This window comes from Pseudopipra pipra, chromosome W, assembly GCF_036250125.1.
Source record: "Pseudopipra pipra isolate bDixPip1 chromosome W, bDixPip1.hap1, whole genome shotgun sequence".
Classification (NCBI taxonomy): Eukaryota; Metazoa; Chordata; class Aves; order Passeriformes; family Pipridae; genus Pseudopipra; species Pseudopipra pipra.
In genome coordinates this window covers 64,835,313-65,123,670 of record NC_087580.1, presented here as the reverse complement: position 1 = coordinate 65,123,670, position 288,358 = coordinate 64,835,313, and the positions used below count along the sequence as shown (strand labels likewise).

The window sequence follows — 288,358 nt, the reverse complement described above, 5'->3', positions numbered from 1 at the left end:
GGCAACCCGGGGAGGAGGGGAGGGGGGGAAGGCAGGACTGTCCCAGCAGTTCAAAAGCTGCTCCCAGCCACGTGTGCTTGCAGCCAGAAATGAAGAAGTCCCCTTTCCCACAGGCAGTCTTGAAAGCAGAATACCTTGCTCTGAGATGGGTCGTTCTCTGTGAGGTGTCCCATGGGGAAAAAGCTTCCTCTCAGGAAAAGAGAAAGAGGCACCTAAAAACCGGACTCCCGCTCTGTCTGGTCCCGGACTAAACTCAAAAGCCCCCGAACAAAGGACTGTCCCCCAGCTCTCCCTGCGGCCACCGTGCTTCCCTGTGAGACCTTCCCCTCTCCCCGCTCCTGCACTGCCCCACATGTCCAGGTCTGCTCCGCCCCCACCCCCTCCTCAACTCCCCCCATCCTGGAAGAAACAGATGGGGGGGGGGACGGGACACCAGGGAAGAAAAAGAAAATTCCAACATCTCTTTTCAAACCTATGACAATGAGGCAGCGTGTTCCCAGGTGGTCAAGAAGGCCAATGGCATCTTGGCTTGTATCAGAAACATTATATCCAGCGGGACTAGGGAAGTGATTGTCCCTCTGTACTCAGCACTGCTGAAGCCACACCTTGAATCCTGTGTTCAGTTCTGGGCCCCTCACTGCAAGAAAGACATTGAGGTGCTGGAGCATGTTTAAAGAAGGGCAATAAAGCTGGTGAAGGGTCTAGAGCACAAGTCTTATGAGAAGTGGCTGAGAGAGCTGGGATTGTTTAGCCTGGAGAAGAGGAGGCTCGGGGGGGACCTTATTGCTCTCTGCAACTACCTGAAAGGAGGTTGTAGCCAGGTGTGGGTTGGTCTCTTCTCCAAGGCAACAAGTGTCAGGACAAGAGGAAATGACCTCAAGTTGCACCAGGGGAGGTTTAGATTGGATATTAGGAAAATGTCTTCACTGAAAGGGTGGTCAGACATTGGAATAGGCTGCCCAGGGAAGTGATGGAATCACTGTCTCTAGAAGTGTTCAAAAGTCATGAAGATGTGGCACTTGGGGATATGGTTTATTGGTGAACATGGTGGTACTAGATTAATGGTTGGATTCGATGATCTTAGAGGTGTTTTCTAACCTCAATGATTCCATGATTCATGAGACTTCCCAAAAGAAAATTTAAAATAAGATAGGTTCTAGTGCTGCAAACTCCTGAGTAAGACATCTTTCTGAATGAGACACCCTTTGTTATTTAAAAGAAACAAACACTAAACATTGGTAATGTTTCCTGGAATTTGTAGTTCAATTCTAATTAATATGGTGGCACAAATTACATGCTTTGGACTACTTCACTGGGAGAAAAAGTGTGAAATTCCCAGAAGGAGTGAAGAGATGGAGAAAAGAACCAGAGAAAAACATCACTGTAATGTACTGGAGTGCACATTGCTATATTGCACAATACAAGTCATTAGAGATACAGACAGAAAAACTAAAAAAACCTCTAACATGAACCAGGAAGCACCTTCCATGTCAAAGGGATACTACAGAGCCAAACCCGCATTGTCATGTCTTGCTGCTGTAAATAAGACACCCCAAACAGTTTATTTGGTGTCATGGGTTGACTTTGGCCAGATTCTAGGCACCCACTAAAGTCACTCTGAGCTGGGAGAGGTCACACAGGCAAAACAGACTCAATGTGGGGTTAATACTAAAATTTATTACTAACAGGATGAGATCTAAAGAGTGAGAAATAAAACAGTCTTAAACACACTTTCCACCCACCCCTCCTTCCTTCCATGTTCTCCCTCCTCCCCCCGCATCACTGCAGGGAGACAAGTCCACCTCCTCAGGCAACAGGTCTTCCAAATCTGCTGTCCCATAGGTCACTCTTCCATGGGCTGCAGGAGGACAGTCTGCTCCACCATGGTCCTCACCACAGGTTACAGGGGGGGCGCCCAGCTCTGAGTCCTTCCCCTGCTCCGTGGGGTCCCCGGTAACAGTCCTTGATGGACCTCTCCAACATGGGTCCACCCCTCAGGCAGTAGTTCTTCCATATCTACTGTCCCAAGGGTCACTTCTCCATGGGGTGCAGGGGGGGATCTCTGCACCCCAATGGTCCTTCATAGGATGCAGTCCTTCATAGGGTGAGCTGTACCGATGTGAATCCCCCACAGGGCCATGAGTCCTACCCAGGAATAACCTGCTCCAGGGTGGATTTTCCTCTCCACGGGCCACAAGTCTCTTGAAGGACTCCGCTCCATCCTGGGCCTTCCATGGGGGTTAACGGCCTTCTTCCATGCATCCATCTGCTCCAGCATGGGCTCGACTGCACCGCGGCGGGTCGCCCCGTCCCGACCCTGCTCAACTCGGCTGAGGGGGAAGGGAGGGCAGTGCCTGCCGGCAGGGGCCACTCTGCCACCCTGGACTAGCCGGCAGGGCACCCCCGCCCCACCCCTTGCAGTTCACCTTGGGGGTTTTGGTGCTGTCGGTGCTGTTCAGGTCCTCGGGTTGATGCCTTAGAGTCTTTTTGATTTTTTGATTTTTCTAATTTTTATAAGATTTATAAGTAGTTATGTAGAAAATGTAGGTTTTAGAAGCAGCAGCATTTATTCCCTTACCCTTAGCACAGTAACTACACACATATCCTAACCCTTTTACCCCAAGATACAGCCAAGAACTGGGTGAATGTGTGCCCTTTGTGCTCTGAGGTAGATGAAGTGATGAAGGAAGTGGTCTCAAAAAGACCCTAGCCCCAGTTCCCAAGGGGCAGATCGGGGGTGGATCAGGGCAAAAGCCAAGGGGTGGAAAAACCTGGCATTGGACGAACAGTATTATAAAATTGTAACACCTGAGGCACAGGGCATGCATGTGTCTTGTAACTTCTGTGCCTTGGAGGCACAATTAAATCCTTTTCTTATCTTACCTCTAATTAAATTGCCGTGGAGTTTTTTTCCTCAGCTCCTTTAGGCATCAGGCAGGACAGGTTCCAGCACGGGCTGCTCACAGGGGAGGCCCGGGGGCTACAGAGCTGCTCTCCGCGGGGCTGCACGTCCCGGCCCCAGCCCCGGTCCCGGCCGCCCCTTTGCAGGGGCCGCTGCTCGGCTTCGCCAGCACTGCCGAGAGCAGCACGGGCGGCTCGGCAGGAGCGCCGCTGCCTGCTCCAGGCTAGGTGCCGAGAGGCCCGGGCAGGGCTGCCGCTGCTCCCCCCCCACCGCGGCGGGGGAGGCAGCGGGGCCACCCGGGAGCTTCAGTCAGCTCTCCCCTACTGGAAATTCTTCTGCACAACCAACTTGTTCTTAAATATGTTATCACAGAGACGTGATTATTGGGTCTCCCTTCGCCAGGAGCAGGAAGTACCTCCTGTAGCCAGCTGTCATTGGCTTCATTAGGGGAAAACTTCTAGCAGCTTCTAACTAAAGCCACCCTATGTAGCCCCCCCCGCTACCAAAAAACCCACCCACCTCAACCCACAATATTTGGCAACATTACTTTTGAACATAGTTAACATCATGCAGATCTCATACATGTGGGCATGGGTGGTGAAAATGTGCTTAGGGCTCGTAACTTTTTTTAGAGAGCCACTTCAAAGAAGTATTTGCCATAATGTCACCGAAAATTTGGAGTAAAAATTTCTAACGCTGTAATTTGGGTATTAGAAAACGTCATTACTTTATTATGGCCAGGTTATGTGGTGGTTTGAAACTCCCAAGAATCCAATATCTAAGTTTAAGCCCCCCTCCCACAATTTGCCCCAGTGAGAGGGTTTAGTGATGGCATGGACTTGATATCTTCTTCACCTCATGTGGAGAGTTTTCAGACAAAACACAACTATTCGGTATTGGGGGAAGGGGAAAATATTTACAAAGGTTTATTTACGTACATATATATATTTACATTAAATTAAATTCCTCTTTTCCTTCAATAAAAGTCTAAGAAGAAAAGAGAAAAGTCTTTCTGTCAGTCCTCAGGCCACAGTTCCTTCATTTCAGTTTTTTGTGGCACTGGTTAGTCTTTCATTTTTTAAGGCAGCAGATTTAAGTATGGCAGTCAGGATTTTCGTTCTTACTTTGTGGAAATTCCAACCCCGATCCTTTGGGGGATTTTCCTTGGAGACCTTCACTTCTCTTGGGTTAGAGCATTTAAGGCAGCTTTAAGTTCAGTCTTACTAGTGCTCCTCTGCTCTGTCTCAGCTCGCCAGCATGGTAGCAGCAGCAGCAGCAGCAGAGGGCAAGGCCACCTCCTCCACATTCTGTCCTGGTTCAGATCTCAGAACGACTCTGAGTTTTTCAAATCCTTTCTCTCTCTCTCTAGCTGCTGCTGCATTTTGGGACTCCCTAAGGGTTTGGAAGTCCACCCCTCCTCTTCAGGAGATCTCTGGGTTTTGGGAAAGTGTTATAGGTTAGAGATTCAGGAGAATTTTTCTTTCCCCTATCCGTCCACTGTACGAAAGATGTAATTTGAATGGAAAGGGGGAAGGGAGTTAATTAGCCTTACAAAAGAACTAGCTAGCCAGGCTGCATTCCTCGCTGATGGCCCATCAGAGGCTGGGGGGAGAGAGGAGGAGTTTCAGGAGGGGGTGGCTGGCTCTGCTCGGAGGGGGAGAGGGGCAGACGGTTGAGTTCTCTGAGTTCTCGCTCTGGGACGGAGAGGGGGCCTGGAGACCTGCCTTTCTGGCTTCCTGTCCTGGTCAGCTCTGACTACTGGCTTCAACTTGCCTGAGAGCTGTCTCTTGTCTCCAGCCCGGATCTGCTGTGTTTTCATCAGAGAGTTGTGTGCCCACGGGGAGAGAAGGGAGGAGCTTTGAGACACCGTCATCTGAGACAACAGTGAGTCCTGTGGGAGTGAACTGCTTCCCTTCCCCTTTTCTTCCATTGGAGGAAGGGTCCCCCATTTTTTTTTCAGCTTCTCCTGCAATCCGAGACCACCCCCCAGACCCCCTTTCCACGTGGTGACGGCCAGAGCCCAACAGCACCCCCTGCAGGTCAACACAGAGAACTGTAGGCCCTGCACCTCCAGCGATCCAAAAGCGCCCTGCAGGCCATGATTAGGACTGCGCTAAAGGACAGAGAAGTATTCGTTCAGACTTTTGTTTTTTTGGTTTTTTTTCTAGGACTTCTGTCAAGGTTTTTTGTGTTCTGTTACTGTTTTTGCCAACATACATATATCTTTTAATAAAGGGTTGTTATTTCTTCTGTTTTTCCACACTTCCTAGATTAAAGTCCCTTAATTTTGAATTTACAATTCTTCAGAGACAGAAGTTTGGTCTATCTCATAACTCGTCCTCTTTAGTAAACATTCCAGTCTCCTCAGACTGTGACAGAAAGTGATACAGTCTTACCCCAAAACAGCCCTGTTGAGTTTTCCTCTGTTTTGTTGCCAGCTCTCCCTCCTGCAGGAACATCTCTGCGTCTTTCAGTCGGCTTCACGTTATCTCGCTGCTACTGGCTATCTTTTTGGCTTTTAGCCACAGTTGTCTCTGTTCAGGACTGCTCCGCTGCCACTTTTCAATGTCTTCTGCTGCTGCTGACAGTAAGGAAACTCTTCCAGCTCTTGATTACGGGACCCAGTCCAGCTTTAACACTATACCAGGTCTCCTGTAACCTCAGCTGGGGGTTGGGGGCCCTTGACCCCCAGAGGGGTTCACTGGCTCCCTGCCTCCTCGTGGCTCAGATCATGGCTACCTACCTTCTACAACTATCTTCACCACCTTCTCTTCCGTTTCTGTGGGTATGTAATTTCCGCAGGGCGCATGTGGACTTTTTATTGGTCAAGTATTATCAGTGGGGCAAACCATTACTACCTCAGAGAAAAGGATTTTCAAACCACCACAATCATTATAGCCACATACGTGCCTTTGAAGACTTTTCACATATTTATACATTTTTAGCAAACAAAGAAATTTATGCTCATTAGTCCTAAGTTACATAATTCTCTTCATTAATTAGTATTCTATCCTCTATTGGTTATTGATTTTTCTCTTCTCATGCTAATTTGGTCCACATTCTTTATTCCTCTTATCATCTTTTTCTCAGAGGGGGAGTCTCCAATTTTCAGGCTGTGATGTTTTTGTTAATCTCCTCTGTATTTCTGGTGAGTCCAACATATCTTTGAAGGGCCATAAATTTAAGATCCCAGATATCCAATCTCCAGCTCCCTAAGGTTTTCTTTATTGAAGCTTATCAAAGCTAGTCCAGAGAAACTCAAAGCTTTGTTGGTTTAAAGATCAAACTGACAAGAGTCTGTGTAAAGAAACCTAGCCACCCGCTACCATTAATTAAAAATTTAGGAAAGTTATATAATTTCCAACAATGATAGTTGATCATCAGTAGTTTCACCTTTTGAATGCTCTCATAGAGTAGAGTGATAGTGTTATCCTGACCTCACAACTGGATAACAAAAATACCCAAAACATAAGCCAAGAAATCTGATAATAAGTCAGTAAGAAAACACCAGAGTTTGGAAATGAAATCTTGTCCTCACTGAAGCCCATGGCAAAAAATCTACCTTGATCTTTTATCTCATCTATCTGAGTAGCTATCTAAAAACATGCAATTAGTGATACATTTAGGTTACCAGATGAAATTCATTTCTCTCTGCTAGAGAAGATGGGTGAGATAATTACAGCAGCCATTTTTGGCTTTAAAATTCATATGAAGAAATTCTGGAACTGCAATTTGTAATGTTGTTATATGCAAGGGTTGGGATAGATGTCTTGCTTTCCAGCCATACAAATATGAAAGTTCTGTGCCCCAAGATGCTGACAGATGAAAGGTGTGATACCAAAATCCTTTACACATGCAAATATTTTCACCAATTGTTTTGCGATTCTACTGCCATGCATAAAGTTTTGTCTGAGAAGCCTTATTTTCAAATGTTGGCTGCTTTGCTGTGAGACACTGAAAACCTGAAAGAGTTAATGTCTCAAACATTTGGCAGAAGAGAAAAGGAATGTTACCATGCCAACGAGATAAAGTTCAGTTAGAAAAGAGGGTCTTTCAGAGGCAGGATAGCTCTTTTCTGGGACCAACTTCCTTATCTTGGGTAACTATCTCTAAAAACAAGTTTGAGACAGCATTGCACTTGTGTCTCTGACAGGGAGGAGGGGAATTGAAACCATGGGACTCCCCAACCCCCTTCTGAAAAGTTCGAGAATAACAACGCATGAGGACTAGTCTATAAATAGCACAACTGAGAGAGGTGGGGTGTGCACCCACCATTCCTAGGAACCAGACCAGAAACAGCACTGGAACCCTGGGTGGTGATTTGGATCTTTTTCTCTACCTCTATTTTCCTATCTTTCTTTCTTCCTTTCTTCCTCTCCTTAAAAGTTTAAATCACTGCTGCTGCCAGCCTTTCAGCCTATCCATCATAAGTTTAAAAGTTTAATTCACTGCTGTTGTTGGCTTTTCAGAAAAAGTTCAATCTGCATGCTGTTCAGAAATGTTTAAATCATTGCCACCACAGGCTGTTCAACCTATCATAAAGTTTAAATCGTTGCTGCCATAAATAAAACTTTCTAATTGATTGTTTGGCTTCATTTCTCCTTAATTTAGTGCAAGGGTACCCCTAATATCAACTATCTCAGAGTAAACAGTCCAGGACTGCCCTCAAGGGACCCGACATTTTGAGGCTGTCCCATAGCAGACAGCCCAGGATCACCCTCTCTGGACCTGACACTTGCAATCCTGCTGAACTTCAAATGGAATTGCAGGGATGCAAGAAGGCTCAAGATCTGAGCAAAACTCAGAGATGGCAAGCAGGTCATGTTGAGGAAGAAGTCTCAGGGTAGGGGAATAAGCAGTAGGATGACTATTTATGGGAAGCTGATCCTGAGCAGATTCAAAGATTAGTCTTTTACCACTTTTGATGTTTTTGAAGTCAAGAGACTCAGGATTTTTGCAGTTGACTCAAATGCTAGAAACAGAGTTTTTGCATGTGTGTATAAGAAGCACATCTATGTAATCCTGGAGGAGGGACTTTGACAAAATTTACCAGATACCGTGTGACTGGGATTCAACCACTAGCACCATGGTTGCCAACACTGCAGGTACCTGGACCTTGCACTAGGGGTTGCCCAGTGTTTCTCAGTTGCTGCTGCAAGCACCTCAGGGTGTTACCAAAATCAGTTGATAAACTCCCTAACACCAATGTAGCATTAAGAAGCAGACATTCTTTATTACAATGCTGGGTGCAAGGGGAATAGCTATACCTAGCTTGCATGCTGAGTATAGAAAAGCTCCAGTTTATATACTATATTTTACATACATATTCATTGGTTTTCCCAGAAGAACCATACATATGATAATCATCTCCCCAAAGTAATTACCATCTCCCCTCCCATCAGTGCATGAGTTTTTTTGTCCCAGTGGTCTCTCCGGGGGTCTCTGGTTGTTGCCAACCCTAAAGTTATACCTGACGGTCCAATAAACTCAATGGTACCTCCCAAATATGGAGTTGAGTTGGCATAACTGGTCTAGTTCATTAATCTGTGAGTCCTTAGATCAACAAAGTGTTCTTCATCTAACAACAGGAAGTGGGGAGGAGTGAAGCGAGCAGCATCTGGTTTGAGACAGTCTTGGTGAGGGCACCGAATTGGGGAGTGACATTCCTAAACCACGACAGCCTTAATTAGCACAAAGGTTTGAGATAACAACAGAACTGACCAGAGTGTGTTGGAAACAATTTTGATCTAAGCATTTGTTGTATTAGGTAAGGAGCCATTTGTCACAATGTTGCTTGGTCTGTTCATGTGGGTGTGGTACCTAACCCTGTATATATTCCTGTATGTGCTCCTCCTGATGTTCTTTTTCAGAGCAGGAAGAGGGATCAGGATTGCTTTGTTGCTGTGTGATATCAGTTTATGACATGGTAACATCAACGACAATGAGGGTCATTTGGGACATCTGTTAAGTGTTGCTCCCCTGCCCTTACCTTGGGTGCTACCTTTTGGACTCCATTAGTAATCGTACCCAACCTGTGGGGGGAACAGGGGAGTATGATTTTCCCCAGCCTTTCACCTCCTTTTCCTCCTTCAGGCCTGTTATAGCTTTTGAGAATTTTGAATTCCCTTTGGATGTTAAGGAAAGCATGTTCTTGTTGCTAAGTCTGCCAGGTCTCCACAGTGCAGTCTACATCATTGTTCTGGTTTGAAACCCAATGGGAAAAATTACCCCACTCAATCTGCCCCCCTCTCCCCCACCCCCTTCTGACAGTGGAGGAAACACTAGGAATGACCACAAGTTGGAATCACAATTTTACTGAAAAAACTCACAATAACCACAACAATATCAATAAAAGAGGGCACAAAAGAGAGAGTGCTCTATCCACAAAAGGGTATTCATCACCAAACAAACAAAAACACTCCCCAAAGAGAGCGCCAAACTCAACAATGGGTACAATCTGTAGCTGCAGGAATATTAAGAGAAGGAACTTCAGGAGTACTGTCACAAGAGATAAGAGAAAAAATAGCTAGAAACAGTTCCACTACACAATTTGAGAAAAATTACCCAGCATGGTGGCAGTTAGTGAACTTCACTTACAATCCTCAACACGAACAAATTGAAGCTTATATACTCACTATCAGTGCAGCCAAAGAAAAGACCATCTTTCCTATCTTGGCATTAGGAGCTATACATCAGAACGTTATTGTCAGACCCATAGGCCATAATGTTTGGGCAAGTTATGATTGCACCAAGGAAAAGTGGCAGTTAATCAGTACTGAGGCATGTACTCCTAAGGGGCAATTAGGATATATCTGTGAAAATGCTGTAGTAGAAAATGAAGATTGATGCTTAGATACTGAACATAGTGTGTGTACCTTTGAGATTCTTCCCCGTGCTAAAACCCAATCACAAGTCTATTACGTAGGAAATGGACGTGCATGTGTTAGGACTTTTTGTGTTAATTTTACCATAGATAATTGTCATGAAGTAGCAAAGGGTACTAATTTTTGTGTGTGTAATTTTACTCAAATCAGGCTGTGACACTGATTATATTGTTCCAGTGACTACTAGACAACTGATTGAAGCTGATTATACAATGTATCGTGATGTGCCGAAATTGCAGGTAGGAATGGACATTAATCTTTTTAAAACAATGCTTAGACATCCTGATATAGAGAAACTGGTCCAGGAAGTGAACAGAACGACTCAGCGCATGCTCTGGCAAGTGGAACATGACACTGAAAATATAAAAACCATTTTAACTAAAGTGGAACAGGTAGGAGAGCATCATTGGTGGGACATCTTTACAGGGTACTCCCCTACAGCGATACAAATGTTTCACTATTTGATACATCCAATATTGGTTTTAGTAGCAGCTATAATTCTGCTATCCCTCTTAAATGCTTGGTTGTGGTACAGACTGAGTACCATAATCAAAAGGATGCAGATAATGTGGGCAGTGATGTATACCGATCAAAGCCCTTTGGAACTTGACGAAAGAATTTGCAAGTCATAAGAAAAGGGGGGGACTGAAAGAGGAAGCCAGGCCCAAAAGAGTTAACTGAGAAATCTGGGCCTACTAAGAAGCTACCAACATCTAAACAATCTGTGCTCATTCTGTTCTGCCTACTGGACCAAAACTTAAAAGAATGGTAGAAGAAACATTTAATATGCCTAGAGGCAATAAATTAGGATGCAGTAAGATAAAGTAGACATTTGAATAGAAGAAACAGGTCTGGAGCCAAGGCTTTCTCCAAGCTTCAGTGAGCAGGTCAAGAACAATAGAAAAGTAGGAAGGTCAAGCTGAGGAAGAGCGGATCTCCCACCAAAATTGAGGGCCAAGAGAAGCACCACCCCAAGCTCCACCTGAGCTCCGCCTATACTCCGCCTGTTATTAATATGTATAGATAGATGTTGTAATCATATGAATATGCATTTAATCTTATATGAAAATTGTATAAAAACCACTGATTTTGTGTGAAACCTTTGAGCAAGTTCTCTGTGGTGCGAACCACGCTTGCTCCCGGAGCTGTCAATAAATACCTTTGCTGCTCAAAGATCCAAAAGTCTCTGAGCAGTTCTTTATACCGGATTTTTCGGATTCAGGGGAATGATGATGGCCACATGGAGTGTGTGCACTGGACCTCATCTGGATCTACAGGGGACTGCTCATTACTTGAATCCCTACAGATTACCTCTAGCACAGCTAATTCTCTCAGATACTGGATACCTTTCTCCATGGCATTCCACCTCCTTGGGTACACTACTAGGTCATCCTTGAAAGAATACCTTTCCCTCACACTTCACAGGAGTTGCCTCCAGAGGCTGAGAATTTCTGTCCTCTTCCCAATCCTCTTGTTAATGCCCACATCCTGACACAGGGATCCAAGTTGCTTGCCTTCCCTACCGTCTAGTTTCATATTGTGACCCATGATATCCCGGCATCAGAGCAGCAAAGGTCACTAGAGGCTCTCCCGACTGGTGGCTGAAATCTTTTTGCATATCTTGCAGCTCACCCTGGGATAGGGATCAGGTGATTATCTCTGGACCTGCCTCTTCTTCCTGTTGTGAGGGCCCTGCTTCCTCTTCATCCCTCACTAAGTGAACAGATTTGGTCTTGCATTTCTTCTTCTGTATAGGGGTGACTTCTATGGGCATGAGTTGTTCCTCTGGTTTGACTGCAGTCTGAGTGGACACAGTTCCTGTTAGTCTGCTTTCCTCCTCCTCCCCCTGAGGGTGCTTTCTAATAACGAGAAGTGCCCGATAAGCAGTAGCCAGGGCCCAGCACACCGTAATAAGTTACTCCTCTCTGGAGTTGCCACAGCATTCTCCTTGCAAATATTCTGTCACTTTACCAGGGTCCAGTAGTTGTTCAGGGGTGAACTTCCAAACCATCGGAGCAGAGATCCCCCAAAACTGGCCCATTTTTTCCCACATTCCATGCCACTCATGACTATCCACCCTCAGGGCAGATCTCTAAATAACCTCCATAGAAATCTATGTCCTGACTCTAAACATCATTGTCATGGTTATTGAGAAAAGGGGTGGAGCTTCTAGCACTGTTTAGTTCCATACCATGCACGTCACGGCTGGGGGTGTGGTTTTTGGCAGGAAAAACTGTGACACTGGACCAGAAGTGCGCCATCTTGCCTCGCTCCAGCAGAGGGACTGTCCCCATCAACTCCATTGGACTCGATCCCTCTGTTGTCCATTGGTCCTCCCTCCTGTTTTCTACACAACTACTGATCTTTTTGGTGATGAAGTGGACAGCAATGCACCCCCACTGGTACTGCTGCCCATGGAAAGCTGCAGAGGGATCCGAGCCCTGCTGGGTTCTGTGGAGTGAGCAGCTCAGTTGCATAACTCCTTATTCAGACAAAATAGCTCTCCAGGTTTTGTTTTGCCCTGTTTTCCATTGTTTCTGGGCTGGGAGGAGGATGTTAAATTGCAGAAATTCATTTGCCACATTGCTTTTGCTCTCCCAAGCTTCGTGGTCCAGTGCGAGGGGGCCACCTTCTTGCCTTTGTTCTGGGAAAGTTTGGATACATTGAACAGCAAGTGCAAACTTTTTATTGATGCTGCCAGCATAGCCAGCAAACTTGGTAAAATCCTCTGCAGTGTGGTTAGCTACTAATGTCAACAATCTGACTGCCAATGATTGTGTTTCTGCCAAAGTGAGCAAAGATGATCTTAAAGGGACTTTGAGTTTTCCCAAATCAGAAGTGATGGCACTTAGTTTATTCACTAACACTTCTTGGTCTATGGTGTTTAGTACACCTAATCCTGCGTCAAACCATCCGGCTACATCTCTTTGGATTCTGGTACGATGGGATCTGGCATTCCAGCCCTTAAGACTCTGCTGAATATAGGGTTGACAATCCTTTTGTATGTGTGATATGTTTACTTGAATGTTTATTTGGACTCTTTTCAGTGAATATGTATGCAATTGCCAATCAATTTTCAGTGCTTTACTTATTACTTTTACCACTTCTGCACAAAAGTGTGCACCTCTATATGAAGAGATGCCCTTGGGTACTCCAAATCGTGGTATAATCTCGTTTAACAAGATTTTAACCACTTCTCTTGACTTATTTGTTCTACATGGGAATGCCTCTGGCCAACCAGAAAATGTGTCAGTCAAAACTAATAAATAACGATACCCCCCTTTTCTTGGGAGTTCAGAGAAATCAATCTGCCAGATCTCACCTGGGAAGTGTCCTCTTTTTATTTCCCCTGGATTAATTTTACTTTTGGTGTCTTGATTATTTTTCAGGTAAAGTTCACATTGGGATGTGACTCGCTTTATTGTGGTAAATAAATTTGGCCCTGCTACTCTAGTCTTTAAGTGTTGATAGAGTGGATCCAAACCCCAATGAGTTTTATCATGTTCTGCTTTCGCAAATTGCCAAATTTTTCTGGTAACACTAGTTGACCTGTCTTCAGTTGACCCCATCCGTTGTCTAATAGCTTACCTCCATTTTTATGTATCCACTGATAATCTGTTTCCTGATCCTCTACCTGTTGATCTGTGTCTAATCCTTCTGGCACTAAAGCTGCCACTGGTTGTTCATTACCTCTTGCAGCTGCTAATTTGGCTTCTGCATCAGCTTTTCTGTTTCCTATTTCTGGAACAGTGTTGCCTTTCAGGTGTCCCCTGCAATGCATTATAGCCACCCGTGATGGGAGTTGGACGACTTCTAACAATCGTAGGATCTTCTCTGCATGTTTAACAGCTTTTCCTTGGGCAGTCAATAGTTCTCATTCTTTCCAGATTGCTCCATGGGCGTGTACAATGGCAAAAGCATATTTAGAGTCAGTCCAGATGTTGATTTGCTTTCCCTTTGCCAGTTCAAGAGCTCGGGTGAGAGCTATTAGTTCTGCTTTCTGGGCTGAAGTTCCTTGTAATGGTTTGAGACCCCAAAATCCAATTCTCGAGTCCAAGCTCCCCTCCCACATCTCACCCCAGTGTGAGATGGGTTTTCCAGACACCACACAAGACTCAAAATGGGGGGAAGGGATTATATTACAATGACTTTACAAATAAATATTTCAATACATCATATACAATCATAACTATCTTTTCTATGATAAAGCAGTATTTACAATGGATCAAATCTCTTCTCCCTCCAAATAAAAGTCCAGGAGGGAAGAAGGAAGAGATCCTTTCCACTCTCAGAGCAGCAGTCTCTCTAGGGCAGCAGTCTGTCTCTCTCTTCCATGCAGCAGCTGTAGCTGGATCACTTTTTCCAAATACACACAGGGGGGTGTCTCCAAGCCCCTCTCGGTCCTTCGACTCCAAGCGAGGGTCTTTCTCTTCCGTGGGCTGTATTCACCGGGACAAAAGTCACTTCACCACGTCATATCACGAAGTACAGGAGTCTTCGTGACGGTCCCTATCTTCAGGGGATTCAAGATCCCTTGCAGAGCTCCTGTGCTCTGTCTCAGCTCTGCTAGCTTAGCAGCAGCGGGGGAGCAAAGCCCTCCTCCGCATTCCATTCGGCTGTCCCAGTCCAGATCCGGGATGCCTTGAGCTTCTCAGCTCCTCTCTCTGCAGTGCATGATGCATTTTAGGACTTCCATTCAGTAGGATTCCATCCCCTCTACTTAGGAGAGGTCACAAAAGGGTTTTGGGGGGTTTTGGGGGGGTTCGGTTTCAGTTCTTACCCCACAGCTCTGTCCATAGAGATTAGTTCTGCTCTGTGCCGGCTCTCTTTCTCTCCTTGCAGGAGTTCTTTCTGCGTTGCTGCATGCTTGTCTTTGCTGCTTGTTCTCTTATCTCTTGGTTCTTTGCCACTGTTCTCCGGTCAATGCTGTTCTGCCGCTGCTCCATCTGCTGCTCACAGTGAAGAAAAAAACTCCCAGCTTCTCAACTACAGATACTTAGCCCAGTCTAACACTGTTCCAAGTCCCTGTAACCCCCCAACCAGGGGCTGGGGGGGGCATAGCCCCCACCAGGCCCCTTCCTCGTGGCTTAGAACATGGCCACCTCTTCTCCAACAACAACTACAACCTTCTTTTCTGGTCTGGGTGATATGTTTATATTTTGCAGAAGCGCTCATTGGCTCAACCCCAAGGGTAACCACCCCCTGGGGGTTTACCATTTTATAACTCTAGGGGGAAAACTGTTTTTTCCCCTACCACATTCCTGTAGGTAAAGGTTTTGATTCAATTACCTGTTCTGTTGTGGTTACGGCGTAGCCAGCCATCCTTATGCCTTGTGTGGTGGGGAAAAAAAGTGTTTTTTCCCCCTGGAGTTAAAAAAAATGGTAACCCCCGAGGGGGTGGTGTCTCTCTTGATGGTGACCCAATCAGCGCTCCTGCAAAATTTAAACATATCACATCAGACCGGAAAAGAAGGAGGATGAGGTTGTTGGAGAAGAAGTGGCCATGTTCTGAAGCCACGAGGAGAAGGGGCAGGAGCCCCGCTGGGGGGCCATGGCCCCCCAGCCCCCCGGCTGGTGGGTGCAGAAACTTGGAAACAGTGTTAAACTGGACTGAGTTCTGTAGCTGAGAGTTGGGGGAAGTTTCTCCACTGTGAACAGCAGCAGGAGCAGCAGCAGAAACAGCACTGAGTGGAGAACAGTGGTAGAAAGTCAAGAGATAAGAAGCAGCAGAAACAAGCATGCAGCTAAGCAGAGAGACAGAGAACTCTAATGGAGAGAGAGAGAGAGAGAACTAAGCTCTACGGACATAGTTTTGGGGTAAGAACTGACTCAAAAACCCCCCACAACCCTTTTGAGACCCCTCCTAAGAGGAGGGGGTGGACTCCTACTGGATGGAAGTCCTAAAATGTAACATGCAGCAGAGAGAGAGGAGCTAAGAAGCTCAGAGACGTCCTGGAAGCTGGACTGGGACGGTCAGATGGAATGCGGAGAGGGTGACCTTGTTCTCCCCCCGCTGCTGCTGCCAAGTTGGCAGCCTGAGACAGAGTACAGGAGCTCTGATAGAACTCTTGAGGCAAAGACTTTCAACTGAAAGCTGATGTTCTGACTCAGAGGTAAACCCCCTGAGGAAAGGGACCATCACAAAGACCTCTGCACTTCGTGATATGACATGGTGAAGCGAACCTTTGTCCCAGTTATAACACAGTCCAGGGAAGAGAGAGAGACCTTCACTTGGAGTCGAAGGGCTGAGGAGGGGCGAGAGGAGACTCCCTTTGTGTATAATGGAAAAAATGATCCAGCTACAGCTGCTGCATGGAAGAAGAAAGACTGCTGCCTTGAACGTGGAAAGGATCTTTCCTTCTTCCCTTCTGAACTTTTATTGGAGGGAGAAGAGATTTGATCCAATGTAAATACTGGTTTATCATAGGAGAGATAGTTAAGATTATGTATATGATATATTATAATATTTATTTGTATAGTGATTGTAATATAATTCCCTTCCCCCCATATTGAGTCTTGTGTTGTGTCTGGAAAACCCATCTCACACTGGGGTGAGATGTGGGAGGGGGGCTTGGACTCAGGAATTGGATTTTGGGGGTCTCAAATTACCACATCTTGCTTTACGAAACTGCTACCATCTGAGAATCAGTCGTCTGCATCTTGGAGTGGTTCTTCCTTGAGGTCTGGATGGCTGGAGTACACTGCTTCAATGGTCTCCAAGCAGTCATGCACAACAGGTTCTGCTGAGATTCTTCCATCTAGGAATGAAGCTGAGTTGACAATATTAGTTACCTGAATGGTTACATCATCTGATTCAACCAGGATCACCTGGTATTTCAGGTGACAACCAATGGTTCCCTTTCTGTTCCAGCACTGCTGATACAGTATGGGACACCAACACAGTCATTTTCTGTCCCATAGTGAGTTTTCTGACTTCTTCTATGTTTACAACCACCGCTGCAACTGCCCTTAGACAAGTAGGCCATCCTTTGCTTACCTCATCCAACTGTTTGGAGAAGCAGGCCACTGCTCTTTTGTGCGGCCCCAGTTGTTGAGCCAGGACCCCTAAAGTCATTCCTTGATGCTCATGCGAGAACAACCAGAAGGGTTTCATCACATCAGGTAAACCCAACGCCAGAGCCCTCATGAGCTCTTGCTTCAGTCGTTTGAAGGCTTTGTCTGCCTCAAGGGGTGCAGATTATGTGATCCTTATTTACTTTCTGCAGGTCATACAAGGGCTTTGCAATTATCCCATACTGATATATCCACAAGCGACACCAACCTGTCATTCCTAGAAAGGCTCGGAGGTCTCTCACCATTTCTGGTCTGGGCGTCTGGCAGATTGCTTCTTTCCTCACTGTCCCCAGGGATCGCTGTCCTCCTGACACTTCATATCCCAGGTACATGACTTTCTCCTGGACCAGTTGAGCTTTCTGTTGAGAGACTCGATAACCACTTAAACCTAAGAAATTTAAGAGAGATATTGTCCACTGAATGCAGTCCTCTTTTGTTTCAGTTGCTATTAGGAGATCATCCACATATTGCAGAAGAACGCCAACTCCCAGTGGCTGTTACCATAGTTCTAGCTCTTTGGCTAGCTCGTTACCAAAAAGTGTGGGACTATTCTTAAAACCTTGAGGCAAAACGGTCCATGTAATTTACATTTTTCTCCCTCTGTTAACAGACCTCCATTCGAAAGCAAAGATCTTTTGGCTTTCCTGTGCTAGGGGTAGACAGAAAAAGGCATCTTTTAAATCTAACACTGTAAATCAAATCAAATTATCCCTTAATTTAGTTAAAAGTGTATAAGGATTTGCTACAATAGGATGTATAGTCTTAGCTATTTCATTTCCTGCTCTTAAATCTTGTACTAACCTGTAGGTCCCATTTGGTTTCTTCACTGGAAAAACTGAAGTCTGATTCACACTCTATCAACAGCCCTAATTTCAAAAAGTTTTCAATTATTGGTTCAATTCCTTTCCTATCTTCTAGCCTCAGTGGATATTGTTTCTTAGCCACTGGCTTAGCTCCTGGTTTTAGTTCTATTTGAATAAGAGTTGCCCATTTTGACTTACCTGGTATGTCAGTCCACACCAGGGGGTATGCTTGATTTGTAATTTGATCATTGTCCTTCTTGTTTGATTTTGGTTCCATGCAGCTCATAGCCAAACTCAGAGCTGCCAATAATTGTTCTTCCTTTACTTTGAATTCAATCTTACCTTGTTTAAATTCTATTATAGCTCCCAGATTTTCTAATAAGTCTCTGCTCAATGGAGGTTTGGATGAATTTGGTAAGTACAAAAACTGATGTTTTTGTTTCCCAATTTTAAATTTTAGGGGTTTCAAAAAGAAAGCTTTTGCTGATTGGCCAGTGGCACTAACAACTTGTACATAGTTATCACTCTTAGGTATCAATTCTTGATTTAAAACAGAAAACGTAGCTCCAGTGTTGATTAAAAAATCCAATTTTTCTTCTTTTTCCTCTAGCAGAATTGTAACCAGCGGGTCTGCTAGGGATAAACCATCTGGTCCCCTTCATTCACTACTCTGGTGGGCTACGACAGCCCCTCTTGGATTTCTATTTGCCCGGTTAGGACACTCTCTCTTCCAATGCCCCTTTTGCCTACAATAGACGCATTGATTTTGACCCACCTCTGCTTGTTGGAGGGGTAAACCTCCCCTCCCCCGTGTTGCCTGTCCTCGGCCACGACCCCTGTAATACCATCCTGCTGTTGTTGGATTCTGTGTTAAAACTGCAACCACCACCTTTGTGAGTCTTCTATCTTCCGTTTTCTCTCTGTTGTTGTACACTTTCCAAGCTTCATTCATCAACACCTCTAAATCTTTATTGGCAGGTGCGGTGGTTTGGGCTAGGCCTTCCTTGGTGACCAGTTTGTAAACAAGGAAGGGTCCAGATTTACCCAGTATTCCCTACGATTTTTACGTAAATCAGATTATAAGAAGAAAGGAGGAGAGGCCTTCGCTCTCTTTCCTTCCGGGGGCTTGGAGGTGCAGGTTCCCTGCTGTTGAGTCTGCCGTGTTGGGGAGCGAGGCCTGATTAGGCCTTGCCGACCTTGGGAGACAGAGGTTGCCGGCGATCGTTCTGGAGCGACTCTCGGTTGTCCCAGGAGAGTAGTGAGCTATTTTCTTTGCTAACTCTTTTAGTTGTTAGATATTGGGTCACTAATTGGGATATATATATATTTTATTTTAGTTTTGTTCCTTTTCCCTTCCCCCTTCCCTTTCCCTTGTGAAATTGTATATTTTAATTGTATATAAGTGTAAATATATTTATATATCTCACTTTGGTTGTCTCTCTCTCGTTTTGGTTTTTCTTAGTTTTTTTTCTCCCTCTTCTCCCTGAGGTTTTGGGGGGGGGGGGGGGGGGGGGGACTTCTGGTGGTAAGGTTTGGAGACTTGGCAGGGAGCCAGCTTCAAACCATATCAGCAGGGTGTTCTATTTTCTGCAACCTTTTTCTAATATCAGGATTACTTTGTTCCATTAATAACCCCACCAACTGTAGTTTACCTTCATCTGATGATGGATCTAGGGTAGTGTATTTTCTCATGGCAGCTCTCAGTCTATCCAAAAATTCTGTGGGGGTTTCATTTTGTCCCTGCCTTACGTCATACAAGGCTGCCCAATTTACTGCTTTAGGTATAGCATTTTGTAATTCCACTTTAACTAAGTCTCTATATTGGACCAGCAGCTTGTAATGGTCTAGGTTGTTTGGGTCCCAATGGAAAAATTTGATCTATGTTCCCTGTTAAGACCCCTGTTGCAATCTGTCCTTCTACATCTCGTCCAGCTGTTTCTATTACAAGTTCTTTTTCCGTTTCCGTCAACTCTGATAACATCAAATCTATATCTGCCCAATCAATATCCTGATTTTTTGCAATTAGTTCAAATCTCTTAGCCACTTTCTCAGGATTTTCCCTAAAACACTTAACTTCCTCTCTCCAGCTATTCAAATCAGTTGGTGAAAAGGGTGCTTTCACTTTTGTCTGAGTACCTGTAGGTGTCATTACGTGGCGCAGGGGTACCAGCGTGTGGCTCATCTCTGCTGTTTGAGCTCTTGTCCTGACCCCAGTCTTGCTCCTAGCTTTCTGTTCCGCAGTATGACCGCAATGGATGCTACTCAGTCCTTCCTCAGGGTCCTCTACACTCTCAGAGTCCTCTGCCCCTAGTCCCAGTTCTGGTCCTCTAAACTGTGTCAGCTGCAGTTCCTGAGGGTCCATAATACTTTCCTCATCACCATCTCTCTTTCCCAGCTTAAGGCACCTTTGACGTATACTATGTGCATCACAGCAATGCTTTCATGGCTTACTATTTTTCCGATTCTTTTCCAATGCCAACACAAGGGGATTCTGGAGGGCTACATTAATTCCACAACTTTTCTGCCACTCTGGCTTGTTTCTTAAAGTGAAAAACATGCCAGCATACATCACTTCGTCCCACTTTTGTTCTCTGCAGAGGAATAACATAAGCTGCAGGATTGTATTGTAATTAATACTCCCCTGAGGGGGCCATTTTTTGCCATCATCTAAAATATACAGGGGCCAACAGTTTTGGCAATATTTTAAAAAGGTCTTTTTACTCAGGTTTCCCCTGGGAGTTCCTCCCAGATCTTTCCAGTGTTTCAATATGCATCCCATGGGAGTCTTGGAATTTATCTCCTTACTTATTTTGACTCCCATTGTGAAAATAGACGATTAAATCTAAAATATCCTAACAACCACAACTATTATACTCCAAACAATATCCACCACTGAAATCCAAATACCGCTTTTCGACAAAAACCTCCTAAATTCACTAGTTTTACAACCAACTTGAACTAATACAAAAATCCACAAGATGTCACTCTTAGACCACAAATATGCCTGGCTTCTACAATAAGCCTGTATATCCACACAAATCCACAAGATGCCGCTGTTGACCACCAAATTCACACTCTAACAAATCTGAGTACTTTTAGGAGACACGAAAATCTAAAAAAACCCACACATTCTATGACTCTAAATGTTTCAAAAGAAACACTTGCCTATGAGTTCTGCAACAGTAATATCAGGCACACCTAGTTTCCGCCAAAGTCTGATTAGCTCCACATCTAATACAATATAAATTTAAAGTCCAATCTAATCTTATTTCCTGGGTAGGTCGGGATCCAAGAATGTATTTCAAACAGTTATTATATAAAGCACGCACATACAACGAACAATTGCAAAATGGACAGATCTTAATTCTAGGTTTCAAGTTATGTGGTGTATTCACAGTCAATTTTTCAGACCCCCTCCCCATACAAATTTAACAAGATATTTCTGTAGTTGGTTTAGGATGGGCAAACACTTCAGGAGCTCGATTTTGCTTCCAACACAGAGCAAGAAAACACAAAATTAGCAAATCAACATAAAACACACAAAATACTATGACAACTGCTATTTTCCAAGAATACATAATAGGCGCCTTAAAGCATAGACAAAAGAACAACCAAAAGGAGACTTAGATGCCTTGTTTCTCTTGAAATAAAAAATATTTGGCCAAATACAAACAAAACGAGAACATACCATCCCAAAGGGGATATTCCCCAGGAAGAGCGTCCTCTCCTGTATCCCCACAAGAGACAGCGTCCCACCTTCAGCTTATGGGAATACAGAACCAGAATAACCAGAATCAGAATAGACAAAACCAGATGTAAATACCTTTTAACAATAGGCAGTGTTCTTGTCCAGCCCCCGCAAGAAGCCACCAAAGAAGGAAGCACCTTCGGGTAAAAAGACTTACCTGAGGGCGCCCAAGGGGTTCCCATCCTCCGAGGGATTCCTCAGTTGGGTGGAGAAGTATTGTCCTTCCACGGTCACCAAATGAATCTGAAAAATCCAGTATAAAGAACTGCTCAGAGACTTTTGGATCTTTGAGCAGCAAAGGTATTTATTGACAGCTCCGGGAGCAAGTGTGGTTCGCACCACAGAGAACTTGCTCAAAGGTTTCACACAAAATCAGTGGTTTTTATACAATTTTCATATAAGATTAAATGCATATTCATATGATTACAACATCTATCTATGCATATTAATAACAGGCAGAGTATAGGCGGAGCTCAGGTGGAGCTTGGGGTGGTGCTTCTCTTGGTCCTCAATTTTGGTGGGAGATCCGCTCTTCCTCCAGTGAGTCTGGGGGCTTAATCTCATCTTCCTCAGCTTGACCTTCCTACTTTTCCATTGTTCTCGACCCACTCACTGAAGCTTGGAGAAAGCCTTGGTTCCAGGCCTGTTTCTTCTATTCAAATGTCTACTTTATCTTACTGCATCCTAATTTATTACCTCTAGGCCTATTGTATGCTCCTTCTACCATTCTTTTAAGTTTTGGTCCAGTAGGCAGAACAGAACAAGCACAGATTGTTTAGATGTTGTTAGCTCCTTAGCAGGCCCAGATTTCTCAGTTAACTCTTTTGGGCCTGGCTTCTTGTTTCACGCCAACTCATTGGCATTGATGTCAATGAAAAAAGGAGAACAAACAGTGCTTCAGGTGACTACCCAACTCCAGCAATATGAAGATCATCTCTTTTCCTCCCTACTGACCTGTTCCTCAGCTGTGGAAAGACTGTCCAAGACTGCAGACAGATTCAAAAGACTCAAGCAAGTTAGAGAGGGAATGTTCCATGCCCTGCCAGTATGGACCAGAGTCTCTGCTATTGGGAGCAAGTGCCCTCCTGCTTGAGAGAGATACACCACAAAGTAACCTCTGGTTTTATCTACATGACCACAGGGAGGACATGAGGAAGTGGGATGGAAAATGCACCTCTGCCCTAGGAGCACAGGTAGGTGAGTTGAGAGGAAGAACAACCACCATAGGAAATTCTTCAAGGATAAATGTCTCTCCAGTTTCCAGTGGGCAAGTCCTCAGACAGAATAGGAGGGCTGATGCTACTTCTGATCCTCTTGAAGGGACTTCCACTTCATCATATTTACAAGAAGTGAGCAACGAGTACTACGATCAGAACTGCTTCCAGTCAGGTTGAGGAAAGGTACAATTGGATCTATTCGACTACGTGGATTTGATGACCTGGCCCATCAGACTCAGAAGAGTATAAGGCTGTAGTTGACACCAGCACACAATATACCCTGATGCCATCAAGATATGTAGGGGCAGAATCCACCTCTATTTCTGGGGTAACAGGGGGATCCCAACAGCTGACTACTGGAAGCTGAAGTGAGCCTGACTGGGAATGAATGGAAAAAACATCCCCTTGCGACTTGCCCAGAGGCCCCGTGTGTATCCTTGGCATAGATTACCTCAGGAGAGGGTATTTTAAGGACTCAAAAGGACATCATTGGGCTTTTGGGATAGCTGCTATGGAGACAGAGGAAATTAGACAGTGGATGTGGGGAGGCAGGGTTGACAAATGGAAGATTTTGAGCAAGGAGGAAGGGTGAGCTGTTTAAGGATTTCTTTGCTCAAGAGACCTTTGGCACCTGGAAGGTTAAGACTAGGAGAAGTATAGTATGGGAACTGTAACATTCTTTCTTTCCCTCAGGTTGTTTTTTCCAAAACAGATGAAGTTTTTATCAAAGAAGATAATTGCAGGTTGTTTAAAACTTCAAAGCATTCTTTCTCACAGACTTGGGGGGAAGTGAGATAAGAAGATAAAGTTAAAACTGTAAAAGAACAGCTTAGTGGGCATCTGCATATGTGTCAGGCCTTTGATATGTAAGACAGGAGACTAGCTCCTGTGTGTGTCTTTTTTCCACCTGACTGTGAATTCTTGCAGCTCATTGTAGCGTTTCTGATTATGAAAGTCTTGCAGTGGAATACTTTGCCTGGTCTCTCAGAGGACCCTTCTGCTCTGAGATTGTTGAGGATCAAAGAACAAAAGGTACCAATTGCTACCACAACAGTGAACCATCGACAATACCATACCAACTGGGACTCCATGACCCCCATCCATGAGATGATATGTGAACTGGAGAGCCAGGGAATGATCAGCAAGACTCGCTCACCTTTTAATAGCCCTATATGGCCAGTGTGTAAATCCAATGGAGAGTGAAGACTGACAGTAGACTATCGTGGCCTGAATGAAGTCACACCACCACTGAGTGCTGGTGTGCCTGACATGTTGGAACTTCAGTACAAACTGGAGTCCAAGGCAGTAAAGTGGTGCTGTTGGGATCCGAAACTCAGCTATCAGCAGAAAAGGAACTGATAGGATTATGTCCACGGACAGTAGGAGCTGGGAGAAACTCCTTACTCTGAGGAGTCTCATTACAAGACCTGTTAACATTCCACTATGTTTGATTGTCCTGTCTCCTTCAGCAAGATATGGAAAGACTTTGTGATGATGTCAGACGCTGTAGAAACCCTTTTGTTCTCTCCCCCCATGTGGTTACTCGCTTCAGGAAATATTAACCACTATGTGTAATTGTAGCAGAGAATTGTGTAATCCTCTAGTTAGCATAATCCATCCCCTAGTTAGCATAACTTGTCCTCTTCATTAACATATCTCTGCTCACCGGACCCTTATATTGTGAGTTGCGTGTTCAATAAATATTCCAGCTTCTACCCCCAACCTGGGATCGTTTAGTTTTTGACCTTCACATGGTGCCACCATCAACATTGCTAATGCGTTCTTCTCCATTCCTTTAGCAGCGGACTGCAGGCCACAGGTTGCTTTCATCTGGAGGGGCTTCCAGTACACGTGGAACTGACTGCCCAAAGGGTGGAAACACAACCCCACTATTTGCCATGGAGTGATCCAGACTGCACTGGAAAAGGGTGAGGCTCCAGAACACTCGCAGTACATTGATGACATCATTGTATGGGGCAACACAGCAGAGGAAGCTTTTGAGAAAGGAGAGAAGATAATCCAGATCCTCCTGAAGGCAGGTTTTGCCACAAAACAAAGTAAGGTCAAGGGACTTGCCCAGGAAATTCAGTTTTTAGGAGTAAAATGTCAAGATGGATGTCGTAAGACTCCAATGGATGTGGTTAACAAAATAGAAGCTACGTCCCTAGAAATCAGCAAGAAAGAAACACAGGCTTTCCTAGGTGCTGTGGGTTTTTGGAGGATGAATATTGAGGATTACAGTCAGATTGTCAGCCCTCTCTATCATGTGACATGGAAGAAGAACGATTTTAAGTGGGGTCCTGAACAACAACAATCTTTGGAAAAAATTAAGCAGGAGATTGCCCATGCAGTAGCCCTTGGGCCAGTCAGGAAAGGACAGGATGTGAAAAATGTGCTCTACACTGCAGCCAGGGAGAACAGTCCTTCCTGGAGCCTCTGGTAAAAAGCACCAGAGGAGAGTCGAGGACGACCCCTGGAGTTCTGGAGTTGGGGTTACAAAGGATCTTAGACCAGCTATACCCCAACTGAAAAGGAGATCTTAGCAGTTTATGAAGGGGTTTGAGCTCCTTCACAAGTGGTTGGCACCAAAGCACAGCTCCTCCTGGCACCCCAACTGCCAGTGCTGGGCTGGATGTTAAAAGGGTGATGCCTTAAGACCCTTTTAGGTTTTTTTTTGACTTTGCTAATTTTTATAATCTTTATATGTAATTATAGTCGAAGTAGATTTTAGAAGTAGCTATATTGTATTCCTCACCCTTTAGCACCCTTTAGTTTACACATTCCTCAACCCTCCTACCCCATTCCATGCTCCCTATATCAATCCTACCCCTGAATTCAGTAGAAATGTTTAGTCTCTTGTCAAGGCAAGGGCTATGCTGTTTAAAGAACACTCATATCTTGGCTGGAACAACAGAACAGAGTCAAGAACTGGGTGACCGTGTACCCTTTGTGCTCTGAGGATGGTGATGGTGATGGTGATGAAGAGAGGGTCCCGAAATGCACCCCAGACTCGATTCCTAGGGGGTGGGCTCCGGGCAGACCAGAGCAAAGGCTACGGGGTGGACACACTTGGGCTTGGACAGATAGTATTATAAAATGTAACATCTCAGGCACAGTCGGCGTGCATCCTGTAACATCTATGCCTTGGCACAAATTAAACCCTTTCCTTATCTCACCCTCAATTAACTGCTCCTGAGTTTTTTTTTTAGCATCAGCTGAGCTGGCATCAATGACTTTCATGTTATCTTGGAAATGGTAGCTGGAGTCTTTTTCTTATCATCAGGAAGTGGTAGCTGGTCTTTCCTCTTTAATTCTTATTCTATTTTAACTTCTGACTTTATCTATTGGTCCACACTTGCAGAATTCACAATTACAAAGCCACAAATCACCTATGGAGCTACTCTATGGTTTTACCTCCATATGTGACCAAATCTTAGCACTTTTACCCACTTGTCCAAAAGTGAGTGTTCCTCATCTTCAGACTGGATATATTCTGCAGGTGTCTGCAGGTCAGAGGGAGGATCCACTTGGATGTTTGCCTGCATATAGGGACAGTCTGCTTCTTCACCTTCAAGATTACTTTCATGAAGTATGTTCATCCTTCCTGGACACCTTTGTTTTTAAGGGCTGTTTCCCAAGGGACTCTCTGAATCAGCCTCCTAAATAGGTTGGTCTGCCCTCTGTAAGTCCAGGGTAGAGGTTTTGTTGATGCCCCTCCTTGTTTCACTGAGTATTGAAAACTCCATCATTTCATGGTCACTGTACCCCAGATGGCCTCCGACCACCACATCTCCGACCAGCCCGTCCCTGTCTGTAAACAGCAGGTCAAGTGGGGCCCCACCCTTGGTAGGCTCAACAAGAAGCTATCCCCCATACATTCCAAGAACCTCCTAGACTGCCTCTTCTCCACTGTGTTGAGTTCCCAGCAGACATTTGGAAGGTTAAAGTCTCCCACAGGAACAATTTTGAAACATCCACCAGCTGCTTGTAGAATAATTCATCCACCCTTCCATCCTGGTTGGGTGGTCTATAACAGACTCCCACCAGGACATCAGCCTTGTTGGCCTTCCCCTGATTCTTACCCATAGGCACTCAACCTTATCATCACTAACCTCAAGTACTCATCATCATGGCTAGGCTTCGTGAACGAAGATTTAGGAAGGCTCTATCCACATTTGTTACAAGCACGCTGGTGGCTTATGAGGCCAATACGAGACAGACATATCCGATTGCAAAAGGCACAGCAGAAAGACTCCTTAGATGGTATATTCTGCAAGACACGATTCTTTCTGCATTGTCTTTTCTCCTCGAGAGTGATCCTGTGTGCGTTCTCAAAGGAAACAGCTGCGTTATAGATGGTGTGTCTCCAGGCCTCCTGATTTGAGGCCGGAGTAGACCAGTTATGTTGATCGATATGGCCAAGGCTGAGATGTTGTTTCAGGGAGTCCTTGTATCTTTTCTTCGGGGCTCCTCTCTTGCGGCAGCCAGTGGCAAGTTCACCATAAAGCAAGATCTTAGGCAGGCGGTGGTCCTTCATCCTTGAGACGTGCCCTGCCCAGCACAGCTGTGTTCTCAGCAACATGGCCTCAATACTTGTGACTGCTGTTTGTTCTAGAACAGATGTATTAATCACATAATCTGACCAGTGGATGTTAAGGATTGTACGGAGGCAGCGTTGATGGAAGCGTTCTAGGAGACGCAGGTGGTGGCAGTAGATGACCGATGATTCGGAACCATATAAGAGAGTAGACAGCACTATGGCTCTGTAAACACTGATCTTGGTACTTTTCTTCAAGTGTTTATTTCGTCAAACTCTTTTATGGAGTTTTCCAAAAGCACTATATGCCTTTGCTAACCTGTTGTCTATCTCCCCATCAATCTTACCATCCGAGGAGATGAGGCTACCTAGGTAATTAAACTACTGGACTGATTTGAGCTCTGATTGGCCAATGGTGATATGGGGATGATGGAAGACTTCCTGAGGTGCAGGTTGATAGAGAACTTCTGTCATCTTTAAGCTGACTTCCAGCCCAAAGTGCTCAGCAGCGTCTGCAAAGCAGGATGTTAAATGCTGCAGAACTGCTTCTGTGTGGGCGACAAGGGTGGCGTCATCAGCACAAAGCAGCTCCCGGACAAGATGGTTTAAGGTCTTGGTGTGGGCCTTCAGTCGCCTTAGGTTGAATAGGCTCCCATCAGTACAGTACCGAATGTAGATACCGTCCTGATCATCGAGGTTTGCCATGGTCCTTTGGAGCATCATGCTGAAAAAGACTGTGAATAGAGTTGGTGCAAGAATGCAGCCTTGTTTCACACCATTAGTTATTAGAAAGGGCTCAGAAAGTGCATTGCCATATCTGACCTGGCCGTGCTGATCCTCATGGAGTGAGATGATCATTTTAAGGAACTTGGGAGGACAACCTAAACGTTCCAAAATCTGCCATAGACCTTTTCTGCTCACAGTGTCAAAAGTCTTGGTGAGATCAACAAAGGTTACATAAAGACCTTTGTTCTGTTCCCTACACTTCTCTTGCAGTTGTCTGAGAACAAATACCATGTCTGTGGAACTCCTGTTGGCTCTGAAACCACACTGGCTTTCAGGTAGAATTCCTTCGGCTATAGCGGGTATTAGTCTGTTCAAGAGTATTCTTGCCAGGATTTTGCCAGCAATGGAGAGCAGAGTAATACCACGGTAATTTGAGCAATCAGATTTAATTCCTTTCTTCTTATACAAAGTGATGATGACTGTATCATAAAGGTCTGATGGTAGTTCGCCTAGTTCCCAACAACTCACCACATGGAGTGCAAGGCCCCCATGTTTCCAGACTTTGAGTGGAATTCCATCAACCCCAGCTGCCTTGCCGATTTTCACCTGCTATATGGCCTTGAGGGTTTCTCCTAAAGTGGGGGCAGTATCCAATTCATACTTCTCCAGTTGATGTGTGATGGACTGAATTGCTGAGTCTTGGACTACACAGTTGGTACCGAAAAGAGTCTGAAAGTGTTCAGACCATCGATTCAGAATGGAGGTTTTATCTGTTAGAAGCATTTGACCATCAGCACTGAGCAGGGGGCTTTGGACCTGGTATGTAGGCCCATGTGTTGTTTTCAGGGCCTCATAGAATCCTCTGTGATAACCCGTATCTGCGCATAATTGAGTTTTTTTAGCTAGATTGATCCACCACTTGTTCTGGATGTCACGGAGTTTCTGTTGGAGCTTGCTGCAAGCAAGACGAAAGGCTGTTTTTTTTCCGTGACAGGATGGCAGTGCAAGGTGTGCTTGGTGGGTGGTTCTCTTCTTCCTCAACAATTCCTGGATCTCTTGATTGTTTTCATCAAACCAGTCCTTGTTCTTCTTGAAGGACAACCCTAAGGATTCTACAGAGGACTGCTGGATGCTATTTATAATATGGTGTCAAATTGTTTCAGGAGAGGAATCTGTAGAATCTATGGAATGGTTTTTGAGCCTAGTTTGAAGGTTTGCCTGGAATTTGTCTCTCACTGTACCTGATTGGAGATTGTTGACTTGGAGTCTTCTCCTTGGGATACTGCCCCTTTTAGGTTTGAATTTAAGATCGAAGTTGAGTTTGCAGCGCACAAACCGATGGTCTGTTTGGCATTCTGCGCTGGGCATCATGCAGGTATGATGGACATCGCGGACATCTCTCCGTCGCACCAAGACATAATCAATGAGGTGTCAATGCTTAGATCTAGGATGCATCCAGGTTGTCTTCAGACTATTTTTCTGCTGAAAGATAGTATTAGTGATGATGAGCTGTTGCTCTGCACAGAATTCTAGCAGAAGTCAACCATTATCATTGCAGTTTTCAACACCATGCTTGCCTAATACTCCTTTGCAGGCTTCAAAGTTCTTTCCTACTCTGGCGTTGAAATCACCAAGGATAATGACCTTATCATCTGCAGGCACCTTTTGGGTAAGGCGGCTCAGGTAAGTGTAAAATTTATCTTTTTCTGCAGGGTCAGCTTGGAGAGTTGGGGCATATATACTAAAGAGAACAACGTGTTGCTTGTTGTGTAGTGGAAGGCGTAGGGAGATAATGCGGTCAGAGTGACCTGTCGGCAGATTTTTGACTTTAGGAACAACAGAGTTTTTGATCATGAAGCCAACTCCTGAGAGATGCCTTTCAGTTCTGGGCATACCTGACCAAAAGTGTGTAACCGGCACCATGTTCTCTGAGGCTGCCTTCCTTGTGAAGGCGAACTTCACTGAGATCAGCAATGCTGATGTTAAGACGAGCCAGTTCATGGGCAATTAGGGCAGAATGATGCTCAGAACATCCACTATCTCTAGAATCGAGCATGGTTCTGATATTCCAACATGCTAGAGTTAATTTAGGTACACCTTTGGAGGCAGGTGTATGCCTTTGTCTTTTGATCTTTGTGTTGACTGCATTAGAAAAAGATGCCCGTTGGCCTGCGGTCAACCAACTGGGTGAAGGGGGAGATGAGCTTTGTTTAGGCCACCTTTTCTAGGCCCCTCTCCGAGTAGAGCAAGCAGTGCTGTCCTTGAAAAGGCTGCTTGGTCGTTCAGGGTGCTGCCGCAAGAGACTGTCATCTCCGGTCAGTCTCAAATGACCAATATCCTGAACCGTCTGCATGCAGGGTTGGGTCTGCGGCTTCCAGTGCACCTTTCACCTGTCGTTTCGACCCTCGCCCGTCACTACAGGGCTTTTTGAATGTGGGTAAAGCCTTCAAGCCTGCACAATGGATTTTTTAGATGAGACGTAGTATGCGTGGAACTGAACCCACCCTTTAATCCTAAGGTTCATCTGCCGGGGCCGAGCGAGCTTGGACGGTGGCAGTGAGGTTTTCAGGATGTAGGTTTAATTAGAGCGACCTTCTCTTAGATGGATGGCCTTACAGGGCTAAGCGAGCTCCATCTGCCTGGGTTTGGGATTAGAGTTGTCCTTCTCCTAGGATGACCGCCAGAAGGCTAACGAGCTCATCCTGCCCAAGAATGTATTGTATCTGGCCTTACAGTTTTGACCTGTCTGGCATGTACCATCGCCAGCATAGCTCGCAACCACATAGGGGTACACAGGTTTCATTCCTATTAGAACGATTTGGGCAAGTCTTTCATTTCCTACTTTACTATCACCTATCTATATACAGTCTCAAGGAAATACCCAGGAACAACCCTTTGTCCTGACCATCCTTTTAGGATGTAACAGAGCAAAGCAAATATATCCAGAACATGTGTGGTAGTTTGGTCTGGGTCTTCCTTGGTGACCAGTTTGTAACCAAGGAAGGGTCCAGATTTACCCAGTATTCCCTACAATTTTTACGTAAGCCAGGCTATAAGAAGAAAGGAGGGAAGGCCTTCGCTCTCTTTCCTTCTGGCGGCTTGGAGGTGCAGGTTCCCTGCTGTTGAGTCTGCCGTGTTGAGGAGTGAGGCCTGGTTAGGCCTTGCCAACCTTGGGAGGCGGAGGTTGCTGGCGATCGTTCCAGAGCGACTCTCGGTTGTCCCAAGGAGAGTAGTGAGATATTTCTTTGCTAACTCTTTTAGTTGTTAGATATTGGGCTACTAATCGGTATATATGTATATATTCTATTTTGGTTTTGTTCCTTTTCCCTTCCCTTTCCCTTGTAAAATTGTATATATATTTCAATTGTATATAACTGTAACATAAGTGTAAATATATTTATATATATATATTGCTTTAGCTGTCTCTCTCGTTTTGTTTTTTTCTTGGTTGTTTTTCTCCCTCTTCTCCCTGAGGTTTGGGGGGGGGACTTCTTGTGGTAAGGTTTGGAGACTTGGCAGGGAGCAAGCTTCAAACCATATCAACATGCCAAACCTGGGCAGTAGCCGCAGATGAGCCAAAAACAAACAAACCAACCATTCTGGCCCCTGTACCCATCCAAGGTTGGGGTGCCTTTCATGGCCCCAGCCCAGCCGGGACCCCCAACATTCTAAAAGAACCCATTATCCACCCTGTCCGTATCCTTACCCCACTGTGTTACCACATATCTTCAGGCGCACTGCTCACCTGCAACATTTCATATAGGATTGCCTCGCTCACACTCCCACCAGTCCAAGGACCCCCACAGCCCGCTTGACACTCTTCCCCTCCCCCAAACCTGGAACGGCAAACCTCTGTGTGCTCCGAAGCTCCCCTCTCCTCTTCCACGGGGGCGCAGTACCCACCGGCGAGGTTCCCCCTCTTTCTCTCCTTTCTCCCACCGAGGCTATGGCGGGGGCCGACTGCGACTGCGCCTGGGGGCTGGAGTCCCCGGATCTCCGCCGCACGTTGCGCGGGGGTTGCTGGGGTCCCTGGACCTCCGCCGCACCCCTCAAGTTCTACAGAGACTCTTTAACATACAAAGCCACCCCTCCACCTCTCCTACCTTGCCTATCCCTTCTGAAGAGCATGTAGCCATCCATTGCAGCACTCCAGTTATCTGAGTCATCCCACCACATTTAAGAAAGACCGCAGGGATATTATATGGTTTAGGGTTACAACAATTAAAAAAGACAGGACTTGATTTTTTACTAGTTAATGTATTAAATTATAAATCACAAAAAGAGATAATCAAAGAATCACAGAATTGTTTGGGTCAGAAGGGACATTTAAAGGTCATCTAGTCCAACCTCCCTTCAATGTGCAGGGACATCTTCAACTAGATCAGGTTTCTCAGAGTCCTATCTGCCCTGACCTTGACCAACTTCTTTTAGGTAGTTATAGAGAGCGATAAGGTCTCCCCTGAGCCTTCTTTTCTCCAGGCTAAACAACCCCAGCTCCCTCAGCCTGCTCCTCATAGGACTTACTCTCTAGACCCTTTACCAGTTTCATTGCCCTTCTCTGGACACACTCTAGCACCTCAATGTCTTTCTTGAAGTGATGGGCCCAGAGTTGGACACAGTACTTGAGGTGCCTTACCAGTGCCCAGTACAGGATGATGATCACTTCCCTGGTCCTTCTGGCCATGCCATTTTTGATACAAGCATAATTCCATTGGCCTTCTTGGCCACCTGGGCACACGCTGGGTCATGTTCTGCTGACTGTCGAGCAGCACCACCAGGTCCTTTTCCGCTGGACTGCTTTCCAACCACTCTTCTCGCAGCTTGGAGCACTGCATGGGGTGGTTGTGAACCAAGTGCAGGACCTGGCACTTGGCCTTGCTGAACCTCATGCCATTGGCCTTGGCCCATCAATCCAGCCTGTCCAGATCCCTCTGCAGAATCTTCCTACCCTCCAGCAGGTCAGCACTCCTGCCCAACTTAGTGTAGTCTGCAAACTTACTTAGGGTGCATTCGTTCCCCTTGTCCAGATATTAAAATAAGTATATTAAACAGGGCTGGTCCCAATACTGAGCCCTGGGGAAAACCGCTGGTGACCAGCCACCAAGTGGATGTAGCACCATTCACCACCACTCTCTGGGATTGGCTATCCAGTCAGTTTTTAACCCAGTGAAGGGTGCACCTCTCAAAGTTGTGGGCTGCTAGCTTTTCCAGGAGAATGCGATCTGGCACGGTTGTCCCAGGGTGGCAGTCAGGCAGCGACGATCCCAGGGTGGTGGTGGCAGCAGCAGCAATGGCAGTGCAGGCAGTTTCAGCACTCTAGCGGTGGCTACGGCACAGGCAGTGGTGGCGTCGGCGTCGGAAGGGACCAAGTTCCACTGTGGGGGTTTTTTTGGGAGGACAGTCCACACCACTTCAGTGACTGAAGCAAGATGGCGTACTTCTGGTTCCTGGTGCAGCTTTTCTGCTGTCCCGGCCAGGCAGGGATGGCTTCAGGCCATGACTGAGACCCCAGAAACAACTTTTATAAGCGGCGAAGCCCCCTCCTCCCCTCCAAGTGCCTGCACCAGGAGGGCAGGACAGCCCCCTTCAGAAGATGTAATGGTATGAATATTCATCGTAATGGTATGAATATTCATCACTATAACTCTCTTCCCTGGCATGTAACCATAACACCCCCTCCCTGGAAATGTTCAAGGCCAGGTTGGATGGAGCTCTGAGAAACCTGGTCTAGTGAAAGGGGGTTGGAACTAGATGATCTCTGAGATCCCTTCCAACCCAGGCCATTCTATGATCCCATGAGTCTACATCCATAGCCTTCCCCACATCCACTAGGGGAAGTCACCTGGTCAAGCAGGACTTGCCTTTCCTAAACCCATGCTGGCTGGGCCTGATCCTGGAAAGCCCCAGACCAGTTTTAAAAAGAAGGATCTATCCATCTAGTGTTAATTTGGTGTTCTCTGCCATGGGCTTCTGTGGCTACCCATGTGTACATGTTCAGGAGGTCTTTAAGACTAGCAGGACTTCCCTGATAGTTGGCAGGTCTACCAATACTGGCTGACCCAGAAAATGTACAGGGTTCTGGGGATCGTCAGTCCTTTTGCTTCCAGAAGGAGTAGTAGGTGCCTTGGGGAAAAATGCCATAAAGTCACAGAATATGCCAAGTTGGAAGAGACACACAAGGAAGTCATGGATATCCATTTACTCCCCACTGGTCATTGACTTTTGTTACAACATTCCACAGTCAGTCAGACCACCCTGAATCCTGAGATCTCAAAACCTGTTTTAGGCGATCATTTGTCCTTTCTACTATCCCATTGGCTTGTGGATAGTAGGGGGTGTGGAACACCCACAGTATTCCTTCAGTTTTTGCAGGCAGAAAGAACTGTTTCACATGCTCTTCGGGTGATGGACCATCCTCTACTTACTGCCTCTCTTAACAGGTCTTTCACCCCAGAGTGGCCACGCTTGGCATGAAGCCATTCCAATAGATTTCCCCATTTATCTTCTTGTTCTGCTTCTTTTCCCTCAGCTAAGACAGTCAACTGAGTGAGGGAGTCTACTTGGTTGTTTAAGAGGTGGGCTGGATGATTCCCCTTCTGATGGGCTGCTACCCATCCAACTGATACAGTTTTAGATCTTGCAATTTTCAGGATTTTCTCCTGCTTCTCCTTTTGCCATACCAGCACCTTATTTACCTCCAAATGATTTTGTTCCCAAAAAGGGACCCACTCAGTATACCCTTGAAATACTGCATAGGAGTCTGTATAAACAAAGACCGGCTCCTTCTTATCCATGTCTCTCACAATCACACTGCAGACTGTTGTTAACTCTCCCACTTGAGCACTGCCCTCCCCCTCTGTTGTGATTTGATCCCATGTCGACATGCAAGGCTACTGCCCTTTATTTTCAAGTGTTCCCCTCCCTCTTTGAAGAGGCATCTGTAAACCAGACATAAATCAGAGGAATAAGGAGGTCCAGATTTAATGGGAGAAAGTGAAGGGGTTTCTTGAAGCTCAGTCTGAGTCGACTCTTGTACAGAGAGGGTTTATGGTGGTCCTTCCTCCACTCTGTGAACATGACAATAATACTCGATCTGGGCACACCACTTCCTGACAATCTCGCTTTGTGCCACCCCGATGGGGGGGGGGGGGGGGGGGGTGAGGTGTGTGTGTACCTAAGATGACAGTCTTAAGGACCGTAAAGGGTCCTTGCAGTATTCTTATTTGCTGTCTCATAATTTTGTCTGCTTCCTGTAGGGCCAAGTTCACAACAAACAAGCCCTTTTCCTGTACAGAGTATCGCTTTTTAGCATCCTTAAAGCTGTGTGAAAGAAACTGGATTGGACAAATGGGACCCTCTGGTCCATGCTGCCACACATGAATTGACAGTCCATGGATGGCAAAACCCCACTCAACCTGTAAAGGGTCCTCTGGATGAATGGGTCCAAGGTCTTGATATATTCCTGCCTCAAAACCCAACAGCTTTAGGGTTTCCTCATGGACTGGAGTCCAGTCCCAAGAAGCTCTTTTCTTGGTTAAGTCATACAAAGGTTGGGCTATGATAAAAAAATCAGGAATATGCTTCCTCCAAAACACTAATAATCCTAAGGCATGCTGGAGTTCCCTTTTGCTCCCAGGAATTTTCACCTCTTCCAGGATAGCTAGTGTGTCAGGGGTAATGCAGATAGCTCCTCGTCTCCACTAGATCATGGCACTCAGTGCCACGTCCAATCTGCGTTTAAAAATCTCCAGGGATGGTGAATCTACCACCTCTCTGGGCAGCCCATTCCAATGCCTGATCACTCTCTCTGTAAAGAATTTTCTCCTGATATCCAACTTAAATTTCCCCTGGCGCAGCTTAAGCCCGTGCCCCCTTGTCCTATTGCTGAGTGCCTGAGAGAAGAGACCAACCCCCACCTGGCTAGAACTTCCCTTCAGGTAGTTATAGACGGTGATGAGGTCACCTCTGAGCCTCCTCTTCTCCAGGCTAAACAACCCCAGCTCCCTCAGCCTCTCCCCATAGGACTTATGCTCCAGTCCCTTCACCAGCCTTGTTGCTCTTCTCTGGACCCGCTCCAGCACCTCAATATCCTTTCTGAACTGAGGGGCCCAGAACTGAACACAATACTCAAGGTGTGGCCTCAACAACGCAGAGTACAGGGGAAGGATCACTTCCCTGCTCCTGCTGGCCACACTATTTTTGATACAGCACAAGATCCCATTGGCCTTCTTGGCCACCTGGGCACACTGTTGGCTCATGTTGAGCCAACATATTCATATGTTCATAGCTTCATCCATATTCTCTGTTTTGAGTCCCCCGTCCTTTATATTTACTGGGACCATTTACATATTTCTCTTGTGGTATCTACACCCTTCTCTGCCCTGGGGCCCTTTCCCCTCCTTGTTTATTCACTTCCTCAATCGTAGCTATCATTAACTGAATCTTCTGCTTTTCCCACTCTTCGTCCCTCTGAATGTACACTTTCTGAGCTTCCTTCAATAGCTCATTCATGTCTTTCTCATTCCAGTCCTCCAACTTTTCTAATTTCCGTCTAATATCCGGCCACAAATGAGTCACAAAAAAAGCTTTCAGCAATTGCTGCCCTGCTGGACTGTCCAACTGGACCCTCAAATACTGTTGTATGTTTTTCTTTAATCTTTCTAACCATTCAGCTGGTGACTCATCCTTGGTTTGCTTTTTATCAAAAGCCTTAGCAGTATTGTATCCTCGAGGGGCTGCCTCGAGGGGCTGCCTCCTTAATTCCTTTAATAATGCAATTACGATAATCAACCATATTCTTTCTTCTCCCGTCAGAATTCTGGTTCCAATCTGGGCATGCAATTGGCATTTTTTGTTCTCCGTCCTGTCCATTTATCCCCTGAGGGTGCTCCTGGTCCCAAACATGGATTCCCATGGTTCTAATCATGTTCCTTTCTTCTACTGAAAACAATGTTCCCATTATAGATTGCATCTCATCCCACCTGTACATATTTGGGCCTCAAAATTGATCAAATTGTTCAGCTAAACCCAATGGGTCCTTGTCGTGGTTTGGACCTTGTTTTCCCCCAGAGGCGAAGGAAAGTGGTAGACCCCAAGGGGTGGAAACCCCTAGAAGTTTTGAAGTTCTGCCCAATGGGCGCTCCTGCAGAAATGTAAACATATCACAACCAGACCGGAAGAGAAGAGTTGTAGTTTGGTTGTTGTAGGAGAGATGGCCATGTTGTAGGGCCACGAGGTAGGGGCTCTGAGCCCCTTGGGGCCTCTGGCCCCCTCCCAGCCCCTGGCTGGGGGGCTGCAGGGACCTGGAACAGCATAAAGCTGGGCTAGGTGCCTGTAGTTATGCCGGGAGAATGTTTTCTCCATGGGCACAGACAGCAGCCGGGACTGACCAGAGAAACGGTGGCAGAGAGCCAGGACTGATAAGGACCTGAACTGAAGGAGCAGCAGAAACATGCAGCACCGCAGAGAAGACTCCTGGAAGACAGAGCCAGGAGAAAGAGAGCCAGCAGCTGAGAGACAGAGTTTGGGGTAAGACTGATACCAGATTCCCCAAAACTCCCTTGGAGACCCTCTTGGAGAAGAGGGACATGGACTCCTATTTAGGAGAAGAGTTTTAGACATGCAGTACCGGAGAGAGAGGAGCTGAGAAGCTCAGAGCGTCCCGGGAGCTGGACCGGGACGGCCAGATGGAATGCAGGGGGAGTTGACCTTGGCTCCCCCCCCCTTGCACTGCTGCCACGGTGGCAGCCTGAGAGACAGAGCACGGAGCTCTGCAAACGGGAACTTGAATCCCCTGAGGAAGGGACTTTCACGAAGATGCCCCGGCATTTCGTGATATGCCTGTGGTGATGCGAGTCTTGTCCCTGCTGGCAGTCCACAGGTGAGGCCTTCGCTTGGACCGAAGGAGAGCCGAGGGGCTTGGAGACCCCCTTGTGTATGTTGAACAGAGATCCAGCTACAACAACCCAGTTACTGCTGCATGGAGGACAGAAGAGGAACTGCTGCTTAAGGACTGGAAGGGATCTGTCCTTCTTTCCCTCCTGGACTTTTATTTGGAGGGGAGAAGAGATCTGATCCATTGTAAATACTATATGTCATGGTAGAGATAGTTGCAATCGTGTGTATAATGTGATATGGTATTTATTTGTACAGTCATTGTAATATATTCCCTTTCCCCCACTTTGAGTCTGGTGTGTTTTGTCTGGAAAAACCCATCTCACATTAGGTTGAGATGTGGGAGGGGGGATGGAGCTAGGGAATTGGATTTGGGGACTATCTCAAACCGTGACAGTCCTCTAACAATTTTTTCATTTCTCTCCGAAATTCTCATACTTCAGAGCTGGTTAGTGGGGCATTTACATATCCCACACCCTCTTGTATTCCTTGCATTGGAACCTCTCTAAGGGGATAGAGCTTTTCAGGTGCTTCTAACTCCTGTTCTTTCCTGGTCCTTTCCCATGTCTGGGTAGGGCTTGGAGGAGGGGTTGTGTCTGGGTTTCGTGCCCCATTGCCTTCATTCTCCTCTGGATTATAGGGAGGAGGATTTTCTGGGAAATTCTCTGAGGGGTCCCATTTTGGGCCCTTCTTTTTCTTCTGGCTTTTATTAACTCTGTTATAGAGACTGGGAATAGTCCTATAGACCCCACCCAGCATGCAGCATAATTGCTCTCTTTTGAATTAAAAGGCTCTTTTGCATTTACATAGAGATTCAATGCTCTACAAATCCAACCCTCGAACAAGTCAAATTGAGGCCAATAGAGATGGTCTTTCCTTATTGGCCCTTTCGTCCATTCGTACATGCAATACGGTGGCCTTATCCTTTCCCCGCGTTCACCTCATCTCTCCCCAGGAATCTAACATCTTCCCCAAGAGACTATCATAAGGAATATTGGGGTCTTTCCTTACATCTTCTCTCTTTCCCACAGCCTCTTTGCTTGCTTTACCCCCCATCACATTTTTTTAAATTCACCTCACTCTGGGACCTTCCCAAACCCGGGCTCTGCCATTGCCAATCTCAAGGGGAGGAGACCTCCACGCAGAGCCCCACAGCACTCCCCTTGCTGCACCGCTGAGTCCCTAAGCACCCCTACTTGCTCGGCAGTGGAGCAATGCAATGGCTTCCCAGAGGGTCATGTGTCTCTCCCCCGCCTTTGTCCTGCCGGGGGCTCTCAACCACCCCCCTTTCCCAGCCCAGCCACGGGGCAGTTCAACGGCCTCTCAAAGGGTCATATGTCTCCTTTGTCCTGCCGGGGGGGGGGGGCTCTCAGCTACCCCCCCTTCAGCCACGGAATGGCGCAGGGGTTCCCTTATTCAGTTGGGGTTGCCCACAACCCCTCTCCCACTGCCGGGACACATGGAGAGCTCTTTTACTTCAGCCTACTTCTTTACCCTAAGGAGTATCTCATTCAAACGACACAACAATCGCTTCGTTCTTTCTCCGGTCAGTTCCCTCGTGGAGAGAGTGGAAACGCTGTACTTCAGAACTCTGCTCTCACTCTGTACCCTAGGTACATCTCAAACACGCTCTCGCACACTCCTTCCCCAACCGCCCAGCAAAATCTTTAAAATAAGTCCTTCAGTTCCTTACTGGGTTTTGTGCACAAAGTTTAACGCTTTTCCATAGATTCCATCCGACTTTCCTTCCGCTTTCTTTTGTTTCACAGCTCTCCATTCCGGGGATTTCTTGCAGCAGATGCTCAGGGCGGGGGTCGGCGTCCTCTAACTGCTGAAATCAGCAGAGTGCGCTTCCCAGGGGCGGAGGCCCCCCCGTCGGAGCGACGAACGCTGGCTCCCCCTATGGGCCACCAGAATCCCACCCTTTCAGGTCTGTTTAATATATTCATTTTTGCCTAAAAAGGTTTTTTTCTCCAAAAAGGGGGACGTTCCCCTCCTTCCGATTGGTTGTAAGGCATCCCCTGTAAAAAATGATGGATCTTCCTTTGTTCTCAGCCCATGAAGAGAGAAACCCCGTGCTCAAAAATGGCCAAATGGTCCAAAAGGTTTTAATTTTTAGGAGCTTTATATTTGCCTAGAAATTCCCTTATCCCAGCTGCAAGGAGCCCTGGCACCAGGCCCAAGTGGGGACTGAATACCTTACAACTTCACGATATGCCTATAAATTTTCTAAAATTTGTTTGTAATAAAAACCGTATTTTTATTTCTCATAATTTGGTTGTAAAGGAAAACAGATATGTAGCTGTTTTGGTTGTTATTATCTATAGAAGTAATACAGCAACATAAAAGCATAAAAATAACATTTAAGAAAATGTATAAGGAAAATAAAGAGAAAGAAAGGGGAAAAGTAGAAAGATATATAGTCACCGCCTGTTGGATCCAGCAATGAGACTTGGTAGTTGCAATTTTGATGTCTCTTGGTTGAAGTGATGGTCACAATCTTGTGGAAGTGATGGTCTTGATCTGTAGGGGGTAGGGGAAGTCCCCAAAACTCAAAGATTTCATGCCTAGTACCTCCCCTGAGGCAGGGAGTTTTACACTAGATGATGTAATACTGTGAGTCATGGGATGCTTTGATGGTCTAAGTCATTACAGCTGCCTTTTATGTCAATGCAGTTGAGCTCATTATGGCCCATCAGCCCTTCAGGCTACATGTGAATGTCTCGGTGCTTCCCTGGATGGGAGTTATCACAGGTGAGTCATTTGTGTAAGGAAAAAGTCAAACCCTTGATCCAACACTGCTGTGGTTCATTTGCCCATTCCTCATCAGGCTCTCCTCCCTACCTGTTTAGCTGAGATTGACCTTCAGAACTGACCCATTAGATAATAATTTCTGTGGGAATGTTTCTGAGCTCAAGAGGAAGAGCTGTGCTGAAAGGGAAATAAGCCTTTAAAGTTGGATTTCAAAGCTAGAGCAGATTTGCTGGTGGGACTTGTGACCCCATCAGGGACCCACACTGGAGCAGCCTGTGCCTGAAGGATTGCAACCCATGAGAGGGACCTGTGCTGGAGCAGTTCATGAAGAACTGCAGCCCATGGGAAGGACTCACATTGGAGAAGTTTGTGGAGGACTGTCTCTTGTGGGAGGGACCCCATGCTGGAGCAGGGGAAGACTGCGAGGAGTCCTCCCCTTGAAGAAAAAGGAGCAGCAGAAACAATGTGTGATGAACTGACCACAACCTCCATTCCCCATCCCCCTGCGCCACACAAGAGGAGGATGAAGAGAATTGGGGATTAAAGTTAAGCCCAGAAAGAAGGGAGTGATGTTAAGATTTTGTTTTATTTCTCATTATCCCACTGTCCTGGTTTTGGCTGGCATTTTCTTCTTAGTATCTGGTACAGTTCTGTGTTTTGAATTTAGTATGAGAATAATGCTGATAATACTGATGTTTTGGTTGTTGCTCCATAGTGCTCACTCTAAATCAAGGACTTTTCAGTGTCTCATGCTCTTCCAATGAGCAGATGCACAAGAAACTGGGAGGGACCATAGCTGGGACAGGTGACCTGAACTGGCCAAAGGGATATTCCATACCACAGAATGTCATGTCCAGTATATAAACTGGGGGAATTGGCCAGGAGGGGCCAATCGCTGCTTAGGGATGGGATGGGCATTGGTCAGTGGGTGGTGAGCAACTTTATTGTGCGTTGCTCATTTCTCTTGCGTTTTATTCCTCTCTCTCTCCTTTTCATTGGTATTGTTATGATTAGTCTTTAGTGTTATTATTCTATTTTATTTAGTTTGAAGCTGGCTCCCTGCCAAGTTTCCAAACCTTACCACAAGAAGTCCCCCGCCCCCCAAACCTCAGGGAGAAGAGGGAGAAAAACAACCAAGAAAAAAACGAAATGAGACAGCTAAAGCAATATATATATAAATATATTTACACTTATGTTACAGTTTTATACAATTGAAATATATATATACAATTTCACAAGGGAACGGGAAGGGGGAAGGGAAAAGGAACAAAACCAAAATAAAATATATATATATCCCGATTAGTAGCCCAATATCGAACAACTAAAAGAGTTAGCAAAGAAATATCTCACTACTCTCCTTGGGACAACCGAGAGTCGCTCTGGAATGATTGCCGGCAACCTCTGCCTCCCAAGGTCAGCAAGGCCTAACCAGGCCTCGCTCCCCAACACGGCAGACTCAACAGCAGGGAACCTGCACCTCCAAGCCGCCGGAAGGAAAGAGAGCGAAGGCCTCTCCTCCTTTCTTCTTATAGCCTGGCTTACGTAAAAATTGTAGGGAATACTGGGTAAATCTGGACCCTTCCTTGGTTACAAACTGGTCACCAAGGAAGGCCTAGACCAAACTACCACAAGTTATTAAACTGTTTTTATCTTAATCCATGAGGTTTCATAGAATTATAGGATATCCTGAGTTGGAAGGGATCCACAAGGATAATTGAAGTCCAACTCCTGGCCCTGCACAGGACCATCCCCAAGAGTCACACCATGTGCCTGAGAGCATTGTCCAAATGCTTCTTGAACTCTGGCAGGCTTGGTGCTGTGACCACTTCCCTGGGGAGCCTGTTCCAGCGCCCAACCACCCTCTGGGGGAAGAACCTTTTTCTAATATCCAAACTTAACCTCCCCTGACACAACTTCAGGCCATTCCCTTGGGTCCTGTCACTGGTCACCAGAGAGAAGAGATTGGTGCCTGCCCCTCCACTTCCCCTCCTGAGGAAGTTGTAGACTGCAAAGAGGTCTCCCCTCAGTGTCCTCTTCTCCAGGCTGATACAGCTGTTCCCACAGTTGTGGTCCTCTGAGCCAGAGGACTGTACAGCCCTAGGTCTATCAGTATTATTAAAGAATGAGGCAAAAAAGCCACTGAATGCCTCTGCTTTTTCTTCATCCCTATTAGTCAGGTGACCATCTTCAACAAGGATCAGCTCAATGTTTCTTTACATGTCCTCTTGCTATTAGCATACTTTATAAAACCTTTCTTATTGTCTGACCCAACACTGGCCAGTTTCAACTCTAATTGAGCTTTGGCCTTGCATATCTTCTCCCTGCATATATGAATCACAGCTCTGTAATCTTCCTGCAAGTGAGCCTGACCTTGCTTCCAGAGATCATACAATTTCCTTCTCCTCCTGAGTTCCAAGAGGAGTTCCCTGTTCAGCCTGGACTGCAGTGATCATGCACTGGTGGAGTTTGCAGTCCTGAGGCATATGGGACAGCTGAAGAGTGAAGTCAGGACCCTGAATTTTATGAAAGCACACTTCCAGCTCTTCAAGGAGTTAGTCGATAGGATCCCTTGGGAAACTGCCCTCAGGGATAAGGGAGCGGAACAGAGCTGGCAGATCTTTAAGGATGCCTCCTATAGAGCGCAAAAGTTCCTGGCAAACTGGTAAAAATGGATGAGGAGATGGCTGAGGTACTTGTAGTGGGTTGCCCCTGGCTGGATGCCAGGTACCCACCAAAGCTGCTCTATCACTCCCCTCCACAAGTGGACAGGGGAGAGAAAATATAACAAAAGGTTCATGGATTGAGATAAGGACAGGGAGAGATCACTCACCAAATACCGTCACGGACAAAACAGACTTGAATTTAGGATATTAATTGAATTTATTACCAATCGAAATCAGAGCAGGATAATGAGAAGTAAAACAAATCTTAAAAACACCTGCCCCCCACCCCTACCTCCATCCCAAGCTCTCCCTCCTCCCCCCCAGCAGTGCAGGGAGACAGGGAATGGGGGTTACGGTCAGTTCATCACACGTTCTTCCTGCTGCTGCTCAGGGAGAGGAGTCCTTCCCCTGCTCCAGCGTGGGGTCTCTCCCACAAGAGACAGTTCTCCACTAATTTCTCCAATGTGAGTCCATCCCACGGGCAACATTTTTCCACAAACTGCTGCAATGTGAGTCCCTTTCCATGGGGTCAGTCCTTTAGGCACAGGCTGCTCCAACATGGGTCCCTCACAGGATCACAAGTCCTACCAGCAAACCTGCTCCAGTGTGGGCTCCTCTGTCCATGGGTCTGCAGGTCCCTGACAGGACCCTGCTCCAGCACGGGCTTTCCACAGGTTCATAGCCCTCTTTTGGGCATCATCCTGCTCCGGCGTGAGTCTCCTTCATGGGTTGCAGGTGGATCTCTGCACCCCTGTGGTCCTTCATGGGCTGCAGGGGCACAGCTGCCTCACCATGGTCTGCACCATGGGTGGCAGAGGAATCACGGGCAGCAGAGGAATCTCAACTCCGGCATCTGGAGCACCTCCTGCCCCTCCTTCTCCACTGACCTTGGTGTCTGCAGAGTTGTTGCTCTCATATATTCTCACCCTGCTCTTCTCTGGCTGCAATTACTTCTGTGCAATAACTTTTTTTCCTTCTTAAATATGTTATCACAGAGGAGTTACTACCATCTCTAATTGGCTCGGCCTTGGCCAGTGGCGGGTCCATCCTGGAGCTGGCTGGCATTGGCTTTGTCAGAAATGGGGGAAGCTTCTAGTAGCTTCTCACAGAAGCCACCCCTGTAGTCCCCCTGCTACCAAAACCTGGCCACACAAACCAAATACAGTACTCAACAACTTTTTTGCCTCAGTCTCCACTGGCAATCTCTCTTCCCACACCTCTCAAGTGGGTGGACCACAAGATAGGAACTGGGGGAGCAAAGACCCTCCCACTGTAAGTGAAGATGAGGTTCATAACCACCTGAGGAACCTGGTCTGTGGGACCCAATGAGATGCATCACAGATTCCTAAGGGAATTGGCTGGTCTAGTTGCCAGGCCACTCTCTATGATATTTGAAAAGTCCTGGCAGTCAGGTGAAGTCCCAAGTGACTGGAAAAGGGGAAACATTGTACCCATCTTTAAAAAGGGTATAAAGAGGACCCTGGGAACTACCAACCTCTCAACCTCACCTCTGTGCCTGGGAAGATCATGGAACAGATCGTCCTAGAAGCTATGCTAAGGCACACAGAGGATGGGGAGGTGATTCAAGACAGCCAGCATGGCTTCACCAAGGGCAAGTCCTGCCTGACCAACCTAGTGGCCTTCTATGATGGAGTGACCACATCAGTGGGCAAGGGAAGAGGTATGGATGTCATCTGTCTTGACTTCTGTAATACAATGGCCTCCACCACAACATCCTTATCCCTAAATTGGAGAGTTATGGATTTGATGGGTGGAGTGTTCAGTGGATAAGGAATTGGGTGGATGGGTGCATCCAGAGGGTAGTGGTCAATGTCTTGATATCTGGATGGAGATCAGTGATGAATGGTGTCCCTCAAGGGTCTGTACTGTTTAATATCTTCATCAATGACATAGAGGGATCAAGCGTACCCTCAGCAAATTTGCAGATGACACCAAGCTCAGTGGTGCTGTTGACACACCTGAAGGACGAGACCATTCTTAGGGACCTAGAAAAGCTCAGGAAGTGGCCCATGGGAACCACGAGGTTTAACAAGACCAAGTGCAAGGTGCTGCATCTGGGTCGGGGCAATCCCTGGTATCAATACAGGTTGGGGGATGAAGGGATTGAGAGCAACTCTGCAGAGAAGGACTGGGGGTACTGATGGATGAAAAGCTGGACATGAGCCAACTGTTAAAGGAGAAGCCACTGCCCAAGCATTCTCACACCACTCAAGGATTCTCACACTCATCACCCGAGACTTTAACTGCTAGGACCAGAGTCCCTTCACAGCAGGCAGCTCTAGTGAGCCAATGGGTTCCTCTTTCAACTCCTCGCTCACACATACACACTCACTCTCTGGCACACTTCCTTCTTCTTCAGGCTCAACCCTAGATTTCTTATAGCAGACTCTAAGGTGTTGGATTTATAAAAATAATTTAATAGAGTGGTACAGCAGAAGGTCAGCTTGATCTGGGTGCCTCCAGAGAGGGACTCAGAATAAAGAAATCCCTGGGCTTTTATACCCTTACAGTCTATGTACCTGCCCCTCTCGCACTCTTCATGCACCTTTCACCTACCTCTTGTTTCAATGCTGATTTTTGGTCTGTGGTCTTCTGTCCTAGTTAGAGCAGCCAGGAGCAGTTCATCACTGTGTGGGTGTAACCCAAACTGTGTATTCTACACCCTCCATGTCATTTCCCAGGAACTGTTAACAAAAGACCATTTGCAGCAGCTGCCCAGAGCACATCTGACCCCTCAGGCTATAGTTATGGGTGATGTTAACTCCCCTCCAGGGAGTCATTAGCACCTCCACACCCAGCCTGAGGGGGTCATGTCTGCTAATGGACCACCAAGGATTCCAAAAATATCTCATGACTCACAATCACCCATTGTGGAACTCCCTGCCGTGGCGGAGGTACTGGGCACTCCCACTCAAACCTGAGTGTATATAATCTTGGGGTCTTGGGACTTCTGGTACCACTTGTTGGATCCAGAGGAGGACCAGAACCTCGACTGGACTGCTATCACCACCCTCGACCAGACTGCAACCAGTGCTCTCACCAACAGGTTTTCCTTTCCTTTTACTCTGGACTCAGGGGGACCATGTGGGGCTCAGCATGGGGGCCAACGAGCACAACTCTGTTCGTGCCCCAGGGTGCTGGGTTATACATCTGGGTTTTGTGGGTTAAAACCAATTGCTTGTCCATATAATTGTATTATTTTTTATTAAATTGTAACTCTGACTTGTGGTGTCTTTTGAGTTGGGTTTGTTTCTCCTGCCGATTTACCTTTAAACCAGCACATCTTCTAACACCTTATTGGATTTTTTCTCCATCTCCATTCAGGCAGGCTGTTATCTGTTCTTATCTTGTTGAATTGCAGCTTCTGCTGACGATTGTAGACTCCTTATCTTCAGTTTTGTACTTCTTGTGCTCAGTTGGCAGAGCATGGGAAACTAAAAGGTCCTCGATTTAGACTAAGCACTATTTAGCAACAACCAAAACATCAGTGTTGTTATCAACATAATTCTCATACTAAACTCAAACCACAGCACTGTACCAGCTACTAAGAAGAAAATTAACTGTATTCCAGCCGAAAACATATCTAGGTGTAAGTTCACAGACTGTGGACTAAGGCTTCAGCAAATCCAGCTATTCATGCTAAGCAAGTGAAGCTAACCAAACAACAGAATAAATCACATAATATTATAACTCTAGGTGACTTATTTAAAACTTACTTATTAAGCTCAACAACTATATCTCTCGACATTGGCAGCATGTGCTTGCAGCCCAGAAAGCCAACCATACCCTGGACTCCATAAAAGCAGTGTGGCCAGCAAGTCAAGGGAGGTGATTCTGCCCCTCTCCTCCACTCTGGTGAGACCCCACCTGGAGTACTGCATCCAGCTCTGGGGTCCTCAGTACAAAGAAGTCATGATCCTGTTGAGGTGAGTCCAGAGGAGGGCCACAAAAAATGATCAGAGAGCTGGAACACCTCTCCTACAAAGACAGGCTGAGAGAGTTGGGGTTGTTTAGCCTGGAGAAGAGAAGGCTCCGGAAAGACCTTATTGTGGACTTTCTAGACTTAAAGGGGGCTTATAAGAAAGATGGGGGCAGAATTTTTAATAGGGCCTGTAGTGGTAGGACAAGAGGTAATGTTTTTAAACTACAAGAGGGTAGATTCAGACTAGCTGCAAGGAAGAAATTTTTAATTATGCGGATGGTGAAACACTGGAACAGGTTGCCCAGAGAAGTGGTAGATGCCCCATCCCTGGAAACATTCAAGGTCAGGTTGGACAGGGCACTAAGCAACCTGGTGTAGCTGAAGTTGTCTCTCCTCATTGCAGGGGGCTTGAGGTAGATGACCTTTAAAGGTCCCTTCCAGCCCATACTATTCTATGACTCAGCCAAGCTGGTCTTCTGCCCCACTTGCTTGACTTTCAACATAATGGGATTGCCTGCTCTTGTGCTTTTAAAAAGTGGTTCTTAAGAACTGACCAGCACTTGTGAATCCCTAAGCCCTCCAAGGCAGATTTCCAGGGGACACTGCTAAGTAGCTCCCTTAACAGCTTCAAGTTTGCTCTCCTGAAATCCAGGGTAGCAACTCTACTGGTCTGATTTGTCATCACACCAAAAATTTTGAACTCAACCATTTTGTCATCACTGTGGTCAAGACAACCACCTACCATCACATCTCCCATGAGTCCTTCTCTATTCACAAACAACAAGTCTAGGAGGGCATCTTTTTGCTAGTTGGCTCACTGAGTAGTTGTGACAAGAAGTTATCATCCACAAACTTCGAGAATTTCCCAGACTTATTCATTGCAGCAGTATGATATTCTCAGTTGATGTCTGGGGAATTGAAGTCTCCCATAAGGACAAGGGCTAATGATCCTAATACGTTAGGCTTATTTGTATTGGTTTTCAGATTAAACAAGTGTGCCCCAATTTTCTCTAATGTTTTCTTCTCTGACCTTCCACGTCACTATAAACATATCTATTTTTTTCCCCTGAATGTTAGATCTAAAGTAAAACTTGAAATGTATGAACAGTAAATATTTGTGAGAAGATGCCATGGTTTAACTCCAGGCAACAACTAAGTACCACGTAGATGCACACACACACACCCCATGGTGGAATGGGGGAGAGAATCAGAAGGGTAAATGCTAGAAAACTCATGGGTTGAGATAAAGACAGTTTAATAGGGAAAGCAAAAGCCGTGCACACAAGCAAAGCAAAACAAGGAATTCATTCACTGCTTTCATTGTCACACAGGTGTTTAGCCATTTCCAGGAGAGCAGGGCTCTATCACTCATAACAATTACTTGGGAAGACAAGCACCATCACTCCAAACATCCCCCCTTCCTCCTTCTTTCCCCCCTCTTTATATACTGAGCAGACATCCTATGGTCTGGCATATCCCTTTGGTCAGTTGGGGTCACCTGTTCCGGCTGTGTCTCCTCCCAACATCCCATGCACCCCCAGCCCCCAGCATGGCAGCATGAAAAGCAGAAAAGTCCTTGGCTCTATGTAAGCCAGCATGAGAACAAGAAAGAAGAAAATCAGAAAGGCCTGGGAAATGTCTAAATGACCTTGTATTGTTTTATCTAAAGCCTTGATTTACTGTCCAGGGAATGGAGCTGAGCTCTTGGTTTGCAATTTACTATGCAGGGGGTGCGTACAAGGGTAACTTGAAACTCCAAGGTCTGTGTGTGTGGTGTCTGCAGGGTTGGCCAGCCTGTATGGTTGATGTGTGGCTTGCAGCTGTGTTCTGCCTTGATTTGCTTAACCACTCCCACTTGAAAGTGAATGATATAAAAACCCTGGATCTTTAGCAATAAAGGGATTTCTGTCCATCAAGCCAGAGGTCCATGTGTCATTCCATCACATAAGCCCTGCTCAGCAATAACAAAAACATTTCTATATTATCAACCCTGTGTTCAGCATTGATCCAAAACACAGCCCCATACCAACCACTGGGAAGAAAATTAACTCTACCCCAGCCAAAACCAGCAGAGAAGCAAATAAGTGTTTCTGAAAGAAAATCAGACACAGTGTTGTCGTGGTTTGGACCTTGTTTTCCCCCAGAGGCTAAGAGAAGTGGTAGACCCCAAGGGGTGGAAACCCCTAGAAGTTTTGAAGTTCTGCCCAATGGGCGCTCCTGCAGAAATGTCAACATCTCACAACCAGACCGGAAGAGAAGAGTTGTAGTTTTTGGTTGTTGTTGGAGAGGTGGCCATGTTGTGAGCCACGAGGTAGGGGCTCTGTGCCCCTTGGGCCCTCTGGGGCCTCCCAGCCCCTGCCTGGGGGGCTGCAGGGACCTGGAACAGCATAAAGCTGGGCTAGGTGCCTGTAGTTATGCCGGGAGAGTGTTTTCTCCATGGGCGCAGACAGCAGCCGGGACTGACCAGAGAAACGGTGGCAGAGAGCCAGAGATAAGACCTGAACTGAAGAAGCAGCAGAAGCAACATGCAGCACTGCAGAGAAGACTCCTGGAAGACAGAGCCAGGAGAAAGAGAGCCAGAGATAAGACCTGAACTGAAGAAGCAGCAGAAACAACATGCAGCACCGGAGAGAAGACTCCTGGAAAGGGAGGAGAAGAAGAGAGCAGCAGAGAGACAGAGTTTGGGGTAAGAGACTGTACCAGATCCCCCAAAACTCCCTTGGAGACCCTCTTGGAGAAGAGGGACATGGACTCCTATTTTAGAGGAGCCTTGGAGTATGCAGCACTGGAGAGAGAGAGGAGCTGAGAAGCTCAGAGCGTCCCGGAGCTGGACCGGGACAGCCAGATGGAATGCGGGGGGAGTTGACCTTGGTTCTCCCCCCCTTGCACTGCTGCCACGGTGGCAGCCTGAGAGGCAGTGGCACAAAGGCCCTGCAAGAAGGAGCTGAGTCTCCTGAAGATACCAGACAGTCACGAAGACCCCCCTGTGTCTTCGTGATATGACGTGGTGATACGACCTTGTCTGGGGTTACGAAGCCCACGGAAGACCCCCTCGGTTGAGGCGATGGGGCCGGGGGAGTTTGATACCTCCCTCGTTGAGTGCTGGCAGAAAGCCAGCTATCAGCTGCTGCATGTGGAGAAGACAGACAGAACCTGCTGCATTAGAAGATCCTGCTGCTTAAGGACTGGAAGGGATCTGTCCTTCTTTCCCTCCTGGACTTTTATTTGGAGGGGAGAAGAGATCTGGTCCATTGTAAATACATATGTCATGGTAGAGATAGTTTGTGATCATGTGTATAATGTGATATGGTATTTATTTGTACAGTCATTGTAATATATTCCCTTTCCCCCACTTTGAGTCTGGTGTGTTTTGTCTGGAAAAGCCCATCTCACATTAGGTTGAGATGTGGGAGGGGGGATGGAACTAGGGAATTGGATTTGGGGACTATCTCAAACCATGACAATTATATATACCTAATGCACATTTTGTGCACAGCTTTTTATTTATTCATGTACTCCAATACTTTCTAAATGCAACATACATGTAAAATTTGAAAATGTATTGTACCATGTACATGCTGTACCATTGCTTTTAACACTAATAATTGCCAATCCTGGATGGGTCTTGTAAAACCAAATTACCTGCTTACCTTTGGAGACAGAAGGTGCTATAAGGCATGCATGTGGTTCTCCAGCTACACAGAAGTCTTCTTGGAGGAGAACATCAAGTCGCGTTTTAAGGAATGGTTGGTGAGAAGTAAAATCACTTACGTGTGTACTTGAAGTATACCTGAGTAACACATGGAGGGAATGTGATGGCACAGATATACCTAGGCAAGAGTGTAATTCTACATAAAAAGTGAAAAAAATGAGATGGTAAGGTAGTCAGTTGTTCGAATCTATCTTTACATTTGAAAGTATAAAAGAATTAACATTGTTGGTTATATTAGACACTCAGCCTTGGACTTCCAAGTTAGCAAATTTAACTCATAATATCTGGACTTAGATTTAGACTGTGTCTATATATGAATCAGACAAGCTTTTGTGGTTGTTTTTTTTAATAAAAAGAAAGGAAAGAAAACATTGCTACTACTGCTAAGTATGTTACCCTCCACATGTATGCACTTGCATAGAGATATACACACATATATACACATATGACTGGGAAACATTTGCTTTTCTTTTGTTCAATAATAAATCTTTTTGGTTTAATGTGCTTTAGAATAATCCTGAAAATGCAAGTCAGAGACATACATTGCCCTGGGGAAGGATGGATGTTTAAAATGTCAACCTGTCATAGGGTAAATACCAGAGCATCTATTTGGCCAACTAATGTAATGGGAAAACCAGACAACATTCGAATGCAGAATTCATGAAGATCTGACCTTTTTTTCCAAGAATAAAATTAGTCAAATGCATTTGTCTGAGAATGTCGCTGTTGAGACGGCCAAAGCGACACAGAAAAAGTCTTCTTCCAAAAGCAGGACAGGAGAGGGATAGATCCTTTATTGTAACAGATCACTGACATTTATAGCCCTTGGCATAACATACATGTTACACTACAATTGGTGTCTGCAAATAAACATGCATCAGGATTGGCTGTCCTGTAGCACACTCACGATGATTCAGCATTTGTAGACTCATAGTGACTAAGCTCCAGCAAGCTCACCGTGACTGCGCAGAAAGCTCAGGGTATCTGCCTCTATAGTCCTGTCTTCCTTCCGACAGACCTGCTGTCAACCCCGACAATTCCCCCTCTTTTTGTATTTATGCCACAAAGATGGCCTTGACAGTCTGTTGCAGGGCCCTTTGCAACAGGCTGATCAAGCAAGGCGTCGGTCTCGACAACCCCTGATTCAAAGCTAAGAAGAAATGCAGCATCTCACAACAAGGATGGATAACAACCATTCGCTTAAAATTTTGACACCCCATGTAAAGTATTTTTAAGTCCACACATATATATGTCTACACAGTTTCTCTCTCTCATACGGTCTTTATCCAATCATTCAATAGGTGGCCACCTCAGTCATTCTTCACTCACGCATAACTGGAATTTCTATTATATTTTTACATTTTAATTACACAGTTTACATTTTAAGTAGTTATTGGCTATGTACTTCTCAGTTTGTCATTTTTGGTAGTCACATTTAACAACTGTACCTGGTTTGAAGAGGAATTAATATAAGGAATATAAGGCCTAACAAACTTAAATGAGATCTATTCTGATTTAGCATCTGTTTATGCGCCTACATAGTCTCTTTCCCCCTTTTTGTATTTTAAAATGTTCATTGATGTGTAAAAATGCTTTCTTGACAATAATTTGTTCTATGAGTGAGTTAGTTTTGTTTAGAATACTAAAGGCTAATAAAGTGTGGCAGTTTGAGCCACATTAGAAATCCAAAATCCAGTTTCCAGGCTTCCTCCCACCCCTTCCCACAATTTATACTAACACCGGAGAGAAACTTTCAGGCCAGAGGCTTCTATAAGGGGAAGGGGAAGTATATACATTTATTTTACACAAATAAATAGACTGTACAAACTAAAAGTAGCTATATATATATATATATATATTACATTCCTATCAGTCCTTTTAAGCTCCTCCCTTTAACTTTAGTCCAGGAGCAGCCTTTCAAATCTGATATGTAATGCAGTCTCTTTCTTGTGGGAGTGTTCTGGGCCCCTGAACACTCCCTAACCAACCTTCAGCTGTTTGTTGCAGTTTTAGTTGAATAGACTTCCTCAATGAGTTTGCTGCAGGGAGACACAAATGTGATGCCAGGAAGGGGGAAAAGGAAAGACAGAAGGTTTAGTTTGCAATCACAGGACTACAGTAACCTGGATTAGGATTAAATTTTCTGAATTACTCTTAATTATTCTTTTAGTAAGCAGACATATAGAAGGGCAAAAAGGGAAAAACCCAACAATTTAAACCTTTGAATTTAACTGCAACAAGTTAAAGAACTGTTTGAATAATAAAAATCTTAGGAGTTTTCAAACATCAGTAATTTAAGTATAAATGTGAGGTTTTGTGCCTTTACACAGACAGCAAACAGTACTGCACTACTAGTCTTACAGCTGGTCCCTGTAGGTTAAAACAAAAGGTAAATAAGTTAAAGCTTCTGTTTGTAGTTGAATATTATTGTATCACGTTCACTATAAAACAAAGTTAAAAAGGGACAGTTATTTTAGTGAAAATTTCTGAAATTGCAATGCTCAAGTCATATGTATTCTATCTTTTATGTAAAGTCAGTACTTAAAAGTCTTATTTATCCTTGAGGTAGGTGGGACATGTTTCTAGCTTACTGAAATTTAATCTTCAAGGCACTAACATCTATTTTCTCATTAGAAGAATTATCCTTACTTCCACTTTTAACATTAATTAAAAAGGGTATTAGAAATTTTGTATGGAATAAAGTGCTCTATAAAGCAATTTCTATTCATGTGTAAAATTCAGGATTATGTTATTCTATTAGCACATTGTTAGAGACTAAAACAGTTAATGATTTATGCATTCTAAGAGACTCCTGCAGGCTTTTGACTTTTCTGATGAGTAACTGGAGCCATTCCCCCCCCTTTCCCCCGGCGGCGGCCGGATGTGGGAGCGTTGCTGGGACGAGGAGAGCTGGGAATATTGGAGTGCAGCTGTTAAGCCCCGAAAAGGCGGGAAGAGCCAAGTTTACCATGCCCTCTATATGAATTCCGCGTCAAAAGGAGGACACCAACCTATGAAAACAACTCCCCACCCTGGGGGAGGTGAAAAGGATATGGATTTTGACTGGTGACTTTGGGGTTTTGGCGGGGTTTTTGCTTTTCCCTTTTCCCCCCACCATCTGCGGGTCAAGACGGCGCTGGATCCAGTGGGTGGTGACTTTCTCATCTTTTTTCCTTGCTTTTCCTTACTCTTATCCTGTCTTTCTTTCCCCTATGTACTTTTCTCCTCCCCAGAAAGGTTATGATAGCACCCAAAATGTTAGCATACCTATTGACACAAAATTGTTAAAATAAATCTTGTCAATGTATGCTTCAGACACCGATTATTTAGTGTTATTTTGCTTTAATCCACCCCAAAGGAGTTATTGATAAAATTTGGGTTATTCCCTTCCCCCCCCCCTTTCTTGGGGTGGGTTGTAACATTATTTTGGCGCAGCGAGCAGGGTCCTTTGGATGTGTGGAATAATCGGTGTATTTTAAACCTGATACTGAGAGTGAGTCAAATGGTGACTATCCCTTTGCTGTAAAATTATAGTGAGAATTTTCCTCCTTTTGGTTTGCCCCGGGCACATCAGACCTGTTGAAAAGTTTCCTGACGCGGCCTGGACCTGTTGAAAGGTTCTCCGGTACCTGGACCTGCTGAAAGGTTTTCCAGGGGAGAGTTAAACCAGTCCTCAGAGGGCTAAGGGGGGGGAAGACATTAATCTAAGCTGGTTTAATGACTGAGGCAAAGGGGATGACACCTCAGGTTGAGTTATATGGGGATTATTCCCTTCTGATAGTTATCTTTGGTTTAGAATTAGTTTTTGTGGGTGCTGTCTTAGGTGTGTTTCTTAGAGCAGTGCAAAAGCAAAAATCAGCTATTCAGAAATCTGTAAGTGAAGTGATAAAATCTTTCCAGGAGTCAATGAGAGCTTTGCAGGATCAGCTAGAAAAAGAGGCTATTCAAAAATCTACTGGTGAAGTGATAAGATCTCTTCAAGAGTCAATGAAAGCATTACAGGAGCAATTAGGAAAGGAACGCCTGCAGTTAACTGCTGAGCGTCAGGTACTGGAGAAAGAGAGAGAGATTAACTCATTGCTTCGGTCAGCTCTTGAAGAGGAGGAGGAACAAAATGAAAGGCTTAAAAAGATACTGGAAATGAAAAATTGTGAATTGCGAGACATTAATTTAAAATACCCTAAACTGGTAGATGTTAACAAATCCTTGTACCCCTCTGGGGAATTAGAAGAGCTGAAGCAAAGTTACCCAGAGGAGGAGGTAATACATATGCGTCCCCTCATTAAAACTGAAACCACTGGCCAAGGGGCAGATCGGCAAATTACCACACGAATTACTCCGTATATACGGGGGAAGCACTGGCCAGAATCCAGGAAAAATACAGCCGTAAGGCCAGTGAATCAGAGACTGAGTATGTGTGGAGAGTGTCCCTTACAGGAGGGGATCGGATTTTGTTAAGTGAAGATGAGGCTAGAGGATTTTGGGGCCCAGGGGTCTTCCTGACCACAAATGATCACCGAGCCCCGTGGTCCCTGACCCAGAGGGCTGCCTACTGGGCAGGCGGGTTAGACCCTATAGAAAGGGGGGATCCTCATACAATTAAAACCCCCACAATTGGCCATATTGTTGAAAGTATACAAAAAGCTGCATGTCTCCAATTAATCCATACAAGATTGTTGGACTTGCAGCGGCATTCCCCTATGGAACTCGAAGCGGATCCACAAAGATTTCCCGCCCTGATAAGAGGCCTGCCTGATGTATTAAAAACTCATGCTAAACAACTACAAGAGCGTATAATGACAACCCCCAGGCCCAGAAGAAGGGGTGCACTGGGGATGACCTGGTTAGAGGTAGCCCAAGAATTGGTAACTACTGGTCGACAGTTGGGAGTCTCTGATATAAGTAGTGTTAAGCAAAAGACAGATATCAGAAGGGTAGGAGAGATCAGGAAACCACCTTTGCCAGGTAATCGTCAGCAAAATGCGACACCTAGTGAGCGAACAAGGTACAGTTTGTGGGTGGAGGGTATCGAGAAAGGAATTCCTTGAGAAGTGATGGATAAACTACCCACAGCTAATTTGGAATACTTGATAAAGCAGTGGGACAAGATCAAAGAGCATGAGTCACCTCCTGGGGGCGACCTTCCCCAGGAATCCAACACTATGGTTCCCTCAGCCCCACCAGAAATCAGTTTAACCAATCCCGGGTTGGGAAACGGGATTTACCGCTCCCAGTAAGTGAGCCGGGGAGCGGTCAGTGGGTTTATATGAGAAGGCTCACAGAAAACAGCCAGGGAGATATGGTGATCACTTTTCCTCTCGGCCCTTTTAAATCTTTGGTTACATTTGTGGTGGATACGGGTGCACAGGTCTCAGCACTCCAAACTGAAGCTGCTACCCAGTGTGGCATTAAGCCAGACAAAAAAAAAATATGGGTAACTGATGCCTTTGGCAAATCCCAACCTCAATACACTGCTCGAGTAAAATGCTGGTTACCGGGAGATGAGACAGTTACGGAAACTACCATGATTGTGGGGCCATTACCAGCTAATATTTTGGGGCTGGATTTGTTAAAGGGGAGGGCTTGGACAGATGCCAGAGGGAGAGAATGGGTGTTTGGTCTCCCATCCCTCTCTGTCCGTCTGTTACAAACCGCTCCAAGTCTGCCTCCTTCTAAAGTAACAAACGTGAAACCCTACCCACTTCCTTTGGGGGCACGTGAGGGAATTGCCCCAGTAATTGCTGAGTTGCAAGAGCAAGGAGTGGTTGTTCCTACACACTCACCATACAATTCGCCGGTATGGCCTGTTCGTAAACCTAATGGAAATTGGAGGCTTACAGTAGATTATCGACGTCTTAATTCTAACAGTGGCCCCCTGACAGCTGCAGTACCTAACATAGCTGAGCTGATTGTTACAATTCAGGAGCAGGCCCATCCAATTCTTGCAACTATTGATGTCAAAGATATGTTTTTTATGGTTCCCTTACAGGAGGCAGACCGAGATCGTTTTGCTTTTACCTGGGAGGGTAATCAATATACCTTTACTCGCCTACCTCAGGGATACCGACACTCTCCTACCTTGGTCCATCATGCACTTGCACAGGAGTTGGCTCAAATTACTCCTGAGGAGGGAACTAAGGTATATCAGTATATTGATGATATATTAATTGGTGGCTCTGATGTTATACCAGTGAGCCAGACCCAGAAAAATATTATCACCCACCTAGAAAGTTTGGGGCTTCAAATTTCCACAGAAAAGGTACAGTTTGCTTCCTCTGAAGTAAAATTCTTAGGTATATGGTGGAAAGGAGGAGCAGTGTGCATTCCTCCTGAAACCTTAAACACCCTAGAGCAAGTAAAGATGCCAGAGAGTAAAAGAGAGCTCCAGCATGTGTTGGGTTTGCTGGTTTTTTGGAGAAAACATGTGCCAGATTTCTCCATTATTGCTCGTCCCCTGTATGATCTGACACGAAAAAAAACAACATGGGAGTGGACTCCCATGCATGAAGAAGCCCTAAAATTACTGATCTTTGAAGCTAATGTATACCAAACTCTGGGGCCCATACATCCCACAGATCCACTCCAAATTGAATGGGGATTTGCAATCCACAGTCTGTCCATACATATGTGGCAGCGGGGACCTGAAGGTCCCACTCGCCCCATTGGTTTTCATTCTCGCAGCCTAAAAGATGCTGAAAAACGATATTCTGCTTGGGAAAAAGGCCTGTTTGTGGTCTGCTTAGCCCTGCAGGAAGCAGAGAAGATAATTCGACATCAATCAATTATCCTGCGAGGGCCTTTTAAGGTTTTAAAGCCGGTGATATCTGGAACTCCCCCTCCTGTAGGGGTAGCTCAGAGAGAGACAGTCCGGAGATGGTATGCACAAATTGATTATTACTATCACTCTCGTCAAATAACTGAAGGAGCTCCAAAAATACTCCAAATACAAGAACAATCTTGTAAGCTACCTGATTCAAACCCTCCTCCTTCTTGTATAAAACCTGCTCCCGCTTTTGAACCTCACTTAAAAAATGTTTGGTTTACAGATGCTTCTGCCAGACGAGAAGGAAAAGTGTGGAAATATCGAGCCGTGGCTCTACATGTTGATTCAGGGAATAGGGTAGTGACAGAAGGAGAAGGGAGTGCTCAAGTCGGGGAGTTAGTAGCAGTATGGAGTGTATTTACCAGAGAAGTAGATATTGAAGGAGACACATACATTTATACAGATTCTTATGCAGTATTTAAGGGATGTACAAAATCAATGGGAAGTGAATCAAATATCAGTGTGGCAGCAAGAAAAATGGAAAGAGATTCTAAATATTGCTAGACAAAAAACATTTTTTGTGGGATGGGTGGCTGCACACCAAACAGATAACAACCCTGCTCATCTGTTAAACAATCAAGTAGACTCGCTGACACGGTTGGCTAAGATAACAATAGAGGGAGAGGGACAAAATTGGGAATGTTTGTTAGAATGGTTACATGTAAAAAGAGACCATTCAGGAAACAGAGATTTGTTTAAAGAAGCAATTAGTAGAGGGTGGCCAGTCACCAGGGAGCTGTGCAACACAGTGATCTCTGCCTGTAGTCTGTGCCGCACCAGGTTGAAAGATCATGATCCACTGAAGGATACGCCCCTGCACCTGAGGGATAACAAGGGATTGTGGGATACCTGGCAGGTAGACTACATCAGTCCTTTCAGAATTTCTTATGGAAAACAATACATCTTGGTTGGGGTAGAGATAATATCAGGATTAACCCTGGCTGAAGCTGTGCGACGAGCCACGGGAGAGAATACTGTGAAAACTCTAAAGCTATGGTTCAGTTATCTGCCTAAACCAAAGTCTATCCAATCAGACAATGGGAGCCATTTCACTGTCGGGGTGGTACAAGAATGGGCTCGAGAAGAGGGAATTCAATGGACCTTCCACACTCCATATTATCCACAAGCAAATGGTATTGTGGAACGTACCAATGGGCTCCTAAAGCGAGCCATAAAACCTCATAACCCTGAATGGGCCTCCAGAGTTTCTGATGCAGTAAACAAAATCAATAGCCGATGGGGAATAAATGGTTGCCCTCGAATTACAGCATTCTGCCCTGAACCTCCCACTATTGTACTGAGGGAAAACAAAAGTAAAGATCCTGTAAAACATTATCCAGGCCAACCCGTATTAGTGAATCTACCCTCTGTGGGACAGGTGCCACTTACTTTAAAAACCCCGGTTAACCCTCATACATGGGTAGCCACAGATGCTCATGGGAAGGACCATCGAATAAACACTCGATGGATTCTTCCTTCTTTTTAACAATTGGCTCGTAATGGGCCAGATTTGTTCCTTTTGCAGAATTCTGCCAGCAGAAGAGATTACACCACATGGTATTGATGAAGTCTTCTACTGCTGCTATCATTAGTTCTCATTATCCTGTGACAACATAAAGTGATAACAGAACTGAAGAGTTATATTGGGGTTTTTTTTATTATATTGGTTGTTTGTATGTGTTTTATCTTAAAAATGTTATGATTTTAACAGTTTTGAACCTACCACAAACATTGTGTTTGTGTTTTCTATTCTCAAAATTATTTATAATAAAGATTGTTAACTTGTTTGTGTAGTTTTCCTGAGATGTACTGTTAGTTTAATTTCTGTCAAGTTTAGTTTGTCTTTTTAAACGTCTAAATTCAACTAAATGTAACCTGGGAGTTGGCACAAGTATTCGTGCATATTTGAAATCATACAAATATGTACTATATACATTAGCCTTCTGTTTTGAGAGGTATTGAATTTTATACTTGGTTAAATTTAATAAATAGAACTAAATTTAGGCCCAAAGAGAACATAAGAAAACCTTTTACCAGCTCCCAAGTAATTTAATGTTTTAATGTATAATTTCAAGTATCTGTATATGTTTGTAACCTTATTAATGTTAAGAAATTTGATTGTAGTTTATTACTTACTCTGACTATTCATGAGGGGAGAATTGTAGTGCATTGGGGGTATTCCTTCTTTTTCTTTACTTTTCTGCTTTTCTGTCCACTATATGAGAAGCACCGCCCACAAAGAAGATTCACAGAGAGGGAAAAAAAAAATCATTGAATGCATAAATCACGGGGTGGTGTTAGAGACTGAAACAGTTAATGATTTATGCATTCTAAGAGACTCCTGCAGGCTTTTGACTTTTCTGATGAGTAACTGGAGCCATTCCCCCCCCTTTCCCCCGGCGGCGGCGGCGGCCGGATGTGGGAGCGTTGCTGGGACGAGGAGAGCTGGGAATATTGGAGTGCAGCTGTTAAGCCCCGAAAAGGCGGGAAGAGCCAAGTTTACCACGCCCTCTATATGAATTCCGCGTCAAAAGGAGGACACCAACCTATGAAAACAACTCCCCACCCTGGGGGAGGTGCAAAGGATATGGATTTTGACTGGTGACTTTGGGGTTTTGGCGGGGTTTTTGCTTTTCCCTTTTCCCCCCACCATCTGCGGGTCAAGACAGTGCTGGATCCAGTGGGTGGTGACTATCTCATCTTCTTTTTTCCTTGCTTTTCCTTACTCTTATCCTGTCTTTCTTTCCCCTATGTACTTTTCTCCTCCCCAGAAAGGTTATGATAGCACCCAAAATGTTAGCATACCTATTGACACAAAATTGTTAAAATAAATCTTGTCAATGTATGCTTCAGACACCGATTATTTAGTGTTATTTTGCTTTAATCCACCCCAAAGGAGTTATTGATAAAATTTGGGTTATTCCCTTCCCCCCCCCCCTTTCTTGGGGTGGGTTGTAACACACATCATCTAATTTTATATTTTTGTTCATCTTTTAGCAGCATGCTGTAAGAGCTGTAAATTAATACAAATGGTATTTCACTTCTTGAATTTAGTTACTCATAATTTGCATCTTGATTGAACTGAAGGGATATTGTATCAAATATGGATTAAATTAGCCTGTACAATATGTTATCATGGGATTATCTACTCAACAGTGTTAATACTGAATAAGAATCTCTGAACATTTACATTAGGCATATCAAAAGAAGTTTCACAGCAGTATTCACTAAAGGAAAATAAATGTTATTAGAATTCACATAGTATATCGCAAATAATTCTGTTGAAGAGATTCATACTCTCATTGTGTATAATGTTGTAACTGCTGCAGCATGACATGCACTTTAACCTGCAAAAATTGTTTTAGCTTTTGAAAAACAGCAAATTACAACATTACTTGTCTTTATAGTTTTTCAAAACTTCCTAAATTGTGGAGAAGTTAAACCAATGTCTGAGTTATGTGAGTAATGTGTGATTGGCAGCAAAGCACGATTTCTGTCTATAGTCGGTACCTAGAAAAATGAATAGATAAGTCACTATTACAGTCTGCTAATACAGCTTGAAATTCAGTGTCTTCTGTGAGTAGTCAGTCCAAGTTGTCTCTGATGTCTGGGATGTAGTTAACTCTCGGCTCTTCTTCATCTGCCTCTTCTAGGCGTTCTTCACCTTTAGTAAAAAAACTTACAAATTTGTTATTAATAGTTTAGTCAGTTTTAAGTGGTTATCGTGGGTAATTTCGCAGTTTTTCTTTGAAGCTGAAGGCTTGGTGATGATTCTTTGCAGTATAATTCTCTCCGTAGGAGATAGGTTCTATGGCTTGGTTTTATGAATTTTTTCTGGAGCATTTTTCAATTCTGCTTCTCAAATAACATTGGTTAGAACAATTATATTTAGTTTTAACTCAGCTTCTTAGGTCTCTAACTTCTGTATTTTCTTTTACTCTGCTTTTATTATTTTGAGTAGCATTTTATCAGGTTGTACTGCAGAACAATTCTCTCCTATTGTAAAGCAAAACACACTGAATTTCAGGAAGGCCACTGTAATAAAAGCAAGTAGCAAGGCATTAATTGAGAGCAGGTTAATAAGTGTCAGTTTTCACTATGAAGAAACAACTGGCTGTTCAAAATCCCAGCATATGGAAATCTTTCAGAGGATGGGATTACTAATTTTGATAAGGGTTCTATTTGCATGATTGGATTAAGTATAGTTTTATCTCCTTTACCTTTCTGTTATCAAGCCACACACAGTTTAGGATTTGAACAGCATTTCTGAAACTGAAACTTCCACCTTTCTAATGTAAGGATTCACAGTAATTCATAGGGCAGATTTTTGCCTTTCTGAATGCAAAAAATGAAACTGGACAACAGTCACGTTCTTTCAGACTCAAGCAGTCTCACCCAGCCTCTGAAAAGACATGATCAGCCAGGATTTATAAGCAACTAATTCTGAATTTTTTGCTGATATTATATACTTTTCTGGGATAACATAGCATTTTGAGAATATTTGTATGTATTAAGTAATGAAGAATAGGAATGCCTGAAAACTCTAAACAAATTCCTTGAACAAAATAGTTATAATAGTTTAACTTATGCAGATGCATTTAAGAATTTAACAACTGTAAAGCATCTTTCAACTTTAGCAATATAAATAAAGCCACAGCAAAACTCAGGTTGCTCCAAACCAGGGTTTTGCTTATAGGAGCATACCAGGGGATCAGGGATGCTTCCTGGCAAAGCAGCAACAGTTCTGGTCTAAGCTTGTCACTTGATAACAGGGACACACCTCTGCTGCTTAGCACAGAGACTAGAACAGATGCAGTTTAAGACAATTTTAGATACCTTCAAAATTATGCATATTTGTATTTCACAGAATCTGAGTAAGGCAGAATTTGTCTTTTGAATCCCCAAATGTAATAAACCTAAACAAATCAATGCAAGGCTGTAACTAATAGTCAGTTGTGTTCTATTTTAGAGTTGATTATTGGTGCTGTTATCTTTTCCAGCAAAATATCTTTGGGTGAAATTTATACTCTTTTGTTTCTCTTTTTTAGAAAACCTCACAGTTCTGAAAGCACTCGAGTTTTTCAGAATGTTTTCTGGTTTTCAGCAACAATTTGCATTAAAAAAATTGACTAAGAAACAATTTCCACCTCTCAGTTTTTCTGGCATAAGCTCTACTGAAAAGAGAACAGTCTGGATCCCTTTCCCCACCCACGGCGTGGGGCGGCTCAGTTCTAGTTTCATCTCCATCTGAGGAACCATTCCGACGTCTTGAAGGATGGGGAAAGGGAACTCCAGCATCAGGGGTTTCAGGTCCTGAGCCTGGAGGGGAGAGGTGCCCTCCCCTCCCCCCACGCACGTGGTCCCATGGCTGGCACAGAGACAGCACACCGGCATGGAGAGGAGGCAAGAGAGAGTTTATTGTTGTGGGTGTTACATTTATAGGCTTAGGAGGATTCACAGAGTAACCAATTACAGGTTGCAGGAAGGGATTAACAACCAATAGGAAGGGGTTAAAAGGGCCCAATGAGAACACCTCAGGATATCTTCTCAGGACATTCTTGCATGGGATAACACTTGTCGTGGGGGGTGTTGGGAAGAAGCATGTGTTTGCAAAGAGACCACAAAAAGCCATTTTAAGACATGTTTAAACAACAGTTTTCCCATATAATGCAGGTGTAGTGCCACAGAACAGAAAAATCAAGGTTATCAAAGAAGTTTACATGGTTTGTTTCTTGCTTGTTGTTATAAAAGGTAGAAAAGGTTTTGATTTCCTCTATTCACTTACTAAGCAACAGTTTAAATTTGAAAGGCTGTCTGTTGCTAGGTAATTCCTTGTATTATCTCTTTAGATCTCATCTCTCTCCCCACAAAGGTGGAATTCTTAGGCTAAAACGGTCCAATTTTTCTTTTTTCTCTGGCAAAAACTGCCTTTGTCAAATAAGATATCTTGGAACTAGGCATTTTACTAAATTAGTCTACACAAAAACTTTTCTAGTAATCTCTAAAGACTTGTCTGGAAAACACAAATCAACGAAAGGGTGCTGCACAGCTGTCCGCGTGAGGAGGAAGGGGAGGGGAGGCAGGCACATCTGTGCCTGGCACCACCTCCGCTCAGCTCCGGTGGAAAGCCGTTTCCCCCCCCCCACGCTTCGGAATTTTTCACCGCAGGCAGCGGGACCGCCCCACAGGGGTTCCCGCGCTGGCCGTGGTCGCCGCCGCGCGGCCCTAGGCCACCGCCCACGCCCTGGTCCAGCACGGATCCGGCTCCAGCCTGTCCCAGCACGGCGCCGCGCCGTGCTGCACAACCCCCCCTCTCTTCCCCTGCCGCTCGCAAGCGGCAGGGGTCGTCTCCGTCAGGGTCCCGGCACAGCGTAGGTACCCTCTCTCTTTTGTTCAAGACACTTTCTTCAGGCTTTCACTACATTAAACTCCATCTGCGAGAACTTTTTTTAAAACTGTTGCATATCTTATGTGTTTCGCCTTACACACACTGTGAAAGTGAAACAGTTAACTAGCACATGAACAAAGAATAGGTAACTCAGGCTGTGAAAAAGAAAGAAAAGAAGGTGGGTGCCAACTCTAAGTCCGATGGCTCGTACAAGGACGGGCTCTGCTCTCTTATTCTCCGCCCGGCCCCCGCTGAGGGGCCGCGGCACTCGGTTTGGTTTCGCCGCTGCTCTGTTCGCTCCCGAGTTTGTATCTGCCCCGCTCCTTTTGCTAGCATGTCTCGATTTGAATTTCTCTCCTTATTTGTTTTCTCGGCGGAGTCATCCGGTGGACAAACTGTTTTTTCTGCAGCGGCAGCACTGTGCGAGCCGGGATGGAAGGTCTCTCGATCGGAGGGGGAGCCTAGCGGGTTGGGCAGTGAGTCACGGTTCGATTTCACACAGTTCAGTCGGGGCAGCGTGTGTCGGGTAGCGATGCACTGCTCCCCCCTCGGCAGGGCGCCGACGCCATTCCGCAACTACGCAGCTGAAAATTCCCGCATAAGCAGCAATGGAGGGGAGGGGCCACTCTTTGTTTTCTGCCTCTGGGAATGAATTGTTAGGTTTTTCTACATTTTCTGGCTTGGAGGGTGATGACTTTTTAAAAGCGGAATCTTTTAAAGTTAGAAAGACAGTTCGCTACGGTTTCAGGACTCTAGCAGCCTGCTTATCTTCCTATGTGAAATGTAGTCACCATGGCTGACTGATAGCTTTGCTCTTTACGGCAACGCAGCTGCTGCAGCTGCATGTTTTGTCCCATTATTGCAATTTTTGTTCCCGATGGCTCACCTCCGATAGCTCACCTATCGAGGTGTCGATAAAATCTCAGGTCCGGACCGGGCAGAATCCCACTGCTCTCAAAGCTTCATCGGGCGCCGTCTCCCCCATGCGTCGGCCCACGGGTCCAACTCTCTCTCTCGGAGAGAAATCACTGCAAACTCTATCTCTCTCAGAGATAAATCACTGCAAACTCTATCTCTCTCAGAGATAAATCACTGCAAACTCTCTCTCGGAGATAAATCTTCAAATTCTCTCTCTCTCGGAGAAAAATCTTCGGCGCAGCTCTGCGTCGGAGTCACCAGATGTCGCTGTTGAGACGGCCAAAGCGACACAGAAAAAGTCTTCCAAAAGCAGGACAGGAGAGGGATAGATCCTTTATTGTAACAGATCACTGACATTTATAGCCCTTGGCATAACATACATGTTACACTACAATTGGTGTCTGCAAATAAACATGCATCAGGATTGGCTGTCCTGTAGCACACTCACGATGATTCAGCATTTGTAGACTCATAGTGATTAAGCTCCAGCAAGCTCACAGTGACTCTGCAGAAAGTTCAGGGTATCTGCCTCTATAGTCCAGTCTTCCTTCCGACAGACCTGCTGTCAACCCCGACATGGGAACATGACACCCAGGAAGATTAGACATACAGTTATGTCTTTATACTTAGAGGCTTCTTATACAATCATAGCATCACAGAAATATGGCTTGGAGGAACCTCAGATCATCCAGCCTATTTGCCTCTCCACTACAAGATCAGCTACACCTAAGCCTTTTCAGACAAACATTTGCCAAGTCTCTTCTCAAAAACTCCAGAATCATTTGAAGTGCTCCAGTGCTTTACAGTCTGCACTACTACAGAAGTTTTCCTAAAAACTAACTAAAATATTTTCTGCTACAGTTTAAGGGGAATGTGGTTAGAAGCTGTGCCTTTCCACCTGGAATGTGATGCAGACTACAATCCCAGACTGTGGTGGTTCAAAAGCTTGTTGTGTATCTCCAGTGAAAATTTTGTTCAAGACTTGTGTGTGCATATATTTGTGCATGAATAATGCAACAAAGGTTTAAGACAACAATGTCAAACAAAACAAGATCAATATAGGTTGCTTGTTATCAAAATAACACTGAGAAAATGAGAATATTTAGTTGCTATACAACTGAAAAGAGAAGAAAATGGCTGTTACCTTGTGAAGGAACTTGCAGCTTTCTTGTATGCATCCCTTCTAGTGCTTAGCCCAAATTGCCATGCCACCACCTCTGCAAGCTTGAGGTTAGCCAGTGAAATACCCTTTGAGACTTACTGCTTTGATGCAACAATGCCCCACAACTCTGTAATGTGTCTAAGCATTAAAAAAACCTCAAAACCTAGGGAAATTTTAAAATTCTGTAAGACACTGTTGCACTGTGTGACGTGTCCCAGGTTTGTAGTTCTCTCTGCTGTATAGAGGTATGTTGCCCCTGTTCCCCTAGCAAGATGTAACAACAAAGAAAGATTTTAGTGGGTTTCTTGTGGGGAAGGACCCAGGATCCTTCCTGGCTATCCCAAGGTAAAGGTTAAATGCAGCTGAGGAAGTGAGTGGGAAGCTCTTGCTCCTGCTATGTTTGTAATGGTAGTCATGCTTCAACCATGATTTACCAAGCATTAGTGTCACCCTGCAAGCATTTGTCAGTGATCCAAAGACTATTATCTGGTCTCTCTGTCCAATGCTACTGAGCCATAATAGAAAAATATTGCTCTTCTAATGTAACTTACCTGCATGAGCACTGCTCATGAACACTGTAGAGATCATCAGTACAAACTCATTCATGCCATCATAAATAGAAAGGATGAGTGACTATGAAAATTTCTAATTCAATATTGAGAAAAACACTCAGAGGCCCTCTTTAGTGTGAGTTTGAATAACTGATCATTATTATTAAACTCCGGTGTTGATTTCAATATGCTACATGTGAGGTCATATTTTGTGCTGGTTTTTATGGAAGAGTCTGAATGCATGGAAAGAGTACATAGTTGTGATAAAGGGGCTCTTCCCATTGAGGACTGGCTATAGGAAGCAACAGTATCAAATGTATTTTATACACATTATATAAGCTTTGTTTTACAAATTAGTTTGATCATTGTTTTGATCATTGCCACTATATTTTAGCAAGCAATTTCCTATGTTTGTGACAGCTGTTTAATTTTCTTCTACCCATTTTCATTTTAAACAAATAGAAAACATTTTGTATTATAATCAGTAGTTTCTTAGCAGAATGCAGCAGCCTTTTTCATAAGCATTGCTGTTTGCTCATATTTTCAGTTATTGTCATAGAGACTTAAGAACTGTACAAATAATATTGTTTTCAATTAATTAACCTAATTTACTGTTACTGTTTAGAGAGTTTTTACAGAGTTGTTTAAGAGAAGTTTTAGTTGAACTATACTGTCATCTTGTGGTCGCTAGCATTTCTGGTTCAAATTCACACAAAAGTTTTCCTTTCAAAGTGAAGAATGTGGATAACATACCGTCCTGGTTTTGGCTGGGGTAGAGTTAATTTTCTTCTCAGTAGCTGGTACAGTGCTGTGGTTTGGATTCAGTACAGAATCATGTTGAGAACACAGTGACGTTTTGGCTGTTGCTGAGCAGTGCTTAGCCTGAGTCAAGTGCTTTTCAGTCTCAGGCTCTGCCAGGAAGGAACTGCACAAGAAGCTCAGAGGGAGCATGGCCAGGACAGCTGACCTGAAATGGCCATAGGGATATTCCAAACCATGGAATGTCACGCTCACCACCTGCTGACCAATTGCATTGTTCATCACTTGTTTCTCTTGGGCTCTGTTACTGTCTCCCTCTCCTTATAATTACTAATATTATTATTATTGCTGCTGTTACTATTATTATTATCACTGTTATATTTGTTTTCAATTATTAAACTGTTCTTATCTCAACCCACAAGGTTTATTTTTTCTTTCCTGTTCTCCCCGGGGGGGGCTGTGGGATGGGGAGGAGTGAGCAAGTGGCTGTGTGGTACTTAGTTGCCTGCTGGGGTTAAACCACGATATATACAAAAAAAGTTACATTTCTTGTGGCTGCTTGGTAATGGATATTGTGCTGGTTTAAAGGTAAACCGGAAGGGGAAATGAACCCAACTCAAAAGAGATTATAAGTCAGAGTTACAATGTAATAAAAATAATACAATAAATACAATTATACAGATGAACAATTGGTTTTAGCCCACAAAAACCTAGATGTATAACCCAGCATGCTGGGGCACGAACAGAATGTTGTTCGTTGGCTCCCGTGCAGAGCCCCACGTGGTCCCCTGAGTCCAAAAGTAAAAGGAGAGGGAAAAAAAAAACTGTTGGTGGTGAGTGATGGTTGCAGTCTGGTCGAGGGTGGTGGTCGCAGTCCGGTCGAGGTTCTGGTCCTCCTCTGGATCCCACGAGTGGTACCAGAAGTCCCAAGACCCCAAGATTATACACACTCAGGTTCAGGCAGGAATGCCCAGTACCTCCACCAAGGCAGGGAGTTCCACAATGGGTGATTGTGAGTCATGAGATATTTTTGGAATCCTTGGTGGTCCATTAGCAGACATGACCCCCTCAGGCTGGGTGTGGAGGTGTTAATGACTCCCTGGAGGGGAGTTAACATCACCCATAACTATAGCCTGAGGGGTCAGATGTGCTCTGGGCAGCTGCTGCAAATGGTCTTTTGTTAACAGTTCCTGGGAAATGACATGGAGGGTGTAGAATACACAGTTTGGGTTACACCCACACAGTGATGAACTGCTCCCGGCTGTTCTAACTAGGACAGATACTCAGGTAGTTTTTCTTCCCCATTAATTCAAATGAGGTGTCTGTCTCTGCAAATCAAGATGATATCCAGAAACAAAGGCATCCAAACTGACCTTCATGAAAATTTGGCCCTTGAATTCCTCAGTTCTCCTGCAGCCTTCCTGAGACATTGTTACCTAGGTTAAAGTGTTCAATATCCAAGAGGACCTAAAAGCATTCCTTTGATCTAAGAGATCACATTTAGAAATAAAGACTTCACCTTGTCTGCATCTCTGAAGATAATTGGTATCAAGCACCAGCTAGCTTCTAGCATATATCAAGCTTGAATCTTCACCATTCCTATGCCTTGCAGTCATCCTCACTTGCACAAAGGGCATTCCACATGTGCACAAGTAAGTGATGCCAAAATGATGACATTAGTGTGGTGGTTTGGGCTAGGCCTTCCTTGGTGACCAGTTTGTAAACAAGGAAGGGTCCAGATTTACCCAGTATTCCCTACGATTTTTACGTAAATCAGATTATAAGAAGAAAGGAGGAGAGGCCTTCGCTCTCTTTCCTTCCGGCGGCTTGGAGGTGCAGGTTCCCTGCTGTTGAGTCTGCCGTGTTGGGGAGCGGGGCCTGATTAGGCCTTGCCGACCTTGGGAGACAGAGGTTGCCGGCGATCGTTCTGGAGCGACTCTCGGTTGTCCCAGGAGAGTAGTGAGCTATTTTCTTTGCTAACTCTTTTAGTTGTTAGATATTGGGTCACTAATTGGGATATATATATATTTTATTTTAGTTTTGTTCCCTTTCCCTTCCCCCTTCCCTTTCCCTTGTGAAATTGTATATTTTAATTGTATATAAGTGTAAATATATTTATATATCTCACTTTGGTTGTCTCTCTCTCATTTCGGGTTTTTTCTTAGTTTTTTTTCTCCCTCTTCTCCCTGAGGTTTTTGGGGGGGGCGGGGGATGACTACTGGTGGTAAGGTTTGGAGACTTGGCAGGGAGCCAGCTTCAAACCATATCAATTAGACAGAAATCGTTTGGATATCAGTCTTGCATTTACCACACACAAGTCCTTTCAGCAGTGTTCAAGTTTCATAGAACAAATACAAATTCCACCATAGTCACATCAGGTACTGTATGGATGTACTGCACCATGACAATGGTCCTATGTAGTATGACACCAAACCTATGCAAAACAAATAGCACTGAGGTTGTTTGGTGCACATACCTACTTTCTTCTGTATTGCCGAACCAGCTCTGGTTTTGGTCTCCCTGTCCCTGAGCTGGACTTATCTGTAAGGCTGCTCTGCTTTAGTTGTGAGGAGGGACTGGTAGTGAGTGATTCTCCTCTTCCCCATCAAAGTGCCACAGTAGAACAATGTGCTGGTTTAGAGTTAACCAGCAGGGGAAATGAACTCAACTCAAAGGAGAGATTATAAGTCAGAATAACAATTTACTAAAATAATACAGTAAGTACAATCATACAAACAAACAATTGGTCTTAACCCACAAAACCCAAATGTATAACCCAGTACCCTGGGGCATGAACAAAGTGGTGTTCCTTGGGCCCCGCTTGAGTCCAAAGTAAAGGGAGAGGGGAAGAACCTGCTGGTGGGAGAGCAGTTGCAGTCTGGTCAAAAGTGGTGATTGCAGTGAGATGCTGGGGGAAGAGCTGTTGCAGTCTGGTCAAAAGTGGTGATTGCAGTGAGATGCTGAGGGAAGAGCTGTTGCAGTCTTTCTCTGGATCCCACAGAGTGGTTAAAAATGTTCCAAGACTCCAAGATTATATATCCTCCAGTTCAGGCAGTAATGTTCAGTGCTTCCCTCAGGGCGGGGAGTTCCACAAAGGGTGTGAGGACAAGAGCATCCTCCTATCTCACAGGCCTCTTAACACCTAGTTTATAGCCTGAGGAGTCAGGCTCTATGGGCAGAGGGTGCGAATAGTCTATTGACAACAGTTTCTGGGAAATGGCATGGAAGGCTATAGAATACACAGTTTTGGGTTACACCCATACCATGATGAACTGGTCTCAGTTGTCCTAACTAGGACATTATCCACCCCTTATTCTATGCCATCCATGTCATGCCCATATTAACTCCCTTTAAAAACTATATCCCTTTAAAACTATATACATCTATATATATAAATATACAATGAAACATTACAGACCATTCTCACTCAGAATTAGGTCCCCTTGTGGTACACAATGTGTCTCCCCATCTTTTTGCATTACCCACCAGGTGGAACCAGGTCCTTGAGCAAAAACAATCCCTCGGATGGGTTTGCCTTTGCTTGAGGTGGGACTAATCCAAACAGTCTTCCCTAACATTCCTCTCATATGTACCACGGGGACTTTATCTCCATCTACAGTATGCAAAAGTTCTGACTGGGCAGGGCCAGCTCAATTGATGGAGCCTCGGGTGTTGACCAACCAGGTGGCCTTTGCTAAATGCAGCTCCCAGTGTTTGAGAGTCTCCCCACACAGTGCCTTCAGGGTGGTTTTCAGCAGTCCGTTGCACCGCTCAACTTTTCCAGCAGCTGGTGCATGGTAGGGGATATGATACACCCACTCAATGCCGTGCTCTTTGGCCCAGGTGTCTACGAGGCCATTCTTGAAATGGGTCCCATTTTCAGACTCAATTCTCTCCGGGGTGCCGTGTCGCCACAGGACTTGTTTTTCAAGGCCCAAGATGGTATTCCGGGCAGTGGCATGAGGCACGGGGTATGTCTCCAACCATCCAGTACTTCCTTCTACCATGGTCAGTACGTAGTGCTTGCCTTGGCGGGTTTTGGGGAGCGTGATGTAGTCACCTTGCCAGGCTTCCCCATACCTGTACTTCGACCACCGTCCACCATACCATAGAGGCTTCACCCGCTTGGCCTGCTTGATGGTAGCACACGTCTCACAGTCATGGATGACCTGTGAGACAATGTCCTTGGTTAAGTCCACCCCTCGGTCACGAGCCCATCTGTATGTTGCATCTCTCCCCTGGTGACCGGAGGAGTCATGGGCCCATCGAGCCAGAAATAATTCTCCTTTGTGCTGCCAATCCAGATCTACCTGAGAGACTTTAATCCTGGCAGCTCGGTCTGCCTGCTCGTTGTTACAATGCTCCTCATTAGCCCGTTTCTTGCCTACATGAGCGTCTACGTGACGGACCTTCACGCTCAGCTTCTCTACCCGGCCAGCGATGTCCTGCCACATCTCCGCCGCCCAGATGGGTTTCCCTTTGCGCTGCCAGTTGGCCTTTTTCCATCGCTCCAGCCATCCCCACAGAGCATTGGCCACCATCCATGAGTCAGTGTAGAGATAGAGTCTTGGCCACTTCTCTCGTTCAGCTATATCCAAAGCCAACTGAACGGCTTTAAGCTCTGCAAACTGACTTGACCCACCTTGTCCTTCGGTCGCTTCTGCAACTCGCCGTGTGGGACTCCATACGGCTGCCTTCCATTTTCGGTTTGTCCCTACAATGCAACAGGAGCCATCCGTGAAGAACACATATCGCCTTTCATCTGCTGGTAGCTTGTCATATGGTGGGGCCTCCTCAGCCCGTGTCACCTTCTCCTCCTCTTCTTCAGAGGATAGTCCGAAACTCTCACCTTCGGGCCAATCGGTGATAATTTCCAGAATCCCAGGGCGATTAGGATTTCCTATCCGGGTTCGCTGCATGATCAGAGCGATCCACTTACTCCACGTGGCATCGGTGGCATGATGTGTGGAAGGAATTCTTCCCTTGAACATCCAGCCCAGCACTGGTAGTCGGGGTGCCAGGAGGAGCTGCGATTCGGTGCCGATTACTTCTGAGGCAGCTCGAACTCCTTCATAGGCAGCCAGGATCTCTTTCTCAGTTGGTGTATAGCTGGCTTCAGATCCTTTGTATCCCTGACTCCAGAATCCCAGCGGTCGTCCTCGGGTCTCCCCAGGCACTTTCTGCCAGAGGCTCCAAGAAGGGCCATTCTCCCCGGCTGCGGTGTAGAGCACGTTCTTCACGTCCTGTCCTGTCCTTACTGGCCCAAGGGCTACCGCATGGGCAATCTCCTGTTTAATTTGTTCAAAGGCTTGTTGTTGTTCGGGGCCCCACTGGAAATCATTTTTCTTCCGTGTCACAAGGTAGAGAGGGCTTACAATCTGACTATACTCGGGGATATGCATCCTCCAAAAGCCCACAGCACCTAGGAAAGCCTGTGTTTCCTTCTTGCTGGTTGGTGGGGACATGGCTGTTATTTTGTTAATCACCTCCATAGGAATTAGGCGGCGTCCATCTTGCCACTTCACTCCTAGGAACTGAATTTCCTGAGCAGGTCCCTTGACCTTACTCCGTTTAATGGCAAAACCAGCTCTTAGGAGAATCTGGATTATCTTCTCTCCTTTCTCGAAGACTTCGCCTGCTGCGTTCCCCCATACAATGATGTCGTCAATGTACTGTAGGTGCTCTGGAGCCTCACCCTTTTCCAGTGCAGTCTGGATCAGTCCATGGCAAATGCTGGGACTGTGTTTCCACCCCTGAGGCAGTCGATTCCAGGTGTACTGCACACCTCTCCAAGTGAAAGCAAATTGTGGCCTGCACTCCGCTGCCAAAGGAATGGAGAAAAAGGCATTGGCAATGTCAATGGTGGCATACCACTTGGCTTCCTTGGACTCCAGCTCATACTGGAGCTCCAGCATGTCCGGCACAGCAGCACTCAGGGGTGGTGTGACTTCATTGAGTCCACGGTAATCCACCGTCAGCCTCCACTCTCCGCTGGACTTACGCACTGGCCATATAGGGCTATTAAAGGGTGAGCGAGTCTTGCTGACCACCCCCTGGGTCTCCAGGTCACGGATCATCTTATGTATAGGGGTCACAGAGTCTTGGTCGGTGCGGTATTGCCGACGGTGCACTGTTGCTGTGGCTATCGGTACCAATTGTTCTTCAACCTTCAGCAGTCCCACAGCAGAGGGGTCCTCTGAGAGACCAGGCAAGGTGTTCAACTGTCTAATTTCCTCTGTCTCCACAGTAGCTATGCCAAAAGCCCAACGAAGTCCTTTTGGGTCTTTGAAATACCCACTCCTCAGGTAATCTATGCCAAGGATGCACGGGGCCTCTGGGCCAGTCACGATGGGGTGTCTGTGCCATTCCTTCCCAGTCAGGCTCACTTCAGCTTCCAGTACAGTCAGCTGTTGGGATCCCCCTGTCACCCCAGAAATGGAGATGGATTCTGCCCCTACGTATCTTGATGGCATTAAAGTACATTGTGCGCCGGTGTCCACTAAGGCCTTATATCTTTGTGGCTCTGATGTGCCAGGCCACTGAATCCACACTGTCCAATAGACTCGATTGTCCCTCTCCTCTACCTGGCTAGAGGCAGGGCACCCCTAGTCCTGGTCATGGTACTCATTGTGCTCTTCTTGTGGGTATGACCTGGAGGTCCCTTCAAGAGGATCAGATGTATCATCATTCCTGTATCGTCTGGAGTCTTGCCCATGAGAGACTGGAGCAACGTTTACCCTTGAAGAGTTCCTTGTGGTACTTGTTCCTCTTTTTAGTTCACGTACCCGGGCTGCTAAGGAAGGGGTGGGTTTCCCATCCCACTTCCTCATATCTTCTCTGTGCTCATGGAGGTAAAACCATAGATCGCCACGTGGAGTGTACCTTCTCTCCTTAGCTGGGGGACGCTGGCTTCTAATAGCAGAGACTCTTGTTTGTCCTGGCGAGATATGGGAAATCCCTTCCTTAATTTCTTCTCTTAGCTTCTGGTGTCCCTCTTCAATTTTCTCTTCCAGGCTTCGGACGTGTTCAGCCAGTTTGGTTTCCACAGATGAGACGTGGGCTCGTAATGGGGCGGTGACAGTGTCTTCATAAATCCTGAGTTTACTAACCAATGCTCCCACCTTGTCCTCTCCCTCCCTCCATTGCAGCGTTGCTAAGTAGCGGGAATACATTTCTGGCCCGAGTCGTGCAAACTTTAACCACATCTGGGAGGTGCACTGTACGCCATCTGGACTTTTAGGGAATCTTTCATCCTCTGAAAAGATTATCTCCAGTACAGCTAACTCCCTTAAGCACCGGATACCTTGTTCCATCGTGTTCCACTGTCCTTGCTGTACGTGGAGGTCCTCCTTGCAAAGGTATCTCTCCCTCACACTGCACAACAGTCGCCGCCAGAGGCTGAGGGTTTCCTGCCTCCTTCCAATCCCCTGATCAATGACTACATCTCGAGACAGGGATCCCAGCTGTCTGGCTTCACTCCCATATAGGATTGTATCCTTAGCTGCGGCATCCCAGATTCGGAGCAGCCAGGTCAGAATGGACTCATTCGCCTGTCATGTGAACTCTCTCCGGAGCTCACGTAGCTCACCCAGGGATAGGGACCGAGTGATTATTTCTGGCCCTGTCTCCTCCGGTGGATGTGAAGGTCCTGCCTCTTCATCATCATTTGCTATACGGACTGATTTAGTCTTTGATTTCCTTTTCTGGACAGGGGCGACTGCTATTGGTTTTGGTTGTTCTTCTGGCTCCTCGATGGTTTGTGTGGACACGGTGCCGGTTGGTTTATTTCTTTCTCCCTCTGACTCAGCTGTGGTTTGGGTGGACGTGGTGCCTGCAGATTTGGTCCTTCTCTTCTCCCCCTGACAGTGCTGTACCATGTCAAGTAGTGTCCGGTAGGCAGTGGCCAGGGCCCAGCAGGTTGCTGTGAGCTGGCCATCTCTGGAGCTGCCAGAGCATTTTCCCTTCACCAGTCTTATCATGCTAACAGGATCCTGCAGTTGTTCAGGGGTGAATTTCCAGATCATCGGAGGAGAAAATTTCTCCAAATACTGGCTGATGTCCTCCCACTTCCCGTGCCACTCAGCATTATCTGCTCCCAGGGCAGGTGTCCAAACAATCTCCCTAGAAGGCCCTGTTCTGACCCTAAACATGGTGTACACAGTACAGAGCAGACAAAGCAACACCAACAATAACATTATGCTGTCCTTAACATCAAAAGGGAACTCAATATTTTCAAAAACTGTTGTAGCAGGTCTGAAGGGGAAGAAGGAGGTGAGAGGCTGGAAACAACCATCCCCCCCTGTTCCCCCAAAGGGCTGGGTACGATTTTTAATGAGGCCCCAGAGGTAGCAACCCAAACCAGGACAGGCAAACAGGACTGAATACACATTTACAATGAAACTCATTGCTTCTGATGTTAGAATGACATAAACATAATATACTAATAGAGCAATTTGGATCCCTCTCCCTGGTCTTAAAGAGAGCATCAAAACAGGCAAATAATACCCCATCTGTGGAAATATGAACAGGCTCAAATACAACATCCATGTGAATGCATCAAACAACATGGTGATCAGGGAGTTTCTATATCCAAATAGACAAATGCTTAAAATGAAATTGTGATTCTGACTTCTCTCTCTCTGCCCGACGTTGGGCACCAAAAATGTGCTGGTTTAGAGTTAACCAGCAGGGGAAATGAACTCAACTCAAAGGAGAGATTATAAGTCAGAATAACAATTTACTAAAATAATACAGTAAGTACAATCATACAAACAAACAATTGGTCTTAACCCACAAAACCCAAATGTATAACCCAGTACCCTGGGGCATGAACAAAGTGGTGTTCCTTGGGCCCCACTTGAGTCCAAAGTAAAGGGAGAGGGGAAGAACCTGCTGGTGGGAGAGCAGTTGCAGTCTGGTCAAAAGTGGTGATTGCAGTGAGATGCTGGGGGAAGAGCTGTTGCAGTCTGGTCAAAAGTGGTGATTGCAGTGAGATGCTGAGGGAAGAGCTGTTGCAGTCTTTCTCTGGATCCCACAGAGTGGTTAAAAATGTTCCAAGACTCCAAGATTATATATCCTCCAGTTCAGGCAGTAATGTTCAGTGCTTCCCTCAGGGCGGGGAGTTCCACAAAGGGTGTGAGGACAAGAGCATCCTCCTATCTCACAGGCCTCTTAACACCTAGTTTATAGCCTGAGGAGTCAGGCTCTATGGGCAGAGGGTGCGAATAGTCTGTTGACAACAGTTTCTGGGAAATGGCATGGAAGGCTATAGAATACACAGTTTTGGGTTACACCCATACCATGATGAACTGGTCTCAGTTGTCCTAACTAGGACAAACAAGAAGGTCAGGAAGGTCCATGGGCCTTGGATAGGGTCAACTTGAGGCAGAGGGGCTTGTACCCCAGAGGGATAGAAGAAAAAAATGGATGGACATGTCCAGTGTTGCATTTTGCTTCCATTTTTCAACCCCAACCAGTTAGGACAGTCAGCAGACCATGGTGCTAGGGGATACAGAAAGGCACCCGCTTCCACAGTATGCAATAAACCCTGATCGAGATGCTTAATAGGATCACATTTTTGCTGGCATAACAAAGAGTTTCTCCCATCACCGGACCTGGCTGGACCAAAAGTGCTGGGCAGAAGCTGCAATGGGACTGTATTTGGTTTGTGTGTGAAGAACTGAAGCCCATGGGAAGAACTTGCATTGGAGAAGTTCGTGGAGGACTGTCTCCCGTGAGAGGGACCCCATGTTGGAGCAGGGGAAGGACTCCTCTCCCTGAGGAGGAAGCAGAAGCAGAAACAACATGTGAACTGACCATAACCCCCATTCCCTGTCTCCCTGTGCCACTTGGGGGGAGGAGGTAGAGTCTCAGGAATAAAGTTATGCCCAGGAGGGAGGGGTGGGGGGAAGGTGTTTCTAAGATTTGTTTTACTTCTCATTATCCTACTCTGATTCTGATTGGTAATAAATTCAATTATATATCCTGAAGTTGAGTCTGTTTTGCCCATGATGGTAATTGCTGAGTGATCTCTCCCTGTCCTTAACTCATGAGCCTTTTGTTATATTTTCTCTCCCCTGTCCAGTTGCAGAGGGGAGTGATAGAGTGGCTTTGGTGGGTGCCTGGCAGCCAGCCAGGGTCAAACCACCACAGGGACACAGGCTGCAGTGACAGACTGCTGTTTCCTACATTGAAAAGACAGTCCTGAAATCCAGATGTGTCGCCTTCTAAATAGTTTGGACTACTTCCTATACATTGAAGCAGAAGGGTGAATTAGCCAGTGCTGAATTTAGCTGGTACCATTGAGCAGTTGCTAGTACATGAGTCTGTGTGTTTTGAGTAAGCTGGAGTTCATTATTGGCAGTGACCCATGACCTGTACTGCAGCTAAGAGCTTCTGGGATTTTACTGGATCAGCCACATCTCTGCCCATTACCTACTGTATTGGGTCTGGCTAAGATGGTGTTCATTTCCCCACAGTAGCCCTCACAGTGCTGTGCTTTGCATTGGCAGCTAGAAGGGTGTTGATAACATACCGGTGTTTTGGCTACTGCTGAGCACAGCACCAGCACTGTAACATTCCTTCCTCAGTTGAGGGCAAGATCCTGGGAGGGGACCCAAGTAGGCCAGCTGACCCAAACTGACTGTATTCCAGACCATATGACGTCAGCTCAGATATAAAAGCTAAGGAAAGGAGCAGGAGGGGGGGCATTCATTGTTTCCAATGGCTTCCTGCTGAGAAACCATTACATGTGCTGAAGCCCTGCTTCTCAGGAAAGTGACCAGCCATCGTAACTCATAGGAAGTAGAGAATAAACCTTGTTATTTTTCGCTTTGCTTTTGTGCGTGCAAGCTCTTGCTTTGCTTTTGCCTTAATAAACTGCCTTTTCCCAACTCACAAGTCATTTTCCATCTTATTCTCTCTCCCCTTTTCCATCTGAGAAGGGGAGTAATAGAGTGGCTGGGTGGGCACCTGGTGTCCAGCCAAGGTCAACCCACCACACCTACCCTAGAAGTATCCAGTGCTCCTGAATACTAAAGACGATTTCATGATGATATAAAAAAAAAATCTTTCTTTCCTAACAGGTTTGAAGACATGTAAATGAACAAGATTATTTTTATCCCACATAGGACAAGAATAATTCCTCTGGCAGCATATCCTTGCAGGTAGACAAACCAACATACTTCCTTTGGAGGCTGTTGCCATGGCATCTGTCCAATGTCTTCACAGCATCTTCCAGATCTTTGAGATCTAACAAGAAAGGAAGAGGAAAGGAGGCACTAGTTAAAAGGCACACAGCAAGGTTGCTGGGAGAAATAAGACCCAGTCCAGCCTGTAGGATGTATTTATACTTTGACTTAATTGGGAAGTTTTTTCTGTATGGCATTTCATCCATAGAACACAGAGGTTTTGCTTTTGATTTTTGGCAAGAAAGACAGAATTGCTATAAAAATATTTTCATTGTCAGTCAGGGCAAAATTAATTTTACCTAACTTCAGCCATCTATGTGCCTAGCCTAAGAGGGCTGTCTAAGCTCCTGTTAGAATTTATGGAAGGAGAAGGGTTCCTCGCAAGGATGATTTATCCAGCCTATTTTAGACACCTAATTTAAGATGGCATGATTTACCCTTTGGCAGTATTTATCTCTCTCCTTTAAATACAGCGGGATCATGGATGGACTAAATTCCTGGATTTTCAGGTGAGGTAAAAGGAATGTGAACAAAGACCTCTGCCTTAGGTGTTATTCCAGGGATAGAAATTGCCAACCAAAATGAAAGAGATGAGTGAACAGCCTGGGCCACACCTTTGTGCATCTGGAACAATGCAGCTGAAGTAAAAGTTTTTCTCCCCATCCCTTACCCTTAGAAGTCAAAAGCCTCCCAGCATACAAATCAGCACCAAAGGAATTCAGTGAGAGGCCACGCTTAGAAAACAAGTGAGGATAAATTAATATTGAGACAACCATACAAGACTGGTTTGTCCAGGAGTGAAAATGCAGCAGCTGGACACAGCTTAATTGCTTTGGAGATTATGCCATGGGATGATGCCTTTTTCTGGATGAGCTCCATGTTACAAGGGTTCAACTGTCCACACATTCATTGTGCAAGAGTTCCTCAGTTTTCCGGCTTGTGGCAGGCCCAGACATTTTGGAATAACTACATTTTTAGTCAGCTTCAGTAAACCAAAACCTGTCAGATAAATACATACTTTTATCAAGAGCTGTTAGATAAGGTTATATAACTATACAATCAGAGTTAAATAAAATGATTTTATCATCAATTTCTGACTTTGAGACAAGTGTTGAACTGGTGATAAGTTAAACACAAATTTCTTCAAGTTTTCTCTGTACATATTATTTCTCCAAAATTAACTTTTCTTAGATAAAATTGCCTATAGATTGTGAGTCTACTGAAGATGCATGGTAGGTTGGAATGTAAGAATTTAAATGATGCTTCTGAATAAAAACCAATTTTGCATTAATGATGTCCATTGAGATGCTTTAGGCAGACTGTCACCTTGCGTGTTCAGAGCTTGGGGGGGACACACTGACAAAGAGTGCAGTAGGGGCTGCCTATCTTTTAAGGCAATTCACTTTGAAAGTATGTATTACAGCCATGAATATCCCATCCCTGAATTTCAGGCATGAAAATAGGTTTCACTTGATGTAGAAATAGGGCCAGGACTTGATTCTGCAGCCTGAAGTGGAACTATAGGCACCTGTGAATAGCAGCATAGGCACTATCACAGAGAAGACGCATTAGAGTTAAAAATTATGTACCAGTAAGGCAACTTAGGTGTGTTAAATGTTTTCTTGACATATCTACGCATAGATACCCCTTAATCATTATTTCCAGGCCCAGTCGCACCATAGCCTAGGACACATTGTGATGCCCTAATAAACACCGGTTTTTAGGTAGTGTCACTGGGGAGCTTATGGAGTCTGGCCCCCGAGGGTCTCACCCAGGACATCAAGGCTTTCAGGGACTCCGTATGTCCCAGCAGGCTGGACCCGGCGGGAAGGGGCCATCACACGGAGGGGCTCCTAAACACAATTTGAGATGAGGCCAATCAAAGAGAGCACTCGCTCTCTGCCGTGCCGAGCCGAGCCAGGCCAGGCCTATCCAGCCGGGCCACCGGATCGGATCCCTCCGCCGTGCCCAACTGGACACTCCCAGTGCTCCCCCGGAAGCGCTTGCCGGACTATAGCGGAAGCGGGGCGGGGTGCAGCCTCTTTGGTGCTGGCGCCCGGAGAAGATGGTGAGCACTGGGGCCCGGGTGCGGGGTATCTGTTCTCATCCGCCGCCATGCCGGCCTCCGCGGGGCCGCGGGCCTCGTCTGGGGCGTGGGGAGGCCTTGTGCCCTGCTGCGGCCGGACTCAGCGGCGGCTCGGCGCTGCGGGGAGACGATGCTGGGAGCTGAGCCTGAGGGCCTGGCGGTGGACCCCGTTCCTGGCCCGTGTGGGGGCGCGGGGCGTCTGGTCCTGGGCGAAGAGGCAGCGATGGGATATGGGGCCGTGCTACCGCGGGATCTCCTTCGGGGTCTCCCTGCTTGTTGCGAGCCTGGCCGGGCTAGCGCTCTCCCCAGGGATGGGGCAGCTTTTCAGATAAGGGGGTTTGGTTGCCAAAGCAAGAGGGGGTTTGGTTGCTAAAGCCTCTTGTGAGTGTTCGGTTGATCTGTGAGAATACCTTCCCTCGGGGAAAAGCACTTTACTGTTTATCACCGATAAATTTGGGGGAGATGAGAAACTAGTTGGAGATAACCACTCGGTGGCTTCGTTTTATTTCAGCACTGGGCAGGGGTATAGGAATGGCAAAGAGGTGTAAGGAGTTGGTGTTTCAGAGTTCAGTGTGCCTCTGCCATGTTTACTGGGCTTTGTGAATTTGTGAGTGTTTTTTAAAGAAGCCTATGTTTTCAGTTATATGACTTTTGAATGATAGTGATACAATGTGCAATGTCTTGAAATATTTCTCAGACGAAGGGTACATCATCGTTTGGTAAGAGACGAAATAAGACACACACCTTGTGTCGTCGATGTGGGTCCAAGGCATACCATCTGCAGAAATCTACCTGTGGGAAATGTGGTTACCCTGCTAAGCGTAAGAGAAAGTGTAAGTAACAGAGTTGAATTTAAAAACTTTTGTTTCTTTGTTGTCTTCAATAGTCTGGCTTTTTTCCAACCAGGCAAGAATACATCTTGCAGTGTTTGGAGCTTTTTTTGAAATTACACAGATTTAACTATATTAATAATTGCTTTTTTTTTTTGCTTCTGTCGGATTGAATAGTTGTGCTATTCAAATGTACTGTGCAACTAATTATTTATTGCAGATGAGTAATAGTAACTCCTGTGTTCTAGATAACTGGAGTGCAAAGGCTAAACGACGCAACACCACTGGTACTGGTCGCATGAGACACCTGAAAAGGGTCTACCGTCGATTCAGGTACAATATTACAAACCAGTGTAATCTGAAATCTTGCATGGATTTCACTGAATTATAAAATTCATCATTCAAAGTTAACACTTATTTAGTACACTTGATGAGGTATGGTGTTTCTTTTTAAATATATTGTGGAAATAAATTATGCCTTATATCTTCAGATGAATATGCTGCCAATTATAAAAAGCTCACTCATTTTTAATACATAGGATGTATAGCAAGCTCTGATGTTTCTGTTAAATGTAGATAGTACAGAACACAGAGGGTATTGTAATAAAACACCCACATTTGAAAAGGTATGCTTTGTGTAGCATTACCTCTTTGGGGGAGTCTGAAATTGCTGGTTGCACTGAAGTTGTATTTTTATGACATGCAATTCTTGAAATGCATTCTAATCTCCTCTTGCCCACAAAAAAGTTAATAATTTAAATACTTTATTGGTTGCTCTTTAATTTGGAGTTCAATTAGCAGTAACTAACATCAGATTCTGAGTTAGAGGTTTCTAAAATGTGTTATAAAGCTTTGAGTTGTACTTAAAAGGTACTCTACTGTTAAACTTGCTAAGAATTTCTTTTTGTATGACCTCCATGTTCTAAAGCACAGCTCTGTAACTTTTGGCCTAATATATCAGAAAGATGGATGAAAAATACCAAGCAATTCAAGGGTCTTTTCCTAAAAATGTATATTGGATTTTATAGTGAAAAGTAGGAGTCTTTTAAGTCCAGGACCTAGGTGTAGTTGAGGGATTCATTCATCAGGAGTTTTTTGGTGAGCACAGTCTTTCCCAGAAGCATCCAGAAAATACCTTACAATGTGCAACTGCAGCCTGATTTCCACCAAGTGTTGCTGAAGTAGAAATGTCATATCCAAAAGCAAGCTTGGGTCTGATTTCTGTAAGAAATTGACTTGCACTTCAATACTAACAAATGTGAAATTTTTTGCTGAATTGCTTAGTAGGACCATAAAGTAAGGCATGCCTTCAGTGGGTGTGCTGTATCAAATTCAGTCTTGCAGTGTTTACTCAGTTACTGAAATCTTCCTGTTTGAAGAAGTCAAATTTACTTCAGCAGAAGAGAAAACCATATTGCTTATTCAAAACAGCTTGTCAATTATGTTTCTTATTAAAAATGTCCAAACATATGAACTCTGTAGTGATTTCAGTGCATTACTGAGAGAAGCTGAAAAAAGCTGCTGAACCTGATCTGAAACATTACTTGTTAGAAAATAACTTGGAGCAGAAGTCACCCTTTCAAAAAGTAGTAACCATATTTCTACTTGCAGGAATGGATTCCGTGAGGGAACCACGCCAAAGCCCAAGAGAGCAGCTGTTGCAGCCTCCAGTTCATCATAAAGATACATGTATTTGTTAAAATAAATTGTCTTATCCAGAAAATGTCACCTTTTGTATATGTTTTACTTCAGGGAAGCATGGGATTCCTGAAAATACATGTATTTACACACACAAATTGTTGATGGTATTGTTGCCGTGGGAGTTAGGTGCTGAAAAAATCTCCCGGAGCAGTTAATTAGGGGTGAGATAAGAAAGGGTTTATTATGCCAAGGCAAAGATGTTACAAGACACGCACGCCCGTCATGCCTGAGATGTTACATTTTATAATATCATCCATCCAATCCCAGATGTGTCCACCCTGTGGCCTTTACTCTGGACCGCCCCGGGTCCACCCCCTGAAAATGGGTCTGGGGGCTTTTTGGGACCCTCTGTTCATCCCATCTTCATCAGAGCACAAAGGTACATAGTCACCCAGTTTTTGACCGTGTTCTGTGGTTTAGGCCCTGATATGCTGTTCTGCCAACAATCTAGGCCTTGCCTTGACAAAAGACTAAACATTTCTGCTGTATTCAGGGGTAGGGGTGATATAGGGAGCATAGAATGGGATAAGAGGGTTAAGGAATGTGTAAACAAGGGTGCTAGAGGGAAAGGGATAAGGGAGGAAGGGAGGGATGCTGCTTTTAGAGTCTACTTCCACTACTTATAAAACTTACAAGTATTAGAAAAATAAAAACCATTAGGGGCTTAAGGCTGCAGTATGCGCTGAAGCAATTAATTAAAAATAATCCCTTAATTGACTTTTCCTTTGATAGCACCTCCACCTTGAAAAGGGCCATTATCTTTGTGCTGAATTTTAAAAGAGGGTTATATGTGTTACTCAAAAGAACTTGCCTGCAAGAGAAATGGAATGTTGGCACTATGGACTGTTGTGCCCTAGCATGAAGAGTCAGAATTTATCGCAAAGATGGTAACTTGACCAATCTCTCTAAGTGCTGATCTGGGAGGAAATTGCTTAAGAGGAATTCCCAGTCTTAGCCAAGATTCACTGTTTTGTGGCTCTGAAAGGCCTGCAAAAGTATTGCCTATTCACTGGGTCATTGTTTGGGTAAAAAGAAACTGCCAAGTCTGGAGCATGCATACTGCCGGGCATGAAGGGACTGGAGATTTGTTATTCACAGAAACACAGAATATGCTGAGTTGGAAGGGACCCACAAGGATCACCAAGTCCAACTCCTAGCCCTCCACCCATTCCCAAGAGTCACACTGTGTGCCCAAGAATATCATCCAAATGCTTCCTGAACTCTCAGGCTTGATGCTGTGACCACTTTCCTGGGGAGCCTATTCCAGCATCCAAGGAGCCTTTGAGCGAAGAACCATTTTCTAATATCCAACCTAAGTCTCCCCTGACACAACTTCAGGCCATTCCCTCAGGGTCTGTCACTGGTCACCACAGGGAAGAGATCAGTGTCTTCCTCTCCTCTTCCCCTCATGAGGAAGTTGTAGACTGAGATGAGGTCTCCTCCAGGCTGAATAGACCAAGTGACCTCAGCTGCTCCTCATACGGCTTCCCCTCAAGGCCCTTCACCATCTTTGTTGCCCTCCTTTGGACACTCTCTAATATCTTAATATCTTTCTTATATTGCAAAGACCAAAACTGCACACAATATTCAAGGTGAGGCTGCCCCAGTGCAGAGTAGAGCGGGATAATCCCCTCCCTTGCCTGGCTGGCGATGCTTTGCCTGATGCCCCCCAGGACACAGTTGGCCCTCCTGGCTGCCAGGGCACACTGCTGACTCATATTCAACTTGCTGTCAACCAGGACCCCCGGGTCCCTTTCCATGGCACTGCTTTCCAGCCTCTCATTCCCCAGTCTGTCCATACATCCAGGGTTGCCCCATCCCAGGTGCAGAATCCAACACTTGCCATGGTTGAACTTCATATGATTGGTGATTGCCCAGTCCTCTGATTTGTCGAGGTCTCTCTGCTGGGCCTCCCGCCTTTGAGGGAGTTGACAGCTCCTCAGAGTTTTGTGTCATCTGCAAACTTGCTTAGTATCCCTTTCAGTCCTGCATCCAAGTAATTTATGAAAATGTTGAAGAGCACAGGGCCTAAATGGAGCCCTGTGGAACCCCACTAGTGACAGGTTGCCAGTCTGATGTCACCCCAGTCACTATTACCCTCTTTGCTTGACCCATGAGCCAATTGCTCACCCACCACATGATGTGTTTATCCAGCTGTGGGCTGAACAGTTTGTCCAGAAGGATCCTGGGGGAGACAGGATCGAAAGCTTTACTGAAATCCAAAAAGGTTACATCAACTGGCTTCCCTTGATCAACCAGGTGGGTTACCTTGTCATAAAAGGAAATCAGGTGTGATATGCAGGACTTGTGAAGCTGTGATGGCTGTGACCAGTGACTGCATTGTCCTTCAGGTGTTTTCAATACCTCCCAGAATAATCTTCTCCATAACTTTACCAGGCACTGAAGACTGACAGGCCTGTACTTTCCAGGGTCCTCCTTGCCCTTCTTGAAAATTGGGACAACGTTCGCCACCTTCCAGTCAAGTAGTATCTCTCTGAATTCCCAAGACTGCTCAAAAATCAATGAGAGAGGTTTTGTGATGACATCATGTCTCAGTTTAAGGAGACTGAAGTGTTTTGCTAAGGAGGATGATTTATGAGGTAGACCAAACTCCTCTCTCTCAGCAATTGTAAATCCGAAATTAAGAGGCTTCAATCGAGGAAGTATGGAAAAAAGAAGAAATAACAACCCTTTATTAAAGAATATATGTGTATTCGCAAAAACAGTAACAGAACACAAAAACAACTAAACAATAATCCTGTACCCAAAAGTCCCCCTCAAAAAGGAAACAGTTTGATACTTCTCTGTCCTCTAGCACAATTCTAATCACGGTTGGCAGGAGCGCTGTTGGATCATTGGAGGAGCAGAGCCTGCAGCGCTCAGTGTTGGTTGGCGCTGTTGGCTCTGGCGGTCGTTGTGTGAGGCCCTGGATCACGGGAGAAGCCGAAATGGAGATCTCCCCCCCCACCGAGGAGGAGAAGGGGAAAAAGGGGAAAGGCGGGCGGTTTCTTTCCCACAAAACTCACAATGTCTGTGGCTGGCTGTGGTCAGGACTCCCCCCTTTCCTCACCGAGCACAAACTCTATGATGAAATCTGAGCAGGTCTGGCTGACGACAGAGCAGACCGTAGGCAAGACAAGGCCGGAGAACAGCCAGATGACCAGGTCGAGAGCAAAATGGCCTCAGAGATTTTCCAGCACACATCTTGCCCCCGTTAAGGCAAAAAAAAATGAAGTGCCCCCTGTTTGCAAGGAGAGGAGGAGAAAAACTCCTCCCCCCTCCCTACAGTTTTGGAAGGGCCATCAGCCTGGAATGCAGGTCTGCCAGCTAGTTCTTTTGTATAGTCAATTACCCCTTCCCCCTCCCTTGTTCAACATCCTTCTTTTACAGCAGGACAGGGGAAAGGAAAATTTCTGCTTCGATTTTTAGAACAAGTAAACCTATGACACATCAGCAGCTCTTTGAGGATTCTGGTATGAACCCCATCAGGCCCCATAGATTTGTAGGGATCCAACTGGAGCAGCATATCCCGCACAATTTCAGGGTCAACATGGAGTGGATCATTCTCGCAGTCATGGTCCTGCAGCTCAGGGCACTGAGACCCCCTTGGCCCACCATCCGTGTTGAAGACAGAGGCAAAGAAAGCATTAAACACATCTGCCTTGTCTCTGTCCCTGTTTGCAAGGTGACCATCCTTATCCTCTAATGGGCCAATGATATTTCTATACTGCATATTGCCATTGGTATATTTGAAAAAACTGTTTTTATTTTCCCCCACATTTCTGGCAGCTTCAACTCCAGTTGAGCTTTGGCTGTACGAATTTTTGCCCTACAGTGGTGTAGCAGGGTGAATTTATGCTGATACTTTTGGTCTGTGTTTGGCCCCAGCCAACTGTAGTAGTTTATATTCTCCCTGCCAAGTTCACTGATAAAACAGTGAATTCGTCCTTGGAGGGAGAACTTATGTATAAACTATTTTAATTGGTGTTCTGTGATTGGCTAATTGCCCTCCAAGGTCGCTTGAAGGAGAGATTGAGGAGGAGGAGGATGAAGTAAACCCACTGACTCAATTAAGAAAGACCCTCCCCCAGGTGCAGTACTGTCCTAGTTAGAACAACTGGGACCAGTTCATCACTGGATGGGTGTAAACCAAAACTGTGTATTCTATAGCCTTCCATGCCATTTCCCAGAAACTGTTATCAATGAACCATTTACACCATCTGCACATAGAGCCTGACTCCTCAGGCTATAAACTAGGTGCTAAGAGGCCTGCGAGATAGAAGGTTGCTCTTGTCCTCACACCCATTAAGGAACCCCCTGCCCTGAGGGAGGTACTGAGCATTCCTGCCTGAACTGGAGGATATATAATCTTGGAGTCTTGGGACTTTTTTAACCACTCATGGGATCCAGAGGAAGACTGCAGATCACCGCTCTCAACTGCAGACCACCGCTCTCAACCAGACTGCAGACCACCACTCTCAACTGGACTGCAACCACCACTTTTCAGCCAGACTGCAATCACCACTCTTGACCAGACTGCAACAGCACTCTCACCAACAGGTTTTCCCCTCTCCTTTTACTTTGGACTCAGGGGGGCCAAAGAACACCACTCTGTTCATGCCCCAGGGTGCTGGGTTATATATTTGGGGTTTGTGGGTTAAAATCAATTGTTTGTCTGTATAATCGTACTTATTGTATTATTTTATTAAATTGTTATTCTGACTTATAATCTCTCTTTTGAGTTGAGTTCATTTCCCCTGCTGGTTTACCTTTAAACCAGCACAAGTACGCAGGCGCAGGGAAAGCCACGTGTGCGCAGAAGAGATATTACTTGCATAACCGGGAGGTGGGACTGAGGGCCTCGGGCTGGGCGGTGCTGGCCGCACCTGGGAGGTTGTGGTCACTCAGTTAATTGTATAAAAGTAGATAGCGCTTTCTTGGGAGCTAGCTAGCTTTACCTCAAGGACAACATTGTTTTTGGCGGGGACGCCTGCCAGTTTGTGAACTTACTGACTCTCCAAGGATGCAGCTTCTGCTATGGGTAATTATAGGCATGTTAGGTCGGTAAGATAACTTTATGGGCAACAGCTGGGTAACTGGGGAGGTCATGCTGGGGGCTTTTTTCTCTCCTCCTTCCTCCCTTTTGGGTTTGTTCGTTTTGTTGGCCACCTCTTGGTAATAAATATTGGGTTTCGTTAAGCTTTTAACAGTGTCATGGTTTCAAGATTCGGTATGTTTTCAGCCTTCCCTAATACAAGTGGCAAGCAGGATCTCTGTATTCTCCCCATGTCACCTGACCTTGCTTCCACTGGGCATACAGCTTCCTTTTTTGCCTTATTTCCAAGAGAAGATCCCTGCTCAGCCAAGCCAGCCTTCTGCCTCACCTGCTTGACTTCCAACATTTGGGAATTGCCTTCTCCTGTGCCCTTAGGAGGTGATGTTTGAAAAGTGACCAGCACTGATGGACCCCAGCACCTGCAAAAACATTTTTCCGGGGGACCTTATTCACTAGTTCCCTGAGCAGCCTGAAGTCTGCTCTCCTCATGTCCAGAGTTGAGGTTTTGCTGGCACTTTTCCTCCTGTCAACAAAGATTTTAAACTCAATTGCTTCGTGGTTGCTGTGGCCAAGACGGCCACCAATCTCCACTTCGCTCATGAGATCCATTCTGTTGACAAGCAGCAGATCAAGGAGGGCATCTTTCTGAGTCGGCTCCCTTAGGACCTGTTCCATAAAGTTGTCATTCAGATTTTTTAGGAGTCTTCTGATCCAGATTGTACCAGCTGTGTGATGCTCCCAGTTAATTTCTGGCAAGTTGAAGTCCCCCAATAAGGCAGAGACAGAAGTTACCCAAATGGTCTGGGAAGGTCAGTGTGGAAAGTTGACACAAATAAATCAGAGTTAATTATAGAATTAATTAGTGAAAGGACTAGAGCACAGGTCTTATGAGGAGCAGATGAGGGAGCTAGGGTTGTTTAGCTTGGAGAAAAGAAGGCTCAGAGGGGACCTTATTGCTCTCTACAACTCCCTGAAAGGATGTTGTAGCAAGGTGGTGTGTTGGTCTCTTCTTCCAGGTAACAAGTGACAGGACAAGAGGAAATGGCTTCAAGCTGCACCAGGGGAGGTTTAGATTGGATATTAGGAAAAATTTCTTCACTGAAAGGGTGGTCAGGCATTGAAACAAGCTGCCCAGGGCAGTGGTGAGGTCACCACCCCTGGAAGTGTTCAAAAAATGTGTGGATGTGGCACTTGGGATCATGGTTTAGTGGTGGACTTGGCAATGCCGGGTTAAGTGTGACTCGATGATCTTGGAGGTCTTTTCCAACCTAAGTGATTCTATTATGGTAGGTAATATGATACAGAAGTCAGTGACTTGGGAGTACGTTTGAATTACAGATTGATAAACTTGCACCCTACATGGTGTATTACTGGGTCACTCAGGTGGCTCTCAAACTCAGCTTTAAAAAAAGTGATCATAAGATGCTGTTATGAAAGTTTTGGGAATTTATAAGATAGTAATCACTGTAAGGCTTTAGAGGATTTTCAGATGCCTTAGAGAGAAAAAACTTGACAGACATACACACCCCTCTCCCCCCCCAAAAAAACCAACCAACAAACTATCACCAACTTCTGATACTTTCAGCTTCTGAGGCTGTTCTATAATTCCTTTGGTTTCATCATGAATTTCCAAAAGTAGCATACTGCTTTGTCAGTACTAAAGGATCAGCAGTCAACAAATATATCAGCTTGTGCAGATCACTGAAGAAATTTTCAGCCAGGTTTGAAATTGGGGTTCCCTTGACTGCACTTTCTTATACTTTAAATGAAGTATAGTTAATACTTTTGGATAATTGAGTGTATCTACTTAGGCTCTTTCTAAACAACAAGAGAAATCTTGTCCTGATGTTGTCTTAGCATGTAACAAATATATTGTACTCACTCTGCTTTTAATTGGTCCTTCTGAGAGTCTGAAAGTAAGTGGTATTGAAGCTGTTAAGTTAAAAATACATTTTGTACACATTACATGCATTTTTTTTGCATCTGGTGCCCCCCCACAAAGTTGAGGTGTCCATCTCAGTTCTGAGCAGGCACCGCATCATTGTTTTTCACCACAGAAACTGTAACATTTGTTTTTTATCTTATTTGGGTACACAGAGCTCAGCTTACATCATGTTTGCTTGAGTTACATCCCTTATCTAATTCTCTAGGACTTCTCTAAGATTATATTGTTCCTTATTTGGCCATAGCAGAATGTTGTGAGCAATGTTCTATTTCTCCTATCAATTCCAACCTCTTAACATTCTATGATTCTATGTATAGAATTATTACCATACACAGTCTGTAATATGTTTTTGCATATAATTTCTTATTAAATCTTTCAGATTTTTCAGATTTTTTTCTTCCACAGTAATGAACAGATGGGTTTTAATTTTTTGTCGCATTAGGTTAGGGGGATGCTTCAACATATAAAGATTTTTCAGGGATCAGAATTTGTTTCCCAACTTTCTGTTAAATTCATGACTGTAACATAAGTAATTCTGAATGTTGTCTGAATCATATTTAAGACTATTACTAGAAAAAAAAGTTTTTAAACTTCCTGATGTCTGCTGTGATGGTTTCACTCTAGGCCTTCCTGGAGACCAGCTTATAACCAGGAAGGAACTAGGAAAGTGATCACGGAAGTATTCCATGCTATTCCTTTACGTAACTTGAGGTATAAATAAAGCCAGCAGGAGGGACCTCGCCCTCTTCCTTTCCGGCGAGGTTCGAGAACGGTGGGTCCCTGTCTCGGTCTGGCTTATCTGGAGCTGAGGCCTACAGTGACTGCTGTTATCTGCCACGCGTGAGGGGAGAGTGCTGGGCCGTGTCTAGCCATCCTGCCTTGTCGTGGTTTGGGCCTTGTTTTCCCCAGAGGCTGAAAAGTGGTAGACCCCAAGGGGTGGAAACCTCTGGAAGTTTTGAAGTTCTGCCCAATGGGCGCTCCTGCAGAAATGTAAACATATCACAACCAGACCGGAAGAGAAGAGTTGTAGTTTGGGTTGTTGTAGAAGTGGTGGCCATGTTGTGAGCCACGAGGTAGGGGCTCTGTGCCCCTTGGGGCCTCTGGCCCCCTTCCAGCCCCTGGCTGGGGGGCTGCAGGGACCTGGAACAGCATAAAGCTGGGCTAGGTGCCTGTAGTTATGCTGGGAGACGTTTTCTCCATGGGGGCAGAGCAGCAGCCGGGACTGACCAGAGAAACGGTGGCAGAGAGCCAGAGATAAGACCAAGAAGCAACAGAAACATGCAGCACCAGAGAAAGGACTCCTGGAAGGAGAGCCGGGAAAAGGAGAGCCAGCAGCAGAGAGACAGAGTTTGGGGTAAGAGACTGTACCAGATCCCCCAAAACTCCCTTGAGACCCCTCTTGGAGAAGAGGGACATGGACTCCTATTTTAGAGGAGCCTTGGAGTATGCAGCACGAGAGAGAGAGGAGCTGAGAAGCTCAGGACGTCCCGGAGCTGGACCGGGACGGCCAGATGGAATGCAGGGGGAGTTGACCTTGGCTCCCCCCTCTTGCACTGCTGCTGCGGTGGCAGCCTGAGAGGCAGTGGCACAGAGGCCCTGCAAGCAAGGAGCTGAGTCTCCTGAAGATACCAGACAGTCACGAAGACCCCCCCCGTGTCTTCGTGATATGACGTGGTGATACGACCTTGTCTGGGGTTACGAAGCCCACGGAAGACCCCTCGGTTGAGGCGATGGGGCCGGGGGAGTTTGATACCTCCCTCGTTGAGTGCTGGCAGAAAGCCAGCTATCAGCTGCTGCATGTGGAGAAGACAGACAGACTGCTGCCTCAGAAGATGCTGCTGCTTAAAGACTGGAAGGGATCTGTCCTTCTTTCCCTCCTGGACTTTTATTTGGAGGGGAGAGGAGACCTGATCCACTGTAAATACTATATGTCATGGTAGAGATAGTTATGATCGTGTGTATAATGTGATATGGTATTTATTTGTACAGTCATTGTAATATATTCCCTTTCCCCCACTTTGAGTCTGGTGTGTTTTGTCTGGAAAAGCCCATCTCACATTAGGTTGAGATGTGGGAGGGGGGATGGAGCTAGGGAATTGGATTTTGGGGCTATCTCAAACCATGACATGCCTGTTCAAAGGGAAGTGGTGAGATTTTTGCTAGTTTGCCTTCAGTTGGCTGGTTGACTTGCTCGGTCTTTGTCCCTTTTTTTGTCCTTCTCCCTTCTCCCTCCCCCTCTTCCCTTTTTGGGGAGCTGTTTGGGATTTCTGGAGTTGTGGTGTGTGGTATTCTCGTTGTGTGTATCTATCTCATATGTAAAATATATATATGTATATATTTTGCTATAGCTTTGGGTCGTTTCTTTTCTCTTTCCTCTCTGGGAAGCAGGTCCTTGTTGTTGAGTTTCGGGGGCTTGGCGGGAAGCCAGCTCGAAACTTGCACACTGCTCATTTAAAAATCTTTATATTGTTTCTGTAATATATTTATCTGTTTGCAAACATATTCTTAGGATAGGCAAGAGAAAGCATTTTAGTTTATATCATTCACTTAGTCTGGAGAACTGGGGAAAGGAGGTGAAGGGATGGGAGTTGCTTGTAACCTTCCTCTCGAGTTGATGATCTCTCCATGCAAAAATATTCATCCAATTGTCACTCCAGTTTCATATGTTTCTTTGAAGGTAGGGTTGGAAAGTGATTAAAAAATAATCCGGTTATAGTCAACAATAAAAGAATATGATCATTGATATGAAGAAAGCACACAATGCACAAATGGAAGGAAGGCTACAGCTCTAAATTCAATGTGAATGAATGAATTAGCAAGACAAACTGGAGGATAGATTATCTGGTCAAAGTAGTAGGAGTTAAGAGGGTCCTAAGGCTCTTCATATTCCCACAATAGGGTCTGGATTTGGACCTAGGTAGAGGAAGGGAGAAGGGGGAGGAGAACTAACATTTAATTTACAAGGTTAACTGGAAATACAGAAACTTGGCATGTCTGTTTTTTGTGAGTGGCTGTTTTCTGTCATAGGATCCCAATACTCATTTTTTAGTATGACTGGTCTTCTGGTCGCTTATGCTCCTGAATTACCTTACTGAAGGAAAAGACTGGTGTTTGCTTATGTGAAAGCAAGGCAGAGAGATCAAAACATGGCGGCCCCAGCTTGCTTCACCTTAAAATGTCACAGACTTTTCTTCACCACTGAACATGGGTGGTTTAGAAACAGTATGCTCCCTGTGCCTGGATGCTACTCCTCACATGGCATGGCAAAATGGGTTTGGCCATCAGCCCTCAGCATTGCTGGCAGAGCCAAGCATATCAGAAATAACTGCATCTTGAATGGACCTTTAAATTGTGATATGCAACACACCGCATTATTAGTGCCTGAAACCCGGCCTGCATGTGGGTGTACAGCTGCCACCCCTGCAAGAGCTGCTGCCTGCTCTCCACAGGCAGTCCTTGCAGTGTGCAGTGGCACCCCGTGGCTGTGGCAATGCAGACAGCCTATCAATCTCATTGTGATATCACGATTTCTCAATTAAAAGTATGCCTATGTTCGACACATCTCACTTTAGCATCGGGAAGGGCAACCCGTGCTGTGGGGAATGCTTAGCCCTAGCTTCCCGCTGCCTGCGGGCACAGGCCTCGCGGGTGATTGCAGTGCCAGCCAGCAACACAAGAGGCTTCAGCTTCCAGGCGATGCCGCTTCTTGACACCGGTAGCCCTAGGCCAGCTCCTCGCACTGCGCCGGTGCTGAGAGGAACACCGCCGCTGAGAAGCGCCCTACGCCCGCCTTTCCCCCCGTTCCCGAAATCCATGTGAATCTCCAGTATTTTTCGGGAAAGGTGGTGGCGTAAAAACGCCCCGGCCCCCTTACTCTGCCCCACAACCTTCGGGGACTGTTTCTCCCATCCTGCAGCCTTGCCCTGCCGGCAGGGCCTGCCTGCAGAAGCCTCGCCCCTCAGGGCGCCGCTAACCCCACCTAGCCCTGCCCCACCGAACAGCAAAGGTTTGTTCCCGGGGAGGGCAGGAAAGTGATAAATGCTGAGTTCACTTCCAGGTTTTGGGTGGGTTGCTCCTCCTCCGCTAGTACTGTGGCACGGGCGCGCGCTACGAGCAGGCTCGGCCCTTGGCTCAAGATGGCGGCGGCGGATAAGCAGAAGCACGAACACGGACGGGTGAAGATTGGGCACTATATCCTGGGCGACACGCTCGGCGTCGGTACCTTCGGCAAAGTCAAGGGTGAGTGACGGGGAGTGGGGCCTTCGCCTTCCCTACGGAGTGGCACGGCTGCGGGAGGTAGCGCGCTGGGGGGGTATTTTGGGCCGAGCAGCGGAGTCTCCGTTGCCGGCTAAGGGACGCGGGCGCCTGCGGCCGCCTCACAATAGCCGGTCCTCTGGGGTTGGGGTCAGGTGACCGTTGAGGCCTGTCCGGGGCTAGGGGGCGTTTTGGGGCTGGACTGCTGCCCTAGTTCGGGCTTGGTCCCGCTCTGTTTTCCGCTCAGTGTTGGGGGGGGGAAGGGAGTAGGGGGTCTGAGTTTCGTTGGGGGCGGTACCCGGCCGTACCCGCCAAGCCAGGTAGGTCACCGGGGGCCTACGGGGGTAGGGGGGTGGGAAAGGGGCTGGGGAGGGCGACTGTAGGGTTGACGTGTTTTCGGGGCAACCGCGAGAAGGCTGTTAACTGGAGCCTCGCCCCCAGACGCGGTGGCTACAGGGTGGCGGCCAGGGGCTACATTCTGAATGCCGTCGACCGGGCGTGGTGTTGTGGAAATAGCGTCTGGTATGCTGTGAACGTCTTTCAGGAAAGGGGAGTTGTATTGACCTCTCGGGGGTTGGGACTTGCAATGGGAAATAATCGCTGGAGGAGCAAAATTTTTCTCTTCTGTATTTATGGAAACAATTCTTGGAAGCTAATTATGCTGCATTTATTTAAAAGATCATCGGATATGTAATGAAAGTAGGCAGTCTTAATTCTTGAGCTGTCTGTATGCTTTGCTGCACAAATATTAATACTTGATGCCCTTATAAAGAAGACAAGCTTTCTCCCTCTATAAGGGGAGAAATAACCATAAAAAGATGGGCCTGAGATTATTGGATTAACTAGCAACACAACTGACACAGATGTGAAAAGACTGTGCTAAAAACGGTTGACCAGTGATTTTCAAAGGGGCTCTTTTTCAGCACAGACTTAAACAGCTTTTCCCAGTAGGGGTGCAGATGCCTTGCAGTAAGCTTGAAGCCTAGTAGAAATAAAATAGAAATTAAACTCTCCCTTGATGCCATTCACCACAGGTGAAAAAACTCTGTATTATCTTAAACTATTCCTGTTGTGTTGTTTGTGAGAGTTGTTGAAATATTGGGGTATGCAAATTGAAAACTGTTTCATAAATGAGTTAGACCAGATTCAGGTTGTATTCTTAAAATAAGTTTGTGGGATTTTTTATGGTTAACCTAGTGGATTGCTCATGTACCTAGTATAACCAGTAAAAAACCTGTTGTATCCAATGTGTTAGCTGTCTTTTAACATATCTTTTTTCCAGTGTAGATGTTTCTATTGTACATTCTTCGTACAAGCTCTTTCAACTGTTGGCGTGTTCTGAAGAAATGACTAATGTTTCAGCAGTCTGTTACCATGTTTCATTTCAAATTTGCCTCCTTTAAGTTTAAATTCTTTCTCCCAGAATTAGCATTGGATTAGGGGCATCTCTTTGAATGATTGAAGAAAGTGAGTGAAGAGCATAGATTTTCCTCTCTAGAAATTGAAAGTGATGTCCTGGACAGTGCTCTGCATAATAGCAGAACCAAATCGTACCTGGAAGTTGCTTCTTAACTTCTGGCATGCTATAGAAGATAGGAATATATTTGACTCTAAAACTATCTAGGAAAGCAGTAGAAGAATATCTTGAGACTAAAGCCTGTTGACTCCTGGTTGGTTTTTTTCAGGGCTGGCTTATAAAGTGACTCCACCACCCCCAGCCGATGGGGAGCAGTGTGTGAGCCAGCATAGATAGGATGCAGGAACAACCACAAAATCACAGCTGAAGTGCAAAGAGTATATTTATTTTCATTACCTCATTAACTGGGAGATCCCCAAAGCAACACCTGGGCAGAGGCACACAAGCAGGGATGAAGGCACCACAGAGCTCAGTCCAGGCTGGAGGATCACTGACCCTGCTGTTTTCACCTGTTTATCACGGATTTGCACAGACATAGTTTACCACTGTGCTTTGGTCTTTCCTACTGCAGGGCAGGAATCAGCATGTTTGGTAGGGTGCCTCTTAAGTTTATCACAGGCCTATTTTATCTAAATGCAGATGTTCTATTTGTCAAACACACAAGGCTAAACAACAATTAACATGATATGTATTTTTCTACACCTCAGCTGCAGGTCACTTGAGCATGTTTGCAATCCTCATTGTCAATCTTCTGTTATTTTTCCACTTTCCACCCTCTTGCTCAAAGGACAGTTTCCACTGGGGCTGGCAAAGCTGGAGGTGTCCATTTGAGCTTGTTGGGTGTAGGGTAGTGTCATTTACAGGGGCATATAATAAACACATATAGAAAAATGAATAAACATATTCATACAATCATAAAATCATAGAATGCCCTGGGTTGGAAGGGACCTTAAAGACCATCTAGTGCCAACCCCCTTGCCGTGGACAGGGACACCTTTCACTACACCAGGTTGCTCCAAGCCCCATCCAATCTGGCCTTGAACACTTCCAGGGATGGATGCCACAACCTCTCTGGACAACCTGTTCCAGTGTCTCACCACCCTCACAGTAAAGAATTTCTTCATAATATCTAATCTAAACCTACTCTCAGTTTGAAGCCATTCCCTCCTGTCCTGTCACTACATGCTCTTGTAAAAAGTCCTTCTCCATCTTTCTTGTTGGCTTCCTTCAGGTACTGGAAGACCACAGTTAGGTCACCCCAAAGCCTTCCCTTGTCCAGGCTGAACAATCCCAATTCTCTCATCCCTTCCTCATAGGAGAGGTGCTCTATCCCTCTAATCATCTTTGTGGCCTCCTCTTGCTCCAACAGGTTGATGTCCTTCCTGTGCTGGGGACCCCAGAGCTGGATGCAGCACTGCAGGTGTGGTCTCATGAGAGCAGAGCAGAAGGGCAGAATCACCTCCCATGCCCTGCTGCCCATGGTATTTTGCTGCAGCCCAGGACATGGTTGGCTTTCTGGGCTGCAAGTGCACACCTTGCACTTGGTCTTATTAAATCTCATGAGATTTCCATGGGCCCACTTCTTGCACTTGTCCAGGTCCCTCTGGATGGCATCCTGTCCTTCAGGTTTGTCAACTGCACCACTCAGCTTGGTGTCATCTGCAAACTTGCTGAGGGTGCACTCGATCCCTTTGTCTATGTCATTAATGAAGATATTAAAAAACACTGGTCCCAATACAGACCCCTGAGGGACACCACTTGTCACTGATGTCCATTGGGACTCTGAGCTGTTGACCACGACCCTCTGGATGTGACCGTCCAACCACTTTCTTATGCATCTCCCCATCAAATCCATCACTCTACAATTTGGAGAGAAGGATGTTTTAGGGAACTGTGTCAAAGGCTTTACAGAAGTCCAGATAAATGACATCTGTAGCCCTTCTCTTGTCCACTGATGTAGTCACTCCATCATAGAAGGCCACTAGGTTGGTCACAATAATGCTTTGAATCAGGTGTCCCACTGTTTTGCAGACAGGCAGGGTACTCAACAAAACAACTGCAGACTAGTCATTGTATAATATGAACAGTTTATTAAACAAGCACAGTAAAATGAATGGGATATATATATAGTACAAAAGGAAATTAACATTGCATCAAATCATTACTGCGTAGAGAGAGAGAACAGTGATTAAGAAGAAATATGTCACCACTTACCACCTAATGCTCAACATCCAGGCCCACACTTCAGCTGGGAAGCCCCATTGCAGCTGATGCCAGGAGTCTCTGGTAACTGGGAGAATTCCTACGTGGCGTGTCCACCCATAGGTGAGGCTTCAGATCGGCTACAAGAGGGTCCCGCTTTTTATATGCTTAGAAACAAAACCAGCTTTATGCCAGGTCTGTAACTATCCATCCATGTGGACATGGCAGTTTCTCATGATCTTGAAGTTGGCCATACCTAGAGCATTGACCAGGTGCCCTGGCATGGCCAAATGTGGAGGTCATGGAACAGCTGCACACGTTTCCTACCTTTTCCCAACATATAGTCATAACAATTATATACTTTATTGAATACACTTTATCAAAGACATACTCTATCATGTTTCTCATAGTCATGAGTGGGGGTCAATTCTCAGTTAAGTTCTCATCCATTACACTCTCTCATCCTGCCAGGGAATTAAACCATTCAGCTGACCAAGCACCACCAGTAGATTGTTTCATTTGATGCAGTAAGTCCTGGAGATATTGAATGTTGTCCTCTATGGTGGCTGATTCATCAGTTACACTGAAGCGACACATGCCTTCAAAATTGGAGCAGTGTTTATGGTGTTGAAGAAGGAGACAGTCCACCACCACCTGATTTTGTAATGTTCCTTGGCATACAGTCATTACCTACTCAGAAAGAATAACAATGAGGAACATTAATATCAAAAGCACTTACATGGTATAATTCTGTAATATAGCTATTGGGATTGGCACACCAATGAAACGTTTTCAAGAGATCTGCAGCTGTTAATCCTCCCTCAATACAAAAGGCAGACAAATTAGTTACAGTAGAGGCCAACTGAATCCAAGTATTTGCATGTTGATCTCACAGAAATATATCCAATGCATGTGCTTGTAGTACAAGACTACAAAGCATGATGAACCAACCTTGTGTTAAGGGAGGAAAACAGGAATGTAATTTCCTTCCTGTAATACATATGCTGTTGCTCCAGCTCCTTCAGCTACTATTGCTCTGGGTTTGATAACCTGATGTGGGGTAATTGCCCATACAGATTGAAGAGTTTCAATTTGATGTTGGGTTTGTGACACCAGTAACACTGTTCAAATGCTATCTCCTCTAGATAAAGCACAGTTATTCATTGAAGATACCCCAAATACAAGAACTTGAGAATCTGATATCAACAGAGGATGTAAAATAAGAGAAGTTGGGGTACAGAACCATATGACATTCTAGGGGGTTATTCTATGAATCTTCATGTCTAGACTATTAGGTTGCAGTCCCACCATGCAATCTGCTGGTGTAAACAATTTCCTTTGCCCTCTAGGTAATATTTTGGGAGAGATACCATCTGGAAGAAATTCAGTCTGCCATGTTTTGTACTGGATGTGTTGCGATCTGATCATAGGATGTTTGATTATGAATACTCCAGCTGTTTAACAAGAAAGCCCTGCTTTAGTAAGATGTGAATGCCACTGTTGTAAAGTTTTAGTACTGGTTAGCTTTTTTTAATTGTTTCTTCAACATTTCATTCATTCTTTCAATCAAGCTGTTAGCTTGGAGATGGTAGGCAATGTGGAATATTCAATCTATCACTAGCCCTTCAGCCCAATCTTGGAAGTTATGTCCACTAAAGTGTGTCCCTTGGTCACTTTGCATTTGGTGATGAGGTCCATATTGAAGAATGAGTTGTTCTAGTGCTTTAATTGTGTTATGTTGATTAACGTATTTGGTGGGTTTAGCAAAAAAATTGTCCTGATGCTGTATCCACAGTGGTGAATACATATCACCACCCTCTTGACACGGGCAGGGGGGCAATGTAATTGACCTGCCACATATTCGAGACTCGCTGACCCTGTTTTATCTTTGCCCATGTCCTATATAATGTCCTTAAATGTAGCTGAGTAAAAACAGTACAATTACGTGCACATGCTTTATAAATGTGAATGGCAACGGAACAGAAAGCATTAGCAAGATCTATCACCACCTTCCAGGCTTGTAAATACTTGCTTATTTTTTCTATGAGGGTAACCATGTCTGGCACTGTAACTGCAAGGGGGAGATGACTTTATTCAATTCTCTATAATCTACAGTCATTCTCCAAGTACCATCTGTTTTTTTAACAGGCTGCCAAATAGGATTGTTAAAGTAGTCATGGTTTCCTTAACAATTCCCACTTGTTGAAGTGCCTGAATGGTTTGAGTAATTTTCTCTTTTCCCCCAGGGAATACGATATTGTTTTGCAGTTACCACTTTGGCAGGCATAGGCAGCACAACAGGATCCCACTTGGAGAATCAGCCCAAGACTCTTATAAATTCCACTTGCAAAGTCCCGAAGCAGAAGTGACTGTTTAAAGTTTCAACTGTTCGTCCTGCCAACATATCAATACGCAAGATAGATTTTTTTAACGTGGGGGGAAACAGTTTTCCCCCTGCAGTTATAAAATGGTAAAACCCCAGAGGATGGTGACCCTTGAAGTTTTGAGGTTTTACCCAATGAGCGCTTCTGCAAAATATAAACATATCACAAGCAGAACGGAAGAGAAGGTAGTTGTTGTAGAAGAAGTAGCCATGTTGTGAAAGCCATGAACAGAAGGGGCAGGAGCCCCTCTGGGGGACTCTGGCCCCCCAGCCCCCGGCTGGGGTCATAGAAATTCGGAAACAGTGTTAAACTGGACTGAGGTCTGTGACCGAGAAGCTAGAAGTTTTTTGTCTCCACCGCGAGCAGCAGAAGCGGCGGCAAAAACAACTCTGGCCGGAGACAGTGGCAGAGAGCCAACAGATAAGAACTGAAGAAGCAGCAAACAGCATGCAACCAAGGCAGACACAGAGTTGTCTGAGAGAGCTGAGAGAGAGAGAGAGCAGGACTAAGCTCTATACAGAATTTTGGGGGTAAGAACTGAACCAGACCCCCCAAAACCCTTTTGAGACCCCTCTTAAGTTGGGGTGGTGGACTCCTACTGGATGGAAGTCCTAAAATGCAACATGCAGCACCGGAGAGAGAGGAGCTGAAAAGCTCAAAGACATCTCGGAGCAGGACCGGGATGGCCAGACAGAATGCGGAGGGGGTGACCTTGGCCCCCCCCCCCTGCTGCTGCCAGGCTGACAGTTTTGAGACAGAGCACAGGAGCTCTGGTAGAACTCTTGAGGCAAAGACTTTCAACTGAAAGCTGCCTGAGACGTTCTGACTCAGAGGTAAATCCCCTGAGGAAGGGACTTTCACGAAGATGCCCCTGCACTTCGTGATATGCCCGTGGTGAAGCGAGTTTTGTCCCTGCTGGCAGTCCACGGGTGAGACCTTCGCTTGGAGTCGAAGAGCCGAGAGGGGTGAAAGGAGACCCCCTTGTGTGTATTGAAAAGAGATCCAGCTACAACAATCCAGTTACAGCTGCTGCATAGAAGAAGAGAACCTGCTGCCTTAGAGACATTGCTGCTCTGAGAGTGGAAAGGGATCTTTTCCTTCTTCCCTCCTGGACTTTTATTTGGAAGGGAGAAGAGATTTGATCCATTGTAAATACTTTTATGTCATGGTAGAGATAGCTAAGATTGTATATAATGTATTGTAGTATTTATTTGTACAGTCATTGTAATATATATTCCCTTTCCCCCATTTTGAGTCTTGTGTGGTGTCTGGAAAACCCATCTCACATTGGGTTGAGATGTGGGAGGGGGCTTGGACTAGGGAATTGGATTTTGGAGCTCTCAAACCATGACAGGCAGTTAACATCGTTGTGGTAAATGGAGTGGCATTTCCTGTTGTTAAGGTAACCTTAGCTCGGAGGGCAGAGGTTAGATTTCCCCTCAGTCCACAGGTCTGTGAAGTGGTTTCTTTATTAGCAATATCACTATATAATACAGTAACCTCAGCTACTGTATTCACCAGAGCTAACACATGTAATATCTCCCCAGACCACCACTTTATAGTTAAAGGAACATAGGGGCATTGGTTCCCTCTCACAATAAGAGGCTACAGTGGTGGCAATTTTGGGGGACCTGGTGTCACGGGGAGGAGTGGTGAATCCGAAAAATTCTGTATAAAGAACTGCTCACAGTCTTTTGGATCTTTGAGCAGCAAAGGTATTTATTGACAGTGCCGGGAGCAAGTGTGGTTTGCACCACAAAGAAGTTACTCCAAGGTTTTACACAAAATCAGTAGTTTTTATACAATTTTCATATATGATTAAATGCATATTCATGTGATTACAACATCTATCTATACATATTAATAACAGGCAGAGTATAGGTGGAGCTCAGGTGGGGCTTGGGGTGGTGCTCCTCTTGGCCCTCAATTTTGGTTATACATCCGCTCTTCCTCCCGTGGGTCTGGGGCTTAATCTCACCTTCCTCAGCTTGACCTTCCTTCTTTTCTATTGTTCTCGACCCGCTCACTGAAGCTTGGAGAAAGCCTTGGCTCCAGGCCTGTTTCTCCTATTCAAATGTCTACTTTATCTTACTGCATCCTAATTTATTACCTCTAGGCCTATTTTATGTTTCTTTTACCATTCTTTTAAGTTTTGGTCAGTAGGTAGAACAGAAGGAGCACAGATCGTTTAGATGTTGTTAGCTCCTTAGCAGGCCCAGATTTCTCAGTTAACTCTTTTGGGCCTGGCTTCTTGTTTCAGTGTGTGGTGGGGGAAACAGTTTTCCCCCTGAAGTTATAAAATGGTAAATCCCCAGGGGGTGGTGACCCTTGGGGTTTGGTTGAGCCAACGAGCGCTTTTGCAAAATATAAACATATCACAAGCAGAACAGAAGAGAAGGTAGTGGTATTTGTTGTTGGAGAGGTAGCCATGTTCTGAGGCCATGAGGAGAAGGGGCAGGAGCCCCCTGGGGGGCTCTGGCCCCCCCAGCCCCGGTTGGGGGCTGCAGGGACTTGGAACAGTGTAAGACTGGGCTAAGTGTCTGTAGCTGAGCCGGGGGATGTTTCTCCACTGTGAGCCGCAGCAAGAGATACTGAAAAGCAGCAGCAGAACAGCAGTGGACGGAGAAAGTGACAGAGAGCCAGAAGAGATAAGACCAAGCAGCAACAACAGGCATGCAGCAACACAGAGAGAACTCCTGGAAGAGAGAGCTGAGAGAGAGCCAGCAGCAGAGAGAGAATTAGGCTCTACAGAGAGAGAGAGAAAGTTGGGGTAAGAACTGAAACAAAACCCCAAACCCCTCTGAGACCTCCGAGAGAGAGGAGGAGGATGAACTCTTACTTGAAAGAGTCTTGAAGTGCTACAGCACTGCAGAAAGGAGCTGAAAAGCTCCGACAAGGAATGCGGAGGGGGTGACCTTGACCCCCCCTGCTGCTTGAGACAGAGCACAGAGCTCTGCAAAGGGACTTGAATCCCCTGAAGATATGGACCATCACGAAGACCCCTGAGCTTCGTTGATATGACCGTGGTGAGACGACCTTGTCCAGGTGAACGTAACCCACGGAAGATAAGACCCTTGCTTGGAGACGAGTGGCCGAGGGGCTTGGATACCCCCTCGTGTGTACTGGCAGAGATCCAACTACAGCTGCTGCATGGAAGAGAGAGACAGAGAGAACCTGCTGCCTTAGAGACTGCTGCTTTGAGAGCAGAAAGGATCTTTTCCTTCTTCCCTCCTGGACTTTTATTTGGAAGGGAGAAGAGATTTGATCCATTGTAAATACTTTTATGTCATGGTAGAGATAGCTAAGATTGTATATAATGTATTATAGTATTTATTTTGTACAGTCATTGTAATATATAATCCCTTTCCCCCATTTTGAGTCTCGTGTGGTGTCTGGAAAACCATCTCACACTGGGCTGAGATGAGGGAGGGGGTTTGGACTAGGGAATTGGATTTTGGGGTTCTCAAACCATGGCACAGTGGAAGGCTTAGATAAAGTTTATTAGAGAAGCCCTCTTGTTGAGCTACCAGGTGCAGAAAGGACCCCCTTGCTTTCTAAACTCTTTCTCAGAGAGGAGCCTGGGTGTGGCTGGATCCAATCTCAGCCTCAGATTACATCAACAGTTTGAATTTAAGGAATTATAGAGGTGTGATTGAACTACTTTGTCCTGCAGGTTTTAATGATGGCAAATCAGATATATTTATATAAAATGAATTATTTATTATGATAAATGAACAGGCAAATAAAAAGAAAAATGATCTTAATCAGAATTATTTACTACACAGTATAAAAGCTAAAAACTACTAGTAGTATACTTAGTGTAAGATAGTGTCATTGTCGGGATGGGCACCACACTGGGATTTCACACAGAAAAGCCTTTATTTCATACAAACATGGCCAATTTATAGTCTCCCCTAGCCAGCGTGTTTCACCACCATTGGTGCCCTTACTACATACACATCTTAAGATTGGCTGTTCTATAGCTTCTGCAACTCAGGGTCACTCAGCAAACAGTCCAGGCTCTCTGGCTACCACAGCTGCCCCGCAGCTCCGTCCTCCCTGTCCAGCTTCTCATCTTCATTGTTTACATTCCTTCACAACTTCACAGCTGCAACCACTCAAATTCAGGGCCCAAGCTGTCCACAGCTCAATTGCCTCACACAGTATAGTGCACTATGGCAAAGCAATTATATTAAAGCAATTGTATCAAAGCTAGCTGTCTTGGTTTATAGACAATGTGTCCCAGAAGGCGGGACCTCCGATGGAATAGAAACCCCTCCCTCCAAATTACAAAAATTTGAAATTATGAGGCGTTTGAGTAAACTGTAGAAACAAATAAGTTTTACCAAAAATGGAGAACAAAACAACAACCAAACAATAACAGAGAAAATGTCACCCAAAAATCACTCTTTCACCTCCACGCCACCAAGGCAGCAATGCAGTCTTGATGTGGTCACGTGGTCCCGCTGTAGCCTGGGCAGAAATGTGGCCGTGCGAGCAACATCAATGGCGGTGGGGCAACTGCCACATGGAAGTGACAACAGTGGCAGTGGTGGCAGGAAGCTGGCAGCTGCAATGGCGGTTGGGCAGCTGGCAAAGGCGGTGGCTGCACTGGTGGTTGAAAAGTGGTGGCAGTTGAAAGGCAGCAGCAGTTGGGCAGCTGGCAGAAGTGGTGGCTATGCTGGCAGTCAGAGGGCAGCAGTGGCTGCGCCGGCAGTCGAAAAGCGGCAGAAGTGATGGCTGTGCTGGCAGGGGAAGCACTGGTATGCGGATCAGCACTGGTGCCTGGAGCATGGGACGGGTGCCTCGACTTGGGCGACTGGCAGAGAAAGTGCAGGGGCGACGGCAGTCGGGGACCTCCCAGGTTCCGTCCCAGAAGTGAGAAAGTGGAACTGCTGGCCCTTTTTATTCCTCCCAGTTCCTTCAGGATTTCGTTCCAGGGATCCCACCTCAGTTCTCATGGGAACCTCCATCTTCTCCCCCTGCTCCTCCATGGCCGGCACCCCAGCATGGTGGCATGGAAAAATTCAGTAAGAAAATCTAAACCACAACACTAGCAAAAAGAAACAATCATTAAGTAGAGATAGTTGTAACTCACCACACAACGATCGTGGGCAGATCTCTCTCCTTCACTTAAGCCCTGGGGAGTGACCATGAAGAGCTGCCCCTGCTTCATGGGAGAAGCTCCACATGCTTCAGGAAAGTATGTGGAAGAATCTGCCATATAAAAGTTGGACTGGACTTTTATATTTATAAAATGTTTGATTGCCAGTCACATATCTCCAGGCCAGCCAGCAACTTATCTGTCAAATCGTGCTTAAAAAAGCAGGATGTGTGTTTGCAGTTTGGTGAACCAGACTGGTTTTTAGCATAATTCAACACTAAAAGCAATACCATGGCACCACTGGTAACTCACCACAGACAGCTTGCATTGTTTGCATTTCTCTGGCCGGATTTTAGGCCCAAGGCAAATAAGACCTATCAAGGCAGAGGATCCTGCTACACCTGCCAAACCTTCGTTTCTGCCATTTTGGCATTTTTCAGGTAGTGCTTTGCCTTGAGATGGCAGTTGGGGGTGGGAGTGGGGTGGTTGGTTTTTTTGCATAGGTGCTAACTTTTGCTGTTGGCGGAACATTTCTGATGTTATAATCCCATTTATTTCTGATCATGTGATGCCGGCTTGTATGAAATCATTCCACATTTGTTTCATCATCATCTGTGATGTAACTCCTTTTGGTTTTGCTGGCTTTCCTTTATTCACCACCTGCACAGATCGTCCCAAAGTTACAGCCCCAATTTCCCTCAAGGTATTTGCTAGGGCACCTACATCACCTGTAGCATTTGTGACTGCTGATCTAATCAAGGGTTTTAGTGAGGCAGGCGCCTCTCTCAAAAGCTGCATTTTGATACTTCTTATTACTGCTACCCTGTGTGGCCTTCCACCCTTAAGGGGAAGGGAGCAGCCAAGATTCGTAAATGCTCATGATTGAAAGGAACAACAAAAGTCAGAGGGACTGAAAAACTCAAAGTTTTCTTAGTAAATTACACACTTGACATGGAAATTGGTATGTCAGGAAGAGGAAGAGATGAATTAAAGAGGATGAGAGAGAAAGAAAGAGAGAAAAAGATCACCAGTCCTAGTTCCAGTGTTGATCCAAGTGATGGGATATCCAGGCCCCTGAGGGCATCCCCCAGGCTTGGGGGGGGTACCTTTTTATGGATAGATTTCCCGGCCCCAAAGACAGGTTTCTCTCTTTCTACGTAAATTAGTTCACATGCACAGTCCATTCTTTCAGGCCTTTCTGGAAATGGGTCGGAGGCTTCAAGGGGTTTTTGGTGGTCTTGATTCCCCCCCCATGCCCACTCCTTGGCCTCATTCCTGCGCTTGCACTCTACTGTGTTGTGCTTATCTCCATGAACTAGAACAAGGATGTTTGTTCCAGAAAAGTGCTGCCCTACCTCTGCATGGCCCCTTCTCCAACCACATCTTGTTCTTTCTCACAGCATGTTATTAACAAGAATCCTTGGTTATTACCAACAATCCTTGGTTGGCTCTACAGCCATCTGGCTATTCGTGTTTGAGACATACACATTAGCCCCTTATCTTCTGGGATTCTACACCCTGTCCGGATTGAATTCTGTAATCAACACACAAGCCACTGCTGTTATCAGAATACTCCCAGGCACAGCAGAGTGAGGTGATGAGCAGCACAGCACTACAGCAGCAGTGAAAGCAAAAAGTGACCACTAACGAGTACTAGACTCTAATATATAGTCAGGTAAGCAAGCCCACTGCAAGCGCGGGAGCCTGCTCATGACTAGCTAAACTGCAATAACGGCTATAAATTCCGTCTAGTACATCCCAATCAAATCTGTCATTATCTTGAACCCCTTATGCCCTTACAATGGGTGCCAAAAAGGGCTGTTGTGGTGGAGCTACTGTTATAATTTTAACATGTTATTAAACATTAATCCTATTAATATTTCATCAAATAAAATTAGCTTGAAGGGCTAATAATCTGCCTTATTGCTCTATTTCTATAATACCCCTCTGTCTATCTTATTTGGTTTAAGTTGGGTGTTCTTTTAGGCTGCTTTGTAGTTATTGATCATGTGAAGAGTACACACCTGTGAACATCACTTTTTCTAAAGAGTAGTGGGAGAAATCATCTTATGATAAAATGCAGCATCATTCTGCATACTGACAAGCAGCAGATCAAGGAGGGAATCTTTCTGAGTTGGCTCCCTTAGGACCTGTTCCATAAAGTTGTCATTCAGATTTTTTAGGAATCTTCTGATCTGGGTTGTACCAGCTGTGTGATGCTCCCAGTTAATTTCTGGCAAGTTGAAGTCCCCCATAAGGACAAGGACAGTTGATTTGGTGGTGTCCCTTAGTTCCTCAAAGAATAATTCATCAGTGCCATCATCCTGGTTGGGAGGTCTATAGCAGACTCCCACGGTGACATCTGCATTATTTGTTTGCCCCTTGATTCTTACCCAGAGGCTCCCAACTGTGCCGTTGCCAACTGTGAGCTCCAGACATTCTAACCCTTCTATTACATAGTGTCACTCCTCTGCCTCTTCTGCCCTGCCCATCCCTCCTGAAGAGCCTGTAACCATCCAACAGGGCACTCCAGTCACAGGTCTCATCCCACCAGGTTTTACTTATGCCAGTTATGCCAAATCTCTGTGACTGGGCCAAAGCTTTGAGCTCCTCTTGTTTGTTCCTCATGCTGTGGCATTAGTGTAGAAACATTTCAGGCGTGGTTCATTGTAGACAACAACTCTTGAGGCAGATTGAGGGATCCCATATATGCTGGTTTCTTCAAGTTTTGGCACACCATCCCATCGCTTATCACTGGCAAGCCTGATTTTGTCCCTTTCCCCCTTCCAAGCCAGTTTAAAGCTCTATCAACGAGCCCTGCTGACTCCTGTGCTAGAACTTTTTTCCCTCTGAAATAGGTGCATCCTATCAGGTGTCTGTAGACCAGATGTTGAGTAGATCATCCCATGGTCAAAAAACCCCAAATATTTTTGATTACACCAACCTCCGAGCCACTCATTGACCTGATGGATCTGTCTATTCTTATCAATATTATTCTGTGTTACTGAAAGGGTCAAGGAAATCACTACCTGTGCTCCTGATCCCTCTACCAATCGTCCCAGGGCCCTGAAGTCTTTTTTACTTGCCCTTGGACTTCTCTTTATTATTTTGTCACTGCCAGTTTGAGAACCAATAACAGATAGTAATCAGAGGGCCTTAATAGGCTGGAGAGTTTTCCAGTAATGTCCCTTACTCAAGCCCCTGGGAGACATAGTCATGCTGCAAGACTTCTGAGGGTTAGGTTTAAGGTTTGTTCCTACATATCCAGTTCATCTTCTAATGATAGAATTGTGGGAGAAATTAGAGTAGAAGAAATGACATGCCATCTGGTTTTCTACTAGATAATGGGGATAATGTGGAATTCTTACATCTTAACTGTGGTATTTCTTGACCCTGTTTCTTGCAGTTGGTAAACATGAATTAACTGGGCATAAAGTTGCAGTGAAGATCCTAAATCGACAGAAGATTCGCAGCCTTGATGTTGTAGGAAAAATCCGCAGGGAGATCCAGAACCTCAAACTCTTCAGACATCCTCATATAATTAAGCTGTAAGTTCTGCTTGCTATAATCAAATCTATTTAAACAGTAATCCCTTGCTCTCACTGATCTGAAACATGTTTAAAGAGCAATGTTATTAGCAGTATATTTTTAGGAATGTAACCAGTTTTCAACTATGTAACCATTTTTGGTGTACTTTGTAATGCATTTTCACAAAACTGATTTTTCTGCAGGGCAGAGGTCTTCCATTAGATCTTGACTTACAAATTCTTTGGGCAGGTATATAGAAGGTAGCAGCTTATAGTAACATCCATCTCAGTTTTTTTAGCTGCTGCTTCCATTTTCTTTTTTCTGGTTATGTTTGTTCTTTCTTTCTGCTTAGAAACTGACTTCAGAACAAGATCGTAAAGGGTAGTTCTATAGTAAATTTATTGTATTTTCTTTACTCAAAATATTTCTTAGTGATGTGTCGGTCAGTGCCCTGTTTTTCCTATGTAGATGGTGCTCTGCAAGGTTTTTCTGAAAGATGTGCAGTCTGTTAAATGCGATCTCATATTTCAGAGGTCTTCAATATAGCTGTTACCGCTTAACTAAATAAATGTGATATTTACAGTGTGCCTATTTACATCTGTTTGATCAGTAGCTCATCAACAGAGTTTAGAGTACAATTAAATATGTCCCAGAGTAGACGCCTTGTATCTGGTCTGAGGAAATAAACTATAAATGCTATTGACTTTTTTACTTTTCCTATAAAGTCAACCTGCACATCTAGCAGGGCACATCTAGAATGTTGGTGACTTTTGCTGTTAATTGTGGTGTTGGAGTTTAGGTTTTCTTTATTGTCAGAGTCTTTTCTTAAGACCGTGCTTTCACTGACATATGCCATCCCTATACACTCATTTGGTAACAGCACTTATACTGGAGCTAAATTGGATTGTGTCAGATCACACTGACTTCTTCAGTGGGTCAGTTTTCAGAAGACTATTGAGCTGATTTGTCTGGCTGCAGAGCTGCTAGTGCTGCCAGTTAGAATTCATTAATGAGTCCAAAGTACATACCTGTAGTTAAAACAAAATAGGAAGTGTTAGCGTACGAATTGAGATATTTGGGGTGGAACAGGAATGTGTGCTTCTGGTGCTGCTGAACCTTTAAGTCAGCTTAACAGGTTTTAGGTTGCAATTTCTTTCTCGGGGAATTATGGGACGAAAGAGATGATGGAAAAATTGATGGTTCCCTAGCTTTTCAGTTGTTCAGCCTGCATTTCCAAAACAGAAGGGTTATTAGCCTGAATGTAAATAGCATTTGAGTTATAATTGATACTGTTGTGTAGGTAGACTTGCTGGTGACTTTGGATCATGCTGCTTGTGCTATTAGCTGGATTGGGGAACTGCTAGGTAGGAGCTCAAGATATTTGACATAAAGGTAATCAGATTATTTCAGCTGAATATTACAAATTAGACAATGTCTAATTTGGAACATTGTGCTTTATTAAAATTTTCATACAATGCTTTAGCAATATATACAGTTGCAAGTCTGCCTCAATAAGATTTTCTTTTTATACCATGCTTTAAATAAAAACCTTTGGAGCATCTCCTTTTGTGGTTTTTGACCTCTAGCAATATAATGCATCTTATTTTCCTATATAAATTGCCTCTTTGTGCATTCTGGTCATCTGTGCTGTGTGGTTTGATGATCTTACTTATATTATAGATATATAACTATTTCACAACCTCCTTTTCCATAACTAGAAAAATGAACTGACTGTAGAGAAGCATGATTGAGTCTTCCAAGATGCTGAAAACATGAGGTGCAGAATGGCTCGTTCTTTTCAGTGATGCTAAGAGGTTTATCTCCCAACATTGTTCATTATCTCACCATCCAGAGGATGGAAAATCACTGTGAAGATCTAAAATATAAACTGTTGTTCATGTTTGCCTGAAGCTCGGTGACTTCACAACTATGGGAAAGGTCATTAACAGTAAGGGTGTTAAAAATGAGGTTGCACTGTAACTTTTGGATTATTTCTGTAGTGTCTTAGTGACAACTTCAGAATATTCATGTCTAAATACATGACATACTTTCAACCAAGGTATTTGAGAGAAAATTAGTAAAGGTAAAGCATCTTGGACTATAAAATGTTAGGTAAAGTTAACTTTGAAAATAACCTGAATACTATTCTGAGGCAGTTACACTACGATACTAAGCTGTTTAAATAGATATATACACACACATATATATGTGCACACATACATTCACCTGAATAGACTGAACTCATTGCTGTCAAGAAAAACTTGTCTTTGTAAGCTGGAGTGTCTTTTTTTTCCCCCTTGTCTTAAGAATCAACATTTTGAAGAACATTTCAGTTCTGTAGTGTATGTGTGAATTCAATTATTTTTTTACAATTGGGATATTTGTATGCTTAGTGTAGTACCTTGGAACATTCATTTTCATCCAATTGCTACCTCCTGTCTTCTTAATATAGTATCTGAATTTTTGACTGAAGGTTTACCGGTGTGCATTTTCTTGTTATGTTAAAAATTGATCACTTCTGACTGCTGTAAGGGGGGAAAAATTAAACAACCTTTAGGTAAGGATATGTAAAAAACATATCAATCTCTTAAGTGGGGAGTTTGAACATAACCTAGTTTTTTCAAAACCTCAAAGCTAACCTTAAAGTATAGTGATAAAAATATAATAACCAGGGTGTTAATACTCTTAAATACTAATGACAAATTTAGGTCTCTTTGTAAAAGATAATTGCTCATCATCATGAATATTTTTTCAGTTCTTGAAGTACACTTTTTTTTTGTTGAAGGGTGTGTGCTTTTGAGACACTAGCAAAGTCCTTTTGAATTCCTTCCTCACTGCACTAAAATGTCTGTGAGGCAGTACTGTATATGGCTTCACAGAAATAATTTGGACTGAGAATAGTCCTCTGAAAGTACAAAGACCCATCTTCCTGGTGGGAAATACAAATTCCCTGCTAGTCTTGGCAATGATGGCATCACATAGTAAAAGGAGAGGAAATAGCTTCTAAAAAATATTATCATTCCAGTAGCTGTAAATGAGCTGTTAATTTTTTTAAAATATACTTTTATCTGACTCTTTGCACAACTTTGGTTTTAACTAAATGTAACTAGCTGCTTTAACTGAGTGCACAGACTAACAGATACTTATTCTTATCAGGTACCAGGTCATCAGTACACCAACTGACATTTTCATGGTGATGGAATATGTTTCAGGAGGAGAACTGTTTGATTATATCTGTAAAAATGGAAGGGTAAGAAGTAGTCCACCTCTACAAATCAATGACTTGCATTCTGTTATTGCTTTTGCAACCTTCCTGTTAAATGAAGGTTTGTTTCTTATGTATTCAGCATTAATTTTGCGGTTAGCAATTAAAATATACTTTATGACTACATCTTGTTTTGAAACTAAAAACAGTTATATGTTAACATGTTTCAGATCTTTATGTATGATTTTGTAGCATTTTTCCACTCTACTGAAAAATAAATGATACTGATATGTTAATTTACAATTACTGTGTACAAACTGGATTTGTGACAGGTACAAACAAAATGATGTAAGCTATGAAGCTTTCTGCTACAAGTACTGATCATCTGCTGTATAAAGTATCAAAACTATAAATGATAACTTTCAGTCATGGGAAAGTTTCCTTTAATTCATATAGAGGAAAACCAAGTTATCCCTCCACTGTCTCAAAATTGTTTAAAACCTTTGTTTGTCTTAGCTTGATGAGAAGGAAAGTAGACGTCTGTTCCAGCAAATCCTTTCTGGTGTGGATTACTGTCACAGGCATATGGTAGTACATAGAGATCTGAAGCCTGAAAATGTGCTGCTTGATGCACACATGAATGCCAAGATAGCTGACTTTGGTAAGCATTGCTATTTTATATCTGATCACATTTCTGGTTTTATTTAGATCCTGTTAATTACTATGGGAAATAATAAAGTGTGTATATTTGAATATCCTGGTGGTAGAACATAATACAAGAAAATCTCAATGTAAACCAAAATGATGTTCTTGCACATGTGTCAAATTTATTTTCCTTTAAAGTTTTCAAGTCGGGTATTTTCTGTGACTGGGTGAAGTTGTGAACTGTCTTGTTTGGTCTTGCTTAATATTTTCTCAAATAATTCTAAATAGACAGTTCCCCACCTTGCTACTTCAAAACTGACTCTCTTATTGTCTTTATCTGTTAAATTCAGATGCTTAGCTCTCTTGTAAGTACAGCGCAAGGAAAGTTCATCATATTTAAGAGCCACATTGCTCTAGTAAAATACACTACTCCTGAGAAACTGCTCTAAATTCACTTTGAAAACTCAAAAGATGTGATTGAAAAGTGTAATTAAAACATAAAAGGTAACATAAGAACAATTTTGCAAACTCCTGTGCTTTTAGCTATATAGCTGCCTAACTAATCAGAAAGCTTAATTGTTTATACTAGCTGTTTAACACAGCTGCTGCAAAGACTGGTAGCTAGTTCTTCGAACTGTCTGAATCGGGAAACCTGACCATATAAGCATGGTAAGGTATTCATACTCTTGTAGGTATAGTAGAAAATACTTGCCCTTGTAAAGCACTTGGAGGTCTCTGAAAGATGCTAGGTAATGCTGAGTCTTCTAAATATATTTTAAAAGGATAGTGTTCAAGTATATGAGTGCAAGTATGAAAACTAGCCAAGCTGTGTTCTTTCGTATTCTTCCCCCCCCAGTAAAAGGGCATAATTTCTGTCTGAGTTCTCTGGCCTGTACTGATTTTGATTATGCAGCCCTCACGGAGGAAACTAGAAGATATTTTCCGCAGCTATTCTAGAAGTGGTAATTCTTTACTGATCATAGGATATGCTAAAGGCTGGTGGATGAGGATGGCCTAGTTCTAAAGGCTATACTTACAGTATAGCTTGATTTTTAAACTGCAGTGTTTCAAAAACCTGTTGAAGCAGTGTCGATGTCTAAATTGTGGTGAAGCTGTATGCGCTCCTCAGTTCCCTTATTCTATATAACCTCTTAAACAATTTTAGACAATTTTGTGGTAGCATCTTCCACTTTGGCATTTAGAAGTGAATATGGTTTTTAAGACGCTTTCTTGTTAATGACCAAAATCCTATGTTGCTATGCTCCTCTCTCCCTTAGAGCAGCTTTGTTCTCTATCATGCTTGTGTAATCGAGAATGGGTTGGTTTTTGTCTTGGAATTAATATGTTTTAGAACATTCCTAGGTTGTGTGCAATAACGGATTGATGTTACTCAAGTTTCTGGTAAAGTAAATGCAGGATCATGTAGCATTCTCATATAAAAATCTCAATAATTCCAAACAATGCTGCCTTCTTACTGAGATAAATTAGTTAACTTTCTAATTTGAATTACTAGTAATTTGTTCTAGGTGGTATATGCAGTGTGAAATTACTTTGCTCTCTGAATCTTTAGTAGTTACTCTTATATACTTTCAGGTCTATCAAATATGATGTCAGATGGAGAATTTTTAAGAACAAGCTGTGGTTCCCCTAACTATGCTGCACCAGAAGTAATTTCAGGAAGGTAGTTTCTTTTCTATTGGATGCATATGTGCACGTACTTCAGTCATTTTGCTGCTTAATTCTAAAGGCTTCAAAACTAGTGCAATTCACAAGCTTGATGCTAAGAAACTGTGGGATGAACTCTTAATTGCCTTGATAATTTTTCATAAACATTTAGAGCTTCAATGAGCTATCTTTGAATAGTTTTTGTAAGGTGGAGATCGTGTGTGATGTCCCAAATCCAGGGTGTGCAGTGTGCCTGAATTGGTTTAAAAATCTCATTTACAGCTCAGATCTTGGAAATAGAGGTATAGATAGAAATACAGGCAAAGTCTACTGTGAAGTTGAGTAGCAGTGAAATATCTGCTGCAGAATAGATATTCAGTCTAAATTTATTCAGTGATTGTCAAATCTGCTGCTTTATACTACCCACCCGAATATCTCTTGCTAATTGGAGGCCAAATGTATGTTTTATTCAGGCAGTAGCATAGAAGATGTGACAAGTTTTGCTATATGGACTTGTCTTAAACTTAGCCTCCAAGACTTGGAGGCTAGATGACTACATAGATTGTACTCAAACAGTGATAGTATAACATGAGCTTTCTTGGTAGCAGGTGCAAGTTTCTTTCAGTTTGCCATTGTCTTAAATTGTATCTGTGGATTATTTTTATACAATAGAGAGAAAAATTAAGTACTTCTGCCCTAGCTCTTGTTACATATTTGAAGGGGAAGGACACTAGAGTTCAAAGCATAGCACTGAAATGGTATAGTAATTGCAGATAAGTTGTCCAAAGTTCACACACTCTTAATTAACACAATACAATGTAAGAATGTAGAAAAAAACCCCTAATTAAATGTGTTAAGCACAAATTGCTAATAGTTACCTTTTTCCCAGATTATATGCAGGTCCAGAAGTAGATATTTGGAGCAGTGGGGTTATTCTCTATGCTTTGTTATGTGGAACACTTCCATTTGATGATGATCATGTACCAACCCTTTTTAAGAAGATATGTGATGGTATCTTTTATACCCCTCAATACCTGAATCCATCTGTATCTAGTCTTCTGAAACACATGCTGCAAGTAGATCCAATGAAGAGAGCAACAATCAGAAACATTAGGTAAAACATTAACTGATGTCTGATCACAGGATGCTGGAATGGTAATTTTAGTGAAAATATGCAGAACAAAGAAATCATTCATATAGCTTGTTCCTGTTTTATAGTCTAAGATGAAAAATTCAACTTCTGGTTGTTTGACTTTAGCTCTGGCTCTGATCCTGTGACCAATGTAGTTTCTATTGGAGGTCACAGTAAAACAAATATATATGTTACATATAAACATTCTGAGAAATTCTAGATTTAAGACTGCTAAAGCAAGCCTGTTTACCTGCAGAATGGTTTGCAAAAACTGTACTCTATTGACTTCTCTGGGGAAGAAAATTATTTGCTGTTAAGAACTGCTGCTTTGTACTGTAAATGTCTGAGGAGAAGTTATGACTCTTTAACCTGATAACTATCACTTTTATTCATATTTCTGCAGACTCAGCAAAATAATCTGTTGAGACTGAATATTCCATGTATAAGATGGCATTCTATTCTAGCTTCAAAACCCTGACATGAACCTGTGTATGAGTGACAATTAGTACGTAGAAAACTGACAAGTTTAAGCTTGTAGCTACAGATAGCCATCATGGACTCCAGATTTCAAGATAGGATTCTGGAGGGGGTGACCACTTTGACAAATGCACAGTGGGTAGAATTAAAAAAAACAGGTAGCTGATAAAGCTGTCCTTCATGCAGTAGCATAGTTAGGTTTTCCTGTTTTCTTTGTAAGAAGCTCTAAGGAGAGAGTTCTGAAATACTACCTTAGTGAAAATGCTTCCTCTTTTAGGGTTCGAAGTTAGCAAGTTAACAATGTTCATGTTCTTTCAGTAAAATAAAAAATGTGTTACATATATCCCTTACTACTTTATTACAATGGGAAGTACTCTCATATAATCATAGAATGTTAAAGGGATAGAAGGGACCTTAAAGATCATCTAGTCCCAACCCCGCTGCCATGGGCAGGGACACCTCCTACTAGACCAGGTTGCTCAAAGCCTTATCCAACCTGACCTTGAACACTGCCAGGGTTGGGGCATCCACCACCTCCCTAGGCAACCTGTTCCAGTGTCTCACCACCCTCACAGTAAAGAATTTCTTCCTAATATATAACCTAAATTTCTCCTCTTTCAATTTGTACCCATTACTCCTTGTCCTGTCACTACAGTTCCTGATGAAGAGTCCCTCTCTGGCTGCCCTGTAGGCCCCTTCAGATACTGGAAGTTTGCTATGAGGTCTCCACGCAGCCTTCTTTTCTCCAGTCTGAACAGCCCCAACTCTCTCAGACTGTCTTCATAGGGGAGGTGTTCCAGTCCTCTTATCATCTTCGTGGTCTCCTATGGACTTGTTTCAACAGTTCCATGTCCTTCTTATGTTGGGGGCACCAGAACTTTACGCAGTGCTCCAGGTGGAGTCTCACGTGAGTCCTTCTCTGCAGGGCTGTTCTCAATCCCTTCTCCACCCAACCTGTAGGTGTGTCTGGGATTGCCACACCCCAGGTGTAGGACCTTGCACTTGGCTTTGTTGAACTTCATGAGGTTTGCATCAGCCCACCTCTCAAGCCTGTCAAGTTCTCTCTGGATGGCCCATCCCTTCTCTCCAGCATGTCAACTGCACCACACAGCTTGGTGTTGTCAGTGAACTTGCTGAGGGTGCCCTCGATCCCGCTGTCCATGTTGCTGACAAAGATGTTGAACAGTATTGGCCCCAGTACCAACCCCTGAGGGACACCACTCATCACTGGTCTCCATATGGACAACGAGCCGTTGAGCACAACTCTTTACGTGCGGCCAGCCAGCCAGTTCTTTATCCACCAAGTGGTTCATCCATCAAATCCATGTCTCTCCAATTTGGAGACAAGGATGTTGTGCAAGACAGTGTCAAATGCTTTGCACAAGTCCAGGTAGACGATGTCAGTTGCTCTGCCAAGTCCACCAGTGCTGTAGCCCCATCATAGAAGGTCACAAAATTTGTCAGGTATGATTTCCCCTTTGTAAAGCCATGTTGGCTGTTACCAATCACCTCTTTGTTTTCCATGTGCCTTAGCATAGTTTCCAGGAGAATGTGCTCCATGATCTTGCCTGGCACAGAGGTGACACTGACTGGTCTGTAGTTCCCTGGGTCTTCCACTTTCCCCTTTTTAAAAATGGAGGTTATATTTCCCTTTTTCAGTCCTCGGGAACTTCACCTGACTACCACCATTTTTCAAAAACAATGGATAGTGGCTTAGCAACTTCATCTGCCAGCTCCCTCAGGACCTGTGGATGGTTCTCATTGGGTCCCATGGACTTGGGCATTGAATACCTTAATTTTTCTAGGGGTGTGTGTATGCAAAGGAAGAGGCCCACTGCAACAAATAGTAACAAAATACTCAGTTATTCAGCTAGAGCTGTGCTTTATAGTCATATGGGAAAAGTTTTTTTTACTTCCAAATTAACTGCTTTCTTATGATGAAAGTACATTTTGCTCAATGCACTTGTGCTGAGGCATGTTCTCAGGCTCATACTGACTAAAGATTGATCAATATAACTGCTCTTAAATCTGTAGCAAGTCATTATGCTTTGTAGGATACTTTTAAAATTAGCATCATGCCATATCCTTTGACTAGTTAAGCAGCTTACTCTAAGCACACAAAACTACTTAATTTTTTTTCTGTGTGATTGGGCAACCTAAGTATTTGGTCCCTTCTGTATATTTCCTTTTCCCTCTTAGCCCATGGATACAGTAGTAAAGAGGTACAGATTGACTCTTCCATAGCCTTCCCTCTACTCTTTAAGGCTTGAAGAGAGAGCAGGGGGGTTTCTGAATGAAAAAATGATAGGCAGCTTGTTGGGGGTAGGGAGTGTGTGACTTCAATGTTCAAACATTGCCAAAGAAACTATTCAGTATCAAGATTTCTTTAATTTGTTATGTATGTACTTGGGGAGGGACAGCTTGATTGGATAGCATACAGATTTCAGTTGAAAATATCTCAAAACTAAAATAGCAAAGTAGTAAAAAGAAAAACAAACCACAAACCCAATGCCAAAAGAACAACTATTTATATAAAAAGGTGGTTGACTTATACAAAGATATTGGAGATCAGGTAGTTGAAACCCTTAGAGGAAAGAGGCATTTTTCAGTCTCCTGCAAAATGTCTAGCAAAATCTTGTGAAGGAGATAATTACTTTTCATTATGTACTGTTGTGCTGCACAGAAGGGGACTTAGACTGACAACTGTTGATCTTTTTTGTATAGATGAAGAATAATTTTATTTTTTAAATTATTTAATACTAAAAAGGCTTACTGTACATATATATACTCACTTTATTTTTAAATCTAGAGAACATGAATGGTTTAAGCAGGACCTTCCCAAATACCTGTTTCCTGAAGACCCCTCATATAGTTCTACCATGATTGATGATGAAGCCTTAAAAGAAGTGTGTGAGAAGTTTGAATGCACTGAAGAGGAAGTGCTAAGTTGTCTATACGGCCAAAATCATCAGGACCCTTTAGTGGTTGCTTATCACCTCATTATAGATAATAGAAGGATAATGAATGAGGCCAAAGACTTCTACTTGGCTACAAGCCCACTGGATTCTTTTCTTGATGATCACAATCTGTCTCGACCTCATCCTGAAAGAGTGCCATTCTTAGTAGCTGAAGCACCACGTCCCCGCCATACTCTTGATGAGCTGAATCCACAGAAGTCAAAACACCAAGGTGTAAGAAAAGCGAAGTGGCACTTGGGAATACGGAGTCAGAGTCGACCAAATGATATCATGGCTGAAGTTTGTCGAGCAATTAAACAACTGGATTATGAATGGAAGGTAAGAATAAAGGGTCTTTACAGCAGACATCTGAAAATTTTTGAGCTGTGTAGCTACATAGCCTAGAAGTCTGAAACTGTTCTCCTGTGCTGTGGAAGATAGTCTCGTGCCTGTACTGACAGCTTGTGCTTGGTTGTGCAGGAAGGGTTTTGGGGGAGGCTATTTATGCTGACAGGAAAAATCTTGCTAATGTGTTTAACCTTTCTACTGGGGCTCTGGGAATGTGTTGAGTAGGGTGTTTTGTTTGGGGTTTTTTGGTGTGTTTTTGTTGGTAAAAAAAAAAAAAGTTCTGACAGGTAAGCCTGAAATCACTTGATAATACCAGTGAGTTGAAATAAGAAAAACAATGTGCAGTGCTTCTTAAGCAGTTCTAGTTACTAAGTCAAATCTCTCATGTACTAGGTTGTAAATCCATACTATTTGCGTGTTCGAAGGAAGAATCCAGTGACAAATGCATATTCCAAAATGAGTCTACAGTTGTATCAGGTGGACAGCAGGACATACTTACTGGACTTCCGTAGCATTGATGGTATGTAAAGACTTACATAAGTCAATGGACTTGTAAGGGGAATAATTTTAAATGCAAACATGTCTTAACTTACTTGTTTATAAGTGATGTAAGTGTTGCCCTTTATTAATTTAAGCCAAGCTAGATCTGCATTAATGTTTCTTTATTCCTTCCTGGTCTAGTGTTCCTATGATCAGATGGTTAGCTGTTTCATTCCTTAAATAATCACTTTTTAGCTATATCAACTCCAGAACTGCTCCATTTTGTGTCTGCACCAGCACTAATACTGCTGATGCAAAAGGGGAAGGATTGTGGGAAGTAAGTTTTGGATCAACCTAAACTGGTTTTGCAGCCTCACCCCCAAATTTAAATGTTAATTTAGATCTTAAGTATGGGAACATGTTTTCCTAGTGAAGATAAAGCTTGGCATTTAGGCATGCAAATTTGACTTGAGCTGTGTGTTGCTGTACTGGGTCTGGCTGAGATGGAGCTAACTTTCTCCATAGCAGCTGGTATGGTGCTGTTTATTTTATCTGTGACTGTGTTTTTGATCTATGACTAAAACAGTGTTATGGCTATTGCTGACCAGTACTTGCATAGTAACTAGTCTTTCTGTTTTCTCACTGTGGTGCACCCAATGAGTAGGCTGGGGGTGAACAAGAAGTTGTGAGGGGACATAACCTGAACAGCTGACCCGGCTTGATCAAAGTGGTATTCCATGCTATATGATGTCATGCTTAGCAAAAAATCTGAGTGGACTGGAGTTTGGGGAAGGTAACCATTGCTCAGAGACTGGCTGTGCATTAGTCTGCTTGCAGGAGGTGGCAAGTAATTGCCTTTGCATCACTTTTTTTTTTTCTTTCTTCCTTCATTTTATTAAACTGTGTTTATCTCGCTCTATGAGTTTTCTTGCTTTTGTCCTTCCAATCCTCTTCCTCCATTGCACTAAGGTAGGGTGGAGTGAATGAAGGGTTGGCTGGGGGTTTAGCTGCCAGCCAGGTCCAACCCATCAATGCTAGTAGTAGACAAAATTTGACATGGGAATTGCATGCTTGCAGTAAGTGAAGTCTTGAAAGCAGTTGGACAGATCTGTAGAAAAAACTTTTATAGAGTGGCAGTAACACAGCATACAACTCTGTTGTGGTTTAAGCCCAGCTGGTAACTAAGGCCCACACAGCCACTTCTTCACTTTCCCCAGGTAGAATAGGGGAGAGAATCAGAAGGGTAAAAGTGAGAAAACTCGTGGGTTGAGAAAAAGACAGTTTAATAGTGAAAGTAAAAGCCACATGTGCAAGCAAAGCAAAACAAGGAATTTGGTCACTACTTCCCATGGGCAGGGCAGTGTTCAGTCATTTCCATCATGCATAACAGTTGGGAAGACAAATGCCATCAACTCCAAACATCTCCCACTTTTTTCTTCTTCCCCCAGCTTTATATGCTGAGCATGACACCATATGGTCTGGAATATCCCTTTGGTCAGTTGGAGTCAGCTGTCTCAGCTGTGTCCCCTTCCAACTCCTTGTGCACCCCCAGCCTCCTTGCTGGTGGGGCTATGTGAGAAGCAGAAAAAGCTTTGATGCTGTGCAAGCCCTGCTCAGCAATAATAAAAACATCCCTGTGTTATCAGCACTGTTTCCAGCACAAATCCAAACCATAGCCCCATGCTAGCTACTAGGAAGAAAATTAACTCTATCCCAGCCAAATCTGCAAGTCAGATACCTTCCTGAAAATGGAGGAGCAAATATAGACTGGCCATAATGCTTGTTTAAGAGCATAGTAGACTAAAGCAAATTATTTATAGCTAATGGTGTACATGATATGCCTAGGAAAGCATGTGGCATGGGAAAAGGATTCACTGGAATATGGCTGGATCATAGTATAGGATGACTGAGGCTGAGTTTCATGACAGTTTACCTGATCTGACTTGACACTGCAATTCTTGCCTTGTCCCTTCTGACAATAAAAGTGCTTGCTTAGATCTAGTAGTATTTGATACAGGGGATTAATCACTTTCCTGCACTGACCTCTACTGTAGTATAAGATGAACGCCATTCCTGTTGGAGGGGAGATGACTACTTAAGAGCCATGCAGCTGGAGCAGCTGCAGTCCTGGCCTCAACTCTTGAGGATATACAACCCAAGGGCATGAATTTGGCATTTCCAATAGTGAAACTGATCTGACTTTCCCTCCATCACAGCTAACTGTTCTCTATTCCTCTTACAAACTGTAGTTTAAAGTAGCTTTGATGTAAAAACTCCTGTGTTCACTAACTTCCCCTGGAAATAACTTCATGAAAAATATGGTGAGTGCTGGTCTAAACTAGATCAGATAGTCCTGGAGCACAGTTCAGAGCACAAGAATAATTTGCTTAAGGACATTTGATTCTGTGTTGCTATATGTATAAGCTTTTATTTTGTATCAACTATATACAGTTGCAAAAGCTGTTTATGTATTAATCAAAATTTAAAAAAATAATATTAGAAGTGTGAAAAGGGGAAGAAGTTTGCTGTTCCTATGACTTATTTGGTACTGATGACTAATTTTCCTCCTCCATTTGCTCCCCAGATGAAATTACTGAAGCAAAATCTGGGACTGCAACTCCACAGAGATCAGGTTCTGTGAGCAACTGTAGATCCTGTCAAAAAGATTCAGATGCTGATGCACAAAGAAAATCTGCAGATATATCCCTTACACCATCAGTGATCTCTTCACTTGATTCTTCTAAAGCTGACTTAACTCCAAGACCAGGGAGTCATACAATAGAGTTCTTCGAGATGTGTGCAAATCTTATTAAAATACTTGCACAATAATTTTGAAAATGGGCTTATTTTTTTTACAGCAATAAGCATGCCTAAATCATAGTCAGATGCTTCCAGTTTTAATCAAGTTAAATTAACTAAGGTGCTGAAAAAACTAGCCACAGAATGCAATTTGCAGAGGGATTGGAATGATTATTGGCAGTTATGTATATTATTTTGAATCTGGAGTGAATTCTGATTGTCTGCTGTCCAATAGCATAATACAGGTACAGGAAGTCACATGCCCTTGGGGTAGTGTTCATAACACATTAGAATTCATATAATATTTAAGTTATGCTGACCTTCTTGGTTTTTTCACTGGTAATACATACATCTAATGCACTGTAAGTAAATGTATACTTACTAGTTCAATGACTAAAGTATGAATTGTTGATCATCATCTATAGTTGTGCCTCAGTTGATCAGAATTTTCAGCATCTAACAGTAATATGTTAAAACTGCTGTTTCCTCTCCCTTATTTGGCAGTAAATGATAAAGGATAGTTTTAATGTATTTGCCCTGGTTTTAGCTAGGGTAGAGTTAATTTCTTCTCAGTAGGTGTTACAGTGCTCTGTTTTGGTTTCAGAATGAGAATGGTGTTGATAACACACTGACGATTTGGTTTTTGCTAAGTCATGTCATAAGTCAAGGACTTTTTTTTCCCTTGTCTCATGCCCTGCCAGTGGGAGGGAGCATAGCTGGGACAGGTGACCCAAACTGACCAAAGGGATGTCCCACACCATAGAATGTCATGGCTGGTATATAAACTTGGGGGAGTTAACTGGAAGGGGCTGATCTGGGTTCGGAAGGGGGGGTTTAGCATCAGTCAGTGGGTGGTGAGCAATTGCATTGTGCATCATTTGTTTGTTTCCTTTTTATTATAATTATTATTATTTACCATAATTATTTTATTTTACTTTATTTTCAATTATTAAACTGTTCTTATCTCAACATACAAGTTTTATTTCAATTCTCCTCCCCATTCTACCAGGGTGGGGGGGACAGAGGGGGGGTTGAGCGAGGGGCTGCATGGTGCTTAATTTCCATCTGAGCTTAAACCATGACAGCATTATAATGTACTGCATTTAAGAATGGATAAATTTTATTTAATCCATGCAAATCCAGCCAGGTGGAAATACATGTAGGTGCTTTGTAATGTGCTAAGAGTGAAATTATGTGGGCTGTAAGCAGAACAATTCGGACAACAACAGTGGAGAGACAATGCTGAGAAGACTTGGCACTCTGTGGGCTGAAACAAAATGTGCCTCTGTGAAGGAGAACTGTCAGCAGATTCCTTATCTGTGCAGATTTACTAGCCCATATCTTAGCATGGTAGCAGCACATCAGCTCCCCGCTGCTACTGCAGGCTGAGAATCCTGTTCCTTATAAACACATTGTGCTGGTTTAAGAGTTAACCAGCAGGGGAAATGAACTCAACTCAAAGGAGAGATTATAAGTCAGAATAACAATTTATTAAAATAATACAGTAAGTACAATCATACAAACAAACAATTGGTCTTAACCCACAAAACCCAAATGTATAACCCAGTACCCTGGGGCATGAACAAAGTGGTGTTCCTTGGGCCCCGCTAGAGTCCAAAGTAAAGGGAGAGGGGAAGAACCTGCTGGTGGGAGAGCAGTTGCAGTCTGGTCAAAAGTGGTGATTGCAGTCCAGTTGAGGGTGGTCTAAGTCTGGTTGAGAGCGATGAGCTGCAGTCTTCCTCTGGATCCCACAGAGTGGTTAAAAATGTTCCAAGACTCCAAGATTATTTATCCTCCAGTTCAGGCAGGAATGCTCAGTACTTCCCTCAAGGCGGGGAGTTCCACAAAGGGTGTGAGGACAAGAGCATCCTCCTATCTCACAGGCCTCTTAACACCTAGTTTATAGCCTGAGGAGTCAGGCTCTATGGGCAGAGGGTGCGAATAGTCTATTGACAACAGTTTCTGGGAAATGGCATGGAAGGCTATAGAATACAGTTTTGGGTTACACCCATACCATGATGAACTGGTCTCAGCTGTCCTAACTAGGACACACATGCATGTAGTTAAGAGCACAGCTCTAAGGCATCTTGCATGCTATTCCAGAATCTAAAATTTTCACTGTTAAAAATATGTTCATACTTTGATACAATTGTTTATATAATATGCTAACAGTAGGTTTAGATTAGATATTAGGAAGAATTTCTTTACTATAAGAGTGGTGAAGCACTGCAACAGGTTGCCCACAGAGGTTGTGGCTGCCCATCCCTGAAGTGTTCAAGGCCAGGTTGGATGGAGCTCTGAGCAACCTGGTCTAGTGGAAGGTGTCCCTGCCCATGGCAGGGGATTGGAACTAAATGATCTTTAAGGTCCCTTCCAACCCAAACCATTCTATGATTCTGTGATTCTATGATAATTACAGTGCATTAGCTGTTTTGCATTATTTGCCGAGGCACTGTGTACATACAAGTAAGTTTAATCTTAATAACAGAAAAGTAATATTACCACACATTTACAGGAGATGAAGAAACTACAAGAGTAGCTAAAGCATTACTTACTGGCCATTCTGTGATTCTGTATTGAACTTCTCATCCACAAACATCCCCAGTCCTCCCCAGGGCTAATTCTCAATCCATTCTATGCCCAGCCTTTACTTGTGCTAGGTATTCAAAAAATTTTTAACAGTGTATTTCTTTTACCAGTGTCATAAATCATACTGAAGTTATGGTTTTTGCAATGTTTTGGGAAGAAAATTGAACCTTAAATGTTAAAATTGTAGCTAGTACTTGTGCAAAAACATTTAATCTTTTGTAAACTGGATTTAATTATCCACAGTTCCATTTTCATCTAGCACTAATAGATGTAAACATTGCACAATAAGCTATGTCATAAAACATTTAGTTTTGCATTCAACCATGATTTCAAAATTTCTTCATTATCTACTTTGTTTTGAAGATTGCTCTCCTGGTTAGAGACCGGAAATCAAGGCATTACTATGAACAGTGAAACTTTGACCCTGGAAATGAATGGGAGTTATTGTCAATGTTGAATCCAAAAAAATCAGTCCAAGAAACTGCTCAGAGACTTTTTTATCTTTAAGCAGCAAGGTATTTGTTTATTCAACGTTGGGAGCAAGCCAGCTCGCGCTGGACAAACTTGCTCAAAGGCTTCACACAAAATCAGCATTTTTATACAATCTTCAGATGTGATTAAATGCATATTCAAGTGATTACAACATCTATCTATGCATATTAATAATAGGCGGAGTATAGGTGGAGCTCAGGCGGGGCTTGGGGCGGTGCTTCTCTTGGCCCTCAATTTTGGTGGGTCTGGGGGCTTAAACTCATCTTCATCAGCTTGACCTTCCTTCTTTTCCATTGTTCTTGACCCGCTCACTGAAGCTTGGAGAAAGCCCTGGCTCCCGGCCTATTTCTTCTATTCAAATGTCTACCTTATCCTACTGCATTTCTAATTTATCACCTCTAGACCTATGCTAATAAGTGTTGGGAAATGTCATGAATATGTAGCAAGAATGCAGGAAATGAAAAATGAATAATCATGTGATGCTGACATATAAGCTGTAGTGGAGATACCTCTGTGTGCACTTTGGTGAACCGATTCCCAGGGCACCCATCAGGCTGTGGTTACGCAGCTTGTCGTAATAAAAGAATGCCTGGCTTCTAAAACTCATAAATTGAGTCTTAGAGGTTTCTTTAAGAGCCGTTTTTGGGCAACAGAGAAAAGGGTTAAAAGGTGAAAAGGATGGTAGATTCACTCAAGTGACCTTGCAACTGGGAATGCCAAGACCTGGAGAATAACAGTGAGGGAAACCCCATAAATTATGCCCTACTGCCGTTTATCGTCTGTCTTTTTTGAGAAGTAGAATCTTTGTGTACATAACGTAGGTGTTTGGAGAGATTTGGAGGCACTCTCACAGACATGCTTGAGTTCCCCATTTTGGGTGAGAGATCAAAGCTCAGAGATCATAAAAAGCACAGAGGAGATCTCAGCATGGTGGTAAACTATGCGTGCATGGGCCCTTGATAAATGGGTGCAAACAGCAGCCCCACTGCCCACTGGGATGGACTGAGCCCAACAGTGCCTGCATACCCAATTGTGTGTCTGTGCCCAGGTGTTGCTTCAGGATCCTCCGGTTAGCAAGGGAATGAAAGAAATTTTGCATTTTAGCCATGGTTTTGTGGTTGTTCTGGCTGCCTGTCTGTGTTGACTCACACACCAGGATACAACGTAAAGTTTCTTGATTCTAGTTAGCTCTGGACGTAGTTGTCTCTGTCCTTTCTTCTGCTGGATCTTCCCATATGTTGCTGACCTGGGATTTCTGCTTCAGCATTTATTCCTTTATTAGGAAGCAATTACATAGCATCTCACATAAATGAAACGAGGGATGCTAACACTGTTTTCTGGGGTGAATCCTATAAAAATATGGTATTTGCCTTACTGTGTCAGAGGTCTGTCTTGGACAGTGGTCAGTACCTGTCATGTCAATAAAAAGTCATTCCTCTACTGCAGTACATTTAATTGGGCTAAGTCATGCTGTGTGGGGAAGGGGAATGAAGTCAACACAGTGACATCTTGAGATGTGAAACTTGATGTTATTTATCCATATAACTTAAGGTGGCCTTTTGGTCAGAAGAGAGAAGTACTGGATACTGTATACAGAAATATGTCCACTGAAAACTTCTTGGCAGTCAGATATTAACCTATTCCTACAGAGGTTTATTTTTCTCGTGCCTTCTGTTTAAATTGTAAATTCTTAAGGATGAGGACTGTCTCCAAGAATACTTTAGTGCAGTGCCAGTGCTGATGTGGGCCTTTGGGCTCACTGCATAATCTTCCTGTACCACTGGCAATGGTGGGTGTATGTGGAGGACCATGCAACTCATGATACTGTCCCTCCACAGCAACATAGACACTTGTATCAGCTTTTGGTGTTCTCTTGTTCAACTACCTTTGTTGTCTTAGATATGTTTTGGGGATTTTTTAATAAGATAAAATGATTAATCAGGAAACCATTTCCATGCTGTCATGGTTTTACTGCCCATAGCACTGCTCAGTTACTGTGAGTGTAGTGAGTTTGGAAAAGGTTATTTCCTAATAAATCCACTTTTCCTTTTTCCCTGTAGATGTTTAGTAATGCAGAGAAGAGCATTGTTAACCTGGTCCCATCACTTCTTGGAGTGAAAGGGTCACTTCTGCTCTCTTTTCAGGGTTGAAACTTATTGGATCAGCTTTTAATCTTTCACCATTGATTTTTGTCTCCTATTTCTGTTTGTTCTTTAATTTAGATTCCTGTGCTTTAGCCAAACATTTTTAGCCAAACCAGCAAAACTTTAAGCAGATGAAGCAATCCGCAGGTCAGGTCTTTTCAGCAGTACATCGTTTTTATTGATGTCATCAGCAACTATGTCAATTTGTACTAAAATTTAACAACTTGGAACCATAGAATCATAGAATAATTAAGGTTGGAAAAGACCTCTATGATCACTGAGTCCAACTGTTGTCTAGTTAAAAAGCACTGGAGTACAGAAATGTGTGTTTCTCTTCCTGCCACCCTGTAAAATATACTTTTGGGCTGGTGTCATGGTTTGAGATAGCCCCAAAGTCTAAATCCCCTAGTCTAAGCCCCCTCCCACATCTCAACCTAATGTGAGATGGGTTTTCCAGACAAAACACGCCAGACTCCAAATGGGGGAAAGGGAATATATTACAATGACTGTACAAATAAATACTATAACACATTATACACACGATCACAACTATCTCTACCATGACATATAGTATTTACAATGGATCAGATCTCTTCTCCCCTCCAAATATAAGTCCAGGAGGGAAAGAAGGACAGATCCCTTCCAGTCTCAAGGCAAGAGTCTCTTCTAAGGCAGCAGATTCTCCTTCACATGCATGCAGCAGCTGTGGCTGGATTGTTGTAGCTGGATCCCTTTTCAATATACACAAGGGGGTCTCCAAGCCCCTCGACTCTCCTTCGGTCCAAGCGAAGGCCCCACCTGTGGACTGCCAGCAGGGACCAGACTCGCGTCACCACAGGCATATCACGAAATGCAGGGGCATCTTCGTGAAAGTCCCTTCCTCAGGGAATTCACCCCTGAGTCAGAACATCTTGGGCAGCATTCAGTTGCAAGCCTTTGCCTCAAGAGTTCTACCAGAGCTCCTGTGCTCTGTCTCAGGCTGCTAGGCTTGTCAGCAGCAGGGGGGGGGCCAAGGTCAACTCCCCCCGCATTCCATCTGGCCGTCCCGGTCCAGCTCCGGGACGTCTTTTGAGCTTCTTAGCTCCTCTCTCTCTCCGGTGCTGCATGTCCAAAACTACTCTCCAAAATAGGAGTCCATGTACTCCTCCTCTTTCTAGGAGGGGTCTCCAAGGGAGTTTTGGGGGGTCTGGTACAGTTCTTACCCCCAGAACTCTGTAGCTCTGCTGCTGATTCTCTCTCTCTCTCTTTCCAAGAGTCCTTTCTGCGATACTTGCCGTTTTCTGCTGCTTCTCCGGTTCAGTTCTTATCTGTCCTGGCTCTTAGCCAGTCTCTGGATGCTGCGTCTCTGCTTTCTGCTCTGTCTCCACTGCCCAGGGTGGAGAGAAACATCTCCCAGCTTAACCACAAACACTTAGCCCAGTCTAACACTGTTCCAAGTCTTTGCAGTCCCCTCCCAGCCAGGGGCTGGAAGGCCCCAGAGGCCCCAAGGGGCTCAGAGCCCCTTCCTCATGGCTCTACAACATGGCCACCACTCCAACAACAACCAAACAACAACCCTTCTCTTCCGTTGCTTGTAATATGTTTACATTTTTTGCAGGAGCGCCCATTGGACAGAACTTCAAAACTTCCAGGGGTTACCACCCCTTGGGGTCTACCACTTTTTAGCCTCTGGGGGAAAACAAGATTCAAACCACTACAGCTGGGAAACTAAACTAGATTCTATCCATTTGTAGTGGGTTTCTGTGGCTGGGTTTTGGTAGTGGGGGGGGGGCTACAGGGAGTGACTTCTGTTAGAAGCTTCCCCTGTCCCATGGAGCCAATGCCAGCCGGTTCCAGGATGGGCTTCCTGCCTCTGGCCAAGGCCAAGCCAATCAGGAGTAATAGTAACGCCTTTGTGATAACATATTTAAGAACAGAAGGTTGTTGTGCAGACAAAAACTCCAGCCAGAGTAGAGCGAACATGAGAACAACAATGTAGACACCAAGGTCAGTGCAGAAGGAGGGGCAGGAGGTGCTCCAGGAGCCAGAGCTGTGGCCCCTGGTGGTGAACACTATTGGTGTAGCAGCTGTCCCCCTGCAGCCCATGGAGGACCATTGGGGTGCAGAGACCCACCTGTAGCCCCTGGAGGAGCCCATGCTGGAGCAGGTGGATATCTGAAGGAGGCTGTGACCCCATCAAAGACCCAAGATGGAGCAGGATCCTGTCGGAGACCTGCAGCCCGTGGAGAGGGAAGCCCACGCTGGAGCAGATTTTTCCTGGGTAGGACTTGTGGTCCCTGTGGGGGATCCACGTCGCTACAGCTCATTCGTGAAGGAGTGACACACGGGACAGCAGTTTGGGGGGGGAGCATTCATTGTCTAATGGCTGCCTGATGAGAAACCGTCATGCGTACCCAAGCCCTGCTTCTCGGAAGTGGCCAACCATCGCTGCTCATGGGAAGTAGAGAATAAACCCTGCTGTCTTTTGTTTCTGTGCGTGCAAGCTTCGCTTTACTTTTTGCTTTAAATAAACTGTCTTATCTCAACCCACGAGTTGTTTTTTCCACCTTACTCTCTCCTCTGTCCAGCTGGGAAGGGGAGTGATAGAGTGGCTGAGTGGGCACTTGGCATCCAGCCAAGGTCAACCCACCACACAAGGACTGGGGGAGCAGAGTGATTCCCACTGTAGGTAAAGCTGAGGTTCATGACCACCTGAGGAACCTTAACATACATAAGTCTATTGGACCCAATGAGATGCATCCCAGAGTCCTGAGGGAATTGGCTGATGTAGTATCCAAGCCATTCTCCATGATATTTGAAAAGTCATGGCAGTCAGGTGAAGTCCCAGGTGACTGAAAAAAGGGAAATATTGTATCCATATTTTAAAAGGGTGAAAAGGAGGACCCTGGGAACTACCCACCTGTCAGCCTCACCTCTGTGCCTGGGAAGATCATGGAACAGATCCTCCTAGAAGCTCTTCTAAGGCACATGGAGGACAAGGAGTAGATTCGAGACAGCCAGCATGGCTTCACCAAGGGCAAGTCCTGCCTGACCAACCTAGTGGTGTAAAGGTCCAAAACTACATGATCCCAATTTTGGGGGTGAAAACTGGAATGTTTATTGAACATGCGAAATGCAATTTAAGGGTCTCGGGGGCAGGGCATGTTAATGAGGAGGATGAGTTATGTTAACTAGGGGATTACACAACTGATTAACATTTCCTGTATCCAGGATTACATGTGGGGGGAAGAAAACAAAGGAGTTTCAACATGGTCTGATAACATTATCACAAAGTCTTTCCATATCCTGCTGCAGGAGACAGGCCAATCAACATGACTGAATATCAGTGGATCTTGTCTGGTCTTCAGGTGATGGGTTTTCTCTCAGCCCTTGTTGCCCAAGGCTTGCTGCTTAAACCCATCAAGCTCCTTCCTGCTGATAGCTGAGTTTCGGCCCTTACATAGTGGCCTTCTATAATGGAGTGACTCCATCAGTAGACAAGGGAAGGGCTACAGATGTCATTTATCTGGACTTCTGTAAGGCCTTTGACACAGTCCCCCCCAACATCCTTCTCTCTAAATTGGAGAGAGATGGATTTGATGGGTGAACTGTTCAGTCAATGAGGAACTGGTTGGATGGGTGCATCCAGAGGGTCGTGGTCAACAGCTCAGAGTCCTGATGGACATCAGTGACAAGTGGTGTCCCTCAGGGGTCCATATTGGTACCAGTGTTATTGAATGTCTTCATCAATGACAAAGGGATCGAATGCACCATCAGCAAGTTTGCAGATGACACAAAGCTGAGTGGTGCTATGGACACTCCCGAAGGACAGGGCCATCCAGAGGGATCTGGACAAGCTCGGAAACTGGCCCCATGGAAATCTCATGAGGTTTGACAAGGTCAAGTGCAAGGTGCTGCACCTGGGTCAGGGCAACCCCTGGTATCACTACAGGCTGGAGGATGAATAGATTGAGAGTAGCCCTGCCAAGAAGGACTTGAGGATGCTGGTGGATGAGAGACTGGACATGCCCTGGCCATGTGCGTTCACAGCCCAGAAAGTCAACCGTATCCTGGAGTAGGAGTAAATGCCCTTTTGGAAGAATTTGTAACGAGGAAGTAGAACTTGTTTTTCATTTAAGGAAGCTTTCCCTGTTTGGAACAAGGCATCTTTCCCAGAGACAGTTTTAGATGTTTCTCTTCCTGCATTCCAGAGAAGTCAACTCCCCGGATACAAGAGAAGGTAAGTTTTTGCAGACATGTCTGAAGACCCCCACAGCAGGGGGGGCCAGAGATAATAAAACTGAAGAAGAAGGAAGAGGCGTCTCTCTCACTTGCGCGCACTCTCTCTCTCTCTCTCAGGCCCAGCTCTGCTTTGCAGCCCAGTGCAGGTTTCCTTTGTAAGTTTTTTAGCATTCTGGCCTTTGAAATAAACCTGTTTGAATTCTTTCCACTGCCTTGGCATTTTTGGGGGAATACCTGAGTGTATCTTACTTAACACCTGGGTTGCATCAAAAGAAGCATGGGTGACAGGTCAAGGGATGTGATTCTGCCCTTCTACTCTGCTCTCATGAGATCCCCACCTGGAGTACTGCATCCAGCTCTTGGGAAGGGGGGGGGGGGGGGGGGGGTCCCCTGCACAGGAAGGACCTAGACTTGTCGGAGCAAGTCCAGAGGAGGCCACGAAGATGATCACAGAAAGGCTGAGAGAATTGGGACTGTTCAATCTGAAGAAGAAAAGGTGTGGAGGACCAGGCATTAAGCATGTTTTGTCTCAAACATTATGACTGTTACAACAGGAAAGTTGTGATTAGAAGAGAGGGTCGCATGGAGGTGGGGTAGCGCTGGTCTCAGCCAACTTCCTACTCCACCTTGAGACTCATGCTCAGTCCCATCTTTTTCCCAACTCACTTCTTGGAGGAGGACTCAAAGGTCTGGCCGCACATGCATGAACGAAATGGCGTGAAAAATCTAGTTTACATAAGAGGTTGCACCAGGTTAACTATAACAGGAGGCAGATTGGGCCCCTTCATGCTCTTTTTCCTCTCTTTCTCTTTCATTCTTATTGTTTAGCCCAGCTCTGGACCATCTTCATGGCAGGACCAACATGGGATCTAAGGACTGGTGATATTCTTCTTTTTCTCTCTTTTCTGTCTTTATTTCACTCCTCCCTTGCTTTTTCTGGACAAAGCACAGATATCATAGTCTACCCTGTACTCTGTACAGAAGTTTGTTGTGGGAGTGAGGGGCTTGTGGAAGTGTGTTGTGGCTTGTGAGCCAGCACCTTTGAGAAGTTTGTGGTGGGAGTTAGGAGCTTATTGAAGTGTACTGTAAGAATTTAAGGCCTTTTGAGTCTAAACAGTGGGCTGGTTGCCGGAGTTAAGGTAACTGTACAATAAAAGCATGAGTCACCTGACACGTGTCTGGTGTCTTTGTTCAGCCTGATGAGAATTTACAACAAACATCATGGCCCCTACCAGTGGGTCGTGACAATAAATTGGCATCATGGACAGGATTCTTGTGAGGCTGAAAGGGACTGAACAACTCTTCAACTATTTATATCCAGGATGAGCTGGGATCTCTCCATCCACGACTGGGAGGAAGGATGGATCCAGAACAGGGGGACATGGCAGCCTGGGAAATGCCAAGCCTTGACTCCTTTCCCCTTATGGACAATGCTTGCCCCATCCTCATCTTCGTATGTGGAGTACTGTGTGTCATGCTGATGGTAGCACGAAAGAATAAAAGGACTCATGACTCCTTACAAAAACATTCACAAGATTTCGTTGACTCCTGTTGTTGCAAATGATTTGATAAAATAATCAAGATTTGATAATATAAAAGAAGTAGTTGTGATTAAAGACAGAGAAGTTATAAAGCACAATGTACAAAATTGTTAGGGGTATTGTGTTTGAAAGCATGCAACCACAGGAACCTTGCCAAGGAGTTTCTGTGTCATAGGTTTACTTGTTCTAAAAAACCAAGCAGGGAATTTTTCTTTCCCCGCCTCACTGTAAAAGAAAGATGTTGAATGGGGGAGGGTGGTTTGCCTTGGGTGATTGATCTACACAAAAGAACTAACTAGCAGGCCTGCATTCTAAGGTGATGGCCATCCTAAGATTGTGGGGAGGGGTGATGAGTTTTTTTTTCTTCTCTCCTCAGAAACAGGAGCCACTTCACTTTTGCCTTAACTCAGGCAAGGTGCGTGTTGGAAAGGCTCCGAGGTCGTTTTGTTCTCGGCCTGGTAATCTGGCAGTTTTCTGGCTCTGGTTTGCCTTTGTTTCCTGCCCCCTGTTCTGCCCCCAGCCTGGACCTGCTCGGACTTCATCAGAGAGGTTTGACCCACCTGTAGAGGAACTTTTTGGGAAGCAGGTTGCCCTTTCCCTCCTCTGCTCCCGTGTTTGGCAACGGTTTGTGCTCATCAATGAAGGGGGAGAATTCCCGGCTACAGCCAGCCGCAGACAGCATGAGTTTCATGGGAAGAACTCCCTTTATCCCCTTTTCCCCTTCCCTTTCTTCGTGTGGGGAGGAAATCTCCATTGTCAGTTTCTCCTGCTCACCGGGGCCTCACGTGGTGACTGTCAGAGCCCAACAGCGTCCCGTACTGGCCGTGGTTAGAATTGCCCCAAAACCTCAGAAAGTACTGAACTGTTTCCCTTTTTGAAGGGGGTTTTTGGGTACAGGATTATTGTTTTGGTTGTTTTTGTGCTCTTTTGTTGTTCTGCCAATACACATATATCCTTTCATAAAGGGTTGTTATTTTTCCTTTCTCCATACTTCCTCAATTGGAGCCTCTTGATTTCGGATTTACAAGTGCTTAGAGGGAGGAGTTTGGTCTTCCGCATAACTCATCTTCCTTAGCAAAACACTTCAGTCTCATTAAACTGAGACATTCTGTACCATACAAAACTGCTTTGAAGTCCCCCACACCCTCCCCATCTTGGTTCAGGTACTAAGGATTCCAATTAGTATAGTTAAATAGTATAGGTCAATGATTGTTGTAGGATAAGGTTATATAAGTAAACAAACCAATCATTGTAAAGGTTAGGTTTAAGAGTGGGGTAAATGGAGCGTAACAAGTATAAAAGTGAATAGAAGAATGGAACTTATGTAACGATAAAGATATATAAACTGCATGGATTTAGTTGTGTGGTGAACACATTTTGGAGAAGTGATCCCCCGTGTTCCCAGCATGCTGAATAAAGAAGTGTCTAGTTATTCACATCAAATTGGTGCTGGATAAGTTTCTTTCGTCCTGTTTGGTGACACTGTCGGGGTTTAACCCCAGCTGGCAACCAATCACCATGTGATGCTTTAAGTTTCTTAAGATTTGTAGTAAATATGGATTTTTAGTATGGCTGTATAATCTTCTTTCACTTTAAACAGTTACTTTTGTCACGTGAAAGGTGGGGGTTCAGATTTTTGCTCGTCGGTCCCCCAGGAAAGTTGAGACCCTTGTGTCCGACAGTCTGTCAGCGTCTTGTAAGGAGACCCTTCACCAACAGATTCACAAGATCGGAGGGTACCTCGACCTCCCTTGTTAGGGGGAACTCAACAGAGCCAGGACCCCTCAGCGGGTCCTGTCAAAGTGTTATCTGCCGCCAGCAACTGCAAGGACTTACTTTAACAGTTTACAGAATAACACTTTTTATTAATGCAAATTGTGACAAATTAATACAGTTCGAAGGTTGTCAGTGATATTGTCTTCTGCAAAAATATGTTTTAAAGCAATCTACTGATACATATATTAATCAAGCACAAGCTCTGATATGAAGCAATCTAATTAATATGCTATGGGGTAAGCACAAGCAAAAGCTCTAGTCCTAAAAGTAGCATTTAATGTACGTAAAGCATATTTCTCCCCCAAGGCGTCCCTTTGGGGGGAGAAGATGGACTCAGCACATCGACTGATCCTAGCAGTTTTGGTGGAGGTCTTCTCCCACTTTCCCCTATCCCCATCTTACTTTTATACTATTTTCTTTATGTTTGGATGGAGTTTGAGTGGCTCTAGACATAAATACTTTTTATTTCTGATTGGTGTACCTAATGGGAGGGGGGTGGTGGTCGTGATTTGGCACCTGAGGAGGGGGTTCAACATGGTTATTGGCTTCAGCAGCAGAACATCTTGATTCTCCCTTATCCAACAGGTACTGTACAGTCTTAGTACCGCAATGTTCTCCCATTCTGCTGGAATTAGAATGGAGGGGGGGCCATGTAGTCTCCACTTCGTTCCATGCTCCATTCTGTTTCTCTGAGCACATGTTTATTGTTGTACTGGGGAGCGTGTCGACCTCAGTCCGTCCAGGGAGTTGCAGCTGCTTTTTACCTTAAAATTCTGAATCCCTTCTAGGTTTAACTCTATCCATCATTCCACAACTTTCTCACACATTCCTGAGCTTCGGTTTAACCATCTTTTCAAGAAGACAGATTTTAGCAAGGACATCCTATTTGGGACATGCACCTGGACCGGAATAATAAAATATATGGTAGTCAAAACAACATAGAGGGCCCAGAACCCTTGGAGGGGCTCCAATGGGGCAGTTCTGTGGGTGGTGCCAGGGGCAAAAGTGGTTTTCAGGTTGGATGTACCCACTAGATATGATAATTAGTTGGAGTTATAAAAGTGTGAAAATTCTGTGTGTACGTGCGCCTATGTACTCTGTGCACATGAAAGTTTTCATTTAAGAACTGATCTCTACCTTATCTATACTAATATTGTTTGGAGAAATTTTTTCCATTTTAGGCATCACATGCAGCCACTCATTCCCCCACCAGCAGGATCTGGGAGAGAATTGGAAGTGTACAAGCTAGAAAACTCATGGGTTGAGATAGACAGTTGTCCTAGTTAGAACAACTGGGACCGATTCATCACTGGATGGGTATAGCCCAAAACTGTGTATTCTATGGCCCTCCATGCCATTTCCCAGAAACTGTTGTCGGGGGGGGGCTGCCTGTGGGGGGATGTTCCTGTCCTCATACCCTTTTATGGAATTCCCCGCTCTGAGGGAAGGATTGACCATTCCTGCCTGAACTGGAGAATATATAAACCTGGAGTTTCAGAACTTTTCTACCACTCGTGGGATCCAGAGGAAGACTGCAATCACCACTTTTGACCAGATTGCAACAGCTCTCCCACCAGCAGGTTTTTCCCCCCTCTCCCTTTACTTTGGACTCGGGGGGGGCCCAAGGAACACCACTTTGTTCATGCCCCAGGGTGCTGGGTTATACATTTGGGTTTTGTGGGTTAAGACCAATTGTTTGTCTGTATAATTGTACTTATTGTACTATTTTAATAAATTGTTATTCTGACTTATAATCTCTCTTTTGAGTTGAGTTCATTTCCCCTGCTGGTTAACTTTTAAACCAGCACAACAGTTTAATAGGGAAAGCAAAAGCCATGCACACAAGCAAAACACAACTTCCCATGGGCAGGCAGGTGTTCAGCCATCTCCAGGAGAGCAGGGCCCCATCACATGTAATGGTGACTTGGGAAGACAAACACCATCACTCTGAACATCCTCCCCTTCCTCCTTCTTCCCCCTACTTTATACACTGAGCATGATGCCAAATGGTTTGGAATATCCCTTTGGTCAGTTGGAGTAACCTGTCCTGGCTGTGTCTCCTCCCAGCCTCCCATGCACCCCCAGCCCCCTCCCCAGCATGGCAGTACAGAAAGCAGAAAAGGTCTTGTCTCTGTGCAAGCCCTGCTCGGCAATTGTCAGGGAAGATAGCAGGTCTGTTAGTAGCCTGGCACTTATCGACGAAGCAATCGACATAGACCAGATTACAGTATACCCCTGAAAGGAGGAGGACACACAGAATGCAGAAAAATGTAAACAACTCTCGGGAAGGAAGCGAGAAAATGGAAGACAGGAATTACAAAAACAGATATCCTGAACTTTTTGCAAGTCACTGTGAATCTGCTCTAGCCAGGTCACTATGAGTCGGCAGATGCAATATCAGCATGACTTTGCTATTTGGCAGCCAATCCTGAAGTATGTGTATATAGAAGCACCAATTACAGGTTAACATGTATGTTGTGTGAAGAGCTATAAATGTCTGTAACCTGTTGCAATAGAGATCCCCTCTCCTGTCCTATTTTTGGAAGAAGACTGATTCTGTGTCGCTTTTGCCATTTCAACTCTACAGCAACATCTGGTGATGCCGATGTGATTGCTGCGCCGAAGGGATTTATCTCCGAGAGAGAGTTCGAGGTGATTTTTCTCAGAGAGAGAGAGAATTTGAAGATTTATCTATGAGAGAGAGAGAGCTTGCAGTGATTTCTCTCCTAGAGAGAGAGTTGGAACCATTGGTCGAAGCACGGTGGAGACGGCGCACCCAATGAAGCTTTGAGAGCAGTGGTGGTTCTGCCAAGGTCCGGATCTGAGATTTATTGATGCCTTGTTAGGTAAGCTATCGGAGTGAGCCATCGGGAACAAAAATTGTAACAATGGGACAGCATATAACTGTCGGCCCCCTGTCACTGATCAAAAGACAGGAGCTTCCTGTCGGCCCTTTCAGAAAGCAGCAGAGCTGTGGACTCTGCCCCCTGTGACTGTTACAGTGTTGCCTTGACACCCAGGCAAATTTTGGAACCAGGTAAAGAAAAAGGCAGCAGAAGTAGGGAACTGGAATCTATTGGATAGGATCGGCTATCCCTCTGAGACATGTGACGTAGTTGCACCTTCAGGTCCTGAGGCTTTCCTAGTTTTTAAGGCAGCACCAAACTCGGGATGACAAGATGAGCATACTCCGTTTGCTTGGAAGGTGGTACAGGACTTGCAGATGTGTGCCTCTAAGTATGGGATAAATTCCACAGAAGTAATGAGGCTGATAAAGGTGTTAAATACAGACTTGTTAGCACCCTATGATATTACACATCTTGCACAAATTTTGTTTCAACCCATTCAGTATCAAGTATTTCTGGCAAACTGGAGAAAGCTAGCTGAGAGGGCAGCACTAGATAACATGCAGCTGCCTCCAAGAGACCTGAGAAGAGGTGCTGGAGTTGACACATTATTGGGAACGGGTGCAGTTTTCTCAAACCCTCAAATTCAAACCCAGTGGCCCCCTGCATTGCTAGAGCAATGTCAGCATATGGGAATATCAGCACTAATACAAATAATGGAGCTAGCAGCTCCACGGCCTAAGTACACCACTGTGAAACAGGGAGTTAAGGAACCATTCCTGCAATTTGTAGAGCGAATAGCCACCTCATTAGAAAAACAAGTAGACGATGAAGACCTAAGACAAAGGCTCTGCCTGGAGTTAGCAAAGGATAATGCTAATAAGGATTGCCAAAATTAATCGAGGCAATTCCTGGGAATCCATCCATCCCTGAAATGGTGGCAGCATGCTCTAAGGTGGGGTTGGTGGCACATAAAATGACTGCATTAGCTGTTGTCCTTCAACCTAATCCTAGATGCTATGGGTGTGGAAAGCAAGGACATATTAAGGCTGAATGCCCAGTCAAGAAAAAGGGGAGTAAGCAGAGAGACAAAACACCAGAGGTGGAACCTAACTGTAACCGATGTGGAAAACCAGGGCACTTTACTAGATCATGTCGATCAAAATACCATGCCAACAGACAGCCGCTGCAGGGAAATGGGAAGAGGAGTGCGGTGAGGCGCGTGGGGACACAAGTACCTCAAACACCGAATCCGTACATGGGGACAGCCCCAATGGCTTATCCCTCTGTGACCGCCTCACAGGAAAAAACAGTGGATCAGCAGGCATGGATGTATCCACAGCCGACACAATAACTCTAACAACAAGAGATATTGTTAAGGTGCCACTAGACGCTCAAGTTCAAATAGGAAGAGGGTTTAGTGCACTGTTAATTGGATGATATAGTAGCATCATAACTGCGCTAATTGTTCATGTAGGTGTCATTGATGCCGATTACACAGGGCAGATCTGTGCAATGGTGTCTACTCCTTATCCTCCAGTGACTATACCAAAAGGGACTCGAATTGCTCAACTCATACCTTTTGTGAGTTGTGTTCCTAAAACAGAGCAACAAGAGCCGCAGTCTGGAGGACTTGGATTGACCGGACCACCTCAAGTCTTCTGGTCCCAAACAGTTTCTGCACAACGACTGCAGATGGCTTGCACCATCTTCAGTAAGACCTGCACGCCATCCTCTATAAAGGTTACGGGGTTACTGGATACTGGAGCAGATGTAACCATCATCTCTCAGCACTCCTGACCCCTGTCCTGGCCACTCGTAAATATGGGGATGGGGGTGGTTGGATTGGGAGGGACTGCTCAAAGCCATGTGTCCCAGTTGCCTCTGGCAATCATCAACTCCGAAGGGCAGAGAACCACCATAAAACTTTATGTCACTACAGCGGCTCTGACTCTTTGGGGGACAGATTGCTTGGAGCAATGGGGGGCGAAAATCACAATGGATTTTTAACAGGGGCCACTGTGTTGCAGGGCATTCGCCAACCTACACTTGCTTTAACTTGGCTGACATGGTCTCCAGTGTGGGTGCATCAGTGGCCCCTGCCAAAAGAAAAATTGCAGGCCCTGCAACAACTAGTGGCAGAACAACTTGCTGCTGACCACATTGAGCCCTCCCATAGTCCATGGAATACCCCGTCTTTGTAATAAAAAAGAAATCTGGCAAGTGGCGACTTCTACATGACCTGCAGCAAGTAAATGCGGTAATGGCAACAATGGGAGCCTTACAGCCAGGCCTTCCGGCACTGTCAATGATTCCTATGGATTGGAACATTGTAGTCATAGACCTAAAAGACTGTTTTTTCACTATTCCATTAGCGCCACCTGACAAAGAGAAATTTGCCTTTACTGTTCCATCAATCAATCATGCTGAACCATCCAAAAGGTATCAGTGGAAGGTGTTGCCCTAGGGTATGAAAAATTTGCCCACGATTTGCCAGTGGTTTGTAGCCCAAGCATTATCACCTGTACATGAACATTTCCCAGAATGCTATTGTTTTCATTATATGGATGACATATTGCTTGCAGCCAGCAAGAAGGAGCAACTGAGCGAGTTAGAGGCATTGACTAGACAATCTCTACAGCAGTTTGGATTGGTCATTTCACCTGAGAAAGTGCAGAGGATGGAACCTTGGAAGTACTTGGGCCTTATAGTCATCACTAGTAGAGTAATGCCACAACCCAACCCATCAAACTTAATATCAATGTACAAACCCTTACAGATGTACAAAAATTGATGGCATCTTTAAATTGGGTTAGGCCTTATCTTGGTCTTACAAATACTCAGTTGCAACCCTTGTTAGAATTGTTCAAACACTCTGTCAATCCTTTGGAACCCAGAACACTGAACTCTGAGGCAGTTCAAGCAGTCCAGAGGGTGGAATTATTGCTGCAAACTAAATTTGTATCTTGTATTGACCCCATACAGATAGTTCAGTTGTTTGTCTTTATTGACCATGTGACTCCTTTTGGTGCGCTTGTGCAGTGGAATACAGAGTGGACTGACCCCCTGCATATTTTGGAGTGGTTATTTTTACCTTTTAAACCTCACAAAACTGCTCCTGGCCTGTTTGAACTTCTTGCAGAAATAATTATGAAAGCCAGAAAAAGATGCGTAGAACTACTGGGAAGAGATCCGAGTCAAATTGTTGTACCTGTTCAGTCTTTGTATTTTGAGTGGTGCATGGCACATAAGTATGAACTGCAGGCAGCCATGTCTGACTTTCAAGGACAAGTTTCTTATCACTTGCCTTCTCACCCTCTGGTTAAATTTTTTCGTGAAGCACCCATAGGACAGAAGACATTAAGTCAATCAGAACTAGTTGACGGACTCACCATTTTCACAGATGGCTCTGGAAAAACAGGTAAAGCCGCCGTAGTCTGGCACGACGAACACGACTGGCATAAGGTAGTCACGCAAGAAGGCTCACCTCAAGTGGTCGAATTGCAAGCTGTGACTGTGGCCTTTCAGTTATTTTCACAACCTGTAAATAGTTACTGACTCTGCTTATGTTGTTAATTTACTTTCTCGTTTGGATCAAACTGTTTTAGCCTCAATTGACCAACGGAAGCTGTTTACTGTTCTTTTAGAGTTATGGACAACCATACAACAGAGAACTATGCCATATTTTGTTCTACATGTCCATAGCCATGCTGTCTTACCAGGTTTTTTTACTGAAGGTAACGCCAAGGCAGATGCCCTTGTGTCTGCTATAGCCCTGGGCCCTACGCCCAATATACAACAACAGGGTGTCTTATCACATCAGTTTTTTCATCAAGGTAGCACTGCACTGCGATGACAGTTCGGTATAACTCAAGCTGCAGCACGCTCTATTGTCGCTGCTTGTCCTGACTGTCAAGGAACTTACATTCCAATATATTTCGGAACCAATCCGAGGGGCATTAAAGCTTTACAAATCTGGCAAACTGATGTCACTCATATCGATGACTTTGGTCATTTAAAATATGTGCATGTGTCTGTAGATACCTTTTCACATGCTGTAGTTGCCACAGCCCATTCTGGAGAAAAGGGAAAAGATGTAATCTGTCATTTTCAGCATGCTTTTGCTACCCTTGGCATTCCTCATGAAATAAAAACCGATAATGGCCTGGCATGCATTTTGCAAAAGGTACAGACCTTTTTTGCAACATGGGGTGTAACTCATGTTACAGGTACCCCACATTCTCCAACGGGACAGGCCATTGTAAAATGTATGCATGGTACCTTGAAAAGACAGCTTCAAAAACAAAAAGGGGGAATGATTGGGGAGCCCCCTCAGGCACGGTTAGATAAAACTGTATATGTATTGAATTTTTTAACTTTTCCCAGTGACTCCTCTTACTCACCCTCCTTTTTGCATTTTTCCCCTCTTTCTTCCACGCAATGCTCCAGTGCAGGTCAGGAATTTGGTTTCAGACCAATGGTCTGGACCTCATGAACTTATAACTTGGGGAAAGGGATATGCCTGTGTTTCCACAGGTGATGGTCCTCGTTAAGTACCTGCCCAGTGTGTTTGTCCTGTGCTTGATGGTTCTTCCCATCGACGGATGGATGGTTCCACAACCCAAGCAGAATGTGTGGGTGACCCTAGCTAAAATAACCCACCAGGAAACCTTGTGCCTGTCTGTAGCAAACCCAGAGAATCCTTTTTCTACCTGCTTGGTAGGATTACCTCTGGATAAGTGGCCTTGTCCAAGGTCCCCGAAACTCTGCAACAGTTCTGCACCAAAGATCAACGTTGACAACTGGGACCGCATTTATGCGTACCTACCTCAAGTAACACAAGAACCTCAAGAACTGGAATTGCTAGGCTCAGTGGTCATGGATGCTTGTGTAATGTTTAATTATACATGCAACTCAAAGAGGAGAGGACAGAATGTGAATGCAACATTGTCTGTATATAGAAATGATACTGCTTGGTGTAATTATCCCTCTTAGCCATATTTCGCGACTTTTAATGTACCTGTTGCCTTACCTAGTGGAGTTTTTCTTATTTGTGGAGATAGGGAATGGGGTGGAATTCCATCCAGATTGAACGGTGGACCATGTAGCTTGGGGAGGCTTACTCTGCTCACTCCTAATCTTACCACGATTCATAACAAAGGGCGAAAGAATCACAGTATTCATCAGTTTACAAAACAATGTGATGATCGGGTAACCTTTTGGGGACCTGGGGAAATCATAGCAGCATCAGCGCTTGCACCTGGGGTTGCAGCAGCAGCAGCATTAAAAAAGCTGACAAATTTGGGATGTTGGCTGAGTAAGCAAACCAACGCTACTTCTATTGCACTGAGTGGTCTATTGACTGATGTAGATAGTGTTAGGCATGCCACACTGCAGAATAGAGCTGCGACTGATTTTTTGTTGTTAGCACAAGGTCACGGCTGCAATGAATTTGAGGGAATGTGTTGCATGAATTTGTCAGACCATAGTGAGTCCATACACAAAAGCATTCAGCTTTCGAAAGAAGGAGTCCGCAAATAAAAAGTTGATGATGGATGGGATATAGCTATACTGTGGGATGTGTACTAATGTATATTGTACACCTTAAAGCACTTTAATTAAAGACCTGCTCTCTACCTTAACTATACTAAAATTGTCCAGACAATATTTCTTTGATTTTAGGGAACAATCGGACTGCAGATTTCTTCCCTTTTGAAATATTTGAGACTGATGAAGTGGGGAAAGTGGTTGGCACAAATTGGGATTGTGACAATGGTCGGATTTCTGTTTTTAATTATGAGCATGGCCCTTATTTGCTATATGATTAGCCACTCTGTTAAGTGTGATTAGTCTTCTGCTTCCTCCACATTCTCTCCCTTTGTCCACTATGTGAAGATCACTGCAGTCAAAGATGAGCCATATGCCCAACCAACAGTAAGGAATGTTTGAGCCATGGGGTGGTGTGGAGGACCAGGCATAAGCATGTTTTGTCTCAAACATTCTGACTGTTGCAAAAGGAAAGTCCAGAGGGATCCACAAAGACCACTTCAAATGCCTGGTGGAAATCATCTAGGACAGCCTGGAAAAGCAAACATAGTCCTTAGTGCCATGGTGCAGCACAGGCACCAGGACACTACCATCTCATCACCATCGTCTTGCAACATTAGCAGTGCTACAATGCAATACTGGTCATTACCCTGTGATGGGACCTACCCACCCCTCTGCAAGCTGCTCCATCCAGCCCTGCTCTGTTGCCTCATCTGCTTCTGTCCATCCCACCCACAGGGTCTCAGCATCAGAGAGAGAAAAGCCACAATTCCCCCTTCCCCCACTGTGTTCAGGATTCATGCAGAGACTGCTGACACCAGCCTTTCCTTGCCCAGAGAGGCCCCTGGAAACTTGCCTAGGAACTGCAGGGTGCTCCTCAGCACATGGTACCCAGTCATCATCTTGACGATCTTGCATTTCATCATCAGGTAGGCAATTAGCATGAAGACCAAAAATCTGCTGAAGCCTGGTGAAAACAGAAGGCTGAGTCAACAAGAGCTCAACAAGTCACCACAAGCCCCAGAGCCCACCCCACACAACTGCTTCTGGCCTCTGTCATCACCAAGAGGGTAGCCCACAAGCCCACCAGGAAGACATTGAGGCAAAGCTCTGTACAACAAGCAGATATGGATCCCCTTGCAAGAAGACAACATCTCAAAGTTCTTTGGGAAATGGGATGAATTTCCAAAAAAAGCCAAAAAAACACCCCATGCTGGTGTTGGCTGGAGAGGAGTTAATTTTCTTCCCAGTAGCTGAGATGTTGGAATTTTTTCCCAATATCAATCACCGCCCCATCCCTTTTTTTCCAGGGTGCGGGGAGGCAGGAAGGGGGAAGGAGCGGGGCCACGCCCAGGGCAGCATGGGAGTAGGGGGAGGCTTCTCTTTAAAACCAGCCAGCACCACCCCTTGGACGCCCTTTTTGTCTGTGGGACTTGCTGTCCACTGACCGACAGAGCGGCAGCCACCCTCGGTTTTGGCCACATTCCCCCCACACACACACTTTTCCCTGAGGAGAAGTTGTTTCTTTTTTCCTTTCCCTGCCAGACACTGCCGTGAGAAGATGTCTGGGAGAGCCCTCGACTGTCTTGGAGCGAGGTATTCTGCCCCGGGCTGTGGGGCAGCATTATCAGAGTGTCTTCCCACGGCACTGCCTGACCTGAGCACCGTGCCATAGCCCTGGGACTGGCAGGAAAAAACTCTTTCACTGTTGGCTGTGGAAGCCACCATCGATCATGTGGCTGTGAGCAGTTGTTGAGCCTCTGGAGACAGCTCGCCCCCCCCCGACCTGGGGAATAAGAACTTTGTTTTTTTGAAAGTTTTGGTTGCACCACTGTTGTTTATTTGGGTTTGTTAATAAAGAGCTGCTATTTTTCTTTTTCCACACTTTTCACCTGAAGCCTTTTAATTTCGGAGTTGTAAAAACGTGGAGAGAGGATATTGGCCCTTCTTTTCTGCCCTCCCCTCCTCTCCTTAATGGACATTTTTGTCTTGCTAAACTAAGACATTTAATTGGTGCTCAAATTGTGGGGCTTGACGAGAGGAAAGGTGGAAAAGGCATAACCTCTCTTCTGTAATTTAACTGTGTGTTGCATATAGAGACACCATTAGGCATCATGTGGTCCAACTTCTTTTGGCATATGGCCGTGTATATGGGTTTTCCATTTATACATCACTGCTTAAAGATGGACACCATGGTTGCAATAGTTGTGGCTGCTATCAAGTTTGTAAATTGGTACCAGTGGCTGAAAAATTCTGGCCCCGGAGTTCCCTTTTGGAATATATATACATGGCTGCATTACTATCACCATCCAGGTTCCTATTTATTGGAGTTTCACTGATAATAGTACCTATTTTGGGGGAGGAACACAGGGAAATGCTTTTTCTCAGGGAAATGCTTTTTCCCAACCCTTCACCCACTTCTCATATCGCCCTACCACAGTAGCTTCTGAAGGGTTGAATTTTCCCCTGGAAGTTAAAGATACTCTATTCTTGATGATGTTTTTCCTGTGTTTGTTCAGTGTGGCCTCACAGGGTGAGGTTGTCTTTGGTAACTGCCCCAGGATCTACTCCAGACACTAGGGACCCTACCCAGGAACCTGTCCAACAGCCTGCCACGGTCCAACCACCTGCCGCTGTCCAATCACCTGCCATGGTCCAACAGCCTGCCCTAGACATAAATCACCCAGATTGGATGGGAGCATGGGAGGAGATAAGCCAGGTGCTGAAGGAATACTCTCCCCCAATTGTTTGGAAGTTCTCCCCTGACCAAACACAGATTCCCTGTAAGGTTACTGAGTGCCTGAAAGAACATCAGTCCATAAATTCTAAACATGGACAGCTCATAGCAATGTGCTGGACCTTAGCCCATGCTTACTGCACCATGGTATGGATGGGGCAACACCACCTACAGTCAGAAGGGAAAGATAGTGGAGCAGAGAAACCAGTAGACATCACAAGTGCTCAGTCCCCAGTCACGTCAGAAGGGAAGTCACAGACAGTGGAAGTGGCCCCAGTGCAGAGGAAGAAGTATAAAGCCAAGTCAATACGCCCAGTTAACAAGGACAGGGAACCAGAGCCTTCACAACCAGTAGAGGACTCAGAACCCGAGATCATTACTGAATCCCTGTCATATGACCAGCTCTGCAATATGCGTAATGACATTACTCGACACCAAAACGAGCCCATTTTGACCTGGTTGATCCAGACGTTGAAGCTCCAGTACGAGCTGTCCAAGGCAGCGAGGTGGTATGCCACTATTGACATTGCAAATGCATTCTTCTCCATCCCCTTGGCAGCAGAGTGCAGGCAGCAGTTTGCTTTCACCTGGAGGGGTGTGCAGTACACCTGGAATCGACTGCCCCAGGGGTGGAAACACAGTCCCACCATCTGCCATGGACTGATCCAGGCTACACTAGAGAAGGGTGAGGCTCCAGAACACCTGCAGTACATTGATGATGACATCATTGTATGGGGGGATACAGCAGAGGAAGTTTTTGAGAAAGGAGAGAAAATCATCCAGATTCTCCTGGGAGCCGGTTTTGCCATCAAAAAGAGTAAGGTCAAGGGACCTTCCCGAGAGACCCAGTTCCTGGAGGTGAAATGGCAAGATGGACATCATCGATAAGATCACGGCAATGGCTCCAGTGGCCAGCAAAAAGGAAACGCAACCTTTCCTAGGGGCCATAGGTTTTTGGAGGATGCACATCCCTGAGTACAGCCAAATTGTAAGCCCTCTCCACTTAGTAACCCATAAGAAGAATGATTTCCACTGGGGCCCCAAACAGGAGCAAGCATTTGAACAGATCAAACAGGAGATTGCACATGCTGTAGCTCTTGAGCCAGTCAGGACAGGACCAGATGTGAAGAATGCACTCTACTCTGCAGCCAGGGATAATGGTCCTTCCTGGAGCCTCTGGCAAAAGGTGCCTGGCGAGACCCGAGGCCGCCCACTTGGATTCTGGAGCCGAAGCTACAGAGGATCTGAAGCCAACTACACACCAACAGAGAAGGAGATCATAGCAGCTTATGAAGGAGTACAAGCTGCCTCAGAAGTGATTGGCACAGAAGAACAGCTCCTACTGGCACCCCAACTACCAGTGTTGAGTTGGATGTTCAAGGGAAAGGCGCCCTCTACGCATCATGCCACTGATGCTACATGAAGTAAGTGGATTGCTCTGATCATGCAGTGCACCCGTATTGGAAATTCGAATCACCCCGGGATCCTAGAAATCATCACAAACTGTCACAAGGTGAGAATTTTGGTCTAGCAGATGAAGAAGAAGGAGAGCAGGTGATACCGGCTGAGGAAGCCCCAGCATACAATCAACTACCAGAAGAAGAAACACGCTATGCCCTTTTCACTGACAATTCCTGTCGCATTGTAGGGTGTCAGTTTAATGAGACTGAAGTGTTTTGCTAAGGAGGATCAGTTATGAGGTAGACCAAACTCCTCTCTCTCAGCAATTGTAAATCTGAAATTAAGAGGCTCCAATTGAGGAAGTATGGAAAAAAGAAAGAAAAAAAATAACAGCGCTTTATTGTTATTGGCAGAACAACAAAAGAACACAAAAACAACTAAACAATAATCCTGTACCCAGAAGTCCCCTTCAAAAAAGAAACAGTTCGATACTTCCTGTTCTTTGGCGCAATTCTAACCACAGTCAGCAGGGGGCGCTGTTGTATCTCTGGAGGAGCAGAGCCTGCAGTTGCTCTGTGGTGGCCAGCAGGGGGGGCTGTTGGGCTCTGGTGGTTGCCGCATGAGGTCCCAGTGCACGGGAGAAGCTGAAATGGAGATTTCCCCCCCTCCGAGAAAGGGAAGGGGAAAAGGGGAAAGAAGGGCAGTTTCTTCCCACAAAACTCACGCTGTCTGCTGCTGGCTGTGGCCAGGACTCCTCCCTTCATCAATGTGCAGAAACTGTTCCCAAAAACACGGGAGAGGAGAAGGGGAAAGAGCGACCCCCACTCCAAAAAGTTCCTCTGCAGGTGGGCAAAACCTCTCCAATGAAATCTGAGCAGGTCCAGGCTAGGGATAGAGCAGGGCGTAGGCAAGCCGAAGCCAGATAAAACAGCCGGATGACCAGACTGAACTTCTGACCCCTCAAACACACCTTGCCGGAGTTAAGGCAAAAAGTGAAGTGTCCCGTTTCCGAGGAGAGAAGAAAAAAAACTCATCACCCCTCCCATCAGTTTTAGGAAGGGTCATCAGCCTGGAATGCAGATATGCCAGCTAGTTCTTTTGTATGGGTCAATTACCCCTTCCCCCCCCTCGTTCAACATCCTTCTTTTACAGTGGGACAGGGGAAAGGAAAGTTTCTGCTTGGATTTTTAGAACAAGTAAACCTATGACATAGGGATGAACTGAAAATGTGCAGCAGCCATATGGAGTCCCACATGACAAGTTGCAGAAGCTACTGAAGGAGAAGGTGAATCGAGCCAATTCACAGACCTCGAAGCTGTCCAGTTGGCGTTGGACATTGCTGAATGAGAGAAGTGGCCAAATCTTTACCTCTACACTGACTCATGGATGATGGCCAACGCTCTGTGGGGATGGTTAGACCAATGGAAGAAGGCCAACAGGAAACGCAGAGGGAAACTCATTTGGGTTGCTGCTATGTGGCAAGACATTGCTACCCAGTGTAGCAGGGAGAATGCTGAAACTGAAACCAGTGCACCATTGAAAGCTCAACAAAACAATATTTATTACTAAGAAGTGACCAACAAGACAAGAAACGGAGAAACAGGAAAGACGAGGGAAATAAGCCCTCAGTACCACCCCCCACTCACTCAGACATTACTTATGAGGTTGTCTTACCAACCCCAGAATGCCACCTAGAATTCCCCATAGCAGAAGCTGCATTCCCGGAGCATCGGCAGACTCACAAAATGGCAGGTGTCCCTGCAAATGCAACGTTGTCCTCCATGTGAAGCTTGAGTCTGCTCCCAGCAAAAGCTCTCTGTTTTTTATACAATTAACCTAGGACATCTACCTGGGCAGGTGTGGCCAGCATCGCCCAGCTAGAGGCCTTTGGTCCCTCTCCCATTAAGTGGTACCCCTCCTGTGCCTGAGTGCTATACCTTGGGGGTCTTTCCTATATGAGTCTGGTGGCTTACTACATCATCTTCCTCTTCACTTTCTCCTTCAAATGCCCTTGGAGGGCCGTCTGCCAATAGCCAGTCACCAATTAATTTCAGTTTATACAAGATACTTCCTTCAAGGACGAAGTTCTCGTTTAATCAGTGCTTGTTTTCACATAACTTGGCAGGAAAAGAACAGACTTTCACAGATGGCTGGGCCAAAACACAGACCAAAGGTAGCAGTGTCTAATTAAGCATGAATACACCCAGGTAGAGAAGCTGATTGTGAGAGTCCACCACATAGATGCCCATGTGCCCAAAAATTGAGCCAATGAGGAGCATCGCAACAATGAACAGGCAGATCGAGCTGCACAAGTCAAGGTGTCACAGGTAGATCTGCACTGGCAGCACAAGGGAGATTTGGGAGAGTTGTTCCTAGCTCGATGGGTCCATGATGCCTCAGGCCATCAGGGCAGAGATGCCACCTATAAATGGGCGTGAGACCGAGGGGTGGACTTAACCATGGACACTATTTCTCAGGTAATCCATGATTGTGAGACATGCACTGCCGTTAAACAGGCTAAGAGACTGAAGCCCCTGTGGTGTGGTGGATGTTGGAGTAAGTACAGATACGGGGAGGCCTGGCAGGTTGATGATATTCCACTGCTACAGACCCGCCAAGGTAAGCACTATGTGCTCACCACTGGATGGCTGGAGATACATCCAGTGCCCCATGCCACTGCCCGAAATACCATCCTGGGCCTTGAAAAGCAAGTCCTGTGGCGACACAGCACCCCAGAGCGAATTGAGTCAGATAATGGGACCCATTTCAAGAACAACTTAGTTACCACCTGGGCGAAGGAGCATGGCATCGAGTGGATGTATCACATCCCATACCATGCAGGAGCCACGGGGAAGGTTGAACGATGTAATGGACTGTTGAAAACCACCCTGAAGGCATTGGGTGGAAGGACTTTCAAGCACTGGGATCGGCACCTAGCAAAGGCTACATGGTTAGTCAACACTAGAGGCTCTGTCAATCGAGCCGGCCCTGCCCAATCAGAGTCCTTCCACACGGTAGATGGAGACAAAGTCCCAGTAATTCACTTGAGAGGTATGTTAGGTAAAAGTTTGGATTAATCCTGCCTCAAGCAAAGGCAAACCCATTTGTGGCATTGTTTTTGCTCGAGGACCAGGCTTCACATGGTGGGTAATGCAGGAAGATGGAGAAACACCGTGTATACCTCAAGGAGACCTTAGATTTGGCTGAACTGCCCATAACACTGTGCCTGTATTTGTATGCAAATATTAGTAATATGTATACAGTTGGGGTAATGTATGTATGTATATGGTTGGAAAGTTTGAATCCGATATAGCATGTTAGTATGGGAAAAAATTTAGGGTGGATAATGTTATAAGTTTGAAATGGGATGAATTTCCAAAAAAAGCCAAAAAAACACCCCATGCTGGTGTTGGCTGGAGAAGAGTTAATTTTCATCCCAGTGGCTGAGATGTTGGAATTTTTTCCCAATATCAATCACCCCCCCCATCCCTTTTCCTCCAGGGTGCGGGGAGGTGAGAAGGGGGAAGGAGCGGGGGGAAGGAAAAAAACTCTTTCATTGTTGGCTGTGGAAGCCACCATCTATCACGTGGCTGTAAATGGTTGTTGAACCTCTGGGGACAGTTCTCCCCCACCCCCCCTGGTAATTAGGACTTTGTTTATCTGGGTTTGTTAATAAAGAGCTGTTATTTTTCTTTTTCCACACCTTTCACCTGAAGCCTCTTAGTTTCAGAGTTGTAATAATGTGGAGGGAGGAGGTTGGCTTTTCTTTTCTGCCCCCCCCTCCTCTCCTTAACGGACATTTGTGTCTTGCTAAACTAAGACAACAGAGTTGATAATATAGAGATGTTTTTGTTATTGCTGAGCAGGGCTTGCTCAGAGCCAAGGCCTTTTCTGCTTTCTGTACTGCCATGCTGGGGAGGGGGCTGGGGGTGCATGGGAGGCTGGGAGGAGACACAGTCGGGACAGGTTACTCCAACTGACCAAAGGGATATTCCAGACCATTTGGCATCATACTCAGTGTATAAATTAGGGGGAAGGAGGAAGGGGAGGATGTTCAGAGTGATGGTGTTTGTCTTCCCAAGTCACCAATACATGTGATGGGGCCCTGCTCTCCTGGAGATGGCTGAAAACGTGCCTGCCCATGGGAAGGGGTGACTGAATTCCTTGTTTTGCTTTGCTTGTGTGCAGAGTTGTGTGTGGGGGAAACAGCTTTCCCCCTGAAGTTATAAAATGGTAAACCCCTAGGGGGTGGTGACCCTTGAGGTTTGAGCCAATGAGCGCTTCTGCAAAATATAAACATATCACACTTAGACCGGAAAATAAAGTAGTTGTAGTTGTTGTTGTTGAAGTAGCCATGTTGTAGAGCCACGAGCTGAGGGGCAGGAGCCCCCTGGGGGGCTCTGCCCCCCCCCCCCCAGCCCCGGCTGGGGGGCTACAGGGACTTGGAACAGCGTAAGATTGGGCTAAGTGCCTGTAGCATAAACTGGGGGATGTTTCTCCACTGTGAGCAGCAGCAAGAGATACTGAAAGCAGCGGCAGCAAGAACAGCACTGACCGAGGAAAAGTGGCAGAGAGTCAAAAGAGATAAGAGAGAAGCAGCAAACAAACATGCAGCCGAGCAGGAAGATACAGAGTTGCCTGAGAGACGAGAGCCAGCAGGAGAGAGAGAACTAAGCTCTACGGAGACAGAGTTTTGGGGTAAGAACTGAAACCAAAAACCCCAAACTCCTTTTGTGACCTCTCCTAAGTGGAGAGGATGGACTCCTACTGAATGGAAGTCCTAAGATGCAGCATGCACTGCAGAGAGGAGCTGAAAAGCTCAGGAGTCCTGGAAAGTTGGACCTGGACTGCCAAAGGAATGCAGAGGAGGGCTTTCGCCCCCCCCCCCCCCCCCCGCTGCCTTGAGACGGAGCACAGAAGCTCTGTAGGGGAATTTGAATCCCCTGAAGATAGGGACCGTCACAAAGACCCCTGCGCTTCGTGGTATGACGTAGTGAAGTGACCTTTGTCCCGGTGAACACAGTCTACGGAAGACAAGATCCTCGCTTGGAGACGAAGGACCCAGAGGGCTTGGATACCCCCCTCGCGTGTACTGGCAGAGATCCAGCTACAGTTGCTGCATGGAAGAGAGAGACAGAGAGCCTGCTGCCTTAGAGACGTTGCTGCTCTGAAAGTAGAAAGGATCTTTTCCTTCTTCCCTCCTGGACTTTTATTTGGAAGGGAGAAGAGATTTGATCCATTGTAAATACTGTTTTGTCATGGTAGGGATAGTTAAGATTGTATATAATGTATTGTAGTATTTATTTTGTACAGTCATTGTAATATATAATCCCTTCCCCTCATTTTGAGTCTCGTGTGGTGTCTGGAAAACCCATCTCACACTGGGTTGAGATGTGGGAGAGGGGCTAGAACTAGGGAATTGGATTTTAGGGCTCTCAAACCATGACAACAGCTTTTGCTTTCCTTATTAAACTGTCTTTATCTCGACCCATGACTTTTCTAGCTTTTACCCTTCTGATTGTCTCCTGGATCCAGATGGTGGGGAGTAAGCGAGTAGTTGCGTGGGGCTTGGCTGCTGGCTGGGGTTAAACCATGACAGTCCTTTTTGGTGCCCAATGTAGGGCTTGAAGGGTTCGAGATAATGAAAGATTTGATTGGGATGTACTAAATGGAATTTATAGCTGCTATTGCAGTTTAGCTAGTCATGAGCAGGCTCCTGTGCTTGCCATGGCCTTGCTTACCTGACTGTATATTAGAGTCTGTACCTCCTCTGACGCCGCTTGAGGTTGTATCCTCGTCCTGTCACCAGTTGCCTGGGAGAAGAGGCTGAGCCCCATCTGGCTACAACCTCCTTTAAGGTAGTTGTAAAGAGTGATAAGGTCACCCCTGAGCCTCTTCTTCTCCAGGCTAAACAATCCCAGTTCCCTCAGTGGCTCCTCATAGGACTTACTTTCTAGACCCTTCACCAGCTTTGTTGCTCTTCTCTGGACCTGCTCCAGCACCTCAATTTCTTTCTTGCAGTGAGGGGCCCAGAACTGGACACAGCACTCGAGGTGCAACCTCCCCAGTGCTGAGTACAGGGGGACAATCACTTCCTTAGTCCTGCTGGCCACACTATTTCTGATGCAGGCCAGGATACCATTGGCCCTCTTGGCCACCTGGGCACACGCTGGCTCATGTTCAGCTGGCTGTCGACCAGCACCCCCAGGTCCTTTTCTGCTGGGAAGCTTTCCAGCCACTCTGCTCCCAATCTATAGCATTGCATGGGGTTGTGTATTGGGTCTGGCTGAGCTGGAGTTCATTTCCCCACAGTAGCCCTCACAGTGCTGTGCTTTGCATTAGCAACTAGAAGGGTGCCAATAACACATCAGTTTTGGCTACTGCTGAGCACGGCATCAGCACTGTAACATTCCTTCCTCAGTTGAGGGCAAGATCCTGAGAGGGGACCCAAGTAGGCCAGCTGACCCAAACTGACCAAAGGGATATTCCATACCATAGGACATCAGCTCAGATATAAAAGTTGAGGCAAGGAGCAGGAAGGTGGGCATTCATTGTTTCCAATGGCTGCCTGCTGAGAAACTGTCATACGTGATGAAACCCTGCTTCTCGGGAGTGGCCGACCATCGCTGCTGATAGGAAGTAGAGAATAAACCCTGCTATCTTTCGCTTCTGCGCGCACAAGCTTTGCTTTACTTTTTGCTTTAAATAAACTGTCTTATCCCGACCCACGAGTTGTTTTTTTCCACCTTACTCTCTCCCCTATCCAGCTGGGGAGTGATAGAGCGGCTGGGTGGGCACCTGGCATCCAGCCAAGGTCAATCCACCACAGGTTGTTATGACTGAAGTGCAGGACCCAGCACTTGACCTTATTGAATGTTGCCTAAAAAATTCAGGGAGAAAAAAACTCCAGGGCAATTTAGTAGGAGGTAAGATAAGGGAAGGTTTTAATGAAGCCTCTCAGGCTCTGGAAATGCAAACTACATGCGCTCCCCCGACCCAGGAGTTACAATTTTTATAATGATGTTCATCCAATCCCTGTTCGTCCACCCCTTGGCCTTTGCCCTGTTCCGCCCCTCGGGAATTGAGTCTGGGGGAGTTTTGGGACCCCCTCTTCCTCATCTTCATCTTCCTCAGCCTTGGAGGCTTTCCAAAGTTCTGGATTTGAAGGTTACTTTGCCTGCATGATATCTTGTTGTCCAGGCCAGGGTGCAGATGTTCTTAAACAGAATGAAGGCCTACCTTGAAAAAGAGACTAAATATGCTGCTGGAATTTAGGGGGAATTGATATGAAATGGGGCAATAGGGTTGGATATGTGTAAACTACTGTGCTAAAGGGTAAGGGATATAATACGGCTACTTCTAAAACCTACATTCACTACATAACTATTTCTAAAACCTATAAAAATTAAAAAACCAAAAACTCTGAGGCAACATGAACCACATACCGTTGGCCTCGGCCCATCAATACAGCCTGTCCAGATCCCTCTGCAGAGCCTTCCTACCCTTCTTTCTTTCTTAACAGCTGATGAAGGAGGCTCCCATTAACCCAGATGCTGCTGACTGATGCTCAAAAGCATCTTGTCATCCCTGTGATGAGTTCTGCCTGAGGATCAGCTTGCCCTATTTTCAGGTGAAAGAGAGCTAAAAGGTGATTTTTGAACAGATCTTTATCCTCAAAGATTCACAGTTGCTTCCCTTAAGTGCTCGGATGCTCTGTGCCCCAAATATAGGAACCTATATAGGTGCCAATGTGAAGGCGAGGACTTTTGTGCAGCCGTTCTCTTTTTTGGGAGGTGTGAATCACCCCATGCAGTAATCCTGCATTGCTCACTTGGGCAGCAGAGCAGAGAATTGCACTTTGATGTCCCTTGTTAAATTCTCAGGGATTTTTTTTGGGGGGGAAATCTTTCCTTGGCAACAGAGCATTAGTGCCTAGGCTGAGATCCATCACTGTGGTGCTTGTCTGCCCTTTGGTCTGAGACCGAGTTATCTAGTGTAAATAAAAGAAGCACCCCCAGATTCTTCTATCACCAGTTCCTCTGGGGCTGAGAAATCAGCCTGCAAAGCCCCAAGTGGTGTTTCCCCTTGGCCCACAGGCAATGTGTGCTGCTGTAGTGGGAATGATGCACTGCCAACACTGGTATGGTCTTTGCTGGAGATTTGCATCCAGTCTGGATAATGGCACTCCAGGAAAGAGATGGAGGAAATAATCCTGGCCCCTCTCTCTATCTTCCATATCCCCATAGTGACCTGGACAAAAAGAAACAGGATGAGATTCACTGGGGACATACATATGTGGGTTGGGAGCTATGTTTTCACTTTGGTGCCAGGCTTCCTGGGTAGCGAGTACTTCCATCACCATTAGATTTGTCCAACCATCTCATCTGGGTTACATCTGGGTTACATCAGCTCTCTAGCTGAGCCCAGAGACACATTGAGCTAGGAGCAAGCAAATTTCCACTTTGAGTCGTTTGAAGGAGAAATATTAAAGAACTGGTTGAGTAAATATGTCTTGGGCTGTTTAGGACAAGCTGATACTGCCTTGGGGCAGGAGGGTGATGAGGTGGACTTCCAGGTGTCCTGCTCTGCTTCAGTACAGCCCAAGGAATAGCTGTCAGTAGTTTGAGTTACAAGGGTCTCTAGAGGGGTCTGTAAGCAGTTTGCAGGGGAGATGAGAAGAGCTCCTAACCCCCTGCCTGATCTTTTCCATCACAGGAGCATCCATCTGTCATGCCAGGGGTGAGATGGTGTTGAAGTCCAGTCCAGAGTCACTGGGATCTCTGCTGATGCCTCAGCAGAGCAGAGAAGCTGGGAGGAGGCAGCAGGAGAGGAAATGGTGTCAGCTAAGCAGAAGAATGTTTGTCATCCTTCATGAACATGGCTCGCAGGAAGGAAGAAAGAGAAGAAGAAAATAAATATTAAAAATAGATTATAAGAACAAAGCAGAAAGAAATTGAATGGAAGTTTTCATCTCAGATTTACATCAGACACTAGTGACATCTTGAGGTCCAGTTTATAGTGACAAGTTCTGCTGCCGGGGGCAGGATTAATGGCACATGTAGCCTTCTCCTCTCCTGGTAAGACGTCTCCTTCCTGGAGCCACCTGTTCATATACCAGACCCTATTTCTTGTTCTCTGAGCCCAAAGAACAAACTGATTCCTTCAGGTGAAAAAAAAAAAAGGAGCTGAAGAGAGAACAACTCTACATTTTGTGGTAGAGCACACCTCATGAAGAGCCCTGCTTGCAGGTGGGCGGCAACCATCTGTGAGGAAAAGGCTTAATCCTTTCACTGAGGTATATTGGTTCTGATTAGGAGGGGTGTTGATGGAGGGGCATGGACAGACTGCTCATAGACCAGTATGGTCGGCAAAATGTCGGCTTTATTAGAAGAAAGACACCTTATATACTGCTTATGACACTCAGACGTATGATTCTTCTACACAGAGTATTGGATACATAAGGAAAACATACTTTGTTGTCCGGTGCTAATTGGACCACAACAGGTGTCCATAGGAGATGAGAAAACTTGTTCACCTGCCAAAAACTCCTCCTTGACCTTGGCAAAAAGCCTCTTTTGTTCTAACTTCAGAGCCTGTAGCCATATTTAACTAACAGTTGCTTTTACTGTCCACACCCAAATATGCCAAGGCAAGGCTTACAGAAATGCAATAGAAATTGTTCACATACAATCTCTATACTCCAACAGAGGGGGAAATGTCATATGAGTCAAAAAGTTATGTCAGCCACAGGGCAGCCTGGTCATGGGGAAGGGGACCCAGGTAGAGCAGCAGAGCCTCCTCAGGAGCACAGGCAGAAATGCAGACAGGAACCTTGGAGGGGGCTGCCCAGGCTTCAAAGTTCTCTGTTGCTTTGACAGTTTCTATTTTCTGTGATCATCAGATGTTTTCGTAAGAGAGGGGGGAAAAAAAGCTGGGGGGAAAAAGACCAATATTCTCTCCAAAAGCAGACCTGACGGAAAATTTTCAGCCTGCCCTATTGAATACACCAGGGCTTGCTTTACTTTCTCCCTTGCATGATTACCTCTTTCATTAACATTTGAGACAGGCAAGCAGGCAGGGAGAAATCCTGAAAAGCTCTAAAGTTTGCTTCTCCCATCTCTCCCAGCGTTGGGCTGGTTCAGACAAAGCCTGTGCTGGAGGCTGGCTGCAAGGAAAGGTGTTTCAATTACCATAGAAATAGGGACAGTACAATCCCCAAAGGGCTCATCTTCTGCACATTGAATCAACCTAACATTTTCCTCCAAGCCTGAGCAAAGCCATGTTTGACCATAGTGTGAGCTGGGATGCTGTGTTAATGGATAAGGTCCTTGCTGCCTGGCATCAACTGGGGAAGGTAACAGTGTGTCCCTCCAGGTTGGATGCATTATTAGACTCGTTAGCAATGGAAACAGGTCATGTGGAGGGGCAGCTGTAAGTGGGTGCTAGAGTTGGGGCATTTGGGAATGATGGTGGGTTAAACTTGGGCATTTGGAAGGTGGGGATGGGGGTGGGGCTGATAAGGTTTGGGGAGCAGGGAGCAGTAATGAAGCATGGGCAGCTGGGACCAAGATGCTGGGATTGGGAAGAATAGGGATAAATACAAAGATTCATTACTGACCCCTGTCATGGGGCTGGATTGGACACGGTGGGCAGACGTGAAGAGCTTTTTCTCTCTTGGAGAGAGCATTGCTGAGAGCATCATATCTGCAACACTTTCAGATGTAACCCAGATGAGATGGTTGGACAAATCTAATGGTGATGGAAGTACTCGCTACCCAGGAAGCCTGGCACCAAAGTGAAAACATAGCTCCCAGCCCACATGTCCTGCCAATCAACCCAATCCTGTATTGACAAAACATTATGTCCATCAACCCAAGATAATTTAAGAAGGATGTTAAGGTATGTGAATGTGTCCAGGAGAGGGCAACAAAGCTGGTGAAAGGGCTGGAAGGCCTATCCTATAAGGAGCAGCTGAGGGCTCTGGGTTTGTCTAGTTTGGAGAGAAGGAGGCTGAGGGGGCTACCGCATTGCTCTCTGCAGCTTCCTGAGGAGGGGAAGTGGAGAGGGAGATGCTGATCTCTTCTCCCTGGTATACAGCAGGATCTGTGGGAATGGTTTAAAACTGCATCAGAGGAGGTTTAGACTTGACATTCTAAAGCATTTATTTGCAGAGAAGGTGGACAGACACTGGAACAGGTTTCCTAGAGAGGTGATCAATGCTCCATGCCTGTCAGTGTTTAAGAGGCATTTGGGTAACTGTGGCAGGATGGCCTACCCCTATAAGGCTTAGAATCTGATCAGAGAATGCATACAATGCAAGCTATCATGCAAGTTCTACTGCTGGCACCAGTGCTCTTTTGGTGTTGAATTATGCTAAAACCAGCCTGGTTCACCAAACTTCAAACACACATCCTGCTTTTTTAAGCAGGATTTGACAGATGAGCTGCTCTTTGGCCTGTCGCTGGAACAGAGAGATTTCTCTGAACAATTTTTCCTGCACTCTGTAGGCCTTGCTTGCCATGGAAGTGACAAGCGTGTATTGTTTATACTTATAGACTGTGTAAAAATATGTGATGTTTATACTTGTTAGCTGTGTGTCTAATTATAAGGTTTGAGAACATAATATGTTTATAGAAAGAAAACCTTGAGAAACTGAAGATAATGAAACACCTGCAAATTTAGTAAAACCCTAAAAGCAGATTAATTAGAAAGAGGTTTCTATGCCAAGGATGATTTCAGATCGCGTGGACAGAACATCAGGTCCAATGAACTGGAGACATGAGACGCGTGCACAGACTGAGCTATCCAATCACCTTGTTGTAAGCATGTGCCCCAAACAAACTAAACTGTATAAAAGTTAACTGATTTAAATAATAAATTTGACATATTGCCGACCATAATGGCCTGTGAGCATTATGTTCATGCCTCTCCATCAATACTGGCCTGTAAATCTATGACTACCAGTCCATCACTTTATAACTATAAAAGCCTAGTTCAACTTTCATATGGCAGATTCTTCCACAGACTTCCTTGAAGTGCGGAGCTTCTCCTGTGAAGCAGGGATACCTCTTCATGGTTACTCCCCAGGGGTTAAGAGAGAGATCTGCCCACTATCTTGTATGGTGAGTTATATCAATCTCTACTTAATAGTTTCTTTTGCTAGCTTTGATACAACTGCTTTAATATAATTGCTTTGATACAGTGCACTATACTACTTTATGCTATATTATACCCTACTAGTAGGTTTTTAGTTTTTACACTGTGTAGTAAATAATTCTGATTAAGATCTTTCATCTGTTCACTCGTCTGTTCATTTGTCATAATAAATAATTCATTTTATATAAATATATCCATTTTGCCATTATTAAAACCTGTGGGACAAAGTGATTTAATCACACCTCTATAATTCCTTAAATTTAAACTGTTGACACAGTCTAAAGCTAAGATAGGATTCAGCCTCACCTAGACCCTTCTCTGAGAAGGAGTTTAGAAAGCAAGGGAGTCCTTCCTGCATCTTGTGACTTCAACAGCAGGGCTTCTTTACTAACTTTGTCTAAGCCTTCCACTCTCTCCTGTGACAGTAACGCCCTTAATAAAATGCTTTAACTTTGGGTCAGCCCTGAAGTAGTCAGGCAGTTGGACTAGACGATCATTGTAGGTCCTTTCCAACTGAACTATTCTAGTATATTCTGTTCTATTCTAAGACATAAATAACAAAAACATGGGTCTGAGCTCCTACCAGAAAACACACCCAGCATAGTACGACCTGGCTACTGAGGAGCTCCTCCAACAAACAGTGTTTCGGCCACACAAGAGTTTGTGATCCAGCCCTCCAGCCCCTAGGCTGAGGATGTGAGAGCAGAATTAAGCAACTTTCTGTAAATCTGAGCTCACTCCAGGGTAGTAATCTCTAAAGGTAAACACTCCTCAATCCCTCTCTATATAGCAGCATCTCAGGGTCTTTTACCATTTCATCCCTGGACTCCATGTAATCTAATGCCACAGATTTATATTAAGGCATTACGTGATTTTCCCTTTTATTCATCTCCAATTTTATTTGATCACAAGTCCACAGACAACAGAGATTTCCTTCAAATAACTCTGTCATTTTGGGGGACATTACAATTACTTTAGAACTTATCACAGCCTATTATTTATTTAAATTATTCCTGCTAGAACCACATTAATTCTTTACCAAGAAATAGACATCAGCTTTTCTCTGTCAGGGCTGTTACATCCTTATTACTTCTCTTGTCTTGGCTAAGATGTCCAGCTTGCAACTCTGTCTCCATGCCAGATATTTCTTATGCAGCTGGGTGGTCCTTTGTGCTGCCAAGCCAGATGCGTACATTAACATTTCCAGTAGTGAAACCCAGATTCACCACATCTGGGGTTGTGCTATGCTATTTTTCCTCCTCCTGCATAATCACTTTGGGTTTTTCATTTATTTATTTTTACCATTAATAATATAGTTAACAATATTATTACTTATTAGAGGCCGGATAAGGAATAGGACATCACAAGAACGATCTGAGGTGCTTGCTCGCATTCACAGGTGATGTACCTTGCCACCTCTGCAAACATTTTTCTCCCTTAACTGTATCTAAAAATGGGAGGAAGGATTGAAACTGCATTTTCTGCCTGTAGCACCTCACACATCTGTGGAGCCACCTGAAAACAACACCCATGGGAGAGAGGTAACTGCCAGTTCCTCTCCTACTGCTGCTTGGGGGTTGCTGCAGGGCTTTTAGGGGACGCTGGGTCATGCAAGGTCGCTTCTCAAAAACCATCCTTTGTACAAAAACTGCTCTTTTTTGACCGTGAGTTTCTGTCAGCGCAGCAGCACGGACTGGCCATGCCCTGCCGTACCCACCCGTGACCCCCACGGAGCATCACCCCCTCCATCCCACTCATAACTCAGCACGCAACTTCTCTTCCGCTCCAGGCGAGATGCGGGCCTGGTCCGTAAGGGCTGATGCAACACCAGGAACCAATCACTCATACACTCCACAAACGCTGTGGTGGAGAGCGCTGCCCCTTTAAGCGCGCCGGTAGGGGCGGGACGTGGGGTGGGGTGTGGTTTGCCATGTAGCGCGGCGCGCTGAGGTCAGCTGCGAGTGGGCGCCGTCACAAAAGGAAGTGGTGGCGGCGGCGGCGGCGACGGTTGTCAGCGCGGGGAGGGGCGGGGGGCCCGTGGGGGCAGCGCGACGGCGGCGGGGCAGCGGCAGCAGCAGCGTGGGCGGCGGGGGCCGCGCCGCGCCATGGCCCAGCAGCAGATGAGCAGCTCGCAGAAGGCGCTGATGCTGGAGTTGAAGTCGCTGCAGGAGGAGCCGGTGGAGGGCTTCCGCATCACCCTGGTCGATGAGTCCGACCTCTACAATTGGGAGGTGGCGATCTTCGGGCCCCCCAACACCCTCTACGAGGGCGGGTACTTCAAGGTACGACCTTTCCCCGCCCCGCTGGTGGACCGGGCCTCCCGCCGCCGCGGAGGTCCTGGCGTGGGGCCGCCGGGGCCTGCACCATTCCCCTCGCCGCCTGCCAGGTCTCTTTGTCGGGCTCGGAGGGGCCGTGGCGGTGCAGCGGTCCCGCGGCCGCTGTCAACCCCTCCGCCCCTCGCGGGAGGGGGCCAGGGTTAGGGAGGACAGGGCGGCTCGGCGCCCGTAGGTGGTGCTCTGCGAGCTGCCCTTCCCCGCCCGCTGCCGGTGGCGGGGGGACGGTCTGCAGGGCAGGCTGGCTGGGGCCTGCAGGGTGTCTTCTCTCAGGATGCCCTCTGGGGAGAGAAGGCCGTGTTACAGCTGTTTCTATTCTTTCTCTGTTTTAACCCCAAAGAAAGGCAGGTACCTCATGGCACGGTGCAAATTCTTCCCTTTCACCCCCAAGTTATCCTCTTGGCTCTAGTCTGTGTATGTTTATTTCAAGGGGGCTTCCCCCGATAGCTTTGTTTGTCATGTAGGAGCATCCTGTGTAGGATGACTAATTCCAGAAAAAGGCTATATTTTTTCAAAAATTCATGGACTTCAGGACTGTTTTTCATTATTTCTTTCCCCCGTTTTCCTTTTCTTCCTCTCTAAACTTCTAGAGGGCAGCCTTCAAATGGCTACAGCAACACATAATTGATGAAGGTAGATAAATGCTTTTAATTCATCTCTGTCTTCCTGTTAACAAAAAAAAAATCTTGTGGTTCTCTTGTAAATATAGTAAGCAAGAAGTCTGGCACTGCTGCCCCAGAAAGGGAGAAGACTTAAATTCTCAAAACAATTGGAGGAGGAATTGCATATTTTTTCTTAAAGGAAGCAATTGAAAAAAATATGGTGCCTGCAGAAGATATGTTGCATCAGGCATACTCCTTTGCACTTGATGTTTGCTTGGTCTCTAGCAAAATAATGTCCTCTTAAGCTTGCTTCTCCCAGGAGTTATTGTTTTAGTAGTGACTCTTGTGTCTGTCATTTCATGCCCTTTGATTTCTGTCAAACCAAATTTAATTTTTGGATGATTTCTTTGCTTGGCTGACATGCATCTTGGCCTCTGGGTCAAGGTTTAAGAGCTTTTTTAACACAAAACCAAAATAACCTGTTGTGTGTGGAATAGTAGATTTGAGTCACATTTGGTTTGGCTTCATCATTTAGAAGGAAGGGAAGGCTTTGGCACAAGACTTGCTTTTTCTAATGAGTTGGTTGGCATCCTCATGTAGGTGTGATAGGTGTATTCTTAGACTCGCCTTCATTATTACTTATTCAGGAAGTTGCTCTAGTCTTGGGTTGGTAATTGGGTCATTTTTACATCCGAATGGTTTGGCAGCCTCTTCCTGCCCTTACCTTACTCATCCATTTTTTTCAAAGAAATCACAATAGATCAAAATATCTTTGGTTGGGGAGCTCTCTGGACTGTATGCATGTAATTGTTCCTGGAAAGAAGCTGAAGCAGCCTGTGAAATAATCCAGGGATGTGCATTAACAAGTGTTGCCAGTTGCCTTACCTCAGTATTATGAATGTGATATCTCTTTTGGTATTTTATGTCCTTGAACTGTTGTACCTTTCTTCTAAATCCTTCTGACCAATCCCGTGATGCTTATTTTGACTGGGAGATGAAGGTCTCATGATGCCTTTGTCCCTCCACAGTAGAGGAATTCCCTTCAAGCAGCATGGCTCATATGTTGTTTTTGTCTCATCTTTCCTCCATGAGGAGCTGCGCATGGTGGGTTTTGTTTTGGTAGTGTTTGATCTTTGGTTATGCATCTTAACTTCTGAGCCTATGAAAAAGTGATTTTTAGACCACTGTTCTGTCACTAGGGAGGAGTCCTGTGGTCCTGAGAAGTGATGTTGTTGACTTTGTATTGGGCCTTCAGGCAAACTTTTAGATGTGTTAGACTTGGTTTACTGAATTATTTAGAGATAAGGTTAATATCTAACTTTATTTTGTGGGGTGACTTCTATGATATATTCATAGTATATACAAGGTGAGCACTAGTTCAGATCAGCACCTGATTAGTTTTTCAGATTTCTTGACTTGATGAAATATCTAGCTTCATCTTGTTTTGTCTTTTTAGTTTCCTAAGGTAACTAAGCAGGATTAGAAATACGCACTCTAACTTTTTTCAATTTTGTGGCAATGAGAGTTTGGCAATTTTCTTTCCCTTGAGGTGTGGTTTGAGGGTAGGAACTAGAGGGGAAGTACAAAGCCTTCTAGTTAAGTTAAAGTATAAACATTTTGAGAAAGGCCTGTGTTTAATGGGACCTTAAAGTGTTAGTGATAGTTGATTGGGAATACAAATGCTTGATTTGTGCTCATGGAACACTTGGAACTGGTAACATCAGCTTTTGGCACCTTCTTTATTCTTGGATAAATATGACCTTTCTCTCTGGATTGTTGAACTAGCTGAATAAACTGAAATACGAGAAGTGTTCTCTTTGTACCTTCTTGATAGGAGCTACTGCTGTTAAAGGCTGGTTCAACATTTCAACAGATTCTGGTTTCAGTTGCTAATCCTGTAACCAGTATTTGATAAATTGAAGCAGAAAACCTGTCCCCTTGAATGTTTGTTTAAATGGTAGATTATTGTAGCCAGCACTAAGATATTGATAAAGTTCGGGACTTGTTAAAAATTCAAGCACAGCATCTAAGCATATATTATAAACTAATATAGCATGCTCAGGTCTACTGCAGTGCGTCATAGTTTAGGACCTCCTAGCTAGATGGAAAGGGCAGCAACCACTTTGTGGAGAGCAGCTTGTATCAGTGAGGGATAGGAGCAGTTCTGAACCACAAGCCCCCCTCATGCAATCAGCTAAAAGTGTACATCAGTGAAGGTTGTCACAAATCCAGGTGTTTCTACATGGCTCTCCTTATCCCTGTCAATCTTTGTCTTATCTAGTGACTTTATGTAGCTATTCATTATGACTGGGAATAATGTTTTGGGCAACCCTTTGCTCAGGTTCCAGATCACCACCCTCAAGGAAGGAGTTGAGTTATTTCATGCACTGGTTATCTCCCATTCTTGTGCTGGGACCCAATATTTCAGGGAAGGTGCAAGTGAGAAATTATATAAATAAAAACTTCATTAGATGTGTAGTGCTGCCCAGAAGAACAGTTTGACCAAATATGCTGTGTCAAGAAGCATGTTTAATGTAGAGCAAGAGTCAATATTGAAAGCTCCTTGGATTTAGACTGGGTAGATGAGAATGAATCATAGAATCAACTGGGTTGGGAAAGACCTCCAAGATCATCAAGTCCAACCCTTAATGAATACACCTAACATGAAAGGAAACAAGAAAAACGAACTGCACTTGTTAGAGTTTGATAGTTCTTAAGACAATTTATTTCATAAGGTGTTTTTGCTACATGAAGGAGCAAGTCTTGGCACAAGTGGGGAGGAGGAACCCAAGCATTATGCTTAGTTTTTTCAAGTAATTTGGGGGCTAAATACTTGTTACGGCATTGTTTTCCCTGCTTTTTGTAACTTGTTAACTGTGTGCTGTTTAGAGTTCTGTGTTGTTGGATCTCAGCTTCTTCCAAGGGATTTGTTTTGATTTCAAAGCGACTTGCAATATGTGAGAATAATTTATTTTTTTTTCAGAGCAGTGAATTGATATGGAACTTACAGATAACTTATGGCAAGTATGAGCACCATGTTTAAAAGTTTGGTATTGTAGGATGCTTCCTAGAAAGCTTAAAATTAAGCAAATAGAAGTTGTAACTGGTAGAACATGTAACTCCACAAAAATATTTCTTGGTGCCAAGGAAAAAACGTGCATTACTCTCAGCATAAAAGCTGCCTTCTGCAGGCCTCTGCATTGCAAGGTGCTACAAAGCTTCTCTCTCAGCATACTTAAGCTTCTATTTTTGTTGTCTTTAGGTATCATTGATGCTAATATGCAACCCACCTATCTGTAAGATAGGATCATCTGTTGTTGGCTATCTCCAAAATAAGAAATGTGAAGCTGTCTGTAGGCAAGAAATATCTGATGTTGGTTCACAGATCATAAGCATGCTTTATGATCTCTAACTCTCAGGCCTGAGGAATACCTGATTGACCCTCACTCTGCTGTTGCATATAGGTTTTTAGATGGTTGTGTCTGTGGGACCCACAGAACCTCCTAGACTGTTTTGGACAGCTGCCTAGCTTCAGAAGGCAACAGGCAAGGTAATGACAGTAGCCAGCTTCCAGCCCTTTCCCTAGGACTCCTCTGATACAAGTAGGGATATTGTGTATGCTAAGAAGCACAGATAGTGGTTTGCAGTTCTAATACTTCCTGAGAATATAAGACCAGGTGCAATTAGATCCTGTTGTATGGCAAGAGGAGACCCTGGCTCTGCCATTAGGATAAAAATAGAAAGCTTTCCATTTGGAAAGATTGAGCACTGTCAGTTTGCATAATTCTTCTATTGTTTGGCTGTATTTCCATGAGTCTGCACAGTGATCCTTGGATAAGGTAAAATAAAAAAATGACTTGAATAGCAATGTGAAGAATTGTGCATCTTGAAATTTCTTGCGAGTCTGTTCAAGAGATAGTAACTAAAAGCATGTAGATAGCTTTAGATCTGGTTCATATTATGGAAATTAATGGAAGCTTTTGACTCTCAGGTGTTAAAGGGTGTTCTTAATATTTTGTTTGCCTGGTAAATCCTTAAGATCTCTGCTACTGCTGTGATATTATGCCAGTGTCTGAGTGTGGGACCATATATAACTTCTCAAAAGCTCAAACATGTTTTTACAGCACTGTTTCTGAAGTCACGTTTACACTATTTTTTACATAGTAATATATTCACACTGGCGGAAGCCCGCGCGGCCCCGCGGGGGTGGCCCGCCCCCCCCGGAAGCCCGCGCGGCCCCGCGGGGGTGGCCCGCCCCCCCCGGAAGCCCGCGCGGCCCCGCGGGGTGGCCCGCCCCCCCCGGAAGCCCGCGCGGCCCCGTGGGGCCGCCGCCCTCAGTCCCGCACGGGGCCACCCCCGGTCCCCTCCCCCCCAGCGGGGAAAGGAGAGAGGGAGCTTCGCCGGCATGGCTTTGTGCCCTCGTGAGAAAGGAGAGAGAGGAGAGTGGAATCCTCGGAGCACACAGAGGTTTGCCGGTCTGGTTTGCGGAGGGGAGGGGGGGAGGTGAAGGGTACCAGGCAGGCTGTGGGGGTCCTCGGACTGGAGGGTGGTCAGGTAAGTAGTGCATGGGAAGATATGAGGTAACACGGTGGGGGGAGGACAAGATCAGGGTGGATAATAGTTTCCTCTGGGGCTTGGAGATCTTGGCCGGGCTGGGGCCTGGAGAGGTCCTCGAGCCCTAGGTGGGTACGGTGGCCAGAACAGTATTGCTCGTTTGTTTGTTTTTGGCTCACCTGCGGCTACTGCCCAGGTTTGGTATGTCCTGGATATATTTGTTACATCCTGAAAGGGTGGTCAGGACAAAGGGCTGATCTTGGGTGTTTCCCTGGGATTGAATATAGACAGATGGCAGAAAACTAGGAAGTGTAAGACTTGCCCTAATCGTTTTAATAGTAGGAGCGCAGCCTGTGTACCCCTATGTGGTTGCGAGCTATGCTGGCGATGGTACATGCCTTCGGTAGGGTCGCCCATGCCAGACAGGTCAAAACTGTAGGGCCAGATAGAATATTACCTTGGACAGGATGAGCTCGTTAGCCTTCTGGCAGTCATCCTAGGAGAAGGACAACTCTAATCTCAAACCCAGGCAGATGGAGCTCGCTTAGCCCTGTAAGACCATCCATCTAAGAGAAGGTCACTCTAATCAAACCTACGTCCTGAGGATCTCGCTGCCACCGTCCAAGCTCACTCGGCCCTGGCAGATGAACCTCAGGATTAAAGGGTGGGTTCAGTTCCACGCATACTGCATCTCACCTAAAAATCCATTGCGCAGGCTTGAAGGCTTTACCCACATGCAAAAAGCCCTGTAGCGACGGGCGAGGGTCGAAACGGCAGGTGAAAGGTGCATTGGGAGCCGCAGACTCAACCCTGCATGCAGGCGGTTCAGGATATTGGTCATTTGAGACTGACCGGAGATGACAGTCTCTTGGGGCAGCACCCTGAACGACCAAGCAGCCTTATCAAGGACAGCACTGCTTGCTCCACTCGGAGAAGGGCCTAGAAAAGGTGGCCTAAACAAAGCTCATCTCCACCTTCACCCGGTTGGTTAACCGCAGACCAACGGGCATCTTCTTCCAATGCGGTCGCACAAAGATCAAAAGACAAAGGCACGCACCTGCCTCCAAAGGTGTACCTAAATTAACTCTAGCGTGTTGGAACATCAGAACCATGCTTGATTCTGCAGATAGCGGACGTCCTGAGTGACGTTCCGCCCTAATTGCCCATGAACTGGATTCCTCTCAACATCGACATTGCCGCTCTCAGTGAAGTTCGCCTTCATGAAGAAGGCAGCCTCACGAGGAAGGCAGTCTCAGAGAACATGGTGCCAGTTACACACTCTTTTGGTCAGGTAAGCCCAGAACCGAAAAACATCTCTCAGGTGTTGGCTTCATGATCAAAAACTCTGTTCTTCCCAAACTCTAAAATCTGCCAACAGGTCACTCTGATCGCATTATCTCCCTACGCCTTCCACTCCACAACAACCAACACGTCGTCCTCTTTAGTATATAAGCCCCAACTCTCCAAACTGACCCTGCTGAAAAAGACAAATTTTACGCTGACCTGCGCCGCCTTACCCAAAAGGTGCCTGCAGATGATAAGGTCATTATCCTTGGTGATTTCAACGCCAGAGTAGGAAAGAATTTTGATGCCTGGAAAGGAATATTAGGCAAGCATGGTGTTGGAAACTGCAACGATAATGGTCGACTCCTGCTAGAATTCTGTGCAGAGCAACAGCTCACCATCACTAACACTATCTTTCAGCAGAAAGATAGTCTGAAGACAACCTGGATGCACCCCCGATCTAAGCATTGGTACCTCATCGATTATGTCCTGGTGCGACGGAGAGATGTTTGCGATGTCCACCATACCCGCGTGATGCCCAGTGCAGAATGCCAAACAGACCATCGGCTTGTGCGCTGTAAACTCAACTTTAATCTCAAATTCAAACCTAAAAGGGGCAGTATCCCAAGGAGGAGACTCCAAGTTAACAATCTCCAATCAGCCACAGTTAGAGACAGTTTCCAGGCAAACCTTCAAACTAGGCTTGAAAACCATTCCACAGATTCTGCAGATTCCTCTCCTGAAAGAATTTGACACCATATTAAGAACAGCATCCTGCAATCCTCTGAAGAATCCTTAGAGTTCTCCCTCAAGAAGAACAAGGACTGGTTTGATGAAAACAATCAAGAAATCCAGGACTTGTTGGGGAAGAAGAGAACCGCCCACCAAGCACACCTTGCACTGCCATCCTGTCATGCAAGAAAAACAGCCTTTCGTCTCGCATGCAGCAAGCTCCAACAGAAACTCCGTGACATCCAGAACAAGTGGTGGACCGATCTAGCTGAAAAAACTCAATTATGCGCGGATACAGGTGATCACAAAGGTTTCTATGAGGCCTTGAAAACAGCATACGGGCCTACATACCAGGTACAAAACCCTCTACTCAGCGCTGATGGGCAAACGCTTCTAAGAGATAAAACCTCCATTCTGAATCAATGGTCTGAACACTTTCAGACTCTTCAGTACCAACCGCGTAGTCCAAGACTCAGCAATTCAGTCCATCACACAACAACCAGTAAAGTATGAATTGGATACTGCTCCCACTTTAGGAGAAACCCTCAAGGCCATACAGCAGGTGAAAATCGTCAAGGCAGCTGGGATTGATGGAATTCCACCTGAAATCTGGAAACATGGGGGCCTTGCACTCCACACCAAATTTCATGAGTTTGTGGTGCGCTGTTGGGAACTCGGCGAACTACCATCTGACCTTCGTGATGCAGTCATCATCACTTTGTATAAGAAGAAAGGAATTAAATCTGACTGTTCAAACTACCGTGGTATTACTCTACTCTCCATTGCTGGCAAAATCCTGGCTAGAATACTCTTGAACAGACTAATACCCGCTACAGCAGAAGGAATTCCTGAAAGTCAGTGTGGTTTCAGAGCCAACAGGAGTACCACAGACATGGTGTTCATTCTCAGACAACTGCAAGAGAAGTGTAGGGAACAGAACAAAGGTCTTTATGTAACCTTTGTTGACCTCACCAAGGCTTTTGATACTGTGAGCAGAAAAGGTCTGTGGCAGATTTTGGAACGTTTAGGTTGTCCCCCCAAGTTCCTTAAAATGATCATCTCACTCCACGAGGATCAACACGGTCAAGTCAGATATGGCAATGCACTTTCTGAGCCCTTTTTAATTAAGAATGGTGTAAAACAAGGCTGCGTTCTTGCTCCTACCCTATTCACAGTCTTCTTTAGCATGATGCTCCAAAGGGCCATGGCAGATCTCAATGATCAGGACGGTATCTACATTCGATACCGTACTGATGGGAGCCTATTCAATCTAAGGCGTCTGAAGGCCCACACCAAGACCTTAAACCATCTTGTCCGGGAGCTGCTTTATGCTGATGATGCCGCCCTTGTTGCCCACACAGAAGCAGCTCTGCAGCGTTTAACATCCTGCTTTGCAGATGCTGCTGAGCTCTTTGGGCTGGAAATCAGCTTAAAGAAGACAGAGGTTCTCCATCAACCTGCACCTCAGGAAGTTCCCCATCATCCCCACATCACCATTGGCCAATCAGAACTCAAATAAGTCCAGCAGTTTAATTAGCTAGGCAGCCTCATCTCCTCGGATGGTAAGATTGACGGAGAGATAGACAACAGGTTAGCAAAGGCATATAGTGCTTTTGGAAAACTCCACAAAAGAGTATGGCGTAATAAACACTTGAAGAAAAGTACCAAGATCAGTGTTTACAGAGCCATAGTGCTGTCTACTCTCTTGTATGGTTCCAAATCATGGGTCATCTACCGTCACGACCTGCGTCTCCTAGAACGCTTCCATCAACGCTGCCTCCGAACAATCTTAAACATCCACTGGTCGGATTATGTGACCAATACATCTGTTCTAGAGCAAGCAACAGTCACAAGTATAGAAGCCATGTTGATGAGAACACAGCTGCGATGGGCAGGGCACGTCTCCAGGTTGAAGGACCACCGCCTCCCTAAGATCTTGCTTTATGGTGAACTTGCCACTGGCTGCCGCAAGAGAGGAGCCCCGAAGAAAAGATACAAGGACTCCCTGAAACAACATCACAGCCTTGGCCATATTGATCACCATAACTGGTCTACTCTGGCCTCAAATCGGGAGTCCTGGAGAAAGACCATCTATAACGCAGCTGTCTCTGTTGAGAACACACGCAGGATCACTCTCGAGGAGAAAAGGCAACGCAGAAAGAACTGTGTTCTGCAGAATATACCATCTAAAGAGTCTTTCTACTGTGCCTTTTGCAATCGGATATGTCTATCTCGTATCGGCCTCATAAGTCACCAACGTGCCTGTAACAAATGTGGATAGAACCTTCCCAAATCTTCGTTCGCGAAGCCCAGCCATGATATTCACACTGAATGTTTTCTTTTTAATAACACTTTGGTTCTAATCCATGATTCTCATTTTACATCTAGAGGGTAGGAAATGCCAGAAAAAAATTCTTGCAGAACTTTAACTCTCTTCTTTGACATGCGGTTTGGCTGTGTAGTTTATGGCTATCATCAGGTATTCATAGTAATGAGTAGTATAGGCTAAATGGTGGAGACTTTATCTTGAAGTGTAACTGAGTTAGTTGGAAATGTAACAGTTACAGATGGACTGCAGTGTGGCTGGACTAAAGGTTATGCGACTCATAATATATCATGTCCTCATAATTTGGACTGCACGTCATCAGATGTGTGCATACACGTGCATGTGCACAAAATTAGCTTCCTGTTTCCAGAGTGCTTCTTTATTTTTTAAAAATGTTAAAGTTTTATCCAGCATTTTGAGTTAGAAGAATTTTAATTACTAAGCTTTTGTGTTAGTGACTTAATGATAATGTCTCATCTCACCAGATGAATTTAATAGTAATAACTTTAGCACTGTGTACCCTCCTGTTACGACCCGCCCCAGAAAAAGGGGAGGGGAGTAACCCAGGTTCTTATCAATAATTCCCTTGGGGTGGATTAGAGTGAAACGACACTGAATAATCGGTGTCTGGAAACATATATAGGTAGGGTTTATTTTAACAATTTTGTTTGAACAGGTATGTTAGCATTTTGGGTGTTGTCATCTATATTATCTATCATAGGGATAACCCCTGGGGGGAAAATGCATAAGGGAGAGAAAGGAAAGACAGGATAAGGCTAAGGGAGAGTAAAGGAAAGAAAAGCTGAGAGTGGACAGATGTATATAGTCACCGCCCACAGGGTCCAGCGATGAAACTTGGTAGTTGCAGCTTCCATGTCTGTCAGTTGAAGTGGTGACCTTGATCTGCTGGGGGTGAAGGAGGGAAGCCCCCACACTCCAAGAAGTTATGAGTTATTATATCCATGGTTAGTGTCACGGGCCATGCCTCGAGCCTCCAACCTCTCCTGGGCCTGCACAGAGTTTCTGTGTGTGACCTGGTTCCCGCCTTTCAAGACTGGCAGAGAGGGGGATGGGCTTTGATGGGCCATCAGAGGTATAATGCAAAAGTCCTGCAGAAGCCTGCAAAAGTCCCTTGGCAATCCTAGGATGCATAAATCATTAACCGTTTCAGTCTCTGACACCACCCCTGAAGCACTAGTAGCCAAGATGAGCCAAATTGATTGTTTATCTCCACATTTTCTGAAATATTTAAAATGTATAAATATCTGCCCTAAGTGGCCTACAAATAGGAGAAAAATGATAAAGCTACCGATTTGGGATGCACATATGATATTTTGGAATCTTTCTTGACTTGAAGCAATGTCACTTTAAGACTTTCTGAATATTTGGGTTTTTTTAATTGAGACTATCACATAGAGAACAAGGGAAATGTCAAGGGGCTGTCTTCAGTGGGTGACACTTTCAGATACTGTAGTATTTGTTAATCCTTGAGAAGGCTGTCTGGCAAGCAGACTGTCTTATTCCTTAAGGTTTTGGTACTAAAAGCATGACATGATGCGTTTCCATTGGTCTGTTTTGTTCTCTTAAAATGATACAAGTAATTGAGAAATTTGGGTAAAGGGCTTTTGCTTGGGAAAAGAAACTTAAGTTGATAGCAGTAGGGACATATTATCAATAACTATGTGACTCTTCCCCAAGTTATGTATCCTAGTTAAAGTATTTAAAGCATATGTTTTAATGTTCATTGTAGTAAAATATTTGGAGGAGTTAAGATGCAAAACCCTTTGCTAGAGTATTGGAACAAGTGTAAAGACCAGTGTTTAGCCAGTTGTGCCACTTGGGTCAATTCTTGTGCAATAGACACTTGTCCATTGTGCAAAAATTCTTGGGTTTAAATTAATCCTTAGGCATTTCTACAGCTAGAAACCTTTTACTGTCAGATCTAGGAAAAGGCTGAAATACTACTGTCTTTTGCAGCACCCTCTTTGGCCTTGTCGAAACAAAAGCCATGCCATGGAGTAGCTTTGACTTACAATGCATTCTGTGAATATGCATTTGGTCTTGCATAAAGTCTGCTTGTATAACCCTCTAATTGAATAGATGATTGTTTCTTCTCCTGTATAATTCTAAGTATTAAATGGCTGTTTCTTGAGGCAACCAGTCATGTTAATTCTCTGTAGAGGATCTGTTGTCACTTCTTTTTTTGAAAGACCAGTTGTCGTGGTCTAGGAGTGATATTCCCCAATTTAATGTTCCCACTGAAACACCCCAGACCATGTGCTGCTTGCTACCTTCCCCTGCGATGGGATGGAGAGAAGTGGAGGCACAAAAAAGGTAAAGATCACGGGTTGAGATAGAAACAATGTACTAGAAACAACAATGAAATAAGAAAATGAACAGTAACAATAACAATACTAATAGCAGAGTGTACAAGACAGGTAATGGATTGAGACTGATTGCTCACCATGCGGAACCCAGCACCACCAGACCACACACCCTGGCAAAACCAGAAAAATGCCACCGCCCTCTATCCCCCCTGCACATGGCATGAGGTGGTATTGAATAACTTCAGGGTCCTGGCTGTTCCCCTCCTGGCTGCTGCAAAAATTAACCTTGTCCTGGCTGGAACCAGGATGTTATCCACCCCTTATTCTATACCATTTGTCATATCCAGATCCTGCACCTTCCAAATATATATATATGTATGTGTATATGTATATATACACAGACACAAGCACAGGTATCATTTCCTTAGTCAATGGCCATCCCTCCAAAATGTCTGTTCATTTAGTTGATGGCTGTGGGTTCTATCTGTCCTAGATGTCTTCCAGGGCAGGAGGGCTGGTGGACTGTCAGCTGGTTGCAAGCTGCATCAGGGGCTCACAACTGGTGTATCTGGAGCAGCCCATCCTTATAGTCCATGGTAGTTATGGCACACAGTGGCAGTGTCATTCAGCAACCAGTGTTATACAATTCAACATCACTGACTGTTCTCACCCAAATATCAAATCCCCTTGAGGTACACATTGTGTTTCTCTGTCCCTCTGCATTACCCACCAAGTGCACCCAGGTCCTTGAGCAAAAACAATCCCATGGATGGGTTTGCCTTTGCTTGAGGCAGGACTAATCCAAACTGTCTTCCCTAACACATTCCTCATATGCAGCACAGGGACTTTATCCCCTTCTATGGTATGTGGAGGTTTTGATTGGGCAGGGCCAGCTCGATTGGTAGAGCCTTTAGTGTTAACTAACCTGGTGACCTTCACTAAACATAGATCTCAATGTTTGAAGGTCCCACCACCCATTGCTTTCAATGTGGTTTTTGTACCATTCCATTTTCCCAGAGGCTGGTGCATGATAGGGAATATGATACACGCACTCAGTCCCATGCTCTCTGGCCCAGGTGTCTATGAGGCTATTTTTGAAATGAGTCCTGTTGTCTGACTTGATTCTTTCTGGGGTGCTGTGTTGCCACGGGACTTGCTTCTCAAGGCCCAAGATGGTGTTTCGGGCAGGGGTGTGAGGCACAGGATACATCTCCAGCCATCCAGTGGTTGCTTCTACCACTGTAGAGGAGGGTTTGCAGGAGTGTGATGTAATCAATCTGCCAGGCCTCCCCATATTTATATTTCGACCATCGTTCCCCCATACCACAGGGGCTTTACCTGCTTGGCCTGCTTGATTGCAGCACATGTTTCACATTCCTGGATAACCTGGGAGATAGTGTCCATGGTGAAGTCCACTCCTTGGTCACCAGCCCATCTGTATGTTGCATCTCTTCCCTGATGACTTGAGGCATCGTGGGCCCACCGAGCCTGAAATAATTAATCCTTATGTTGCCAGTCCAGATCCACCTGAGACACTTTAATCTTGGCAGCCTGATCCACCTGTCCATTCTTGCAATGCTCCTCAGTAGCCTGACTCTTGGGTATGTGTACATCTACATGACGAACTTTTACAGCCAACTTCTCTACCTGGGCAGAGATGTCTTGCCACAATTCAGCAGCTCAGATGGATTTCCCTCTGTGCAGCCAACTGGCCTTCCTCCATCGTTCCAACCACCCCCAGGGAGCATTTGCTACCATCCATGAGTCAGTGTAGAGGTAGAGTACTGGGCATTTCTCTCGTTCAAGGATATCTAAAGCCAACTGGACAGCTTTCAGCTCTGCAACCTGACTTGATCCACCTTGTCCCTTGATAGCTTCTGTGACTTGCCACATAGGACTGCATATTTTTATATATCCCTACAATAGGGCAGGAACCATCAGTGAAGAGAGCGTATCACTTTTCATTTTCTGGTAGCTGATTATATGGTGGGGCCTCCTCAGTGTGTCACCTTCTCCTTCTCTGATGATATTCCAAAATTTTCACCTTCAGGCCAGTTTGTGATGGCTTCCAAGTTCCCTGGTTGATTGGGGTTTCCTGTTTGAGCTCACTGTGTGATCAGTGATCCACTTACTCCACGTGGCATCAGTGCCATGATGTGTGGAAGGGACTTTCCCAGCCCAGCACTGGCAGTTGGGGTGCCAGGAGGAGCTGTGCTTTGGTGCCAGCCACTTCTGAAGCAGCTCAAACCCCTTCATAAGATGCCAGTATCTCTTTTTCAGTTGAGGTGTAACAGGCCTTGATCTTTTGTAACCCTGACTCCAGAACCCCAGGGGTCATCCTGGAGTCTTCCCTGGTGATTTGTGCCAGAGACTCCAGGAAGGACTGTTCTCCCTGGCTGCAGTGTAGAGCACATTTTTCACATCTTGTCCTGTTCTGACTGGCCCAAGGGCTACTGCATGAACAACCTCCTGTTTAATTTGTTCCAAAGCTTGTTGATGTTCAGGACCCCACTTAAAGTCGTTCTTCTTCCATGTCACACGATAGAGGGTTGACAATCTGACTGTAATCTGGAATATGCATCCTCCAAAAACCCCCAGTGCCTAGGAAAGCCTGTGTTTCCTTCTTGCTGGTTGGTGGGAACGTGACTGCTATTTTGTTGGCCATGTCCGTTGGATCTGATGATGTCCATTTTGCCATTTTATTACTAAAAAATGAATTTCCCTGGCAGGTCCCTTGACCTTACTTTGTTTTATGGCAAAACCGGCCTTCAGGAGGATTATCTTCTCCCCTTTCTCAAAAACTTCCTCTGCTGTATTGCCCCATATGATGATGTCATCAATGTACTGCAGGTGTTCTGGAGCCTCACCCTTTCCCAGTGCAGTCTGGATCAGTCCATGGCAAATAGTGGGGCTGTGTGTCCACACCTGGGGCAGTCGGTTCCACGTGTACTGGACACCCCTCTAGGTGAAAGCAACCTGTAGCCTGCACTCTACTGCTAAAGGAATGGAGAAAAACACATTAACAATGTTGATGGTAGCACCACTTTACTGCCTTGGACTCCAGTTCGTACTGAAGTTCAGCATGTGCAGCACAGCAGCACTCGGTGGTGTGACTTCGTTCAGGCCACAGTAGTCTACTGTCAGTCTCCATTCTCTATTCGACTTCTATTCCATCAGCCCTTCTATTCTGTCTGAGGACTTGTCCACTGGAAACTGGAGCAACATTTATCCTTGAAGAATTTCCTGCAGTGGTTGTTCTTCCTCACAACTCACATACCCGTGCTGCAGGGCAGAGGTCGGTTTTCCATCCCACTTCCTCATGTCCTCTCTGTGATCATGCAGGTAAAACAACAGGTTACCTTGTGGTGTGCACCCTCTCTCTCTGTCAGGGGGGCACTTGCTCCCAGTAGCAGAGACTCTGGTCCATACTGACAGGGCATGGGACATTTCTTCTTTAAATTGCTGCAAGTCCTTAGACTGTCTTTCCACAGATGAGACACGGGCTGTAGGGAGGAAGAGATACTTCCTTCATATTGCTGGCGGTGGGCAGTGTTATAGTTCTATACTTTTTTTAGCTCCTGGTGAATTTTCCACACCAACAGCCTGACTAGGGTGGGGTAAGCTCAGGCTTTGTTTGCCTGGCTGGGACCTTAATGACTGTCCCATTGAAACACTAATGACTTTTCTCTGCAAGAAACAGGACTTTTTTGTTTCCCTCTGCCTGAGGCAGGGAGGGAAGGTAGATTTTTACTGTGTAACTTTAGCCGAAGCAGCAGCCAGAAGGGAGAAGGGCCTGGCAGTTTGGGGCTGGGAGGTGCTTGGTTTTTCGGTTTTTTTTTTTTTTTTTGTTTTGTTTTTGTTTTTTTGTTTGTTTGTTTTTTTTTTTTTTACCTTTTGCTTTTGGAGAGCCGGGCTGGAGCGGTTTGGCTGGCTTTTGGGATCACTCGTCCAGCTCAGGAGATTGGGGGGGGTCCCTGCCTGCACCTTTCCTTCTGCCTCCTCTTTTCCCGTGTGGCAGCAGCTTACTCCCATCGAAAAAAATCGGGTCCCAGCCAGAGCCCGCCTTCGACAGCGTGAGTCCACAGGAGGAACCACACTTCCCCCCTTTTCCCTTCTTGTGCCGCCGGCGGCCCGCCTTCCTCCCCGAGAGGTGCCTTGGACTGACCCAGCTGCTCCCGCGCGTGCCTGGCCCCACAGACGCAGCGGCCACCAGAGCCCAATAGCGCCCCCTGCCGACCATCGGTGAGCAACTGCAGCCTTCGCTCCTCCGGAGGCTCAACAACACCCCCTGGTGACCGTGAGTCACTGCAGCCCCTATCTCCCGAGGCGTGCCAGCGCCCCCTGCTGGGTTGGTTATAACTGTGCCGAACAGCAAAAAGTACTTCATTGGATTTTGGTGGAAGTTTGGTTCCGGGATTTTTACTTGTCTTGTTGTGTTACACATATATATATATTTTAGTAAAGAGCTGTTCTTTTCTTTTCCACACCTTTCTGACTGAAACCTCTTAATTTCAAAGTTATAATTACTCAGAGGGAGGAGTTTGGGCTTTCTCCTATCCTGCCCTCCTTAGCAAACATTTCTGTCTTGTTAAACTGAGACAGGCAAGCAAATTATCTACCCTTTGTTCTTCTTTCATTGACATCCCCGCCAATGAGTTGGCATACAATGATGGCGCACTCCATAGGAACTTCCACCACATGGTTTGTGTACGCTGGACTTCATCTGGATTTATAGGGGATTGCTCATTGTTTGGAACCCTATAGATTACCTCCAGCACAGCTAATTCTCTCAGGTACTGGATACCTTGCTCCATGGTGTTCCACTTGTCTCAGTGCACTAAAAGATCGTCCTTGAAAAGATACCTTTCCCTCACACTTGACAGGAGTAGTCTCCAGAGGCTGAGAGTTTCTGTCCTCTTCCCAATCCCCTTGTCAATGCCTGTATTCCTGGACAGGGATGCCAGCTGCTTGGCTTCACTACCCTCTAATTTCCAACTGTGGATCGTGCTATTCCAGCATCAGAGCAGCCAGGTCATCAGGGGCTCACTGGACTGGCTGCTGAAATCTTTTCGCATATCTCACAGCTTACCTAGGGATAAGGATTGGGTGATTATCTCTGGCCCTGCCTCTTCCTCTTGTTGTAAGGGCCCTGCTTCCTCTTCATCCCTGAGCGAACTGATTTTTACCTTGGATTTCTTCTGTATGCAGGCAACTGCTACTGGCCCAGATTGTTCCTCTGGTTCAGCTGCAGTTTGAGTGGCCACAGTTCTTGTTGCTCTGCTTTCCTCCTCTTTCCCCGAGGGTGCTGTCTAGTATTGAGCAACACTGAACACACATCCCAAAATGACCCTCATTGCTCTTAATGTTATCATGTCATAAGCTGATATCCCACAGTACAGCAGCAGAACAATCCCAATTCCTCTCTCTGCTCTGAAAAAGAGCATTGCCAGGAGCACATAGTGCATGTATGGAGTATATACAAGGTTAGGTACCCCAACCATGTGAACAGACAAAGCAACATTGTGACCAGTGGCTCCATACCTAATACAACAAGTGCTTAGATTGAATTTGTTACCTCCCTGTGCATGGTGTGAGGTGGTATTTAATAACCCCAGGGTCCTGGCTGTGCCCCTCCTGGTTGCTGCAAAAATAAACCCTGTCCTGCCTGGAACAAGGACACCAGTGAACTTCTAAATGAAGCTACCCATTTTATGTTGCTGTATGGTCTGCATTGGAGCATATAAAAATGAAAGTTTTTAGACCAACATATGAAGTGATTTCCATTTCTCAATGTCTACCAGAAACCTGAAGGCTTATGTGCTTTAAAACTTGGCTAATATGCCTTCTTTCTGTGAAATTTAACTTTACTTTCATTTGTGTGGAAGAAGCTTGGCTGCCTTTGGCCTGAAATATAGCAATAGTGGCACTACTGGGGAAAGCTGGGTAGGTGGGCTAGGCTTTATTTGGGGCTGTGAACATTTGGGCTTTTATGCTTTACTACTGGCTGGATTTTTTTTTGAAAATTTGTTAATACTAAAGTTTGTTTTGACCCCCAGAGGACTATATGCAGACTCATCAGGAGCTGAAGACCAGCCTCAGCAGGGTTATTGTGGAATGTTGTTCTGGAGCTCTATTTTAAATGCTTTGTGATCTTGAACCCATATTATCTGTGGCTATTCTTTGGTTGTGTTGCCTTAAGGTCTGGAGCCAAAAAATACTCCAAGCTAATTTAGTATAGAGATAAGATAAAGAGAGCAGGTCTTTAATGACTGCCTCCTGGCCCACGGGAGTACAGACAAGATGCGTGCGCGCCAGGCAGTGGTTCTACAATTTTATAGTATTGTCTATCCAATCCCAGAACTATCTGCCCCCCAGTTCCTCCCCTGGCACGCCTCTTCAGAATTTGAGTCGGGGGTCCTAACACCCCCTTTTGGCCTCATCTTCCTTTTCTTCACAGCACATACAGTCTTTTGGAGCTCCTCCAAGGTTCTGGATATGAAAGTTGCTTTGACCACAATGGTATCTTGTTGTTCAGGCCTAGGGTGCAAATGTTCTTAAACAGAGGTGTTGTCTACAATTCTATCTTGAAAAGGAGTCTAAACACACCCGAAGAATTTAGAAAATTTGATATGAAATGGGGATAAAGGATTTAGTGAATGTAAACTACTGTTCTAAAGTGAGACATACTATACAGCTACATTAAAATCTACATTTACTCCACAATTACTTCTAAAATCTACAAAAAGCTAAAAATCTAAAAAGTTCAAAGGCATCAGTTGGAAGGAGATCATAGTTGTATTGGCTGTTACTAAGGAGGGATGGCGTAAGAAGGCTGCTGATCTTGGACACTTTCTTCAGGATGTTATGGTATAAGTCTGGCTTCTAGTGCTATTAGAGGAAATATTTGTGTTTCACTGATTTGAAGTGGCCCCTTGATGTTCAACTTGAACAAATCATAGTTGATTTTCATCCAAGTTATAGGCTTATCCCATACTTGCTATGTATTTAGTTGTTTGGTTTGGATCACGTCTCTAGTGTGAATGATATGCTTTTGCTTGGGCTCTTCAACCAGGGACCATATTTTGCCTGTAAGACACGATTAAGTAACATGTTGGCAGTCAACAAAAGCTGTGAAAAGCCATACTGCTTAATGGTAATGTTCATAAGACCACAGCTGGGCTGGTTGCTGTAGGTACGTGCTGCTTACCTCAGCCAGGGAGCTTCCTGCTTGAAGTTATAGGTGTGTTGCTAAGTAGTGGATCAGGTCAGGTTGGGGTAAGGGCAGTGAGTTGCGACGGCCTAAAATGATGCTCTGACAGCAAGTTGGCAGGCAAGGAACACTTTATTTACAGCAGGCTTAGTCTTTTTCTTCTGTCCACACGCAAATATACCATATCTCATTGGTTAAGTGTTCTTGTCCGCGCGTCCAAGCTCATCCTCTAATAGACAGTCGGCATCCCTTCGCATGCTGGCAAATCTCAAAACAACACCTGTTATTTACTGCAGTTCTTTCTCCTTTTCAGCTTTCTCACCCTCGATGTTTACATTCTTTTACAACCTCATAGCTGCAACTGCTCAAATTCAAGACCTAAGCTGTCTACAGCCCAGTCATTTCCCACAGTGAGCAACCATCCCAAAGCGTGACATTGCCTGTTCCCATGCCTCATGGGCAAATCTTCAGTGATCTTTGGCAAGTGCACCATACTTGATCTTGCCTGGTGTCCAAGTAACTGATACCACATACTGTGACGTCATGTCTGTACAATGGCAGAGGCATGGAGGAAGGCTCTAGTATGTTTGGCCACAAAAGACCTGTCATTGTGATGCTACTAGGCCTCTTCATCCATCTTGGGGTCTCTGGGAATCCAAGCCCATCTTGGGTGTCTCTCTGTTCCTTCATCTCTCTTCCTGTACTGAACCAACTGTACCTTTGGGGTTGTTATAGTTTTAAAATCTTCCGTGGAATTTTTGTCCCTCGCCAACACAGCTATTTTGGGGATGGTGGGGGACCAGAGCAAAGTGGCTTGCTGGAACTGAGTATTTTGCTGCCTGCTGGAGCTGAGCTTGGGGCAGTTAGCTAACATTAAAGAGTGGCTGATGGGCCTCTGCATACCAACCCAATTGCTTGGGGGGTGTGGGGGGGAACATGGGCGAGGAGTTTGGACTTGGGGTGGAAGGGCTTGTGCTAGGCTGTGGCCAGAGCAGACACAGGGCAGGTGGGGATGGGGGAGGAGGGGGAAGTCCCCTTTGGGGAAGGAAGTCCCCTTTGGAGTGAAATCTCGAGATGTGTGAGTAGTACTTAAGAATCATAGCCTGGGATATTGGCTCTCTCTGTGTGGCTTGGAGAACACTGACGGTGAGGAGGGCTAGCAACTGCCGTTTCCTCCTGCCCTGCTGCCGACTGTCTGTGCTAGCGGCACCTCCCGGCACCCTCAGAGACCGTCTGCCTTGCATCCCCCATCCTCTGCCAGGACGTCAGAGCCAGCATCTTGGTGAGGGAGCTTCTGCTCACCTCCCTCGCTAGTGCCTTGCCTTCTGCCTGCCCGTTGCTGCCACTGCCTGTTCCCCCACTGCTCTGCCAACGCTGCTGCTGCTGACCACCCCCAGGCTGAGGGAACCCAGAGCCGTTGCTGAAGACCACGCCCACAGCCGTCAGAGCTGGGGGAATTCCCTTTGTGCTGTGTGGTGAGCCCTGTTTGCCGGCAGCTGCGGAGCTGCCAGGAAGAGCCCGCGGATGCCCCCTGCTGGTTGCAAGTGAGTCATTGCAGTTTCTGCCTTGCCAGAGCCCACTAGCACCCCCTGCCATCCGTGAGTCACTACAGTCCCTGCCTCCTGAGGCATGCCAGCGCCCCCTGCTGGGTGTGGTTATAACTGCGCCAGAAGGGAAAGTAGGACTTAATTGTTTGAAAACTTCAGTTATGGTGTTGTTGTTTGTTCTGTTTTTGTTCTCTATATATATTTAGTAAAGAACTGTTATTCCTTTTTCTACATTTTTGCCTGAAAGCTTCTTAATTTCAGTTATAATAACTCAGAGGGAGAGGTCTTTTTATTCCAGGAAGGTTCCCACCTTCCTTGGTAGACATTTGTCTTTTAAACTAAGACAGGGGTGTGACTGAGGGCTGATGTAAGGTCACCAGGTGATCTGATTAGAGCTCCTGGTGTCTCAGCCTTGTTCCGTTTCATCTTTCCCTCTGCAGTTATCAACTTTGCTGAGCACGTGAGTGACTTTCACCTATTTTCAAGAGAACAGTGAAGTATTTTTGACCTGCTTACTCTTAACCACTACTTCTAAAATGGCTAATTTCTGCTATTAAAACAAAAGTAAGTTTGCTGGTGATGGTAGGGAGAGCCTGTGAGTTATACTTCAACAAATCTAGCAGAACTCTGGATAGAGTCTAGTGGATAGAAAGAAACTCTTGAAGTGTTGTAGGGCTGCATCAGTTCTATATCCTTAGCTTTTGTATACACCAATTTATTTGTGATATCCTAGCTGTTTTGTTCAGCATTTTGTTCAAATTTAGGGAATTTTCTTCCCTTTTCTTGTTAAGTATAGAGCAGTGATTTCTGTACTCTAGAAAGAAGAATAGATGCAGTATATTTCCTGGAACAAACTTGGTACGAATAGCATTTTTTTGTTCACTTGCTTTTGCATTGTTGTAATTTAAACTCTATTTTAAATCTCTTTATTAAAATATATATATATATATGAGGCAGGTGTGTTAGGGAAGAACATGATGGCACTGGGAAGAAGAGTCCCTATGTTTGTAAGGGACTTCTGTTTTATTAGACTACTTTTATGCGATACATAACTTGTGCAACTGTAGTAATGCAGAAAAACTGAGGATGACAAAATTTAGGCTGAGCCTAAAGCCTACTAATAATGCTTGATTGACATGTTGAATTTGGACCTTAATTTACAGATTATCAACTTGAAATAAGAGTATGATGGGAAATCAGTTTCTTCTTTACAAGAAAGGTTCATGTCTGTTGCTAGATGCTCATATGGTCAACAAAATATTGTCTTCTGCTAGGTAGCAGTCAACAAGCTTTCTTTGGTACATGTTTAGTTGAGCTTTGTTTGGTAAAGCTGTTGAATATTGCTGTCGTTTTTATTCTGAACGTGAATTGCTACGATCTGATGTTAGACTGGGTGAAAGTGATATACAATTTGGAATTCATCATCTATTAGGCCCTTTGTGTGGGTGAAGCATGGCACTTGTCCAGTATAGTCTGCGGATGCTACACAAACAGGATAAGAGAGCCAGTGCAATGCATTGTTTTAGATCTGTTGGTGACTGTAAGAGGTGCTCATCTGAAGGGCACAGGGCTAGGATGGGAGGAGTCACGTAGGCATAGGGGTGGTTTGTACAGCTTTGAATGTAAGGTAGGGCCAAAATGTTCTTTGACAACAGTAAGAGGCAGTATAATTTAGTGAACAGGATAGGGATCAAAAGTCTTTTATCTGTTGTTGCCTAAAAGACCTCGGAGGAAAAAGACTCCAGGCCAATATAGTGTATAAGATAAGATAAAGAGAGCAGGTCCTTTGATCTCAGGCCTGAGGCCCAGGGAATACATACCATGCACACACCCAGACAGGTCCATCCAATCCCAGATCTGTCCACCCTCGGTTCTGCCCTGTTCTACCCCCTGACACGCCCCTTTGGGAATTGGGTCTGGAGGTGTTTGGGGCCCCTTCTTCCTCATCTTCATCTTCTTCAAAGCACATACAGTCCTAGGAGTTCCTTCAGAGTTCTGGGCTTGAAGGTCGCTGTGTCTGTGTGATATCTTCTGGTCCAGACCTTAGGATGTTTTTCTACAGTTCTACCTTAAAAAGAAGACTAAACACGCTAATGGGACTTTAGAGGGATTGATATGAAATGTGCTAATAGGATTGGGTATGTGTAAACATTATGCTACAGGGTAAGGGATATAATACAGTGTAGTGGGTTTCTGTGGCTGGGTTTTGGTAGTGGGGGGGGCTACAGGGGTCGCTTCTGTTAGAAACCGCTAGAAGCTTCCCCTGTCCAGTGGAGCCAATGCCAGCTGGCTCCAGGAAGGACTTCCTGCCGCTGGCCAAGGCCAAGCCAATCAGGAGTAATAGTAATGCCTCTGTGATAACATATTTAAGAACAGAAGGTTGTGGCGCAGAAAGAATTCTAGCCAGGGAAGAGCAGAGTGAGAACATGGGAACAACAAAGTAGATACCAAGGTCAGTGGAGAAGGAGGGGGAGGAGGTGCTCCAGGCACCAGAGCTGTGGCCCCTGCAGCCCGTGGTGCAGACCATGGTGGAGCAGTTGTGCCCCTGCAGCCCATGGAGGACCATTGGGGTGCAGGGACCCACCTGCAGCCCATGGAGGAGCCCATGCTGGAGCAGGTGGATGCATGAAGGAGGCTGTGACCCCATGGGAGGCCCAAGATGGAGCAGGGTCCTGCTGGAGACCTGCAGCCCGTGGAGAGGGAAACCCACGCTGGAGCAGGTTTTTCCCGGGTAGGACTTGTGGCCCCTGTGGGGGACCCACATCAGTACAGCTCATTCGTGAAGGACTGCACCCCATGGAGGAGTGACCCACGGGACAGCAGTTTGGGAAGAACTGCTGCCTGAGGTATGGACTCATTCTGGAGAGGTCCATCAAGGACTGTCTCCCATGGGAGGGACCCCACAGGAGCAAGGGAAGGACTCTCCCTGAGCAGCAGCGGAAACAACAACTGACCACAACCCCCATTCCCCGTTCCCCTGCACTGCTGGGGGGGAGGAGGGAGAACATGGAAGGAAGGAGGACTGGGGGGAAGGTATTTTTTAAGACTGTTTTATTTCTCACACTTTGGCTCTGATCCTGTTAGTAATAAAGTACTATCCCCGCTTTGAGTCTGTTTTGCCTGTGAAGGTAATCAGTAAGTGACCTCTCCCAGCTCTTATCTCAACTCATGAATCCTTAGCTGTTTTTTTTTCTCTCCTCTATCCAGTTACAGAGGGAGTGTGAGAGAGTGACTTTAGTGGGTACCTGGCATCCGACCAGGATCAAGCCACTACATACAGCTACATTAAAATCTAAATTTATGACACAACTACTTCTAAAACCTGTAAATGTTAAAAAATCCAAAAAAAAGCGCTCTGAGACATCAGTCTCTCCTTTAGAGATGGACAAAACTCAGTCTTGTCCAATCTCTACCACTTATACCTAGCATTATACCAAAGGGATGACCAACATCTGCAGCATCGGGTCATGCAATGAGCTATTATACAAACACTAACCATGTGCATCAATAATATAAACAGTTGTTTTATTCAGGTCCAGTTTGGTAACCGTGAAGTAAGTTTATAGAAGATATCTTCGTAAACCTAATGAGACATCCTCAGGAATTGTCCAATGTAGAATTTAAACTTGTTGCCAAATTTCAGCCGAATCTATAGTGCAAATCCAGCACTCACTATCATGAAGAATATCGGATACATTTGTACTAAGTCAAATGTGAATTTTGGTTCTAAATCTGAGTCATAGTTACCGACCGTACAGATAACATACACAGTAGAAACAGTTTAGGCCGCATCCTCTTCATCAGTGTCAGGCTCTGTTTTGCTAGTTGTTCCAGGAACTGAAGCTTTCTTAACTCTGGAGTAATGAAACCAGGGTCCTTTGCCAGCAACTTTGACTGCAGTGAGGGAGGTCAGCAGGACCTGGAATGGTCCTTTCCACTTGGCTCGCAGTGGGTCACTGTCCCACCATTTAACGTAGACCCAGTCTCCAGGCTGGAATTGATGAGCAGGGGTGTCCAATCCTATGGGTCTGGATAACTCGATGAATCTCTGGAGTTTCTGTAAAGTAGAGCCTAGAGCCATTAAATACTTTTGTAGATCAACTTTTCCCCTCATGTGAATGTCCCCTGGAACATGCGGAGCTTGGTATGGTCTTCCATACAATATTTCATAAGGACTTATGCCACTGGCTGCCGCAAGAGAGGAGCCCCGAAGAAAAGATACAAGGACTCCCTGAAACTACATCTCAGCCTTGGCCATATTGATCACCATAACTGGTCTACTCTGGCCTCCAATCGGGAGTCCTGGAGACACACCATCTATAACGCAGCTGTCTCCTTTGAGAACGCACGCAGGATCACTCTCGAGGAGAAAAGACAATGCAGAAAGAACCGTGTCTTGCAGAATATACCATCTAAGGAGTCTTTCTGCTGTGCCTTTTGCAATCGGATATGTCTGTCTCATATTGGCCTCATTAGCCACCAGCGTGCCTGTAATAAATGTGGATAGAGCCTTCCTTAATCTTCGTTCGCGAAGACTAGCCATGATGATGTTATCTCTCCACCTTGGTTGGATGCGAATTCTCAGCAGAGCTAGAGGCAAAGCCTGAACCCATGACATGGATATTTCCTGACAAATTTTACCAATTTGCATTTTAAGAGTACCATTCATACATTCTACTTTGCCGCTTGCCTGAGGTCTGTAGGGAGTATGCAGGTCTCAGGCAATTCCCAGGACACAACAAACCTCCTTCACTACCGTTGCAATGAAATGTGTCCCTCTGTCTGATGACATTCCTAGAGGAACCCCAAACCTTGGAATTATATGGTTGAGCAAAGCTTTTACCACTTCCCTTGCTGTGTTAATGTGACAGGGGTAAGCCTCAGGCCATCCACTGAAGGTGTCAACCAGTACCAGTATGTACTTGTGTCCCTCCCTGGGTGGTAACTCAGCAAAATCTATTTGCCAATAATCTCTGGGAAGGTCCCCGGCCTTTGTTACCCCTAGCACCACTCTCTTGGTTGTATCAGGATTGTTTTGCCTGCAGATTTCACATTTACTTAAAATGGATTGCACGACTTGGGTCATACCTGTCCCTTATCACTACATTCTTCAAATGTTTTAGAAGATTTTCTGTTCCCCAGTGGGTAGCCTCATGTTCCCGCAGAGCTATCTCCCGAAGGAGTTGGGGTGTGACCACAACCTGTCCTGTGGGTATAACAGCCCGTCCACCTTCTTTGATTTCAGCATTAAGGGACTTAATTAACTGGTGGTCTTTCTCATCATATTTTTGGGTGAACCCTGTCAGATCGATTTCCTTCTGTGGTATTACTGCTGGGATACCTTTTTCTGCAACCCCTTTTGCTGCCTGGTCGGCAAAATGATTTCCCAATTTGGGAGTTGTTTTCCCCTTTTGATGAGCTCTGCAATGCATGATAGACACCTCCTCAGGTTTCCTAATACTCTGCAGGAGTGCATGGATTTGGTCTGCATGTTTGATCCCACTGCCTTGGGCAGTTAATAGCCCTCTCTCCAGATGGCTCCATGGGCATGTACAACACTGAATGCATATTTAGAATCAGTCCAGATATTTACCTTCTTCCCTTTGCTCAGTTCTAGAGCTCTTGTCAGTGCAATTAGTTCCGCCTTTTGGGATGACACATCCGCTGGCAAGGCCTTTGCCTTGATTACCTCGTCCTTGGTTGTTACTGCATACCCTGTCATTCGTTTACCATCCCGCATGAAGCTGCTTCTATCCGTGTACAGTTCCCAGTCTGGGTTTTCCAGAGGCACGTCCTTCAGGTCTGGTCTGCTGGAATAGGTGTCCTCAGTGGTCTGCAAACAGTCATGCTCAGGCACACTGTCAGTCAATGCTGAGGACAGAAACATAGCAGGATTTACAGTAGATGTTGTTTTCAGGGTAACATCATCCTGTTCCAACAACACAGCTTGGTATTTAAGCATTCTGCTAGGGTCAGCCAGTGGCCTCCCTTTTGCTCAAGCACAACTTGGACTGCATGGGATATATACACGACAATGTGCTGCCCAAGGGTGAGTTTTTGGGCCTCCTGGATCAGGATAAGAGTTGCTGCTACAGCTCTCAAACACCTGGGCTGCACTTGGTTTAGTGTCTAGCTGTTTAGAGAAGTAAGCCACAGCCCTTCGCTGGTTTCCCAGGGTCTGTGACAATACTCCTAGAGCAACGTTCAGTTGGTCATATGTGAACAGTTCAAAAGGTCTGGTAGTCCCAATGCTGGAGCTGACATTAAAGATTGTTTCAGCTGTTTAAATGCGGCTCTGGTTTTGTCTGTCCATGTCACGACTCATTCCCTGGCCGCTTTTAGTGCTCCGTATAGGGGTTTGACTAGTAACCCATAGTTAGGTATCCACAGGTGACACCATCTATTATCGGTTGGCTGAACACCCAGTGTCCACCAAGACTCCGCCCAACCCCCCTCCCAGAGGGAAAAGGAGGAGGGAAGGGGGGAAAGAAGAGGAAAAAAACCCTTGCAAAACCGAGACTACCAAGAAAGGCGGTTTTATATTTACACAGAGAGGGGAAAAAAAAAGAACTATAAGCACTATACACACAGGGAAAACTGACAATAAAGACTACTTCCCTGCAGAAGGTGTTTTCCTCTTCTGAATAACAGCTGTCTATCCCATGCAACTGTCCCAGAAGAGAAGAGAGGGAGTTGTTTCCTTCTCGTCTCTTTATATCTGAGCTGACGTAAAATGGTATGGAATAGCCTATTGGTAAAATATACATCAGGTGACCTATCCTAGTTCCATTTCCCTCCCAGGGAGGGTTACAAACCCACTACACCATCCTACCATTCCTAGGAAAGCCTGCATTTCTCATATGGTGTGGGGCTCTGGACGATGACAGATGGCTTCTTTCCGGTCTGTGCTGAGTCGTCGATGTCCACGGTAGATCTCAAGTCCCAAGTAGATGACTATTTCCTTTGCAACCTGTGCCTTTTCTTTCAAGACTCTATACCTAGTTAGTCCTAAAAAGTTTAAAAGACTTACAATGAGCTGGATGCACTCGTCCTGACTTTTGGCAGCAATTAGTATTGTCCACGTACTGCAGGACAACTCCTTCTGGCTGCTGCCTTCTCCAGTCCTCCAGTTCTTTTGCCAGTTGGTTTCCCAATATCGTCGGACTGTTCTTGTAGCCCTGGGGTAGAACTGCCCAGGTGAGTTGAGTTCTTCTCCCTGTTTCAGGATTTTCCCATTCAAAAGCAAAAAGCTCTTGACTGTCCTTATGCACAGGAATGCAGAAGGCGGCATCCTTGAGATCAAGCACAGTAAACCACCATAAATCCTCTGTTAATGTGGTTAATAAGGTATAGGGGTTGGCCACTACTGGGTGTATATCCTTGGTTATTTTGTTGATTGCCCTTAGATCCTGCACCAATCAATAGCTCTTACCATCAGCCTTTTTTACCGGTAGAATGGGGGTATTGTATTTGGATTAACATTTGTGCTGGTTTAAAAGTTAACCAGCAGGGGAAATGAACTCAACTCAAAAGAGAGATTATAAGTCAGAATAACAATTTAATAAACTAATACAATAAGTACAAACAAACAATTGATCTTAACCCACAAAACCCAAATGTATAACCCAGCACCCTGGGGCATGAACAAAGTGGTGTTCCTTGTGCCCCCCCCCCCCGAGTCCAAAGTAAAGGGAGAGGGGAAAAACCTGCTGGTGGGAGAGCTGTTGCAGTCTGGTCAAAAGTGGTGATTGCAGTCCAGTTGAGGGTGGTGGTCTCAGTCTGGTTGAGAGCGGTGAGCTGCAGTCCAGTTGAGAGCAGTGAGCTGCAGTCTTCCTCTGGATCCCACGAGTGGTAGAAAAGTTCTGAAACTCCAGGTTTATATATTCTCCAGTTCAGGCAGGAATGCTCAGTCCTTCCCTCAGAGCGGGGAATTCCATAAAAGGGTATGAGGATGCTCAGGAATATCTACAGGCCTCTACTGCTAACAATTTCTGGGAAATGGCATGGAAGGCTATAGAATACACAGTTTTGAGTTACACCCATACCATGATGAACTGGTCTCAGCTGTCCTAACTAGGACAACATTCTACCAGTAACCCAAATTTAAGACACTTTTCAGTTATGGATGCTAATCCTTTACGGCTTTATATCTTCAAAGGGTATTGTTTTTTTCTTACTGGTGTTGCTCCTGGTTTGAGTGTGATGCTTACAGGTTCTGCTTGCTTGGACCTCCCGGGACAATTGCTAGCCCACACTATAGGGATGACAGCATTCTCAACCTCTGCGAGGATCTCTCCGTGGTTCTCCTGTATGAAAAAGGCAGCTGCCTCGATATATTTAGTGTCAGGAATCATGACTTTTATTCCCCCCCCCTTGCAGAATTTAATTTCGGCTTCTAATTTCTCCAATTGATCCCTACACAGTAAAGGCTTAGGAGAGTTTTGCATGTAGAGGAATTGATGAATTACCCAGTGCTTTCCCAATTTAAATCTCAAAGGTTTAAAGAAAGGCCTTGTTTCACTTGCCCCTGTAGCACCAACCACCGTTACACTGTCGTGACTCAGTTTCCCTTCCTAAGTATTTAACACAGAATATGCTGCACCTGTATGAACCAGAATTCAACTTCTTCTCCCCTCAGCCTAGCTATAACCAGAGGTTCTGCTGGGGAAGAATCCTCTGGTCCCCTTCAGACACCCTGTCCATCCTGGTTCACAGCCAGTTGAGGGACTGGGTTTCCACTTCTCTTCAAATCTGGACAATCCCTTTTCCAGTGCCCTTTCTTTTTGCAGAAAGAACACCAATTGTTCCCCTTATCAAGCTGGCAATTGCATTTACAACACTTGTGGTGGACACTGTGTTTGCGGAGTTCATGGCAGTTACTGCATTTGTGGGGCGTGTGGCACCCATCTACCTCCACCTCCAGCACTTTTGCCTTGCCTTTCTGATCCCTATTCCAATACACCTTCCAAGCTATATCCAACAAATCACCAATATCTTTCTTCTCACCTGCCTTTTGCAACTTTTTCCTTATATCATCTGCAGACTGACCTATGAACAAATAGACCAGGTGTTTTTTCCCAAGGTCTGAATCGATGTCCACATCTGTATACTTTCATATAACCTCTTTCAGCCTATTCAGGAAGTCTGTCAGGGATTCATTCTTGTCTTGCTTCACCTCATACATTTTTGACCAATTTACTGCTTTTGGAATACCATGTATTAAACCATACACCACCCAATCCTGATAGCATTTCAATGCTTCCCTCTTTTCTGGTAAATTGGGATCCCATTTTGGGTCTTCTGGGGGAAATATATCCTTAAGTTCCCCTGTGAGTTTTCCAGGTGCTAGTAGTAGCTCAATCCCAGACCGGGCAGCTCGCTTAACCATTTCCTTCTCCGTACTATCAAGTAATGTATCCATCATGACTTCCAGGTCATACCAGTCCGGATTTTGTGTTCTTATTGCTCTTTCTACATAATTATCCACCTTTTCTGGGTTATCTCTATATGCCCCCACTGAGGCCTTCCATTGTTCTAACTCAACCAGAGAAAAAGGAACTTTTGTCAAGACTGGTCCTTGGTTACCCATGGCCTGTCTCAGGGGAGCCTCTATGACAGCTTTCTCCTTTTTTGTTCTCGTTCTCCTAGCCACTGGACTTGGATCCGACAGAGCCTCACACCCCCTTCTCCCCCTTCCCCTGGAAGTTGCCGTGGAAACCATTACCTTTGTTTCTGGTTTTACTACAGGAGCTTTTTCCTCCTCTAAGGTACTGTCTGATTCGTCATCAGAGGCTTCTGTACCTGTGTCAGTGAGATCATTGTCTCTAGTTTTGAATTTCATGCTCGAGGGGTCAAAGGGGGGAAGGCCCCACCTTTGCCTCCTTTCCGAGGCTGAAAATGATCTGCTTCTCTTTGGCATGCCTGTTCCCTGATGATATGGGGCGAAAGCTGGAAATGCCCCGGGTGCTGCCCCCTCCCTTCCGGAATGGGGAACCCTGCATACCAAGGGGTAGCAGTCGGAATGACCACGCCCCCCGTGCACCCGGTGGGAGGTTAAGGACCGTAAGGGACTGGGAGGGTTCAAGGGGAAGAGACGGCTCCTGATCCGCCCATAATGGTGGAGCCGGAGGCTCCGGTGTCTATTGGGGCGGGGACTCTGGCTGCAGGTGCCGCCCCCGCTCCTCCTCTTCCCACAGCGCCGGTAGCCATTTTGCCCGTAGCTGTCGAGGTATTGTGGGCAGTTGTGTCTATGCCGGTCACAGCCGAGGGGCAGTCTGTGCTTGCCACAAGTTCCCGCCCCATCCGTTGGACCCATGGCAGCTCCCATTGCTCTGGGGACTGCACCGGCAACCGTTTGTCCTGTAGTGGTGGGTCCCACCGCCGCCCCCATTGCGATGGTTCTGGTAGCTGCCGTGGCAGGCACCGTCCCCGCTGGTCTCATAGCTTCCGTGATCCCTGTCGCTGCTGCCGGACTCACCGCGGTGACTCCCGTGCCAGTCCCAACCCCTGGCGGTCCCGCAGCTGGACCCGATCCCACTATGCCTGTGGCAACACCGGCGGCAGCACCTACAGTCACACCTGCAGCCCCTGCGGCCTCCTGACCAGTGCCGGCAACCATTCCCACCTGTTCTGCGACGCCTGCGGCCCCGGTGGGACCTGCGCCCACTGCACCTGCGGCAGGTCCCAGTGCCACTGGCCTCGTGGCGCCCGCCGCTCCAGCAGGAGCAGTCCCTGCCACCCCAGCAACCGGGCCTGCTCTGGCAGCGCCCGCAGCCCTGGCAGGAGCGGCTGGGTATGTATAAATATTATACTACAGGGTAAGGGATATAATACAGCTACATTAAAATCTACATTCACTATACATCTACTTCTAAAATCTATAAAAGTTAAAAAATCCAAAAAAAAGCTCTGAGGCATCACTGTATGGGATTTGTATGCAAGATCTTGAATAAATTAACATTTTTACGTAAAATGGGCATATCTTATAATAGCATAGTTGACTAAATCTGTAGGTAGAAAGCATTTTGCTCATAACAAATAGCACATGGAAAAGCTTTCTTCCAAAACAAATTCAACTTGTATGTTTTTTAAGTACAGTATTTAAATTTGAAGTAGCTGAAGAAATTGTTGAGTGAATAGCTTCCTGGATGCTTAAGCACAAAAGCAGAGATTTTTTTAATGAGAACTGCTTATTCCTGTTTTTTTAAAAACAAAACCCTGAGCAGCTTCCTGAAGCACCCCAGCACAGATCCTGATGTACTGACAAGTCACACTCCTCTGCACAGACTGTCCATGAGGCAACTGCAGCAATTCTCTAAGAGTGAAAAATAAAGCTGGGATTGTGCAACTTTCCCTGGGAGGGGGACATTCCTGGTGTTGAAGAGAAAGCTGTCAAGGCCTATGTAGACTTGCTGTATGCTATGCAGGCTTCGCAAATAATTCTTAGAGTATTGGGGAGAATCTGGGTAAACTTGTTGGAGAAGGCAAAGCTATGACTTGGCTACCTCATCATTTGAAATATCAGAGGGATCCACAGTGATTTCAGAGCTACCCAGCTTTTTTACCTCCTACCTCTGGGATTTTATTCTTGTACTGTCTTAATTGCTCCAGATCCTACTACAGCCACCTCAGGTCTTATCTCCTGTGCTTTGAAGATTAGGTTTAAAATAAAGCCTCTCAGTGTAGTAAAACTGGCACTCAGGATTTGATGTTAAGTGTGGAAGTGTGAAATGGCTTGCAGCTCTGTAGTATAGTAAGTGGAAACATCGTGGCATGATGCTTTGTAGAGCTGGCACCTTCACAGAGCAAGATTTGATTCTAGTAATTTAAGATGAGGTTTAAAGTATATTATTAACATGCTTTTGAGTTCTGTTGTGCTTGTCATCTAAAGTGCAATTACTCAGGCTATGCTGTAACACTGAGCTTAAAACGTGGGCAGAAAGCCAAATTCTACACTTAACAAGCACTTTAAATAGAAAACTACCACACAACTGACCTGCAGGTACCTTTATAAGGAAAGTTGGTGTTTCTAACTGCTGGATGCTTCTTTGCTTTAATTGTGAATGCAGTGATAAATGCTGTTGTATACTTATTCACTAAAATCATGTTTGGTCTCAGCTTAATGTGATTGCCATGTAGAGTTGGAATTTCAGGCAGAATATATTCCTGCTCCAGTTTTGTTAACCTTGTATTAATAGGTACAGAGAAACGAATACTCGGGGCTTTTTCCAATGACACTGTTAATCGTGGCAAACCACCAAGGTTCACAGTATTAAAACATTTAGATCATTTTATAGTGTTTAGGTATAGTAGTAGTCTGGTAGTGACAGCATGATATTTAACACAAATTATGAATTGACCCAGTTTGAGTTGGTTTTGTAGTCCATGCTTAATCCCATGTTGCCATGGTTACACCAATACTAGTATCTGTGCTAACAGATGCAAAGCTAGTACAGTTGCAGCTGTAAATCTGTGTGCAAGTCACAGCAGTGTGAGCCATATAGACATAAAATTGAAAAGCTGTTCTCGAATGCCTTCAAATGCTGCTGGTAGCTTTAGTGGTAGAATTTAACCAAACCTGGTTTAACTGTTTCTGTTGGTTTATCACATATTTTATAAAATGTAATTTCTGATCAAATCTTTTGTTGTGATGCCTTCTTTTTTTTGGATCTAACATAGATGGATTGGAAGAAGGGGAGTGCTATACAGGCTCTTATTTCTCTACTTTTACTGCTGTGAAACTCGTAGAAACTGTATTGTGTCTTCTGAGGACTTAGCTGCTTGCAGAGCTCAGCTGAATTGGCCACCAGGTTTCATGGCTGCCATGGCAGGAGAGTCTGACAGCTTAAACCTCACTTAATTAAAACATGCATATAGCTATGGGCATTATCCACTTACTAATTTCTCTGTGGGAAGTTCTGTGATTTTTTTATTTTTTTTTCAAAGACACTTCTATGAGCATGCATTTCAAGGCCTAGTTGAGTTTGATCAGTATTATAACAAATATTGAGTCACTCTGCTTCTCTTGGTAATGGACAACAAAGTAGAAGGAGACTTCAGTGAGTTACTGAAAGTGACAGCATAGGTGTGCATAAACCTGTTTTGAATGTGTATCTCTGTGATTGCATCTTTCCCTTCATTGCCTCAGTGCTCTGGAATTAAAGCTATTGGACTTCTTCCAGCTTTGCAGGAAGCCTCATTTCTGGGGGTATAATTAACACAAATCTGTTCTAATGACAGGAACTTGAGATTAAAAAAGGTCTCAAAGGCTACTAAAAGCTTAAAAAACAAAAAGCCAGAGTTCAAAATGACTGTTTCTGGCATCTGACTTCCTAGAAGTCATAGTGAATGGAAGGGAAGCCCAGGATAGATGAGCTGAGGTGCTGGTATTAAGTGGTTTTCCTGGAAACTGCAGTCACTTAAAAGTTCTAGGAAAATAAAAAGCAAAAGTTAAATTGAGAAATGGTGATGGGTTGACAGAAGAACCCAGAGCAATGAGCAGCTTGAGGTTTGTAAAAGGAATTTGTTAAAATATAGTTAAATGAAGAAGATTTTATTTGTTGAATTTTTTCATATCATCATGTTGTTTTGGAGGGCATGAGAGGCAGAGTCCCCCTTCCATGCAGGGTGGGGGTAGGAAGTGGTGGGGGTCCCTGTGAGAAGTACTGCAAGAACTTAGAAAGGATAAAACTGCTGGTGCCACCAGAACTCTCTCTCTCTGGTTTCGGTAGGGATATGAAAGCAGGAGCATGGTCAGGCTGCTCTCTCTTCTGCTGTGGTTTTTTTTGGTTCTGGCTTTTCGCCCCACACCCCCATCTTCGCTGCCTGCGATAGCAGCTGCCACTTCTCATGCTCCCTGCTGCTGCTGCCGCCGCCGCTACTGCCTCGGAGTCGTGCCACAGCCCATGCCCTCAGAGTCATGCCGCCACCACTGCCTGGAGCCACTGCTTCCATGTCGCTGACATTGTTGCTGCCACCGGCACCTCTGACCAGAGTAGCCGCTTCTGCGTCACTGTCCTTGCTGCTGGCGGCACTGCTGCTGCAGCCTTGCTGGAGGGACTCGAGAACTCCTCTTTGTGAACCTTTCACAAGTCACCCGCTCATGCAGCCACAACTCTACTCCAGCTACATCATGATCATGTGACCGTGTTGGGACTGCGCCACTGTAACAGACAGATAACATACAAATGCCAAAAAGTATGTTTCGCCATTGTTTCTGCCTGTCAAAAAACCTCCTACCAAAAATTCTGTGTCAGTTTTCCACCAGAAATTCTCACCAGAATTTTGCCACTGGAGTTTTCCTGCCAAAGGATCCTGTTATTGTTCATGGTTATCATATCTCTTCAAACATCCGAATAGGGCTACGTGCCAAGAAACCACACACAACCTCCTTTGAACACTATAAAAGTTGAGGAGAAATTTGGGAAAAGTAGGGAAAGAGGAGTGGGAGAGAGAATTGGCTATAGCAGCTAAGAGTCTCGCCCTCACCTTGCCCTCACCTTTTCTTCTGCCACCGTATGTTGCCTGCCCGAGACTGGACCTCTGCTGTCTTGAAGTGAACTGAGACCCATCGTGCCACCTGTGTGAGTTCTCCACCCTGACCATATTTCTGAGGGTCAAGAGATGCAGCTGGACCGGGACCTCTGCACAGCCTGGGACACGGCCCGGTGTGAGCGGCGAAGCCCACATCCTGGCTGCATTCCAGAGAACTAAAGCTGTAAAAGACCTCCAGCAGCTAAAGAGATAACATCGAAAGCAGCAGAGACAGAGAAAAAAGCGCAGAAAACTGCTTCTCTCTCCCCACCCCACAGACCAACTCGACGGAAGGTAGTTTTTGGTGGTATCTTTTCTCTGCTTCTAAAAGTAATCTTAGCATTTTCCAACCTTTTCTCATTTTTTCCTCTTTCTCTTTGCATCTCTTAGCAATTAATAAAAACAGTTTTGGTATTAACAGATAACTTGTATGAGTTTTAATTTTGCTCAAGGGAATATTCTAATCTGAAAGTTCTTTCTGCAATGTTTAAGCAGATTGTAACAGCCACCATCTCAGCGACACAGAACTGAAGGAGTGATTTTAGGTGACATTTTCTGTTATTGTTTGTTTTTTGGTTTGTTCTCTGTTTTTAGTAAGTGTTATTAATTTTTCATACTTCACTTGAACCCCTCGTAATTTCAAATATTTTCGTAATTTGGGGGGAGGGGTTTCTATTCCATTGGAGGTCCCACCTCCTGGGACATATCGTCAGTAAACCAAGACAATAATTTGGCACTCAACATAAGGCAATGAGTGAAAAAGGGGAAAAAGAATAACAGTTTTGAATAATCCATTTATATATTGGATATAGAACCCCTCAGGCATCATATTGTTTGATTTATTCCTGTTTATGTATTCCTGCATATGTATTTTCCATCTCAAAACCCATCTCAAAATTGGTTCTAAAAGCAAGCTAGCTGTGGCTATTTTTAAGTTTGTAACTTGAATTTGTGGGGTTGTAGATTCAATGCCTATAAGTCTCCTTTGGAATGTGTTTTCAGGGTTGTTTTCCTACCCTAACCTAAGCTGTTATCATTGGGGGTTTCATGATAATGGCACCCAATCTGGAGGAGGAACGCAGGGGAGCGTTTTCTCCCAATTCTTCACCCATTTCTCCTTCAGGTCCGCCACAACAGTTTTTGAAGAGTTTAAATTCTCTCTAGATGTTAGAGATACCTTGCTCTTTGTGGTATGTTTGGCAGTTGGCATTTTGATGCTCTTTCTTATGTATGAAGGTAGGACCAAGATCTATCAGGAATGTGTCCAGAAGCCCACCCCAGGAGTGGATAGTTTTGAGTGGCATGGGTTGTGGGAAAACATGGGTAAGTTCTTGGAGAATGTTTCTACTCCAATGACCTGGAAGTTCACCCTTGAACAACTGCAGGACCCTGTCAAGGTGATGAGATCAGTAAGGGAAAAATGCCACGGTAGATCTATGGAGGGGTAGCTTGCAGTTGCATGTGGAGCCCTGGTCACTGCCTACCGAAAGCTGCTCAGTATGGTGCAGCACCTCCAGGAGGAAAAGAAAGGGAACAAAACACCTGACACCATGGCAACTCAAAGTGTAACAAAACCAGAGGGACAACCCAGGCCAATAGAAGTTGCCCCTATCCAAAAGAGAAAATATAAGACCAAATCAGTTCACCAGGTAGACGATGATGGGGAGGCAAGACCCTCACAAATAACAGACCCAGAGTCAGAAATAATCACCAAATCCCTTTCATTTGATAATCTCCACAACCTGAGGAAAGACATCACTTGATGACCAGATGAACCCATTCTATCTTGTTTGATTTGAGTCTGGGATCCTATGGGTGAAGTTGCACTGCTTGATGGTACCGAAGCAAGGTATTTAGGATCCCTGTCTCAGGATGTGGGTATTAACCAGGGGGTTGTAAGGGAGTCAGAACCCCTTCATCTCTGGGCACAGCTTTCAAGAAGCGTAAGAGAGAGGTTTGTTTACAGAGATGACCTGCAGGGGCATCATCTTTGCACCTGGGAGACCATGGAAGATGGGATCCAATGCCTGAGAGAAATGGCACTGTTAGAGATACTTCTCGCAAGGGACAGGCAATCCAATAGTGACCCTGATGAGGTCAAGTGCACATCACAGATGTGGTGGAACCTCGGACATGCAGGGCCACCCATATATGCTAATTTCCTGGTGACAATGCACTGGAAGGAAAACCAAGAAACAGTGGGCACTATCTTGAGTAAACTCAGGACATATAATGAGATTGTCCATGCCCTGTTATGACCCCTTATCTCTTCTGTAGAAAAATTAGTTGCGGGCCTCTGAGCACTAACTGAGGAAGTAAAAAATGACCACAAAAAACTCAGAGGGGAGTTTAAAGAGAGCATTGTCCATGTCTCTTGCCAGTGCAAGAGAAACAGATGTCCCCTGGCGAGGGAGAGGGGGTACACCACATGGAGCAACCTGTGGTTATTCCTACGCAAACATGGGGAAGACATGAGTAAATGGGGTGGAAAACCCAACTTTGCTTTATCAGCATGGGCATGGGAGTTAGAAGGAAAAATGGCCAGAAGCAATTCCACAAGGATGGATGTAGCCCCAGTCTCCCGTGGGCAAGCCCCTAGACAGAACCAGAGTGACGATAACATGTCTGATCCCTTAGAAGACACCTCCCGTATGTACTCACAGGGAGAAAGTCATGATTACCAAGACCAGCATTAGAGGGGCGCTGCCTTTAACCAGGTAGAGGCACATGTCTCAGTCTGAGGAGACTGGAATGCTTGCTAAAGAGGATGAGTTATAAGATAGACTGAACTCCTCTCTCTCAGCAATTGTAAATTCAAAATTAAGGGGCTTTAATCGAGGAAGTGTGGAAAAAACCAGAAGAAATAACAACCCTTTATTAAAAGATATATGTATGTTGGCAAAAATACAGTAACAGAACACAAAAAAACTAGACAGTAGTACTAGAAAAAAAAAAAGGTCTGAATGAATACTTCTCTGTCCTTTAGCGCAGTCCTAATCGTGACTTGCAGGGGGAGTTGTTGGATCGCTAGAGGTGCAGGGCCTGCAGTACCCTGTCGTGGCCTGCAGGGGGTGCTGTTGGATCAAAGTGGTTAAACTCTTCTAAAAGGAATGAATAGTCCTACCACTTGAGACAAACCTTCTTCTAAATGGAGAAGGATCTATATTCTCTGACTGATCTGTTTTAGGACAGGACAAGGTAAACGTATTGGAGACCTTTGGTTTAGGATTTTTTTGTTTGGTTGGTTTTGTTTTTTTTCCTCTAGCTCCAGTTAGTAACTGGTTACTGAAATCAGCAGAGTTGCTCACTTAGGTGTTTCATTGTAATGGTCTGGGTGTTTTCTTCACGTGACACCCTCAAAGCCAGATCACAACTTCTGTGACTTTAATGTTTCAACTCTAATTTAATGCGTTGCGAGCCTTTGTGAATATAGATCAGCTAAAGTTTGGTGTGAGTTGCCTTTGTTTCAAGATAAATGTAATATACAGTCGAACAAGCTCACTAGAGAAGCTTGAACCTGAGCAAGTGAAATCCAGTTTGATTTTGTTTTTTGTAGGCTGATCCTTGGTACAATTTAACTAACAGTTAACTAACAGTTGCTAGAACAGTGGGCATGGTTTCAATTGCTTTATGCTAAGCAAAACATTTGGAAAGATCGATTTATCTATGACTCATGCCACAATACTTGGTACTTCTATAATCCTTTTATAAACTGTTTTATCCTAGCTAATGTAATTGTGGATGTTCTTACTACCCATATAATGCCTAATCCCTTTTGAATTCTTCTAAACTGTTGGCCTTAATGTTGCTTAGCAATAATTAGCAAAATATAGGTGGTTTGTGTGTATTGTTTAACTCTCGAGCAAACCTTTGAAATTTTGTTTGTACTGACCTGTTAAGCTTTTATGTTGGTAGTACTTCCACTGCTGAATGGTGAATGGGAACCTGTTCAGACTGATGCTTGCATCGGCCTGATTGCCAGCCCTGAGCTCAGATCTTTTTTTAAGCTTGTCTTCCTAGTTCTTGTTGTGTTTCCACTTGACATGGCAGGACTTTAAGAGTACTTTATAGCCTCCTTCACAAAGTATGGAGTATTTAGTAGGAAGCTTTCCATTCACAAAGAAAATGGAACATCTGTGTCCCTTTAATGCAGATTTGGGATCTGGCAATGCAACTCCCATTCTGCTTTCAGTTTAACCATGCTGCTCTTACATGTAGCTATGGTAAAGAAGGAATGGTTGTTGGTGTCTAGACATTTTGGATGTCTCATCTGAATGTTGTTTAGCTCTGCTAGGATAATGGAGAGGACTTCACTTTGTGATTTTGATTCCTTGTTCTTCCTTAGGTGCATTTGTTCTAGGCGAGTTTGGTTGTTCAAGGTCAATGTTCTAATTAAAAACAAGGAATAACAAGGGCTTCTTAAATAATCCCTGCTATGCTTTTTTTGCAATATTTTTAGTCCATATAATCTTGTCCTGCAACTCTATCACAGTTTTGGAGCAGTCTGTGGTAAGCAGGCTAAAGAACTAAAATTGTGCAGAGGTGCCTGAAATGTCAACAACTTCAGTATGGAAGAGTGACATTAAGGGCTATCTCACTTAAGTGCCCAGCTTTGTAGTGGGACTTGGGTTCTACCATTTTGTGTTTGGGGACAACTGTGCCCTCTTCAGGACTTTGACTTCTGTAAGAAATGAAATATGTCTCAGCCAAAAGTACTGGCCAGCCTTGGCTTTATTGCTTGGAGATGGGTTCAATTCCTTCTTCGTCTTGAAGAGACTAAACCCATATCTTCTGGGGGTTTTATGGAGTAACAGTTATCAGGCTGTGAGTTTATACTGGGGAATCCTTCATTCCCTTGTTGAAACTTTTGCCTCCTGGGCTCTTGGCTGCATAATGGGGTAGGGGCAAAACCCAGCCAGCAGTAAGGGAATGTGCCTCTGGTAGCCTAAAGTGCTCAGCTGGAAGGAGGGCTTGCTCCTGTTTATTGGCTCACTTTCCAGTATGAAATATTTATAATCCTGACAGTTTTTTCTGAACTTTATGTTCTGAGCATTATCCTGGTTCCAGCCAGGACAGGGTTGCTTTTTGCAGTAGCTGGGAGGGGGCATGGCCAGGATACAGAGGTTATTCTGTACCACCTCACATCATTGCCAGGGGCAGGGGGAAAGGGACCCTCACTTCCGAGGAGAAGGGGTTCCTGCCAGTCAAGAAAAATATGGTGAGGGGAGTTGTCTGGTATTATTTACTGTCATGGGCTTTCCATATGAATCCTTTCTTTTCTTACACTTTTTGTTATTAATATTGTTGTTGTTACTGTTTGTTTTCTTATCTCATTGCTGTTTCCAGTAAATTGTTCTTATCTCAACCCATGATCTTTGCCTTTTGTGCCTCTAATTTGGAAGGGGGAGGGAGGGGAAGTGGCATGTGGTTTTAGTGGGAGTACTTAATTGGAGAATACCATTCCTAAACCAGGACAGCAGTCAGGCTCCTTTTGTCTTCTGGCTTGGACTTTTGCATTCCTGTTTGGACAGTGCCCTTTAGAGTAGGGCATCCACCTGGAAGGTGGAGGATGCAAGTTAAAGTGCCTTTGGGTCAAATGCCCCAGTGCCAGCTGACTGAAGAAGGTGTCCCAATTTAGCCTTTCTTGAGGAAAATAAGACAATTATCTGAACTAAATGCATGGCAAAGGTGGTTATGTACAGGATTTCAGGTTCTGAGTCAGCCTCATACAGATACCTGCTTGTAACCTTGAGTTCAGTATTAAATTCAGAGTTCAGTGTTCAGGACGTGTCAGCATTTCCTTCCTTATCACTTCTCTTAGGCAGCTCACAAAGCATTATTGAGAAGGGATATACGGAGAATTCTGAGTTTAGACCTGGAGTTTCCCAGGGTGGGTCCCTAGGTCAGTCCTGGCTCCTGAGATGCACTTCCCAAGGACCAGACTTGTAATGCTCACCCATGCAATGCTTATCATGTCCCTCCTGTTCTACCAGTGTCCAGAAAATCAAAGGATAAGCTATTAATTAAGTTTCTTCTGGATGATGCTGAAAAACTCAGAGTGAAGAACTGCTCAGAGACTTTGTCTTTGAACAGCAAGGTATTTATTGCAATACAATGTTGGGAGCGAGGTAGGTCGCCCTGCACAAACTCGCTCGAAGGCACCACACAAAATCAAGGGTTTTATACAGTTTTACATATATGATTACTTGCATATTCATATGATTGCAACATCTATCTATACATGTTAATGATAGGTGGAATCTAGGTGGAGTTAGGGCAGTGCTTCTCTTGGCACTGAATTTTGGGGGTACATCTGGCCTTCGGCCTCAAGTCAGGGGTCTTTTTCTCATCTTTCTCATTCTGACCTTCTTACCTTTCCATTGTTCTTGTCCTAACTACTGAAGCTTGCAGAAAGTCTTGGCTCCAAGCCTTTTTCTCCTATTCAAATGTCTACCTTATCCTAATTTATTACCCTTAGGTTCATTGTATACTGTTTCTAGCATTCTTCTAGGTTTAGGTCCAGTGAGCAGAACACAACAGCTCTTAGAAGCAGAACAGGTGTTTGGAGGTTTCTTAGCAGGCCAAGATATCTCAGTTAACTCTTTTAGGCCTGGCTTTTGTTTCATGGAAAGTGCTGTATCTTTTTTACCTGGGTAAACTTCTGCGCTTATCTTTTTGGAGGACACTTGTATTACATATAGGATAAGGAGGTAGTCTCTGTGCTATGTATTTATGGAGGAAATACATGAGAAAATCTTTCTGTGTAAAAGGATGATGACTTTAAAATCTGTCCATATAAACACTTTGTCATTGGCTGAGGTGTTTTTTGGGTTGTTGGTTTTGGGGGTTTTTTGCATATTTTTAAGTTTTTATGGTGAAATTTTCCCATTAGTTTGCTGTAGTCAATTGTCTCTTGGATGAAGCTGTGATTTTTAAAGACACCATTTCCCATTGGAAGCAACTTTAATGTCCTATGATACGAGAATGTCAGATCAGTCAGTGTTTAATTTGCAAATTGAAAATCTTACTGTTGTGGCTTTTTGTATTAAACTACTGAACTGTAAGGGTAATGAACTAATGAGGCAGACTTCCATGATCATTAGTCTGATATTGCACTAGCTGTGTTTATAGCTAACCTTTCACAGTAAAAAAGCAAATGGGCAATGTGTTACCTTATATATAATTAGATATGCTTATTTTGGAGATTAGAGCAGAAGCATTAAAAAAACCCTATACCATACAGGTTGCAATGCCCAGTGCAGAAGTGATTGTATAATTAATGTGAGCTCTGCAGCACATACAGCTTAGTACACAGTATGGGTTACCCTGCTTTGGATTTGCTGAAGAAAACTTTTTTTTCCCCTACTGATGTGAAAATGACAGCATTTTAATCCTGATGACTGCAGCCAGTAAGATAGCTCTATGTGAAATATGAAATCTGGTGTCCACAGGCATACTATCCTCAAGGATTGGACAGCATTGCAGCAAACACAAAGCAGCTTGTATTGTGTATATCATTGCTTGGATACTTTTAAGGTCACTTCCTGTCATAGGTTTACTTGTTCTAAAAACCAAGCAGGGAATTTTTCTTTCCCCTGCCTCACTGTAAAAGAAAGATGTTGAATGGGGGAGGGTGGTTTGCCTTGGGTGATTGATCTACACAAAAGAACTAACTAGCAGGCCTGCATTCCAAGCTGATGACCCTCTCTAAGACTGTGGGGAGGGGTGATGAGTTTTTTTTTCTTCTCGGAAATGGGGACACTTCACTTTTGCCTTAACTCAGGCAAAGTGCATGTTGGAAAGGCTCCGAGGTCGTTTTATTCTTGACCTGGTCATCTGGCTGTTTTCTGGCTCCGGTTTGCCTTTGTTTCCTGCGCCCTGTTCTGCCCCCAGCCCAGACCTGCTCGGACTTCATCAGAGAGGATTGATCCATCTGCAGAGGAACTTTTGGGGGAGGAGGTTACTCTTTCCCTCCTCCACTCCCATGTTTGGCAGAGGTTTGTGCTTGTCATGGTTTGAGAGCCCCAAAAATCTAATTCCCTAGTCCAAACCCCCTCCCACATCTCAACCCAATGTGAGATGGTTTTTTCCAGACACCACACGAGTCTCAGAATGGGGGAAAGGGAATATATTACAATGACTGTACAAAATAAATACTATAATACATTATATACAATCTTAACTATTTCTACCATGACAGAATAGTATTTACAAGGGATCAAATCTCTTCTCCCCTCCAAATAAAAGTCCAGGAGGGAAGAAGGAAAAGATCTCTTTCCACTTTCAGAGCAGCAATGCTCTAGGGCAGAGGGTCTATGTTTCGCTCTTCTTCCATGCAGCATCTGTATCTGGATCTCTGTCAGTATACACGAGGGGTATCCAAGCCCCTCGGCCCGTCATCTTCAAGTGAGGGTCTTCTCTTCTGTGGACTGCGTAGCAGGGACAAAACTCGCTTCACCACAGTCATATCATGGGGTGTAAGACCCCCATGAAGGTCCCTTCCTCAGGGGATTCACCCCTGAGTCAGAAGATCTCGGAAGTCTCTGCAGCCCGCAGCCGGGGGCTGGGGGGCCAGAACCCCCCAGGGGGGCTCCTGCCCTCACTCCTCATGGCATTCACAACATGGCTACCTCTTCAACAATAACTACCACAACTACCTTCTCTTCCGTTCTGCTTGTGATATGTTTATATTTTGCAGAAGCGCTCATTGGGTAAAACCTCAAAACTTCAAGGGTCACCACCCCCTGGGGTTTTACCATTTTATAACTTCAGGGGTAAAATTGTTTCCCCCCACCACAACTCTCCACCTCCCCACTTTTGCAAAATATCAACATATCACAACAATTTGAAAAACTAATCAACATGCAATCTTCAATAAACTAAAATATAATCATTGACGAAAGCGGGGAAATCCCGGCCACAGCCAGCCACAGACAGCGTGAGTTTCATGGGAAGAGCCCCCTTTTTCCCATTTTCCCCTTCCCCTTCTTGGTGTGGGGGGGAAATCTCCATTGTCAGTTTCTCCTCCTCACCGGGGCCTCACGTGGTAACTGTCAGAGCCCAGCAGCGCCCCCTGCTGGCCAACACCAAACACTGCAGGCTCTGCTCCTCCAGAGATCCAACAGCGTGCCCTGCTGGCCGTGGTGAGAATTGCGCTAAAAAAGCAGAAAGTACTGAACTGTTTCCCTTTTTGAGGAGGGGTTTTGGGTACAGGATCATTGTTTTGGTTGCTTTTGTGTTCTTTTGTTGTTCTGCCAATACACATATATCCTTTCATAAAGGGCTGTTATTTTTCCTTTCTCCATACATCCTCAGTTGGAGCCTCTTTTGGATTTACAATTGCTTAGAGGGAGGAGTTTGGTCTTCCTCATAACTCATCCTCGTTAGTGTGCTGGTTTACAGGTAAACTGGCAGGAGAAATGAACCCAACTCCAAAGAGGTTATAAGTCAAAGATACAATTTAATAAAAATAATATGGACAAAAAATTGATTTAACCCACAAAACCCAGATGTATAACCCAGTACCTTGGGGCACAGAGTGGTGTTCGTTGGCCCCCGTGCTGAACCCCACGTGGTCCCACTGATTACAGAGTAAAAGGAGAGGGAAAACCTGTTGGTGAGAGTGGTGGTAGCAATCTGGTCGAGGGTGGTGATCGCAGTCTGGTTGAGGTTCTGGTCCTCTTCTGGATCCAACGAATGGTACCAGAAGTCCCAAGAACCCAAGATTATATACACTCAGGTTCAGGCAGGAATGCCCAGTACCTCCCCCAGGGCGGGGAGTTCCACAATGGGTGACTGTAAGTCGTGGGTGTGAGGACAGGAGCATCCTCCTATCTCACAGGCCTCTTAACACCCAGCTTATAGCCTGAGGGGTCAGGTGTGCTCTGGGCAGCTGCTGCAAATGGTCTATTGTTAACAGTTTGTGGGAAATGGCATGGAGGGTGTAGAATACACAGTTTGGGTTACACTCATACAGTGATGAACTGGTCCCAGCTGTTTTAACTAGGGCATTATCCACCCCTTATTCTATACCATCCATGTCATGCCCAAATTAACACCTTTTAAAAACTATATACATATATATATATATATATACAATGAAACATTACAGACCATTCTTAATCAAATTTAGGTCCCCTTGTGGTACACAACATGTCTCCCCATCTTTTTGCATTACGCACCAAGTGAAATCAGCTCCTTGAGCAAAAACAATCCCTCGGATGGGTTTGCCTTTGCTTGAGGTGGGACTAATCCAAACAGTCTTTCCTAACATACCTCTCATATGCACCACGGGGAATTTATCTCCATCTACAGTATGCAAGGGTTCTGATTGGACAGGGTCAGCTCAACTGATGGAGCCTCGGGTGTTGACCAACCAGGTGGCCTTTGCCAAATGCAGCTCCCAGTGTTTGCAAGTCCCTCCACCCAGGGCCTTCAAGTTGATTTTCAGCAGTCCATTGCACAGTTAAACTTTTCCAGCAGCTAGTGCATGATAGGGGATATGATACACCCACACAAGGCCATGCTCTCTGGCCCAGGTGTCTACGAGGCCATTCTTGAAATGGGTCCCATTGTCAGACACAGTTATCTCTGGGGTGCCGTGCTGCCACAGGACTTGTTTTTCAAGGCCCAGGATGGTATCCTGGGCAGTGGCGTGAGGCACGTGGTATGTGTCCAGCCATCCAGTGGTTCCTTCTACCATGGTCAGCATGTAGCGCTTGCCTTGGCAGGTTTGGGGAAGTGTGATGTAGTCAACCTGCCAGGATTCCCCATACCTGTATTTCAACCACCGTCTACCATATCATAGGGGCTTCACCCGCTTGGCCTGCTTGATGGTAGCACGTCTCACAGTCATGGATGACCTGTGAGACTGTCCATGGTTAGATCCACTCCTTGGTCACGAGCCCATCTGTATGTTGCATCTCTCCCCTGGTGATCGGAGGCATCATGGGCCCATTGAGCCAGAAATAATTCTCCCTTGTGCTGCCAATCAAGATCTACCTGAGAGACTTTAATCCTGGCAGCTCAGTCCACCTGCTCGTTGTTATGATGCTCTTCATTAGCCTGACTCTTGGGTACATGAGCATCTACGTGACCGACCTTCATGCTCAGCTTCTCTACCCGGCCAGCGATGTCCTGCCACATCTCCGCCGCCCAGATGGGTTTCCCTTTGCGCTGCCAGTTGGCCTTTCTCCATCACTCCAGCCATCCCCACAGAGCATTGGCCATCATCCATGAGTCAGCATAGAGATAGAGTCTTGGCCACTTCTCTCGTTCAGCTATATCCAAAGCCAACTGAATGGCTTTAAGCTCTGCAACCTGACTTGACCCACCTTGTCCTTTGGTCGCTTCTGCAACTCGCTGTGTGGGACTCCATACGGCTGCCTTCCATTTTTGGTTTGTCCCTACAATGTGACAGGAGCCATCCATGAAGAGAGCATATCGCTTTTCATCTTCTGGTAGCTGGTTATATGGTGGGACCTCCTCAGCCTGTGTCACCTGCTCCTCTTCTTCAGAGGATAGTCCGAAACTCTCACCTTGGGGCCAGTTGGTGATAATTTCCAGAATCCCAGGGCGATTAGGATTCCCTATCCGGGTTCACAGTGTGATCAGAGCGATCCACTTACTGCATGTGGCATCGGTGGTGTGATGTGTAGAAGGAACTCTTCCCTTGAACATCCAGCCCAGCACTGGTAGTCGGGGTGCCAGGAGGAGCTGCGCTTCGGTGCCGATCACTTCTGAGGCAGCTCGAACTCCTTCATAGGTAGCCAGGATCTCTTTCTCAGTTGGTGTATAGCTGGCTTCAGATCCTTTGTATCCCCGACTCCAGAATCCCAGCAGTCATCCTTGGGTCTCCCAGGCACTTTCTGCCAGAGGCTCCAAGAAGGGCCATTCTCCCCGGCTGCAGTGTAGAGCACGTTCTTCACGTCCTGTCCTGTCCTGACTGGTCCAAGGGCTACTGCATGGGCAATCTCCTGTTTAATCTGTTCGAAGACTTGTTGTTTTTCAGGCCCTCATTGGAAAGCATTTTTCTTTCGTGTCACAAAGTAGAGAGGTTTTACAATCTGACTGTGCTTGGGGATATGCATCCTCCAAAAGCCTTCTGCGCCTGGGAAAGCCTGTGTTTCCTTCTTGCTGGTTGGTGGGGACATGGTTGCTATTTTTGTTAATCACCTCCATTGGAATCTGGAGGCGTCCATCTTGCCACTTCCCTCCTAAGAACTGAATTTCCTGAACAGGTCTCTTGACCTTACTTTGTTTAAAGGCAAAACCAGCTCTTAGGAGAATCTGGATTATTTTCTCTCCTTTCTCGAAGACTTCCCCCTCTATGTTCCCCCATACAATGATGTCATCGATGTACTGTAGATATTCTGGAGCCTCACCCTTTAACAGTGCACTCTGGATCAGTCCATGGCAAATGCTGGGACTGTGTTTCCACCCCTAGGCCAGTCGATTCCAGGTGTACTGCACACCCCTCAAAGTGAAGGCAAATTGTGACCTGCACTCTGCTGCTGTAGGAATGGAGAAAAAGGCGTTGGCAATGTCAATGGTGGCATACCACTTGGTTGCCTTGGACTCCAGCTCATACTGGAGCTCTAGCATGTCCAGCACAGCAGCACTCAGGGGTGGTGTGACTTCATTGAGTCCACGGTAATCCACCGTCAGCCTCCACTCTCCGCTGGACTTATGCACTGGCCATATAGGGCTATTAAAGGGTGCGTGAGTCTTGCTGACCACCCCCTGGGTCTCCAGTTCATGGATCATCTTATGTATAGGAGTCACGGAGTCTCGGTTGGTGCAGTATTGCCGTCAGCGTACTGTTGCTGTTCCCCCCGGAACCACGCAGGGCCACGGGGGTTTCCCCCCCCAGGTTCGCGCATACTACGTCTCACCTAAAAAATCCATTGCGCAGGCTTGAAGGCTTTACTCACATTTGCAAAGCCCTGTAGCGACGGGTGAGGGTCGAAACAGCAGGTGAAAGGTGCACTGGAAGCCGCAGACCCAACCCTGCATGCAGGTGGTTCTGGGTATTGGTCGTTAGAGACTGACTGGAGATGACAGTCTCTTTGGGAAGCATCCTGAATGACCAAGCAGTTTTTTCAAGGAGAGCACTGCTTGCTCCACTCAGAGAGGGGCCTAGAAAAGGTGGCCTAAGGAAAGCTCACCTCCCCCTTCACCCAGTTGGTTAACTGCGGCCAGTGGGCATCTTCTACTAATGCAGTCACACAAAGATCAAAAGACAAAGGCATACGCCTGCCTCCAAAGGTGTACCCAAATTAACTCTAGCATGCTGAAACATCAGAACCATGCTTGACTCTGCGGATAGTGGACACCCTGAGTGTCGTTCTGTCCTAATTGCCTGTGAACTGTCACGTCTCAACATCGACATTGCTGCTCTCAGTGAAGTTCGCCTCCACGAGGAAGGCAGCCTTAGAGAACATGGTGCCGATTATACACTCTTTTGGTCAGGTAAGCCCAGAACCAAAAGGCATCTCTCAGGATTTGGCTTCATGATTAAAAACTCTGTTGTTCCTAAAGTCGAAAATCTGCCAACAGGTCATTCTGACCGCATTATCTCCCTATGACTTCCACTACACAACAAGCAATACGTTTTCCTCTTTAGTATATATACCCCAACTCTTCAAGCTGACCCTGCAGAAAAAGATAAATTTTACACTGAACTGCCCCACCTTACCCAAAAGGTGCCTGCAGATGATAAAATCATTATCCTTAGTGATTTCAATGCCAGAGTAGGAAAGAATTTTGAAGCCTGGAAAGGAATATTAGGCAAGCATGGTGTTTGAAACTGCAACGATAATGGTTGACTTCTGCTTAAATTCCTTGCAGAGCAACAACTCACCATCACTAATACTATCTTTCAGCAGAAAAATAGTCTGAAGACAACCTGGATGCATCCTAGATCTAAGCATTGACACCTCAACGATTATGTCTTGGTGCGACGGAGAGATGTCTGCAATGTCCACCATACTCGCGTTATGCCTAGCGCAGAATGCCAAACAGACCATCGACTTGTGCGCTGTAAGCTTAACTTCAGTCTTAAGTTCAAACCTAAAAGGGGCAGTATCCCAAGGAGGAGACTCCAAGTCAACAATCTCCAATCAGCCACAGTGAGAGACAGATTCCAGGCAAATCTTCAAACTGGGCTCGAAAACCATTCCATAGATTCTATAGACACCTCTCCTGAAACACTTTGGCACCATATTAAGAACAGCATTCTGCAGTCCTCTGAAGAATCCTTAGAGTTCTCCCTCAAGAAGAACAAGGACTGGTTTGATGAAAACAATCAAGAGATCCAGGAATTGTTGAGGAAGAAGAGAACCGCTCACCAAGCACACCTTGCACTGCCATCCTGTCACGGAAAAAAAACAGCCTTTCGTCTTGCTTGCAGCAAGCTCCAACAGAAACTCCGTGACATCCAGAACAAGTGGTGGATCAATCTAGCTAAAAAAACTCAATTATGCGCAGATACGGGTTATCACAGAGGATTCTATGAGGCCCTGAAAACAACACATGGGCCTACATACCAGGTCCAAAGCCCCCTGCTCAGTGCTGATGGTCAAATGCTTCTAACAGATAAAACCTCCATTCTGAATCGATGGTCTGAACACTTTCAGACTCTTTTCACTACCAGTCGTGTAGTTCAAGACTCAGCTGTTCAGTCCATCACACAACAACCAGTGAAGTATGAATTGGATACTGCCCCCACTTTAGGAGAAACCCTTAAGGCCATACAGCAGGTAAAAATTGGCAAGGCAACTGGGGTTGATGGAATTCCACCCGAAGTCTGTAAACATGGGGGCCAAGCACTCCATGCTAAATTTCACGAGTTTGTGGTGCGCTGTTGGGAACTAGGCAAACTACCTTCAGACCTTCGTGATGTAGTCATCATCACTTTGTATAATTGTGCTGGTTTAAGATTTAACCAGCAGGGGAAATGAACTCAACTCAAAGGAGAGATTATAAGTCAGAATAACAATTTATTAAAATAATAGAGTAAGTACAATCATACAAACAAACTATTGGTCTTAACCCACAAAACCCAAATGTATAACCCAGCACCCTGGGGCATGAACAAAGTGGTGTTTCTTGGGCCCCCCCTTGAGTCCAAAGTAAAGGGAGAGGGGAAAAACCTGCTGGTGGGAGAGTTGTTGCAGTCTGGTTGAGAGCGATGAGCTGCAGTCTTCCTCTGGATCCCACGAGTGGTAGAAAAGTTCTGAAACTCCAGGTTTATATATTCTCCAGTTCAGGCAGGAATGGTCAATCCTTCCCTCAGAGCGGGGAATTCCATAAAAGGAATGGTCAATCCTTCCCTCAGAGCGGGGAATTGCATAAAAGGGTATGAGGACAGGAACATCCCCCCCCACAGGCAGGCCCCCCCACCCCCGACAACAGTTTCTGGGAAATGGCATGGAGGGCCATAGAATACACAGTTTTGGGCTATACCTATCCAGTGATGAATTGGTCCCAGTTGTTCTAACTAGGACATTATCCACCCCTTATTCTATGCCATCCATGTCATGCCCAAATTAACCCCCTTAAAAACGATGTCTCCTTAAAACTATATACACTTATATATATATATATATACAATGAAACATTACAGACCATTCTCACTCAGAATTAGGTCCCCTTGTGGTACACAATGTGTCTCCCCATCTTTTTGCATTACCCACCAGGTGGAACCAGGTCCTTGAGCAAAAACAATCCCTCGGATGGGTTTGCCTTTGCTTGAGGTGGGACTAATCCAAACAGTCTTCCCTAACATTCCTCTCATATGTACCACGGGGACTTTATCTCCATCTACAGTATGCAAAAGTTCTGATTGGGCAGGGCCAGCTCAACTGATGGAGCCTCGGGTGTTGACCAACCAGGTGGCCTTTGCCAAATGCAGCTCCCAGTGTTTGAGAGTCTCCCCACACAGTGCCTTCAGGGTGGTTTTCAGCAGTCCGTTGCACCGCTCAACTTTTCCAGCAGCTGGTGCATGGTAGGGGATATGATACACCCACTCAATGCCGTGCTCTTTGGCCCAGGTGTCTATGAGGCCATTCTTGAAATGGGTCCCATTTTCAGACTCAATTCTCTCCGGGGTGCCGTGTCACCACAGGACTTGTTTTTCAAGGCCCAGGATGGTATTCCGGGCAGTGGCATGAGGCACGGGGTATGTCTCCAGCCATCCAGTACTTCCTTCTACCATGGTCAGTACGTAGCGCTTGCCTTGGTGGGTTTTGGGAGTGTTATGTAGTCAACTTGCCAGGCTTCCCCATACCTGTACTTCGACCACCGTCCACCATACCATAGAGGCTTCACCCGCTTGGCCTGCTTGATGGCAACACATGTCTCACAGTCATGGATGACCTGTGAGACAATGTCCTTGGTTAAGTCCACCCCTCGGTCACGAGCCCATCTGTATGTTGCATCTCTCCCCTGGTGACCGGAGGAGTCATGGGCCCATCGAGCCAGAAATAATTCTCCTTTGTGCTGCCAATCCAGATCTACCTGAGAGACTTTAATCCTGGCAGCTCAGTCCGCCTGCTCGTTGTTACGATGCTCCTCATTAGCCCGTTTCTTGCCTACATGAGCATCTCTGTGACCGACCTTCACACTCAGCTTCTCTACCCGGCCAGCGATGTCCTGCCACATCTCTGCCACCCAGATGGGTTTCCCTTGGCGCTGCCAGTTGGTCTTTTTCCATCGCTCCAGCCATCCCCACAGAGCATTGGCCACCATCCATGAGTCAGTGTAGAGATAGAGTCTTGGCCACTTCTCTCATTCAGCTATATCCAAAGCCAACTGAATGGCTTTAAGCTCTGCAAACTGACTTGACCCACCTTGTCCTTCGGTCGCTTCTGCAACTCGCCGTGTGGGACTCCATACGGCTGCCTTCCATTTTCGGTTTGTCCCTACAATGCAACAGGAGCCATCCGTGAAGGACGCATATCGCCTTTCATCTGCTGGTAGTTTGTCATATGGTGGGGCCTCCTCAGCCCATGTCACCTTCTCCTCCTCTTCTTGAGAGGATAGTCCGAAACTCTCACCTTGGGGCCAGTTGGTGATAAGTTCCAGAATCCCAGGGCGATTAGGATTCCCTATCCGGGTTCGCTGCATGATCAGAGCGATCCACTTACTTCATGTGGCATCGGTGGCGTGATGTGTAGAAGGAACTCTTCCCTTGAACATCCAGCCCAGCACTGGTAGTCGGGGTGCCAGGAGGAGCTGCGCTTCGGTGCCGATCACTTCTGAGGCAGCTCGAACTCCTTCATAGGTAGCCAGGATCTCTTTCTCAGTTGGTGTATAGCTGGTTTCAGATCCTTTGTATCCCCGACTCCAGAATCCCAGCAGTCATCCTTGGGTCTCCCAGGCACTTTCTGCCAGAGGCTCCAAGAAGGGCCATTCTCCCCGGCTGCGGTGTAGAGCACATTCTTCACATCCTGTCCTGTCCTTACTGGCCCAAGGGCTACTGCATGGCCAATGTCCTGTTTAATTTGTTCAAAGGCTTGTTGTTGTTCAGGGCCCCACTGGAAAGCATTTTTCTTCCGTGTCACAAGGTAGAGAGGTCTTACAATCTGACTATACTCGGGGATATGCATCCTCCAAAAGCCCACAGCACCTAAGAAAGCCTGTGTTTCCTTCTTGCTGGTTGGTGGGGACATGGTTGCTATTTTTGTTAATCACCTCTGTTGGAATTAGGCGGCGTCCATCTTGCCACTTCACTCCTAGGAAATGAATTTCCTGAGCAGGTCCCTTGACCTTACTCCGTTTAATGGCAAAACCAGCTCTTAGGAGAATCTGGATTATTTTCTCTCCTTTCTCGAAGACTTCCCCTGCTGTGTTCCCCCATACAATGATGTCATCAATGTACTTTAGATGCTCTGGAGCCTCGGCCTTTTCCAGTGCAGTCTGAATCAGTCCATGGCAAATGCTGGGACTGTGTTTCCACCCCTGAGGCAGTCGATTCCAGGTGTACTGCACACCTCTCCAAGTGAAAGCAAATTGTGGCCTGCACTCCGCTGCCAAAGGAATGGAGAAAAAGGCATTGGCAATGTCAATGGTGGCATACCACTTGGCTGCCTTGGACTCCAGCTCATACTGGAGCTCCAGCATGTCCGGCACAGCAGTACTCAGGGGTGGTGTGACTTCACTGAGTCTACGGTAATCCACCGTCAGCCTCCACTCTCCGCTGGACTTACGCACTGGCCATATAGGGCTATTAAAGGGTGCGTGAGTCTTGCTGACCACCCCCTGGGTCTCCAGGTCACGGATCATCTTATGTATAGGGGTCACAGAGTCTCGGTCGGTGCGGTATTGCCGACGGTGCACTGTTGCTGTGGCTATCGGTACCAATTGTTCTTCAACCTTCAGCAGTCCCACAGCAGAGGGGTCCTCTGAGAGACCAGGCAAGGTGTTCAACTGTCTAATTTCCTCTGTCTACACAGTAGCTATACCAAAAGCCCAACAAAGTCCTTTTGGGTCTTTGAAATACCCACTCCTCAGGTAATCTCTGCCAAGGATGCACGGGGCCTCTGGGCCAGTCACGATGGGGTGTCTGTGCCATTCCTTCCCAGTCAGGCTCACTTCAGCTTCCAGTACAGTCAGCTGTTGGGATCCCCCTGTCACCCCAGAGATAGAGATGGATTCTGCCCCTACGTATCTTGATGGCATTAAAGTACAATGTGCGCCGGTGTCCACTAAGGCCTTATATCTTTGTGGTTCTGATGTGCCAGGCCACCGAATCCACACTGTCCTATAGACTCGATTGTCCCTCTCCTCTACCTGGCTAGAGGCAGGGCACCCCTAGTCCTGGTCATGGTACTCATTGTGCTCTTCTTGTGAGAATGACCTGGAGGTCCCTTCAAGAGGATCAGACGTATCATCATTCCTGTACCGTCTGGAGTCTTGCCCACGAGAGACTGGAGCAGCATTTACCCTTGAAGAGTTCCTTGTGGTACTTGTTCCTCTTTTTAGTTCACGTACCCGGGCTGCTAAGGAAGAGGTGGGTTTCCCATCCCACTTCCTCATATCTTCTCCGTGCTCATGGAGGTAAAACCATAGATTGCCACGTGGAGTTTACCTTCTCTCCTTAGCTGGGGGACGCTGGCCTCTGATAGCAGAGACTCTTGTTTGTCCTGGCGAGATATGGAAGATCCCTTCCTTAATTTCCTCTCTTAGCTTCTGGTGTCCCTCTTCAATCTTCTCTTCCAGGCTTCAGACATGTTCAGCCAGTTTGGTTTCCACAGATGAGACGTGGGCTCGTAATGGGGCGGTGACAGTGTCTTCATAAATCCTGAGTTTACTAACCAACGCACCCACCTTGTCCTCTCCTTCCCTCCATTGCAGCATTGCTAAGTAGCAGGAATACATTTCTGGCCCAAGTCGTGCAAACTTTAACCACATCTGGGAGGTGCACTGTACGCCATCTGGACTTTTAGGGAATCTTTCGTCCTCTGAAAAGGTTATCTCCAGTACAGCTAATTCCCTTAAGCACCGGATACCTTGTTCCATCGTGTTCCACTGTCCTTGCTGTACGTGGAGGTCCTCCTTGCAAAGGTATCTCTCCCTCACACTGGACAACAGTCGCCGCCAGAGGCTGAGAGTTTCCTGCCTCCTTCCAATCCCCTGATCAATGACTACATCTCGAGACAGGGACCCCAGCTGTCTGGCTTCACTCCCATCTAGGATTGTATCATTAGCTGCAGCATCCCAGATTCGGAGCAGCCAGGTCAGAATGGACTCATTCGCCTGTCGTGTGAACTCTCTCCGGAGCTCACGTAGCTCACCCAGGGATAGGGACCGAGTGATTATTTCTGGCTCTGTCTCCTCTGGTGGATGTGAAGGTCCTGCCTCTTCGTCATCATTTGCTATACGGACTGATTTAGTCTTTGATTTCCTTTTCTGGACAGGGGCGACTGCTATTGGTTTTGGTTGTTCTTCTGGCTCCTCGATGGTTTGTGTAGACATGGTGCCGGTTGGTTTATTTCTTTCTCCCTCTGACTCAGCTGTGGTTTGGGTGGACGTGGTGCCTGTGGATTTGGTCCTTCTCTCCTCCCCCTGACAGTGCTGTACCATGTCAAGTAGTGTCCAGTAGGCAGTGGCCAGGGCCCAGCAGGTTGTTGTGAGCTGGTCATCTCTGGAGCTGCCAGAGCATTTTCCCTTCACCAGTCTTATCATGCTAACAGGATCCTGCAGTTGTTCAGGGGTGAATTTCCAGATCATCGGAGGAGAAAACTTCTCCAAATACTGGCTGATGTCCTCCCACTTCCCGTGCCACTCAGCATTATCCACTCCCAGGGCAGGCCTCCAGACAACCTCCCTAGAAGGCCCTGTTTTGAGCCTAAGCATGGTGTACACAGTACAGAGCAGACAAAGCAACACTAACAATAACATTACGCTGTCTTTAACATCAAAAGGAAACTCAATATTTTTAAAGACTGTTGTAGCAGGTCTGAAGGGGAAGAAGGAGGTGAAAGGCTGGAAACAACCATTCCTGTTCCCCCAAAAGTCTGGGTGCGATTTTCAATGAGGCCCCAGAGGTAGCAACCCAAACCAGGACAGTCAAACAGGACTGAATACACATTCACAATGAAACTCACTGCTTCTGATGTTATGACGACATAAATACAATATATTAATAAAGCAATTTTGATCCTTCTCCCTGGTCTTAAAGAGAGTATCAAAACAGGCAAATAGTTCCCCATCTGTGGAAATATGAACAGGTTCAGATACAACATCCACATGAATACATTAAACAACATGGTGAGCAGGGAGTTTCTGTATCCAAATAGACAAATGCTTAAAATGAAATTGTAATTCTGACTTGTCTTTCTGCCCCACGTTGGGCGCCAAGAAATGTGCTGGTTTAAAGGTAAACCAGCAGGAGAAATGAACCCAACTCCAAAGAGATTATAAGTCAGAGTTACAATTTATTAAAAATTATACCATAAATACAATTATATGGACAAACAATTGATTTAACCCACAAAACCCAGATGTATAACCCAGTACATTGGGGCACAAACAGAGTGGTGTTTGCTGGCACTTGTGCTGAGCCCCATGTGGTCCCCTTGAGTCCAGAGTAAAAGGAGAGGGAAAACCCGTTGGTGAGAGTGCTGGTAGCAGTCTGGTCGAGGGTGGTGATCACAGTCCCATTGAGAGTGGTGGTTGCAGTCTGGTCGAGGGTGGTGATCGCAGTCTGGTCGAGGGTGGTGATCGCAGTCTGGTTGAGGTTCTGGTCCTCTTCTGGATCCAACGAATGGTACCAGAAGTCCCAAGAACCCAAGATTATATACACTCAGGTTCAGGCAGGAATGCCCAGTACCTCCCCCAGGGCGGGGAGTTCCACAATGGGTGATTGTAAGTCGTGGGTGTGAGGACAGGAGCATCCTCCTATCTCACAGGCCTCTTAACACCCAGCTTATAGCCTGAGGGGTCAGATGTGCTCTGGGCAGCTGCTGCAAATGGTCTATTGTTAACAGTTTGTGGGAAATGGCATGGAGGGTGTAGAATACAGTTTGGGTTACACTCATACAGTGATGAACTGGTCCCAGCTGTTTTAACTAGGACACTTAGCAAAACACTTCTGTCTCATTAAACTGAGACACTTCCCCAGCATCTGACTCCTCGATTTTTCCCTCTAAGATCAGGACTGTTGAGCCTGAAATGCTGTCCCACTTGCTGTTAATATGGGCTATAAACAGCCACTGTGTTCAACCTTTGTATCTCTGCCGGCTTTCTACCCTGAAAAGATGATGTGATTTTGCTGAGCAACACTAAACATTAGATAATTATGTAATGTCCTCCAGATATTTGAGATAAACACTTTGAAGCCATAAAATGTACTGGATCTGCAGCAAAGCTGGCAGTATATTTGCTTTGAACACAAGAGCCATCTTGCCAGCAGGAAGAAAGTACTACTTCCTGCAAAACCCAAATTGACTCAAAGGTTGACTGGTTTTAGTGGGGGGTGGTTTGTTGCTTGATTTTTTTTTTTAATTTTTTAAAGCACCTGGAACTGACTCTTAACTTGTGTTCTTGTGTTAATTTGGAGCATCTGATTCTTCCTTTTTCTGTGATCACACATTGATACTTTGAATGTTCTATTGGGAAAAGGCCAACTGAAAACACTTGAGCAGCAAACAATCTACTGAAATGAGGCTAATCTCTGCATAACAAGAGTAAAGGAGCATATTTTGAAACTCGTCTCCTTTTGCGGGCAGCAGGCAGTGCTGTTGGCATATGTTAAGGGCAAGATGTGTGTTACTCCTTGTGTAATATCCAGTACAATGAAGCTGTGATTTGCTAGGTGCTCTCAAACCTGCAAAATTAACCTAGCCCACAAATGCAATAAGGGTTTTGTGGCTACTAATGAGATGCAAAAATGATGGTTACTGTACAGCTTGCAGCATGCAAATATAAGTAAATTTGAGCTCTCTTGAAAGCCCAGCATACTCTGAAGGGTGGTGATGGGTGATTTTTTTTCTTTTTTTTTTTTTTCCTGTAACTAGACTGTATAGGAACTGGCTTCTGGTAAGTGCTTGCTTCTTCCACTCTCATACAGTTAAACGTGGGATGTTAATGACATGCTCTGTAGACGTACATGTGCTGCTGAAGCTGTAATTTTAAAATCTACATTGTAAGTCAGGTGATCACTAAGTCTGGTTAAAAATATTTGGCTTGGCTATGTTTATCACTAAAAAAGCAAGTAGGTTACTGTCCTTGTTTCGGCCCAGATCAGTGGGAGGGGGCGTAGCCAAGGCCCTGATGTTTTTTGATACCACCTCACATCATTGCCAGGGGTGGGGAAAGGGACTACCTCCCTTCTGAGAAGGGAAGGGCATCCCTTCTGGTGGAAGAAAGTGTGGCAGGTGAAGTGGTCCAGTATTGTTTTATTTTACCTGTAAATTGTTTCCTTGTCTTGTACCTTTTGTTATTAATATTGTTGCTGTTACCGTACATTTTCTTATTGCTTTTCCAGTAAATTGTTCTTATCTCCACCCGTGATCTTTAGCTTTTGTGCTTTCAATAGGGGGGGTGGTAGAGGGGGAGCAGGCAGCAGCAGGGTGGTTTCAGTGGGACTACTAAATTGGAGAATACCATTACTAAACCATGACAGCCTTAATTGGTGCCCAGTGTGGGGCACAAAGGGTTGAGATAACAACAGATCTGCTGTTACAGGGGCCAGGACCAGTTTATTACTATGCAGGTATAACCAAAACTGTGTATTCTACACCCTCTATGTAATTTCTGATGGACTGTTAATAATGGATCATTTGCAGCAGCTGCCCAGGGCACACCTAATGACTCAGCTGTGATAACTCCCCTCTAGGGAGGAATTAGCACCTTCACACCCAGCCTGAGGGGTCATCTCTGCTAATTGGGCACAATGGACTGGTACAATAGGCAGCTGCAACACCTAGACCATCAAAGACTCCAAAAATATCCCATGACTCACAGAGTTAAATCATCCATTGTAAAACTCCCTGCCCTTGGGGAGGTACTGGACATTCCCACCTGAACCTGAGCATATATAATCTTGGGGTTTTGGAACTTCTTGTAGCTCTCGTTGGATCCAGAGAAGGACCAGACCTCCAACGGGACTGCCACTGCCACTCTTAACAGGACTGTGATCATTACTTTGACAGAACTGCCACCATCATCTGGACCAACATGTTTTCCTTTCCTTTTACTTTGCACCCGGGGGGGCACATGGTGCTCAGCACAGGGGCCAACGAACACTGTTCTGTTCTCGTCCCAGGGTGCTGGGTTATACATCTGTTTTTGTGGGTTGAAACCAGTTTTTCTTTGTATCATTGCATCTATTGTAATGTATTTTTAGTAAACTGTAACTCTGACTTATAATCTCTCTTGAGTTGGGTTCATTTCTCCCACTGGTTTACTTTTAAACCATCACATCTGCCCAGAGCAGTTTGGAAACAAATTTGTTATATTAGGTACAGAGCCACTGGTCACAATGTTGCTTGGTCTGTTCATGTGGGTGTGGTACCTAACCCAGTGTATATTCCCATATGTGCTCCTCGCAGTATTCTTTTTCAGAGCAGGGAGAGGGATCAGGATTGCTTTGTTGCTGCACTGTGTGATATCAGTTTATGACATGATAACATCAAGGGCAATGTGGGTCATTTGGGATATGTATTCAGTGTTGCTCTCCTGCCCTTACCTCAGGTGCTACTTTTGGGAGTCCATTAATAATCGTACCCAGTCTGTGGGGGGAAAGGGGAGAATGATTTCCCCCATTTTTTCACCCCTTTTCCTCCTTCAGGCCTGGTACAACAGCTTTTGAGAATTCTGAATTTCCCTTTGCATGTTAAGGAAAGCATGTTCTTGTTGCTTAATCCACCAGGTCTCCTCAATGTGGTCCACATCATGTTTAGAGTCAATAAAGATTTCTCTGCTCCAGTGGTTTGGAAGTTCACCCCTGAACAACTACAGGACACTGTTAAAGGGATAAAATATGCAAAGGAAAAATGCTGTGGCAGCTCCAGAGAGACGAAAAGTTATGCAACGTGCTGGGCCCTGGCTGCTAATTATCAGACACTGATCATCACTAGACAGCACCCTCAGGGGGAGGAGGAGGAAAGCAGACCAACAGGCGCTGTGGCCACTCAAACTGCAGTTGAACCAGAGGAACAATCTGGGCCAGTAGCAGTCTTACCTATACAGTTGAAGAAATGCAAGACCAAATCAGTTCCCTTAGTGAGGGATGAAGAGGAAGCAGGGCCCTCAGAACAGGAGGAAGAGGCAGGGCCAGAGATAATCACCCAATCCCTGTCCCTGGATGAGCTGCGAGATAAGATTTCAGCTGCCAGTCACGTGAGCCCCTGGTGACCTTTGCTGCTCTGAGGCCGGGATATCACAGGCCATGATATGAAACTAGATGGGAGTGAAACCAAGCAGCTGGCATCCCTGTCTAGGAATACAGGCATTGACAAGGGGATTGGGAAGAGGACAGAAACTCTCAGCCTCTGGAGACTACTCCTGTCAAGTGTGAGGGAAAGGTATCTTTTCAAGGATGGTCTTTTAGTGCACTGAGACAAGTGGAACACCATGGAGCAAGGTATCCAGTACCTGAGAGAATTAGCTGTGCTGGAGGTAATCTATAGGGTTCCAAATAATGAGCAATCCCCTATAAATCCATATGAAGTCCAGCGTACACAAACCATGTGGTGGAAGTTCCTATGGAGTGCGCCATCACCATATGCTAACTCATTGACAGTGATTTCATGGAAAGAAGGAGAACGAAAGGGTGATAATTTGGTTACCAAACTCCAGCTATATGAAGAAAGTATCTCCTCCCCAATATGGGCCTGTGTCTCATCCATGGAAAGACCATCCAAGTACCTCTAGCAATTTAAAGAGGAAATGTCCTATGCCCTTCCAGTACAGACCAGAGTCTCTCCTATTGGGAGCAAGTGCTCTCCTGCTCAAGAGAGAGGGGACACACCATAAGGTAACCTGTGGTTTTACCTGCATGACCATGGAGGGGACATGAGGAAGTGGGATGGAAAACCCACCTCTGCCCTAGCAGCACAGGTATGTGAGTTGAGAGGAAGAACAACCACCGCAGGAAATTCTTCAAGGGTAAATGCTGCTCCAGTTTCCAGTGGGCAAGTCCTCAGACAGAATAGGAGGGGTGATGTTACTTCTGATCCTCTTGAAGGGACCTCCAGTTCATATTTACAAGAACTGAGCAAGGAGTTTACAAGAATGCTGCTTCCTCTTTACAATACCTTCTTGTAATTGAAAGCTCTCTTCATCTGAGAAGTCCAAGTCACAATTTAATCTCCATTAAAAACTAGTTTCAGTCTGTGTTCACCATCCAGTACCCCTTGAGCTTCCTTAGTGCTTTAATGTATTCACCGTTTCTGTTACTTTAAAATGCCTTCTTGATGTTGATAGGCTCTTCATGCTACAGCACAATGAAGCTGACTGCATGGAAAATCAGCTTGAAAGAATCTCCAAATCTGGTTTTGATACTAATATATGGTTACTTCCAAACAGTTGATATTTGAATCAAACTCATTTTCTAATTCGTTGTTCTTCCCAATACTGATTTATGCACTAAATCACAATTGTTTATATCTGCTCCAGTCCACTGTTTTTGTTTCTGATACTGTCTGCTATGTTTTAATAAAAAGCTTACACAGTGCCAGTTCAACTGCCTTATTTTTGGGGGGAGGAACAGAGGAACAAAATCAAAGCTTTAAATATGGTTTGGTTACCCCTTGTAAATTATTGTAGGCATTTGTGTGAACAATGACTTTTCAGTGTCTTATCTACATGTGCTGCTCCTATGGCAGCCTGTCCCCCAGAGATGGATGCTGGAGGCTCAGCTGGGGTATCTGCAGTGTTTTAATTGAGAATGGCACAGTGTAATGTAGTACTCCTGATGTTTCATGTTAGCAGGAAGATAATTCACTGAATTTCTCAGTTAACCTTGTAAATTTAATTTTCCCTGTCACATGAAAGGGGGGAGTTAAGATTTTTTGCGTGTCAGTGCCCCCGGGAAAGTCGAGACCCTTGTGTCCGACAGTCTGTCAGCATCTTGTAATGAAATCCTTCACCAACAGATTCATAAGATCAGAGGGTGATTTGACTGCCATTGTCAGGGAGGACTCAACAGAGTGAAGACCCCTCAGCGGGCCCAGCTAAGGTGTTATCTGCTGCCAGCAACCAAAAGGACTCACTTTAACAGTTCACAGAATAACACTTTTTATTAATACAAATTGTGACATTAATAAGGTTCAAAGGTTGTCGGTGATGGTTTCTAACTGCAAAAATGTGTTTTAAAGCAATCTATTGATATATTAAGCTAACACAAGCTCTGATATGAAGCAATCTACTAATATACTATAGAGCAAGTACAAACACAAGCTCTAGTCCCAAAAGCAGCATTTAATACCCATAGAGTATAATTCTTACCCAAGGCGTCCCTGGGGGGGGAAAAGATAAGCTCAGCCTGTTGACTGATCCTGGCAGTTTCAGTGGAGTCTTCTCTGATTTTTTTTCCCCCTATCCCCAACTTACTTTTATACTATTTCTTTATGTTTAGGTGGAGCTTGGGTGGCTTTGGTCATAAATACCTTTTATTTCTGATTGGTGTAAAGTTCTCTCCCCATACCTAATGGGAGGGGGGTGGTTGTGGCTCGGCACCTGAGGAGTGGGTTTGACGTGGTTGTTGGCTCAGCAGCAGAACACCTTGATTCTCCCTTGGCTGACAGGTACTGTATGGTCTCATGATCTTCAAAGTACCACAATGTTCCCCCTTTCTGCTGGGATTTGAATGGAGGGGGGCCATGTAGTCTCCACTTTGTTCCACTCTCCATTCCGTTCCTCTGAGCAGACAATTATCATTGTATGGGGAACATGTTGACTGCATTCTGTCCAGGGAGTAGCTACTGCCTTTTACCCTAGAATTCTTAGCCTTCTCTAAATTTTAACCCTATCCATCGTTCCACACCCCCCACAGCCTTTTTTTTTTTTTTTGCATTATAACAGTTTAAGTATTACTATTTTGTTGCTGACTTGGTAAATGAGACGAGTTGGGGATTTTTTATGTTGATGCTTTAATGACATTATATAGAGATATAGATACTCAGAAAAAGTGTAAATTGGGAAGGGATATGCTGATGCCATGTATTGAGGAAAAGGAGAAAAAGCAAGGGATTGTATGTTGCAGAGAGGATGAATTGCAAGATGTGCAAGTGTTAGTTCCTGCCTTTTAACTCCCATATAACATTGAGGTGGGGATGGATAAAGAGGATACAGATGAACATATTAAGAGTATAGGGGAAGTGAGGAATTTAGTCCTGTTGCGGGCAGGACTCGGAGACATACCTGGCCAGTGATACAGGCACCTTTAAGAGAAGCAGTGGGGGCAGAGGGTCTGCCAGTTTTTGTAGGTCTCCCTTTTACTACTTTGGGTTTGTTGAATTGGAAACCATCTGTTGGTTCGTATTGAGAGAATCCTGAAGGAATGTATCAGCTTTTGGAAACAGTCATGCTGACTCATAACCCTAACTGGGGGGATATGCAGGTTTTATTGAATACCTTTTTATGGTAGAAGAAAAGAGAGTGGTATTGGAGAAGGTGAAAGAGGAGGAGGGGGGGGGGGTGCTGGGGTCTGAAAGGGCCCTTCCTTTGGCCTGAATCAATGTTTTATTTGTAGGCAGGAAGGGTCAATTAGCAGATGTAAACTTTATGATGCTGGAGGATTTTGACAATGAGTGAAGGGGACCAGGGAAAAATATCAGGGCATCCCCTGATGATCCCCTGGTTTCAGTAAAGCTGGAGAATGAAATAATAAACTCTTTAATGGATAGCAGAGCCATGCATTCAGTGATAACAAGTCATAAAGGACTCTTAAGCAAAGTACCTATTGTTGGAACCACAGGAAAGAGAACTCTGCGACTTCTCCTACAACCTATGGAATGTACAAACAGTGACACAAAAGTAATGAATTTCTATATATGCCAGAATGTCCCCTTCCCTTGCTGAGACAAGATATATTGTGTAAGTTAAATGCACAAGTAACCTTTTCTGAGAATTCCCTGCAGTTCCATGTTCCACCTGAGACAGTATGGAAAGCTCAAATTTGCCTGCTAATGAGCAAGCCATTAGAAGAAATCAGAAAACATTCCAGATGATGTTTCAAATGTGGTGATTCAACTGGTATAGGCTTCAGAACAAAACAAGTAAAAGTGACTCCGATTAAGATAAAATTGAAACCAGGACCTAAACCAGTAAGCGTGACCTGATATCCTATAAGAATAGAACCACAAAAAGGTTTGGAACCATCACTGGATCTCTCCAAGCCAACTGGCAAAATACCATGCTATGCTAATGGAACAGGGAAATGTAAAGGCTCTTGCTCTTCAATAGGTAGCGAAGTGGCTGGATTTAAAGTTGATGTCACACACATGGCTACAACACAGATGTCTACATACCATAGAGCAGGTATATGCAAGTTGATCAGATTTAAGGGATGAACCTTTACAGAATCCAGATAAAGAACTGTACATTGATGGCAGTAGCTTTGTGCAAAATGGAGTCATGGCTAGGCTTCGCGAACGAAGATTTAGGAAGGCTCTATCCAGGTTTGTTACAGGCACGCTGGTGGCTTATGAGGTCAATACGAGATAGACATATCCGGTTGCAAAAGGCACAGCAGAAAGACTCCTTAGGTGGTGTATTCAGCAGAATATGATTCTTTCTGCATTGTCTTTTCTCCTCGAGAGTGATCCTGCGTGCGTTCTCAAAGGAAACAGCAACGTTGTAGATGGTGTGTCTCCAGGCCTCCCGATTTGAGGCCAGAGTAGACCAGTTAAGATGATCAATGTGGCTGAGGCTGAGATGTTGTTTCAGGGAGTCCTTGTATCTTTTCTTCGGGGCTCCTCTCATGCGGCAGCCGGAGGCAAGTTCACTGTAAAGCAAGATCTTACGGAGGCGGTGATCCTTCATCCTTGAGACGTGCCCTGCCCAGCACAGCTGAGTTCACAGCAACATGGCCTCAATGCTAGTGACTGCTGCTTGTTCTAAAACAGATGCAAAATGGAGTAAGAAGGGCAGGATATGCAATAGTGATGTTAGGGAAGGAAATAGAAGTGAAACCATTGCCTCTGAATACTTTGACTCAAAATGCCAAAATTATTGCGCTCGCTAGAGCCCTTGAGATTAGAAAAGACCAGAAGATCAATATATTTACTGATTCAAAATATGCCTTTGGGGTAGTACATGCTCATGGGGCTGTATGAAAAGAATGAGGACTATTGAATTCTCAAGGGAGGGGTATAAAGTATAGGCAGGAAATTTTAAAACTTCTGCAGGTGGTACTGGAACCTAAGGAAGTGACTATAATGCACATCAGAAAAGACAGAGCAAAGTGATTCAGGGTGTAGTGGGTTGACCTTGGCTGGATGCCAGCTGCCTCTACCAAGCTGCTCTCTCCCTCCCCTTCCCAGCTGGACAGGGGAGAGAAAATAAGGTGGAAAACAACTCGTAGGTTGAGATAAGGCAGTTTACTAAAGCAAAGTGAAAGTTTGCACACATAGAAGTAAAGTGGACAATAACAAAGTTTATTCTCTACTTCTCAGTAGCAAGTGATGTCCAGCCATTTCCTGGGAAGCAGGGCTTCAGCATGCGAAGCGGTTGCTCAGAAGGCAGGCATTGTAAACAACTAATGTCCCCCCTTCCTCCTCCTTTCCTTGGACATCATATGGTCTGGAATATCCCTTTGGTTAACTTGGGTCAGCTGGCCTGGTTGTGTCCCCTCTCAGGATCTTGCCCTCGATTGGGGGGAGGGATGTTACAGTGCTGATACTGCACTCAGCAGTAGCCACAACACTGACATATGGTGAACATGCACAGGTATTCTTCCTGGGAATGCCAAGGCAGTGGAAGGATTAAAAAAAAGGTTTATTTCAGATGCAAGGACCACTTTTTTACAATGTTGCACACATCAAGCCCCAGGGGCAAAGGCAATGCCCCGCCTCCTCCAAGGCTTTTTATATCTTCTCTCTCTCCTCCCCCACCCTCTCTGGCCCAAGGAGGCCTTGTACATGTCTGCAAACATGTTATCTCTCTGCGTACTACAGAGAGAGATATCTTGCTCTCAGCTTCTCCCTGCAAGTTTCTCTGAAATGCAGAAGGAAAGAAAAAAAATCTAACCCCTTTTGTGCAAGTTTCGAGCTGGCTTCCCACCAAGTCTCCGAAAGTTGACAACAAGGCCTGCTTCCCAGGTAGGGACGAAAAAACAAACCACAGAAAAAAAACTGAAAGAAGTTTGAACGAAACAGGATTCTATCAAAAAAGTATATATTTACAATTATATATATATATATACAATTTGAATATATTATCCACACCAGGGAGCTCCCGGGAGGAGGGAAAAAAAGGGAAAAGGAAGGGGGAAACAGGGATAAAAAGAAGCCTAAAAACAAATATCTCCTAAATATACCTGTTAATAGAGAGCTAGTCAATAAATATAAAAACGAATTAAATACTTCCCTGATCGGGACAGCAGAGGTGTGCAAGGCAGCAGCCAACTCCCCCACGCCTCCCGGAGAGACCGGAGATAATGGCAGGTCTGAGTAGCAGGCCCTGGCCTATATAAGCAAAGCCTGTCTACAGAGAGACCTGTCGCCTTCAGCCACCGGAAGAGAGAAGAGAGTGAACTCTCTTATCTGCGCCTTTTTATATGTTGTGTTACGGAAAGGAATAGCATGGAATACTTCCTAAGTCATTACCCTAGTTCCTTCCTGGTTACAAGCTGGTCTTCAGGAAGGCCTAGAGTGAAACCATCACACCCTTTGAGAAGGCATTTTGCAGTTTTCCTAAGCAAAACAAGTTCTAGCTTTCCATTAGAAATTCTTGTGCAATTGCACCTATCCCTACAACTGGTGTGTTATCAACACCCTTCTAGCTCCCGATGCAAAGCACAGCACTGTGACGGCTGCTATGGGGAAATGAACTCCAGCTCAGCCAGATCCAATACACAGGGAAATAGAAAGGCAGACTTAGTGGCAAAAAAGGCAGTGAACCAAAAACAAATAATTGGAGTTTTAATACCTGAAAGAAGAATGCAGATGAAACCCCCTGAATATTCAGAAAAGGAGGATCAATTAGTGGGACTAAAGTGCACCAAAAATACAGAAGGGTGGTGAGTCACCCCAAACCAACAGATTTTAACTAATACTAAAATGATGGAGGCACTGCTCAAGAAGTTACATGAAGATACCCATATGGGAGCAGATGCTTTGATAAGTTATATCAAAAGACATGCTATAGGACCAAAAATGCAGTTCCCTGCAGATATAATAGCAAGAAGATGTCCTGTCTGCTGTGTAAATAAAACTAAGATTCAAAGAAAGCCCCCAGTGGGAGAGGTAAAAAGAGGAATAGCTCCTGGGGAGTATTGGCAAATAGATTTCTCTTAGTTACCAAAAAGTGAGCATAATAAATATCTCTGTGTTTTAGTGAATACCTTCTCAGGATGGCCAGAGGCTTTCCCATATTGTAACAATTGAGCTAGGGAAGTTGTTAGTCTTAAAAGGAAATAATCCCTAGATTTGGGATCCCCGAAGGCCTATCCTTAGATAATTGGACCCATTTTGTTTCAGAGGTAGTTCAGGGAGTATCAAAATTTCTCCAAATGAAATGGGATTTACACACTCCTTGGACACTGCAATTAAGTGGAAAAAAGTAATGAATCAGACTTTCGAGACAAATCACAAAATTATGTCAGGAAACACAGCTTAAATGGGTAGAGGTTTTCCCTATTGTGTTGATGAGAATTAGGATAACTCCATGGGTTAGGGAGGAGTAAGTCCATTTGTAGTATTACATGGAAAACCATATCCTATATGTGATATGGGAAATCAAACTGACCAAATGCACTTAAAAAAGGGAGAAAATTATAAAAAATTATTTGCTGTCTCTTTCTTGGGTATTATCCTCCCCATACAGGTATCTTAACCAGTAGACTTTGCACTCTCTGGTGCACGATTTCAAACCTGGAGACTATGTCTACATTTGAACTTGGAAGGACGAGCCATTAAAGGAAAAATGGAAAAGACCCCATTTGGTACTTTTAACAATCTACACAGCAGTAAAGGTAGAAGGAATTAACTCTTGGATTCACTATTCCAGAGTGAAGAAAGCTGCTTCGTATCACAGTGGACATCAATGGCATTGAGGCCATGAAAAATAAAACTACACAAGAACCTTAATGAATTGCACCTGGGAATCTGAATCCCTTTAACTTAGACTGTCCTCAAGGACTATTGTTATTGCTTTTGTGTATTAGTGATATTGTTACCTATAGTTATAGTGGTAATCTATAAAAATAATAATTTGCTTAAACCTAGAAATAGTAATGACAAATGTTATAAGGAAAGTAAAAATATTACATAAAGTACAAAGTACATCCTTAGGTATTGCTAAAGTATGGGAGTGGCTTACGTCTTGGTTACCAGACTTGGGGAGTTGGTTTAGGAGAATAATAAGACTAATTGCCATAATGGTATTAACTGCTGTTGAAGCCAAAGAGGAATTTTACTTAAACTTTGTGATAACCTTTAGTCATTAATATAGTAAAATACCTGCCCATTTTCTGTAATTGCTCCTTACTCACATAAACCCCTTTACATGTTTGCGTAGAACATGCTTGATAAAATACTTGTGTACTGTATCTTTAAATGGAGATGAAGGAAACTACAGCCAATGGCTATAGCTTTAGATTGTGGTGTATAGGGGAAGTATTGATCTTTCATTGTTTGAAGTGTATAAAAGTGGGTAGCTGGCATACTGAGGGTGTGCTGGCTTTGTGGATTCACCACCCAGCACCCATCTTTGTGCAGACATGAAATAAGTAACTCTGTGTGGATTGGCTTCTTACACATGAGGTAGAACCCATATTTAGGACAACAACTTAAACTTTGTAACACATTGAAAAATAATGTTGGATTAGGCAGATGTTTAGTGTAAGAGATAGTTGTCTGCCTGGTGTAATGCAGCTGTTAAATATATATTTGCAGGAGCTGCTACCATAGAAGATTTCGGATGGCAGCTGCTGCTTTTGTCCCCCAGCCAAGACAAGAGTACTTTGTAGCATGAGAAGTAGCAACTTAATGCAAGGAGGACCCAGGAAACTCTAGGCCAGTCAGCCTGACCTCAGTGCCTGGCAAGGTTATGGAGCAGATCATCCTAAGTGCAATCACACAACACCTACAGGATGGACAAGGGATCAGACCCAGCCAGCATGGGTTTAGGAAGGGCAGGTCCTGTCTGACCAACCTGATCTCCTTCTATGATCAGGTGACCCGCCTGGTGGATGAGGGGGAGGCTGTGGATGTGTCTATCTGGACTTCAGCAAAGCCTTGGACACTGTCTCCCATGGCACACTCCTGAAAAAGCTTGGACAGGTGCACTCTGTGCTGGTTTAGGAACTGGCTGGAGGGCCGGGCCCAGAGAGTGGTGGTGAACGGTGCTGCATCCAGTTGGCGGCCGGTCACTAGTGGTGTCCCCCAGGGATCAGTATTGGGCCCAGTTCTATTTATTATCTTTATCGATGATCCGAATGAGGGCACTGAGTGCACCATTAGCAAATTTGCAGATGACACCAAGTTGAGGAGGAGTGTCAATCTGCTGGAAGGCAGGAGGGCTCTGCAGAGGGACCTGGACAAGCTGGAGAGATGGGTTAATTCCAACAGGATGAGGTTAACAAGGCCAAGTGCTGTGTCCTGCACTTTGGCCACAGCAACCCCCTGCAGCCCCATGGGCTGGGGTTAGAGTGGCTGGAGAGCAGCCAGGCGGAAAGGGATCTGGGAGTTTGGGTTGACAGGAAGCTGAACATGAGCCAGCAGTGTGCCCAGGTGGCCAAGGCCAATGGCATCCTGGACTGGATCAGGAACAGTGTGGCAGCAGGACCAGGGAAGTGATTCTTCCCCTGTACTCAGCGCTGATGAGGCCACACCTCGAATGCTGTGTCCAGTTCTGGGCCCCTCAGTTCAGGAAGGATATTGAGGTGCTGGAGCTGGTCCAGAGAAGAGCAACAAGGCTTGTGAAGGGACTTAAGCACAAGTCCTATGAGGAGAGGCTGAGGGAGCTGGGATTGTTCAGCCTGGAGAGAAGGAGGTTCAGGGGAGACCTCATCAGTCTCTACAACTCCCTGACAGGAGGTTGTAGCCAGGTGGGGATTGGTCTCTTCTCCCAGGCAACCAGCAGTAGGACAAGAGGGCATGATCTTAAGCTCCACCAGGGGAAGTTTAGGTTGGATATTAGGAAGAAATTTTTTACAGAGAGAGTAATCGGCCATTGGAATGGGCTACCCAGGGAAGTGGTGGATTCACCGTCCCTGGAGGTTTTTAAGAAAAGACTGGATGTGGCACAGTGCCATGGTCTGGGAACCACGGCCATGTTGGATTAAGGGTTGGACTTGATGATCTTGGAGGTCCTTTCCAACCCGGTTGATTCTATGATTCTAATGTTCCGTGGGCCTCAGTGATGTGCCTCTGTGTTTTGATTTTTTATTTAAGGTGGGTGTTTGTGTTTTGAAGTCATTAAATTAATTAAACATATCATATGAACTGGGCTCTCTTTCCTTAGCAGACCAAAGCTCTAATTGAGACTCTTAACAGTTCAATAATATTGTGCAATTTAAGGTTTTGTCTTGTTTGGAAAAAAATAAACCTGACATCTGATCTAGGATTCATCTTTCTTTAATTCTTATCCCTTGCAGTGCAGTTTGCTGGCAACCAAGTCATTGCTGCTCTTGAGTAAAGTTACAGTGATTGTAATGCTGTGAACTCCAAATCACCTAAAGCACAAGGCAGGGGTGAAAAGAGGTAGAGAATGACAGCATGCTGAATGCCTTTTGAATTTATCTCCTCACTAGCAAAAAAACACCCCAAACCTGTTACTGTAACAACAATAGCCTGAGGAGCAAGGATGGATATGTATTGGCTAATTTATTTTAGCTTAAACTTTAAACTTGATCTGTTTGAAGTAGACTATGATAATGGAGCTGATAGGTGCATCATTATGCAATAATGTGAAAATTTGCTTTTGTGTCTCAAGCGTAGACTTCTCACTAGTGAATGCTTTCTGACATAGTGCTGGTTCCTGCAGTGAACTGGAGGATGCTGGGCAGGGAGGCAGCTGGCATTGGTGTATTGGACCTCACTGTCTCGTACAGGATTATAGACACTTTGCAGATGGGTTGCACACTGGAGCTATGCATAATACAGTTATATCAGTAAGTGTTACCTGTGTCTCCCTAGTTTTACTGCCTATGACCTGCTCCAAACAGGAGGGTTTACAATTGGTAGTGCAGTGTCTGAAAAATAAGTAGCATGGTTTGTTAGAGCATGGTACTAATAACACCAAGGTTGTGGGTTTGATCCCTGCATGGGCCATTCACTTGATGGACTTGATGATCTTTGTGTGGCCCCTTCCAACTCAAAATATTCCGTGATTCTGTGAAATATGGCTTCATAAGTCCTTAGTTTGCTTTTGTGGCAGACAGCATAGATAAGTTTTTGACTGTAATTCCTAGGTGTTGCTATTCAGTTTCTAGAAACCTATGATCCTTGTTTAAATAAATGCTGTTATGCCAGCTTGAGGAGTAAAGAACTACTGCCTGTTGCACTGAGAAAGGCAAAGTTGTGTAACACTGCAGCACAGTGTTATGGTTTGCCTTTAAAATGCTATAAATATTCCTTTCCCCTTGCTGCTTATGAAAGAGGTGACTGCATCAAGATCTGCCCTGGTTTTTTAGCAGAGCATGTGATTGGTTGTCCCTTGAGGAGAGCTTTCCTCTTGCATCCAGCCTGGCTTGCATACAAAGAGAATCAAGGCAATTAGTCATTCACTGACTTATGAATGGTGCTTGTTTAAAGAATTGTCAAAAAATAGTTAAAACAGGCTGAAGGAAAGCGTATTAGTATATTGAGCTAACTTGGACATCACTTAGCAGATGCAAAGGGTATGGCTTGCTTCACAGAATAAAGTGATCTGCTGTGTTTTGGTAAGTATGCAAATGAGAGAACGAATAAGTTCACTTTGTCAAGCCTGATGCAAAATGATGTGAATACGCTTTAGTCATGATAACTTGAATTTGAGCAAACTAAACTAGAGAAATGACCTGGATAAATCCAAAGCATATCATACTGTCTCATGCTCAACCATTCCATAGACGTGTCTGTGTGTAAATCTGCTTCAAGGAAGTAAATTACTTATCCAGGTCATGAAAGGTCAAAATATAACACTGAATAGGATGCTGAAGACATAGGCTAATACAGTTCCCAGTAAAAGAGACAATCTTTTGGACCCTGAGTCCTGGCAAGTGGAGACAGGTGCCCAGAATATCAACCTCATGCACACATAACTGGAGGACTTCCACACATGCTGCCAGAGATGCCAATAATGTAGCATGATACTTTGAATAAGCAGCCTCAAATATTCCTGCCACTGCTCTAGCAAAACTCTATTATTTTTGCAAATAGAAAGAGTTGGAAAATTGCTTTTTCTGAAGCAGACACAAACAGTTTCTAGAACAGCTGCACTAGTGTTATAGCTTTATCAGTTCAGGTACCAGCATCCTCAGATACCTGCAGTATGACTATTTCAAGCGCCAGCTTCTCCGCTAAAGCAGAGACCTAAGATGTATGATTTGGAGTTAACTTTAGGTGCAGTGTTGCCGAGTATCTTTGGCTCCTTCAGCAAGTATTAGACACACTAGGGAGACTTAAGTTTCACACATTTGAAGTTGTTATTCCTAGTTTGTCCAAAAGAGGAAGTCAGTGTTTGTTCAGGTATAAATGAGAATGGAGTCATCTGTTTCTGCCTGGAAAATAGTCATACAGACTAGCCTCCCTGCATAGCACACACCCAGTGAGCCTGATTTCAAGCCATACAACTTGAATACAGTCTGTGGACAACCAGAAGGCATCAGACCCAAGAGCAAAATCTCAACATGAGACCTTAAGTGATGGCAGAAGTCTTCTTGCATCTGGCCTGTCACAATCTAATATCTTAACTTTTTTCTCCTAATCAGGCCTGATACTGGAGTCAAGGTTGAATTGAGGGCAGAATCTAGTAATATTTCAGCATGGGAATTCTCAGGAAAGTACAGAAACCTCAGTATGATGTCAGTTTCCTCATGTGGGAATCTGAAATTGCTTTAGTGCTTGGCCCCTGGGGTTGAAACTCAGTAAAGCTGTTGGGCTGGCAGCTTGCTCCACAGAAGAGGACCAAGTAGTTCTGTTTTGGTGTTAGGTTTTATATAGCTGCTGGTAGCTGTCTTTTCTGTGATGAGGTGGCAGACAAATGCAAAAGCTGAATGAAAATGGACAGGTTATAGAAGAAATACTTGGATGGCTCAGGATGCCACTATTTCCAACTCACTATCTTTTGCTGGATGCTACATCTCATGCAGCTGCTGCAATGATGGTGTTTTCTGTAGCATTATGAGAAGACAAACTGACAATCAAAGTAATGGAAGTGAACCTGGCAGCTGTTACCCTAATGTAGGTGAGTGCTCCTGTAATCTGCTTGTTTGCCTGAGCTCTGAGGGTATTGACCTGAAGTTTTGGGAAAAAATTGTCAAAGTAACATAACTGTGTCTTAACGGTCTATACTAAGGAGTTCAAAAGTCTAGCCCTGTCTGGAAATGCTCTTGTTTTGCCATTATCAGCCTGGAACATAAAGCTGAGGCAGGAAAAAACCTCTCTGTCAAACCATGGGCACTACAGGACTGACCTGTGCACCTACTGGCCCTGTGCTGGTGGGACTGTGCTTGGTTGCGCAACCAGGGAAGGAACCAGCTTCAGGAGTGTGCATGTGGCCTCTGGCCAACAAAAACTTTTTATTCAACTTTCAACCTTGTTCCCAGTGTTCCCAGCTTTCTGTCCCCAGCAAGCTCTCCACACGAAAGCATTAACAGCTACCTTGTATGAAGCTGGATGTTTCCTGGTTCAAGAGCACTGACAATGAATGTTTCTACCCAGAGCAAGAGTGGTTGTTGCATGGTTCAGACTGAGCAGAACAATTAACTGGACAATACCATGGACTGTCCCTGCAGTAAAACCCACTGCAAGAAAGAAATAATCTTCTTTAACTGTTGAACTGCTTGAGATCCTAAATGTATGTCCTGGTTCCAGCCCAGATCATCAGGAGGGGGCATGGCCAAGACATGGTGTTATTCAATACCACCTTATGTCATTGCCAGGGGTGGGGAAAAGGGACTCTCCCTTCAGATAAGAACGGCATTCCTTTCTGGTCCTGGGAAAGCGAGGCAGGTGGAGGATGTGTCTGCCATTGTTTTTCATTGTCCAGGGCTTGGTGAGTATTTTGCATTTAAATCACCCTCTCTTTGTACACTTTTGTTATTAGTATTGTTGCTCTTACTGTTTTCTTATCTCATTGCTGTTTCCAGTAATTTGTTCTTATCTGAACCCATGATTATGCCCCCAGACAGGTGTGACACTGGTCATTGCTGCTTTCTCTTTTGCTCTAAGAAAGTGGGGTTTATGTTAAAGCTGGTGTTTGTTTAACCAGCCATGGTGGGACTGGCTCCAGGCATTGCCACAGTCCCTGGGAAGCTTGTCCAGGATCCAGGCTGAGCCAAACTTTTTCTCTGTCCAGATTTTTTCAGGGGAGGCTTAGGTTAGACATTAGAAAGAAATTCTTTGCAGAGAGAGCGATCAGACATTGGAATGGGCTGCCCAGGGAGGTGGTGGATTCACCTGGAGGTATTTAAGAAGAGACTGGATGTGGCACTTAGTGCCACGGTCTAGTTGACAAGGTGGTTTTGGGTCATAGGTTGGACTCGATGATCTCAGAGGTCTTTTCCAACCTAGTTGATTCTGTGATTCTGTGATTTTTCATCTTTTGTGCCTCCAATTCTCAAGCCCATCCCTAGAGTAGAAAGTGGCGGGGGGAGCAAGCGAGTGACATCTGGTTCCCTTGAGAGATGGCCCAGTCAACAGGAATGTGAATTTATGAGATCATAGGAGCTTGGATGCAAACCAGTTTAACAGGTCTGTAGTGAATCCCTCCCTCATCATTCAGCTCAACTCTGGCTTCATGTCTATTGTTAGTCCTGATTTCAGATCTAAGGAATAGAAATAGTAATATGTGGGTGAAAGCCCTATCTTTAAAGGTGTAATTGTAACTTTGACTTTCATATTGCGGGCTTACTGCTTTGGTTGGGGTTGAGTGACTTAACAACAGTCTCAACTTTATGAACATAGCTACACAGACAGTCTTGGCCAGCAGCCAAGCCCCACGCAGCCACTCACTCCCATACCAGTGGCATGGGGGAGAGAATCAGAACGATAAAAGCAAGAAAACTCGTGGGTTGAGATAAAGACAGGTTAATAGGGAAAGCAAAAGCCGTGCACACAAGCAAAGCAAAACAAAGAATTCATTTGCCACTTCCCATGGGCAGGCAGGTGTTCAGCCATCTCCAGGAGAGCAGGGCCCCATCATGTGCAATGGTGACTTGTGAAGACAAATGGCTTCACTCCAAATGTGTCCCCCCCTTCCTCCTTCTTCCCCCAGCTTATATACTGAGCATGATGTCATATGGTCTGGAATATCCCTTTGGTCACTTGGGGTCAGCTGACCCATCTGTGTCCCCTCCCAACTTCTTGTGCACCCCCAGCCTACTCACTGGCAAGTATTGTGAGAAGCAGAAAAGGCCTTGACACTGTGCAAGCCCTGCTCAGCAATAACAAAAAACATCTCTATACTATCAATGCTGTGTTCAGCACAAGTCCAAAACATACTAGCCCATACTATCCACTGTGAAGAAAATGAACTCTATCCCAGCCAAAACCAGCATAACAGAGAAATATTTAATAACAACTTGCTGCTCAAAGAAGTTTTGGTAAAAGAAAAAACCTAATTTATACCAGAGGAGTCTTCCACTGGAAGTGATAGCTTTTAGCAATGCCCCAGAGAAATAAATTAGGAAGTGTGTACAAGATATGATTTAGTGTGAAACAAGAATGGGCTCCTGCCTGTCAAACCAGTCTCCGATTGTGTAAGTTAACCTTGCTTCTTGTTAAATCACCAGGTTAGTGCCCAGCTCTGGCACAAGAAATTACTTTGGACCTAAGTCATAATAGCTGGAGCTGAAATAGCAATGTTGGTCCTACATTCATTTTTACTTTGTCAAATAGTCAACACCACAGTGTGGCTAGCTATAATGCTGCTTTGCAGGTTCTGAAGCTGCACGATATCAGGGCACTTTAAACCTACATCATTGATGTGAGAAACAGGCTAGTACTTACTGAATGTGTTTTCTGGTACATAGTATCTAATACAGAATGCACTAATCCAGGTTTAATGTGGAAGAGGAGAATCCATTAGATGAATTGTATGAATGCTTGATGCACTCAAAGCAGTAAAGGGAATTTTATGGGATTAGATATTAACACTTAACTTAGTAGTGGCCTGTAGTTCCTGTTCTTGTTGGCTTTCTTGCATGTTAAATGTGTGGTGTAGTTTAGTAGCATGTTGTCAGGAGCCATCATTAGGCATGCAGCTACAGGAAGTGACTATGTGCATAGCGAGGAGCCTGGTTATGCCTGTTACAAAGAAAGATGAGGAGGCTTTGTGCTGTCTGCAAGCACTGTAACTCTTACCGGAGCAGAGTGGGTGATCTGTAGGAGACCTTGGTGATACCTGCACGTAGAGTCAGTAGGAGCTTGTCTGTGGACTGGCTGTAGCAGATCATTACAAAAAAAGCACAAAATACTTTAAAACCTCAAATGCTTCCCTCTTACCTGAACTTAAATATAGTTTTCAAAGGATGCTCAGTTTCACTGATGCTGTTTTCATAGGGCTTGCATTAAGCTTGTGATGTTTTAAAATGATAATTATATTTAACTGGTGCTTCCAGAAATGCTGAGCAGCTGCAGTTTTTGTTGGCAGCTGTAAAAGCTGCTGGTGTTCCTGATTTCCCCAAATCAGGTCAGTTGTGATGGTGGCGGCTTTCCAGGAAATGTGTGCTCTTCCCCCTGTGACCTCTCTGCAGTGGGCAGATAGGATGGATTTACCATTCCTACTCTTGCTGCCTAAAAATCATGGATGTAGGTTTTGTTAGCTTGAGAAGAGTAGAAGAAATCAGTGTTGAACTATAGAAGTGTTATATACAGCTAGGCTGGAATAAGTACTGAATTTCTAAACAGCTGAAGCTAGGAAGGAGTCCTGCCTGCATTAGTGCTCCCTGCTGAGAGGGAGATGATATTAATATGTGTCAAGTCACTGTAGTAGTTATTCAGAGTGACTGAATTGGGACTTAATTAGGTGGTTGGTAGAAACATTTAGGTTTGTATTTTCAGTCAAATAACATGGTATCTAGTAAGACTTTTATTTTTCTGACATATATAGATTTCACTATGGCTTTTCCCTATCCAAATAGAAGAAAAATAACAAACCTGAAGTGCAGGCACTAATGAGGATGCCAGGGAGTAAGGCAGTAAAATAGGAAACAAAGTGACTGTGCTAGTAGCAATATTCTTGAAATATGTGTCATGGTGTAACTTAAAAGCTGAAGTTCTTGTGCAGTAGCTGTAAATGCCTATAAAGGGCTGAATCTTCTGCCTGGATGGTCTACTGAGTATAACATCAGGGGAGTTTATTCTTTTTCTAGGGACTATAAGCATGATTAATTATAAACTGGGGAAGAGGGGAATGGGTCGATGACTCATCTCTACCTCCCTGGCTATTGAGTATGTTCAGTGGTGTCAAAGAGCTATGGTGAGCAGGCAGCTAAAATCAGGACACTGAAATAAGATTTCTTCAGTTTAAGCTCAGCTAGAGGAGTCAAACATGGTGAATGCAGTAATGGTTGGGTACTTGTAGGTGGGGGAATGAGTTGCATGTTTAGTCCTAAATTAGTTTGTCTGACTGTAACTGACCTAACAACAAGCTGCCCTAAAACTCTGCCACTCTCTAGTACCTAGCAGCCTGGCTGAATTAAGCTCAGATACCTGATTGGCCTTACATCAGTGAAATTGTAGGCTGTAAACCTTTCTGTGAGCTACTGCTTTATTTAAAAAAAAAAAAAGTTTATTACCTAATTTGATCTTTTTGTCTCAACATAGAGTCAGTATCATGAGCAGGCATGTACAGACTGTAAAGCCATGTGAGCTGCTGAATTTGTTTCATAAAGGTGAACAGAAAAACCTTTTCCCGGCTAGCTGGCACTCCGGCCTCATAAAATTTGGGTTGCAAGGCAAAAGCATACACTGATCTAAGTAAAATGGTAACCAGGTTCTCAATGGTTCTTTAATCCATTCTGTTTGCCTGCTTCTGTTTCTGGAAATAAAACTTCCTATAGCTTGTCCTGTTGAACAAGGTCAGTGCCCTGCATCCAAGTTGCATCTGAACCTAACAAGAAAACAATTATATCTTGAATTCTAGCTTTTCAAATCTATTTTACCTTGTTGAACAACAGTTGTTGGATAGTACTGCTTGAACTAGGACTTGGTAAATGCCTTATTGTCACTGTTAAGTTGAGACAGCCAAAGCGACACAGAATCATCTTCTTCCAAAGCAGGGACAGAATAGAAGGAATCTTTATTGTAACAGGTTACAGACATTTACAGACCTAAACACAACATACATGTTAACCTATAATTGGTACTTTTATGTACACATACATCAGGATTGGCTGCCAAATAGCAGATGCCAATACAGCATCTGCTTAGTCATGATGATCTGGCTAAAGCACAGTCACGGTGTATCGGTGGAGGGGCACGGAACATATTGCTCACAGGCCAATTTGGTTGGCAAAATGTCGGTTTATTACAAGAACACTTATTATATACTGCTGCTACACCTGGACGTGTGATTCTTCTTCACACAGCATTGGACACATAAGAGAAACTTACTTTGTTGTCCACTGCTAATTGGACCACAACAGGTGTCCATATGAGCTGAGGGCACATGTTTACCCTCTTGAAACTCCACCTTAACCTTGGCAGGGAGCCTTCTTTGTTCTAACTTCAAAGGCTGAAGCCATGTTAGCTACGCAGTTCTTTTTACTGTCTGCACCCAGCCATGCCAAGGCAAGGTCTACAGAAATGCAAAGGAAATTGTTCACACACGATCTCTCTTCTCCCAACAACGGTGATTTGCAGAAAGTCCAGGATTTCCGTTTTTGTAATTCCTGTCTTCCATCTTCTTACTTCCTTCCAACAGACCTGATGATAACCCTGACAATTCCTCCTTTTTTTGTATTTATGCCACAAAGATGGCCTTGACAGTCTGTTGCAGGGCCCTTTGCAACAGGCTGATCAAGCAAGGCATCAGTATCGACAACCCCCGATTCAAAGTTAACAAGAAATGCAGCATCCTACAATAAGGATGGATAACAACACTTCACCAAGAAAAAAGTTAGAGACTTTATCTACCATCTAGAATAAGGACTCACTATAGTCTGACAGATTCATGTAACACATTTCCTTAAAATCTTAACACTCTAATGTAAAGTATTTTTAAGTTTACACACATATATATCTATACAGTTTCTCATACAGTCTTTTTTCAGTCATTCAATAGGTGACCACCTGTTGTGGTTTGAGACCCTCAAAAATCCAATTTCTAAGTCCAAGCCCCCCTCCCACAATTTGCTTCAGTGTGAGAGGGTTTTCCAGACATAACACAAGACTCAGTATGGGGGGAGGGGAATTATATTACAGTTTATTACTACACAATAAATTCTATAATACATTATATATACAATTCTAACTCTCTCTCCTATGGTAAAGCAATATATTTACATTAGATCAAATCTCTCCTTTCCCTCCAATAAAAAGTTCAGAAGGGAAGAAGAAAAGATCCTTTCCACTTTCAGGGCAGCAGTGCCTCTCCTCTTCAAAGCAGCAGTCATAGCTGGAGTCGTTGTAGCTGGAAAATCTCTCTCTCTCTGTCTCCATTACAACACGAGGGGTCTTCTCTCACCCCTAGGCCCTTCGGCTCCAGCCAAAGGTCTCTCTCCCGTAGACTGCGATAGCCGGGACAAAGGCTCGCCTCACCACGTCATATCACGAAGTGCAGGGCATCTTCGTGAAAGTCCCTTCCTCAGGGGATTCAAGCTCCTCCTGAGTCGGAACGTTTAGGGCAGCTCTCAGTTCAGTCTTTGCCCCAAGTGTTCTACCAGAGCTCCTTTGCTCTGTCTCAACTGCCAACATGGCAGCAGCGGGGGGGACAAGACCACTTCTCCCGCATTCCTTCTGCCCGTCCTGATCCAGCTTCAGAACGTCTCTGAGCTTCTTAGCTCCTCTCTCTGGTGCTGCTGCATTTCAGGACTCCCTTCAAATGGAAGTCCACCCCCTACTTCTAAGAGGGGTCTCCAAGGGTTTTGGGAAAGTAATTCAGTCTTACCCCAAAACAGTCTCTGCTGAGTTTTCTCTGCTCTGTTGCCAGCTCTCCCTCCTGCAGAACATCTCTGCATCTCTCAGCCTGGCTATGTGCCATCTTGCTGCTTGCTATCTCTTTTTGCTCTCGGCCACAGCACTATTCAGTACTTCTCCGCTGCCTGCTTTCAGTGTCTCTGGCTGTCTACTCACAGCAAGGAAACTTCCCCCAGCTCTTAGCTACAGTACTTGGCCCAGTTTAACACTGTTCCAGGTTCCTGCAGCCCCCAGCTGGGGCTGGGGGGCCTTGGCCCCCAGCGGGGCTCGTGGCCTCTCTCTCCTTGTGGCTCAGACCATGGTTGCCTCTCTTCCAGCTACGTCATCTCCCTTCTTTTCCGGTCTTTTATAATATGTTGATTTCAAAGGAGTGAAATGTAGCTTCTGATTAGGCCCTACACCAAGAACACCACCCCCTCGGGGGTTACCACTTTTCTAACTCCAGGGAAAAACACTTTTTACCCCAAGATACCGCCTCAGTCATTCTTCACTCACACACAACTGGAATTTCCATTATACTTCCACACTTCAATTACACATTTTATATTTCAGGTAGTTATTGGCTACGTACTTTCCAGTTTGTCATTTTTGGTAGTCACGTTTAACAACTGTACCTGGTTTGAAGAGGAATTATTATAAGAAATATAAGGCCTAACAAACTTAAATGAGATCTATTCTGAGTTAGCATCTGTTTATGCGCATACATAGTCTCTTTCCCTTTTTTTGTATTTAAAAATATTCATTTGATGTGTAAAATACTTTTTTGATAACAACTTGTTCCATGAGTGAGTTAGGAATTTCTGCATATTTGTATCTTGCAGTAATTTGATTTTTCAATTTAGCACAATAAAAACAATGTCATTTGAGCTAAAAGAACATAAGAAAGTAATGCTTGTACACTTTTAATTTCTAACTGAAATGCACTTAAGTTGTTTCACAACCTAAATTCCATTGCTATGACTATTATCTGTTATTGATTCAAAGCATTATTGCATCAGAAAACACACCATGTATCTTTATGTTTCCAGACAAATTCACCCGTATTTGTCATTTCTAGCTACATCTCAAAGGTGCACTAAATCTACAGTTTTATGGTTTTAGTTGCATGCTTTGCCTATATGCATGCTGAGAATATAAGAGAATCAACTGACATTAGGAATATTCTATGGCAGCTCTGTCATGTTCTGCTAATTAAAGAACTTGTCAAAAAATTGAGGTAATGATAGTGGTCACACCACTCAGCTGAGAATAGCTCAAAATTCTTGGAAGTTTTTAGAAATTCAAGTACACAAACACTTACTGCAATTTGTTAGAAATGCCAGATAAATTAGGTTGGCTGCATTTATTAGTCTATTAGCTGGTGTTCACACAGCTCCTTGTAAATCCTTTTTCTCACTCCGGGCATATCTTCTTGGGAGGACTGAAAAGGCTGGTCTAAGGCGAGGCACTTGCAGTACTGGAGCACAAAAACTCCACAGTCACTGTTATTTTTTTGTTGTGGAATGCACTTTGTCATAGCAGTCTGCCAACCCTGAAGGAACTCGGGGCAATTCTTCTCCTTTGCTTCAGTCAGCAAATACTTTCGAATGTTGTGGGGAATCTCGACTGGGCCGGGACCCCTGGTATGGAACAAGAAACTGGCTGAGAACGGAGGCCCTGGTCCTGACAACGTACTGATGCATCCTGAGAGAGCAGGGGAGCAGCAGGAGAGAGCTGTCCCGTGGGAATGGGGAACACTGTCTCATGAGAACGAGGACTTGTTTTGAACAGAGTGACTGAGAAAAATATAAACATCAAAGGAAAACAGGGACAGGTGCACAGAAATGTTGTGAGAAAGTAGGACTGAGAAAGTCCAGAGAAAGTCCAGCTAAAATCTACCTATTAGCTGTGAGAATTGTAGTTTGTGTATTCAAGCTGACCTATCTGTGTGATATACATGTACAAAAAGAACTGTATTTAAGAGGCTGTAAATCGCAGCTCGTGGCTGCTACTGCTTCCTTATTCTTTCCAATAAACTTTCTTGCTGAATATTACATGTCGTAGTCCGTCCCAACAACGACAGAATGTTCTCTACATAAAAGTTAAAATGAATGCCTTGGGAATCATAAAATGAAATAATTCGACTGGGGATGTTCACAGCAATGAGGGACCAGTGGACTTCCAGGTGAATAGGAATTAACAAGAGTCTTTTTGAATAAGTCCACCTTTTTAGTCCATCGTTTTACCCCATTATATCCTTTGGTTACGAGCTATTAATGAAAAAAGCTGTTAAAGAAATGAACCTTTTCAGGGACTGCATCCATTAGGAGTTCACCATACATGTTAATTATCTGGTCATTCAGCCAATTCTGGCCTTCCAGTGTAGCTAAATCATCCATATCTAGCATGCGCTTATTATAGAAGACTCGGAAATTGCAAGTGGAGGGTTTTGGATGTTTTTCTCATTTCATGATTTCCCTGGTGATAAAAGGTTTTCTATGGTGGAAATCTTCATTAAAGACTTCTTTTAATCTTCCCATTACATCTTTTTCACAGAGTGGTATTAAACTGCCATATTTCTTCATAACTTCATCTAGGAATTCACAAAATCACATTGTCAACTGCTCATCAGCCACCCGGGAAGTTTTCTGATTGTCCCTTTTGCCTCCCTTCCGAGTTCCTGATTTCAGTCTTGTGCTTTCTAGTGAAGGCTCCTCGAGAGGACTTTTACAGTAAGGGTGGTCTATTAATTTGGAATTAAAAATGTCCAAGGAGCCCTCTACTTTCATTTGGCTAGAGCTGTCCTCATTTTGTGTTGGCTCCATGGATAAGGGTCCATTTGCATGATTGGATTAAATATAGTTTCATCTCTTTTACCTTTCTGTTGTCAAGTCACAGCTTGGGATTTGAACAGCATTTCTAATGTAAGGATTCACAGTAATTCATAGGGCAGATTTCTGTCTCTCTGGATGCAAAAAAATGAAATTGGAGAATAGTCTTGTCCTTTCAGACTTTAGCAGTGTCATCCAGCCTTCAGGTTGCTTTAAACCATGATCTTGCTTATAGGAACATACCAGGGGATCAGGGATGCTTCTTGGCAAAGCAGCAACAGCTCTGGTCGAAGGTTGTTACTGGATAACAGGGACACACCTCTGCTGCTTAGCACAGAGACTAGAACAGATGCAGTTTAAGACAATTTTAGATATTTTCAACATTACTCATATTTTATTTTATAGAATCTAAGCAAGGTAGAATTTGTCTTTTGAATTCTCAAATATAATAAACTCAAACCAAGCAATGTAAAGCTGTAACTAATGATCATTTTAAACTTGAAAGGCTGTTTGTTGCTAGGCAATTCTCTGTGTTATCTCTTTAGATCTTATCTCCCTTCCCACAAAGGTGGAAATCTCAGGCTAAAACGGTCTACTTTTTCCTTTTTTCTTTGGCAAAAACTGCCTTTGTCGAATAAGATATCTTGGAACTAGGCATTTTACTAAATTAGTCTACCCAAAAACTTTTCTAGAAATCTCTAAAGACTTGTCTGTAAAACACAGAAGCAACGAAAGGGTGTTTGCACGGCTGTCTGCGCGGGGGGGGGGGGGGAGGGGGGGGGAAGGCAGCACACACTCTGGAATTTCTTATCGCAGGCAGCGGGATGGGTTTTTAGACTTCAAAGAAAATCTGTCAGTAGTCGCTATAAAAACTTTAAAAACTCTACTTCTCTATTACTTTATGCATGTTCTCACTCCCCCCCTTTGATTGCAAAGAAAGATAATTTCTTTCTCTAATCAAAAGGTTGCAAAGTTACAGTTTCTATAAAACAGGAGGGTTTTATTCCCTCCCTAGATCCGAGAAATTGGTATTTTAAACTTTTCGTGGATTCGGCTGGGGGAGGTTTGAGCTCTTGCTTGGTTGCTAAGCAACAAACTGTCTCTACTGTGTGAATACACTTTATTTCTCTTCCGGGTAAGGCTGAATTTTGCAAAGGAGGGTTTTTTACCTTTCTTTTTCTTTTTTCTCCTGGCAAAAGCTTTGGTCGCTTCTACACACACACACACACACACACACACACACGGTAACATTAGTAACACTGTGAGCTCACAACGACACATTGGACAGACAATAGAGTTAACACAAGAGTTAGCAGAAATATCAGAAGGCAGCTTTTCTAGCTTGCCCCCCCCTCTCTCCCCCCACCGCTCATAGGTGGCAGGGATCGTCTTCTTCAGGCTTTCACTACATTAAACTTAATCTGTGAGAACTTTTTAAAACTGTTGCATAGCTTATGTGTCTTGCCCCACACACATTGTGAAACTGAAACGGCCAACTAGCACATGAACAAATAGGTAACCCAGGCTGCGAAAAAGAAAGAAAAGAAGGTGAGTGCTGACTCTTAAGTCCGATGGCTCGTACAAAGATGGGCTCTGCTCTCTTGTTCTCCGTCCGGCCCCTGCTCTCTAGTTTATTTCTGCCCCTCTCCATTCTCCTGTACATCTCGATTTGAATTTCTCTCATTAGTTATTTTCTCGGTGGAGTCATCCGGTGGAAAAACTTTTTTCTGCAGCGGCGGCAATGGAGGGGAGGGGCCCCTCCTTCTTTTCTGCCTCCGGGAGTGAATTGTTAGGTTTTTCTACACTTTCTGGCTTGGAGGCATGGTTCAAAGACAGTTTGCTACACTTTCAGTACACCGACAACCTGCTTATCTTCCTGGGTAGTTGTGTCTCAGAGTTTGGTTGTTATGTAAATTATTGCATAGATTGCTTCTAAATCTTTCAAAGTCTCACAGAGCAAGTGCCAGGCAGACAAAGTAAATGCAACTAACATAGTAACTTTAAAATCTTGTTTTCAGCACCATAACGGCACGTCGTAAATCAAAATCGTTAACCTTGACACTCCTATGATTAAGGAGGGTTTTCCATATAGAAAAATCTACATTTTCATCTTTAGTTATATGCTGTCCCATTGTACAATTTTTATTCCCAATGGCTCGCCCCGATAGCTTACCTAAACGAGACGTTAATAAATCTCAGGTCCAGACCAGGCAGAAACTCTACTGTTCTCAAAGCTACATCGGGCGCCGTCTCCCTCCTGCGTCGACCCACGAGTCCCTCTCTCTCTAGGAGAGAAATCACTGCAAACTCTCTCTCTCTTGGAGATAAATCTTCAAAGTCTTTCTCTCTCAGAGAAAAATCCCTTCAAACTCTCTCTCGGAGATAAATCTTCTTCGGCACAGCAATCGCGTTGGAGTCACCATATGTCGCTGTTGAGATGACCAAAGTGACACAGAATCATCTTCTTCCAAAGCAGGGACAGGATAGAAGGAATCTTTATTGTGACAGGTTACAGACATTTATAGACCTAAACACAACATACATGTTAACCTATAATTGGTGCTTTTATGTACACATACATCAGGATTGGCTGCCAAATAGCAAAGTCATGGTGATACAGCATCTGCTTAGTCATGATGATCTGGCTAAAGCACAGTCACCGTGACTTGCAGAAAGTCCAGGATTTCCATTTTTGTAATTCGTGTCTTCCATCTTCTTACTTCCTTCCGACAGACCTGTTGATAACCCTGGCACCTTATGGCTTGTTTTCTGAGTGTTGCCAGCCCAGGTAAAGCCTGGTGTTTAGAGTTTTCTTGTTCAGTTAGTGTTTTGCTCATAAGAAATTGTGTAGAGTTATACTATGGGTCCACATGGGCACTGATATATAAACAAAAATATTTAATGGACTTAATGGAAATTTTTTCAGTGTTTTCACTGCAATGGTTGCTTGTTGATCTCTTTGTTCTGTTTCGTAATTAAAATATTTTGCTTTATTTTCCAGGCTCACATTAAATTTCCTATTGACTATCCATATTCACCACCTACCTTCAGATTCCTGACCAAAATGTGGCACCCCAACATTTATGAGGTAAAGTATTTTTTAAGCTAATTAATTTTTTTCTCAGGTATATGCAAAAGTTTCCTATGTCCTTAAACTTCTGGAACATCTCTAGCCATAACTAAAGCGGTTAGCTGTTTGTGTTTAAATGTCAGGTTCATGGTTGCAGAGTTAAATCTAAATATTGTAGGAAATGCTGTTTCTATAGACAGGGATGGAACCTTTCTCATACCTGCAAGTGCAGCAAGCCAGCTCCAGCTGAAGCATTATGTAGCGAGTGTTGGCAGTTTTAGGGGATTCTTGGATCCCCTAACCTGGTGTATGGGGTCTGTGATACTTAGACAACTAGTTGTTGTTTTTATGACTTTCAAGTACATTTTTAATTTGAGTATATCCTACAAAACTGTGTGATGAGACAAGAAATGTTGGGAAACAATCTCCTGCAGCAGTCAGCCTATTATGAAGGGGTTTGGACTTGGGGTGCTCCAACTGCAGGAAGAACCAGAGCTGAAGTCCAGCTTCAGGAGGAGTCATGCACAGCCTGGTCACCCTGGGACCAGAGTGAACCTTTGAATTTAATGTCTACTAGTCAATTTGAAGTGGCCCTTAGTCTAGTGCATGTGTGAGTGATGCTCACAGGGTAACACTGGGCTATCAAGTCCGTGATTTGATCATGGTACAACTACATAGCAGGTTCAGAAGGAGAATGATTTTATATAAATGTTTCTTAGAAAGCAGCACTCCCTAGCTTGAAAGCATTTTCTTCATGATGCTGAGCATGGGCTGCTTAGAGAGATTTAAAGTTGTCATGGACCAAAGCACTAGGGGAAGCGCTGCCATGAGGATATATCTGGTGCATCTCAGCATGGTGTGGTGTTCTGCTGATTGACTAGCTCAGGGGCTGATAGTGGCCCAGCTGTGTTAATATGGCAGTGCTCAGGCTAACCTCTGATGCTGCTGGGGCATAGGATACATTGCCCTGCATCTGGTGTGAATGGACTATGTTGTGTTTCTTGCTGGACTTTCATCTGTCAAGTGACCTTTAAGGTTTATACCTTTAAGATTGAGTTGAGCTGTTATGTTAAAACTCATGTGAGCAGCAGCTTGAGACAGAGTTTAATAGTGCTGCTGCAAAGACTGTGAAAAGCAGCATTTCATTTCATACAAATAGTTCAAAATTACAAAATTTCATGGCTGTATTTGAAAATTGAAGGCCTGTTTTGGCTCAAAACTCAATCTTTTAGTGGAGGCCAGTCAAATCCCTGCTAAACTTTTGGATGTCCTAGCCAGGTGTCAGCCTGCTAGGACTACTGCTTGAATAGTTTGAGGAGCTAAAGGCCTTTCAGAAATGTTCCATTTGGTGCAGTTCTGTCACCTTATCACAGGTCTTCCTATGAGAGGTTCTGCAGTCTTTCTTTGTGTCCACTTCAAACTAGGAATGTACGTGGGGAAAGGCTTGTCCCTTGACTGCAGTGATCCCTAAAACCTTGTGTTGATCTCATCAGGGCCCATGACACCTTTACCCATCCAGACTCTTATGCAGTGCTGCCCTGCTTGAATTCCCAATTATGTAACATTGATTGTTGCAAGAGGGAAACTTCTCACATTCTTGGTTCCCTCTATAACTTTGTATTGCTGAATATCTGCTTGTCCACATGCTGCTGACCTGATCATATGAGGAAATTCCCGAGTGCAGCGATGGCCTCTCCTGACCACCATCTCCCAGGAGATGGTTAAAGGACAAACTGGGTAAACTCATGGAAATTATGAATAAAACCAGAATAGGCTGTGAAACATAATCTAACATTAGTAAGGTTAACTTCACATTAAAAAGATATTAGGTTATACAAGATTGTACAAGCCTGTTGGAATCCTAACAAGGCAGTTTCTTTTTTATGGCAAACTGTTCCAGCAACATAAGTGGTTGCTTGGGTATTCAGCAGCTCCAAATGCTACACTGCTGGTTTTTGTTGTGTTCTTGACAAAACTTCTTCAAATGATGAGGGCTTGCTAATTAGCATACCTGTAATGGTTAGTGAGCTCCTGAAATATGCCTCCAGTGTTGAAGAAGGATCTCATTTGGCTATAAAAGAAATGTCCTTCAGGTGAACTGTTATCTGTAGCTGTGATCACTGGCTTGGGTTCAAAGGCATGGATGCTATCACAGTGCTACTTTGTGTTTTGGCTCCTGTGTGTTGAGCAGCATTGGAGGATCCTCAGGACATAGCTGAGACCAGATGCATGGGGAAGTAGCAGCCTGTGGTCATGAACAGAACTGATCTGCAGCTTCTCTCTTCTTCCTATCATTAACCTGTCTTGGCTCAGGGTGCATCTTGGGTTAAAGACAGTGTTGCCAGGGAGGCAAGATCTCAGATGAAACAGAAACCCCTCCCTGATGGACTTATTGTAAATTTGAAAAAAAATTATGACACGAGCAAGGAGTAGAAATGAAATAAAGAGTTTACTGAAAACCAGGGAACAAAACAGAACGAAAACAACACCCACACAATAACAGAGAAAAAAATGTCACCCAGAAATCACTCTCTTCACTTCTGCATTGCCGGGGCGACAATGCAGTTCCGGAGCGTTCACATGGCCCTGGCGGTAAGGTGGCTGCCATGTGGAAGCAACAACAATGGTGGCAGGTGGCAGGAAACCGGCAGGTCAGAGCCGCGAGCAGTTGCGGCAAATCAGGAGGCAGCAGCAGCGGCAGGAAGAACTCTGGTATGTAGTGCTGACACCAGGTGCACAGAGCGGGTACCTTGCTTTTGGTGGTCTTCAGTGGAGGGTGCAGAGAAGGCTCTGCATGATGCCGCAGGCACGGTTGCACTCACCCCACACAAAGGGAACTTCCCGACCAGCAGCTGTTGCAGGGTGCAGGGACACCAAGGCTCCAGTGGTTGTGGTGCTGGCAGACGGGAGGGCTGCAACCGGGCAGTAGCTGGGTGATTCCAGACTCACGCATGGGAGGTAAATCAGACCAGCAGCTTTGGGCAGCAAGTCATGGCAGGAGCCCTGGCAGCAAATCAGTGTGGGGGCTGCTGAACCTGCACAGGGGTTTCCCAAGTCCATGCAGGCAGCGAACCTCACCAGGGAGAGAGAGAGCAAAGCCAGGAACAGCTCCCCTTTTATTCTTTCCAGTTCTCAGGGTGTCTCCATCCCAGGGGATCTTGTCCCCCCACCGCCCCCCTCCCCTGTCCGTGGATGGCTGGTCTGGTACCACGGTGGCTAATGCCATGCACTGCTGTTGGCACGCACCCCCTTATGGTGGCATGGGAAAATTCAAGAAGAAAATCTAAAACCCATGACATGGTGATAAGGGACAGTGTGAGTACTGCCCATCAGCTGAGGCTATGTCATCTGAAGGTGTAAGGCTGCCTCTGAGAATTTGTAAGTCATCCCACAGCTGAGTGCAAGAGGCAGCAAGCCAGTGGGCCCTGGAGAGGCCAACATCTGCTGTCTGGCCTCAGGCCCCATCTGCACCTCCACCTCATCTGGCATTGGGACCCCATGATCCCTTGGAGTTAACTTCAGTGAAGACTATCAGCTGTGGTAGATACTGCTACAGCAGTCCTACAAAGTACTTGTGTCGGAGCGCTGTTGCTGATGAAGAATTGGTTTTACAGGCTTCTTAAAGTGTTTATAAATGGTAGGTGCTATGGAGCTTTAAATCTATATTCAGGCCATAACACTGTGAGTAGATTGACAGAGACTGACAATTATGTAGCTGTATGGTTTCCATATGCTGCCAAAATAGTCTTCCTCTTGCATGATGGAAGGGATTTTCAGTGAAACTTTCAGAGAGCATCTCCTGCTTTTTCACCTGAACAGCTGTGTCCTAGGGGAGCAGTGTAAGACTGCCCCACACCATCTGTTCAACATCCTAGTGTCCTGGGAGGAGCATTGTTTTGATACCTGAGCTAGTAGAGTGTGCTAAATCCTTCAATTAAAAAATTCCTGGAACTGACTCTGCTACCACTGATGTGGTGGATTGACCTTGGCTGGATACCAGGTGCCCACCAAGCTGCTCTACCATTCCCCCTTCTCAGCTGGAGAGGGGAGAGAGAACAAGATGGGAAACAACTCATAGGTTGAGATAAGGCATTTTATTAAAGCAAAAGCAAAAGTTTGCACACACAGCAGCAGACAAAACACTGGTATGTTATTAACATCTTTCCAGCTACCAATGCAAAGCACAGTAGTAGTTCTGTTATGGGGAAATGAACTCCATCTCAGCCAGACCCAATACAATCTCCACCCCTTATTCCATACCATTTGTGTCATACCCACATAATTTGATACATATATATCTTAACTATTCCATTGTATTTAATTCTCATTACTGAAATCCCTTCTTACCAACATTTACAACATAATCTACATTCTTAAACCATCTTTATCATAGAATCATAGAATCAACCAGGTTGGAAAAGACCTCCGAGATCATCAAGTCCAACCCTTGATCCAACACTGCCATGGTTACTAGACCATCACACTAAGTGCCACATCCAGTCTCTTCTTAAAAACCTCCAGGGACGGTGAATCCACCACCTCCCTGGGCAGCCCATTCCAATGTCTGTTTATTCTCTCTGTAAAAAATTTCTTCCTAATATCCAACCTAAACTTCCCCTGGTGGAGCTTAAGATTGTGCCCTTCCTTCCTACTGCTGGTTGCCTGGGAGAAGAGACTGATGCCCACCTGGCTACAACCTCCTTTCAGGTAGTTGTAGAGAGTGATGAGGTCTCCCCTGAGCCTCCTCTTCTCCAGGCTAAATGACCCAGAGTTTATACCCAACATACAGATTTATACATTTTCATTAACTACTATCCCCCATCCTTTCACAGACAGACATTTTTTTCCCATTTCATGGGATTCCTCCACCCCTCCAGATGTTCAAAAACAGGTCATGACTTGAGCTCCATTCCATTAGGATGGGTACTCAAGATAGGAGAAGCAGCACAATCGATCATTGGGCACTGACACCAGCCTGGCCTGTGTCATCATCTGTCCTAGTTACAGGAGCGGGGACCAGTTTATCACTATGTGGATACAACCAAAACTGTGTATTCTACACCCTCTGTGTCATTTATGCTGAACTGTTAATAATGGATTGTTCGCAGCAGCTGCCCAGGGCACACCTGACACCTCAGGCTACAATCTGAGTGTTAAAGAAATCCTGCAAAGCAGGGGAATGTGTCTTTGTCTTCACACCTAATGACTCGGCTGTGATAACTTCCCTCTGTGGAGGAATCAACACCTTCACACCCAGCCTGAGGGGTCCTCTCTGCTAATGGACCATACTGGACTGGCATAATAGGCAGCTGCAACACCTAGACCATCAAAGATTCCAAAAATATCCCATGGCTCACAGAGTTAAATCACCCATTGCGAAACTCCCTGCCCTGGGGGAGGTACTGGACATTCCCACCTGAACCTGAGCATATATAATCTTGGGGTTTTGGAACTTCTGGTACCACTCATTGGATCCAGAGGAGGACCAGAACTTCAACAGAACTGCCACCATCATCTGGACCAACAGATTACCTTTCCTTTTACTTTGCCCCCATGGGGACCACATGGTGCTCAGCACAGGAGCAAATGAACACCATTCTGTTCTTGTCCCAGGGTGCTGGGTTATACATCTGTTTTTGTGGGTTGAAACCAGTTTTTCTCTGTATCACTGTATTTATTGTAATCTTTTTAGTAAATTGTAACTCTGACTTGTAGTCTCTCGAGTTGGGTTCATTTCTCCCACCAGTTTACTTTTAAACCATCACATCGATGCACTCTCCTTGCTTCTCACAAAATTCACTCTTTGTCGGTTCATGTCGTTCCTGCTACTTTACTTCCTGCAACGTACAACTCACACCACAGACTATTTTCCCCCCAAGGTTAGATCTCCTTGAGGCACACACCAAGTCTCCCCATTCTTCAGCGTTACCCACCAAGTACACTGATCCCTGAGCAAAGACAATCCCAAGGGTGAGTTTACCTTTTCTCATGGGAGGAGAAACCCACACCGACTTCCCCAACCACTTCCCCTTGTGTAGTATGGGGACCTTATCCCCTCCCACAGTATGTAAGGGTTTTGTTTGGACAGGACCGGGGCAGTTGGCAGATCCTCTGGTGTTAAACAACCAAGTGGCTTCTGCTAAATTTTTATCCCAATGCTTCTATGTCCAGTTGCCCAACGCTCTTAACATAGTCTTCAACAGTCCATTAGGAGGGCTTTAAACTAGGTTTGAAGGGGGAAGGGGTTGAAACCGGGCTCTCCAGAGAGGAGTCCAAGGGTGGACAGCCCAAGTTAAGAGCCAAATCAGCAGCCCAGCTGAAGTGCATGTACACCAATGCACGCAGCATGGGTAACAAACAAGAGGAGCTGGAAGCCATTGTGCAGCAGGAAAGTTATGATGTAGTCGCTATCACGGAAACGTGGTGGGATGACTCGCATGACTGGAGTGCTACCATGGGTGGCTACAGGCTCTTCAGAAGGGACAGGCAGGGTAAGAGAGGTGGAGGGGTAACTATATGTTAGAGAGTGATGCCTGCTCGGCTGGTACTAAGAAAAAAATCTCCGGAGCAGTTAATTAGGGGTGAGATAAGAAAGAGTTTATTATGCCAAGGCAAAAGATGTTACAACACACGCGCAGACCGTGCCTGAGGTGTTACATTTCATAATACCATCCATCCAATCCCAAATGTGTCCACCCTGTGGCCTTTACTCTGGACCGCCCCGGGTCCACCCCCTGAAAATGGATCTGAGGTGTATTTTGGGACCACCTACTTCATCATCTTCACTATCTTCAGAGCACAAAGGGTACATAGTCACCCAGTTCTTGATCGTGTTCTGCGGTTTAGGCCAAGATACAAGCGTTCTCCAAACAATCTAGGGCTTGCCTTGACAAAAGACTAAACATTTCTACTGGATTCGGGGGTAGGAGTGATATAGGGTGCATAGAATGGGGTAAGAGGGTTAAGGAATGTGTAAACTAAGGGTGTTACAGGGAAAGGGACAAGGGAGTGAGGGTTGCTGCTTTTAAAATAAAACTTATAAGGCTTACGAATATTAGAAAAACAAAAAAAGAACATTAGGGGTTTAAGGCATCAAGAGTCTCGACTCTGTAGAAGTTGAAGTCAGTAGCAATAAGGTTGAGTGCCTGTGGATCAGAATCAGGGGGAAGGCCAACAAGGCTGATATCCTGGTGGGAGTCTGTTACAGACCACCCAATCAGGATGATGAGGGTTATGAATTATTCTACAAGCAACTGGGGGATGTCTCAAAATCGCCAACCCTTGTTCTCGTGGGTGACTTTAACCTGCCAGATGTCTGCTGGGAACTCCATACAGTGGAGAAGAGGCAGTCTAGGAGATTCCTAGAGAGTATAGAGGATAATTTCCTGCTCCAGCTGGTAAATGAGCCTACCAGGGCTGGAGCCCTGCTAGACCTCCTGTTCACAGAGAGGGGCTGGTAGGAGATGTGGTGGTTGGTGGACGTCTGGGCCACAGTGATCATGAAATAATAGAGTTTTCAATACTCAGGGATGCAAGGAGGGCCGTCAATAAAACCTCTACGTTGGACTTCCGGATGGCAGATTTCGGCCTATTCAGAAGACTAGTTCAGAGTGTACCCTAGGAAACAGCCCTTGAAAACAAAGGGGTCCAGGAGGGATGGACGTATTTCAAGAAGCAAGTTTTAAAGGCACAGGAGCAGGCTGTCCCACTGTGCCGAAAGGCGAGCCGGCAGGGAAGACGACCGGTTTGACTGAACAGGGAGATTTTGAAAGAAATTAGGGTAAAGAAGAGAGCTTACCGATCATGGAAGAAAGGCCTGACTACTCAGGAAGAATTTAGGAATATAGTTAGGTCATGTAGAAAGAAAATTAGAGAGACGAAGGCACAACTTGAACTGAATCTTGCCACCTCTGTGAAGGATAACAAAAAATCCTTCTACAGATACATCAATAACAAAAGGAGGGGCAAGGAAAACCTCCATTCTTTACTGGACATGGGCGGGAATATAGTTATCAAAGATGAGGAAAAGCCTGAGGTATTTAACACTTTCTTTGTCTCAGTCTTCAACAGTAAGACAGATTGTCCTGAGGACAGCTGGCTTCTGGAGTTTGTAGAAAGAGATAAGAATATGAACAGCCCCCCTGTAATCCAGAAGGAAACAGTTAGGGACCTACTGAGCTGCTTGGATCCCCACAAGTCTATGGGGCCAGATGGGATCCACACAAGGGTGATGAGGGAGATGGCAGAAGAGCTCACCAAGCCACTCTCCATCATCTACCAACAGTCCTGGCTCACTGGGGAGGTCCCAGATGATTGGAAGCTGGCGAATGTCACGCCAATCCACAAAAAGGGATGGAAGGAGGACCCAGGAAACTACAGGCCCGTCAGCCTGACCTCAGTGCCTAGCAAGGTTATGGAGCAGATCATCCTCAGTACAATCACACATCACCTACAGGATGGACAAGGGATCAGACCCAACCAGCATGGGTTTAGGAGGGGCAGGTCCTGTCTGACCAACCTGATCTCCTTCTATGATCAGGTGACCCGCCTGGTGGATGAGGGGAAGTCTGTGGATGTGTCTACCTGGACTTCAGCAAAGCCTTTGACACCGTCTCCCACAGCATACTCCTGAAAAAGCTGGCAGCCCACGGCTTGGACAGGTGCACTCTGTGCTGGGTTGGGAACTGGCTGGAGGGCCAGAGAATGGTGGTGAACGGTGCTGCATCCAGTTGGCAGCCAGTCACTAGTGGTGTCCCCCAGGGATCAGTGTTGGGCCCAGTTCTGTTTAATATCTTTATTGATGATTTAGATGAGGGGATTGAGTCCATCATCAGCAAATTTGCAGATGACACTAAGCTGAGGGGGGAGTGTCAATCAGCTGGAAGGCAGGAGGGCTCTGCAGAGGGACCTGGATAGGTTGGAGAGTTGGTCTGATTCCAACGGGATGAGGTTCAACAAGGCCAAGTGCCATGTCCTGAACTTTGACCACAACAACCCCATGCAGCGCTACAGGCTGGGGACAGAGTGGCTGGAGAGCAGCCAGGCAGAGAGGGACCTGGGAGTTTGGATTGACAAGAAGTTGAACATGAGCCAGCAGTGTGCCCAGGTGGCCAAGAAGGCCAATGGCATCCTGGCCTGTATCAGGAACAGTGTGGCCAGCAGGTCCAAGGAAGTGATTCTTCCCCTGTACTCAGCGCTGGTGAGGTCACACCTCTATTACTGTGTCCAGTTCTGGGCCCCTCAGTTCAGGAAGGATATTGAGGTGCTGGAGCATGTCCAGAGGAGAGCAACTAGGCTGGTGAAGGGACTCAAGCACAAGTCCTATGAGGAGAGGCTGAGGGAGCTGGGGCTGTTCAGCCTGGAGAAGAGGAGGTTCAGGGGAGACCTCATCAGTCTCTACAACTACCTGAAAGGAGGCTGTAGCCAGGTGGGGGTTGGTCTCTTTTCCCAGGCAACTATCAGCAAGACAAGAGGGCATGGTCTCAAGTTGTGCCAGGGGAGGTTTAGGTTAGATATTAGAAAGAATTTCTTTACAGAGAGGGTAGTCGGACATTGGAATGGGCTGCCCAGGGAAGTGGTGGATTCACCGTCCCTGGAGGTTTTTAAGAAGAGACTGGATGTGGCACTTAGCGCCATGGTCTAGCAACCGCAGCGGTAATGGATCAAGGGTTGGACTTGATGATCTCTGAGGTCCCTTCCAACCCAGCTGATTCTGATTCTGTGATTATACCTCTCAATGTTCCCAGAGGCTTGTGGATGATGGGGAATGTGATACATCCACTCAGTGATGTGTTTCTTTGCCCAGGAGTTTATGAGGTTGCTTTGAAAATGAGTCCCATTGTCTGATTCAATTCTCTCTGGGGTACCATGTCACAACAAAATGTGTCTTTCAAGTCCTAAGGTGGTGTTTCGAGCTGTGGCCTGGTTTACAGGATATGTTTCTGAAACAGAGCAAGGATTTTTAGAGGCTAAAATCCTACTCCAAGAAGAGGCTCACAGAGACCACTTTGAGGAATGCTGCATTTAGGTTGTAATGACAGAGATAGAAAACATGTGTTATGAGATTAATTAAGGGAGAGAAGGTATCAGGCTCCGAGAGGCCTGTTTGTCCTTGGTATGCTCTATCCTAATGAAATATAACAAAAAGGTTAGCCTAGTAGTCATAAATTAGATAAGATGGACATTTGAGGGTGTTGGAGAGCTGAGTAAAGGAGTTTTTAGTAAGAGTTTCGCATGTAGTCAGGAAGAGTTAAAAAGTTCATGATGATGAGGGACAAGAAAATGACCCTCTAGAGGTTGAAGAAGCCGGAACGACCCTCAAGAATTTACCCAAAAGGATGACTCCACCTCGAGCTCCACCTGAACCCCTCCTGATATGAATATTATAACTAGATGATGTAATTGTAATGAATATTCATGTAAAATATTATAATCCCTCATCAAAATTGTATAAATTACCTGAGTTTTCACTGAGAACTTCGAACCTAGTTTGTCCAACACGAGCTGACTAACTCTCCAGCATTGCTCGAAATAAATACCTTTGCTGCTTAAAGACTTAAAACTGTCTCTGAGCAGTCATTTTATGCTGGTTTTAGCATCATTTCCAGCCAATCAGTCATTGCCTCCACCATGGTGAGTATGTAGCTCTTGCCTTGGTGTGTTCATGGCTGTGGTCCAATGTAGTCAATATGCCAGGCCTCACCATATTGGGAATCCAGCCACTGCCCTTGATTCCAAAAAACTCAATCTAAGAAACTGCTCAGAGACTATTTTTATCTTTAAGCAGCTAGGTCTTTGTTTATTCAAAGTTGGGAGCAAACCAGCTCGCGCTGGACAAACTTGCTCAACTTGAAAGTGCAAAACTAATCCATTTTATACACTTTAGATACATGGTTACATCATTTAACATCCATATTAATAAGTAGGCTAGTCTCTGGGCGGAGTCTTTCCAGACATGCACAGTCTTCTACTCTGGGGGTCTTCTCCTCAAGCCTTCATCCCTCTGGTGGTCGCCATGAACGTCTTCCTCAATTTGACCACTTCAATTAGGTGACCTGAATTCTTCAAGCTTGCAAAATCCTGGCTCCAGGCCTTCTAGATCTTATTCAAACATCTAGTTTACCTAGTTTATTACTGTGTGTGTACTACTTCTATTCTTTCTATAATAAGACCTTTGGTGCAGTGAACAGAACAGAACATATCAACCAGTGCTCCTAAAATGTTCTTCTAGCAAAACAGGTATTGGGGTTGTCCTAGTTAGAACAGCTGGGACCGATTCATCACTGGATGGGTATAGCCCAAAACTGTGTATTCTATGGCCCTCCATGCCATTTCCCACAAACTGTTGTCGGGGGGGGGGAGGCGGCCTGCCTGTGGGGGGGATGTTCCTGTCCTCATACCCTTTTATGGAATTCCCCGCTCTGAGGGAAGGATTGACCATTCCTGCCTGAACTGGAGAATATATAAACCTGGAGTTTCAGAACCTTTCTACCACTCGTGGGATCCAGAGGAAGACTGCAGCTCGCCGCTCTCGACCAGACTGCAACAACTCTCCCACCAGCAGGTTTTTCCCCTCTCCCTTTACTTTGGACTCAAGTGGTGCCCAAGGAACACCACTTTGTTCATGCCCCAGGGTACTGGGTTATACATTTGGGTTTTGTGGGTTAAAACCAATTGTTTGTTTATATAATTGTACTTACTGTATTATTTTAATAAATTGTTATTCTGACTTATAATCTCTCCTTTGAGTTCATTTCCCCTGCTGGTTAACTCTTAAACCAGCACATTTTTTGGCGCCCAACGTGGGGCAGAGAGAGAGAAGTCCGAATCACAATTTCATTTTAAGCATTTGTCTATTTGGATATAGAAACTCCCTGATCACCATGTTGTTTGATGCATTCACATGGATGTTGTATTTGAGACTGTTCATATTTCCACAGATTGGGTATTATTTGCCTGTTTTGATGGTCTCTTTAAGACCAGGGAGAGGGATCCAAATTGCTTTATTAGTATATTATGTTTATGTCATTCTAACATCAGAAGCAATGAGTTTCATTGTAAATGTGTATTCAGTCCTGTTTGCCTGTCCTGGTTTGGGTTGCTACCTCTGGGGCCTCATTAAAAATCGTACCCAGCCCTTTGGGGGAACAGGGGGGGATGGTTGTTTCCAGCCTCTCACCTCCTTCTTCCCCTTCAGACCTGCTACAACAGTTTTTGAAAATATTGAGTTCCCTTTTGATGTTAAGGACAGCATAATGTTATTGTTGGTGTTGCTTTGTCTGCTCTGTACTGTGTACACCATGTTTAGGGTCAGAACAGGGCCTTCTAGGGAGATTGTTTGGACGCCTGCCCTGGGAGCGGATACTGCTGAGTGGCACGGGAAGTGGGAGGACATCGGCCAGTATTTGGAGAAGTTTTCTCCTCCGATGATCTGGAAATTCACCCCTGAACAACTGCAGGATCCTGTTAGCATGATAAGACTGGTGAAGGGAAAATGCTCTGGCAGCTCCAGAGATGGCCAGCTCACAGCAACCTGCTGGGCCCTGGCCACTGCCTACCGGACACTACTTGACATGGTACAGCACTGTCAGGGGGAGGAGAGAAGGACCAAATCCGCAGGCACCACATCCACCCAAACCACAACTGAGTCAGAGGGAGAAAGAAATAAACCAACCGGCACCGTGTCCACACAAACCATCGAGGAGCCAGAAGAACAACCAAAACCAATAGCAGTCGCCCCTGTCCAGAAAAGGAAATCAAAGACTAAATCAGTCCGTATAGCAAATGATGACGAAGAGGCAGGACCTTCACATCCACCGGAGGAGACAGAGCCAGAAATAATCACTCAGTCCCTATCCCTGGGTGAGCTACATGAGCTCCGGAGAGAGTTCACACGACAGGCAAATGAGTCCATTCTGACCTGGCTGCTCCGAATCTGCGATGCTGCATCTAACGATACAATTCTAGATGGGAGTGAAGCCAGACAGCTGGGATCCCTGTCTCGAGATGTAGTCATTGATCAGGGGATTGGAAGGAGGCAGGAGACTCTCAGCGTCTGGCGGCGACTGTTGTCCAGTGTGAGGGAGAGATACCTTTGCAAGGAGGACCTCCACGTACAGCAAGGACAGTGGAACACGATGGAACAAGGTATCCGGTGCTTAAGGGAGTTAGCTGTACTGGAGATAATCTTTTCAGAGGACGAAAGATTCCCTAAAAGTCCAGATGGCGTACAGTGCACCTCCCAGATGTGGTTAAAGTTTGCACGACTCGGGCCAGAAATGTATTCCCGCTTCTTAGCAATGCTGCAATGGAGGGAGGGAGAGGACAAGGTGGGTGCGTTGGTCAGTAAACTCAGGATTTATGAAGACACTGTCACCGCCCCATTACGAGCCCACGTCTCATCTGCGGAAACCAAACTGGCTGAACATGTCCAAAGCCTGGAAGAGAAGACTGAAGAGGGACACCAGAAGCTAAGAGAGGAAATTAAGGAAGGGATCTTCCATATCTCACCAGGACAAACAAGAGTCTCTGCTATCAGAGGCCAGCGTCCCCCAGCTAAGGAGAGAAGGTAAACTCCACGTGGCAATCTATGGTTTTACCTCCATGAGCACAGAGAAGATATGAGGAAGTGGGATGGGAAACCCACCCCTTCCTTAGCAGCCCCGGTACGTGAACTAAAAAGAGGAACAAGTACCACAAGGAACTCTTCAAGGGTAAATGCTGCTCCAGTCTCTCGTGGGCAAGACTCCAGACGGTACAGGAATGATGATACGTCTGATCCTCTTGAAGGGACCTCCAGGTCATACTCACAAGAAAAGCACAATGAGTACCATGACCAGGACTAGGGGTGCCCTGCCTCTAGCCAGGTAGAGGAGAGGGACAATCGAGTCTATTGGACAGTGTGGATTCAGTGGCCTGGCACATCAGAGCCACAAAGATATAAGGCCTTAGTGGACACCGGCGCACATTGTACTTTAATGCCATCAAGATACGTAGGGGCAGAATCCATCTCTATCTCTGGGGTGACAGGGGGATCCCAACAGCTGACTGTACTGGAAGCTGAAGTGAGCCTGACTGGGAAGGAATGGCACAGACACCCCATCGTGACTGGCCCAGAGGCCCCGTGCATCCTTGGCAGAGATTACCTGAGGAGTGGGTATTTCAAAGACCCAAAAGGACTTTGTTGGGCTTTTGGTATAGCTACTGTGGAGACAGAGGAAATTAGACAGTTGAACACCTTGCCTGGTCTCTCAGAGGACCCCTCTGCTGTGGGACTGCTGAAGGTTGAAGAACAATTGGTACCGATAGCCACAGCAACAGTGCACTGTCGGCAATACTGCACCGACCGACTCTGTGACCCCTATACATAAGATGATCCATGACCTGGAGACCCAGGGGGTGGTCAGCAAGACTCGCTCACCCTTTAATAGCCCTATATGGCCAGTGCGTAAGTCCAGCGGAGAGTGGAGGCTGACGGTGGATTACCGTAGACTCAGTGAAGTCACACCACCCCTGAGTACTGCTGTGCCGGACATGCTGGAGCTCCAGTATGAGCTGGAGTCCAAGGCAGCCAAGTGGTATGCCACCATTGACATTGCCAATGCCTTTTTCTCCATTCCTTTGGCAGCAGAGTGCAGGCCACAATTTGCTTTCACTTGGAGAGGTGTGCAGTACACCTGGAATCGACTGCCTCAGGGGTGGAAACACAGTCCCAGCATTTGCCATGGACTGATCCAGACTGCACTGGAAAAGGGTGAGGCTCCAGAGCATCTACAGTACATTGACGACATCATTGTATGGGGGAACACAGCAGGGGAAGTCTTCGAGAAAGGAGAGAAGATAATCCAGATTCTCCTAAGAGCTGGTTTTGCCATTAAACGGAGTAAGGTCAAGGGACCTGCTCAGGAAATTCATTTCCTAGGAGTGAAGTGGCAAGATGGACGCCGCCTAATTCCAACAGAGGTGATTAACAAAATAGCAACCATGTCCCCACCAACCAGCAAGAAGGAAACACAGGCTTTCCTAGGTGCTGTGGGCTTTTGGAGGAGGCATATCCCCGAGTATAGTCAGATTGTAAGCCCTCTCTACCTTGTGACACGGAAGAAAAATGCTTTCCAGTGGGGCCCCGAACAACAACAAGCCTTTGAACAAATTAAACAGGAGATTGCCCATGCGGTAGCCCTTGGGCCAGTAAGGACAGGACAGGACGTGAAGAACGTGCTCTACACTGCAGCCGGGAAAAATGACCATTCCTGGAGCCTCTGGCAGAAGGTGCCTGGGGAGACCCGAGGACGACCGCTGGGATTCTGGAGTCGGGGATACAACGGATCTGAAGCCAGCTATACACCAACTGAGAAAGAGATCCTGGCTGCTTATGAAGGAGGTCGAGCTGCCTCATAAGTGATCGGCACCGAAGCGCAGATCCTCCTGGCACCCCGACTACCAGTGCTGGGCTGGATGTTCAAGGGAAGAGTTCCTTCTACACATCATGCCACCGATGCCACATGGAGTAAGTGGATCCCTCTGATCACGCAGCGAACCCGGATAGGGAATCCTAATCGCCCTGGGATTCTGGAAATTATCACCAACTGGCCTGAAGGTGAGAGTTTCGGACTATCCTCTCAAGAAGAGGAGGAGAAGGTGACATGGGCTGAGGAGGCCCCACCATATGACAACTACCAGCAGATGAAAGGCGATATGCGCTCTTCACGGATGGCTCCTGTTGCATTGTAGGGACAAACCGACAATGGAAGGCAGCCATGTGGAGTCCCACACAACGAGTTGCAGAAGCGACCGAAGGACAAGGTGGGTCAAGTCAGTTTGCGGAGCTTAAAGCCGTTCAGTTGGCTTTGGATATAGCTGAATGAGAGAAGTGGCCAAGACTCTATCTCTACACTGACTCATGGATGGTGGCCAATGCTCTGTGGGGATGGCTGGAGCAATGGAAAAAGGCCAACTGGCAGCGCCAAGGGAAACCCATCTGGGCGGCGGAGATGTGGCAGGTCATCGCTGGCCGGGAAGAGAAGCTGAGCGTGAAGGTCGGTCACATAGATGCTCATGTAGGCAAGAAATGGGCTAATGAGGAGCATTGTAACAACGAGCAGGCGGACTGAGCTGCCAGGATTAAAGTCTCTCAGGTAGATCTGGATTGGCAGCACAAAGGAGAATTATTTCTGGCTCGATGGGCCCATGACGCCTCCGGTCACCAGGGGAGAGATGCAACATACAGATGGGCTCGTGACCGAGGGGTGGACTTAACCAAGGACATTGTCTCACAGGTCATCCATGACTGTGAGACATGTGCTGCCATCAAGCAGGCCAAGCAGGTGAAGCCTCTATGGTATGGTGGGCGGTGGTCGAAGTACAGGTATGGGGAAGCCAAGGCAAGCGCTACGTACTGACCATGGTAGAAGGAAGTACTGGATGGCTGAAGACATACCCCGTGCCTCATGCCACTGCCCGGAATACCATCCTGGGCCTTGAAAAACAAGTCCTGTGGCGACACGGCACCCCGGAGAGAATTGAGTCTGATAATGGGACCCATTTCAAGAATGGCCTCGTAGACACCTGGGCCAAAGAGCATGGCATTGAGTGGGTGTATCATATCCCCTACCATGCACCAGAGGCTGGAAAAGTTGAGCGGTGCAACAGACTACTGAAAACCACCCTGAAGGCACTGTGTGGGGAGACTCTCAAACACTGGGAGCTGCATTTAGCAAAGGCCACCTGGTTGGTCAACACCCGAGGCTCCATCAATCGAGCTGGCCCTGCCCAATCAGAACTTTTGCATACTGTAGATGGAGATAAATTCCCCGTGGTGCATATTAGAGATTGTTAGGGAAGACTGTTTGGATTAGTCCCACCTCAAGCAAAGGCAAACCCATCCGAGGGATTGTCTTTGCTCAAGGACCTGGTTCCACCTGGTGGGTAATGCAAAAAGATGGGGAGACACATTGTGTACCACAAGGGGACCTAATTCTGAGTGAGAATGGTCTGTAATGTTTCATTGTATATATATATATATATAAGTGTATATAGTTTTAAGGAGACATAGTTTTTAAGGGGGTTAATTTGGGCATGACATGGATGGCATAGAATAAGGGGTGGATAATGTCCTAGTTAGAACAGCTGGGACCGATTCATCACTGGATGGGTATAGCCCAAAACTGTGTATTCTATGGCCCTCCATGCCATTTCCCAGAAACTGTTGTGGGGGGGGGTGTCTGCCTTTGGGGGGGATGTTCCTGTCCTCATACCCTTTTATGGAATTCCCCGCTCTGAGCATCCTCATACCCTTCTGTGGAATTCCCCGCTCTGAGGTAAGGATTGACCATTCCTGCCTGAACTGGAGAACATATAAACCTGGAGTTTCAGAACCTTTCTACCACTCGTGGGATCCAGAGGAAGACTGCAGCTCATCGCTCTCAACCAGACTGCAACAACTCTCCCACCAGCAGGTTTTTCCCCTCTCCCTTTACTTTGGACTCAAGGGGGGTCCCAAGGAACACCACTTTGTTCATGCCCCAGGGTGCTGGGTTATACATTTGGGTTTTGTGGGTTAAAACCAATTGTTTGTCTGTATAATTGTACTTACTGTATTATTTTAATAAATTGTTATTCTGACTTATAATCTCTCCTTTGAGTTGAGTTCATTTCCCCTGCTGGTTAACTCTTAAACCAGCACAGGGTTTCTTAGCAGGCCAAGATATCTCAGTTAACTCCTTTAGGCCTGGCTCCTGTTTCACCCTCTATTCCAGGGCGATTTTACTCGCATGGCTCGCTTGATTGCAGCACGTGTTTCACATTCATGAATGACCAGTGTGATGGCCTCCATGGTCAGGTCCACCCCTTGATCACAAGCCCATCTGTATGTCACATCTCTTCCTAGATGTCCTAATGTTTCATCGGCCCATCAGGCTATAAATAACTCACCCTTCTGCTCCTAGTCTAAGTCTGCCTGGGCTATTCCAATCTTGGCAGCCTTATCCACCTGCTCGCTGTTCTGATGTTCTTCAGTGGCATGACCTTTGGGCATGTGAGCATCGACATGAGGCACTTTCAGAGTCATGTTTTCCACCCGTGCAGCGATGTCCTGCCGCAACGCAGCAGTCCATATGGGTTTACCCCTGCGTTGCCAATTGGCCTTCTTTCACTGCTGTAGCCACCCCCACAGGGCGTTAACCACCATCCAGTGGTCAGTATAGAGATATAGCGCAGGCCACTTTTCTCATTAGGCAATCTTTAGGGCTAGTTGGATGGCTTTCATTTCTGGAAATTGGCTTGATTCACCTTGTCCTTCAGTGGTCTCATTGACTCATCTTGTGGGACTCCACACAGCAGCTTTCTACCTCTGACAGTTTCCTACCACACAGCAAGATCCATCAGTAAATAGAGCGTAGCCTCTCTCGTCTTATGATAACTCATTACATGGTGGTGCCTCTTGCGCACTAGCCACCTCCTCAGGCAATGCTCCAAAATCCCTGCCTTCTGGCCAGTCCATAATCTCTTCCAGGATTCCTGGGAAATTGGGGGTTCCCATTTGGGCTCGCTGTGTGATCAAAGCTACCCACTTACTCCACGTAGCACTGATTTCATGATATGTTGAGGGGATGTTCCCTTTGAACATCCAGTGCAGCACGGGCAATCGCGGTGCCAAGAGGAGATATGTTTCTGTTCCAACAACTTCTGAGGTGGCTCGAACCCCCTCATAGGCTGCTAATATCTCTTTTTCAGTTGGAGCTTAGTGGGCCTTCTGATCCTTCATAACCGCAGCTCCAAAATCCCAATGGTCGACCTCGGGTTTCTCCTGGTGTTCTCTGCCAGAGGCTCCAGGTGAGATCATGCTCCCTACCTGCCATGTAGAGGATATTTTGCACAGCTGGTCCTGTTCAAACAGGCTCCAGAGCTACTGCACGGGCTATCTCTTGTTTGATCTGCTTCAAGGCCTGTTGTTGCTCAAGGCCCCACTCAAAATGGTTCTTCTTCTGGGTCACTTGATAGAGGGGGCTCACAATCTGACTGTAACCTGGAATATGCCTCCACCAGAACCGCACAAGGCCTAGGAAAGCTTGTGTTTCCTTCTTGTTAACTGGTGGAGACATAGTTGTTACCCTGTTGACCATATCCGTAGGTTCATGATGACATCCATCCTGCCATTTTATTCCCAAAAACTGAATCTCCTGTGCAGGTCCCTTGACCTTGCTTTTCTTTAAGGCAAACACAGCTTTCAGAAGAATCTGAATTATTCTTTTTCCCTTATCAAACACCACTTCTGCTGTGTTGCCCCACACAATGATGTCATCAATATATTGTAGATGTTCAGGGGCATCACCCATTTCCAGCGCAGTCTGGATCAGTCCATGGCCGATGGAAAGGCCATGTTTCCACCCCCGGGACAGTCAATTCCAGGTATATTGGGCACCATTCCGCATGAAAGCAAACTGTGGTTTGCACTCTGTTGCCAGAGGGTTTAAGAAAAATGCATCGGCAATGTCAGTTGCAGCCCACCACTTGGTTGCCTTCGACTCCATATTGGAGCTCTAACGTCTGCTACAGCAGCACTCAGTGGTGGCATTGTTTCGTTCAGGCCACGATAGCCTACTGTTAACCTCCACCCTCTGTCAGACTTTTGCACTGGCCATATGGGACTACTGAAAGGTGAGTGAGCCAGGGAGTCTCAGTGCGATATTGCTGCCAGTGCACTGTCCCAGTAGCAATTGGTACTGGTCTTCAACTTGCAGAAATCCCACAATGAAGGGATCTTCTAGAGACCAGGCAGGGTAGATAGCTACTTGATCTTCTCTGTATTCACAGTACTTACACCAAAAGCCCATTGGTACCCCTTTGGATCCTTGAAGTACCTTCTCCTGAGGTAGTCGATGCCAAGGATACAAGGGGCCTCTGGGCCAGTCACAATGGAATGCTTTCCCCACTTTTACCTTGTTAAACTCACCTCAGCCTCCAATACAGACAATTCTTGGCATCCCTCTGTCACTCCAGAGAGCCAGATGGGTTCTATGTCTTTATACCCTGATGGCACCAGTGTACACTGTGCACCGGTGTCTACTAAAGCCTTATACTTCTGTGGATCTGGTGTGCCAGGCCATCAAATCCACACAATCCAGTATGCCTGGTCATCCCTTTCCTCCTCCTGGCTGAAGGCAGGGACCCTTTATTCCTGTTCCTGGTCAGAGTGTTCCCTGTCTGACCCTTGCAATGCCAGACCAGAAGTCCCCTTACCAGGATCAAAGGAGGTGATTTCAGTCCTTTCATGATCTGGGAGATCGCTGATTGCCTTCTTGTGTCTGTGGCAACTACACTGAGAGTCTTCTTGGGTGACCCCTTCTTAACAGCTCTCTTCCCTCTCAGTTCACATATCCAGGCTTCCAGCTTAAAGGTGGGTTCACCATCCCACTTCCTCATGTCCTCCCCCTGGCCCTGCAGAAAGAACCAGAGTGCACCACATGGCCTGCGTTTGGGGCTTCATTCCCCTCTGACCAGGGCAGGAGAGGACTGATTTCTTGGGTTGCTCCTGAGAGCTGAGGCGCTGGCCCATAGGGATAAGGAGGTACAGAGATTTTTTTTAAAGTTTTGGAGCCAGGAAGATGCTCTCTCCAGAGTTAGCATATCCATTTCCTGGTAATACATTGCTGACAAGCTGTTGGAATATGATGCAGGGGCACTTTGAAACACCTTCCTCCACATGGCCATGGTGCAAGGGACATCCTCTGGATCTTTAGGGATGTCATCACTTTTTAGATTGCTATAGATGACTTACAGCACTGTTAATTCTCTCAGGTACTGGATACTTTTGTCTGCAGTGGTCCACTTTCCTGGGGAGTTCACAAGATCTTCCTTAAATGGATATCTTGCCCTCACACTTGAGAGGAGTTGTCTCCAGAGACTGCAAATTGCTGCCTCTTTTCCTCTTTCAATTCCCTGACTTCTATCAAGGGATCCCAGCTATTTGGCTTCATGACCTTCCAGTTGCTGACTGTCAGCCCCTTTATCCCAGCATCAAACCAGCCAGGTAGGAATCCGCTCACCTGGCTGGTGGCTGTAATCTTTTCACAAGTCTTGAAGTTCTGATAAGGTCAGGTCTGATAACTTCGATTTCCTGTTTGATTTGTCTCATTCCTTTCTGCAATTTCTTTGTTGAATGACTGTCTTCTTGATCACACCCTTCTTTTCTTGATTCTTCCTCCTCTTCTTCCTTCCCTTCCTCCCTTTCAAATCAATGGTATGGATGTGTTGTTCTCTTTGTCCACTTTTTAACTACTGGGGCGATGACTGTAGTTGTTGTGGTTTGAGTCCCTACCTCAGCCATAGTGTCCTCCATTGCAGTTTGGGTCCCTGCCTCCACTCCAGTCCTCTGAGAGTACTGAACTGTGGCTTGATAGGCACAGGTCAGGCCCCAGTACAGGGCAAGAAACTGCTGGTTTTGACTGGGGTAGGCAAGGCACCCTTCCATCAGGTGACGTGTCAGTTTGCTAGGGTCGAATACCTGTCCAGGTGTGAAGTCCCAGGTAATGGGAGGTGTTAACTGCCCTAGGAACCTGCCCAAATCCTTCCACACACACTGACACACAGGGACCAGGTGCTTCAGGGCATGTTTCAATATTGCCTCACCCAAGATTTGTTTTCTCTTACATCAGGACAACACCAGATTCCACAAACACCATAATGTGCTAACAGTATTAATTAGTGGTATTAAACAGCTCACATAAGGACGAGCAAGGACCTCAGGAGCCTGCATAATAAAACCATCCACATTAATCCTGGGTAGGGAGAGGAAGATGTATTCCCTTATCCGTGAAATAACTCACCCAGCACAGCAAGGCAGGACAAAGCTTAGAGCTTGTTTGTATTAGTATGTTCCCAAACTCAGCAAAATAAAGAGATAAGCAGTGCAGCTGACAAACTCCATGTCCCACACACGAGCTTGCTACTCAATAACTACTATTACTATAGCATGCAATACATATATGTGTAACTGCCTTTGTCTCACCCCACGTTTGGGCACCCAAAAGACTGTGGTGGGTTGACCTGGGCTGGACACCAGGTGCCCACCAAGCCACTCTTATCACTCCCCTTCCCAGCCAGACAGGGGAGAGAAAATAAGATGGAAAATGACTCATAGGTTGAGGTAAGGCAGTTTACTAAAGCAAAGTGAAAGTTTGTGCATGCAGAAGTGAAGGGAAAATAAAAAAAAAATTTATTCTCTATTTCCCATCAGCAAGTGATGTCTGACCACTTCCCGGGAAGCAGGGCTTCGGAACGTGTAGCAATTGCTCCAAAGGCAAACATTGTAAATAACAAATGCCTCCCCCCCTCCTCCTACTTTCCTTAGCTTTTATGTCTGAGGTGATGTCATATGGTATGGCCAATTTGGGTCAGCTGGCTTGGCTGTGTCATCAGACCTCTGCCTCAAGCCAGGTTATTCTCAACTTTTATTTCTGTCTTGCAGAATGGAGATGTATGTATTTCAATTCTTCACCCACCTGTAGATGACCCACAAAGTGGAGAGCTGCCCTCTGAGAGGTGGAACCCTACCCAAAATGTCAGGTAACTGTTAATCTGTGATGTACAGCAGTGACCTCAAAGGCCTGTCATCTCTCTCCAAGACTAAGACCTGTGTTGGGAAAGTTTTGGAACAGAATTTAAGACTTTGGGAGCTTTAGGTCTTGAACTGGATGGGAACCAGACTTATCAAGTTGTCTGAAGTGCTGATGCTGAAGTGTCCTGATGCTGGGGTAACAATATGGAGACTTCTGTCCTGTTCACAGGGTTTCATGCTCTTAAAACAAATTATCTCAAATGTTCTGCTCTTTCCCAGTCATTGTTCTCCTACAGTTAGATTTTTCAAACAGTTCCATGGTACCACTAGTGGAAAAGAACATTTTTGGGTATTTGGGCCCAGTAGGAATAACTTGGTGCATAATTCTGCTTGCTGTTTGCCTTACGGTATTTGTGTGTGTCCTGTCCTGCAGTGTGATATCTTGAGCAGTTAGCCAGGTAGCTTTCTTCCTGACAAAAAGACCCAAAGGATCACTAAGTACCACAGGCATTTGAGGCTAACCATGCGCTGCTCTGAACTACAGTTGGGGCTGTAGTCTCCTTTAATCAAGTTCTGCAAAGCAGTTGTTATGTACTGCTGTATTTCAAGACTTATTCCTTGTCTCTTGTTCTTCCCTTCCATTCAAATTGAAAGTTGTTGCCAGTAGGATCACCTCAGACATGTGAAGCTGTTGTGGTGGTAGCTACAGCCAGGTGGCCAGGTGTGTAGAGCTGTCTGATGGGACTTGCTATTGAGTTTTGTGCTAGTTGTGACACTGCCTGAGGAACAAAGGGTTCAATCTCTGAATTGCAAAGGGTTGTAGGAAATGCAGAGGGGTCTGGGCGAGGGAAGTGGTGTTTGTCCCTGGTAAATGCCAGCAGAGCAGGGCAGCTAGAAATCCAGGAAGGCTTTCTGTCTGCCAGGGATTATGTGACTGGCTCATGCTGCCTTTGCTGAGTACCAGCAGCTGAATCTTGCTGGGCCCTTGGCGGCTTGCCTGGATGTTGAGCACAGCAAGGGGAAGATAGTGCAGATGTTTTTTAAGTGCTGCTACAGCAGCCTTGGCACACAGGCTGAGGAGAGACCTGACCACAGTTCCAACCTCTTAATATACTGTGGGGCAGGGAAGTCAGTGCAGCCTCATTTGATGCTCTTGGGTTGTAGTGTTGGGGGTAGGCAAAGAGCCTGGCTTTCTGCTGGGAGGCTGAATGTCATGAGGAATAGGCTCACCGAGCAGGTTTCCAACCCTGCACCATCTATGGGTGGCATGGACAAGCTGAATTCTGGTCTGATGCAAGCTTTGCCTGCTACTCTGTCACAAACGTGTATAGACATGATAGTCTGTCATCAGATTAGGTCTTTGAGATTTGTATTGCATCATCTTCCCTACACCAATGACCAGGGTCTGGAGTTCATAAATATCTTCTCTTACTTCAATTATTGTCCTTAGTGTATTGTATTTGTGTGGCCAGGTTTTGGTAGCAGAGGGGGCTACAGGGGTGGCTTCTGTGAGAAGCTACTAGAAGCTTCCCCCATGTCCAGCAAAGCCAATGCCAGCTGGCTCCAGGATGGACCTGCCACTGGCCAAAGCTGAGCCAATCAGGAATGACAGTAATGCCTCTAGGATAACATATTTAAGAAGGAAAAAAGTTATTGGACAGATGTAATTGCAGCCTGAGAAGAGTGGAGTGAAAACATGTGAACAACTCTGCAGACACCAAGGTCAGTGGAGGAGAAGGGGAGGAGGTGCTCCAGGCACTGGAGCTGAGATTTCCCTGCTGCCTGTGGTACAGTCCGTGGTGAGGCAGCTGTGCCCCTGCAGCCCATGAAGGTTAACAGGAGTGAAAAGATTCACCTGCAACCCATGGAGGAGACCCACACTGGAGCAGGGGGATGCCCGAAAGAGGGCTGTAAACCCATGGGAAGCCTGTGCTGGAGCAGGGTCCTGTCAGGGACCTGCTGACCTGTGGAGAGAGGAGCCCATGTTTCCTAGTAGGACTTGTGACCCTGTGGGGGACCCATGTTGGAGCAGCCTGTGCCTAAAGGATTGACCCTGTGGAAAAGCGACCCATGTTGCAGCAGTTCATGGAGAACTGTTGCCCATGGGATGGACTCGTGTTGGAGAAGTTTATGGAGGACTATCTCCCATGGAAGAGACCCCACGCTGGAGCAGGGGAAAGACTCTTCTCCCTGAGCAGCGTCAGGAACAATATGTGATAAACTGGCCGTAACCCCCATTCCCCATCTCACTGTGCTTCTGGGAGGGAGGAGGTAGAGTTTGGGAAGGAGGGAGGGATGGGGGAAAGGTGTTTTTATTTTACTTCTTATTATCCTGCTCTGATTTTGTTAGTAATAAATTTAATTAATATCCTCCATTCAAGTCTATTTTGCCAATGATGGTATTTGGTGAGTGATCTCTCCCTGTCCTTATCTCAACCCATGAACCTTTCGTTATATTTTCTCTCCTCTGTACAGACACAGAGGGCAGTGATAGAGCAGCTTTGGTGGGTGCCTGGCATCCAGACAGGGCCAACCCACTACGCTTAGATATCCTTCATTATTCTTCACTTAAGTTTTGACTTTAAACACGTTTCTGATGCATCACCTAAAGAAGTTGTCAGCATCCAGAATCCATGAATGTGTTAGGTCTGACTGCTGTCGTTATTACCTTTTTCAGGACTATCTTACTGAGTGTAATCTCTTTGCTTAATGAGCCCAACACATTCTCTCCTGCCAATGTGGATGCATCAGTCATGTTCAGGAAATGGAGGGACAGTAAAGGAAAAGACAAGGAGTATGCTGAAATCATAAGGTAAGCTTTGCTGTGTGTGATGCTGTGCTACTGGCCTCCTGCTTTGAACCCTATGACACAGGCTGCTTTCAGAATTTGCTGCAACCAGCTTCTCACTGTGGCTGTTCCTTTCAAAATGAATTTTACAGCTTTATTCCAAGCCCATGCTTCTGGACAGAAATGGTGCAAAAATCTGGAGCAGGAGGACTGGGCTGATCTGTCTTCATATTGTTCTTTTTCAGACTAATCTAGCATGATGCTCTGCAAAACCTATTGGCTACTATTAAATTCCTGTCAAAGTCCCTGTTTGCTTTTGAGTGCTGCTTGCATTTCTTGGGATGTGATTCAAACTGCCTTCATCCTACTAATTCTGTGCTTAATGCACTCGTGAATCATAATCTTGTCCTTCCAATTCAAAGGAATATCAGTAGGATTTGGCAAGTGCTTCCACAGCTGGGTTTGATTAGCTGGAAGAACTGTTCAGTCTTGACTGCCCTTTGCTGAGACATTCATGGTTCATCAGGTGCTGTAGGGAGATGATGTAAACTTGAGCCAAGGTTGCTGTGGAGTGGCAAATGGGCAGCCCATACTGCAGTGGGACTGCTGTCATGCTTGCCTGGAGCAAGATGACATCTACATTGACTCTGCTAGCTGGATATAGCCCTGTTTGGAGCTATGCAAGGCTGGCCTGAGCTGTGCAAAGAACCTTGCTGGGAGGTTATCTTAGTCCCCTCCATCTCCATTGGCTTCAGTGGAGCTGGATGTATTACATAAACAGAGTATGGCAAACTGGGCAGGTGGGTGGGAGTGAAGGGACAGGTTGCTATCTGTGTCAGTTTGGCCTGGCTCTCTTGCCGAGTCCAAGCTGTCTCCTCCCCCCTCTCACTCTCTCAAGCAAGGGAAAAAAAAAAACAAACCACAGAAAAACCGAAAGAAGTCCGGACGAAACAATTATATCAAAAATATGTATATTACATATATATTTACAATTATATATACAATTTGAATATATTGTACACACAATAGGGAGCTCCTGGGAGGAAAAAAAGGAAAAGGGAGGGGGAAACAGGGATAAAAAAACCCTAAAAACAAATATCCTCCAAATATATCCATTAATAGAGAGCCAGCAAATAAATACAAAAAAAATGAATTAAATACTTCCCTGAACGAGACAGCAGAACCGTGCGAAGCACCAACCAACTCTCCCATGCCTCCCGGAGGGACTGGAGATAACAGCAGGTCTGAGCAGGCAGGCCCTAGCCTATACAAGCAAAGACCGTCTGCAGAGAGACCTGTCGCCTTCAGCCACTGGAAGAGAGAAGAGCCTGAGCTCTCTTATCTGCACCTTTTTATATGTTGTGTTACACTAAAGGATGATATGGAATACTTCCTTAGATTTCTGACTCCCGTTGCTAAGGAAGGCCTAAAAAATCCAAAAGCCAACCCACTACATTCTCCACCCCTTATTCCATATCATTTCTTTACGTAACACCTATATCTCGCGCATATCTATACATATATATATATAGTCCTGTTGTCTGTTGTTGAAGGTCAATATCAACATCAGTTCAGTTCAGATCCTTTGCCTCCTTGGTTACAGTCACAGTTCTGGGTTTAGGACTCGTTTACTGGTCTGGGCCGTCTCATCATCGGACATCATTGGATACTGGTATCAGCTTTGTTCAAGTCTTTCCCATCTGGTGTCTGGTTTCCTGCAAAATACAACTCAAAGCACATAATTAGGTTTTCCCCAAGGTTAAGTTTCCCTGAGGCACACACTGGATCTCTCCATCCTTCCTCATTACCCACCAGGTATTTCCGGACCCTTGAGCAAAAACAATCCCACGAATGGGTTTGTCTCGGCCTGAGGGAGGAGTAATCCAAACAGCCTTACCTAACATACCTCTCAGATGGATCGCTGGAACTTTGTCTCCATCTACAGTGTGGAGGGATTCTGCTTGGGCAGGACCAGCTCAATTGACAGAGCCTCTAGTGTTAACTAGCCAGGTGGCCTTGGCTAAGTGCTTATCCCAGTTTTTGAAAGTTCCCCCACCTAGTGCCTTCAGAGTTGTTTTTAACAGTCCATTACACCTTTTAACTTTCCCAGCAGTGGGTGCATGATATGGAATGTGATATACCCATTCAATACCATGCTCCTGTGCCCAAGTGGCCACTAGATTATTCTTTAAATGAGTCCCATTGTCTGACTCAATGCGTTCTGAAGTGCCATGTCTCCACAGGACCTGCTTCTTGAGCCCCAGAATGGTATTTCAGGCCGTTGCATGTGGTACCGAATATGTCCACCATGGTAAGCACATAGCGTTTACCTTGGCGGGTCTGTGGCAATGTGATGTAATCGACCTGCCAGGCCTCCCCATATTTATATTTGTCCCAACGTCCACCATACCACAGAGGCTTCAACCTTTTTGCCTGTTTAATAGCGGCACAGGTTTCACAGTCATGGATAACTTGAGAAATAGTGTCCATGGTTAAATCCACCCCTCGGTCTCATACCTATCTCTAGGTGGCATCTCAGCCCTGATGTCCCGAAGCATCATGACCCCATCAAGCTAGGAACAATTTTCCCTTTTGTTGCCAGTCTAGGTCTACTTATGATACCTTGACCTGTGCAGCTCAGTCTGCCTGTCTGTTATTAGCATGTTCTTCATTAGCTCCACTCTTGGATGCATGGGCATCTACATGGCGGACTCTCACATTCAACTTCTTCACTCTGGAAGCGATGTCTTGCCACAGATCAGCAGCCCAGATGGGTTTTCCTCTACGTCTCCAATTCATCTTTTTCCACTGGTCTAGCCATCCCCATAGGGCATTGGCTATCATCCACGAATCGGTGTATAGGTAGAGCCTTGGCCATCCTTCTCCTTCTGCGATGTCTAGGGGCAATTGGACAGCTTTGAGTTCTGCAAACTGACTCGATTCGCCTTTACCTTCAGTGGTTTCTGCCACTCGTCGGACGGGACTCCGAACAGCTGCTTTCCACTTCCGGTTTCTCCCTACAATATGGCAGGAACCATCAGTGAAAAGGCCATAGCGCGTCTCTTCATCTGGCAGCTGATTATATGGCGGAGCTTCTTCAGCTCGACTCCCTGGCTCTTCTTCTTCATCTGCCAGACTGAAGTTCCCACCTTCAGGCCAATTAGTTATGATTTCCAAAATTCCAGGGTGATTTGAGTTCCTGATTCGGACACGCTGTGTAATCAAAGCAATCCACTTGCTCCACATAGCATAGGTGGCGTGATGCCTAGAGGGCACCTTCCCTTTGAACATCCAGCTCAGCACTGGTAATCAGGGTGCCAGGAAGAGCTATGCTTCAGTACCAATTACCTCTGAAGCTGCTCGTATGCCTTCATACGCAGCTAAGATTTCCTTCTCCATAGGGGTGTAATTGGCCTCAGAACCTCTGTAGCTTTGGCTCCAGAAACTTAGTGGTCGCCCTCGCATCTCACCAGGCACCTTTTGCCAGAGGCTCCATGAGCTCCTTTATCTCCAGCTGCAGAGTAGAGTACATTCTTTACATCTGGTCCCGTTCTGACTGGTCCAAGAGCCACAGCATGTGCAATCTCTTGCTTGATCTGCCTGAAAGCTTGCTGCTGTTCAGGACCCCATTGGAAATTGTTCTTTTTAAGGGGTCACTAAGTAAAGAGGGCTCACAATCTGGCTGTACTCTGGGATGTGCATCCTCCAGAAGCCTATGGCTCCCAGAAAAGCTTGGGTCTCCTTCCTGTTTGTTGGTGGAGCCATTGCTACAATCTTGTTGATTACGTCTGTTGGTATCTGGCGCAGTCCATCTTGCCATTTCACCCCTAGGAACTGGATCTCTCAGGCAGGTCCCTTGACCTTACTCTTCTTGATGGCAAAACTGACCTTGAGGAGAATCCGGTTGATCTTCTGTCCTTTCTCAAAAACTTCTTCTGCTGTGTCCCCCCACACAATGATGTCATCGATGTACTGGATGTGTTCTGGAGCCTTACCCTTCTCTAGTGTGGCCTGAATCAGTCCACGCCAAATGGTTGGACTGTGCTTCCATCCCTGAGACAGTCGATTCCAGGTGTACTGAACGCCCCTCCAGGTGAAAGTAAACTGTGGCCTGCACTCTGCCGCTAAGGGAATGGAGAAAAATGCATTGGCAATGTCGATGGTGGCATACCATTTTGTTGTCTTGGACTCCAGCTGGTGCTGGAGCTCCAACATATCTGGCACAGCGGCACTCAACAGCGGCGTGACTTCATTTAAGCCACGATAGTCCACAGTCAGTCTCCATTCTCCATCAGATTTATGTACAGGCCAGATGGGGCTGTTGAAGGGTGAGTGTGTTCTACTAACCACCCCTTGGCTTTCCAACTTCCGGATCATCTTATGGATGGGGATCACAGCATCTCGGTTCGTCCGATACTGTCGCCTGTGTACGGTTGTCGTGGCTATTGGCACTTCTTGATCTTTGACTCGCAGTAGTCCCACTACGGAAGGGTCTTCTGAGAGGCCAAGAAGGGCAGACAATTGCTTGGACTTCTCTTCAATCACCGTGGCTACACCAAACGCCCACCAGTAGCCCTTCGGGTCCTTGAAGTATCCTCTTCTTAGGTAGTCCATACCAAGAATGCAAGGGGCTTCTGGCCCCGTCACAATGGAATGCTTTTCCCGTTGGTCTCCGGTCAAGCTCATGTCGGTCTCTACCACTGACAACTCTTGAGACCCTCCTGTCACTCCAGAAATAGAAACAGTCTCGGTACTCTTATGCTCCGAAGGCATTAAAGTACACTGGGCTCCAGTATCTATCAAAGCCTGGTATCTCTGAGGATCCGATGTGCCAGGCCATCGAACCCACACAGCCCAGTAAACCCGATTATCTTTCCTTCTCCTGGCAGAAGGCAGGGCCCCTCTACTGGTCTTGATCAGAGTATTCGTCATTGGACTTTGGCTTCTTAGAGGCCTTTTTGTCATAGTTGAAGCAGACCTCCATCCTCTTGTGTTTCGGTGATTGCAGTTTCTTTTCTAAAAATTCTGTATCTACCACGTAGACAACTTTCTTGTCAGTGTCCTTTTGTTTCAGCTCCCTCACTCTAACTTCGAACTTGGAAGTAGGTTCACCATCCCACTTCATGTTTTCTCCCTTGCTACATAGATATGCCCATAGTTGGTTACGTGACTGAGGCTTAGGGTTTTCTTTCCTTCGACGTGTGAATGACGGAGACCGTGAGCGAGACCGAGACCAAGATCGAGGTCTAGGTCGAGGTCATCTTCGTCGATCCCGCCATGATCGTCCCATTGGCCTTCCTCTCTAATCTCTATAACTTCTGTCATCTCTGTATCTAGGGTCATCCTCATATCTGGAGTATTCATGATCTCTCTCCATTCTTTCCCTATCTTAGGTGGGTCGATGTAGGGGATCAGAGGAGTCTTCCAGATTTTCCGCTATGCTCCGTATCCAAGAACACATGGTGTCCACGCTTTGTTCATCCATCTTTGGATGATATGCGGTTATCAAGCAGTAGGTATATGGTTTAGGGGCACCTTTAATTACCTTTTTCCACATTGGTTGTGTGCAGGGAACACTCTCTGGAACTTGGATGTCATAATTGTCTGGATCAGAATAGATGATCTCCAGCATGGCCAATTCCCGTAGGTATTGGATGCCTTCTTCCGCAGTGTTCCACTTTCTTGGAGATCTCGTCAGATACTCCTTAAATGGGTATCTTTCCCTCACAGCGTGGAGGATTCGGAGCCAAAGACTTGACGCCATTCTCTCCTTTCCCATTTCTTGTTCTATGACACAATCTCAGGCAAGGGATCCCAGTTGTTGTGCTTCATGACCTTCAATCACGTGACTATTAGCCCCATTGTCCCAGCATCGCACCAGCCAGGTGAGGATTTGTTCAGCAGGCAAGCAAATGTAATCTCTTTGTAAATCTCGAATCTCTCTTGGGGTCAGTGATCATGTAATTTCACTTTCTTGCATTATTTCCCGTCCATCTCTCCCACATAGAATCTTTTCCACTTTCCTTTTTACTATTGCGCTCTTAAGCGAAACCGCTCCCGCCTCCTCTTTTATGTCTCGCATGGAGGTGGGGACTGAGCGTGTCACAGGAATGAGCTTCTACGTTGTTTGCCATACCTATTGGGTGGAGGTAGAGAGTAGTCTTTTGGGTGCTGAGATAAGGGCCTCCTCCAATCATCCACACCTCCAAGAGAAGGTTGAGTCTGGAGGGGTAGGGATAATCCTCAGGTTGATGGGAACGCTTTAGCCCCTTCTTTACGTTTTCTGAAACACTGAATATGTAGTCAGGATATAAATCGTAAAGTGACAATGTACCACAGGTCGTTTGTACTGTCTTTGACCTTTTTTCTCTTGATACCACTCTACTTTCCTTTGGACGCACCCCTAGTTCTTTTGGGTGCACCTCTTCTCTTGCAGCCGCTTCTTCCTCTCTGGCAGCTGCTTCTTCCTCTGTTGCGGCTGCTTCTTCTTCTCTTGCAGTCGCTCCTTCCTTTGTCACAGCCGCTTCTTCCTCTCTCACAGCCGTTCCTTCGTCCATTGCTGCCGCTCCTTCGTCCACTACTTCCTGCATGGATGGGATAGGTCCTTCTGCTCTTCCTTCTTTTTCTCCTCTTTCTTCTTCTTCCGTGCGTTCCAGTTGTGGAGATGGGTCTGTAGGTTCTGCAGTCTCTCTTGTCCATGTCTTCTTTTTCTTTATAGGGGCAACAATGACTTTCTGGTTTTTAGCTTGAGTCCCAGTTCTAGTGGACTTAGTAGAAATGGCATTGACTTTAAGCTGTGTTTTGGCCCCGCTTCCTGTAGACTCAATGGGAACACCACTGGTCTCGAGTGGCATAGTTTGAGCTCCTGTCCCAGCCTTAACCCATTGAAAGTGGTCTACGGCAGCTCGATAAGCACTAGCCAGGCCCCAACACAAAGCGGAGAATCGCATATTCCGATCCTCGTAGGAAAAACACCCTTCTGTTAAACAGCAGGACATCTCACTAGAATCAAACATTTGTTCTGGCGTAAACTCCCAATTAATGGGAGATGCCACACGTCCTACTAATTTACCAAAATCTACCCAGGCTCCATGCCACCCGGAGACTGGCCTGTCCGAAGCCCTTTCCAAAGTTCCAGCAAGTCCCTTTGAGGTGCGATCTTTCCTACAACAGGGAAAGTAATACAACACCATTCTTCCAATTTTAAAAACCACTTCCATTACCTCCATCAATAACAGTATCATTGCAACACAATTTAGATAATAATTGGAGTCAATTGTAACCATGGGGATCTCCTTTACCAGGCCTTTGATGTCGAAATTAAGAAAAGTATTGGTAACATTCATCCTCTGGGTCTGGACGTTTCCCTATGGGATAGCCCAGGACACACACAAACATTGCCAAAATCAGAAAGGAAATGGGTAAAATGGCCCTTAAAAGGAGAACCCTTGTGCTATGGGACTGTCAGGCGATGCTGATTTCGGGATCATTGTTATGGTTATCTTCGGAGCTCCTGTGGTAATGGCTAAAGAAGGCAGAGTTAGCACTTCCCATTGTTTACCTTTATTCTTTCTCTGTGTTCCCAAACAAACCCTTGTTTATACAAACAAAGCTTTCTTGGCTGCTTTCCCGGTAATTGTTTTGTAAACAAAAACTGCACTTGGCAGTTTTCCCGGACTCTGGCGGCATTCCCGGACTCTGTTCCAAAAACAATAAATTTGTTTACAAAACAAAACCTGAGCTTGGCTGTCTTCCCGGAAAATATTTTCAAAACAGACCAAACTTAACCAAAACACTCAGCGTTCCCCGTACGGGCCACCAATGAAAAATGTGTGTGTGTGTGTGTCAGTTTGGCCTGGCTCTCTTGCTGAGTCCAAGCTGTCTCCTCCTCCCTCCCACTCTCTCAAGCAAGGGGAAAAAAAACCCGAACCACAGAAAAACCGAAAGAAGTCCGGACGAAACAGGATTATATCAAAAATATATATATTACATATATATTTACAATTATATTGTTGCCGTGAAATTTTGATGCTGAAAAAATCTCCAGAGCAGTTAATTAGGGGTGAGATAAGAAAGGGTTTATTTTGCCAAGGCTAAGATGTTACAAGACGCGCGTCGGCCGTGCCTGAGATGTTACATTTTATCATACCATCCATCCAATCCCAGATGTGTCCACCCTGTGGCCTTTACTCTGGTCCGCCCCGGGGTCCACCCCCTGAGAAATGGGTCTGGGGGTTTTGGGACCCCATGTTCATCCCACCTTCCTCTTCATCAGAGCACAAAGGTTACATAGTTACCTAATTCTTGACCGTATTCTGTGGTTTAGGCCCTGATATGCTGTTCTGCCGACAATCTAGGCCTTGCCTTGACAAAAGACTAAACATTTCTGCTGTGTTCAGGAGTAGGATTGATATAGGGAGCATAGAATGGGGTAAGAGGGTTAAGGAATGTGTAAACAAGGGTGCTAGAGAAAGGGAAAGGGACAAGGGACAAGGGACAAAGGAGGGGGGGGGTTACTGCTTTTGAAACCTACTTATAAAACTTATAAGTCTTACAAATATTAGAAAAATAAAAAAACATTAGGGGCTTAAGGCATCAATATATACAATTTGAATATATTGTACACACAATAGGGAGCTCCTGGGAGGAAAAAAAGGAAAAGGGAGGGGGAAACAGGGATAAAAAAACCCTAAAAACAAATATCCTCCAAATATATCCGTTAATAGAGAGCCAGCAAATAAATACAAAAAAATTGAATTAAATACTTCCCTGAATGAGACAGCAGAACCGTGCGAAGTACCGACCAACTCTCCCATGCCTCCCGGAGGGACCGGAGATAACAGCAGGTCTGAGCAGTCAGGCCCCGGCCTATACAAGCAAAGACCATCTGCGGAGAGACCTGTCGCCTTCAGCCACTGGAAGAGAGAAGAGAGCAAGCTCTCTTATCTCCGCCTTATTTATGTGTTGTGTTACGCTAAAGGATGATATGGAATACTTCCTTAGATTCCTGACTCCCGTTGCTAAGGAAGGCCTAAAAAATCCAAAAGCCAACCCACTACACTATCTGCTTTCCTCCCTGCCAGGAGGCGGCAACAATACACAGCCCAAGTGCTGCTGAGAGGCAGCAGACAGAGCCCATCTTGGGGTGATGAGAAACACCTGCTATCTCCAGGAAGTGCTGGGGTTATAGCTGCATCTCAGGGTGCAGCCACATGCTGACTGCTCTTACCCTCCAGTGGGAGCTCAAGAGATGACAAATGCTTGTGGGAATTGCAGTTTTGAACATGTTGGGGTAGAGTCATCAGTGGTGGAGGATGGCTGTGGATTGCATCTCTGAACCTACCGCAGTAAGTCATCTTAGGAAATCCCTGACCATCCCTTCTGTAGCAAATGTAATGGGATTTGCTCTGAGCTCTGGCAGGTTTCTAATGTGGAGTCCTGCAGAATAATTGATTTCATATGTTGCTGAGAGTGTGTGTGCTGCTAACACCCTTGGAGTGCTTCAAAGCCTAGGCTGCAGGAACTAATGCTGTTTCTAGTGCTGCTTGTGGTGCTTCAGCCAAACATCAGCTCTCCTGTCTCTGAGCTGCCAGGAGGGCTGGACAGGGGCTGGCTGGGAGGTAGGGAGTTGAGCCACGCTGCTGCCAGCACATGGCCCTGCTCATGTTGCTGTATCCTCCTCCCCACAGGAAACAGGTTTTGGCTACCAAAGCTGAGGCTGAGAAGGATGGCGTGAAGGTCCCCACTACACTGGCCGAGTACTGCATCAAAACTAAAGTGCCTTCCAACGACAACAGTTCGGATTTGCTTTATGACGACTTGTACGATGATGACATTGATGACGAAGACGAGGAGGAGGAGGATGCCGACTGTTATGATGACGATGATTCTGGCAATGAGGAATCGTGACCTGCTCCCTCTATGCCCCTGTACTGCCCTGTCAACTCAGGCCAGAAGGGAGCAGTGGTAACCTAGCAGCAGTCCAGCAAAAAAGTGGTGGTGGGAGGGGGGGGATCAAGAAAACTTTGTCTCCTGCTGTCTCCTGTTGTATGGATCTGTTTGCTCCTTTTTTATGGACCTCTTAGAGACCCTCCACAGAATGTCTGAATTCTTGCATTCTTAACCCTTTCATCATTGTATTATGATTTCTTTTTAAAAAAGAAACTTCATTTTCCACTTCTCTATGAAATACAGCGAAACAGGTTTGCTTGTGTTTAGATTCTTGAATTAAATTCATTCTTGCATTGAGATGTTTAATGCATTTAAAGCTGGAACAAACCCATTGGAAGATGGATTTTCAGGTGTTCAAGTGCTGCATTTACTGGGAAGAGCAAATTTCCAGGGTTTAGCTACTCCATTTACAATAATAGCATGTGTACATTCATTTAGCCTTGTGATTGTGGCTTTTCCTTAATGAGGTGTGGGGTGGAGAGTGTAAAGCTACTGTGTGTTGAGCTTGATGGGATATTACTGAAAGGTACAGGAATCTGTTTAGCCTCTTCAAGGTAGGAAATAGCTGGCTCCTGGATCCCCAGAGGACACAATCAGCTTTGTCTCTGAAAAAGGCTTGTGATATGAACCCTAAAATATAAACACTTAACACTTCACATCTGTACAACTGAGCCCTGGGTTGCATTATTTATTTTTTTTCAGACTAGGTTGGGGTTGAAAAAGTTCCATTCTGCTGGAATCTGCTGCCAGCTGCCCCTCTAGCGAGGGAGGAAAACAGAAGTGTATCCCGCTGCCCAGTTGGTCAGCATTCATCCTGAACTTCTTTTCGGCCATGTGAGAGTCCCCTTCCCCAGTGCTCGCTAGTAGCCCTTGCTTCTTCCAGCCCAAGTGCAGTGCTGGCCTGAGCCTTTTTTCTGTTGCTTATGTAGGTCACCTGTTGGTAAATGCAGCTCTGCTGTAGCTCTGTAGGGTTGACAGAAGGCAAAGCTCCCTTTGCTACCTGCCTGGGGCGGCCAGGCTGTCCCTGTGCCTGCAGTGGCTGCTGGGACATGGGGCAGAGGGGTGGATAGGTGCTGGGCTCTCCCCTGCCTGGCTGGCTGGGGCACGGGTGGATGTGTGCAGCCCTACAGGAGAAGGTTACACAGTGTTTTAAGGCTGGGAGAGAAAGCCAGCAGCAGGGTTTGACAGGCTCTTCAGCAGCATGCTTCAGCTGATGCCCTGATCCTGTGTGCAGAATCCTCTTCCACAATCCCTCAGCACCTTCACCCTGTTGCAGTGTGCTCTTGTTCAGCTGTGGTGCAGTGCCCTGAATTCACCTTTCACATGATCCTTGGATTGGCAGCCAGCCATGCCCTCCTGTGCTTAGCCCTGGCAGCTCCAGGAGGAGATTGGAGGTGCTGGCCCTGCTTGGGTGAGACCCTCTGTTTTGACAGGTACAGAGGCAGTCACCCTGATAAGAACTGTAGGCTCGAGAGTAAACTTTGTTTTGTGATAAGCTTGGTGGCTGTGTCCCAGGATGAGGAGTGAGATGAGAGTGAGCAAGATGTGCTGCCTGGAGAGAAGGGGAAGGCAGCCATTGGGGAGGGGAGGAAGGCCTGTGGGGCTCTGTTTGAAGTGAGCAAGGCAGATCTGTTTTCAAAATGTTGCTTGGCTGGGATTTGCTGCAGCAGGAACAGTCTCTACCCTGGGGTGTGTTAGTGTGCATCCCTCTACCCCTGGCAGAGTGAAGGCAGCCCAAGTGGTGAAACCTTGTCCCCGGTGCTCTATGTGATGGTCTGCCCTCCTGCTTGCTTGTTACCTGGAGAGACAGCTGGACCCCTCCTAAAGCATCCCACATGGGCTCCTTCACGTCATCTTTCCATCAAGGACTAACTCAGTCCCTGGTGCTTTTTGGAGCCAGCAGCAGGGCTCCTCTGCATCTAGTTACAGTGTGGGGCACACCTCCATCCCCCAGCTTCATACCAGCCCTGTGAGGGCAGTGCCAGAGTTAGAAAATGAGCCTCTGGCACTCCTGGATGCAGGACTGGTCTCAGGGCCACACTGGGACAGGAACACAGGTCTCCAGCTTTGGGGGGCTGTTAGGGGCATGAAGGAGCAGAGTATGGCAACGCTGGCTGTGCTGATGACTTGGTTTGAAATTATACTGCATCTTTCAGGATTTCCCTTGTATTTTTTACCATCTTCACTGTATACTCTCCAGTGAGTTGTATTTTGAAGCTTGGTGTTGTAAGATGCATTATCATGACTCTTCTATTACCCTTTCTTAAAGACAAAAAGCAACCTATTTTGAGAGCTCTGACAGTAACCAGACTAATTTCTCTTCCCCACTGCCCTGTGCAGTGTCATTTCTTGTTGACTTGATGGTTTCCTTTTTTGGGATACCAACTGAAATATGAGGGTATTGTGTTTGGGGTTTTGTTTGGTTTTTTTAAAACTATTTAAGAAATTGTGGAAAAATGTTTACCTGATCTTTGTATTCTGTTTTTTTCTTAACCTTTTTCTCAGCTCAGCCAGTATTAGTGTTTACATTTGCAACTACCTGCCCTTTCAAATGCAGTTTTCAACCATTCTGAAACCAACAGGGTACACTAGATTTCTTAGTAGTTTTCTAAGCTGAAATCCTAGATGGTTTCCTTTTTTCTTCAGTATAATTTACCAGAAACAATTAACTGATGCATTTTTGTGTTGTCTTACCCTTCAGTAGTTATATTTTGTCTTTTCTGCACATCTGTCTACTAATAAAAATGTGAAATGAAAATATCCCAGTACTGTTACTTCCCTGTTATTTGAGTTGGTTTATTTGCATAGGTTAAAGCTTTGAATAACAGCTGTTCACAAATTCAGTGGTGCTCCAGTATCAATGCCTATACATATACATAAATATCTACAAGGTTATTGGAAAAATAAAGCTGCTGTTTGACAGCTGCCTACACCTAAGAGTAAAGAACAAACTGATTTGGAAAAGCACTTTGGCAAAAGGCCATGGGCTTTGCTGTTATATTTATTTATTCACCTGTCATGGTTTGAGATAGCCCCAAAATCCAATTCCCTGGCTCCATCCCCCCTCCCACATCTCAACCTAATGTGAGATGGGTTTTTCCAGACAAAACACACCAGACTCAAAGTGGGGGAAAGGGAATATATTACAATGACTGTACAAATAAATACCATATCACATTATACACATGATCACAACTATCTCTACCATGACATATGTATTTACAATGATCAGATCTCTTCTCCCCTCCAAATAAAAGTCCAGGAGGGAAAGAAGGACAGATCCCTTCCAGTCCTTAAGCAGCAGCTCCTCTTCTGTCTTCCATGCAGCAGTAACTGGGTTGTTGTAGCTGGATCTCTGTTCAACATACACAAGGGGGTCTCCAAGCCCCTCGGCTCTCCTTCGGTCCAAGCGAAGGCCTCACCTGTGGACTGCCAGCAGGGACAAGACTCGCATCACCACAGGCATATCACGAAATGCAGGGGCATCTTCGTGAAAGTCCCTTCCTCAGGGGATTCAAATTCCCATTTGCAGAGCTCCGTGCTCTGTCTCCAGGCAGCGGGGGGGGCGAAGCCCTCCTCTACATTCCTTTGGCTGTCCTGGTCCAGCTTCAGGACGCCTTTGAGCTTCTCAGCTCCTCTCTGTAAGTGCTGTAGCACTCCAAGGCTCTTTCAAGTAAGAGTCCATCATCTTCCTCCTTCCAGGAGGTCTCAAAGGAGTTTGGGGGGTCTGGTACAATCTTACCCCCAAGAACTCTGTCTCTCAGCTGCTGGCTCTCTTTCTCCTGGCTCTGTCTTCCAGGAGTCTGCGGTGCTGCATGTTGCTTCTGCTGCTCCTTCTTGCAGGTCCTTATCTCTGGCTCTCTGCCACCGTTTCTCTGGTCAGTGTCGGCTGCTGCTCTGTGCTCATGGAGAAAAACATCTCCCGACATAACTACAGGCACCTAGCCCAGCTTTATGCTGTTCCAGGTCCCCGCAGCCCCCCAGCCAGGGGCTGGGAGGGGGCCAGAGGCCCCAAGGGGCACAGAGCCCCTACCTCGTGGCTCACAACATGGCCACCACTTCTACAACAACCAAAACTACAACAACTCTTCTCTTCCGGTCTGGTTGTGAGATGTTGACATTTCTGCAGGAGCGCCCATTGGGTAGAATTTCAAAACTTCCAGAGGTTTCCACCCCTTGGGGTCTACCACTTTTCAGCCTCTGGGGAAAATCAAAGTCCAAACCACTACATCACCTTAAGTCACCAAAGGAAAGAGCAGGGAGAAGATAGTTCATGGTGTCATATGACTGCAGCAGGGATGCAAGGACTTGGGGTAAAGGTGCTGCCATGGGGCTGGGGTGCTGCTGGTGGCCAGTTCCTTGGGAAGGCAGGAACAGGACACTCCTGAAATGGTCAGACAAGGTGGGGGAAGCTTGTTTTTTTGGGCGAGGTGCTTTGACTTCATGCGGAAGAGTAAGAGTTACTGAG

General features: G+C 45.3%; 3 protein-coding genes, 1 non-coding gene and 1 pseudogene across 4 annotated transcripts; 4 read left to right on the top strand and 1 right to left on the bottom strand.

Moving 5' to 3' along the window:
* The first annotated feature begins 80,669 nt into the window (after positions 1-80,669).
* Positions 80,670-83,291, top strand: LOC135404404 (large ribosomal subunit protein eL37). Its single transcript, XM_064639125.1, has 4 exons — positions 80,670-80,715; positions 81,431-81,566; positions 81,812-81,896; positions 83,175-83,291. Exons 1-4 carry the CDS (start codon positions 80,713-80,715, stop codon positions 83,242-83,244), a joined length of 294 nt encoding a protein of 97 aa, XP_064495195.1. The 5' UTR covers positions 80,670-80,712; the 3' UTR covers positions 83,245-83,291.
* On the top strand, positions 82,993-83,073 carry LOC135406511 (small nucleolar RNA SNORD72). Its single transcript, XR_010426309.1, has one exon. It is a non-coding gene; the product is annotated as a small nucleolar RNA SNORD72 (small nucleolar RNA).
* An 11,048-nt stretch (positions 83,292-94,339) lies between the features above and the next one.
* LOC135404390 (5'-AMP-activated protein kinase catalytic subunit alpha-1-like) lies at positions 94,340-124,263 on the top strand. Its single transcript, XM_064639121.1, has 9 exons — positions 94,340-94,504; positions 109,033-109,174; positions 112,311-112,404; positions 112,876-113,020; positions 114,598-114,685; positions 115,559-115,783; positions 119,088-119,574; positions 119,977-120,103; positions 122,648-124,263. Exons 1-9 carry the CDS (start codon positions 94,402-94,404, stop codon positions 122,890-122,892), a joined length of 1,656 nt encoding a protein of 551 aa, XP_064495191.1. The 5' UTR covers positions 94,340-94,401; the 3' UTR covers positions 122,893-124,263.
* Positions 124,264-162,377: 38,114 nt separating this feature from the next.
* On the top strand, positions 162,378-286,650 carry LOC135404353 (ubiquitin-conjugating enzyme E2 R2). Its single transcript, XM_064639081.1, has 5 exons — positions 162,378-162,594; positions 248,528-248,614; positions 271,062-271,159; positions 273,829-273,963; positions 283,629-286,650. Exons 1-5 carry the CDS (start codon positions 162,418-162,420, stop codon positions 283,846-283,848), a joined length of 717 nt encoding a protein of 238 aa, XP_064495151.1. The 5' UTR covers positions 162,378-162,417; the 3' UTR covers positions 283,849-286,650.
* LOC135405204 (sentrin-specific protease 5-like) lies at positions 244,342-246,191 on the bottom strand (annotated as a pseudogene).
* Positions 286,651-288,358: the final 1,708 nt, after the last annotated feature.

Excerpts from the sequence above, each read along its gene's own strand:
- LOC135404404 (XM_064639125.1), top strand. Across the intron at positions 81,567-81,811 it reads TGCTAAGCGTAAGAGAAAGT|ATAACTGGAGTGCAAAGGCT; the intron begins GTAAGTAACAGA and ends CCTGTGTTCTAG. Across the intron at positions 81,897-83,174 it reads AGGGTCTACCGTCGATTCAG|GAATGGATTCCGTGAGGGAA; the intron begins GTACAATATTAC and ends TTCTACTTGCAG.
- LOC135404390 (XM_064639121.1), top strand. The coding sequence starts at position 94,402 with ATGGCGGCGGCGGATAAGCAGAAGCACGAACACGGACGGGTGAAGATT. Across the intron at positions 112,405-112,875 it reads ATATCTGTAAAAATGGAAGG|CTTGATGAGAAGGAAAGTAG; the intron begins GTAAGAAGTAGT and ends TGTTTGTCTTAG. Across the intron at positions 119,575-119,976 it reads AACTGGATTATGAATGGAAG|GTTGTAAATCCATACTATTT; the intron begins GTAAGAATAAAG and ends CTCATGTACTAG.
- LOC135404353 (XM_064639081.1), top strand. The coding sequence starts at position 162,418 with ATGGCCCAGCAGCAGATGAGCAGCTCGCAGAAGGCGCTGATGCTGGAG. Across the intron at positions 271,160-273,828 it reads AACCCTACCCAAAATGTCAG|GACTATCTTACTGAGTGTAA; the intron begins GTAACTGTTAAT and ends TACCTTTTTCAG. Across the intron at positions 273,964-283,628 it reads GAGTATGCTGAAATCATAAG|GAAACAGGTTTTGGCTACCA; the intron begins GTAAGCTTTGCT and ends TCCTCCCCACAG.